Source organism: Ahaetulla prasina, chromosome 5 (genome assembly GCF_028640845.1).
Source record: "Ahaetulla prasina isolate Xishuangbanna chromosome 5, ASM2864084v1, whole genome shotgun sequence".
Classification (NCBI taxonomy): Eukaryota; Metazoa; Chordata; class Lepidosauria; order Squamata; family Colubridae; genus Ahaetulla; species Ahaetulla prasina.
Window position 1 is genome coordinate 24,782,068 of NC_080543.1, and position 285,436 is coordinate 25,067,503.

At 37.4% G+C, this 285,436-nt stretch overlaps 5 protein-coding genes and 1 long non-coding RNA gene across 30 annotated transcripts in view; 3 read left to right on the forward strand and 3 right to left on the reverse strand.

Moving 5' to 3' along the window:
- Positions 1-359: 359 nt before the first annotated feature.
- On the forward strand, positions 360-21,275 carry MPHOSPH8 (M-phase phosphoprotein 8). 2 transcript variants are annotated; one of them, XM_058186405.1, is made up of 15 exons: positions 360-604; positions 2,290-2,445; positions 5,341-6,459; positions 8,039-8,138; positions 9,509-9,736; positions 10,738-10,863; positions 10,945-11,033; positions 11,162-11,302; positions 13,786-13,872; positions 14,472-14,626; positions 15,981-16,135; positions 17,567-17,694; positions 19,476-19,532; positions 20,054-20,137; positions 20,481-21,275. In XM_058186405.1, exons 1-15 carry the CDS (start codon positions 395-397, stop codon positions 20,520-20,522), a joined length of 2,877 nt encoding a protein of 958 aa, XP_058042388.1. In that variant the 5' UTR covers positions 360-394; the 3' UTR covers positions 20,523-21,275. The 2 variants fall into 2 exon arrangements, with proteins under 2 accessions (XP_058042388.1, XP_058042389.1); XM_058186406.1 differs by lacking the exon at positions 19,476-19,532.
- Positions 21,276-24,862: 3,587 nt separating this feature from the next.
- On the reverse strand, positions 24,863-91,038 carry PSPC1 (paraspeckle component 1). Of its 10 annotated transcripts, XM_058186411.1 has the most exons (15): positions 90,508-91,038; positions 87,525-87,826; positions 79,826-79,921; positions 78,603-78,799; positions 74,373-74,457; positions 70,988-71,093; positions 54,203-54,260; positions 51,528-51,706; positions 41,106-49,167; positions 40,128-40,220; positions 38,202-38,334; positions 32,521-32,631; positions 29,948-30,023; positions 26,105-26,237; positions 24,863-25,063 (listed from the first exon to the last, which is right to left on the reverse strand). In XM_058186411.1, the coding sequence occupies exons 1-9, from the start codon at positions 90,886-90,888 to the stop codon at positions 48,982-48,984; spliced, it is 1,590 nt and encodes a 529-aa protein (XP_058042394.1). In that variant the 5' UTR covers positions 90,889-91,038; the 3' UTR covers positions 24,863-25,063; positions 26,105-26,237; positions 29,948-30,023; positions 32,521-32,631; positions 38,202-38,334; positions 40,128-40,220; positions 41,106-48,981. The 10 variants fall into 10 exon arrangements, with proteins under 10 accessions (XP_058042394.1, XP_058042392.1, XP_058042391.1 ...); XM_058186409.1 differs by having other exon boundaries at positions 38,202-40,220; XM_058186408.1 differs by having other exon boundaries at positions 40,128-49,167.
- A 21,841-nt stretch (positions 91,039-112,879) lies between these two features.
- Positions 112,880-199,983, forward strand: ZMYM2 (zinc finger MYM-type containing 2). Of its 11 annotated transcripts, none has more exons than XM_058184478.1 (25): positions 113,490-113,615; positions 125,562-125,678; positions 127,265-127,757; positions 128,019-128,112; positions 135,087-135,372; positions 138,733-138,898; positions 139,890-140,102; positions 159,487-159,637; positions 160,998-161,113; positions 166,039-166,155; positions 169,850-170,000; positions 172,692-172,864; positions 176,257-176,422; positions 180,985-181,019; positions 181,611-181,740; positions 182,874-182,989; positions 185,089-185,263; positions 186,735-186,842; positions 189,253-189,347; positions 190,112-190,280; positions 191,203-191,354; positions 192,082-192,196; positions 192,484-192,735; positions 193,836-193,959; positions 195,333-199,983. In XM_058184478.1, the coding sequence occupies exons 3-25, from the start codon at positions 127,341-127,343 to the stop codon at positions 195,523-195,525; spliced, it is 3,714 nt and encodes a 1,237-aa protein (XP_058040461.1). In that variant the 5' UTR covers positions 113,490-113,615; positions 125,562-125,678; positions 127,265-127,340; the 3' UTR covers positions 195,526-199,983. The 11 variants fall into 11 exon arrangements, with proteins under 11 accessions (XP_058040457.1, XP_058040461.1, XP_058040453.1 ...); XM_058184473.1 differs by lacking the exon at positions 113,490-113,615 and adding exons at positions 113,898-113,913; positions 114,773-114,831 and having other exon boundaries at positions 127,265-128,112; XM_058184474.1 differs by lacking the exon at positions 113,490-113,615 and adding an exon at positions 112,880-112,904 and having other exon boundaries at positions 127,265-128,112.
- Positions 199,984-208,572: 8,589 nt separating this feature from the next.
- On the reverse strand, positions 208,573-215,593 carry LOC131200114 (gap junction beta-2 protein-like). 4 transcript variants are annotated; one of them, XM_058186511.1, is made up of 4 exons: positions 215,191-215,593; positions 214,198-214,324; positions 213,991-214,053; positions 208,573-209,923 (listed from the first exon to the last, which is right to left on the reverse strand). In XM_058186511.1, exon 4 carries the CDS (start codon positions 209,901-209,903, stop codon positions 209,223-209,225), a length of 681 nt encoding a protein of 226 aa, XP_058042494.1. In that variant the 5' UTR covers positions 209,904-209,923; positions 213,991-214,053; positions 214,198-214,324; positions 215,191-215,593; the 3' UTR covers positions 208,573-209,222. The 4 variants fall into 4 exon arrangements, with proteins under 4 accessions (XP_058042494.1, XP_058042493.1, XP_058042496.1 ...); XM_058186510.1 differs by lacking the exon at positions 214,198-214,324; XM_058186513.1 differs by lacking the exon at positions 214,198-214,324 and having other exon boundaries at positions 213,991-214,079.
- A 22,167-nt stretch (positions 215,594-237,760) lies between these two features.
- LOC131199515 (gap junction beta-6 protein-like) lies at positions 237,761-248,125 on the reverse strand. 2 transcript variants are annotated; one of them, XM_058185345.1, is made up of 3 exons: positions 247,932-248,125; positions 241,405-241,551; positions 237,761-239,361 (listed from the first exon to the last, which is right to left on the reverse strand). In XM_058185345.1, the coding sequence occupies exon 3, from the start codon at positions 239,337-239,339 to the stop codon at positions 238,548-238,550; it is 792 nt and encodes a 263-aa protein (XP_058041328.1). In that variant the 5' UTR covers positions 239,340-239,361; positions 241,405-241,551; positions 247,932-248,125; the 3' UTR covers positions 237,761-238,547. The 2 variants fall into 2 exon arrangements, with proteins under 2 accessions (XP_058041328.1, XP_058041327.1); XM_058185344.1 differs by lacking the exon at positions 241,405-241,551 and having other exon boundaries at positions 237,763-239,361; positions 247,932-248,124.
- Positions 248,126-279,118: 30,993 nt separating this feature from the next.
- LOC131199520 (uncharacterized) overlaps positions 279,119-285,436 on the forward strand; it is a 15,436-nt gene continuing 9,118 nt past the window's right edge. The window contains exon 1 of the long non-coding RNA XR_009155357.1: positions 279,119-280,715. This is a non-coding gene — a long non-coding RNA (uncharacterized LOC131199520). The remainder of the gene's footprint in view (positions 280,716-285,436) is intronic.

Below are 285,436 nucleotides of genomic sequence, written 5' to 3' on the forward strand. Positions count from 1 at the left end.
ATGTGTTACAGCAGATCTGGAAAAATCCAGACTCGCTACTCGGATAGAAAAATCACAGGCTGTAAACTAGATCGGGATTTTTTTTGTTTTTTTTTTTTTGCTGCCCAAAGAGCCCACTGGGGCTCCATGCAAAACTCAAAGGTGGCTTGCTCCGCCCCGCGTTTTTTTTCCCGTCGCGTTTTCTGATTGGCTGCTTTCCGCCCTTGCGTGCGCGTGCACGTTTCCGATCCTTTGTTCTGATTGGCGGCCGTTCCGCTTACCTCACCGGCATCGCGAGGAGGTGATTTGTAGCTAAGGCCAAGCGCCACTCTCTCAGCAACCAATCGGGGCCTTCAGCTGCCTCCACACGCGGGGCGGGGAAAGGAGATGTTGTCATTAAAGGTTCGCCCCCAACATGGCGGCGGCCGTGAGCGGGGCTGAAGAAGGAGAGGGGGCGATGGCGGCGAAATTGCCGGCGGATGGCCGGGTGGGAGAAAGCGGTATGGATCCGGGGAAGGCGACCGTGGCAACGGGTGCCGGTGGAGGAACCGGCGGCGACAGCGAGGACGAGGAGGAGAGCAACGTCTACGAGGTGGAGAAGATCTTGGATATGAAAACGGAAGATGTAAGTCCGGTGAGGGGCGGGTTTTGTAAAGGCAAAGCGGAGTTGATGGCTGCAGGATATATATATATAGATATATAGATATAGGCAGCCAAGAAAGCAAACAAACGAATCACAGAACAAGTCAACCAGAATTCTCATCTGAGACACAAAATGACTCGGCTCATTTCATTGTACTTGGGACACATTATGGAAAGACCCATAAGAGGGAGAGGCGAGGAAAGCGGGACAAGAAGACTCCGGGGCGAAGGGAGAGAAAGAGAGGGAATACCATGAGGAAAGAAAAAGGCTTTCCTGCCGTTTCCCGCCTCGGTTTCTCTCTCTTTCTCTCTTGCTGTAGTTAATACAATAATGAAGGAAACGCGGGGTCGTCTTGCAGCTGAGAGGAAGACTTGGCTTCATGACTCTAAATTCGGGAGACGGCTTTCTCCCCAAAAAAGAGAGGAAAGCTGCAAAAAAAAAAAAAAAAAAGAGGAAAGTTAAAGTGATAATACCACTTTATAATGCCTTGGGAAGGCCACACTTGGAATAATGCGTTCAGTTTTGGTCGCCAGGATGTAAAAAGGATGTGGAGACTAGAAAGAGTGCAGAGAAAAGCCACAAAGATGATTAGGGGACTGGAGGCTAAAGCATATAAAGAACAGCTGCAGGAACTGGGTAAGTCTAGTCTTGTGAAAAGAAGGACTAGGAGTGACATGATAGCAGTGTATCTCAGGGGTTGCCACAAAGAAGAGGGAGTCAAGCTATTGTCCAAAGCACCTGAGGGCAGGACAAGAAGCAATGGATGGAATTAATTAGGAGGAATTAAATTGATGTTCAACTTTCCCACCCTCTAGGCTGATATGATAGTTTCTTGATATGAAACTAATGAGTTGAAAATAGAACATTTCCTCACATAACTCTTGTTACTGATATTGAAAAATAATTTCAGCTATATGGTTGTGGCAGTAGGCAGCATGTTTAAAATTTGAAGAAATTGCTCCAATCTTTCTGGGAGTTCTGATTATCTGAGCATGATCAAACTTTGAAACAGTTCTTTTTCTGATTCAAATCAGAAATTGCCAAAACATATTCAAAACTTTTCTTCAACAATTTTCCATAATAATGGAACAAATATGTTCAACCTGAACCGTTCTGAATTCAAAACTTTCACCAAAACTGTACCACACTATAGTATGGAATATTTTTCTGTTGTTAAATATTTTGTTTGCTATTCACTTTTTAACCATTTCTCTCTCCATTGCCAGGATTAATTAAAATATTTATATGGCCATCCACCTTAAAATACAATTTGGGCAAGTTTCAACCACAATAAAATTTAGAACTATAAAAATCATAAAACCAAATCAAAACCCATTTCCTTAGTCATTCTCTTGGGATGCCTCACAATTAACTCCAAACATCCTTACTTTATGCTATCATTGGAGTAGAAAGCCAGAACCTGGTGGCCATCCAAAAGGCTAAAGGGGTAGGAGACTACTGAATCTTTGAGGGAAGATGTTTCATAAGGTAGGGGCAGCCATGGAAAAAGGCAGGCTTTCAAGATCCAGCTTAAATGGCAAGATTTCAGGGAAGGGGCCTGAATAAATCCATGTGTTCATTGCGACCTACTAATTTATTATTCTTTATTCTACTCAATGGGATGGCATGGTTATTATGCACATATATAACTATTTTTCTTCTGACAGGGAGAAGTGAAATATAAAGTACGGTGGAAAGGCTATGCACCAGATGATGATACATGGGAACCTGAGGAACATTTAAAAGACTGTAAAGAAGTTCTTCTTGAGTTTCGAAAGAAAATGCTGGATAATAAACCTAAGCCTATTAAAAAGGAGATACAGGTATGTTTGGTTTCAGACCATTCACTCCATTTGTTTCAACCTATTTTTCCTAATCACAGATCCGACTCATTGCAAAGTTTCATCACCAACAACAACCCACTCATCCTTGAAGCTCTTCTTTCCCTATTGTTTTTTTCCCCCTGAAGTGTATCTCATACCGGCTGGATAGTCCTTATTTATTTATTTATTTTATTTTATTTTATTTTATTTTATTTTATTTATTTATTTATTTATTTATTTATTTATAATTTAATTTCTATACCACCCTTCTCCCGAAGAGAGCGGTTTACAGCCATCTTAAAAACACAGAATATACATAATATAAATTAAAAATTTAAAAACAAATATTTAATAGGCCTAATTAACTAAAACGGTCGTAGACCGACATAAAACCCTTTAAAATTTAAAATTAGAATTAAAATGCACTTAGACCAGTCCCGCACGATTAAATAGTAAAGTCTTCAATTCCCGCTTGAAGGTTCGGAGGTCGGGGAGTTGGTGTAACCCCAGAGGTAACTCGTTCCAAAGGGCCGGTGCTGCCACAGAGAAGGCTGTCCCCCTGGGGGCCGCCAGCCAACATTGTTTGGTCGACGGCACCCTGAGCAGGCCCACTCTGTGGGAGCGCACAGGTCGTTGGGAGGCTATCGGTGGCAGAAGGCAGTCTCGTAAGTAACCCGGTCCTAAGCCATGGAGCGCTTTGAAGGTGGTCACTAACACCTTGAATTGCACCCGGAAGGCTACCGGCAGCCAGTACAGGCCACGCAGGATAGGTGTTACATGGGAGCAACATGGTGCTCCCTCTATTACCCGCGCAGCTGCATTCTGGACTAGCTGGAGCCTCCTGGTGCTCTTCAAGGGGAGCCCCATGTAGAGAGCATTGCAATAGTCCAGGCGAGAAGTAACGAGGGCGTGAGTGACTGTGCGTAAGGAGTCCCGGTCAAGGAAGGGGCGCAACTGGCGAATCAGGCGAACCTGATAAAATGTTCCCCTGGCGACGGCCATCAGATGTTCTTCTAGGGACAGCTGGTCGTCCAGGAGAACGCCCAAGTTGTGCACCCTACCCCTGGGGGCCAACACTTCACCCCCAACAGTCAGCAAAGGCGTAAGCTGACTGTACCTGGATGCCGGAACCCACAGCCACTCTGTCTTGGTCGGGTTGAGCTGGAGCCTGTTCCTCCTCATCCAGACCCGCACGGCCTCAAGACACCAGACCATCACCTCGACAGCTTCGTTGGTGTGGTTCGGGGTGGAAATGTACAGCTGAGTATCATCCGCGTACAGATGATAATCCACCCCGAAACCACGGATAACCTCACCCAGCGGCTTCATGTAGATGTTGAACAGGAGAGGCGAGAGAACCGACCCCTGAGGCACCACACAAGTGAGGCACCTAGATGGGATTTACCAATCACTTGTTCAGTAACCGTTCACAGTCATGATGGTGTTGAAGAAGTGGTATTTAGAACCAGTCATTGAAGTTGGGAATGACCTTGGTAGTTTGGCAACTTGAATTTAGAAGGTTGCAGCATCCTATAGTCATGGGATCACTGTTTGCAATCTTCTCTGCTGTCTTCCACAAGCAAAGTCAGTGGGGAAGAAAGGTTGAAAGTTGCTCTGACAAGTCACTCCTGCTCCTACTGCTCTTTCTCCCAAAAAAGAGAAAAGCATATGGGCAAACGTGGCAACGGCCCAACCTGTCTCCACTCAAGCCACACAATATCCCCCCTTCTGTATTTGTGCCATGTGCCCATTGCCTCACTGCACTTGCACTCTGCATCCCCTGGCCTTGCTGCATTCCCTCCACATTGCAGCCCCCCCCCCCTGTTTTCTTTGCCAGAGCGCTTGGGCTACCACGGGCACTCCCAACATGAGTGATGTCCAGCTGGCCAGGCCTAACCTGACCACACATACTCTGCCCCCGAGGTCAAACCCAACCCTGATGCGGCCCTAATGAAATCGAGTTTGACACCCCTGGTATAATGCATTCCAAACTGCTTCTAATTAAGAAAATAACATTGTGCCTATTTTTATTATGCTGCAGTTATGGACTTGGAATTATTTAATTGATCTTTTTTCTTATACTTTTGATTTTTAATATTGCTAATTTTAAATGTGATTTTTATGTTGTTGTGCAAAAAAATTAGTGTTTCAGTCCAAAACCTTTTAATATCAACAGGTGGATGCAGTTTGGACTTTTCACTTGAGTTAATTCAGTGATAACTTCCCTCAGTCATGTGGCAACTCTCAAAAAATAAAGGAAGCCTTCAAAAATGTGTATATGATTGGTCAAAGGAAAAAAAGTTATTTAATAAAGTGTTGGAGGAAATAGACTGATAATTTGATCTCAGATTTATTTATTTTTTATTTATTTTGTCAAACACAACGGTATATTTAAGTGTAAGCATGACATAATCATACAAATTGGATACAATCAAGGGGAACAATTGGCCAGGAATGTTAGGACGCTGGTGCTCTTATGCACGCCCCTTACAGACCTCATATGAATGGGGTGAGGTCAATAATAGATAGTCTTTGGTTAAAGCTTTGGGGATTATGAAGAGACCACAGAGTCAGGTAGTGCATTCCAGGCATTAACAACTCTGTTACTGAAGTCATATTTTCTGCAATCAAGATTGGAACGGTTCACATTAAGTTTAAATCTATTGTGTGCTCGTGTATTGTTGTGATTGAAGCTGAAGTAGTCTTCGACAGAAAGGACATTGTAGGATCCTTGATTTTATCTTCCTCTATATAAAGATCAAATTTGAAACAATTTTTGAATAGACTAATGTTACTGTAAGATCCTATGCTATCATATCCTGTCCTATCTGATCTGATCCTAGTCTATTCTATATTCAATGTTTTAAGTGTCCCTTCTTTTTCTCCCTTTTGTAGAAACTGCCTTTAAATGATGATCTTTTTGAAGCAGATTCTGAAGCAGATAGCGATTGGCAAAGTGATACAAAAGGGGACCGATCACCAAAGAAGAAAAAGAAAAAATCTAAAGACAAAGAAGATAAAAACCAAGAAGAAATGCAAAAGAAAAAACATAAACTTGGCAAAATTAAAGAAAAGCCATTTTTAGAATGTGAAAATTCTTCTGACAGTTTGGCTTCAGATTCAAAACCAAAGAAAAGAACTTCGGAGTCAAAGGAAGAAATTAAAGATTCCAAAAAACAAAGGCGAGAGGATATAAAAGATAACAGTAAAAAAAAAGAAAGCAAAGATGGAAAGAAAAAAATGAAAGAGGAAAGCAAAGAAAATAAGCATATGCAAAAGGGGAGACACAGTATTAATCATTTAGACGGTGAATCTAGCATGCAAGATGATTCTTTTTCTCAAGCTGCAGATTTTGAAAGTGAAGATTTGGATTCTGATAGCAGTGAGGAAAAACGTAAGACGCCTTCTGGCAAACACTGGTTAGAAGAGTTTTCAGTTCACCAGCCCAGTAGTACTTCAAGCACAGATGACAGTTCTGAAATAAGGGTTAAAAAGAAGAAAAAGAAACGCAAAAAGTCTGCGGAGTTAGACGAAAACAGAAAAGTAGATAAACATTTGGAGAAAAAGAGCACCTTGAAAAAGCAGAAGACTCCAGAAATAACAAAAGCTGCTCCTGAGCTTGAAAGTAAGAGGCCATTTATATCTCCTCCAGCACAGAAGCCTTTGAAATTGTCGGTTGATGAACGAGGATGCAGGCCCAGTGATACAGGCGGAGAGGGGAGCAATAACACGAAATGGAAAAGCAAAGAGGCAAAGCCAGTCCAATCTCATGGTGGGAATGTGCTTCAAAAAGCAGCCATTCCTGAAAGCAAAGCAAAAAATATAAATTGGAGAAGTGATGAGGAGAAAATAAAAGAGAAGCCGCCTCAGCATTCTCTAGGGGAGAATCTTTTTGAAAAATTTATCATGGACATGGAATCCAGTAAAGGAGGGAGCGTGGTTGCCAAGAAGAATCTCTCCAAAATTGAACTGAATGTTGAAGAAATCCCAAAGGAAAGAAGCATTTTACCTAAGGTAATCAGTATTGGATGACACAGAATTAGGATTTATTTACCAGACCTTGTCCCCGCCCCCCGCCCCCAAAATCTTCATTTAATCATGTGTACCAGGAACTTCATTTTTTCTTTTCTATTCTAGGCATTTCCATTCATCTTTTCCCCCTACTTTTAGTGTTTTTTTAAGAGTCAAAATAAATCATTTTGAGGCAGTTTGAATTGAAATAGCACCTAAATTTCCTATCCTATCTGTTCTGTGTATTCTGCCATATTATACTATTTCCACTCCCCAGATTATGTAAATAATCTCAAAGCAATTTGTTTAATGCAAGATAATCAGACTTGCTGTGTAAGACTTGGTTGAAATGATTCTGCTATTTTTACTCTAGTAAAATGTGTACGGGCTAAATCTGCATTAATCTACAATTTTATCCTTTATGAGTAAAAGGGTTCGGTTACCAGCTTGTTGATTTATCTGTGAGTAAGTTAACATTTTTTATGAAATCCATTGATTATATAGTACTAGAATTCTCTTGTCTGTTTGTAACCATCAGCTGGGCGAAATTGGAAGGCATAGGGCAGCAATTACTGAACCAAGGTAACTTAAATGGGCTATTTTAATAATATGCTGTGACCCATGACCCCCATGCATATGAAATTTTGGGGAGTTGTAGTGTTTCAGCATCCCCACAGTCATGTGAACCTCATTTTCAGCAGTCCCTGACAAACTGCTCAGAAGTTACTGGGGAAACTGGTAAGAACTTGAAAGTGGACCATGGTTGCTGAGCCTTCCTACCACCTTCCCATTAGCAAAGTCTTTGCTTGTGGAGAGAAAATCAACGGGGAAGCTGGCAGGGAACATTGCAAGTTGAGTAAACCTACCTACCTATGCACCCTCCCTCTGTTCTTATTCACTCATGCCAGCCACTTGTGCGCCCATTCTCTCCCTCCACCCCCCCAGTAGCAGCTATGTAGTGGGAGGGAGAGAGGGAGGAAAAAAGAAAGAAATGAGGAAGCCAATTTGGAAGTTGCTCCTCCTCCCACTGTTACTTTGATGTTTTTTTGCCCACCTGTGGTCATTCTGTCTAGATAAGGAAATATCACTGAAATGATGACTCATTGGGTCACAGGTTGTCTAGTTTGTTATAGAACTGAAAGTACTTTAGACAAAAAATCCAATGAAATATGTATGTGTCCAAAGGTTTGGGGAATTTAATTTTCTGAGTGTACGTCATTCCATTTCATTCCAAAGACAGAAAGCTGCTTTTATAATAAAGGTATGTACTTAAATGCTGAAGAAAATACTGTTGCATATGTTTAATGCCTCTTACACACCCAATTTTTTTTTTATGTCCTGGACTTCGCATTCATTTTAGTGTGGTTTATATTGCCCTTATGTCCATGCATTTGCTCTGTAACTGGCTAACTATTATTTCACTATGTTTTGCTCTTCTTTAGACTATATGGAAATTAATGCCAATTCTTAATACTTTTGTAATAAATTGAACAGAAGAACAAGTTTATATATTAAGTTGTGTTAGCTTTTATTGCTATCTACATCCAGAATACTCTTGCTTATGTTTATTTTTCACTTCTAGGAAAAGGAAACCAAAAAAAGTGAAATAAAAGAAAAACTCCAGAAGAAATTAGACTCTGAAAAGGAAGAAAAAATCAGAAAAGAACAAAGACCGTTTAAAAGTAAGGTTGAAATAATAAATTATAAAACAATTTTTTGGGAATGCCAGTGTAATTTTGCTTCAGTCTTTATGGTACAATATGTACTATTGTTAAAAAACTGGTGATTTTTTTCGTCATGATTACCATTAGCCATATTTGGCACTAATGTTTGATTCTCATAGGTTGAATTCAAATGTCAGTGAATGCAGGGGAGCAAGCAAAAGCTCTTTTATGTGGTATTATATTACAAATGCTTCACAACATGGTTCATAAGACCATGTTGAATGAAAAAGATTGTGTTAATGTTACTGATAGAAAAAAGTAGGAATCACTGCATGAATTTGACTTTTAAAGGTTGCCCACTAAAATATAGTATGATGCTCACATTAAACTGATAAATTTCTTTCTATATCTTGAGAAAAGTTAAGCATCTGTTCACATAGAGATGAATTACATCTTAATTTAATTGCTATAATATATAAATGCTGTTTTGGGCATAAATCCATGTAGATAAATCTGCTTTCCCCTCTCCTTTTATATAAATTTAAATCTTGATTTATGCAAGATAGTCTTGTCTAATATTCTAAACTGCTGAAACTTAGTAAAATGGTTGCATGGTATTTCAGTTTCAGTTCCTAGTAGGCTGAAAAATTGATTATGATTTTAGCTTGATGAAAACATCTTTGGAAGTAGCGTATTTGAGAAGTTACAGTTTTATAATTAAACCTATCCAGGCAGTGATTTAAAGAACTAAATCATCTAGAAATGGTTTAAAATATTCTAAGGCACAGATTCATGCTGACACCAAAGCATCAGTAGATCACTTCGAATACTACTGTAGACCATATGATTTTTCCCCCCTTTGATTGCTTTCCTGAATGAAATAAGGGAACGTGCCTTTTGGATCTTCAGAAGCAAGGGATTCATGCACAGAGGCAGAAATGCTCTCTTTCTGCACCTTTCCTCCTCCTAGTCTCATTAGATGGTGGTGAATTTTAAGTATGCCTCTTTGAGTTGATCACACTGGATGGCTTAGTTCTCCTTAAAGTAGGCAGACTGAAGGTGCTTACAATGTGGGGGGTTTATCCTGTAACTCAACAAGACATATGGCAATTTATTTAAAATCAACGGAACAAAATTATCTCCTTTGCTTAGGAAGTGAACTCATAACAAATGTTCCTCTTAAAAATCTGTAACGTGATGTTTTGCTAGTTCTTTCCACTTCTAAGGAATCATCGAAGACCTGTCAAAAGCTTAAAATTCCCTTGCCTCTGCAAGGCTTTTGTAGATGCCCCCTTTAAATAGAAATTGCGTTATATTAACCTTAAAAGTAATCACTATATCCCATTCTTGCTATATAGTCCACAAAATAATGATTTGTTTCGTTCTAGGTTTGAAAGAGGTCAGGAGTGCATTTGATGTGTTTAGCATCTGTTCAGAAGAAAAAAATGAGTATTTGGACAGTCGAAAAAAAGAGGAGTCAGCACACGAGTCTAGATCCACAGATGAATTTAGATTAAAAGATAAGCAAGTACATAGCAGGACCAGCAGAGATGAGACCGATACTTGGGCATATATTGCAGCAGAGGGTGACCACGATATAACTGAGGACAGTTCTGGTAAGTCAAGTAGGTGCCACTGAAGACAAAAACTCATTTCAGATGGCTATATACGGCTATCCACAAATAAGTAAGGGGTCCAGCGTAGTGGTCTTAAAGTGACCTTTGAAGAATCCTTATCTATTTAATTCTTGGAAGCTCAGTATCCACTCTCCATTGCATTAAGTATTGGTTGTAAGTCACATGTTCCCTAGAACAGGGGTCCCCAACCCCCTGACCACAGCCCAGTGCTGGGCCATAGCCGATTAGGAACTGGGCTGCAGAATGGACGGGTGACTGCACGTGTGCGTGAAGCTGATTTATGAAAGCGGTGCGCACACACAAAACTATCCTCTCTCCATGCCTCCGCCAGTCTGCCAAGCTGGCGACTGCTGCCCTAAAGCTAGATGAAAATCCTCTATAGACCTTTATGTATATTTTGAATACTATTGAGAAAAGGTTTACAACAGTATGTTGAAATTCTTTTAGAATTTTTTACTGAATTGTGTAATTTGATTAATGATAAATTTGAGATTATGGAGGAAGGCATAAAACATCTCAATCCTGAATCAGTAGAGCCAAAAATGTTATGATCAATTTCCAAAAATAAATATGTCCATTAGGAAATACAATATACATTGATTTATCACTGAATCTGACTCTAGCATGTTTGAGCTATGTTTATTCCACAGAGGATTCAAATACTGTCAGTGTTATAATTGAATTTACAGAGATGATAAACAGAATGTGAATTCAAACTATTTCATCTATAAAACACTTCATTTCGAATTCAGAACAATACTTTTGAGTATGAGGCAAGTGGCTTATGATCTGTTCCAATCACTTAGGATATATGTCAGATTCAAATTTTTGGAAGGTTTGAAATAGCTATTCTGCCTCCAAAATTCAAAGTGGTTCTTGTACACCAGTAGTGAGAAGGAAGGATGTCTGCAGAGATAATTGATTTGATGATGGGAAGATTTAACTTTTTTTCTTTTCTTCTAAAAATCCAAACATTATAGATACAAGGCAACAGACCATGAATTTAGGTATGGACATGCAATTAGAATGGCTATCACTAGAGGACTTTCAGAAACATCTTGATGGAGAAGATGAAGAGCACCTGACAAATGACGTGATATCTTCAGGTGAGAAACACGCAGAGACTGAGCAGCTGCATATCTCCATTTCTTAAACATATTAATTCCTGTTGAATGCTTCTTTTCTAGTTCAGCTGCGAGATGCTGTTAAAAATGGGAACTATGCTATGGTAAAGATGGCACTTAATTCAAGCGAAGAATATAATCTCGATCAGGAGGTATGTTTCAATAGAATACATTATTTTATATAATCATACAAAAGGAATTTAATCTTCCGAAGTATACTATTTAAAAATATAAAAAAAATATTTTTATTGGTAACCAACATTATAAATCACTGTTGCAGGATTCTAGTGGAATGACTCTGGTGATGCTGGCTGCTGCAGGCGGTCACGACGACATTCTTCGACTTCTTATCCGGAAAGGAGCTAAAGTTAATTGCAGACAAAAGAATGGCACAACTGCATTGATTCATGCAGCTGAAAAGGTCTGTTTCCTGCCACCTGTTTTATGTTTATTCTTTCTTCTAAAATTATGCCAATTGGCTTTTGGGGAAGATTTGGGGCCACCTTGGAAACAGCGAAGGACTGGCCTGCAGTGCCTCTGCTGGCAGAGGGTTGCAGGAGGCCATTGCAGCTGAAACTGAGCTCGGGAGCCATGCCCACTCTGGCCCCCCAAGTTAAACACAACCTTTATGCAACCCTCAATGAAATCGAGTTTGACACTCCTGGCTTAGATTATTGGTTCAACTCTACCATTTATCTCTTTTTCTACTGCTTTTCCATAGTATGCCAAACTCATAGGTGTTCTCAAGAATAGTACCTTGCTTCAAGACATAATACTATTTAAAGAGTCATGCAAATATGTAGCATGTTTCTTACATGTAGTGATTGAGAGAGAAATTAAAACAGGCTAGCAACAATTCATATGGGAATTAATTATAGCTGTAAGCAGAAATTCTTGAAATGGGTGGCGTAAATCTGCTTTGAAGGAACTGAAAGTAATTTGTATGTGTAGCATATACTGATCTGGTAGTCTTGTATGTGTTGTTGCTTTTTTTTTTTTTTTTTGTTTACATTTATACCCCGCCCTTCTCCGAAGACTCAGGGCGGCTTACAGTGTATAAGGCAATAGTCTCATTCTATTTGTATATTTTTTACAAAGTCAACTTATTGCCCCCCCAACAATCTGGGTCCTCATTTTACCTACCTTATAAAGGATGGAAGGCTGAGTCAACCTTGGGCCGGGCTCGAACCTGCAGTAATTGCAGGCTTTGTGTTCTTAATAACAGGCTGTTCTTAATAACAGGCCTTACCAGCCTGCGCCATTCACTTGGCAGCACATTCCATCATAGTTTTACTACATAGTTTTATTATGTTGTGTACTTTCTGCAGTATTTACCTTTTTAACCAGAATTAACAGAATTGGAAGGGACCACCAACCCCCTGCTCAAGCAGCAGACCTTATCCTATTTCAGACAAACAATTGTCCAATCTCTTCTTAAAAACCTCCAGTGATGGAGCACCCACAACTTCTGAAGGCAAATCATTCCATTGATTAATTGTTCTGACTTTCCTTAAATTTGAGCACTTTATCAAGAAAGTAGTACCATGCCACCTTATACTAAATCATGACATTGAGTGTGAAATATAGATAAATACTCATACCTTCCTATACTGTGCAGCTCCTTCTCCATTTTCAGACATTTTTTACAAGTCCAAGTAGACATGAATAAGAAGCTTGAGATTAAATCTGGTATCTTCTACATCTAGCATCAGAGATTCATTAAGTGACAGTGTTCTTTTCATCTTGAAATCATTAACCAATATTGTATAGAAAATAGAAGTGGATTTACCTATAAGAGTAGGGAGATAGAGATTTGATCTTTTTTAGCCAATATTTACTTTAGCATAGTTGATTAGTATTTTTTTTGCCAGCTAACAGTACAATTTTGTATTATTTGAAGTACATGCTGCACAAATCATGCTTATTCCAGCATTGCTGATTCTAACATTTGCACATTTAAGAAAAAAAAATATTATTTAAAGAAATGAATGTTAGGACCTAATTATTTGTAGTAAAAGTAACCCTTGATTAACGACCAATAATTTAACAACAGTTCAAAGTTACAGTGACCTCAGAAAAAGAGATTTATGATCTGTTACGGCCATTGAACCACCCTTGCAGTCACATGATCACAATTTGTGAGGCTTGGCAACCAGGTCACATTTACCACCTGTGATAATGTGATCCTAATTTTCAACCAGTCAGTTTCAGACATGAAACATCAATTGGAGGAGCTGGATTCACTTAACAGCTATGGTGATTCGCTTAACCACAATAAAAATGGTCATAAAATTGGGTCCACTCATGTGATGACTTGCTTAGCAATTAAAACTCTGATCCCAATTATGTTACTAAGTTGATGTCTACCTGTAGTTCTGGTGATAACCAATCTAGTTTGCGGTCCCCAAACTTTGTAGTTAGGCGCAGCTTGGTGGGGGACGGGGAGAACTAGGATGAACAAGTGGCAGGCACACATGTGCATGCAGACCAACATGCCCAAATGCCCATCGGTCCGCTGCTTGTCCAAGTTGAGCTGCGCGCATGCTGGCCAGTCATTCGTGTGGCCCAGTTCTGAATAGGCCACAGCCTGGTAGTGGGAGCCCTGATCTAGATACCATTGCTGCAAAGAGAGGGGCGCTCCTTTTACAAATAGGAAAGGAATTGCTGGTTACTTTGAGTTCCACTTTGAAAGAAAATGCAAATATATACATATATATACAGTATCTAACAATATTTTTAATATATAATGTCTAGTTTGCAACCGTAAGCTATGTTCTTTGAGTAATATGAGAATTCTTCATTAAAGGAGGTTAGTATAAGAAACCTTTGTATAGATCTTTGATTCATTATTTTCAATTCTCTTAGGTTCAGAATATTCATGTGTGAATCATTTTGTTTTTGTAGAACAATCTAACTACTGTAGCCCTTCTCTTGGAAGCTGGTGCATATGTGAATGTGCAGCAAAAGAATGGTGAAACTGCACTAATGAAGGTATTTTTTGTTAACTTGAGTAAACTTGAAAAACAATGGTAAATCTGGATATATTATTTTCATCTAGACAAGTTATTTTCTTTAAAAATTCTAAAACATTAGTCAAAAATTTAATTCAGTGACAAATTAAATGCTAATTCATAAGTACAAGAAATGTTCATATTTGGGAATAAAACATAATGAACTGTAATGTTATGAAAACATGATGTGTTGAAGATTATGGACTTGCTTGTTGCATTGAGTTAATGTTTATTAACTTAAGCTCAGACCTGAGGGAATTGATCCTGTATGATCTCACCATATGGACAGATGAATGTGGGAGAAGATGGTCCCTTAGTAAACCTGGTTTGGAAATATGTAGGGCTTTCCAAGGAGACAAGCACACCCAGAAGCCAACTGGCAAGCAGTGTAGCTCCTAGAGCAAAGTATATCAGTAGGCTACTGCATTTTGTATTACTGTAGCTGCTGAATTATTTCCAGGACCACCAATACAGAACCCAGTAAATTTATGAAATCCCGTGCTACTAGCATCTACCCCAAAATATGCATGTACTTTAACTGCCTTTTCATAATATCTTTTGGTAAACTCTCACATGTAGGCTTGTAAGAGAGGAAATTACGATATCGTCCGTCTTATGATTGAAAATGGAGCTGATTGCAATATTTCATCAAAGCATCAGAGCAATGCTCTTCACTTTGCAAAACAGTGTAATAATTTATCGGTATCTGAACTCCTCAGGAGTCACCTGGCTATGTAAGTCCTTGCATTGGAGGTGGTTCAGTTTCCTTAGTGAATCGGGAAACATTGATGTCAATTTTTTTCTTGGAAGATTGTATTTCTTTGTTATTTTAATATAACTCTTAGTTAGATGATTCCTTTCATGGTTATTTTCCTGACTGTTAGCTTTTAGGAAGATACTGCCTTTATTAATAGCTTCTGTCTGAGAGATTTTTAGGCCTCTTCAAGTTTGAAGGATTTTTAATGTTTCATGCGAGCCAAAACTTGGCTTACATTTCAAATCCAGAAAATCCTAAAGTTATTTTTTATTTTTATTTGCTTCAGTACTTTTTTTCTTGTGAATGGATATGTATTTACATGTCTTCTTATAAACAAGTAATAATAAATATGTAATAAACTATTTTAGTTGAATTTTTAATAAAAGGAAGTTTTATCCAGGCGTTGCTCTTTTATATGAATAACCTTTTCTTATAAAGCCTGTTGTTTAATTTTTTAAATCTTTATTTAATTAGTATATTTATAGTGATTAATATATTTACATATTACAACGAGTATTGGCAGTTTACAAAATTAAAACAATTATGTCAACCAAACCGTCCAGAATACAGTATAATAAAAATATCACATTAACAATATCAAAAAAGAAAACTAACTCCATCCATGCATTCTCTGTAGAATTCAGCTTTGATAGTTTAAATCCAGAATCTCAGTGGGCAGGGTAAATTGTATTCTGCTTAATGATGATATGATTAAGATACCGATGTAGTCACTTTCTGGAAACAATTTGTGTAAAATGGTACATTCATGTAAAATGGGCTTTTACATGAAAAAAAAAACTAAGAGAAATATGATGGAAGGAGAGAATTTTGCTTATCTGCTGTACAGAAAAGAAGCTATTATGCAGAAAAGATTCTTTAAAAATGAATTAGTGGGACTGTTTGAGACAGAGACTTTTATTGAAGTTATTTTTCTAGCCATCTTCAATTGCTCATTGCTTTTGTTCATTTATACTTAATATTATTTTTATAAGAGGTAAATGAAAGAAAAGGACTTAGCTTATAAAAAGTCTCAATTTCATCCCTTTGAAGGCAGAGTCTTTAGAGTTTTGGGAAATAAATGTAATTCAGTTCTAAATACTGAATCCAGAAGTAGATTGGCTTTGCAGTAGGGGCTCTAGCAGTCTGAAAGGTGGGTGGGAGGGCTTCTCCACACATTTTTTTCTGACCTGCTTTGTTCTTTCTATTTATTGATATTTTGGGGTGCTTTGTGAATAGAAGGAGGTCATCAACAGGCAAAATATTATTCATTGAGAGTAAACTATGACCCTTTTTCTAGTACAATTACAAATTCTAATTTTGCTTGATTTTAGGCTAACCCGAGTGGCAGAAGAGACCATCAGGGAATACTTTGAAGCCCGTCTTAGTCTGATGGAACCAATATTTGATATTGCATGTCATCTGCTTTGTGAGGGACCAGATTATTCTTCTGAGTTCACCTATAAGGCCCCACAGAATGTGCCTGAAGGTTGTATTTGGAGACAAGTTTGATCAAACAGTGAAATGAAAATCCAGATATTTAAGAGTGTGATATTTACCTAATGGCTATCAGCCAGTTGGGATATTTAAATAAAACATGTGTAACTAAAATAATATGCTAATGATAATAGGTAGCATTTTTTTTTAAAAAAAAGTATTGAGATTCATAGGTTGTATTGCTTAGAGAATTTTTTTTTTGAGAAAGAGAGAGAGACAATATAGTATATTTAATAGTGATGTTAAATTAATCTGAATCTTCCAAGTGAATAGAAATTGGGTTATGAGAGAAAAAACAGGTAAGAATTTTTTCAGAATTATAATCCTAAAAATTGGATTTTCCAAAGTTAAAATATCTGATTTTATTTAACAATACTTTACATTAGAATTGTATATTAATGAGTTCTTTATTTAATAATCCTACATACAAAATGTAAAAAGAAATTAATCTTTAAGAGTCCCAAATCAATTTATGTTTCTTTAAGCATTTACTTTCCAGACTTCTTTCTGAATCAGACTTGGGCATTTGTTATGAAAGAAGGGATCTGATTTGCAGTTACATGGCTTAAGAACTTTGAAATAAAATCTGTAGAGCTACTTTTTAATATTCAAGGTATAATTCAATCTGCCATCTATTTGTGAATAGAATAGAATAGAATAGAATAGAATAGAATAGAATAGAATAGAATAGAATAGAATAGAATAGAATAGAATAGAACAGAACAGAACAGAACAGAATAGAATAGAATAGAATAGAATAGAATAGAATAGAATAGAATAGAATTCTTTATTGGCCAAGTGTGATTGGACACACAAGGAATTTGTCTTGGTGTGCATATGCTCTCAATGTACATAAAATAAAAGATACGTTCATCAAGAATCATAAGGTACAACACTTATTGATAGTCATAATAAGCAATCAGGAAACAATAAATATAAATCGTAAGGATACAAGCAGCAAAGTTAGTCATACAGTCATAAGTGGAAAGAGATGGGTGATGGGAACAATGAGAAAATTAATAGTGCAGACTTAGTAAATAGTTTGACAGTGTTAAGGAAATTATTTGTTTAGCAGAGTGATGACGTTTGGGAAAAAACTGCTCTTGTGTCTAGTTGTTCTGGTGTGCAGTGCTCTAGGGCGTCATTTTAAGGGTAGGAGTTGAAACAGTTTATGTCCAGGATGTGAGGGGTCTGTAAATATTTTCACAGCCCTCTTTTTGACTTGTGCAGTATACAGGTCCTCAATGGAAGGCAGGTTGGTAGCAATTGTTTTTTCTGCAGTTCTAACTAACCTCTGAAGTCTGTGTCTGTCTTGTTGGGTTGCAGGAACTAGTTTATAATTGGTTAATCACTTTTTCGTAAAGAGATGGCAGTTCTTTATTCTTGTATGCTCTCGAAATGAGTGTTCATTGTTTTTCCACAGGATCTGGGATTCTTTTATTCATTTTCCACGCAAACTTTTTGGGGAATAATGTCATTGCTCGGCTTTGTGGACCATGCAGTGTGCAAGCTGTGGTTTTGAATGACAAATTCCAGCTGCCTGTGTTTTTGGTAATTTTTTTCATCGCTTTGCTTACTTATATCATCTTTAGAAATGTATGCATTTTTTTATTTCTAAGAGTTAACAATTCATCCTTTTAACGCAGGAATTAAGACTCGTTTTAAACTTAATCTTGTATTATGGGGAATACCTTCAGGTTTTTGAAAATTTGAAAAACCTGTATTTGAACTCATATTTTGCACACAAATATTCTGTTTCAATCCTTGATATCTCCTATTTGTTGTGAAAGATTTGCCTGTCTGCTGTTTGCATATATAGTTTAAACATGGTTTATTTCATGTGTATCTTAAAATGGTTATATCTACATTTATGGGCCCAGTAAAGGCAACAGTTTACATTTTTAGCTGTGAACTTCTATCATTCCAAGAAGAATGTGTCAGTCCTGCTAGTTATATAGTACATCTTTCTTTGCTTAGGATCTAAAACAATTTCAGAATGGGATATGGAAGATCATCAAAGTTAAATAATTTTGCTTACTGGTCAAAATATATAGTTGTATCTACATTTTTGGTAAATATTATTGATCGGTGCACTAAGCGTACTCAGTAGCTCTCTTTCTCCCCACCCAGCAAATACCAAACAAGCATATTTGTGTACATATGCCCATCACATAGATTCAATCTTTTTTTATACAGCAATTATTTATTGTGGTTGTCCCAGCATTCCTTGCTTCTTTTTTTTGCACATAACAGGCAGTAGTCTGTTACGTAACTTTGTTACATAAACCCTAGATTTCACCTTAAGGCTATAAGCTGTAGCTCTTTGCTTTCCAACATCAGGCTTTGTCATTGCTTCCCTTCTCATTCTCATTTACGGTAGTTTAATAGTCAGCTAGTAATGATTTTCAACATATATGAAAGTTTGCATGTTCTTTAATTGGCTAAACTAGATTTACTACTACCCTTATTTTTTTGCTGAGTAGCTTAACTTATCTTTCTGTGAGAAAGGGATGGAATTTGGTATGCAAATACCAAGTAAATATTTCCTTCTTATTAAAAAAAAAATCTCTAAAACAGGGGTCTCCAACCTTGGCAACTTTAAGACTTGTGGACTTCAACTCCCAGAATTCCTCAGCCAGCAAAGCTCTGGGAGTTCAAGTCCACAAGTCTGAACTCTGGGAGTTGAAGTCCAAAAGTCTTAAAATTGCCAAGATTGGAGACCCCTGCTCTAAAATACATAGAGAGACTCTTCGTCTACCTTTAATAGATTTTGCAGAGAAGCTAGTGTGATAGTAGATAGCAGTTTTATTTAGCAATGTGTAGTTAAATATCCTATGTACTTGTGTATAGGATAGACAGAATACACTTTGAGCAGGGATGGGCAAACTGTAGCCCTTGGGCAAATTTTGCACTGCCTTTGGCCTAATTTCAGAATCTCTGTGCAAGAGAGTTCTGTCTGTCCCACCCTGCAATTGGGAGTCAAGAGAGGAGGAGGAGGGAGGTGTCTGAAGGAGGAGGGTGGTCAGAGAGCACATGGGTATTCCCATTGCCATTCCCTTTTGGCTCTGGCCCTGCCTACTGCTTGCTTCAGTCCCACCTACAATATGACCTGCAACCAGGGTAGTGGTGGTAGGAGAGGGGGAGAGATTGCCCACTCCTGCTTTAGAAGCTTTGCAAGTGATCTGTTGATGAAAGATAAGCCAGAAACAGTCAGAAGAATGCTCTGCCTTCAGACAGTACTTGAAGGTGCTGCTGGTACCTGTTATTTGGCTCCAAGTAGAGAGTAGAGAGGTACCCTTTGCCTTCATCTCATCCTTTCCCCTCCCTCCCAGCCCAACAGAGCCTGCCAGCCTGCCCAGACAGAGCAGCTTACTCAGCGGATCTTACAGGTGAGTGGCTAGGCTAATATATGTTAGGGCATTCGTGCCAATCTTATCCAGCCATATGCTCTCCCTGCCTTATTTTACTGGGAGCTACACATCCATTTCCTCTACTAGTCTCTGCCCATGCCAGACCTCATGCCTACTTTTGGGCACTTCCAAACATCTTAAGTTGCTTTCCAGTGATTAAAAATACTAAGGTAAGGCTTGCTGGATTATATCCAAAGTTCATATAGAATAGTGCTTTAAAAAACAACTGGTTTAATTTCAAGATTTCTGTGTTTCTTTTCCTGTTCTTTTTATTTTATTTTTATATCTGCCTCCTAGAAGCTGCATGTGTTTTTAGTTGTGCTGTAGCTTTTATGGTTGGCATTAGGTTTTTTTGCCATGCAAATCGGTAACAGGCTTAATTGGTAAACAAGAGTTAAATGCATTAAAAGGTATTTTTGGGGGGGCTTTATATTTTGTCTGGCTTGTGAGAGATGTTACATCTGTGAAATGGATTCATTTCTTTTTCCTCCTTATTTTAGGATAGTCACTTTATTTATTCCTTCAGTCCTATTCAAGGCCTTAACAAACTCTTCATACGTTTAGCAGAAGCCCCAACAGCAAAGGTGAGAATTGGAAATAAATGCCATTATTCAAATGGATATATAAAAGTTCCCCAAAAGCAGTTTTGACCTTATTAAAATGTTAAGAAATGCCTAGTGTCATCCATATTCTGACTATTTATAAACCACTAGTAAAGATATAAAAACATATCCCGTGGATTTTCTAAAATGTCTTTTCTTATGAAAATGTGTAAAAACATGCCTCTAAAATATATTGAATGTATGAAATGCTCTATTTTATGAGATACCGTTAGTCTGTGTGAATTTATTTAGAACCTACTATGCTTTCTCTCATGTACTTCATACAGTGAGATGGAAAGATTTTGTGACTTTTTGTTCCTTACAGGTTAAGCTGCTGATAGCTGCCTATAGAGTGCAATTACAGTGACTTAATGAATGATGCAATTTTAGTGGACTCTTTTCCTCATTTGATTCTCGAGAAGTATGGAATTCCTGGTGCATTCAGTGTTTAATCTCACTTCATTTTGTTTGAATGCTATTTACGTGTGAAACTTTCCATTAAGTAGCAAATACACTGCTTTAAAACATTGCGAGAGATTTATTTTGTAGACGTACGTAGCTGTATTTGTGTCAATGACTGTAATTCAACTTGTAAGGCTCAGCGTAACATTTCCACAATGTGGAATGATAGTTTTCAAGAGCAAGTATTTTGGTTGTGTATAAATCCTCATATTTTTCCCTGATTTTGATGTTTATATTTAAGTTTATTAAAAAAAAAAAACCAGCTATAAATTTCTATTGATGTTATAAAAAAAACTTAATAAAGAACTTCTGTGACTAATTTATCTGAGCAGAAGTTTAATATAAGAAAATTTAGGATGGCTCATTTAGAATGTATGAACAAAATTTGTACCAAAAGATATGGTAATGTAATAATGGGTAGTGTTTTATTCTTTAGGTTTAATAGGTACAGAAGAAAATAGTTTTTCAGATACATTTGGGATATTTTTTTTAAGGCAGATTATATTTATAGATTTATGCTGAACTCTGGCCATGCAATGCTCCCCAAATGATTGAACTATTGCCCTGATCTAATCTATACTGGTTCTGAGATAAAAATGTAAGATGTGCATAAATCCTATTTGGGTGTAAAAATTAAAGTTTTGTTAGTCAAACTTCAGCTTACATCTTCTGCTATTTATTGTTAGTGTCACTGTATTAAAATAGAGTAATGGTAAATTAAATATTAGTAGATTTAATCTTAAACTGCTAAATGGCAACGCAAACATTAAGGTCGGCATTGGGCACATCAAATTCTCTTAACATAAAGGAAAGATTCTGCAAAAATTCCTTCTACTTAAGATACACAGCATCTTATGGCAATATTCCCTCATTCTGCCCAAATCACTGGAGGTTTTCTGTGAGGTAATACTTTCTTTATGCTATCTAATGCTGATACTATAGCCACCATTCCTTTTTTTAGGAGCCAATGACTGGAAATAAAAAACAATGCAGATTTTAGGGTGTCCTTTTAAGCACTGTGAATACAATATAAAATATACATATACAACTGTAATAGTTGTAATTCATTATAGTGTACCGGTATTTGAAACTTTTTGAATAATTTGACTAAGACAGTTGCTTTTAAAATTGAAGTTTCTTGAGCTTTCCCATACTTTCTTTATGCTGATCCCACTTGGCCATCACTGCCTTTGAAAAGAAGTCATAGAATGAAATATTTGATACCTTGAAATAGATGGGCCTGATTCGTTACAAAAATAAACTGTAAAGATTATCTTCAAATCTCTGCTCAGATGAATATAAAATAGTATTTGTGGCTATCAACAAGTACATACAAGGGTTCTTCCACTCTGGAAATGCAAGGAAATATAACCTACAGCCACTTTTCAAAGCAGTAGTCTGTGCACTCTGAATATCATTTTTTCCAGTGGTAGGCAATCAAAAGCCTAGTAATAGCTTAGAATTATCAGTTGAGACATCTCCACTTGCTTCTTGAACTAACCTTATTTTTAAAATTAAAAAAAAACTGAAGGGTGGCAAATTTATTTTATTAAATATATTTGTAGCCTGCCCCAAGGAGAAAAAGCAAAAAATCACAATGGCAAACTAAAGCAAAAAGCCCCAACCAATACAAGCAAACATTCCTATGGTATAGGCCATTCAGTAAACTAGGGAAACAAATGGGAATAGCAAGGCGTTACTTCCTTGCAAAATGCAGAATGTGTTGGGGGTCATACTCTTATCTCTGGAAAGTCAGTAAAGGAGGAAGCTACCAGTGTGAAGGGCTGTAAAGTATGCATGCATCTCCTGAGAAGTGTGGTAGGGTTCAGAGAATGGATTCTCAGCAGGCCTTCACTAGATATTCAGGCTACGTTGAGAGATTCAATTCTAGCAAGAAACTGGCTGATTTATTCCAGCACTGTATTATATAGGGCTATAAAACAATAATCAACACTTTAGTTAGGGCCTCAAAACTTGATAACCAATGCAGCGACTTCAAAATTGGGGCTACTGTATACTGGCAGATTGTTTTCCCCCAGCAATCTAGAGGTCCGAATTACTACATGTAATTCAGCTAGGTCACTGATGAATCTAGGACACATTTGACATGGCATGTTTTGGATGAAATGCCAACATTCACTAACACTCAACACGTGTTCTCAAAAGCACGCTCTGTTCATACATGATTTTCAGAGGCTGTGGAATGGGATATATTTTCACATGGACTCTGGAGCCTCCAGCAGTCACATAAGGGCTGTGCTCTTGCATGGCATCCAAAAAGCATGAGAGAATAAGATGTGGTTTTGCATGGTTTGCAGACGCAGCAGAACAGCATACTCCAAAGCCACTTCCCAAAAAGCCTTTTGTGACCAAATGCATCCTCTGGTATGCATGGGCCTGTCAACAGAGAATACCATCTGATCGCACTATTCCCCAAGCTTTGTGCACTTTGGAAAACAGCAAGGCAGCAAGAACTGAAGTTGTGTTCAGGGTGGCCCAGTAGGGAGGGAAGCATGGACAATTTGAGATGTTTGGCATCACTAAGCTGAGTAATAATTGGGGCATGTTAATATCAAGGTAGCATTATCTAGGTAGAGTCTTACCTGGTGCATTAACTAAAATTGGGTGAAGTACTTACCGCCATAAAGTTCACTTGATGCATAAACAGCATCCTAGATCTCCATGTCACAAAACTCTTCAACAATGGCACTCAGAATATATTGGATTGCCACATTGTTTATTGACAAATTGCAATTCCATCTCTGTAGTATTTGAGCTTGTTTGACCTTATCCAAACCCTCATAGGTCCAAAGACAAAGTTCAGGATCTCTAAATATTAGTTTTCCCAATCTTTCATGCAGATGTTTATAAACATAGAGTGAGGACATCGAGTTCTAATGTCTCCAATTTGAGTATTTGTGGATAAAAGCTGTCCTCCCTATATCTACTAGTGAACTACATAGAACCATTCAGCATCCCAACTTTGCTGGTGGTCCAGAAAAAAAAAATTATGTTTAATGGTACTGAATGCCAAGTGTCAAATGCCAACCCTAACCCTAACCCACCTATCCTCCACTCCCCAAGTCCTGATGCTGATTCACAAGACTAATTAGAGTAGTTTCAGTCCCATAACTGGGCCTAACTGGGACCATTTAAAATATTCAGTTTTCTGCAATTGGTTCCCTAAAAAGGGAAAGTTGGAGACTGGTTGAAAGTTATCCATCAGCTGAATCAAAGGAAGACCAAGAAAAGGCACACTACTGCTTCTTTCAAAGAAAACAGCATCTTTTTTCTTCCCTCTGAAGCCAACTAATCACCAGCTAGTCATCCAAAGGAACCAGGCAAGTGTAAATCAAGCCGACAGATGGGACTGCTTGAAGTACAAAGAACATTGTCCACTAATTTGATTTCTGTGTATGAATTGTACGTTATTGTGACTATTGTACATTATTGTGCAGTTGTTTTTAATAACCAAGAGGAAAAAAAACAACAACCCAGCACTGGCAAGGCAAGCTACTGAATTTAAACAGAGCGCAAATCCCATACTAGCGCTGATTAAGTTACCTAGTTAGGTAATGAAACATCTGTAAGCAAAACAACCACGCTCAGCACCAAGGGCTCTATTATATAGAGATCCTTGCACTAGCACTGTGATGGCAAACCTGTGGCACGCATGCCGGAAGTGGTACACAGAGCTATCTTTCCGGGCATGCCAGCCATTGTCTGCTGCTCTTCTGGGTTCCGGCGCACAGATGGTCTTTGCGCGCGGGGGAGTGCCAGAAACAAAGAACAGTTCCCTGGCGTGCATGTACATGCCAGGAAGCTGAGCTTCCATTTTCTGGCATGTGCATGCATGCCGGTCACCTGGTCTTCTGGTGCGCATGCGCGTGAGAAAAGAAGCTGGCCGGCACACATGCGCACGCCAGAAATCGGAAGTTCAGCTTCCTGGCATGGACATCTGTGCCAGCACTTTTCCACCTGCACGCTCCCATTTCAGCACTCAGTGCCAAAAAGGTGCCAACACTGCACTATCACAAACCTATTCCTTTAAGGCTGAGACTGCTGGCTACTACGATTTTGGGAGCTAGGGACACACAAGACAGTAACTTGTGAGTAAAATGGAAACAGTAATTACTTTCTTCCAAGGTTACTCCTACAATGGGATTTGTAAAATGTGACCTATAATATAGAAATCACTATTTTAATGCTAACAAACAAAATGAAAATGAAGGAGCAAGCATAAACTAATTTTGGAATCATTTAATGACTGAAAATTTACATAGTTATCACAAATACTCAATTCAAGCATTGTTCTTATGTAGATATAGGTTTCCACTTCAGTTTCACAGGAGCAATATATTTGATCAAATAATGTGGGGCTCTCTTAAGTTTCAAGATGGATTCTTCAATCAAAAGCTGAATGAAGTTTTGAAGCTGTACTCCAACCTTTAAAAACAAATAGTCCAAATAAAATATATGTCAATTTGCGAAGCTTTCCCAACCTGACAATATAACTGAATAACTTCTAATATGATTACATCTTCAATACATTTTGTTCTGATGAATGTATACTTTGATTTGGTAGTTGAAATAGTTTGAGAAATGCTTTGTGTGCAGGGCCTAGACCAATGGATTCAACTGGTGGCCCAATGGCCAGATGAGTCACACTCAGGCCACACCCACCCCAGCTCCACGAAGGGGAAAACATCGTGAAACATTACATGACAGCAACATGACATGGCGAGTTTGACACCTGTGGCCTGGACATTTGTTTAGCCCCACGTTACAACTTTCTGAAGCATAAAGTGATTAGAAATAAACATGAAACTATAATTGGAATATGTACTTTAGGGCTAGTCTCTTTCATGTGGTTAATATGATATACCAAAATCTGATATTATCTCCCATCTCAGACATCTGAATCAATTTTTCTCAGAGATCTTTCTACACATTTTTAAAAAAATTTCAGTAGGGTTTTATACTCCCTTTTTTTTTCTGCTCCCAAAGATTTCAGGAATTGCAGACAGCCTTTACTTTTACATAATTTAAAATATTCAATTATGGAGTACTACCCTGTTTCTAAAACCCAAAATTTCAAGTTAAAAGATTATCAAGGAACATGCTAAAAGAGACAGGGTTGTATAAATAACTTTCAATCAATGGGGGAAGAGAGAAAAAATATGCAGCGACTAAAAGCAGTAGAACAACAATAAAATTGCTGTTCTAGCATCTGGGATTTCATCAGACCAGGTTTTTCTCCACTGTTCATTCCTTTCTCAACCTGGTTTGGCTACATTTCCCACCATCCCTATTCAGCATGGCTGTTTTCAGTTTAAAGACATAGGAATTTGGAGTAGCAAAATTCTCCTTAAATGCCATACTTCTCCCTTTAAACATTGTTACATGGAAAATCACTCTTAATGAAAAAAAAAATGACTGGCATTTTTATGCCATAGAACTCTCATTCCTAATTGAATAGATAGTTACTTCAAAGTTTTAAAATGGTGTCCTCGTTGTAGTCCTGGTTGCTTTAATGATTACTGTTCTTAAGATGATTCCTCTTTGTCAATTCAACCCCAAGATCACAATTGCTTGCTTAATTCTGCATGGTGCAACTGTCCTGAAAAACATTCAACATGTCGTTATTACATTTCAACCATGATAACCTTCATAAATCTGATGGGATTTGTGGGTGTTTGACTGGCTTGGGTGGTGGGGGTGGTGGAGAGAATAACTCCATTCCTTTTTATTTGGCTTTGTCCTGATGGTGCTATTGAAGGCTCTCTACTGTTAAAACTCAGACATGGATACCAAAATTAATATTACATTAAGACTTTCATCTTCTCCCTCACGATGTTCAACATTTACATGAAACTGCTGAGGAGTTAAGCTAAAACTTTCCAGGGAACATCATCAGTATACAGAGATTCCTAAATCTACTGCACTATGTTATCTAACATCAAAAAAAGTGACTGAATATTCCTGGAGTGATGATTGGTTGAGATGAGGAAGAAGTTAAAATCTAGGCCAAATGGATGTGATGTTATTAAATAGGAAACTACATTAGGATGAAGTTTAGCGGACTTCCGGTGGCGCCGTAGGCATTGAAGACGATCCTTCAGGATCGCCAGCCCCATGATTGCGTTAAAGCCGCCTAGGCAGCGAAAATCAGCTGTCAGGCGGCTTGAAAACCTTTCCCTCAGGAGAAGAGGGAAAGGCGAGCAGTCGGGTGAAGGTAGAGCTCCCTGAAAGCCCCAGGAGCAATTCTAGGGGCTTGAAGGGTGAGAGCTCCCTGGAAAGCCCGACAGAGCTCCGGATCCGGGACGCTTCTGCTTTTAAGCAGAACAAAACGCCGCAACCACCTCTGCAATCAACATGAAACTTCAATCTGACTTCAAAGCAGACAGAGCAAAGACAGGAGTGCTGGCAATTATAAGTACTAAACCTTAACTCTGTGTTTATATTGTTCCCTGTTGAAACAATTTAAGAAGAAAAGAGTAAAGGAAATGGCGCCTGTGCTTTAAGAGGGCGTGAAAGCGAAAGCGAAGAAAGTTTTTTGTTAAAGTTGTTAGCGCCCTTAGCACTGTTTAAGGCTGTTGGAAAGCTGTATTCTATAGCTACGCGAAGAGACTTAAAAGTGAAAAGGATTATAGAATCTAAAGACTTAAGGAGAATTGGATGTATTGAATTTATTGCTGCAAGCTATAAACTTAAAGCAAGAAATGGCCCCTAAGCAAATTAAACCTGGTGTTCTCAAAAGCGCTGGAGATTTGTCAGCTCAAACACACAAGCCACAACTTCTGGCTGATCCACAAGTACTGAATTTTGAAGTTTTACAAGAATCTTTGAAGGAATTTTTAAAGGAATCCTTAAAGGAAGCTTTAGAGTTGCAAACTGTTGGTATGGAGGGAAAATTTAGGCAAATTGTAGAAGAGATTTTGGAAATTAAAGATGTTGTTGAAGCTCGAAACAAAGATATAACAGAAGACATGGTATGGTGTTAGCATTTCGAAGTTTGGCAAACAATATGATTCAGCTGGATGAAAGGGTGGAAGAAATTAATCAATCTAATTTGAATTTGGAAAATAAAATGGAGGAGATACAGACTAAGCTGGAGAAGGCAGACGAAGAAGTTGTCTTATTACAATATAGATTGATGGAATTTGCCTTGAGAGTGAGAGGATTGAAAGAAAATAATCGAGAGAACTTAAAAGAGATCCTTGTAGAGGCTTTTGCACAGATGATTGGAGAGCAACCAGCAGATCTTGTAATTCAAATTGATAAAATTTATCGAGTTAGCTCCTGGGTTGCCAGATAGATACAGTTGCCAAGAGATGTTGTGATTTATTTCACAACTAGGAGGATCAGAAATGAAATTTTACAAGAATCCTGTAAAAATAAAATCCAAATAGAAGGACAAGAGGTATTAGGTTGAAAGAAATTCCTCCTAAGATGTTAAGAAACAGAAAGGAGTTTGCCTTTTTGGTGGATGAACTTAAAAACTGACAGATAAGAGTTTAGATGGGATGTTCCAGCTGGACTAATAGTGACTTATACAGGAAAAAGAAATCGTCTTAACACAATCTGGAAGGAAAGAGATTTTTATACCGATGTATTAAAGGCTGGGAATCTACCATCGCCAGAAGCCAGGCGGAGAAGAGAAGGGGAGATGGCAAGAAAGTGGCAGAAGGAAGGAAAGCAGTCACAAGTTCAAGTAGGGGCTGTAATTATTGAAGAAGATTCACTGCAACTTCTAGATAGTTTCCAAAGCCAAGAACCACTGGAAAAAACAGGAAATGTAAAGGAGCAAAGAATGACTCGAGCAGTCATTAAACGTAAAGAAAAAGAAATAATTGTAAAGAAAAAGATGCAACAATCACAAGTGATAATTTGAGAAATTAATAAAGTAGAAGCTGTCGGGGGGTTAGGCCGAAGAGGAAGAAATAGTAATTAGATTCTCAACTTGGAAATGTTAACGGCTTAAACTCACCACAGAAGAGAATTAAGATATTTTATTATTTGTAATTCAAGAATGATGTGATTTGTTCGCAGGAAACATATATTAGAATATTAGATTAAAAATATGATTCTTTTTTCAGATTAGGAAAAGAGAGTTTAGAGATTTTGGAGGTTAAATGGAAATTTGTTTAGATATGAAGAGATTGTAAAAGAAGGCAAAAGACAAATGAAAGAATTTTCTGTTATGAATATGTATAGGGGTACATCTAGGGAATTGGTTTGGGATGTAAGCAAAGCATATATGAGGGGAATTTTAATACAAATAAATAATAAATATGGACTTAGACTGCAGAAGAAGTGGATGGGAAACTTGGGAAAAAATTTGGGCTAGAAATGTTAAATTTATGTAAGTATAAAAAGTATGGTAATAGAGAGTAAATTATTCACAAGAAAGATACATATTGGAATGGAGAGGATGGTTTGATTATATTCAAAAAGTATCAGACTAAAGAGTATCAAGTGGTTTATGAGTGAATAGAATGTAAGAATTGTATTAGTAATTTTTTTCATGTAAAAAGGGAGTTAAGGTTCTAGGAAAGTGTTGGGAGCTTATGGATAGTTAGCTTAGTTTAGCTTATATTTGTTAGATGTTATACCCTGTATTTTGCTCTGGGAAGTCGAGGGGGGGGATGGGTGAAGATGGGTGGGGGAGGGGGAGAGGGTGGGGGAGGGGTGGAGGGAGGAGGAGGGGAATTATTTGTAAAAAACTTTCTTTTTGTAAAACTTTTTAATAAAAAAAAGATGAAGTTTAGCATGCACTGAAAGAGGTTTCACTGCTCCAAAGAAATATACCGACAGCCTAAGTATGCCCTTACATTCTCAGTATTCCAGTAAATTTAAAAATAATTTAGGAGATTAAAAACTCTTGCCCCAAATACTCCCATATTTATTATTAAATTTATATGCCGTCCATCTCCCCTACAAGATAACTGGGCTTCCTTCACGGTGTATATGCAGGATATGGTTTAAAAAGTCAAGATGGAAGCAACAATGGTGCAACTGAAGCTATTCCTTATGGGTCACATGAGCAATGCAATTAAAAAAACAGAGAGCACCATTTATACCATTGGTGGCCATTTTGACTTTTCTGATGATGCCCCCTGGATATTTCTGTTCCTTTCAAATATGTTTTCCAATTGGACCCCGATATATTATGGATCTTGTTCCTTCATTCAGCTGGTCACCCTTACCAGTGAGGAGTTTATACCAGCTTCCTGCAGAAAAATGATTGCTTCTGAGCATAAATTGAGCATTAAGAAGCCTCCACATACCATTGGTTAGTAAGAGATGTTAAGAAAAAACAAAGGTTACCTGAAATATTATAAAGAATTCATCCTTCCCAGGTGATTTTGCATCTTCAGCCGTACTTCAGAATCTTAACAGCTTCCTAGAAAGATATTTAATTACACCTGGTTAAATAAAGTATTCTCATTGTACTTTGTTGACTATACACACTTTACTGTAATCTTCAGTTATTTCTCAAGGTTCATCTAAGAATTATCTATTGCAAATGAAATTAATCCTTCTGAGAGGTGGAGTATACAGATTTATGTAAAACTGAAAACCCATTTCTATCCCAAATAAAAATATAATTTTTCTTCTTCTAAACACTAGGACTTCAACAGTGAAAATCAGCTTACCACTTTCTTTATAATTTGGGAACGCTCTACATACTTTTCAATTCATTAATTTCCCCACCATCACCCTTCCCGTGTATACCTGAAAAGCTGACAAGGTTCTCCTCAAACATATTTAGAAAAACTGATATACCTCACACGTTCTGCTCAAAAAAGAGGATTGCATTAAGACATTCAAAAATAGGATTATATAAAATTGGAAGACAGATAAAAAGTAGTATTTTGTATTGTAATAGTGCTTTTCTTCTAATAATAAATGACTAGGAAAAAGATAAGTTAAAACATTCCATTGAATTTGGCTTAGCATGCTGATCTTGGAAGCTGAGTGGGAGTGTCCAGGGCACTGGAATTTCTAAAACAATTGTTGTGTAATGCTGCCAAAGCACTTGGTTACAGTTGTCAAGAACTGAGCTCAACTCAAGGATCTCTTTAAAAAGCTCTATGTATTCTGTTCAAAACTATATAGGCTGCAGAATTTAATAAAACTAATTCTCAATTTCTAGAATATTTCACTGAAAAGAGAAGTTTGAAAATGTATGGGAAAGAATAGTGATCATTGGCTCAGAAAGCAGGATGCTGCCCAGATACAACATTAGCAAAAGCAGATTTCAGTAAAATAATTGAATATATATATCTAATTTAAAATGTAATTATATATTAAGCACTGAATCCAGCTTTTCTAACCACAGAATCAATGTTTAAGTAATACATATAGCCCCAGTTCAAGTAATATAAACTTCCTACACTTCTTTTACAACCACAATTTTTGGATTTTTATTTCCAGTCCAGAGTACAATTAGGAATTTTACTTGCAAATAAGATTCACAATTAAAGCAATGTTATTAGATAAAAAAATTGAATAAACAGATTTTGTAATTTAAAGAGAAAACTAAATTTGCTGTTTTTATGAAACTTAAAATTATTATTTTAGATCGAGTATAATAAATGTTTAAATTTTTAATTTAACAATATTAATTGGCAAAATTATGAACAAAGATCCATTATTCATTAAACAATTTTTAAGATTTTACCCTGAAACATTGGGTACAGTCTATGATGTCAATATTTGAAAATACCAATTTAAACACAAATAAAATAATCAAAGCTGTTTAAAAGAGCTCCACTTTAAAAGCAGCAGGAACACTAAACAGAAATCAAATCTGAGGTGTTTAATCTGTGTCAGTATGAAAGGGGGCTCTTTGGCAAATATTAGCCCAAGGTTAAAATAGTAAGGATTCAGTGCAGTTACCATTAGGGTGGTAACTACAAATCTCAGAGCCTGTTCATTCAGAGCAAGACATACGCTACTGCATTAAAAAGTATTCCCTCCCCCCATACTGTACTCCCAAAATGTCTTAACATTATCGCCATGGGTTTTATGTATGTATTCATGAGTGCATAGTATGTATATATGTAATTGTGTAACTTTCAAATATAACAGAAAGGATAGGTTTTCCATTGTGATCTGGTGCGGGGACGAAATCCCACCAATACCATTGAAACTGTCTGAAAAATGCTGTAACTTACTTAGATACTACTTATCTAAGTGTTGGATTTGTTCAGTTGAGGCGAGTATCCAGCAAATCAAAATGAGGCAAATATGTCCCTGCTTCACAACCAATAATCATGTGTTATTTAATTTTGCTTACAATGGGGTTCCAACAATCCTACCTAATAAGATACATGGTAAACTCAATTAAGAGGAAAACTGAGACAATAACCAATCTACAGTTAACAAAGTTTCTTCAATGAACTCTGTATGTTCCTTAATTGCTAATTCAGATACAATATTAAATTAAGGCAACTGAATTTTTTAATAAATTCTGCTATTTTATATATTCATATTTTTAAATTGCATTTATAATTTACCGTTTGTTCTTATTGAAATGTAATAAATAGCATTGATGATCTGATACTGCATTATGGTTAGATAACCCGGCTGAGAAATGCTAGTTCACATCTTTCTTGAATCATAAATGATAAACTGAGACCAACTATAATAACAATCCCAGCTCCCTACATGTGATATGCTAATAATACATAAGTTTCATAATGTAATCAACAGAAAGCATATTCAGTATATTATCATGTTTGACTTTTTAAAAAGTTTTTGCAATATCACTCCATTTGACAGTAATCTCCAATATTCTAAATATAGAGTCTCTTCCTTCCTCATTTTAAGATTCATAATCGGAAAGCTATCTGGCATCCTTTCTCATTCTTATATCAATCCATTAAAATTGTTACCTTTTACTTGTAGCATTTCAAGCAACTGTATCCCCATTATGTCCTTTCCCGTCCACACTTTTCAACTTTATTTAAGGAGGATGGCGTATTTGACTTAAGTCAAAAGACTTGCTGAAAGAGAGATATAGTCTGTTGCATGGTATTCCCTTTTGGACCAAATCATATTTTTTATGAAGAAAGGGAACAAAATTGATTGGATACAATTATTTGTCATATTTCCACAAATTTCAAGTACATGTAGATGACAATTTCTTTAATTTTATTGCAGCAGGTATTTTCACTTTCTGTCAATAGTACTCTGCAAAATATTCAAATTCTTTCCTTTTTAAAAAATAGTAAACAAGTATGCATAATATTACCTATTTATTAAAGATATTTCCATTCCAGTTCTATATATATATATATCCCCATCGCAGTACTCCCCTTTCAGGATTAGCAACAAGATACAGAGATGCAAAGTAGTGTTAAGAAGCACAAAAAATTTAAATGAGACGGAAGAGGAAATGAAACATATCTAAAATTAGCTTCCACCAATATCACTGATTTTTTGCAAACCAGTGTACTTCCACATTTCTGTACGCTACTTCTTATACTACTTGCTCTTACTATACCTCCCAAGGTTTCTATATTCTATTTTAGATTTCCCACAATTTTTTCTCCTCTACTGAACCCTTTCATGCTTCCTTCAAATATTTGTTTTCCAATTTAGTCCTCATTCAAATCTCTTTATATGCCCAAACCATTTAGCATATTTCTCATATAATGGTTCATTTTTATATTCTGTAAATACATACATACCAGTTCCACACATGGTCATTTATTCTTGGGTCTTCAATGGTCTAATTACCTACTATGTATTTCTTTTCTTGTCCCTACCCATCCATTCATATCCCCTAGCAGAACAATTGTTCTCTTGGATTGATTTCAGCACAGAGTAAGCACGTTTTTCCAACATTAAAATGTATCTATCATCAGTTCATGGATTCCTATTTGCATATATGATTTACACTGTGGTGAATATGTGTGTGTGCACGCTTGCGTATTTGTGTGTGTGTGTATGTTCATGTTCACCACAATGTAAATCACATACATTCTTACTTTCTGACCTCTGGTTCAGCCTTTTCATTCATATTTAAACTGCATTTTACCCTTTGTTAAGTTTTACACCTTCTCTTTTCTTTCCATTGCATAGATTTAAATGCATTGCTTTTTTCATTTATTTCCATGTTTATGATTGTAGAACATCCCAAAACAATTTACAGTAAACATAACAACTTTCAAATAAAAAAAGATAAAAACAAAGTAAAACAGAATATCTCTGTATTGGTACACCTTGGTACCTCGTCATATCACAATGCAGGCCTCCATCTAGAGAAAGTCTAGTTGTGTATTGTTGCCAGACAGGCAAGCTAAGGAAGCAAGCGAGAAAACACTACGTTATCTAGAAAGAAGTAACCTGACTCCAGATATGAACAGTGAATCATGAGGAACAGTTAAGGCAAACCTATAGATTAGGGAATGAGAAAAGTTAACTGTATGCCTAAATGGGAGATGCTTTCATGTGGATTCCTTCACTGAGCAAGGGATGGCATAAATGGCCCTTTATAATCTTTAAGCTTCTGTGAAATGAGAAATATGCTCACTTAAGTCTAATATGCATTTAATATACAGAATATGGTAAGAACATCTGAAATTCTCTTATTCTTTCTGATATGCTTTAGACGAAAACAGAACTATTCTATATATGTAATGGCAAAGTTTGAGGGTAAGTTATAGCGCAACCTTCCATATGCTAGAAACTTGCTGAATTGTATATTTGTAAAAGATATATTTTATTTACACTGCTTATTCCTTTATTGTGTACTAGTTATACAACTATCTAATGCTGTGGCCTTTATCTGTGGTCCTCTATTTTGAGAAAATACTTAAGAGTGCTTATCACAGCAGTTATGACCTGGTCACCAATGTACCAAAAAGAAACTCATGGGATTTTTTTTTTGCCATTGTATTTCTACCAATTCAGTTTCATTTCATTTCTGTTTTAGAAATAAAGCAGTGAACTGCAGCCATTCATATGAAATAGGCATTCTAGGAGGGGAGGGGGAGAAAGAATCTGGAAAATGGGGATATACCACTTTTCAATAATTTTCCTCAAAATTAAGATTAAAAAAAGTAAATCTGGAAAATGGGTATATACAGGTAGTCTTCGGTTTAATTATTGTTCAAAGTTACAATGATACTAAAAACAGTGACTTATGACCAGTATTCACACTTATGACCACCGAAATATCCCCATGGTCACGGGTTTAAACCAGGTGTTTGCCAATTGGCATGTATTTATGACAATTACACTGTCCCAGGATCATATGATCATCATTTGCAACTTTCCCAGCCAGTTTCCAAAAAGCGGCCAATGAGTGAAGTCAGATTTGCTTAATAACTGCAGGATTCACTTATCAACTGCAGTTATTTGTTAAATAAAAATGTCATAAAATGGGGCAAAACTCACTTAACTGTCTTGCTACCTGTAGCACTTTCTTACAATTTTCTTCAAAACTAAAATAAACTTTAAATATTAAAAATAAGAGAGGGGGAGGGTTTGCAAGGAGGTGTCTGCAAACCAGTGGTATTAAGTTTTACCTTAAGAAACATTGCTGAAATATTATGAAAAAATATGTTGTTATGTAAGAGACTTAAATCTCTGAATCCCTAAACAAAGTTATTATTCCCTAAACAGACTGCCCTATTTTAAAATTTCAGAAAAGATTTTTCCTATACCAATATATTCAATATTGTCAATTTCAAATCTCATCTGATTATTTTAAAATGTACAAAGAATTATCTAATACTGTATAACAGCAGAGCAAAAAACATTTCTACTGTTGTGGACTCTGTAACAGAAGAAAGAAGTACTTTATAAACTGGAAATATACATACATACTTTTTTACATGGAAAGGAACACTTGTATACTCCCACTTTAATTAAGTAAAGAAAAAATTGTATGAGGCTCAAAGAAAAATGACCTTAAGTTTACTGCATGTGCTTTTTAAAACTAAATTATCAATAATGAGCAAAAGCACTCATTCAAATTTGCATAATGTATAATCAACTTACAACAGATGTTCAAGTGCCAAATACAGAAGCAGCTTTTGGAATGCTTAACCAAAAGCAAGAAAAGCAAGTATGGTCCATGAGTCAGTATTATCTCCCTTCTCTTGCTTTATAACACAGTAACTGCAGATAATTTCAGCTCATGGTAATAGAACATATGCTGGGCCAGTATTTTGCAACTAGAAGTTGGCTTTTATTTTGGAAATTATCCTAATTAATTGAGTTGAAGGAAACACATGAATTCATCTCAGCATAATTTGTATTCTATAAGTAAAGAAGAACATAGTGCAATTTCAAATATCAAAAACATCAGTAAAAATGTATGAGTAGCACAGTCAAAACTGTGTTTCAAAAATAACACAGGCCATGAAATAACATTTTACAAAACAGCATTTCAAAAATAATGTTTTACAACATGAAAAAAATAATTGTGCATTAGTTGGTAAATATATTTATATTTATATATATGTGCCCTTTACACTAAAATCCCTTGTTCCACAAAATAGCAACTGCAAAGTATAAATTAGGCAAGAAAAAACATCTGATACAATGTTATATCTTCTACCCTGTTTCCCCCAAAATAAGACATCTCCTGATGATAAGCCCAATCGGGCTTTGAGTGCATGACAAGGCTTATTTCAGGGTTCAAAAAAAAATAAGACAGAGTCTTATTTTCGGGGAAACACGGTAATGAATCATAAATTACTTAAGATACCTGGATTAGGAATGCCATTATAACAAGTACTGTATTCAGTGTCTCAGCAAGGCTGTATTTACAGATAACAGAATCAATTTAGTCACTGTTGGACTAAATAAAGAAATGCTCTTACTCTCAAGAACATTTATATTTCAATAGTTTAAGTTTTTTCTGTGATTTCTTTGAATTAGGTACCATAGATTGGGCAGTCTATCAATATTATTTATAATTAAATGTTAATGTAAATACATTTGTAAATTAGAAAATAATTAAAAATAACATTGTTTTCAGATTCTCACCTGTCTACATATCATAAAGATGTATAAAAAAAATTAAAGAACCATTTTACCAAATGCTTTGCTTAAAAAGTGTATCAACATAAAAGCAGAGATCTGAAGAACCCATCTACAACTTAATAAAGCAAGTATATCCAGCAACAAAAATATGACTTAAGAAACTTGAATTATATTGTTAATCCTAGAAAAACAAGAATATTTGTGAGTCCAACCTATATGTTCAGAAAGTACAGGTAGTCCTCAACTTACAACTACTACTAAACCCAAAATTTCTGTTGTTAAATGAGACAGTTGTTCAGTGAGTTTTGCCCCATTTTACCATCTTTCTTTCCATAGTTTGTTAAGTGACTCACTGCAATTGTTAAGTTGATAACACAATTAAATGAATCCGGTTTCCACATTGACTTTGCTTGTCAAAAGGTCACAAAAGGTGATCACATGACTCATTCATTGCAACTGTCATTAATGAGTCAGTTGCCAAGCATCTGAATTTTGATCACATGACCATGAGGCTTCTGCAACACTCATAAGTGTGAAAAAAGTGTTGTGACTTCGAACAGTCACTAAATGAACTGTTGTAACTCGAGGACTACCTGTGAAGACATTTAGGACCCTTTTTGGATGCTTCCAAAAATTCCTAATGGGAAATAAAATTCTGCCCTTAAACATTTCACTAATTCTATCTCCTACCAGAACCACCTGCCCACCATTTTGCTCACTGTTCCTTAATGACACTCAAAATGGGAAATGAAAACATCAGAAGACAGCATTACACAAATAGTAGTCTACCAATTCTTGTCTCAATTCAATAAGAAAATAAGAAATTTTCTGATATATCACATGTTCATAGTTATTGGATTTTTAAATGAAATAAAAGTTCTATTTATTCACAATACCTATTATGTACCATTTGTATTTTTCATGTTAAAATTTTTTTTAAAAAGCATAAAATGTATTTTTCCTTGAATGTTGATAAATTGCATGTTGAAAGTAAACTGCAAACTTTGGAAGAAACTCCCTCAAATGGTGCCACATAAATCACTTATCAGTAAAGCACCTGATTTAGAAAATTAATTTAAACAACCACATGAGTTTTGCATTTCAGTGAACATTTGAAAGACCTGGGTATATTCTAACATGAGCTCACACCTTCAATATATTTTACTTACAATTCTTGATATTATTGTATTTTATTTATACTATTTGATAATTCTACTTATAGAACTATAACAAAGAATAGAATCAAATGACACACAGAGTTAAGGGAACTTAATATTCATACTCCCCTAAAATTCTCGTATATAATATAGGTGCAGTACAGTTTTCCAACTGAGATGAAAATTAATTAAAAATGAACCCTATGGGTTATTATTGAAACAGTCAAATTGTAACAGTGCAAAGAAATCATGTCTCAGTGTTACAAAAACAGATAGGTAAATCCAACAATACCTAATGACTTATAGACAGGATAATTGTAGGGAAACAAAATGCAATCTTTAAATCTTCCTATCAACATTTAAACAATTTTCCAAGCAGTAGAAATACTGGAAGTCTTTTTATGTCCATGGAATCTTACCTTTCATTTCAGCAGAAACTGGGATAAGCCTAATTCCACTTCCAAAACAGAGACAGCAGGTTTAAAAGTCTTTCTGGAGCTTTAACTTCTTAAGCCACGCCATACATGTGCAAGAATGTCAGGGGAAGAGAGGCTGTTTGCCATTGCAGAAAGTTATGGATTAGTTTTTTTCATATTGTATTCCTATACTCTATAGTCCTCTGTTAAAAGAATATCTAATAAGAATAAATTTATGGTTTAATTCATAAGTATTTGAACATAGGATAATAGTATAAAAATATTATATTTTGAGCTTTTCACTTAATATGCAAAGAAAGGAATGTCAGAGAGCATCTAAAGATTTGTGACACCAGTTTGAATACAAATGATACGTTAAAATATCTAATAAGCTAGCATGACAGAGAAATATAAATTATTGCACTAAGCTGTATCCTCTGTGAAGCATTCTTGGCTAAACATTAAACAATCTTTGCACGGGATATGATAAACTATTATTTTGGCTAAAATAGCAAATACAATAGATTTCCTTAAATTCTATAATCCATTCATATCATCTTCAGAACTATGCATGCTTAAATATGCATAATACTTATTATTTCCTTACAAGATATCACTTGAATTGTTAACTATGTTCACAATAAGAATACATTTAATAGCTTCCTGGTCAATATTTTTGATTCTCTGTTTTTTAAACATATCAAAATGCTGAAACTCTTTTAGTCATCTAATGCTCTAAGGTGCAGTTTTCAGCCTTTCAAAAAGTCTGTGTATAGTGATAAAAGAAACTCTTCAGAACTCTATGATTTTGCAATACCACAGTCTACAATGTATCAGCCTCATTTAAAACCCCTTAATACATTTCGCTAAGTAACTACAAAACAGGGTACTGTGTCATATCATTTATAAGCCAACATTTAATGACTTATGTTGGAAAAATATAAGCCACAGCTTTAGCTATATTAAATAATTACTCCTTTAGCTAATACTCCTGTCCTTCAACTCAGTTATTTCTAGATGGTCCTAGATAACTTGTTCATATCATAATATTTCAATTGAGTTAAGGACAGGAATTTGGCTTGGCCATTTAAAAATGTGAAACTTAACTCGACTTTAGCCATTCTACCATAGATTTGTGAGATCTGATGATTTCTTGTAGAATCTGTTGTACAATCCAAATTCCATATTCCTGTTATTATTATAAGGTGGCTTCTGAGGTTGAAAAACACCCTGATATTTACATCACCATGCTTTTCAGTAAACATAATGTTCTGTTGTTGGAATACAATCTTGTCCCCAAATACAGCATCTCTCATTCAAGGCAATTTTTTTCACTTTATTCTCATCTGCTCAAGGAATACATTCCAATAGCCTTGCTGAATCATGCAGATAGATTTTGATAAATGTGAGGTGCATGACAACATGCTTCCTGACTAGCAATGTTTTTCATCAACATCCTCCCGTACACTTCACTCTCATTCAGTCATTACCTTGTGTTGAACTTCTGACCAATGACATGAGTGGCCAGTAAATATCTGCCATTAGCAGGTGATATTTGGTGGGTGACCCACTCTTGGGAACGAAAACAGTAATTGGACATACCCTCCGATTACACACTATCAGATTGATGATGGATTGGTGAGAGGCTTTTGGTGATGGTTCTGTTAGTACTTTTACAAAAAACTTCTTCTCTGAGATGAGCAGAGATCCCCTTCGATCACAACATGATTTAGTTTCACAATACTGTATCACGAACAGCATCAGACCACTGATGTAGGTATTTTTTATGGGGATGGGCTCTCAATATCAGCCCTGACTCATTAGTGTCTTAAAGTATCTTAAAATTTCATAAATTTTCCAATAAAGAATTCATTTAATTAAGGCTTCTCTATAGTATATTTTTCAGGAGTTTGATCAGAATCTCTTTACCTTTTAACGGGAATCAGATGAAGCTCAGATCACGCTGAATATCACAGTACTTCAGGAATACAGATCACTCTAAATTTCTCTCACCAACTGTAACTTAAACAGACATCCTGCTGCTTCATCAGATGCTGACATCTCACAACTTTTTATTCAGATCATAAACAGCCATAACTTCATAATATTTTAAAATTTAAAACAAAAATGACTGAATAAACTGAAATAAGACTTTATATAACTTGAGATCTATTTCAATACCTCAAAAAAACGGTAGGCCATATTCTTTATATTCAGCATGGTATAAATACGAGTTTTTCAGAAAGCTACCTTATGCAGAATCAAAGAGAACTTGGCTACCTAACTCAATTATTATACGATCTGCTTTGCAACAGCTCTCCTGAATTTCCACAGGAACTCATTCCTGCTTCTAGAAAATGATGCTGAAAATTAACCTTGTTATCTTTTACATGGAAAACGTAAATCCAATTTGGTGTAGTGGCTAAGATGCTGGCCCAGAAACCAGAAGACTGTGAGTTCTAGTCCTGCCTTAGCCATGAAAGCTGGCTAGGCAATTTTTGATTCTCTCTCAGCCAAACCCGTCTCACAGGGTTGTTGTTATGGGGAAGAGAGGTGATGGAAAGATTATTGTTTCCCACCTGAAGTTACTTATACTGTAAAAAAGATGGAATAAAAATCTAATAAAGAAACAAGTAAATTAGCCTTTAAGCTTTGCTTTTCTGAATCACCAATTTTGCTGAAACTAGACTTTTTCACCCACCTAAATTTCAAAAGCAACTAAAATTGCTCAACAAGTTTTTAAAATATACAGTTTACATGTTTCTGCATAATAAAGGTTAAAAAATAGTTTAAAATACATTCTGTAAGATTTATCACAGTGCAGACTATCTGTAGAAACTCATCAGGATCTGCTGAAGAGCTAAATGGAGCAATGCAGATCAATATATGCAACTAGTCCTCACTTACCAATCACTTGGTGAGCGAAAAAAAGACTTATGGCTGGTACTCAAGTTGCAGCCATCGCAGGATCCTTGTTGTAACACGATTATGATTCATGTGTTTGGCAACTGGCACACTTCTATAAGAGTTTGCAGTATCCCAAAGTCACCTGATCACCATTTGTCACCCTCACAGTTGGGTTCTAACCAGCAGGAAGTCACAATTTTCAGCCACATGATACTGTACTCAGCAACCCACAGTGATTCACTTAACAAATGCAGTCAGAACTGATAGTCAATCATGGTCATGTAACTTTTCATTTTACAACTGCACGCTTAGTGACAAGAGTTGCTGGTCTCAACTATAATTGGTAAGTGAGGGCTATCTGCAATAGTACTTAAGACTTATATACCGCTTCGTAGTGCTTTGCAGCACTCTGAGTGGTTTACAAATGTCAACATATTGCCTCCAAGAATCTGGGTCCTCATTTTACCGACCTCAGGATGGAAGACTGAGTTAACCTTGAGCCGATCAGGATTGAGCTGCAGGCTGTGGGCAGAGTTGAGCCTGCAGTACAGCATTCTAACTGCACCTCCACAAAGCAATCCCTGCTGCTTCCATATTTTTGTAATTATAGTTTATAAGATAATGTACAGTAAATAAAACAAATTCTATAGTTACATTTTGTAACAGATATATATAGGAAGTTTATTCAAAGATAAGCTGCCTGAGACATCCATGTTTTAAGTGATCACAGAATACCGTCAGTCACTTACAACTCACAACAGAATAGTTAGGAAATATTTAACGTGAGAATCTGTTTTATTGCAGTATCAAAAATAATCATCAGATATAGTGAAATCTAACTGCGAAGATATTCTAGACAAAATTGTTATACAGTAAGTAAAATTACATATATACTTTCCAAAATCTAAATTTAAATATTCAAAAATAAGTTTCCATTACCCACTTTAACCACAGTTCCTTGTTACAAGTTTAATTATAGCTAGTTTAAAAGATATTCATTTCCTCCTGCACAAATAGAAATGGAAAACAATTTTTGGTTTTAACATCTTGAGACTACCATTGTTTTTATAAACTGTCCATCTCTGAAAAAATGAAGATAAGTTAAAACATCTTCACCCAAGATGAAAACAAGATTCTAGAATTTGTTTTGATGGCAAAAAGTGTATTCAAACCAATTCAAGTTTTTAAGTCAGTTTACTTAAGCAGTAAGATTTCTTATGTATTTCCTTTTCTCAAACTACACCTCACTTCCTATGAATTTCTTCACATCAGAAATAATTTGATGTTAATGATATATAATTTAAATTATTTTATCCAGTTCATAGTTCTTTTTCCTATGACTAGTATGAAAATTACACAAAATGTCATTCTATGGTTTTTTCTTCTTGTGGAATTGGATTGATAAAATCTGTTGTTCCCTAGGAATTTTTACTGGAAGTTGTCCATCCTGAAGAGGAGCAGAATAATAATATTTCAGCAAAAGTATTTTAAATTCCTGTTCAAACACGAGAAAATAGTTGAAATTCTGACACTGGGGATAATGGTAATAATGCCATCATGATCAGGTTTACTTTATTAGCCAACATTGAAAAAAGTTCATTTTCAAACCAACATAAAGCTTATATTCAAGAGTTTGATTAAAAATTATTTAGTTCTTCTAGTCTTGCCTTAGGCATGAAAGCCAGCTGGGTGACTTTGGACCAGTCACTCTTTCAGCTCACAATGTCAGATTTGGGTAACAAACCAGTCAGTCAATTCCTGTTGCAATCAACAGATGAATACACACTTGATGGAGGGGGGAAGAACAGACCCTGTACTTGGGGAAAACACTAGGAAGAAAAAACTAGATTTATTGATTAGAGATGTCATATCTCTAGAAATCAAGTTCCAAACTACAGGTAGTCCTCAACGTACAACCACAGTTAAGTCCAACATTTGTTGCTAAGCAAGACAGTTGTTAAATGGGTTTTGCCCATTTTACAAATTTTCTTGCCACAGTTGTTAAGTGAATCACTGCAATTGTTATGTTAATAACATAGTAATAAAGGAAATCTGGCTTCTCTATTGACTTTGTCAGAAGGTAACAAAGTGATCATATGACCCTGGAACACTGCAACAGTCATAAATATGAGTCAGTTGCCAAGTGTTTGAATTTTGATCACATGAGCGAGAAGATGCTGCAAAGATGAAAGTATGAAAAACGATGAATCACTTTTTCAGGGCCATTATAAATTTGAATGTTCACTAAATGATCTGCTGCAAGTCAAGGACTACCTGTGGTCCAATGTAATTTATATATATGATTTTACTTTTCATGAATGCTGGATCTGTATCCTAGATATTTGATTTAAAAATTCATTTAAATTTGAGCAACCTCTGACAAAAAAAATCTTCAACTTGTTTTTATGAATATGACATCACCAATATTTTAAACTTCAGATAGTAGAAAAATACTCTTCAGTTTTTTCAATTATCAATTCATGCAGTGCTCTACAAAGCTGGTTGTGATTACATTGATAAAATCAATTATCCAAGCCAAAAAATAAGACTCAAGACCAAGGGTATTTGAATATTAATATGGTTTTAAAATGTTCCAACTTTTTATTGCATTATCCTGCGCCAATCTATGTTTGGGATATTTTTGGACATGCTTTCCCTAAAGGATTTATTAATAAACTCAAGTTTTTGTTTTTATCTTACATTTTATGAATTTTTCTAATAGGTGGTTATGCATGTTTTGTATCAACATATGCATTTTCATACCAGATAGATATGCATATGCTCATTTTTCTCTATTATATTTAATCTGTACTGTTGCCAGAATCACACTGAAAAATATGAACACTGAAGATTGTTTTTTCATTTTCTTATTCGTCTATGTATGTAAGCCATTTTGGTGTTTTTTTTTGTTTTATTTTGACCCCAACTATGTAAACCAGCAATTAAATCAATCATTATACCACAATCAGAAATTGTATTATGAATGCCTACAGTCAAATCCTGATATTTAAACAATTTAATTGCTGATTGGAGTTATGAAAATTTTAATCTAACACACATGGACAATGCCAAGCTCAGAAAGATCAGTTTATTATATAAGAGCAAAACTAGATAATGAATACTGGTTTTATAAACCATTGTAAAATATATATTTACTCCATGATAAATACATCTAAAAATAGGCATAACAAATACTGACAATTTGCTTGACTGAGAAGTAAAGTAAATGAAAAGTAAATCATGTTTCATTCAATAGAACCCTTTCCAAAAGCAAAAGTGATTATGTGGTATCATAGCATAATGATGGCAGCAGAAAGAAGGAACTTTCATTGAAGCTAAAGCACAACAGTCAAAGATCATGATGTGAATGTGTCCATTCCATTAGAATATAGCCTAAATTTATTCCTGAAATTAAAATATATATATATATTACTTTGCATTATCCATTTCCTCTAAACAATGGTCAAAGAAATAAAAGTACAACAGAGTTGGAAGGGACCAATCTCCCTGCTCAAGCAGGAAACTCTATACCATTTCTGACAAATGTTTATCCACTCTCATCTTAAAAGCCTCCAGTGTTGGAGCACCCACAACGTCCACTAATTATTTGGAACTGTCAAAAAAATTATCCTTAGTTCTAGATTGCTTTCTCTCCTTGATTAGTTTCCATCCATTACTTCTTGTCCTGCTTTCAGGTCCTTTGGTTGACTCCCTCTTCCTTGTAGCAGCCCCACAGATATTGAAACACTGCTAGCATGTCACCCCTAGTCCTTCTTTTCTTTAGATGGGACATACCCAACCACATTTTGGCTTCCAGTCCCCTAATCATCTTTGTTGTTTTTCTCTGAACTCTTTCTAGAGCAGTGGTAGTCAACCTGGTCCCTACTGCCCACTATTGGCCATTCCAGCTTTCATGGTGGGCGGTAGGGGTTTTGTCCGATACTGAAGCACTTTCTTTTTTTTTTATTTAATTGACTTTTTAAAAAAAATTCATAGCATTATTTAAAAATATTTTCATTAGGTTTTCATAAAATTCCCCGTGACAATTTAAATTTCTGAAAATATATTTGTATCACCCGCGCATAAGTTTAGTTCACGTTATGTAAGTGAAACCAAATGGCGCTATAGTGCAACCACAAACAAAACAGCCTCATCCCAGAATAGCTCGCACATCTCCCCACACCACCCAGCTGTAACAGACAAGCAGAGCTGCTAGCCGGTGCCCCCCACCCCCAAACCCAATCCACGATGTGCAAAAGGCATGCCCAGACAACGATACATGGCGCATTACTCTGGAACCGGTGGTTAGAAAATTTTACTACTAACAGAGATACAAAAGTGGGCGGTAGGTATAAAAAGGTTGACTACCCCTGTTCTAGAGTCTCAACATTTTTTTTATATACTTGCGACCAAAACTGGATGCAATATTCCAAGTGTGGTTTTACCAAAGCATTATAAAGCGATACTAAAACTTCACGAGAAAATAAACCTGGAATTAGCTAAAAAAAGTCAGATTACTTGTTTCATTTTTTTCTTGCTTAAGAAACCATTCGCCAAAGAAATCTTGGTTTATTGTTATACGAAAACATATTCTGATAATCCAGTTAAAATCTAAAATGAATATGCGTAACTTAGACTTAAAAAGAAGTTACTTTCTGTCGACAGTGTTTATTTTAAAAATGTTTTTGCTAATCAATTCCAAATATCAGTATTAAAATTAGTACCCGAGGTAATAGACAGGGTAACAGATGTTTTAGAAATCTGGAATTTTAAAAAGTTGAGAAAGAAAATAGTCTATAGTGAATTAACACATTCAGAAAAGTTAATAGTATATCGAAGTATTTAAACAAACTGTTCATTTAAAAAATTCTTTGCGCATCACAAAATTAATGTGCAATCTAGTTATAATTTAAATACATTTCATTTTAAAGATAATAGATGCATGGAAAAAATTGTAAAACTGGTGCTTCTCAAAAGTATTAATACTGCAAACCCTTAAAGCAACTAAATCTTTTCCTGGGATTGAGTAATTTCCATGCATTCTTGGAAAACAAGTTTTCTTTAAAGGTGTTGTGTGCAAATGAATTCAATAAAAGTAACAGAAATCACTCATTAAATTAAACAGCAGTTTCATTTATTTTTTCAATAATCTAAGCTCTTATACATAAGCCGTTCTGTCATTAGGATTTTTACTAGCTTAAGTTCCAGTTCTGTAATAAAATCACATTACCCCTATTCATGGTGCAAATGTTAAAATGTTCAAGGAAGATTAAAAAAAAAACAATCCTTGCAAACAGGCAAGAAAGTGGGGAAGCCATCAGGTAGTTGTAAATGGTAACCAAGTATTGTTATGTTTAACGCTTAACAAGGATAACTGGAATGCTGGAGCTGTCATATGAGATGGCTTGGTCAAGTGACATCACATCATTAACCAAGGACTACCTTCATGTTTCAAACCTACGATTCGGTCAGAATGTTTGAACTTATTATTTAGATTCTGTGACTTAAATATAGCTGAGTGCATGATCTCTTTATTATTTAAGAGTGACATAATGGAAGTATTGAAAATTAGAGCCATATACATATATTTTAATATATAATATAATATATAATATATCAATATATAATATATTGATATTATAATTCTTAAAATGTAAATCTAGGAAGTGTTTCTTTAAACAAATAGCATAATAAATTCTAAGACCCGATAATCTAGTTGTAGTTTCTGCAGCCGATAGAACAAGAAAAACTGAAGTATTCAGTATCAATATAAAGATACTCATTCACCTTTTCATAGATAAAAATATGACCGTGTGGATCTCTTTTAGGAAAACAAGGATACAAATACTGCAAATTACATATTTGCATTAATATTTCACGCAAATAGGTAAGCTGTAGTATTTGTGTAATAACATTGTAAGACCTTTAATCATTTGCTTCACACACTCCCTTATATCCTAGGCAAATCTTTTAGCTTCATATAAATATGGGATCAGAGAAGTCTTCCATCTTGTTTCTTAAAAATAATCTTATCAAATTTGCACTGGCAATAAATATGTTTAACCATATACTTAGTCCACTCCTATAACATGAAATAGCAGTAGCATTTAAGACTTATATACCACTTCATAGTGCTTTACAGCACTCTCGAGGTCAGGGGTGTCTCAATTTAATTCAATTCCATTGAGGGCCTCATCAAGGTTGTGTTTGACCTTGGGAGGGCCAGAGTGGGCATGGCCAAGGTGGGCATGGCCATCTCACTGTCACTTGTGTCGAGGGTGCCAGCGCTCTGCCAGCGAAAACAGGCTCCCGGGCTCCGTTTTCAGCTGCAACGGCCTCCTGAAACCCTCTGCCAGCTAAAACGGAGTTTGTGCACACACACCCCCAAGCTATTTTCATTGGCAGAGGCACCGTGGCCCAGTCCTTCGCTGTTTCCAGAGTGGCCCCGTGGGCCAGATCTAAGCACCCTAACCCTAACCTTGAGTTTGACACCCCTGCTCTAGATGGTTTACAGAATCAGCATATTGCCCTCAACAATCTGGGTCCTCATTTTACTGACCCGAGAAGGTTAGTAGGCTGAGTCAATCTTGAACCGAATCAGAATCAAATTTGATCAGAATCAAATTCCTGGCAGTGTGCAGTGACTTAGCCTAACCATTCTAACCATTGAGTCATCACTGCTCCATGTTATGCTTATGCAGTAACAGCTGTTTCCCGTGTATCTCTAATGTACCTGATTTGCCTATACAGCGGTCAAAATAAAACAAAATAAATATCCAATACAAAATGCTTTCATGATACTATAATTATACAAGTATATATTAAAATCCTGTTACGTTTAACTTGCATTATATAACTGAAGTCCTGGATAGTTTTCTATTCATATTTTTATTTCCAGTTGGCATAGTCTATTTCATCTAGGAAGAATAGAAAAGAATTTACATATTTAAATGAAGTGCAGAACTGAAAATATTTTGCCTACCAAAATTATTAAGTGCTAGTAGTTGCTAGTGTTTCCAGAATTTGTTAAACAAAGCATTTTCTTTAATATTGAAAGACAGGAATCTAGCAAATATTTTTTAAAAAAGAAAATGTGTTTTGGGTGAAAAAGAATACTTTGAATATATTTTATAAATCCACTACAGAGGAAGCACAAATGCAAATAGTAGTAATGATCCATTAAATGATGAAATTTGTTTTCTTTGAAATTATTTCCATACATAATCTAGTTAAGATCATAGGTGAATATTCACTACTTGTACGTTTCCAAGGCTCAAAATGTTTATTTGAACTTGAACACAGGATTACATTACGATAACAATCCCATTGCAAAGAGATTTATACAGGTTGTTGAAAAATAACATATTTGATTAAAAAAACACAAATCTATATTGGCTTACCAATAGTTTCATATTTTCTAAAGCTGCATTAACCCCAACTTTTTCTATGTATTGCAAGCTGCATTTTTATTTTCATACAATTACAATGGATAAAGCAGATCCCCCCCCAAGATAGGCATTGTCAAAGAAAAATAATTATGGATAATTACAATTAAATTTAAAGATAGTATTCATAGCAGTGTTTCAAAATCATTTAAACTGTTATTTTATTGTAAGCATGTAACTCACAAATTTCACAGCATGGTCACATTATATTTTGTGGCAGTCACAAACAACTGATGTACAAAAATGAAGTGCATTATTTCTATACTATCCTAAGCCTATGACTAAATACAAAAAAAAAGTCTATATAGTTTACAAAAAAGGTTAATGTCTATATTAACAGTAAAACCATTCAAAAGTAACAGTTGAAATTATATAGTTAAAACACCAGATAGTCATTCATTCAATTTCACAAGAGTACAAAAATGAATGTTTCAATATCTGCGACGCTTGTTAGGTCCTTCAAAGCTGCCCCCAGGATTTCCTCTACCAAAGCCACTGGGTCCACTATTGACGGCACCTACACCACCCATAGCTGGTTGAGGAGTTTCAGAGCCTGGTCTATTAACCATAGGTGAACCCATCTGTGGTGGGCCTCCTTGAGGAAATCTCTCAGAATGCTACATTAAGTCCATTTAGAACAAACCCCCAATTTGAATTACAATAAATAGGGGAAATATGGCGTTTTCAGGAAGTTCAGCAGATAGTCCAGCAGAATCAGGATGACACATAGAAGGAAGAAAGGAGCAATTAATTTAGTCATTACCTTTAAATGTTGAATGAAAACTAAAAAGTCAAACAATATTGTGACAACCAGCTCATTTAGTTAAAGGAATAGGTAGGCAAAGTGTAACCTTTCTAAAAGGCCTACCGTAATTCTAATAAATGGGTATTTTATATTCTGAATCTTCTGTACAAAATCTAAGTACGCATAAATATTAAGTATGTTAAGTATGTATAAAGTATATCAAAAATATGTATAAAGAAATTAAATTAAAAGTACATTTTAGGAGGTACCTAAAATTAACTTTTAAAGAGAGGCTAAATGCAACCAGGAATCTAGGTTCAAAATTGTTACAAGTGTACCATAGATAGATAGATAGATAGATAGATAGATAGATAGATAGATAGATAGATAGATAGATAGATAGATAGATAGATAGATTGATTTCATGTAATTCACATGAACATTTAGATCCAAATTTATATTTAATGTCTTTAAAATATAAATTGTAACCTAATAGATTAAGGGTGTCCTAATTCAAAATGGTAGAAAAATTATCATATTCTCTTTTGAAACTAGAGAAATGAGATTATTTCATAATCTTGAAAAACTGCTAATTCATTACACTGTTAAGCATTGTTTAAAGTTATATAAATTAATATGAATGTTAAAATGCCTCACTAGGAGATAAATTAAATTAAGATCCCTGAAATGACTTAATAGCCTGTCTAGCCAACTCCAACTTTATGATCCAATTGGGATTAAAAATATGAATGGATATGAATATTGAATATTTGGAGTTATATTTTCTGAAATTTGTATTTCTCCTGCATTGCACACTGTTTCTAAAAGTCCAAAGCCAGCAGCAGCAGATTTTTCAGAGAACAGCAAACTCTGATTCTTGAAATGAATGTAACGCAGAAACTAAGTCACTTATATGAATATTGCTATATTGTTAATTCTAAAAATTATAAAAACCAGCAGTAATTATCTCATTTTCTGGGTCAATTGCTATGTTGATAACTGGTATAAGATTTTATCCTTTTCCTTGAGCCCATTACACTCCCTGCAAATCGGCTCTATCAATTAATGTACTACCTGAGTAGATGAGACGATACTGAGCGAGAAAGCATATAAGTTCTCTGATGTGAAGTTGATGTGAGGATGGAGGTTATTATCCAATTTATTACAAAAACAACAGATACATGTTTAAGGAGAATTAAGCAAATTTAAATGTTTAGCTACGTCTACTTTTTCCTTCAGTAATATAAGAACACTATAGATAAAAATTGAAATATACATGCAATAATATCAGAAATAATCCAAATATACTAGGCTGAAGTGATTTTGAAAAACAAATTCAGCTCTTCCGAAAATCTTCCGTCTAGATCATTTAGTTTTTTTAATGGTTTCCAGTTCTTTTACTGGCAAAGATTAGTATGTCTTCTTAACCATTATTTTCTCTTTATTAGTCACATCATAATACTGTTCATTATTTTCCTCCCTTACAAAGTAGAGAAATGGACTCATCATATGGTTCAATAATATGGACAGGACATGCTGAACCTAGAACTAGGTATATCAGATCACTTTATGAAAAGCGATTTCCTCAGCAAATGACATACAATAATTAAGTTGATTATTCTTTTAAAAAACAACATGATGATCTTACGGAAAATAATACATATATACATACTCCCATATTACATATGCAATACATACATAAGAAAACTGCAGATATAACTAGATTTTTGATTCTTGTTTTACTACAAAAGATTTAGTGTTGAAAACACTGAATACATTTTACTTCACCAACTCCAAAGAACTCCAAACATAGCAAGAAATGCTATAATAGAACCAAGAAGTTAAATATATTAAATGCTGTATAAATATTAGCTAATATCCTTGCCTTGCCCCTTAAAAACTGAATCAGATCTAGCTTTCAGAAAAACTATTAAAAACAGGTCTTACAAAAAGCTTTGTGGTTATAAACTTACTCTGATAAAAATCTGTTAATCAATTAAATTTGCTTTAAAAAATATTCAAAGATAGCTTCACACCATGAATCATTTCAATACACCAAAAATAAAACATGTTTATCGGTAATCCATGTCTATGACCTGGATGCCTGAGAATCTCCATATACATTTAATGTAATTTTTAAATTATTTTTAATAACAATCACCGTATGAAGTTATCCTTGTTAAATAAATTTGCTATGTTGTAGAAAAAAAATAAATGTTTATGATACATTACCACTGTTCCATTATCTGGCATCATTGGGGTTCCAATGTTTGTAGCTCCTTCTGGCCCCAACGAAGGACCTGGCCCCATTGCTGGGCCAGGCATTGTCCCTCTGTTGTTCATAGTCATACTCATCATTGTAGGTGGAGGAGGAGGACCTTGGTTTCCAGCAGGTGCTGGGCTAAAGGCATCTATGTAAAACAGTCTACACTTAGAGCTGTCCTAACTGCATTTTAAAGAATTACAAATTATAATAGTAGAAACATTTGAAAAAAAATGCTTATTGTTTGAGACTGTACATTTACTTTAAGTTTTTGGCATTAAGCAATTATTATTGAACAATACCATTCCAAATAAAGTGTAACATTCTTAATTTCAAGTATTTTTCCATAAGCTAATTCCTATTAATTTTTGAAGATAATGGCATTAACTTTCAAAATGACACCAGTTCTTTTGTGTGCAATGATTTTCTCCCAAAGCATCATTTGCTTAACATACTGTACAAGGCTAATTAAATTATAATTTTATGTCTGTGACTGTGAATGTAGAAAATCTGAGTATTTCCATGTGGAAAATGCAAGAAACTATTTATTTGGAGAAAATCCAAATAAGATTAAAGATTATTTTGTATAGCTTGCAGTAACAGTAGAATGCTTGACTAGAAAAATATTTTTTTAAAGTATACAAGGTAACGATAAAGTCTCTCTTGAGTCTACATAAACTTGGTTATCGTAAGGACTATAATCATACTATCTTCTTAACAACAATACTGAAGTGATTTGCCATTGTCTTTTCTGGTGTTTTTTTTCCAATTTCTCTATCTAGTCTGCAGTCTTGTGATTTTCTGGTGGCCTCCTCTCCAAATGCTAGGCTTTACTAAATGCACTGAATTAGAGCCTTCTTTATAAAATGTTATATTGACAAACAAAAAATATCTAGGAGCACTGTGATCAGATTATATATGTACTGACTTTAGGGAAAAATAATTCCCATGAAATAAATCTGAGACAGCACAGATACAGAAGCAGTGGTTTTTAATTGTCTTGGGTTTTAATTGTAGGTAGGCAATGATGGTGGTAAGTTTTGTAATGCCCAACGTCTACAATAAGAGACGTTGGGCATTTCTCTCAATGCCACCTTCCTGTGTTTCTTTACTTTTTTTTTTTTTTTTTTTTTTTTTTACATTTATACCCCGCCCTTCTCCGAAGACTCAGGGCGGCTTACAGTGTATAAGGCAATAGTCTCATTCTATTTGTATATTTTTACAAAGTCAACTTATTGCCCCCCCAACAATCTGGGTCCTCATTTTACCTACCTTATAAAGGATGGAAGGCTGAGTCAACCTTGGGCCGGGCTCGAACCTGCAGTAATTGCAGGCTACTGTGTTCTTAATAAGCCTTAATAACAGGCTTTACCAGCGTGAGCTAAACCGGCCCTTAATACAGATATCTTCACAGCAGTACAAGAGCTAATCTGCACAGCTCCCTTTTTATTTTACGCATGATTTATCAGTCAATACTGCTAAATTTAATTTACATTTTAAAGATATTTTTTCAACAGGGGCTGAGTAGTTATTACACGTTTCTTTATTCTTGTTACAGTAGAGCTAAATGAAAACACACAGGACTGGGCAAAAGGGGGCAGAATTAACCAATTAAAGAGAGAAAGTTCCTCTGAAAGTATTTTCTGAACTTTAGACTAATTTAAAACAGATGGAAATGAAAACTGGAACTTGCTTTCAGAAGTTTGCCGCAGAAGTTTATACCCAAAGCAACAGTTCCCCAGAAAATGAAAACCCAGATATGAAGGCATTTCCCCCTCCTTTTCCCCATATCAGTTATCTATAAAGGCATCCAAACCAGTTTTAGCTCAAAAGCTGAAATCAAAATGAAAAAGATCTGGATAATAAACTTAATCCAAATGTTATTAGAAATGCCTGGATATCACACTTCTTGAGGAAGCTATCCAAATAAAACAAAGACTAATCTTAGTCACGTACACATAAATATTATTATACCAGAGGGCCCAAAATGCCACAATAAGAAATACCAAAATAATCAATATTAGACATACAAAATAGCTGTTGTTAAAGAAATGTAGAGAATTCTAGTATGAGTGTTCTACTCACTCACTTTAAACTAACATAGAGATCAATACCTCAACTTTGGCATACTGTACAAATATTCACTAGTGTGGGAAAATAGTAACTTTACATGATACTTGGCTACTATTACACAAATATGCATGATTATAATGCAATAAAATAAAATTCTGAAAGACAAAGAACTGATTATTTAAACACTTAATTGTAGTTTGGTCCCATCATTCCCATAAGCACAAGCCTCCAATTAAAAACAACATATTCAAGACCCTGCTATAAATTCTCAATAAGTAAATTAAATCAAACTTACTTGTACTGCGATGTATTTTAATTTTACATTTACTAAGATACAACTTTAGAAAGATTTACAACAAACAGAAATTCATGCTTCTCAGTTGATATTGATAGCTTTTCCTATTATCTTCAATTTTGTAAAATCAAAAATTATGTTTGAAAGAAAAAAAATGAGTCCAGTATATAACAAATTAAAATTTTGGCCAAGATTATTTGCCAATGTCCACAGAAGTAACATGTACAGTCTCAAAGAAATTTTCAAGAACAAGAGCCTTTTGCTTCAGATCCCTACCTCCCATGTTTAATGCTCCACGAGGACCCATATCACCCATTCTCATTTCCTGTTCTCTCTGAAAGTAAACATAATTTGCATCGTCAACCTACCACTTATTATTTTAACATTTTCATTTCTTGGCCAATCATTTTATGAAATAACATAATTTCATGAAATCAAGAAATACCATTACGTCCATTAATAGAAATTTGTACTTTATTCTTTTTTCAAAATTGTGGCCTTTAATATACAAACAATACCAAGATAACCACCCAGAGATCAGCCTCAAGTATACTAACTGGCCCAAAGGAAGAATCAAAATGGACGGCAGTATTTACAGCTGGTTGTATTTGTGCCATATTTAATACTTTTCTGAGATTCAATTATGGAAAAATAATAGAAAATATTCTATAGCATTACAATACCGGTATTAATTACACAGGTCTTAGAATTTTAAAATGTAAATTATTCTTTTTGTAATATAAAATACATATATTAATTTTCAATTATGCTTTAACAGCAAATGCCTGGCAATATATAGTCATCAAACTGTAGCCTGTACTATATAAAAGCATAAACAGACAGTAAATATTCAGCAAAACTGGAAGGTCAGGCTTTTTTCTTTTTAAATAATTTATTTGTAGACGGGTGGAGTAATTGTAGGCAAATGAATTATTGGATTTGTTTTTAAGATTATCACATAGGCATGAAATAAGTATTTCCAATTGGGCTCAGTTAGATTCTGTAAATAGATAAAAAATGCAACTATTAAAGTATCCCTTAAAATCAAAAATAAACATTAGCAAGTATTTATCTAACTCTAATTGTTAAAAACTTAGTAAGCTGCATAGTAACCAGAATTCATAATTTTATTTTTTATTAAAGAAAAGAGAACAACATTGCCATCCTATGTTAAGTAAAAAAGCTGACAGGATATGTATTATTGGTGATGGAACACATGTGAAGTTTCAGAAAATTTCATTGATTGATAATCTGAAGAAATTAGAACAGAATTAATTAAAAACTACAATCTGTAAAGTTCCATGTATTTACTTATTTGATATTATTTTCTTCCAAGAATAAAGCTAAAATCAGCTATATAATGTATACATTAATGTATACAGTAAAAAAGTAAGAGGCAAGATATTCTACAACTCTGAAATGTTCTAATGTAAAATAAATATATCTATAATTTACATATTCACTACCAAAATATTAAAATTACCACAGAATTAGGCAATAATACCATTATTTACAATTAAATTTAAAATTATTCATGAGATCCATGGCAAATGCACTAAAACACACTGCATAAACTCCACCATAAGAACAAGAATTATTAAATATCAAGAGATGAACTATTTCTTTAAAAAAATTATTTTTTCCTTTAAATAGTGCATGTTTGTTATATCAAGTAATACAACATAAACAGAATATGTATTTCAGTTGGGCATCCACTAAAATAATAAATAAAGGACTGATTCACATAGCTAAAAGTCCCAAAGAGTCTTGCTGGATTCTGCACATAAAAATATCATAATCAGAAATTAGCAAAAATAAGTATACAATTGTCATGGTGTCAAATATACCAATATTGTAAGATCTTGTAAGCCCTTTCAATTAATACTTAGTAAAATATATGTTAAGAATAATACTTAAAAGTAAAATTTTCTGCTAAAAAGGAAAACCATAGTAACTTCTCAGGCCAATAGAGCTACGTATGAGCATTAGAGTACAAATATGAACTAGAAATATATGAGTAAAGAAATTAAGTGAACAACAGAAAAGATGCTTTGAATTTTATTTATTCTATGATTTTCTATTTTATCAAACACAATAAAGAATATTTTAAAATAGAACGTCCATTACAAAATTACCCAGCCAAATGTAAAAATACTAGTTATCAACAAAGCCCAAGCAAATGTTTAAACTTATATAAATATTCTAATATTTAAACTCATGTAGATATTTCAATATAGAAATTCATCTAAATATCATCCTTTCCCAAGGTTACAAAGATATTTTTACTAGAAGGTGGTAGCAGTGGAATTCAACATATAAAACTGATATTTTAAAATCTGTGTTTTCAACTGAATAATTAGCATTCCATTCAGGCATCATATAAAATCATGCAATGGCAAGAATCTCAAGCTGACGTGAAGTTTACACTCTTCAAAATAATGTTTAAAATTATATCAATAGCAAGTAAAAGTATCATTTACTAAGCATTTAAATACTTTAGGCATTGTCTCAGTTATTCTACATCTATCCTGCATTGTAAAGCTTATTATCTTCAAATTACAGTTGAGAAGCCATGGCTAGCTGGCAACTATTAAGATTTTTGTTTTATTCTATTTATACTGTTAGAAATAGCATTAAGATTCAAAATTTCAAAGACTATCTTTTGTAGTAAAAAAAATTATCAGATTTCACTAAATTGCCTGGTTTATTAACCTCAGATTTTAACACAAGAAAAAAAATTCAAAGGGGGACTGCACACCAAATAAGTGAGGCAGATAAGAATTTGGTATCCAAAGTACACAAATCATATCTTGTTTCATTGCATAATAGATATGTTAAAGACAGTTTGAATTTCTTTTATATAGTTCCAGTGATTTATGTCCTTTCTTAAACCAATACTGAAATAATTTTTGCCACTAAAATTTAATTTTAGTATATAGTTGATGTGGTATCTCATTTCAAATTCCTTTTAAAATATTAATGTGAAGATTTTGAGATGACAAAAAACTTGCAAAATAATGAAGCACAGTATGCTTCCACTTATTCTCTCCCAAAATGTGTGAAGTATGCATGCATATTTCTACTTAACTATCAACAAAATGTTTATTTTATACACAATTTAAGCATTTACTAGCAAACTCCTTATATAACCTTTGCTTACCTGTACAAATTAAATCTTCAGAAGGCAGCAGTATCCACCATACATTCAATCACTGGATTTGCCCTTATTTTGAAAAATACTAAGCAATTAAATAAACCATGTTTCTCTTTTTCTTACATCACTTTAGCAGAATCTTTAACATAAATATATCATTTAAGTTTGAGGATGTATGTATAAATTCTAGGTTAATAACATTTCAATAGCATCTTTTAATTTTCTAAACAAAAGTACTGAGTTACAGAAAAACAATTAGGAGCTTCATTTATATATACTGAATTTTTGTTTGTTAGTTGGATGCCATTTCTGTTTACATTTGTTTATAATATATTCAAAAATACACACTGATATTATGTAATTCTCATAATTCAGCAATCCATCTTTGCATTTATGACTTTCACAGATCTATAAAACAAAGGAAAGCTGAAGTCAAACTGTAAGCACAGTTATGGCTTCACTTAGCAACCACCTTGCTTGATGATCCAATTGTCATTGCTAAATGAGGTCTATCCATATATGCTTGCATATATCCAGAGAGATAATATCCTAAATGCTGAATAATATGAAAACATATGGTGATACAATATTGTATGAATATCAAAACCCTATAGTGTCATCACTCAAATAGTTAGATTAAAACCCTTACTTACAATGCTTGTATTGTAGTCTAATACAAGCATTGTAAGTAAGGGTTTTAATCTAACTACAATAATGTATCCATCATTAAGGGAAATATACATAATAAATTCACAATATAGAAATAAGTTCTCAGTCACCTACAACTAAAAATATACAGCATAATTTCTTCAATACTAATAACACAAAATGTATTACTGTGTATTGCATTTAATGGCAGAATGACTACAATTTTATAAGACAAAAAAAAAACCTCCATAATTTTCATGAAAAGAAAAATAATGGAAGTATTCTGGTAGTTAAATTTTATTTAACTAAATAAAAATAAATAATGTATTAATTTATCTGAAACAAAATAATCATTAGTTTTGCTATCAATTTAAATGCCAAAATTCTACAATATTAAAAAAATTGAAGGCATCATTAGCTATAACTTCCTAATACTTGTACTTAATCTATATTCACATACATAACAGCTGCCATATGCTAAAATGAAGAATGTTATTGTAAATAGAAACTCAACAGCAACTGTTATTTTTCTGTATATTGGGAAAAAATAACTAAATCAAATAATCAATACATTAAACAGTGATAGGCACATTTTAGCAAATATGCAAAATTAGAGAACTCAAATTGTACATTGCAAATGGATTTACTCTCAAATATGAAGCTTGGTTGGCTAGGAAACAGGAAAAAGTATACACAATGTCATTTTTTTGGAGTCTTAATAAAAAAAAGTACTTAAAAGTACTAAAAGTACTAAACTTCAAGCACAGTGTATTTAAATTGTGAACTCAGAAATAAATTCAACATTTCTTTATAATTAAATTATCAATTGTCAGTTGGAAAAAAATCCAAAAGTACTCGTTCCCAACTCTAGGGGGTGGTGCTCATCTCTGTTTCAAAGCTGAAAAGCCAGCGCTGTCCGAAGACGTCCCCATGGTCATGTGGCCAGCATAACTCAACGCCAAAGGAGCACGGAATGCTGTTACCTTCCCACCAAAGGTGGTCCCTATTTTTCTACTTGCATTTTTTACATGCTTTCGAACTGCTAGGTTGGCAGAAGCTGGGACAAGTAATGGGAGCTCACCTCGTTATGCAGCACTAGGGATTTGAACCGCTGACCTTTTGATCGACAAGCTCAGCATCTTAGCCCCTGAGCCACCGTGTCCCTAGTATAGTTTGTTAGTAAAATTATTGTGAAAGCCAGCCACTAAACAAGATTTAAAAGTATGTGTTCTCTTCATTGGGAAATGAACTTAAAAACTTATTTCTTGCAGATGAATTTGAAGCAAATTTATTGTTGTTAAACAAGAATTGTCAACAGAATACCCCCTCCCCTACATCCTGGGAGAATATTTTGCTATCAGAATAATTTCACTGCTAATTTTTACTAAGACCTCAAATATTTTTCAACGTATTATATGCTAATGCTGATGAAATAATTCTTAATACTTCTTACATTGGATCATTATATTTACAATCTTCATTAAACTACTGAATAGAAAATTAAAGACTAATCAAGTGGGTGAATTAATAAAGTTGCTAATGAGATTCAGCAGGAGGCTAAAGTTACTGGATTTTATTGTTTCCAATATGATGGGAAAGGAGTTTTAAGCAGAGTGTTTTGGGGGGACGGGTATTATTTTAAGAATTAGAAGTGCCTAACAATCCACTTCTATTGTTCCTTACGTGGTATCTTATAAAGGTTGAGACTAATCAAGTATACTTACCATTGTAAAAGCAAATGTATGCAAGAGCTATATAAAATGAAAAGATATCAAGCTTCAGGAATAAAATATTGAATGTTACTTAGAAAAATGTCAAATTATTTTTATTAATTGTGCTACCACTGTATTAGACTGGTACATAATATGTGCATATTTTATATTATGTAACCATTACAATATATTATCAAACCAAATAAACATTCAGTCAATAATGTTCCGATTACACACTACACAAATGAAAAATTTACAAGATAGAACGATACTATAAATTTATATATAGAACTATAAACTTATATATGTATATATATGTACATATATAAACTTATATATGTATATTTGGATCAGGATCATCATCATCCTAGCGTTATTCCCACGGTGTAGAGTCCAGAATATAAACACAATAAATAAAATACATTCCAATTATTACAATCCCCATTGAGGGGGAAATCTACCTTTGAATGAGGTTTCCTTTTAAATTTAAAACAAACACGATATGGAAGGAATAATTCAAGTTACTGAGATATGTATTTTTGAAAAAAATAAAAAATAAAAAGTTGCATCTATACAAGATTTAAAATGTAACAATCAAAAACTCCCTAAATATTGCAACTACATTCAAAATACGAAGTAGGTAAACAAATAAATACAAACAGTATTACAAAACACAAACTGTTCTCACAATACCAAATCTTATGCCACCAATCTGACACTTCAAATCTTGTAACATGAAGCCCATACCCTCTCCAAAATATGTTATTCCTTGTTTGTACCACATTAAGTCAAGCACAATTTCCCAGGAATTGTAGAATTAGTGCATGAGGCCAGGAGGAGAAAATTATTACCCTTAGTGGGTATTGACATGGTATGCATGTCTATACCTTCTCAAAACAATAAACAGATCTAATATTACTAAAAACTATTTTATGATCAGGCTTTCATTTTATTCATTCAAATTAATCCCCAATGCTGCAAAGGGCATGAAAATGATATGGTAGTTACAGAGAGGTCACAGGATTGTTTTTTCTGTTATTATGCTCAAAGCAACATTTATTTTCATCTTTATTTCCAATAAAAGTGCAGAATAATAAGGCATCTTTTGCTGGCAGATCATGGTTAGTGTTCTGAAAGCTGTAAAATTCACAGTGGTGTATATAGCCTGCAAGTTACTTGGTAATGTTTTCATAGAAACATTATAATTATAACACATTATATATAGCTCTTGTGTAAATCCTAAATTAATCTTGGGTTTACATCAGTGGTAGGTTGCCCTGGTTCGGACCAGTTCACAAGAATTGGTAGTAAAACCGGCAGGAGGCTCCGCCCACCGACCCAGACGTCATCAGGAAGTTTCTGTACATATACATAAGCGTGCACGTGCGGTCCCATTGCAAACCGGTACTGAAGGTAAATAAAACCCACCTCTGGTCTACATCCACCAATATCTTATAGTGAACTAAAATATGTCTAAGGAATAAACTTACATCATAAAGTATGAGACCTTGCAAAAACAATTTGCTTCCTAATGTATTATGTTTCATGGAAATAAAGTTGTAAATTATCACTAAGTATTTTGCACATAACACAATTAAAGATAATGTAAATTAAGTTTTGTGTTATGGTTTGTGCCATCTATTAATTTCTTTTTAAAAAAATCTTTAAACAGCAGTAATATTTAATTCCAAAATGCTGGTCCTGAAAAAGAATGTAACAATCCAGCATTGCTAAATAGAATAAAAATCTATCTATCCATAAAGTGCTTCATAGTGTGGACCACTTTCAGAAGTCATAAAAATGGATATGGAAGCTAGTTACAATTAGTTTCATAATGGTATGAATGCATAATTTCATAATGGTAATACTTTATCATCAGGTTTCTTTTGCCATTTAAACTGCAAGTGGATTAATAGCAGGCTTTTCAAATTTTGCTAAACTAAAATTTCCGCAAGCCTAAACCAAGACAAGCCAATAGTAAGGAATAATAATAAGAGTTAAAGTTCAGCAACTCAAATACCCATCACCTCTCCTAGTTTACATTAAGTGGGAGCTGTTTAATTTTCTATCCACTGAATTTACTGTCTGCAAACTGCTTTTGATATTTCTCAATTCCCTTAGCAAGAACAGTGCTACAATGGTCAATTCCTTAGAAAGTTGTCAAGTGTAAAATTACAGGTAGTAATCTTATGACTGGTCACTTAATTCTGGGCTCAGTTATGGTCGAAGTTGAGTAGTTCCTGTAAAAGCACTCAAGAATCCAAGAAAACTACAGATCTCAAAGCGTATATACTGTACATGGGCAAGCTGAGCAATCTGTATATTTACGAGGACTTTGATAGACATGTCACAATTTACAGAAGCTAGCATGGGTTTTTTGCAATTAATGCCAGACTAGCCTTACATGATTCTTTGATAGAACTATTAACTTAAATCAGAAGAATACTTTGTGCATAATTTATCAAGATTTTGGCAAAGTGTTTGACAAGATCTCTCAGAATATTCTCAATGAAGCTGTGAAATAAGGGCTAAGCAATAGCATTGTTAGGGTTGAAGAGCAACAATACATTAATTGCTCAACTCAGTTAAAGGTATTTGAGTAGTCACTCAGAACATTCAGATAGATCAACACAAACTTGAGCAATAAACTGAAAGAAATGCATGGTTGGTAAAATTTCAAACATCTGAAAGGTTCTAAAAACAGAGAGGAATGAACTTATTCTCTATTGTCCCACAACCAAACAAATGGGTTAAAAGTACAATTTTTCAATTCATTTATTGAACTAAACACATATGATCCCAAACTTAAAATAACCTGTAGAACAGGGCTGTCAAACTCTTGGCCGACGGGCCAGATGCATCATGTGCTAGCCATGCCCAGTTTAGCGAAAGGGGAAAAAGTCCTGATACATCATGTGATACCGCCGTGACAATGGTTTGACATCCATGCTGTAGAAGATCTGAATTACCTCCTACTAAAAGGAAATCATGACTGTTTTCTTATAAAAATCATCACATTTCTTACCGATGACTTACTATTTGAAGTTTATTTTAAATTTTAAATTAAAATAGAAACATAAAACCATTTCTCCAAGTCATTTTCCTGTGCTTTGTCTGAATGAGAAACTTTATTATCTGATTAATAATGCAAAATGACTTTTCTCTATAAAGTTTGTTTTAAAATAAATAAAATAATACTCTTAATACCAGTTCTGCAATTCTATGTAACAAAAGTATTACTCAAGTCCAGTGGAGAAATATTCATTTGTATGAAATACAAATAGCAGTGAATTTTGATCTTTCCAGATGCAGAAATTTCCAGAACAGAGTATTAACTGGTGTCAAGGGCAATGAATGGAAGACATTTTTGCAAGACACATTTTTAAATTAAAAAGACTGAGATGTTACAAGATTTTATCATTTTTTTTCAAATGTTAAGACAACCCTGTATGATAAGTAAGAATTATCTATTACTAATATCTGCTACTAATATGCTCAATGAACTAAAGAAGTTTAATCCAATGAACAGGCATATATTATTAACTGTAAGCATGCATAAATACATACACACACATTTTTTTAAAAAAAGATTCTGCTTTCCTTTAGTAACTTCTGAAGATATTGCTGTATTCATGCCATTACAAACCCTATCACTGTGATGGTGAACCTATGGCACGTGTGCCACAGGTGGCACGTGGAGTCATATCTGTGGGCATGTGAGCATTGCCCTAGTTCAGCTCCAGCGCCGGCCAGCTGATTTTTAGCCCTTCCGGAAGTCAGGAAACGGCCTGTTTCCGGGCTCCAGAGGGGTGGGGAAGACCGTTTTCGGGGGGGCACGCTCCTAGAAAGCCTCTGGAGCCTGGGGAGGATGAAAAATGGACCTACCGGGCCCACCAGACCATCACATGCCATACTTCTTTTTATCCATTATTGCTCAACATCATCCTCTTTATGCCATCATCAAGCATACAGTAATTTTATAATATATTGTACATACATACTAATCCAAATAACCAAAACATTAATACTCTTCAATTTGATTGGGGCATTCATTAGATGCCTACTTTTTTTACTTAACCAGGCTGGCCTACTCCTATTACATTATTAAATTGTGACTACCACCACTGTCTTATTTTAAATTAACTATTTTATCCCATTTATTTCTTCTTACATTTGTATATGCTTTTTTGAATTAGTTAAATATTATACAACCATGTAAACACATTTATTTCTCCAAATACGAAGAGCACAATACAATAGATTGCTCCTCCCCTTTGCTTCAGTAGGCAGAACCTGAATTTTAGCCACCCAGATCAAGAAGTCACCATCCAGTTCCAATCCTGCCTAGAACTGCTGTGTAGTATTCATCTAAGATCCATTGCTAGTCATTTTCCTTGTTTACATTTGTAAGGAGAAACAATGGCTGGAAAAAGAGTGGAGAGCCCAGCTCCCAGACAACTCAAAGGATCTTTCTAATATTTGATCTCATCCCTCACCTAAAGACACTGATTTTTCTCTATGCTAGTTTCCATGGATATTCTTAGTCATCCAGATCATAGTTGTTCCAATGTGCTTTTTCAAGAGGCAACTGGACTTGTTTTTCTTTGAAGGTGTTTCACTTCTCATCCAAGAAGCTTCTTCAGTTCTAACTGGATGGGGGGGAATGGAAGGATTTATATTTCTTGCAGACAACTGGTAATTTGCATTCTTTTAGAGTCATTGAGGCCACCTGGAGGTTTATCTGTGTCCTCAGGATCACCCGAGTAGTGCAAATGGGTCCATTCACTGTTGAACACAGGAGCAGCTGTTGGGGATGATTCTATGTCCTTTCAATAGTGAAGGGACAGAGAGCGAAAACATCAAGCAGCCAAGAAGTCTCCATAATGTCACAATTGAAACTATGGTTGAGTTTGTCCATGTGTTGTGAGATTAAGAAGTTTTCATTATGTCTTGTGACTGCTAGTTGGTGTTCATTCAGTTGGTGCTCTGTTAGTCTTCTATTTATCTGTCCTACATAGTGGCTGTTACAGTCTTTACATTGAATGTTGTAGATGACTCCTATTTTTTTCTTCTTGGATTTCTTGGTCTTTTGGTTTAGTTAAGATGTTTTAGAAGGCTTTAATCAGTTTGCATGCAACTGTGGTGCTGTGTGGTTATAATAATGGTAGTTTTTGATGTATGGTAATGTTATCCTTTTCAAAGCTTGGTTTGGTTTTGCTATACCGGATTGAATGGTAGATGCTTCCTGATAAAGTGGCATGGTTACCCATTTGAAGATGTTGCATGGGTGTTCTGTTTCCTCTTTTTGTTGTTTTGGGTTGTGTTTGATTGAATAATGTTCCCTTATCCCTTATGGAAGGTTGGATTGTTACTTTGGTAGTGGAGCACTTGGTTAGTGTTGATTGTTTTTCAATAGGTTTGTGTTTCTAATTTGCTATCATTGCTTCTGCTGATGAGGATATTCAGGATGGATAGTGTGCTGTTTTCTTCATCTCTTGTGAATTTTTTTTTTATTGAAAAAGTTTTAACAATCATCTCTTGTGAATTTTATTTTATTGTTTTATGTGTCTTCTCTAGTTGTTCCTTTTTTATTGTGATGATGTCATCTGCACACTGGATAGATATTTTGGGGAGTTCTACAATTTGTACATGTTGCATTATAGTCTCTGCTATGAGTCCTGAGAGGGGGGATTCTATGGGTGTTCTTCTGATGCAGTGGTATATTTATTTGTCCATCCAGTGAAAGTAGGTGGTGAGGCAGAAGTTGATAAGACACAGGTTGATAAGGTCATCCTAACATTCATGGGAAGTCAGAAGAAGAGTTGTCAATCGCTCTCTTGTCTTTTGGAATCAGTCTTAACATCTGGAATCAATTCCTCACAGAAAAGAACATACAATATTTTTCCAGAAGTAAACAAACTATTCAATAATTCCTAGAATGCTTGAACACAAATCATACGAATCCAACAAGGTTTAAGGGCCCATGATAACCTGCAGAGTTTTAATTTCATGACCAAGAAATCATCTTTAACTCCTATGATACCTCTTTCTGCAACTTCAAAAGTACCACAAAATCTCATGTTTTCTCAGATTCAATCTTCTCTGAAGCAATTCCAAACCTCATGCTTCTCCCCACCCAAAGTCAAAAAGCTGTATGGGTTGAATTTGGGTCTCCAATCAAATTCAAATCACAATAAGTGATTTTCACTCTTAATGTATATAGTGCAAGGCTTACAGTCAGAAAACAGCACAGATAAAGCATCAGTTTCCTAGATCTGATAGCAGCTAAGTTACGGCTACTACATTTCCCTTCTGTTTCTTTAATTGCTAATAGTTTTCTTTACAGACATGACTACAAAACACCTATCTATTTGAAGGGGCTCCAAGTTCAGCTCTCTCCAGAAATAAGCATTTAAAAATACAATGTCATATACTGGGAGAAATGGAGCAGAATGTATGAATCCGTAGTGGGTTTCAATTTCGGCCACTACCGGTTCGCTTGTGGATGGGTGAGTGCGACACTTCTGCGCATGTGCAGAGATGGCTGGCCGGGTGGGCGGAGCCTTGCCCGCCGCCACTACTGGTTCGCCCAATCTGGGGCAAACCAGTAGCAACCCACGACTGGTATGAATCTTGATCCTAAATAAGTGCATATGTACTAGACTAAGCAAGCTGAAGTCAACTCTTAAATAAGTGGCCAGAGGTCAGCAACTGGAGATTAAGAAAATCAGCAAAATAGCACAAACCCAACAAAACAAGCTAACACAGACTATAGTTTCTGGGGAAAAAAAAGATTTAAAAATTATTATGAAAATGATGCAAACAGAAATGAGCAATAATGCCCAAGAAAAAAAATTCAAATAGCAATTAATGGTTAGGGAGAAAAAAGATGGGAGGGAGAAAGAGAAGGGCTATAGAATGCCCTTTTGATCATTTTTTTTTGTTTTGCTTTTTTGCTATTTCTAAGGTTTTTTTTTCAAATCCTCAACATACGTATGTATCTTGCTTTTGCTTACATGTATGACCTAACTAATAAAAAGACGTTGAAAAACAAAAAATATCATTATTTAGATTATATTCTTTTCAACAAAAAGTGTTATAGAAATGATCTAATTGCATTTATATTATTGGAGAGGTAATGTAATTAATATTCTCTTTAAATATATTGTTACATTTCAGTAAGAAACAATTATCTATATTAATTCAATTTTAGGTTTAATATTTTCAAAAGTTTAAACTCTTCTGAAGTTTATCATGTGGGAGTTGATTTCTGAACAAAAAACTCAAACGACTTCAGCAATAGAAAAGCAAACATATGGCTCTGAATATTCCATGGACCTGTCTAACTGTAATGAATCATGGCTTCAATTTATTTATGTGTGTCTGTGTATGCACTAAGTGCTTTTACCTGTGTATCTTCAAATATACATCTTTAAATTATTTAACATATTTTTCAGTTTTTCCTCCTTTTTATATTTTTTGTATTCTTTTTCTTTGGTTTTTATATTTAATATCTATCTAACCACCCATCTACCATGAAACAGTTAACTGGCAGACTGCAGGTCACATCTGATTCAGCTAGAGATCAAAAAAGGTGACAGTTAATATGGTACCTAATGGGAAGTAGTTGGGAAAAAATAACAGGACTGTGCAGGTTACTGTTGGAAGCCCCCCACCCCCATTCACAAATTTTAATCTAACTTCACCTGTACCAAAATTAAAGTGAGTGATATAACATCAATAAAAGTTGCAAATACAGTTTCAGTATACCATTAATGTCACCACAATTTTATTGGTATATATCTGTTGCTGTCTATTTTGGGTTCCCATTATGGTGAGGGGAATATTTTGTTTACCAAATCCAAAATAATTCTGTAGAACTGTTGTTTACCAAACCCAATAGACATGTTGTGACCTTTGCTATGACAACAGCCAAAACAAAGCTTTTGGCAAGTAATGTAGGAAATGTCTCTGAATATGTATATGAACCACTGTAAAAAAACTATTATTTATAATGTAATGATTCTACATTAGTAGGAACTAGTACATGCAAACTAAGTTAAACTAAAAAAAGGAAACAAGTTCGTTGTCTAGTTACTCTAGAGGGATATTTTTATGAGGAATGAAGACACATTAACATTTGACAAATGATGTAGAAAGAATTATTATATTGGTAGTATTTTCCCTGCCTAAGAGATACAAACTCCAGTTACTAATGCATGAAGTTAAGGAACAATAACTTTAAAAAAACTTTTTGTGATGCTATAGAATAGCATGAACAATTAAAGAAGTAGGAAAAGGCAGTTTTATGTTAGAAGAAGTTGCAAATGACAAGGCAAATATTCTCAAAACTCTAAACAAAGTAGTTACAATTTGACACATGACCATATAAAATAGATAAGCTTTAGATTGAGAAATTACGAAACTAAAGATAGTTCATGGCACTGATTTAATTGGCTAGATAGTTGGAAGAATGATTTCTATAATCATTTATGGAATTCATTTATTTAGCCAGCCCTTTTATACAGCTGCCCATTTCGCAAAAATGTGAGTCTGCATATAGCTTACAAGCAAAATAACAAGACCATATCACAATATAAAAAACATCAGACATAAGTAACAAAAATAAAAAAATAAAAACATAAGGGGGAAAAAATCAAGATACCGGGAGGACATTTAGCCTCGGTTCACTTTTAAGGCTCACTGTAGAATTCCCAGAGTTGATGGAGGAACCACATTTTCCAAGGCTTTTCAGAGGGCTAACAGAGATGGAGGAGTTAACCTCACCTTAGGTGGAATGCTGTTCTAGAGAGTATGGGCTATAGCAGAAACGGCATGACTCTTGGGTCCCATGAGATGGAAGTCCTTAAGAGATAGGATCTAGGTCATCCCTATTCTTCTGGATGGGACAGGAAGATGTAATTGGGAAGAGACGTCCCCCAAATAACCTAGTCCCATACCATACAGGGTTTTAAAGGTCAGAAACAATACCCTGAATGGCAACCAGAAGCAAACTGGCAACCAATTCAGTTCACAGAACAGAGATGTAATAGAGGCACATATAACTGTCCGTGAAGACATATTCTGCACCAGCTGAAGCTTCCAGATGCCCTTCAAGGGTAGCCCCATGTAGAACTTTGAAACCAAAGACTAGAGGATAATCACCAGAGATAAAGTTAACATAGCAAGTCACATCTGACCAGCAATATATGAGATCAACTAAAGGACAGCTGAGGTGGCACAGAACATGGCTGATGAAAGATAAAAGGAAAAATTGTACAAGTCTGCCAGAAGACTTTTTTCCAGCTCTCATCTCTTCTTCAAACCCCTTTCGCTATACGGCAGTTTTGTATCATATGTTTGTAAGCATCTGCAATTAATAGTTTTTGTAGATGAAAGAGATTCTGCATGCTATGTTCCTTTTAAACGTTTCATTACTGCATAAGAAGCAAAATTCAAACCTCTAACATTGTTTTTATCAATATTCCCCTCAGAGCATAAATAATTGATATGCTGATTACCTAGGTGGCCCAGACTGTAGTTCTAGTAGACTCCACCTATTATACCAAAAAAAAAACCGTAACAATTTTTACAGCTACTGGAGCTGCACAGCTAGGTAGAGTACGGATCTGAGCAATTTTCAATGTAATTCCTGGAGGTTAAGCGGTCACATAGCTAATATTGGTTATGCAGTGGTATCTCGGTACTCGTCGTTAATTGGTTCCAAGAGGTGCAACGAATATAAAAATGATGAGTACCAAATAAACCATACAACTTACCATGTAACCCTTTGTTTCGGTTGGGAAAGACTCTCTATCTGTCCCTTTTCCTATGTCAGCGATCTTCCCAGCATGGCCAACTTCCTATCCACCCTTGGAGACCGTCCCCTGCATCCTTTTGCAGCAACCTTCCTGGCATGGGCGACATCCTGTCTGTTCTCCATGGCAATCCCCCTCTTCCTATTACAGCGCATCGAGTACCAAACAAACGACGAGTACCAGGACAACATTTTCACATTAAAATGCATCAAGTACCAAATTCAGCAAGTTTTGAAGCAGTCAATTACCAGAGGTACCTAGTGTCAAGAGTACTAGGAAACCATTTATTTCACAGGGATTCACAATGTATGGTTATAAGCGGATTTTGAATCTTTGTATTGCTGGTGTAAGAGGAAAAGGCTTTCCCTTAAACAAATTTCTGTTCCTCAATGATTCTCCAGTTGTCTCAATTATAGCCTCCACCCTAGTACTTGCAATTTCCACTATTCTGGACAGAATTTGGTGGAGCAATACACTTCCTATACATATATCTTCTATACATTTCTCTTAAGGAATTTCTCTGCAAAAACACCCACAATACAAAGATCACCTTTTTAGGCACACCTGGTTCTGATTAATCTCTTACATATCTGGTTTCCATTAAACATTTATCAAAACATTCCTGATAGATGTTACTTCAGGTAGATGGCTGCTGGAATCACTAGTCACCTGACATGTATTTTCTTTTTATACATTTAAAGACTGTCTGATAGCTCAGCCAGAAATACTTTAAGCAGGCAGATTCTTGAACAGGTGGTTCCTTCCTGTTAATTATACATTTCTTTTCCCATTCTGAACTGCTGGGGTACAAGTAGTCCTCAATGTATAATCATTTGTCTAGTGACCATTCAAAATTACAATGGCACTGAAAAAGTGACTTAAAACCAGTCCTTGCATTTACAAACATTGCAGCATCCCCAATCACATGATCAAAATTTGAGTACTTGGCAACCAGCATGTATTTATGAAGGTTGCAGCATCCTGGGGTCATGTGATCACCATCTGTGGCCTTCCCAACAGGTTCTGACAAAGTCAACGGTAGAACTCAGATTTGCGTAATGACTGCATGAATCGCTTAAGAACTGCAGAGATTCGCTTAACAAATGTGGCAAAAAAGGTTGTAAACTAAGGCACAGCTCACCTAATAGCCATCTTGATTAGCAATGGAAATTCTGGTCCCAATTGTGGTCCTAGGTCAAAGACTACCTATATGTCCCACCAGAATGCCCATTTTAACCATTGGAAAATGGAATATTGGAATTACATGAACAGGGTTTTTTTCCGCTATGATGGAGAAAGGGCATTCAATCCACCATAATCAATAGAGGATAAAAGTTTGCCTTTGTTCATTTTCTATTGTTATTTCATACAAATAGGAAATCCAGGTGTGTTTGTGTTGTAGAATGTCTTCAAACATAACTACACTAAAATTTAAATTTATCAAAAAATGATATAAAGGAATCTGCATGTATGCAGTAAATTTCCAGAATGATTTCTGTTATTTAAACAATGGCATCATTATGCAAATGAGACCAACTAGATTAATTTAATCATATGTGTAATAATATCATTGTTGTAATGTCATTATATAATTACCAATACACTGAAACAAATAATATGCAAATGATTATGCAAAAAATTGCCATGACAAATTCTCAAATTTAACAATTGGGAATAACAGAACTCCTTTCTCCAAATCACATCAATTAGTATAAAGAGTTCTACTTACAGTATCCAAGAAATTTGACTTGAAACCTTCTTGCTGCCTCCTCAGTTCCTCCTGTTCCCTCTGACGCAGCATCTCTTCTTCACGTCTCCTATGCTCTTCTTCATGCCTAGCCATTACATATAAAAAATGATTTCCTAAAGTTCTTGCTGCATATTTTCATGTAAATATACTTTCTCTTACAATGCCACACATCATGTTCAGCCTTATTAGTTGCTATTTTTCAGTTGTTTTTTCACTATAGTCTGACATGTCCTGCATCAGGTTATCTTATGTAATCTTTAGTACATATCTTAAAGATCCTATGTAGTGTCTAATTTTCCTTGATGCGTATCACAATAAGAGTACAATAAAAAACTTATTCTGTTTTTTAGTTCTAGTTCTAAAATACAACTAGAATTATCACTATTTATTAATTTATCACTATTTATCAGTCCATCTCAGATTTGTGACTTTATAATAAAATGAAGATTAAAAGTGTGGGTGTATACACACACACACACACACACACACACACACACACACACACACACATGGAGAGAGAGAGGGAGGGAGGGAGGGACGGAGAGGGAGAGAGAGGGAGGGAGAGAGGGAGGGAGAGAGGGAGGGAGAGAGAGATATTTTATTAAAAAATTACCACTGCAACAATAAAAACAAACAAAAAAAGAAAAGAAAAAGAAAAACTAGGTGGAGGAAAAAAATATAAAAGTAAAGGAAAAGAAATACTTCCTCCTTTATCTCAAGCATGAACAATTTTTAGTAACTTATCACCTTCTCTTAAAATACAAATTATCTCTTCTTCCAATACACAATCTCTAATCTAGAAACATATCAAAATTTCATCATTTAATCTGCCACTTCTTACCCAGAAGTCTAATAAAAAAGGTTTCATTGGCACCGTATCACCAATTCATTTAGTAAATTGAAAATGGAGTTATTATCCTCTGAAGTTTTTCATAGAAGAATTCACAGGCACTGTTAAAACTGTGAAGTTTAAAAGGTTACAAGTTGAGCTGCAAAATCCAGTATTTAAAAACCTATGGAATACGGAGAACTGGAAGCGTCACGGTGAGACTGGCTGAAAAATAGCAGACTCCAATGAGCCTTGCGAAAATCCAACCAGACAAAACACTGTCGGGGGGGGGGGTGTCTTGGGCCCGGATCAGTCTTGTAGCAACGGTGAAGAAGGAGAGGCACCTTGGACGACCAAGAGAAACAGGCAAGTTCCTCAGAAGAAACGCTTCAATCTGGTGGTGGGGGTGGCGGCCATTACGACCGTCATGAAACTGGGGCAACTGGAATAATATCCATGAAGGAGTGGTGTTTTGCACTGAGTATTGGTACCGGGTAGATTGGCCAACTCACAGGTAAAAAAGAAGTATTTTTAAAATTTTAAAAGAAGTCCTGACGAGGAAATAGCAGCTAATTGGTGTTGGGGAATGTTAATGGAGGGAGAAGAACAAAACGGAAGTTAAAGCACTAAAGCCCAGAGCGGAGCTTGATATTTGGATTGGAAATTGGATTTGGAGATATTAAAATTATTATAAGAAAAAGACCCCCGAAAGAAAATGGTTTCTGAACATGATTAGACATAATTTTAAAAGTTTTGAACTTTGAAGGAACAATTAAAAAAAAATTCAAAATAGAAAAGCCCTGTAAAGAAAATTTTTCAATTGGATTTGAAATTGGATTTTAAACTGGAATTTGGGATATATAAAATTAAGAAGGGAAAGAAACTTGAAAAGCCATTGATAAGCGGATTTAATACACAAATTGGATATTTTGTGACTTTGCTGATTTGAAAGTTGTGGATTAGAGAGACATCTGCTGGTGGAGAAAAAGCACTACAACGAACAATTTGAAATCTGGAAAAAATTACAGTGACCTTGAAGCTACAAGAGCCATGACAAGTTTGAAGGAGGATTTGTTTTCTTTTAAGCTGTTTGATCTCAACAGCCAAAGGAGGTAGAAAATAACAAAACAAAACAAAACGTCAAAATGTGGCAGGAACTAATTGAGATGATCAAAATGATGCACGTATTGTATTGATCTTGATAGAAAATGAGAAATTGTGTCAGAACATATTCAATTGGATAAAGAGGCTAAAAGTAAATGATTACATTGGGAGTAACAATGAAAAAAGAGAAGGGATAAGATGACACAACCTACAAAAAAGAAGCAAACTAAGGGAAGAAAAGGAAAGGGGAAAAGGCTAAAGGAAAATATTTTTAATGATTACACTGGGATTAACAGTGGAAAAAATAGAGAGGATAGGATGAAGCAAAAGAGAAAACAAAAGGGGAAAGTATTAGGCACAAAAATGTTAAATGATTACACTGAGATCAACAGTGGGAAAATAAGAAAAGTGAGAGGAGAAAAGGGGAATAGATCAGATGGGAATTTAGGGCAAACTAGACGAGTAAAGGATTTAAAAGTCAAAGGAAGTTTACAGAAGAAAAAACATAATAATTATAAAAAGAAAATAAGAAAATGAGAGAATGGGATAAAGGGAGGAAAATTTTAAGAGGTGGATTGCTGGATGGACCAACAGAAAATGTTTAAAAGAAGTAATTAATGGAAAGGAGGAAGGGTAATAGGATATATACCTATAGTAATAAGTGAGCTGTATTATTATTACTATTTGTGTTTGAATTAAATTATATTAATATCAGTATTGTAAAAATTTAATTACGATATAAATTGTGAAATACAAAATGAATAGTAGAAGGGTTAATATGACCTTATTATGATATATTTAGAAGGGATTAAGATATGGAAATTCAAACAAAATTGAAATTGAGTAAGATATTAATAGAAATTAAGAAAAAGATGATTAAGAGATTAAGATAATGTTTGTATCTGAAAAAGATGGTGTGAAAAACAAATCTGAAAAAATATATTGTTTTTGGTAAAATGTTTAATAGGGAAATAAGAAATGATAAATTGGTCCATCTTAGAAAATAATTGACATTAAGACATAAATGTGAAATATAAAGCTACAATCAAAAAAATAGAAACTAAGGATGGAAATGTTTAAATTAAAGGGCTTCAATAGAAAAAAGGAAATAAGAGAAAACAAATTGATAATTTACAAATGTGGTGATTTTGAGAAATATATGTGATAAATGGAGAAATAAGACAATGAAATGAAATAAGATTAAAATTGGAGGTTAGGGCAAATGTTAATATTGATTATATATGAAATATTAAGTAGAGATGAAAAATAAAAAAGTAGAAAAAAACTAGTATTATGGCAGAAATTGAAAGATATACATTCTATTTGGGAAATACTTATTAGCTATATAAATTTTGATTCGGTCAATACTCTATTCAGAAAAAATGTATTGTTTGTTTGTTTAAATTTTTTTTAAAAAAATCTATGGAATACCTTAATTGTATCTGCTTTCTTTTCTGTAGCTCTTGGTTTCGAAGTTCTTCTAAACGTCTCAGTTCTTCCTGACGCCTCATAAGATCTGGAAAACGTTAAAACAGCTATAGCAATGATTGTTCTGACACAAATACAAGTAGTCCTCAACTTACAACAGTTCATTTAATGACCGTACATAGTTAAAACAGCACTGAAAAGTGACTTATGACTGTTTTTCAGTTACAACCTTTGCAGCATCTCCATGATCATGTGAACAAAATTCAGATGCTTAGCAAGTGGTTCATATTTATGAATATTGTTGTGTTGCAAGGTCATGTAATCACCTTTTGCAACCTTCTGACAAGCAAATTCAATGGGGAAACCAGATTCACTAAACAAGCAGGTTATTGATTTATCAACTATAATGTTTCATTTAACAGTTGAGGCAAGGTCATAAAATGAGGCAAAATTCATTTTACAAACATCTCAATTAACAACAGAAATTTGGGTTCAATTGTAAGTCGAGGGCTATCCATAGTAGTATACATGTCCTCACCAAAATAAGCATAAATATCAGAAAACAGACATAAATAACTTGAACTCTTCAAACAGGTATCAGTAAGAACAATTTAAAGAATTAGAAGCAATGGATTTTTAATCATAGAACACATACATCTTAAGTTGAAGACTTTTTCTCAGGCTTTGGACATATTTTCTGGGACCCAGAATCCTACGCTAAGGTGCAGAAACTACTGAAGGCTAAACCAATCTGCCTTTAAGCAATGTACCTGAGCTTTCTCAGCCACGAGACAAAAATGTGAAAAGACAGTTGTTAAAGACTGTAATTTGTTGAGTCCTTCCGGTGGTTCCGCTGCGTTGATGGCGGTCTTTTTTTGACCGCTAGCTCCGTGATTGCATAGAGCCGCTCAGACAGCGCAAATCAGCTATCTGGCGGCTCGGAAACCTTTCCCTCGGGCAAAGAGGGAAAGGTGAGCATTCGGGCTGAAGTAGAGCCCCTCCCGGAAAGCCCCAGGAAAGTTTCTGGAGGCTTGAGGGTGAGTGTTCCTTCTCAAGCTCGAAAGAGCTCCGGATCCGGAGTGCTTTTGCCTTAATGGCAGAACGCTGTGTCCACTTCTGCGATCGATATGGACCTGTGAATGAATTTTTAAGGCAGACGGAGCAAAAACAGGAGTACTGGCAGTTATTTGTAAGGAAATTCTAACTCCCTAACCAGAGGATACTTTGTTAGAAAGATCAGAGACGAAGAAAGGAAATGGCGTTTTGTTCTTTGAAAGCGAAAGTTAAGGAAGTGCTCATTAAAACTGCTGGTGTTGAAGCTACACGAACTATATAAGAAGAAATTAAGTAAATGGAATGAACAAGAACTGATTTATTTTTTATTACAGTGTTCAAGAGGAGAAGATTTACTGAATTTTTCTATTCTTTTTTATTTCTCTTTGCCATTTGGCAGATTATAGCTTAACAGGAAATGGCTTTTAAACAAACAAAGCCAAATGTTACCAAGGATTGTGAAATCTCTTTAGCTCAAATACAGAAGTTAAAAGAAGATTTTGAGGAAAATTTAAGGGCTTTTTTAAAGGAACTCTGGGAGGTTCAAATTTCTGTAATAGATCAAAAATTTAATGAAATGGAAAAAGAAATATTGGATTTTAAAAATATGGTGGAAACTCAGAATAAGGATTTGGAAAGCGGATGCAATTAAACACCTATCAGATTATACTATTCAGATGCATGAAAGAATGGAAGAACTTAATCAAGTTAATTTGGATTTGAAAAGGAAAATAAGAGGAGGCTCAAATGAATCAAGTTAATTTGAATTTAGAAAATAAAATAGAGGGAATTTAGAAAATAAAATAGAGGGAATATAGGTTAAGGTGGATAGGGCAGATGAAGAAATGGTTATATTACAATATAGGTTAATGGAGTATGCCGTAAGGGTGAGAGGATTGAAGGAATGTAAGCAGGAAAACTTAAAAAAGATTTTTACACAGGCTTTTGCACAGATAACTGGAGAGAATCCAGAAGATTTTGAAGTTAATATTGAAAAAAATTATTGTGTTAACTCCTGGCTGGCTAAACAGAGGCAATTACCAAGAGATGTGGTGATTTATTTTACAAATAAGAAGATTAGGTATGGAATCTTACAAGTATTTTATAAAAATAAATTTCAAATATTAGGACAAGATTTTGATAATGATGAAGGAAATTCCTCCTAAAATGTTAAGAAAGAGAAAAGAAATTGCCTTTTTAGTGGATGAACTTAAGAAACATCAGATATTTAGATGGGATGTTCCAGCTGGTTTAACAGTGAATTATAAAGGAAGAAAGTATTGCCTTAGTACAGTTCTTAAAGCAAGAGATTTTTATATTAATGTATTAAAGGCTGGAAATCCTTTGTTGCTAGAAGCTAAGTTGATTGGTGTAGAGATGGCAAAAAAATGGGATAAGGATGTAATACAAATACAAGATAAGGGGAGGGGAGGAAAAATATTGGAGAAAATAGGGGAATTAAAAGAACAAGGTGAGATTCGGTAACTTCTAAATTAAAGGGTGTTTCTCTCTATGGGAAAGGATTTTTTTTTAATATAATAAAAGAAGAAAGTCAAAATAATTTAAAAGTTGGAGATGTGACTGTAATGATGTTGTTTATATATCGTTTAATTGTTAATAATTGATTTATTTTGGATATATAAGTCGGAGATGTAATTTTAGTAATGTTATTTGATTAATTAAGAGTGAGAGATATAATTGGAATTTTATTGTTAAGAAAAGTAACTGGTTAAGGATTTAGAAAATGCTTATTAATTTAAATTTTGGAATTCTATATGTTGAGATTGTTTAGAAAATGTTTAGAATACAATGTTGGGAATATGGGAAAGAACTGGAGTTAAATGTTAGATTTAAATAAATTAAAAGGATGGCGTTTATTTGATGGACATACAAATATGGACTATAAGGTATATTTCCTAATTGATTTTTGATCGCCAAATACATTTTAGAAAGCAAACATGGATTATAAGGTATATTGAAGAATAACTCTTGATGGTGTAATATTGGAAGTTGGAATATCACTTACTGTTGAAGAATGGACAGTAAAATTTATGAACTTAGATGGCAACGTGGAAATATCATATTTGAAATACTGCTTATGGAAGATATATACAGGAATGGAGAAGATAGACTGATAATTAAAAATTGGACTGAAAGACTAAAAAGTCAAATAGTTTATGAATGGAAAGACTGTAAATCGTATTGCTACAATCTTTTCTTCATTTTTATGGAAAAGGGGAGTTAAGGGCTTAGAGAGGGGTGGGAGCTTTTGGATGATTAGTATATTTTAGTTTGATTGTTGACACTATACCCTTCCCATTTGCTCTGGGAAGTCCGGGGGAGGGGAGGGAATGGGGGAAGGAGGGAATGGGGAGGGAAGAGGGTTAGGGTGGGAGGGATGTGGGGGATGTATGGGGAAAAATTTTGTAAAACTTTTTAAATAAAAAATAAAAAAGACTGTAATTTGTTATCTCTAACACAAGTTATTTTTTTTAATAGATGAGCTCATGTAGCAAGCAATTCTGATTAAAATCAATTTGAGTTGTAACTGCAGATGGAGATATCTGAATTGCTACTCAGTTACAACTCAAATTTAATTTTTTTGTATAGCAACTACTTCATTAATTATACATAATACATTATTTCAAATGTTAATATTCAATTTTAAGAAATATGAGTTAGAATTAGAGTAATGTTAAAAACTGTTGTATGATCAACTAACAAGCAGTTTAATTATTCATTCAACTGCAGGAAATTTTGGCTTTTCCTTAATTGTTCAGTAAATCAATTTTGTTTGCATCACACAAAAATCACAGTATATTAAGACTGCTGTACTTAATACAGGTCTAGTGCTCTATCTTACTGCGTCAAATAACCAAATGAAGTAGACTTTGGAGAAAGCTCACTTATAAATTCTTCCTCTACAAAGAAAAACAAATTCTGTTCAGGAAATCAGAAAAATCTCATATACTGAATGTATTTGAGAAAGAGCTTATCTGATTTAGGTCACCCATCAAGTGCCAGATATTTGTATTTCAAATATACAGTCCATGAGTCACAAGTCCTTCAATACATGCATAAATTGTTTTGAATTGTATTTAAATGCATTAACCCAAATAATCATACCATTTCCAATATTCTTCAGCCCACATGATTAAAGCAATAATTTATGAAGAATACCTTGTCTCATCAACATTAACTGATGCTCATGCCGAGCTGCTTCCATTTCTGCTTCTAGCTTCTCCTTAGCTTCTCTAATATTTCTATCAACTTGTTCCCGCTGTTGTTTTTCCATTTCATCAAGAGCTTTCCATCGTGAAGCATATTCAAATTCAAATGTTCCAGGTTGGGCAAAACGTGGGGGCTGTTCTCTTTCCCTAAGAGAAGACACATTTCACCTTATTGCTACATTTATCACTTCATAAATGTAAAAGAAAATTTGCCTGCAAATTTCGAATTCATTTCTTCAAGGCTTCTGTATAGATTCTTAAATAATGCTGCTACTGATTTTGTTGCCTATGGCTAATTTAGTGCCAAAAAAAAGCTAAAGCTTGTCTACATAAGTACAAAGAAAAAAACAAGACTGGGTAATTTAAAGCGGAAGGTGTGAAGTATGCAGTATAGACATTCTTTTCTTCTTAGCTCTTCAAATAAGCAAGCCTGGAAACATAAAGGAAGATCAACCATTCCTACTATGTGCTACACCAAAGAAGTAATCTCCAATGGGCTCAACTGGTACTACTGGTATGAAATACTGACATGACAGAGAAGGTTGTAGAAAATGTACTTTGCTGTGTGCTTTATTTTTGAACAGCAGATAGCATAGGAAAATGTTTTTCATCTTGCTAATAACTTCCACATTCTGAAACTTATTTATTTTGCTTCTACCCTATGAAATGGCAAGGTATCTCAGAAAATTTATAGCATAGAAAACAGATCTAAATTCTATTAGTTTCATTGTCTTGGTGGTGCAGTGGTTAAAGTGCAGTACTGCAGGCTACTTCTGCTGACTGCCAGCTGACTGCAATTTGGCAGTTCAAATCTCACCAGGCTCAAGGTTGACTCAGCCTTCCATCCTTCCAAAGTGGGTAAAGTGAGGACCCAGATTGTTGGGGGCAATATGCTAACTCTGTAAACTGCTTAGAGAGGGCTGTAAAGCACTGTAAAGCAGTATGTAAGTCTAAGTGCTAGTGCTTTTATGACACAAGTATAATTTTTTAATCATGATAAGCCTTTTTCTGTTTCTTATATAATATACAACCAATCCATTTTAAATAATTTTAAACTCTAATTTTATCATGGTACACTGTGCAAGGTTTGTTTTAATGAGAATTTTGATTACAATGCTATTTCTTCATTACTTCTTTCATTTCTAATATTCTGTTTTAGAAGTGGGTACTTACTTATGGTACTGTTGTGTTTTTTGCATTAATTTCTCAGGCAAACCATCTTCATCATCAAATTGTTCCATAGGTTCAACAAGAACAGGTCTAGGTGTTCTTAAAACAAGTAACATATACACACTGTTAATGAGGAATATGTAAACTCAAACTCTAGTTTCACACTGCCAATCCACTATGCAAACAGCACAAGTGAACAAAGATCTGCATACGGGAGATAGTGGTAGTCCTTGACTTACAACCACAAATGAGCCCAAAATTTCTGTTGCTAAGTGAAATATTTGTTATGTGAATTTTGTCCCTATGACCTTTCACAGTTAAGTGAATCACTGCAATTGTTAACTTAGTAGCATGGTTGTTAGCTGAATTTTCCACTGACTTTGCTTTGTCAGAAGGTCACAAAAGCTGATTACATGCCCCTGGGACATTGCAACCATCATAAATATGAGTCAGTTGCCAAGCATCTGAATTTTGATCACATGACCATGGTGATGCTACAACAGTCATAAGTATGAAAAATAGTCACGTCATTTTTTTCAGTGCCATTGTAACTTTGGTCACTAAATGAATTGTCTGTACGTGCCAGATTAAGTTGTTGACAACATAGGATAACTTTTAAAAACTTATTTTACTTTGACTTGAGGTATCAATCTTGTCAACAAAAGATGTAAGGCCCAAAGTGGTAAGATTAATTCCACCTCTTATAATCAGAAAAAGATCCTGACATTTGAATCTAGTGAAATAAACCAAAGCTCTTCAGTTTATTTATTTATTTATTTATTAGATTTTTATACCGCCCTTCTCCTGAAGGACTCAGGGCGGTGTACAGCCAAGGATAAAACTCAATATATATACAATTAAAACCAGAATTTAAAACAAAGCAAATTACGAAAAAGGCTGACACTAAAATTTAAAAATTTAAAATTAAAATTTAATTTAAAAATTAAAAATTTAAAACAATAAAAACCCAATTTAAAATAGTAAAACTATTATGCCAGTCCCGCTTGAATAAATAAGTGTGTTTTTAGCTCACGGCGAAAGGTCCGAAGATCAGGCACTTGGCGTAAGCCAGGGGGAAGTTCGTTCCAGAGCGTTGGAGTTCCAACAGAGAAGGCCCTGCTCCTGGGGGCCGCCAGCGGACACAGTTTGGCGGACGGCACCCTGAGAAGACCCTCTCTGTGAGAGCGTACAGGTCGGTGGGAGGCATAATGTAACAGCAGGTGGTCTCGTAAGTACCCGGGTCCTAAGCTATGGAGCGCTTTAAATGCGGTAACCAAAATCTTGAAGCGTACCCAAAAGACCACAGGAAGCCAGTGCAGACTGCGCAGCAGTGATGTTATGTGGGAGCCACGGGTGGTTCCTGTTACTACTCGCGCAGCCGCATTCTGGACTAACTGCAGCCTCCAGGTGCACCTCAAGGGCAGCCCCATGTAGAGAGCATTGCAATAATCCAACCGAGACGTGACCAGAGCGTGAGTGACCGTGCATAAGGCATCCCGGTCAAGGAAGGGACGCAACTGGCGAACCAAGCGAACTTGGTAAAAGGCCCTCCTGGAGACGGCCGCCAGGTGTTCTTCAAAGGACAGCCGTCCATCCAGGAGGACACCCAAGTTGCGTACCACCTCCTTTGGGGCCAATAACTCGCCCCCAACAGTCAGCTGTGGTTGCAGCTGACTGTACCGGGGTGCCGGCATCCACAGCCACTCCGTCTTGGAGGGATTGAGCTTGAGTCTGTTTCTCCCCATCCAGACCCGTACGGCTTCCAGGCACCGGGACAGCACTTCAACAGCTTCGTTGGGGTGGTCCGGGGTGGAAAAGTACAGCTGAGTATCGTCAGCGTACAGATGATAACTCACCCCGAAACCACTGATGACTTCCCCCAGCGGCTTCATACAGATGTTGAACAGGAGAGGCGAGAGAATCGACCCCTGAGGCACTCCACAAGTGAGGCGCCTCGCGGACGACCTCTGCCCCCGTCAACACCGTCTGCGACCGGTCAGAGAGATAGGAGGAGAACCACCGATAAACGGTGCCTCCCACTCCCAATCCCTCCAACCGGCGCAGCAGGATACCATGGTCGATGGTATCAAAAGCCGCTGAGAGATCTAATAGGTCCAAGGCAGAGGAACAACCCCTATCCCTGGCCCTCCAGAGGTCATCCACCAACGCGACCAAAGCCATCTCCGTACTATAACCGAGTCGGAAGCCGGACTGGAACGGGTCTAGATAGACAGCTTCATCCAGGTACCGGGGAAGCTGCCATGCAACCACACTCTCTACAACCTTCGCCACAAAGCGAAGATTGGAGACTGGACGGTAATTCAAGTTCTCCAACTTCAACTGAGAAATTAACTTTTTTTCAGAGAAACTGCACAAACACATATAAGCAAAAACTTCCTATTAAAAACCTCCACATAGAATATAGGAAAATATTTTGACTTGCTGATTTCCTAATCATTTTCTTATTATTGAAAAATACACTTTTACACTTAGCTGACCAAATCCAGTTTGCTACCCTATGAATATCTACAAATGGAAACCCATTGCCAGAGCTTTGAAGGTTGCTGCTGATTTAAAAAGAAACTATGATGTCTGCCAGTTGTTGTTCTGTGACCCACCTGCTTATGGAAGATTGAGCTACGGGAGACAAATAAGATATCACCTTTCTGCTCCTCTGGAGTACATTTTGGGGGAATTCTAAAATGTTTGTACACATCAAATTTGTAGCAAACATATCCCATGGGATGAGTGGGATATAGAAAAAAAAATTCTGCTTGTTCTATCTCCTACCCCTTGTGAAATTTGAAAATGCCCTTAAACATAAGGAAGAAGTAAAGACATAGAAACACTGTTTCTCCCCTCATTGAGAGGGCTCCTAGTTCCCCAGTTCCAGTTGAGACCACAAATGTTAGGAAGATCATCTTCCAAGTGAAGCAGCTTACAAGAATTTGCCTAATGCATTCAAAGGGACTGGTTATGTGCCAGTCACATAAAGGCATAGTGTGTGATTAAGAGAAAGAGCACACTGGTACATACAAAAATTTTCATTTATAGATCAGCAGACACAAATATATTTTTTATTGAAATTTTTAATTACACAACTAATACAAACTAAACTCATAAAGTAAAAAGAGCAAAAAGTGCAAAGAAAAATAAAAAAGCAGAAAAAGTAATTAAATAAAGAAAAAGTCTCTCTCTCTCTCTCACACACACACACACACACAGACACACACACACACACACAAAGATAATTTAACGGCTCGGCTGAGGAACTAGTTGTGGCATGGGAACAGGCCGCGGCTGGGGCCTTGGACCGTGTCGTGCATTTGCGGCCTCTGACCCGGCGCAGATCTCGTCCGGCCCCTTGGTTTTCCGAGGGGCTGAGGGAGATGAAACGCCGGAGAAGACGCCTAGAGAGTACTTGGAGGTCCAGTCGTTCCGAAGCTGATCGGACACTAGTTAGGTCCTATTCTAGGACCTACCTAGTGGCAATGAGGGAGGCGAGGCGTTTCTACGCTTCCACCCTCATTGCGTCGGCAGATAACCGCCCGGCCGCCCTGTTTCGGGTGACCCGCTCTCTCCTTCATGAGGAGGTGCGGGATGACCCTTTGCAGGGACGTGCCGAGGAGTTTAGTGGTTATCTATACGATAAAATCGCTCAGCTCCGGGATGGTCTGGACCGAAATTGGGATGATCCAAGCGAGAGGGAGGAGGCACGTCTTGTTGAGTCTGTTTGGGATGAGTTTGATCTTGTGACTCCTGAGGACGTGGACAGGTTGTTGGGGAGGCTCCACGCCACCACATGTTTACTGGACCCGTGTCCTTCCTGGCTGGTGCTAGCCACTCAGGAGGTGATACGAGGCTGGATCCAGGGGATTATCAACGCTTCTTTGTTGGAAGGGGTTTTCCCTGCCGCCTTGAAAGAGGCGGTGGCGAGACCCCTCCTCAAGAAGCCCTCCCTGGACCCAGCTATTTTCGGTAATTATCGTCCGGTCGCCAACTTTCGCTTTGTTGCGAAGGTTGTAGAGAGTGCTGTGGCGCGGCAGCTACCCCAATACCTGGATGAAGCTGTCTATCTAGACCCGTTCCAGTCTGGCTTCCGACCCGGATACAGCACGGAGACAGCTTTAGTCGCATTGGTGGATGATCTCTGGAGGGACAGGGACAGGGGTTATTCCTCGGCCCTGGTCCTATTAGACCTCTCAGCGGCTTTTGATACCATCGACCATGGTATTTTGCTGGGCCGGTTGTGGGGACTGGGAGTGGGAGGCACCGTTTATCGGTGGTTCTCCTCCTATCTCTCCGACCGGTCGCAGACAGTGTTGACAGGGGCCGCGAGGTGCCTCACTTGTGGGGTGCCACAGGGGTCGATTCTCTCGCCCCTTCTGTTCAACATCTATATGAAGCCGCTGGGTGAGATCATCAGTGGCTTTGGGGTGAGATACCAGCTGTACGCTGACGATACTCAGCTGTACTTTTCCACTCCAGGCCAGCCCAACGAAGCTGTTGAAGTGCTGTCCCGGTGCTTGGAAGCCGTACGGGTCTGGATGGGGAGGAACAGGCTCAAGCTTAATCCCTCCAAGACGGAGTTGCTGTGGATGTCGGCACCCCGATTCAGTCAGCTGCAGCCGCAGCTGACTGTTGGAGGCGAGTTATTGGCCCCAAAGGATAGGGTGCGCAACTTGGGTGTTCTCCTGGATGAACGGCTGTCGTTTGAAGATCATTTGACGGCCGTCTCCAGGAGGACCTTCCACCAGGTTCACCTGGTTCGTCAGTTGCGCCCCTTCCTTGATCGGGATGCCTTGTGCACAGTCACTCATGCGCTCGTTACCTCCCGCTTGGATTATTGTAATGCTCTCTACATGGGGCTCCCCTTGAGGTGCACCCGGAGGCTTCAGTTAGTCCAGAATGCAGCTGCGCGGGTGATAGAGGGAGCTTCACGTAGCTCCCACGTAACACCACTCCTGCGCAGACTGCACTGGCTACCTGTGGTCTTTTGGGTGCACTTTTAAGGTTTTGGTTACTACCTTTAAAGCGCTCCATGGCTTAGGGCGTGGGTACTTACGGGACCGCCTGCTGTTACCTCATGCCTCCCACTGACCCGTATGCTCACACAGAGAGGGACTTCTCAGGGTGCCGTCCGCCAAGCAATGTCGGCCGGCGGCCCCCAGGGGAAGATCCTTCTCTGTGGGGGCTCCTACCCTCTGGAATGAACTTCCCCCGGGTTTACGCCAAATACCTGAGCTTCGGACTTTCCGCCGCAAATTGAAAACACATTTATTTATTCGCTGGCTTAAATTTTATTGGTTTTCAATTTTTATGATTAATTTTTAATGGGTTTTAATTTTATATGTTCCAAAATTTTAGGCCAATTATGTAATAAGTTTTTTAATTCGTATTTTAATTGTATATTGCACTGTTTGTTTTACCTTGGCTGTACACCGCCCTGAGTCCTTCGGGAGAAGGGCAGTATAAAAATCGAATAAATAATAATAATAATAAATAATAATCCTCAATTTATAGCCACAATTGACCTCAGAATTTTGGTTGTAAGTCATGGCGGTTGTTAAATCAAATCAATATGTGTACAAGAGCCATTAAATAAATCACCATTGTCATTAAGCGTATCATGCAAGTCTTAATCCAATTTATCCAATAGGCACTTTTTGCTAGAAAACGGCAAAAAAAATCACAAAATATGATTACATGACTGCAGGATGCTGAAACCAGTTATAAATGCGAGCCAGTTGCCAAGTGCCCAAAATGTATAATTATTTTGAGTCCATCCTAAATTGAATCATCAAGTCTCTTTTGTATATTCAATAAAAAGATATTAATTAGTCAATCCAATTTTTTGGTTTACCCTTTGCATTTCCCCTTTCATTCTTTTGGCTGTCATTTGTATTTTACCACTTTTTTAATCCAATATTTCTGATTCCACTATTCCTGCATCAAGCAAGATTTGTTCCACATTCCTTAATATCCTTTAAACAATTTATCCATAGAAGCAGACACTGTTGCCGATATTGTTGCTATTGTATTATTTATTGTATTATTGTTGTTGATATTGTATCTACTAATTTCTGGCCCCATTCTTCAAAGAGTTCCTTAATATTTCAAATGTTATAGTATTTTGTGTCATTTTAGAAATCCCAATCTTCTAATCAAAACCAAATGCAAAGGTTCTTTTTTTTCCTTTTTGCCTGGAATCTTGAGTTCAGTCTATTTTTCAATTTAAATCATAAAGTATGTAATCTGTTATGACCTACAGCAGACTCCTGCATATCTACAAATCTGTTTAGTTTGTAAAGTTAGTTCCAAATTCTTGAAGTAAGTTTCAATATTCCAACTTTGATTGATCCTTAATTCATTTATAATTTTCTTGGTTCAAATTCTTATTTAGCCTTTTCCCATTCATTTCAAATTCTTTTTCTCATATTTTTTTTCTTTTATTCTTGAAATCAAGAGAACTTATTAATCTTCCTGATGTCTTTTGTTTCAAATAAGTTAACCAGCTCTCACCTTCAGATATTTTTTGGAATATCTTGGGATGCATGACCCAATTCTTCTGTGATTAACTGTATTAACTTAGCCATTCTGCTTCAATTTTCAACAATTCCTTTGGGTCCCAAATTTATCAAAATGATTAATTATGACACTTTGTTATAAAGGCCTTTCATCTTATTCTGCCTTGGCTGTTTTACTCCTTTACAGGTAGAGTTCAATTTACAAAAGTTCATTTAGCGACCATTCAGTTAGAACGGCACTGAAAAAAGTAACTTATGACTATTTTTCACACTTATAACCATTGCAGCGTCCTCATAGTCGTGATCAAAATTCGGATGTGTGGCAACTGACTCATATTTGATAGCTGCAGTGTCCCAGGGTCCTGTGATAAGCCTATGTGACCTTCTGACAAGCAAATTCAATGGGGAAGCCAGATTCACTTAACAACCGTATTACTAACTTAGCAGCTACAGTGATTCACTTAATAACTGTGGCAAGAAAGATTGTAAAATGGGACAAAATTCATGTTTCACATAGCAACAGAAATGTTCATCTGAATTGTGTTTTAAGTCGAGGACTATTTCTACTGTGATATTGTCTGTCTGAACATGTCAAATCTTTACACATCATGGAGAAAACGTATGTGGCCAGTAAGAATCAACATCAGCATGACAACACATAATCATTTACCAGGCCTTCCTCAATTGTGGTTGATTGAGAGGGACTATCAACTCACCCTGTGACCACAACCCATGAAACAAACAGTTCTGAAAATCTGTCTCTCCTCCCATCTGGTATCTGTAGTTATTTGATCCTTAATTAGCTTTTATTAGCTTTCTGATTGATATTTCCCTTGCTGGTTGGCTTCAAGGATTTGGTCATCTGCTAGGGATTCTTGGGCTTAAGTATCTGGTTTTGAAATGGTAAGAGGAACCACTGAAGTGTTTTAGAGTAAAAGCAGACTCAAAGTATTGAGGATGCTATCATTATTCCCTATAACCTTGTCAATATCTACAAGGATGATCTCATAGATAACAAAATCTTACCATATTGTGGACCTTGATAATTTGTTCCTATGCCAGAAGATTTCTTTCATCTATGTTGATTTCTAAGTGGAGGATCTGCCTTGAGGATGCTATTAGTACATATTTTAAAAACATAAAATCACAATAAATGTAGCAAAGAGTAAACTTACGTTGTAAGCAAGAATGCACCATCACCACATCTTTCTAGAGCTTTACGCGCTGGAGGCTTTGCAGCAAATTCCACAAAACCTTTGCCTGTTGCTCTACCACGATCATCTACGACAACAACTGCTCTTTCCACAGGCCCAAACTGAGAGAAAGCTTGTTCCAAAAGCTCATTGGAAACAACTGGTGAAAGATTCTTAATTGTTAAAGCAGCTCCATGGGTGGCAAATCGAATTCGAAGTGGCCTGCTCTTTAAAATTGTTCCATCAAGTTCTGCCTTTGCTATTTCAGCCAGGGTCCTGGACTCCTTTTCAAAAAAATTACAAAATACATACGCAATTATATTATGTGTAGATATTACATATAATTAAGAATTTAACATTACATGTAGTCATTCAGAACCTGTTACGGTATTTAAATATTTTCCTCTATTACCACTTCTAGCAACAAGACAGATGATCATTTTTGCAGATTAAAAACTGCAGTGGCTGGTGGGAATCTTGCCAATAGTTGCATAGACAATCTCCAGATTCTCTACGAATTGTAGCAGCTTGACTACAAAGGCTAAAATAAGGAATTCAAAAACATTTTTCCTGCTTTAGAACAAGCAAGTCTCATTACATTCATTGAAGGATTTTTAAACAAGCAATTATGCTTGAACAGGCATTCTTCTCTTTCTCACTGGTATTTAGCTTGACATGCCTCAAACCTACTGAATTTGGTTGTGAAATAAACCTAAGCTAGAGTTTATTAGATCCCTGCTTATTAACTTTAAACTTTACTGGTAACAAACTTTTATAGAAACTAATAGTAAGGTTCTTTGAATCAACAGATATTCCTTCTCAATAGAAGAGTAAAAGCAGATAAGATCTTTTTTCTATGGCTTAATTAACACATATCAAATTATAGCTAAGAACAAGTTGTCAAAATGACTGTTCTACAACAGCCTGGCCATTGCACATTTGTATTTTACCTTGAACTATGCCTTGGATAATTAAACTTAAAACTAGTATTAATCACACCAGCATTCTATAACACAAAATGAGAATATGAAACAATTCTCACTGAAAAAAATCAGTGTGCCCTACAAAACTAGTCATCAACAAGATTTTTCTTCAAATGTTATCTGCATAAAAATGCATAAAAGCTGAGAAAATTATGAATTGAAGTACACAAAACAATTGTGTACTGCAATAAGTTTCAGCAAAACAAAACAAAATCAGCACGACCATAACCCAATTGGCCTGAAAGCCTATTTAAATAAGCCAGCTCCATTTTGAATATAAATGAGTATAGGAAAACTATGGACCAATTTTCACCTGTATCACACTGCTCCAACTGCATTATCAGAAAAACTGTTATAGGCATAACCTGGAATGTGGCCCGTTTCTTAGTTTTACTAAGTTTCACTAAAATAATCCCTTCCACCATTCAGATACAGGTATTTCAATACATTCAAAACGCAAATTTATAAATCACATTTATATGGCTACCCATGTCACAAGTTATAGATATTTAAAGTTAATAAAGATACCTAAACTACTATGGTAACACTTCCACTTCTGCAAGGCTGTGTTAAGGAAAAACTAAAGGAACATTTCCAAAATAAAACATCCTAAACAGGAACTCTAAAGAAAGAGCAAAGTATTTTAAATATAAACTAATGTCTTCTTAAAAAAGTATTAATCTTTTTTAAAAAGTAGAGAAGTGTTCAAGTGTTATGAGAACCAGCTCTATTGATAATGCTATGCTTTACTATAAAAAAAACAAATGTAAATAACATAGTCTTTTAAAATCCTCCCCATAAATAGTTTAATATTTATCAGTAGAAGCGAAAGATGCTTTGGAAAGTACTGACAGTCACTGCATTGTTTTATGTCATCTTCCTGAATGATATCAATACTCAAACTGAAAGAGTGATATCCAGGAAATAGCAATTTTTTTCCAAAAGAGAAAAAGATAGAATTTCAGTTATAAACTTTTTTTTGGCATATTCTTATTGGTTTGATCCACACCTACCCAAAGATGGAGGGAAAAAGCTCCTGGAGATGTTCTGATGAAGGTACAAACTCTTTTATTATTTTGTAAAAAATATATACAGGTAGTCCTCTACTTATGACAATTGAGCCCCAAATTTCTGTTGCTAAGTGAATTTTACCCCATTGTATGACCTTTCCTGCCACAGTTGTTAAGTGAGTCACTCCAGTTGCGAACAATCACGGTTGTTAAGTGAATCTGGCTTCCCCATGGACTTCGCTTGTCAGGTCACAAAAAGGGATCACATGACCCTGGGGCATTGCAACCATCATAAATATGAACTAGTGGCCACACATCTGAACTTTGACCACGGGGATGCTGCAAGTGTGAAAAAAAGTCATAAGTCACTTTTTAGCGCCCTTGTAACTTTGGTCAATAAATGACCTGTTATAAGTTGAGGACTACCTGTACAATAAGCATGCCCCTCTCTGCAATACTTCAAGACAAGCATAATGCAATTATTAACGACAGCAACGGCGACCAACACGTGGACAGGAACTGAACGGAAGCGCAATACAGCAGCAACACGAAGCCCCCCCCCCTTTTTTTTTTTTTTAAGGAACGGCCGCGCGGCAATACCGAATTTCAGCACCGTTTTAACTATTATTTTACTCCCGGGAAGGAGTCCTTTAAAAGGGAACTCCTTTTAAACCGGGCAAATCTTGTCAACGTTGTTTGTTTTTTTTTTGATAGCGGCGCACGTGTGGTACATACTCGCGAGTTTCAACACCTCAGCATAAGAAAAAGAGAGCGGGGGGGGGAGGACAAAGCGCCCTGGGAGGCCTGGCGCGTGCCCGTGGCGAGGAGGGGGGGGGTGTTTCCTGCCTAGCGGCAAAAATCCCCCCCTCGAGGGAGGAAGACATGTTTCATGAGGGACATGCAGTTATTTCATTGGGGGAGGTGAATCCCCTTCGCGCCCTCAGGCCAAGAACTGCGGGCGCAGCTTCTCACCAGGCGGATGAAGCCGAAGCCGCGGTCGCGGTTAATGAAGACCTCGCTGGGCTCCCCGTAGCGCTCAAACAGGCGTTTAAAGTCCTCCTCGGTGATGTCGGTGGGAAGGTTCCCGACGAAGAGGCGGCACCTTTGCGTATAGCTCTTCTCGCCGGGCTTCAGGAAGCTCTTAATGTCGACCGTAAAGCCACCGCCGCTTCCCTCCTCCTCATTCTTCGCCTTCGCCATCGCCATCGCGGCGGCCAAAGCTTCGTTGTTGGACGGCTTCTCCAAACCTCTCAGCGCCTTCATGGAGCCGCCGCCCACCATGCTCATCGGAGGTGCCGACGCCGGAGAACTGTTCTCGATCCTCACTTGCTTCAGGTTCCTGCTGGCGGACATAGCTCGAGTTTTCTAACCGTGCGGCTCGCCAAGTAAGACGGAAAGGAAGCGCTCAATCGCTGCTTTTTTCAAGTGCTGTAAAGAAGGAGAAGGGGAGGGGGAAAAAAGAAGTCCAAAATGGCGGCAAGATCACTACCCACAGAAGACTAGTAATGTCGCCCCGCCTCTCGCTTCCTTGGTGCGCATGTGCACAAGATTTGAAAGGCTACCGGGCATCCTGTTCGAGTTAGAATCGGGATGCGCCTGCGCATTACGCTACCGCTAGAGTGGCAGAAAGACCCCGCCTCTCTAATTGTGGCATGCTTAACCACGGATTGCTGCAAAAATCACCATCAGCCGAGTTCACAAAACACTTAATTCATAAACTGCGGTTCATAAAGCACAGTAGATTAGCTTATACAAACATAATAACCAGAATAAAGCAAAATATATTAATGGGAACCTATTAATATATTTTCACCTAGAGGTGGAGTAGCTATCTTTCATAAAAAGTCACTGAATCAAAAAAATGTTCAAATTGCACATAAACTTGCTATCCCTGAAACTATTGTATGCGACCTGTCCCTTAACACCACACTTCGATTCCTACGATGCTACAGAGCCCCTGACTACAACATCGCACATGCGAACATGTTAACCTCACTACTAACTTGGGCTACCTCTTGCCCATATCCTCTCATCTTCCTGGGTGGCCTCAATCTACCTCATATTAACTGGATAACAAACAAATGTACAACTGAACCCATCCATACTACCCTATACAACGCTATCACAAATCTAGGTCTTGAACAACTAGTAACTAACAATACAAGAATCAACAACTGCCTTGACCTTATCTTCTGCAACAACACAAACTCAATTTATGGACTACAAATAAAAGAACCTTTTCCAACAGTGACCACAGCATGATAGACTTTTGTCTCAATATATGCCCTTACAAAAATTGTCATAATAATAGTATTCCAAACTACAATTTCAAAAAAGCCAACTATGACCTTATAAACACCTACCTCTCATTTCTTGACTGGCAAAATCTATTCTCATTCTGTATCTCTTCTGAAGACCACTAGAGAGTTTTCCTATTCAAAGTCAATAGTCATTAAACTCTACATACATATCTACATTTCTTCCAACAAAGCAATAGCTTTTTAACAATATATTACATTTAGCCTTGCTGTACTTTTACTTTCAAGATTTTGTTATTTTTAATTCCAGGAGACAATGTGCTCAGATGTTTCTTCCAGCTGTTCAATAAAAAAAGAACATCTGGTGGGCTGTTTAAGAATTAATAATTGTTAATTATTTCTAAGTATGGTCTAAGGTCCCAGTGCTTTTTCAAGAGGCAACTGGACTTTCTTGTTTTCTTTAAAGACGTTTCGCTTCCCATCCAAGAAGCTTCTTCATCTCTGATTGGATGGTCTAAGTATTTTGTCAGCAGAAGTATCAGATGTAGGGAATTTTATTCCAGAAGAATGTGATGAATTATTAATTTATTAGATGTTGTCTGAATGCTGTTCAGTCAAAAATGCTGTTCAGTCAAAAAGGGGATCCTGCTTTAGGCAATGCAGAACTTCCTCAGTGCAATAATTGACTATGGAGATTCTAAGTCATCCAGGCCATAGTTGTCCCAAAGGTGCTTTTTCAAGAGGCAACTGGACATATTATTTTGGGAAACAATTAAATTTTCTTGCCTTTGTATTTCCCACATTATAAAAATATTGCATATGTTCCTGATAATCGATTTATTCAGGAAGAATAATTTACCACAAAAAAAAAAAAGGAAAATAGGAGAGCAGTTTCTGCCCTCTAGTGGACTTGTCATATTAAATATGAAGCATATTTTTTTTGCTCCAAGTTAAAGATTTGTAACAGATGGAAGATTCATATTACTAACTATGTCAGTTTATCTGAAATTTAAGTCAGATTTTCACTTTGAGAGAATTAACACATTTTGCCATGTGTTCCTTTTTATATTCTATCAATGGTAGTAGCTGTGGCCTGGATAACTGAGAGTCTGCAAAGTTTAAAATATACTTCAAATTAAATGATGTGCTAAAGTGCTTTGTTTTTTGACTGGAACTGGACACTTAAATGGATATAGATAGCCCTCAACTTACAACAGTTCATTTAGTGACCACTCAAAGTTACAATGGCATTGAAAAAAGTGACTTATGCCTGGTTTTCACGCTAATGACAGCTGCAGGATCCTCCTCAAAATTCAGATATTTGGCAATTAACTCATATTTATGACAGTTGCAGTGTCCTGGGGTCACATGATCCCCTTTTGCGACCTTCTGACAAGCAAGTCAATGGGAAAGCCAGATTCATTTAACTGTGTTATTAACTTAACAACTGCAGTGGTTCACTTAACAACTGTGGCAAGCAAGGTCGTAAAATGGAGAAAAACTACTTAATAACTCTCGCTTAACAACAGAAATTTTGGGGTCAATTGTGGTCGTAAGTCAAGGACTACCTGTCCTTCATTTTGAAAATTTTAATGATAGTCTTTTGAAACAGCAGATATACAGAAAAAATAATTAACGTTCAATGTAAATGTTCATTTATAAGAAACAAATGAACAAAGTACAGTATTTCTTGTTATTTGCAATAGTTCTTTGAAATTGTTGCAAATACTGCAGAACTAGGTTTCTGTCAGCCTCTGACAGCATTTTCACCAACTGATCAATACATAATCTTATTTTACGTGTATTTCTGTTTAAAGACACCTTATATAATGTGTATGTGTGTTTCTTACAAAGTCCTAAAATAATTGAACAAAGATTAAGCATTTAAAGTTTTATTTTAGACAACCCTTACTTTTCATGATCATTTTAACCAATGAGACCACTAAGAAGACAGATGTGCGCAGGATGGCGACTTAAATTTTTCATCGCTCAACACCTGTCTATGAATAGCGGAAACATGTTGTGAGTATTGATTTGGGGGTTACAAATAAATTATAACAAATAGACAAATTCACAAATATTAATCCCATAACAATGATTGCCTGTTACAGATAGCCCTTGTTTAGCAACTGGTTGTTTAATGGCCATTCTTAATTATAACATAGAATATAGACTCATAGGGCTGGAAGGGACCTCAGAGGTTTTCTAGTCCAATCCCCTGCTCAAGGCAGGAGATCTTAAAACATTCAGGTCAAAAGATTGTCCAAAATGTCCAGTTCATTTTTGAAAACTTTCAGTAATGGAACACCCACAACTTCAGACCACAAAAATGTTACTTGAAATCTATCCTTAAAATTACAACTGCCATGCCTCCCCACATTCATGTGGTCACATTCTGAGCGCTTGGCAACAACTTGCATTTGCAATTGGTTCCATGTCCCACGGTCAGATGATTACAAATTGCTATTTTTTCCAGCTTTCCAGCAAAAGATTAATGATTGTGGCGAATCATTTTATGACCATTATGAAAAGTGTTGTAAAGTCAAGTCACGGGGTGACCTGCTTAACAATGGACCATGATGATCAAAATTCCAGAATCAATTGTGATTCTGGAATTGTTAATTGTCATTCATTGAGGACTATTTGCTTGGCTATTTCAAATTATATACTTTAGAGGATGATAAAAATAATTAGGCAGTTTCTATTCATAAATATCTACTCTAAAAGACATAAGAAGGGTACTGGAATGGAGAGAAGAAACCTATGATGAAATAGTGGTTCAGCTGCCATGAAGACAAAAACATATTCTTCCTTGTAGCTTTACATATCTCTAGACTGCCATTTTTTTCTGTCCTTTCCTGTTTTCCTTTGCTTCTCAAACTAATTAAATGTATTCATAATGATTAAATGAATAATAATAATGTATAATAATATGTAGCTTCCACTGCCTTGTAGCATGTTTTTAAAACGTTTCTGGGTAGCCTACAACTCTTAGATTTTGGGGTGGTCATCATCCAGGGACTAACATCTGCTTTTTTCCAAGGTTAACTGGCAGTGGATATATGATCAAGGTTTAATCTGCAGTTTCTCCCTCCCCTGCTGCTGTAGGAAGTTAGCACCCTAGAAGAATGAAACATTTTAGAAAATATTTAAAAGGCAGAATATATTTCCCTGGATGAGAAATGGAGAAACATGTTTTAAAGACAAAGCAGCTTCCTGACTCCCCCACCTTTTTTTTTATTATTTTATTTTGTCACAACAGTATATACAATCATCAACATAAAAATAACCCATCATGAGAGAAAAAGTATATGTAAGCAAAAGTGTAAGTAAAAGTATGCATATACTACTATAATGAAGAGAACAATAGGAGAGGAACGGTAGGCACTTTTGTGCTCTTATGCACGCCCCTTATAGTCCTTTTAGGAATGGGGTGAGGTCAATAGTAGACAGTTTTTGGTTGAAGATTTTGGGGTTTTGAGTAGAGACTATAGAGTCAGGTAGTGAGTTCCAAGCGTTAACATCTCTGTTACAAAAGTCATATTTTCTGCAATCAAGTTTGAAGCGGTTGACATTAAGTTTGAATCTATTGTTTGCTCTTGTATTGTTGCGATTGAAGCTGAAGTAGTCTTTTACAGGAAGGATATTACAATAGATGATTCTGTGTGTTAAACACAGATCATGTCGGAGTCGGCGGAGTTCTAAGTTTTCTAAACCCAGAATTTCAAGCCTGGTGGTATAAGGTATTTTGTTGATTTCGGAGGAGCGAAGAACTCTTCTAGTAAAATATTTTTGGACGCATTTGATAGTATTAATGTCAGAGATGTGGTATGGGTTCCAGACGGATGAGCTGTATTCAAGAATAGGTCTGGCAAATGTTTTGTATGCTCTGGTTAGTAGTGTAGAATTTTTGGAAAAGAAGCTACGTAAAATTAAGTTTACAACTCTTGGAGCTTTTTTTGCTATGTAGTTGCAGTGGGCTTTGGCATTTAGCTCATTTGATATAAAAACTCCAAGGTCTTTGACAGGGAGGGGTCATCAGTAAGGTAATGTCCATCAAGCTTGTACTTGATATTAGGGTTCTTTTTACCAATATGTAAGACTGAGCATTTGCTGGTTGATATTTGAAGTTGCCAAGTTTTAGACCAATCAGAAACAAAGTCTAGGTCATTTTGAAGGGTAGAAGTATTGTTAGTGGTATTGAATAGTTTGACGTCGTCAGCGAAGAGAACACAATAACTAGAGATAAGGTCACAGAGATCATTTATATATAGTATGAAGAGCGTTGGTCCAAGAACATTACCTTGCGGAACGCCACTTTTGACAGGAACAGGATTTGATAGAGCATTGCCAATTTTGACCACTTGTTGTCTGTCTTTGTCAATGGGTCAGAGACAGAAACTCACTCCCCCCATCTTTGTCAATGGGTCAGAGGTAGAAACTCATTCTCCCCACCTTTGTCAATGGGCCATCATCTGCAACATAATAGGACCCATCTAGCAACTGAAACTCACCACATGACACCTGGGAAGATTACATCAGCCAGCAAGGCTAGCTAAGACCCCCACCCCCTGGGAGTCTGACAGCCAATCAGGATACTCTTCCTGTGCCCCAGAAAGTTCAAAGCTCAGAAAAAGCATAAAGCCAAGGAGCGCACAGGATCTCATCCCTTTTCTGTTCAGGATCTCAAGCCATGTGATCCTGGCCACCATTAAACCATCTTTCCAAGCAGCCTCCATGTTTCCAGTGTCTTTGTCCCCACTTGGAACTGAACCCAGATGGATATTTCTTCCAACACTGCCAAGATATTTCCACAGAACATCTTTCATGATACTAGAGGAGGATCCTTCCTGTGAAACTGGATAGTAGCAAATTGTGTTTCTTCTCCTCAAAGAGCAAGGAGTTCCTCGGAGGGCTCTCAGATGGCACTTAATTGAGAGAGAAGATCATTCACCTCACAGCATTTTTAAAAAAAAACCCACGAAAACTAATGTTGTTGTGAAAAGTTGGCTTAAAAATTTCCTTATTTTTTTCTGTGCCATTATTAAAATAATTTAGAATTTTAAAAGGTGTGATTAGCTTCTAGAATGCAGGAAAATAAACAAAGAAGTAGACATTCGCCTTGTAGATTATGATATAATCCAATCACAAAATCAACTGAGCATTGTCAAAGCCACATTGCATTTTGCATAATAGTTCCAGATAGAGCAGACCTTATTCCATCAAAAATGTTAAGATATCTTTCTGGACACCACTGTCAATCCCTAGATTAAAAAATTGATGATTAAATGCAGAAGTAAGCAATTCTGTTAACAGTAGCCATCTTAACTGTCATTTAGAAATAGGCTTATCTGCTATGTGATTTTATCAATGTATTTTGATCATACATTCCATGATTTCACTGAATTATTAGTGTATTTTATTAAGTGTTAATTTTTAGCTGGAAAAACTAGCTGGATATAAAAGACTCTTTCAGGTTTACAACTTAAAAAGATATGACACAAAATTGGTGGGGGGGGAGAGAGAAAAGAAAGAAAATCAAGAAAAAACAGTGTAAGAATATAATTAAGGTATGTTGCTAGGATTAGTGTTCTACAACAGTCCTTTTTATTCACCTATTCCTTCTGGCAACTCATTGTCACATCTAATCCAATCCCTCACATCCTGGACATAAACTGTTTCAACTCCTACCCTCAAAACGACGCTATAGAGCAGTGCACACCAGAACAACTAGACACAAGAACAGTTTTTCCCCAAACGCCATCACTCTGCTAAACAAATAATTCCCTCAACACTCTCAAACTAGTTACTAAGTCTGCATTACTATTAATTTTCTCATCATTCCTATCACCCATCTTCTCCCACTTATGACTGTATGACTGTAACCTTGTTGCTTGAAACTTTATGATTTATATTGACTGTTTCCTAGTATGATTTGATTGCTTATTTGTTCCCTATGACTATCATTAAGTGTTGTACCTTATGATTCTTGATGAATAGATCTTTTCTTTTATGTACACTGAGAGCATATGTACCAAGACAAATTCCTTGTGTGTCCGTTCATACTTGGCCAATAAAGAATTCTATTCTATATTCTATTCTCTTTTTTTTTTTTTTTGCAAAAAATTTTTATTTTTCCATAATAATTCCCACAATTTGACCAGTGTACAATACAATCACTTATCCAACAATCAGTCCTATACTCAAATTATACTCAGTCAGGGCTGCTCGACTGCCACTCCCCCCTTTAATCCTTTCTTCCCTTCTCATCCTTCTTAAACTTCCCCCACCACCTTCTCCTCGCTTTCCTACTTCCCCTCCTCTTTCCCACTTCTCACTACCATCCTTTCTAACCCTCTATCTTCTCCTTCTCCTCCTCCTCCTATCCTTTCTTCTCCCTCCCTTCTTTACTTTCTTCCTTCTTTACTCCTCTTTCCTTACCCTTTCCCTTTGGGAGTGTTTGCCGAGCAGTCCCGACATTACACCAATGGCAACCAATCAATTTATAGTCTTCCCCTTCCCCGCCTCCTTCCCCCCCCCCCGAGACTTCCCAGAACAGAATACAGGGTATTGTAACTAACAAACATAATCTAAAATATAACATAAAACATATTCCATTTCACACCATCACACTATCAATTCCCTTCTTTCTTAAACTAATACATAATAATTCCTAACTTCACTCAAAAACTAATTGATATTTTTTAATCTGATACTTATTTTGAATATAATCAATCCACTTCCTCCATTCCAATATATATTTTTCTTGTGTACAGTCTTTCAAGTAGGCAGAAATTTTTGCCATTTCTGCTAAATTTGATACTTTACTAATCCATTCTCCAATTGTAGGTAAGTCTTCTTTCTTCCAATATTGTGCAATCAATAATCTTGCAGCAGTTATTAAATTCAGAATCAGTTTTGTCTCTATAACAATGCAATCTGAGATTATTCCTAATAAAAAGAACTGTGGAACAAACTTGATCTTCTTTTTCAAAATGTTCTGCATAATCCACCATATTTTAATCCAAAAGGCTTTAACTTTTTTGCAAGTCCACCATATATGATAATAGGTAGCATCCTCACAATCACATCTCCAACATTTTGCTTTCACATTTGGATACATACATGACAGTTTTTTAGGATCTAAATGCCATCTATAAAACATTTTATAAAAATTTTCTCTTAAATTTTGTGCTTGCGTGAATTTAACATTCCTCACCCAAATTTTTTTCCATGTTTCTAACATTATAGGTTGTTGAAAATTTTGTGCCCATTTTACCATACAATCTTTAACCAACTCCATTTCTGAATCAATTTCAACCAATACATTATATAATCTCTTTATATGCTGTTGACCTTGATCTTTTATTTGTTTTACCAGATTATCATCACTTTGCCTTATACCAATTTTCTGATCTATTTTCCATCTAGATTGCAATTGTCCATACTGGAACCATGTATAATTTCTTCCTTCATCCCTCAATTTCTCCCTAGATTTCAACTGTAATTCCCCTTTTTCCATAGTCAAAAGCTCTTTGTAAGTGATAACTTCCATTTTTTGTAATATATTTATATTCTCTATCATATGTCTGGGGACACATCTCTAGAATATAACTTAGTATAATATTCTAAAAAAGCTTTTTTAATCAAATTTTGCTGATATACTTCCTTACCTCTATATTCTATTTTATCAATTATACGTCGTTTCTGTTTCTTTCTTAATAAATATGCTAACCACCTTCCAGGTTTATTAGAATTATTAAACAAATTATGTCTTACATATTGTAAATTAGTTGCCACCTGATCTGCCATTAACATATTAAATTGACCTCTTAATATATTTATTGACTCTTTTGTTTTACTATCTCCTGGATTGCCTACCAATAACTGCTCCTTCCTTTTAATTTCCTCTTCTAGTTCTTTTCGCCTTTTGTGCAGTCTATTTCTATATTTATTATTCATCTCTAATAAAATTCCCCTCATATAAGCTTTACTGGTGTCCCAAACTATCTCTATAGGTGTCCCTTTATCCATGTTCAAAGAAAAAAATTCCTTCATTAGAGTTTTACATTCATTTACATTTTGTTCATATTTAAACAAGTTCTCATTCATCCTCCACGACCTCCTGGCCTCTTTTTCCCGATCTAGCTCAATCCATACCGGGCTATGATCAGACAAGGTTCTAGAACAAATTTTTGTCTTCTTCACTCTGAAAAACAAATCATTAGTAATTAAAATGAAATCAATCCTAGAAAAAGATTGATGTCTGTCAGAAAAAAATGTAAAATCTCTCTCTTTTTCATTGCGTTCTCGCCATACATCTCTCAATTCTAAATCTTCCATCAAATCAAAGAATGCCTTTGGCAGTTTTACACGATTGGAAATATTTCTAAGACTTCTTTTATCTTTCTGGGTATCCATCACTCCATTCCAATCACCCATTAATATATAAGTTTTATAATCCCAAGATGTTATTCTTTTATGTAAAAACTTATAAAATTTTTCTTGTTGTTGATTTGGTGCATAAACTCCTATTAAAAGTATTTTTCTCCCTTCCAATAAAAGTTCAATAGCAATATATCTTCCTTGATTATCCGCTTCAATTAATGTTGCAGATAGATTACTCTTTATATAAACAACTAGTCCATTCTTCTTTTCTGTAGCAGATGCAACAAAATGTATTCCCAATTTCGAATTTATCAAATATTTCTGGTCTAATGTTCTAATATGTGTTTCTTGTAAACATACAATGTCATTTTTAAATTGCTTCAAATAATGAAATATCTTTCTTCTCTTTTGTGGTGAGTTTAATCCATTGACATTCCAGGATAAAAGTCTAATTGCCATTATCAGCAATCGGAAACTTTTGAAGCACCAGCCGCAAATCATATCTTTCTTTGGGCCTTGCTCCTCCCACTGTTTCCGTCTTGGTAATAGCAGATTGAGCCTGTTGAGCCTTTTCTTCTTGTTCCTTGCGTTTGACAGCTGCTCTTGTCATCCTTGGCTCTTTTGGAATCTCTGATCCCATCTTAGACACATCCAACGCTTGTAAACGGTCTTCTTCCATTACTATCACTTCTTTTTCTTTAATTTCACCTTCCTTTCTCCTACCATCCGGAGATGGTGGACTTCAACCTTAAGCACATAAGCATAAAACTCTTGTGCTTTACTGACTGTATTAAGACGATGTGCTTTCCCTTCATAGTAAACTATTATACCAATTGGGATGTCCCATCTATACTCAATCTGACGTTTTTTAAGTTCGTTCACCAAAAAAGCAAACTCCTTCCTACCTCTCAACATTTTGGGGGGAATTTCCTTTAGTATTAAAATATCTTGGCGGCTGCTTGAATCTTGTCTCCTTTAAAAAGCTTGTAAAATCTCATTTCTCACTGTTCTAGTAGTAAAATAAATAACAATGTCTCTGGGAAGATTTCTTTGTCTTGCTATCCAGGAATTCACGATAAATTTTATCAATATAAAATGCCACATCTACTGGCCGAACTGCCAAAATCTCTGCAAAGGCCTCCGAAAAATTTGCTTCAAATTCTCATTTTACATTCTTTTAGTCCACGGATTCGTAAAGCAAGTTCCATTGCTCTATATTGTACCAAAACAATTTCATCATCAACTTTATCCATTTTACTTTGAACTGCCTCAATCTTATTTTCCAATTTTAAATTAACTTTCTTTATTTCTTCTACTTCCTGCTCCAATAAAATCACATTTGATGCCAGACCTTGTACTGCTGACACCAAACCTTCTTTAACTTCTTTATTTCCAGTCTGAATTTCTAACATCTGTTTTTTCATCTCTGACATTTCTTCTGTAATTAATTTAAACTTATCCTCTATCTGGGAAGTTTGCCAATTCATAGCATCGTTAAGAGATTCTTTCATAAATTCTTTCAGGTTATCCTGAAGTGCTTCCAAATTTAGTGATTTTGTATCTGCTGTATGTGCTGGAGAGACTCCCGGTGTTAATGTTCCTGGAGTTTTTGTAGCAGTTGACTTTAATTGTTTTGCTGCCATCTCTTAAAATTTCTCTTTAACTTAATATTACGTATAAACCTTTTAAGTCTTTTTTTTTTCCAGTCTCAGTATCTCTTCTCCCTTCTCATTACAATGTTTAAAAAAAAAAAAAAATTTCCAGCTGGCCTCAGCAATAAACAACAGACAGTGAGACTTGTAACACTTTCGTTTTCAACTGTGTAGCTCATTAAAGAACGATCGCATTTTCACTTTGAAGTCAGATCCAAAACTTAAAAAAAAAATAACAGGGAATTGATTGATTACTTGCTTTTATAATTAGAGCTCTCCTGTTTCTGTTCAGTCCGGTATTATCTTCTTTAAGTTAAAATTGGTCCCGGCTAATATTACGTATAAACCTTTTAAGTCTTTTTTTTTTTTTTAAATCAGTCTCAATATCTCGATCTCTTCTCCCTTCTCATTACAATGTTTAAAAAAAATTTCCAGCTGGCCTTCAGCAATAAACAGCAAACAGAGAATTGTAACACTTTCGTTTTCAACTGCGTAGCTCATTAAAGAACGATCGCCATTTTCACTTTGAAGTCAAATCCAAAACTTAAAAAAAAAAATAACAGGGAATTGATTGATTACTTGCTTTTATAATTAGAGCTCTCCTGTTTCTGTTCAGTCCGGTATTATCTTCTTTAAGTTAAAATTGGTCCCGGAAGTTGGTCGCGGCAATTAGGTCTGCCGGAGCAGGAAAAAAGCCTCAGATCTGGAGCACTTTGAAGTTCTGAGGGGGCTTAACCCTTCGAGCCCCCTGGTATCTTCCAGGAGCTCTAGGGAAGCTCTACCTCTACTTCTTTTTGCTCACCACCGCTTCTTCTCCCGAAGAGGGGGGTTTCCGAACTGCTGGACAGCTGATTGTCGCTGTCTTAGCAGTCCAACATGATCCAGAGGTTGGTGACCAGAAAGATCACCTCCATTGCCAACGGAGCCAACCAGGAAGTCTATATTCTATTCTCAAAATTCCTTTTACCTATTTAATTAACCATACCTGTAACAGCTCTCAATTGTCCACTATGGAAAATCTGCCCCCAGATAGAATAGTCCTCAATTTACAACCAGTCACTGAGTGATGAGAATCAGTTGGAACCCACCCCAACATACTTACAACCCAGTTCTGAGGTTCCAATAGCTGCCCCCTCCATGGTCTCATGGGCATTCGGCAAATAGCTCACATTTACAGCTATTTGCAGGATCCCACAATCATGAGATCTCAATTTATGATACTTTTTATTTATTTATTTATTTATTTTATTTATTTATTTTGTCACACAGTATATATAAGTATAAGCATGAAATAATTATACAATATATAAGCATATATATGAGTATGAGTATGTAATAACTATATTAATTGGATATAACGAAAGGAAACAATAGGACAGGAACAGTAGGCATGATTGTGCCCTTATGCACGCCCCTTACAGCCAAAAACTGGCATTTATCTCCAATTTTTGGCAAAAATGCCCCATAGTAAACAATGGGTTTATTAACAACTGTGAATTCATTTAATTACCTTGGTGATTTGCTTAACAACTGCTGCAAAATCAGGTTAGTGACCTGATGATCTGCTTTACTACCGTCATAATCTATGACTGTTCCATCATGGTTGTAAGTTGTATCTCACAAAGTAGACAAGAATAGTATTCAACTGATTATATCAAGATCTCTGGGACTTCTACATTCTTTCAAGTGTCCAATCTGGAGGCCAGCTAAACTCAAATAATGGGGGAGAAAACGGATTCCCATCTACCTGTTATTCACAATGAAGAAAACAGGCAATATTGGAGTCACCACTGAACACCATCATGAACAGACTGAAATGCAGACTTGGAATACCAATCATATCTGTAAGATTCATAGTATTTTATAAGGTAGTATCCTTCATTGAATCCATCATTATTCTGTTAATCAATGATGATTGAATCCATCATCATTATGTCCTTAGACATCTGTTAAGCACATTTTTATAAGCATTTATATAATCTTTTACAATAGTAGTTATCAGTGAATAATAATAATGAAATAGAAATAAAATATAAAATTTTTAAAATATAAAAAGTAAAATTGAAATTGAAAGATTATGGCATAAGCTAGCAAATGCTCAGTCTTACATATTGAAAAAAAGAACCTAAACACTAAGTACAAGCTTGATGGACATTACCTTACTGATGACCCCCACCCTGTTAAAGATCTTGGAGTTTTCATATCAAATGATCTAAGTGCCAAAGCCCACTGTAACTACATCGCAAAAAAGGCCTTAGAAGTTGTAAACCTAATCTTGCATAGCTTCTTCTCCAAAAACACTACATTACTAACCAGAGCATATAAAACATTTGCTAGACCAATTCTTGAATACAGCATGACTGTTTGGAACCCATACCACATTTCTGACATCAATACAATTGAACGTGTCCAGAAATATTTTACAAGAAGAGTTCTCCACTCCTCCGAATACAACAAAATACCTTATGCCACCAGACTTGAAATCCTGGGTTTAGAAAATTTAGAACTACGCCGCCTTCGACATGACCTAAGTTTAACTCATAGAATCATCTATTACAATGTCCTTCCTGTCAAAGACTATTTCAGTTTCAATTGCAACAATACACGAGCACACAATAGATTTAAGCTTAAAGTTAACTGCTCTAATCTTGATTGCAGAAAATATGACTTCAGTAACAGACTTGTTAATGCTTGGAATACACTACCTGACTCTGTGGTCTCTTCCCAAAATCCCCAAAGCTTCAACCAAAAACTATCTACCATTGACCTCACCCCATTCCTAAGAGGTCTGTAAGGGGCGTGCATAAGCGCACAAACGTGTCTACCGTTCCTGTCCTATTGTTTCCTTTCGTTATATCCAATTAATATAGTTATTATATACTCATACTCATATATATGCTTATATATTGTATAATTATCTCATGCTTATGCTTATATATACTGTGTGACAAAATAAATAAATAAATAAATAAATAAATAAATAAATAAGCAAGCAAGCAAGCAAGCAATCTGTTGTGGTCCTAGTGGTTAACAGACACTGGGTATCACACCAAAAATCTTGGATGGAACTTATAAAATTCAGGTGCATATGGAGTTGTGCAAAGGCCTTTCTGGTCATAGCTAACACCTGCTCTCCAAGAAGGAGTTGATGTCCAGGAAGATACTAAGATAGTTATCCACCCTGAAGGGGAAAGTGATACCCCATCCAAAATCAGAGATTGAAGATTTTGCAATATCCTTCCCCCAGGAGTGGGGAGGGAATGGGGATTTTGCAGTATCCTTCCACTGGAGTGCAGTGGGAATGGAGATTTTGCAGTACCCTTCCCTTGCCACACCCACCAAGCCACACTACGCCTACCAAGCCATGCCCACAGAACCGGTAGTAAAAAAATTTGGATTTCACCACTGGCTTACTTTCTAGGACCCATCAGATGGAACTCTTATAGACAGGACCTGTAGCATGTCTCTCCTGCCAAAACTGATGGAATGAATAACAGTGAAGAGGCAGTCTCATGCGCTATAGCTTTAAAGGTCAAAATTAGCACCTTGAATTTGAACCAGAAGCAAAATGTTGACCAATGCAGGTCACAGAGCAGAAGTATAAATGTTTGTCCATCTAAGGATCCACATAATTGCCTGTACTGCCACATTTTTCCACTAACATTTTCTGTGTTGATGGTATTAAAATTGACTGAGAGTTCAAGTAGAATCAAGATGAAAGTACTACCCATCACGTTTTAGAAAGCATTCAAAAAGATGACCAATGTGTTTCTCCCATGTCCAGGCCTGATCTACTTCACCCAGAAGTAGATGCTGCACAAAATACCTTCTGCATAATCTTCCCTAAAAAGGGAGGTTGGGCACTGAACAGAAATTGTCCAACATGTTTGGATCCAGTGATGGTTACTTGAGTAAACTAATGTCTCTTTAAGAGGCGAAAGGGCAGTCACCTTTTAAGAATGAATCACTGCCAGAATCCATCTATATGTCCCTTCCCGAGCAGTTTTAGCTAGCTAATAGGGGCATGCATCTAAGGAGCAGATGGCAAAACTTCATAAGGACTCTGTCCACTTCCTCAGTCCAACAGGTTCATACCATTTCCAGACAACAGGGCAAGAATGTGTCCCAAGCATCTCTACTGAACCTATAGCACCACTGGTATCTAACTGGGAATGAATTCAAGTGGTTTTGTCAGACATGCTCTGAAAATTGATCCACCTGGCCATGAAGGTAAATCCCTAGGTTCCTTTTGGGCTCCCTTTGCCAAGAGGGCTCAGATCACCCAAAACAAGGTTGCTAGATGGCAATCTGCAGATGCAATTTTGAACACTTGTACCAAAGAAAGAGTACAAAGGAAGAATGAGCTTCTGGGTTTGTTGCAAAGAGTTAATATATTGAGTGCAAGCTGTATATAAAAATTATTTTGAACCTGTTCTTGGTTGGTAGCACTGATAGGGAAATAAATTCTAAACCTATATTAGGGTTTTAGAGCCTCAGAAAAATATAATTGATTAAAAAAGATTGCCTTAAGATTTAGCTAATCATGTTCCATCAGCTTCAGTTCTCCCTGAACTGTAGGACAGCAAAGAGGTAAGACACCAGCTGCTTGGACAGTTACATGTCAGTCAAAACTCTCAATGGCTGAGTTCATACATAACACTAAGCTATTACATAATTAATTATGCAATCCCCTCTTGCCCTGCTACGCTCTGTTATTGTGATAAAGAATAGCATGTTCCTATGAGGGATGAGTTAAGAATGTTTGGAATGTATGCCAAAAGTATATACTTAAAACAAGATCTCTCAAAGTGTGACAGTTAAACTAGCTGCCCAACTAAAGCAAACAGGCACATGCATAGGGCAGCAGTGACACAAGGAAGATGCTGAAGGCAGATTGTCATTTTAGTGACCATAGCAAAGATATATAATTTCATGCTGTGCAGGAGAAGGTGATGGGGATAAGCCACTCCTGTATTAGTAAAACCACTTTGAAAGACAGTTTAATATGAGTGACAATATAGTGTTGGATGATGGGCTTTTTGGGTCCCGTGGTACTAAGTATGCTATAGAGGAATAACAGGATTTTTCAGATTACCAATTATCAAAGAGTAGATGAAAGCCTTTGGGATGCTAGTTGCTGATGCCATTATGCAGGAAAATGTAATGTGAAGCTGCAAAGACAGAATTGCAGTGGGAATCTGGAACATAATGAACATGAACATGGGCAAATTCAGCATAGTGAAAGATGAAAAGAATCAACTTCACACTGATATCTTAGGCATCAGATACGAAGTGAAATGGACCGGATCCATTTCAGTCAAAATCCCTTCAGTCAAAAAAAATTATACTGTTTACTACTCGCAATATGAAAAAGATTGGCAGAGCTTTCATAGGCACTCCCCACAAGCCTTGCTTTCCCACTTACCCCAGGTCCCCAGGTTGGGCCTGCTTTCTCACCCCATCAGGGTGAGATTGTCCCAGTGTCGGAGACAGTGTGGTTTTGGAATGGGAGAAACTGTCCGACTCAAAATCCACCAAGACAAAATGGGTGTGGGTGTTTGGGCTACCCAGGTCTGGCAGTATTTATTCCCACCCCGCTCTGGGGCCAGTCAGAGGTGGTATTTGCCTGTTCACCGAACTGCTCAAAATTTCCCCTACCGGTTCTCCAGAACCTGTCAGAATCTGCTGGATTTCATCCCTGAAGTAAGCCTTTTCTATATGGTAGGACCTATCTTCTGGAACATCTTCTCTCCTTAGGTAAGATTAGTCCCATTCCTTATGGCCTTCCAGAAAGGCTTCAAAATGTGTGTGTGTGTTAGCACACTTGAGTACCAGTTTTCAGCAAGCTGGTTGTATTGTAGTAACATTTTTCTTCTCATGGTCTGTTTTATTCCTATTACATTCGTATTATTTTAATAAGTTTGTAAAATATTTCAATTCCTGGTTTTATTCAGAGATGGGTTTCAGTAGGTTCTCACCAGTTCTGGAGAACCGGTAGTGGAAATTCTGAGTAGTTTGGAGAACTGGTAAATACAACCTCTGACTCGCCCTGCCCCATCTATTTTCTGCCCCGAGTCCCAGCTGATTGGGAGGAAATGAGGATTTTGCAGTATCCTTCCCCTGAAGTGGGGTGGGAATGGAGAGTTTACAGTATTCTTCCCCTGCCACGACCACCAAGCCAAGCCCACAGAACCGGTAGTAAAAAAATTTGAAACCCACCATTGGTTTTACTGTATACCTTCCAGTCAAATAAATGGGTTATATAAATTTAACAACCAAATATTTTCTATTAATTTTCTAATTAATGAATTTAATCATGGTCTGCGTAGCAACCAAAACCTGCTACTTCCGTAGCATCTCTATCTACTATTTTTATTTGGCAAATGCTGTTTCTTTTAATTTTTACTTCCTACCTTTACATCAGTAAATAATACTTGCATGAGCTGGGGTATGGGCATAATAATTAATCTAATATTGCTTTTGTGTAAAATTGTTTTTTTGCCTCTACTTCGTTCTGCCTATCTGCCCTCTAAAATTCCTTTTCATTTTTCTCTTTCAAAATTTGAAATTTTGCCTGAGCTACATTTGTTCGTTATTTCTGAATGCAAATACCTGGGGTTTTTTCCCACATTGTTCTAGATTTCAGTGAAAAATTTAGTAAATTTAGTTCTATTTAGAAAATTAAAATCACTATACCCAACTTTTGCAAAATGTTACCTAAATATATTTGTAGCATCTAAATCTAACACATATGTACATTCGAGTTTGCATATACTGTACATATCAATGACGACACTTAGCAAATTATTATTTATGATAACTGAAAACGGATCAGTTAAAAGTGAAAACCAAATGAATCTGTCCTGGAAAAAAATATATATTATCAGATACTCAGATACTATAAAACATTGTTTCAAACTTTTTTTCTCTCAGTACCAGTTTTAAAAACTATGGAGGACCCCAAAGGAGTACTTCTTTGAACAGGTTATATTTATTGATATTTAGTGTTTAATTTTAATATTTTATTATTATCCAACATAGCCTGGTAAATAAATTTGATCTTAGGAACCCCTGAAATGGTGTTGGGAGAACCCCAGGGTCTTTGGATCACATTTTAAGAAACATTACTACCATGTAAGTTATTCCAGAATTACTGTAAGTTGAATATTACTTTAAGTAGAATATTTTATTTATCATATTTAAGAAACACCTATCTCCCCCAAAGATACCGAATTGTTAATTTTTAAGATTTAAGAATATCCTTGTGGAATATTTTCTGTAACTCAGACTAATTTCATTACAAAAATACAGCTTCTTTAAATAACTTTTCCTCTTCACATTTTCCATACTTAACTGCCTGTGCATGTTATTTGACCTACTTTTTTCAGATAAACAAGGTATATTTATTTTGCTTGTTAAATATGTGTTCAATTCTCATGAATACTTAAGTTATTTTTATACAAATGTAGACTTCTCAAACACAAATCAAAATTAGACATACTGTTCAAATTTAGGATCTAGTCATCAGAGTGAAATAATAATATATCGTATTAAACTGTTATTTTCCCTTGGCTTTTTCAGCAATATAAAAGATAGTTTAGTAAGTCTGCAGGCCTATGGATGCTTACTTGGATGCAATCCTACTGAAAATCATATAAATATTCTGAAGAACAAGACCGCAAGCTGTTTAATCTAGTGCTGAACCAGTCACTTCTTATATATTTAGTTTATTTTTTAATTAGATGTAAGAAAATGTATTACTTAATCTGCTTACATTTAATCATTTGGCACATTTGTATAAATGATTGAAACTTGGCTTGGCTATTTTTTAAAGTTGCAGTCTAATGGCCAAGAGGTAAGTTTGAGTTTCATTCTATTTAATCACACATGCACGCACCCAAAACAAGAAAGGATAAAGCAGAAGTTATTGTGATTCCAAAGGATTTTCATTCTGTCCTCAGAAAAAGATAAAATTTTGACTAAAGATGAGATGTATATAAATACCTCTCTTTCCATTATTTGCTCTAAAAATCAACTAAGGAAGAGAGTAATTTACTCTGCGGGTCTGCTCAAAGACTGGATACTTTCAGTCAGAAAATCACTGTATATTATTCAGGAAATGAAAAAATAAAATGTCCTCAAATATACTTCATGGATGTCCCTTCAGTATGATGATCATCCATGTTCTAACCATTGATGAAGAAGTGGTTGATGAGTTTTATAATCAAGTTAAATTTGAAATTGACACAAGCTATGTGCTTGTGATTAGAGCTTAAATTCCGAATTCAGAAATTATTGAGGAAAATGTAATTGGAAAGCATAGTTGAAGAAACTGATATGAAGCAGAACAATTCATCAATTTCTGACACTCCAATTATTTCTTCATAGGTAACAAGTCTTCAATAACCAAAAAGTGTATATGGACATCACCAGATAGAATATATAGACCTTAAATTTAATACATTATTTCTAAAAGTAGCTGGAGAATGATAAAATGACCACGCTGAAACTTTGGATGCAAGTTCCAGCTCCCGTAAAGAGTCTATAATGTAAGAAAGAAAAAGATGACGGACTTCATTATAACAGAAATAAGTGCACTGTTGGAAGATCTGAAAGGCTAGGTTTAGGATAGATCATACTGAATAGGGTCTATATAAATAATGACTAAGTGTGAACACCAACTTGATGAAATATAATAAATCAAATTATGACTTTTGATTTTTGTTACTGTATTGTGTGAACCTAGTATACCAGGCCAACAAGCCATTAAAAGAATTCTAGTTTTGTGTGCTATTTAGTCACTAGCTGCAGAATTGAGCTCAAAAATAATTCTGGAAAAAGTGCATGTCCTAAGCATTCAAAAGTAATCACAGTGAAATTCTATATTGTTCAACTTCTGGCAGATTACTCATTTTTTTAAAAAAAGATCAATTACTGAAGCAGGTAATTGAACAGAATAAAATTATTAAGGTGCTCTATTCTGGCGTTGTTGAATATCTTGCTTTGTTGAGATCCTGTGGTCTTCAGACTTCCAACTTATAGCATCTTTTACAACTGCTCTGGATTCACTAAGTCAACATTTATGAATACTGGGATCTTTGTGAGAAATTAGAATAAATTTAATATCCTGTGATGCTCATATTTTAAAATACCATTTTGTTGTTCTAAGTAGATCATACATAAATAATTGCTTCCATTACTCAAGATCCAAAGATTCACTCAAGATCCAAACTCTCTCTCTCTCCCCCTCCCACCTCTCCCATGTGCCATGTGGTCCTGTCCACCATTAAACCATCTTTCTAATCAGCCTTCATGTTTCCGGGTCTTTCTTCCCACTTGGAACTGAACCCAGATGGACATTTCTTTCAACAGCCGTGATTTGGACCCTTCACTATGGTTTAAAAACAAGTAACTGAGTTCATACAACACTATAAGCTGGCGTTGACTTGGCATGGAAAGTGTTTCTTTCCATTTCCATTTTGAATACATCTACTCCTTTGATATATATTTTTAGCCTATGAGTGGAAGAATTATTTTTTTTTAAAAAGTATCCACTTAGGAGCAAGGGGCAACAATAGAAATCATTGCACCTCTGAAAGTTCCCACAATAATTCTGGATAACTGGTTATTTCACCAAATAAAAGATTAAATGTCCATGTAATGAAATCAGATTGATTCTAAACAAAACGTTAGCATTTCGAAGTTATTTCAGTGTTTTTATGCAGAGAGAACAAGTAAAGTGTTGGATCATAAATTAACTTACAAAATCATAGTAAACTAAAATGTAGCTTTGATTTGATCAGGACACTGTGGTTAACTTATGGTTTAGTGTCTCGGTTGTTGTGTGAATACCAGTAATTACTTAACCAAACCATAGTTAACAAGTAAGCATGTCAAACATTGTCTTGGATTTAAAAAAAAAATCAATGTCCAAAATGGTCCTAGTATCCTGTGACTGTTTTAAAAAGTCAAAATTCATCTCCAAATAAGTTATAGGCTCTTTTTAGTACAATTTAAATTGGACTTTCGCATTTCAAGTCGCGAAGAAATACCTTTCGCCTAATCCTATTAATTACCAAGTGAAAATTCAAGTTTTCACCTGGGTGAACAATCTGTGTTCTAGACTTTCTTCTACCAGTTTCCCAAATGTGCTAAATCGACAGCTCGTATTTGGCTAGACTTGCTGGCTCTAGTTGGCGTGGCTGACAGCGCATTTTGATGGAGCGGCCGCTCTGCGCGAAGAATGGTCGCGTTTGAGGCGCATGAAAATTAGCGTCCGTTCCCCGGTTATCGAGGGCAAAAGAGCGAATTAAGAACTGTACAAACTGCTCCCTCTATTGCCTCCCAAGTAACCGAGGGAGCCGGCAGAGCGAAAGCTTGTTCAGGCGAGGCGGAACAGGGTCCAGTGGCTTTCACCCAGCTTCTTTCTTCACGCCTTTCTCCAGGGAATAAATACTTTGTGTACGGAATTGCTGCAAGGTGGAGCGAGAAAGGAAAGGCGGTGGTGCTTTTTTCCCGCTTCTTTCCTCCCGTTTTGTCAGGGGAAGTAGAAGTAAAATGGGAGACGACGTGGGTTTTACCAACCACACCAAAGCCTGAGGACGCCCCCGTTGTTGAGGAGCGGGCGTCAATCCCAGGGCTAAGGAAGGGGGAAATCAACCACGCAAGGGAAGTGCGCATCCTCCATTTTGGTTGAGGGAGGGTGGGGAGCTTGGCTTTCTCTCTCCTTTGCCGCCCTGGCAATGGCCAGTCCTATTCAACAGTCGTAGAGCGTTGCCAAAGGCGCCCTCTGCGCTTTGCCTCGATCCTGAGGCGAAAGGCAGTGAGAATAAGCGCCTCACAAAGCCCCATATTGGCTTGAAGGGGTCCCAGGTTCCCTGCAGCAGCTTCCGACAAAATGGAGGACACCACCATTACCAACCATTACCACCATCACCACCAGGAGCCGTGCTGGGCTGCTTCTGAGACGCCTTTTTTCTTGACTCGGAATAGTTGGGAGCGCGAAAAAGAATCCTCCTAAAGACAGAGACCCTTGTCCTCGGAGAAGACTCATAGGCTGCCCCCTTCTTAGGTTTGGGACTTGGTTTCTATTATTCTGCCCCCACTTAGAAAGGGTTCCAGATCCACAGCCCAAGGGGGGGGGGAGCATCTAAAACCCGTTGGCTTTATTGCTGTATCCCTCCTTGCCGCCTCACCTCAGAGCTTGGTGTTCAAGCCCTGCTTTTTACCCCTTGTCCTTGTGGCATTAATTGCCCTGTGGCAAACAAATTAATGGGCTAAAACACCTTCCTAGCTGATAAATGACATGGGGACTTAAGAGAAGCCATCGCCCTTTTCCTGGGGAGGGGGAAGAGAGGCAGCACAAACTTCTGCATGAAACTATTCAGCAGCGACGCTAACCACCGGGATCGCAAACCTTCCCCATCCAGTTGAAAGAAGCAGAGGTGCTGCAGCTGTTGGTGGTGGGCAATGCAATTCGGGTTTTCTTTAACCTGGTGGAACCAAAGGAGGAGGGACGGGAGGCGTGCGCGGGCAGCTAATTGACAGAACCTTCACGCAACCAGCGACGGCGGCCGTCGATAGATGGACAGTTTCTCCAATGGTTTTGCTCGACACCAAAGCCCTCCCTCTGGGAAAGCCAATGGGCGGGAACACTAGGCGGCCTTTCCCCGGGCTCGGATGGTTAGGTTTTTGTCCCTCCTCCTCCCTTTCGCCAGCAGCAGCGTTTAGCCCGGGACTGGACCGAGATAGAGTTGAGGAAGCGTTGGCGGAGCCACGGAGGGTGCGTTTTACCCGCAGGCGGGCGGGCGGGCGGGGGTGGGGAGCGACTTTGGCCGAGCTCGCCGAGGGGAATCAGAGGAACGGGTCGAGGTAGAAACAGCGGAGCCGGGTTAGACGAACTGGCTTGAAGCCCAGCTGCCCTTTCAGGGTGGGGACAGGAGAGCAGACCAGCCGCGTCTCGGGAACAACCCGGGCTAAATACCCCGCTGCGTGTTGTTCTGGCGGCGGCTGCCGCTGCTGTCCGTTCCCCCCCTTTTCCCGCCAGTAGAATTAGGAAGGCAAGAAAGGGTCAGCGGCGGGTAAGAACCGGGAGGGCGGCAGCCCGGTTACGACGCGAGACAGGCGCTTGGGCAGACATGCGGAGAGGGCTGCCGTGGGGTATCTGGGTGCGTGCGTGTGCAGTGGGGGGGCGCCATGTCTCTCCGCCCGGCTTTATTTCCAACTGCCTCCTGGCGGGGGGGGGTTGTTCCCCGTCTCATCGCGATTCCTTCTTCCCTGGGGAGGCGGCGGGGGAGGAAGAGTCGGCAATTGCGCCCCGCGTTGCGCTCCGCGGATCCTCTTTTCTCCCCTCCCGTATTGTTTGGCTGGGTCTCTTTAATGGCGGCCGACTGGAGGCGGGAGTGCTGCCAGCAGACTGCAGGGGGGCGGGCGCAACTCCCGGGGCAATTGGCAGAAAGCGGGGTCCGGGGGGGGGCAGATTTTCGGCTCTCGAGTCGCGGGGGCGGGAAAAAAAAAGGGAAGGGAAGAGAGTTGAAGACTCGCTCCCGAGAGTTTTGAACCGCGGAGCGGGGGAAGAAGGTCTGGGTCGCGGGAGTTACTGGGCTCCACGGTCTCAACGCGAACAGCAGAAACTCCTGTTTGTTGCCCGTTGGGGGAGTCGCGTCCGAGGAGGGGAGACCCCCCCCGACCCCTTGTGGGTGTGAAGGGGGCATCCGTGAGGCGCCGTCCGTGGGCCAAGAGGCTCCAGGATCCCTTTGGGAAGGGCACCTAGAGGGGCGCTGGGTACCAACTCCAAAGCAACGGAGGCCACTCCGTCTCTTGCCCATTGGGAAGGGCGTCTCCTGGAGGGGAAGATGGGAAGGCATGCCCGCTACCCCCTGTAGATGCCCTCCTCTCCTTTCCTTCTCTTTCCCCTTGACCAGCACCTCTTTTCCCTAGGCTGCGGGCCAGTTTGGCGCAGCCTTGGCAGAGCCTAGCAAGGCGAAGGAGCTCCCATTGTGAGTGCTATTTATATATGTTTTCCTGCCTCGGGAGGCGGAGGTAGAGCACCCATTTTTGGCACGAGGGCTGGGGGTGGGTGGGGAAAAAGAGGAGGTGCCTCTCAGGGTATGTGAGGGGGGGGAGACGCGGGGGAGAGATGGTTGGGTGCAGCAGCTGCTGCTGCCCTAGAGCAAAGCTCCGGTAATGGCCGGGAGGCGACTCCACCCCCGCGGGGTGGGCTCTGTTGCTGCAGACATCGCTCCTGCAATACCAACACTGGCAAGCAGACGACGGGCTCCTGCTGCTGCTCCTGCTTTGCCCATCGATGGGGTGGGGTATCTCTCGAGTGCCCTCTAGAGTTTTTGGAGTGTACATTCAAGTGACATATTTCACTGATTTAAATGATTTCCGTCCGAACTCTGAATCCCCCCCACTCATACACAACCTTATCTGACCTATTTGGCAAGCAGCAAGGAGAGGACTTTGAAGAGAGAACCCACTTTGGGGCAAAGGTCTGCTTTTAGTCATTCTTCTCTGGGTTTGGATCCCACAATTTTCCCCACCTCTTTTCCAAATGGATTGGAGGTGGGAAGATCAAACCATAGGTGGTTATTATTATTATTATTTTTCAAGTTGTAGTGGTTCATACAGCTATCTGTGTCAGCCTATTTTCCCTTGAAACCTTTGAAGTGGTTTCGAGAATTCTGTGGGCTGTTGTGTTCAGTTGTGTCTCATATTTTCAAGATGAATGCAGTTGCTTTCTTTGAGCAAAACCTTTATATAGTAAGTCTCTCCTTGCATTCTGAAAACTTTACATTTACTGGTCCCTTCCCCTTCATCTTACTAAGAAGAGTTTGGAATCCCTAAATGGCAGTTACTTGGCAAAGGCCACCCTAATAGAAACAACTATATGCCTATTGCCTGATACTGAAAATAATAGTAGTTTTCAACATAGTCTACATGGAGGATTATTTAATATCTCCTAAAGAAACCACTGGTGATATTCCAGTATCTAGAACAGAACAACAATTCATAGGAAGCTGATTCTTAAAAACTGTCAGAATTATTTTACAATTATAGATTGTAAAATTGTAATTTCATGGGCATACAGATTAGATGGTAAATCTGTCTTAATAAAAAAAGGCCTCTAAATTTGGATAGAACATAGTTAAAGTTTTATCTTTAATACTAATGTGAAATCATATGAAGATTAATGTACATGTTATTGTTACAGTTCAATTACATATTAGGCCAAGGCCCTGCTTAACTTTTTTTAATCTTAATCTTTTCTTAATCTGAATTTCTTACTCTTAATTCTGCATATTTTTAGCAGTATGTAGATAACAAAGGATGAGTTACTTTTACTAGCACTTGTTTATTTTGCTCTCCCCATGCTACAAAGTGGACCACAAAAAATAGCTGTTGCAGCCCTAGGATTAAAAAAAAAACCTCAGCTATGTCAAAAGAATAGATGTATTCAAAATAAAAATGGGAAGAAACACTTCCATGCTTAATAGTTTATTTTTTTAATGTGCCATACAAAGCCAGTTTTTCTATTTTTCAACAGTGGTGTATAGCTTAGTATGTTGTGTGAGTCCAACCAATTTGTTTATTTAGTATCAGTAGATAAACAAATCTTGAAATTAAGAGACTTAATTTGTTAATTCCAATAAGAATTAAGCTGTTTTGAAAAATTATGGTTTGCTAATTATGAAAGTTGAGAAAGCAGATGGAAATATTGGATAAATACAGGAAATAAAATTTGGTCAGTTCTAAAGAAATTTTACATATTACTTAAACTAGAAAACATGAAAGTCTTATTGAGGTCTACATATATAATAGTTACAAGTGGACAAAAGAGTTTAGCATGTATACAAGTCTGCCTGCAACATACTCGTCCTTTAAAACCACTATGTATTATGAGATGGAGGGTTTATTTTTGCTTGAAAACGAGTAGAAGCTGACATGTATTTCAGATCTTTGGTTTGGTTATTCTTACATTATTTCATTATATTATGGGAACTTCTTGAATAGAAATAGCTTGCAAAGATTAGTTGGTCATACAAAATGTTCAATTGAATATTTAACTGAAAGCAGAAATAGGTTGGTGCTGTTGCATTGTACCACATAATCACTTGATTTGTTGATTTGTTGGTTTTGGTTTATTCAGTAAGCCATTAAACCAACAATTTAACTTGTATGTAGCTTTGTATTTAAAATTAGCTTTAAGTTTCTGGTAACATTTGGCATTTTCACATAGAGTATTGAAACCAAATGAATATATTTATGCAGAAATCAAGCATGGGTCTACTGGAGATCCTGAATATCTAAGAACAGGTTTTATATTTACTGTAGTCATAGTCTACTAATTCTCTTCAAAAGTTGAGTGAATGACAGGCAACATAAAAGTTTCATAGAAAGTCTCTTTTGACTTATTGTACATGTAAAAATAAAACTCATCTCCACATTTTACTTATTTTTTAAGGCAGATTATTTGTTTCAAAATAAAACTTTGATTCTCACTTGAGAATTTATGCTGTAAACTGTTGATTCTTTGTTCTTCCTGTCAGAAGGAATAGTTAAACAGACCTTAATGATTTTGTGCAACATGTGTAAACTGGTTAGTCTATCTTGCTCTTTTCTAAGAGATAAGAATTATAAGTAATCATTTGTTCTTAAAGTGATTCTGGCTTAATAGAAAAGGAATAAAACAGAATTCCTAGTTCTCATATAAAGTTAAATAAACCCCAGACTGACATGAACAAAAATCAATATAACTATATAGCACCTGAATCTACAACAGTTGGTTTTTGCCTTACAACCACTTCTTTAATGGTGGTTTGGAGCCACGACATTGCTGAAAAAAGGACTTACGACATTTCCTTTAAGCTTTAATCATTTAATCACCCTCACGGCCACATGATTCAATTATCTTGGCAGCTAGCTGGCATTTATGTAGGTTACAGTGTCTTGCAGTCCTGTGATCATGATTTGTGTTCTTCCCAACCAGCTTCTGACAAAGTCAGTGGGGAAACCTGGATTTGCTTAACAAATTTGTGAGTCACTTAATTGCGATCAGTGACCAAAATTCTGATCCTAATTGTGATCATACGTTGAGGACTACATGTACTGTGTTTCTTCAATTTGAGTTATTCCTAGTCCAGTTTATAGGCCATTTCTGCACACATCAGTGGTGGGTTGCTCAGACAAACTGATAGTGGTGGCGGGAGGCTCCACCCACCCACCCAGACATCATCCAGAACTTTATGCGCAGAAGCACCATACACTAGTGAAGAAGTGTGCATGCCCGCACACTACCAATAGTGAACTGGTAGCGCTGGGATTTGAAATCCACTACTGGCACACATGCACTCTCACAACCTGGAGTAACAATTTATTTGCTAATATGAGCTCTAGTTTTAAAAAAGGTAGTTTTAACACTCATATTACAGAGTGAGATAGATGATCTATAAATTTAATAAATAAAAACACTTTTAGTCTTTAAGGCACCATAAATTTAATTAGACAAGGATCAGGTGATAGAAGAAAAATTTCTGCCTATAACTCAAAAGAGTTTCAGTCAGTTGTAATAAAATGTCCTTGTTGAAAGTGGGCAAGATAGCACTGTTTAATTCTTATAGGTACTATGGATAAGCAGTGCATAGAGCAGCTGTTTTCAGATTGTCTTGCCCAAACTGAAGTGTGCTTTTTAGAAGTTTTGATCCATACATGGAATTAAACAAGATTGTTTTCTTCCAGATATGGCCCTAAATATAATTGGAACTGGGGTTTAGAGCAGAAAAAGTAAATTATGAACTAAACAATGATTAATGTAGGAATGAACTGATTGGCTGTGCCATCAGATGGGAAGCCCTGGATTGGGGGACAACACGATTTTTTTCTGTCCCCCCCTCCCCGCCTCAAATTTTTCCACATTTTTCCCCAGGCCTTCCCATCTATCCATGCCTGAATACAAAGATACTGACTAGAGAAAAAGGAGAGCATTGGGAAGCTAAACAGGTGAACTGGAACATGAGTCATGTGGGAGAGGAGGATGAGACACTCTAACCGTCCCCTACTTGCCTTATGAGACCTCTCCGGATATTTTTCTGTCAAGACAATAATCAAAATGGGTCTTGATTGTGCAGAACTTCAAAACATACGTTTTGGATATGAAGCAAAAATACATTTTGCAAGTCCTTTTTTCATTTCATTAAGCCATATTGAAAGCTGACAAGATCATTGCAGTAAGAAGAGGCATACTAGGTGTGAAGAAAGGAGGAGGAAACAATTCTTATTATGCATAATTCTTCCTCCATAAAATTAGGATACCCCAGATTTTGTTTTAACTGAAACCAGAACAACCAAGCATTCTGCATTTGCTTTGGCTAATCAAAAACACTTCAGCAGAACTTCCAGGAAACTTGTTTGTTTCATGTTCAGAAAGAAACTTTTCATATCTGTTAGATAAACAAGCCTGAGAGGTGGTGACTGGCCAAAGATCACCCCAAGAGTTGCAAGGATAAGTAGGAACTTAAAAATGAAATTTATTGTTGTAACAGTCTATTATTTCAAGTTTAGCTAAAACTTTAGCTATTTCTAGAGCAACATTAAAATGTTGCGTTATAAGCACCCACCAATTTTGATTATAAGTTTTACTGTAATTATGAACATATAGTCATATATTTATATACTTACATTTTTAGCAAACTTTAATGTGAGTACACTCATGTTTAAAGTCACCGGACAGCATGGTAATTATATGTAAAAATATTAATTGTCCCATTGCTCTTTGAACAGAAATTCCCGAATAAGTCAGTGAATTGGTCACTCCATTTGAAGGGTTTGTAGTGTGACATCTTTTAAGATGTAATGAACATTATTTGTTTTTGTTCCCGTGTCCATTCAAGTCAGTTGAATGTGCTTGTGAGTTCATGACCATCAATTGTGTTGTAAATGTTGTACCTTGATGAACGTATCTTTTCTTTTATGTACACTGAGAGCATATGCACCAAGACAAATTCCTTGTGTGTCCAATCACACTTGGCCAATAAAATTCTATTCTATTCTATTCTATGTTATTTATATATCCACTTATTTATGAAATGTATACGCCACCTCAATCCGCTAGGACTCTAGAATAGAATAGAATAGAATAGAATAGAATAGAATAGAATAGAATAGAATAGAATAGAATAGAATTTGTTATTGGCCAAGTGTGATTGGACACACAAGGAATTTGTCTTGGTGCATATGCTCTCAGTGTACATAAAAGAAAAGATACGTTCATCAAGGTACAACATTTACAACACAATTGATGGTCAATATATCAATATAAATCATAAGGATTGCCAGCAACAAAGTTACAGTCATAAGTGGAAAGATTGGTGATGGGAACTATAAGAAGATTAATAGTAGTGCAGATTTAGTAAATAGTTTGACAGTGTTGAGGGAATTATTTGTTTAGCAGAGTGATGGCCTTCGGGAAAAAACTGTTCTTATGTCTAGTTGTTCTGGTGTGCAGTGCTCTATAGCGTCCTTTTGAGGGTAGGAGTTGAAATAGTTTATGTCCTGGATGTGAGGGATCTGTAAATATTTTCACGGCCCTCTTCTTGATTCGTGCAGTATACAGGTCCTCAATGGAAGGCAGGTTGGTAGCAATTATTTTTTCTGCAGTTTTAACTATCCTCTGAATCCTGTGTCTGTCTTGTTGGGTTGCAGAACCGAAGCAGACAGTTATAGAGGTGCAAATGGCAGACTCAATAATTCCTCTGTAGAACTGAATCAGCAGTTTACAATAATTATAATTATATAATTATATATATATATAAAATATTATATATATATATATATATATAATTATAATTTACAATAATTATAGAATGATACAATAGAGTTAGAGCAATACTTTTTTTATTTTTTATTTTTTTATTTGCATTTATATCCCGCCCTTCTCCGAAGACTCAGGGCGGCTTACACTATGTCAAGCAATAGTCTTCATCCATTTGTATATTATATACAAAGTCAACTTATAAGCTGGTACAGCTTAAGCAAAATAGTTTCTCAACTAGCCTCAAGTTTGAGATTAAATTTATATTTAGTTTATTTACTTTTTTTAACTAAAACAATGCTAAAACTCAGACTCCACTAGAGTCAGGGTCAATCACAAAACAACAATATAAGAAACTTAATGTTTGATAGACCTTAAGGCAAAGCCCACAAAAATGCTGAGTTCATTGATATATTACCACAACATGTTCATATTTTCAGTCATCAGGCAATACCCATACCTAATGGGCTACCAATATAAGCATATTAGCCATATCACAAATGTGTTGCAGACACAAATCAGAAACTAAAAGTACATGCAGTTAAATCATTTAAATTGATATGTCCAAAGAAGATGAGTTAAAGTTAACTAAATTGCAAATGATGTCTTGTATTCCTACAGGGATATTTAATCAGCTGATATCAGGGAAGGTGATTGGGGCAAAATCCTGCAATATTAACAGGGATTATTTGAAATTTTAGAAGATCGATAGATCTTTTGTATATGAACTCTGCCATCTATAGGCTGCATGCTTGACCATCCGGGATTCTTCCAGGCCCCCTACCCATCACAATGGGATGGCTTTGGGAAGCAACCAGTGACATTTTGAAAAACAGAAGGGTACTGCCAGTCTTGAAGGAACATGCATTACCTCTTTAAGGATGCCATTTCTCAGTATGAATAACCTTTACTTGGTCTCCAATCTCCTTTTTTCTTCATATTTTTGAGTATAGGTAGGGAATCAGCTATAGAATATTTTAAAGAAAAAAGATTATCTAGATCCTTTTCAGTCAAGGTCCAGAATCTGGTTATTAGAATCCGGATACAGTACACAACATTTGGGCCTATTGTGTGCAACCGTTAAGTGAATCCAGTTTCCCCATTGACTTGGATCGTTGAAAGCTGGGAAGGTTGCAAATGGTGATCACATGACCTTGGGACCGCAACTGTCATATACAGGCCAGTTGCCAAGCACCCACCTTGTTGATCACATGACAGTGGGGATGCTGTGATGGTTATATGTGCAAGGACTGGTCAAGTCACTTTTTTAGTGCCATTATAACTTTGGCTGCTAAACAAATAGTCAAGCACTAATTATGTGCTGACTATGTCCAAAAAAGGGACCTTGTTCAGCTTTTTAGGCTTACCTTAAGGCCGTGATGGCAAACCTATGGCATGCGTGCAAGAAGTGGCACGCAGAACCCTCTCTGGGCACACGTGTCATTGCCAGCTGATCCTCCGGGTTCTGTCGTGCGCATACTCCCCTCATGAGAATACTGTAAGAGAGCAGCTTATGGCGGATTTATTATCTCAAGGAGATGAGGGAACGTCACATTACTGCAAACCATGATTGGTGCCTTTATGGATCAGAGTTTGCATACTTCTTTTCCTAATCACTTTTAGAAATTGCTTGTTAACTGCTTTTTAGCTAAAAACTGGAATCTTTGGAACAATATGTTTTATAGCATCAGTGAGTTTCCTTCAATCCTTAAGGATTTTTAAAAAATCTTTTAGAGTAATAGCAAAATATGTGATTGGAAAATTGATTTTGAGAAGTTACAGATGGACTAAAGGTCCAGATGGTTTTGAAATAAGATTTCAAAATTAATTATAAGAATCCTTCATGTAGTTTGGAGAGAACCTGAAGATACTAAAGATTACAATTAAAGGAAGAACATTTAAATTTCGCTTATTAATTCCAAATGGAATTCCAAACATGTCTGCCATTAGACACTCTTTTTAAAGGACAAGTTTTACCAAACAAGACTCCGACTGATTGGAAAGGGATTTTAAAGTGAGAGGTTATGGTGACATGGAAAAAAATTCTATACTGGGCATATAAAAGATACTGGCTGATGTCATAGTAATGAAAAGAAATATAGAACTAACGAACCAAAAGAATGATCTGGATATATTTTCCTAATTGAATTTACAAAAGATACCTATTAAAGTTTTTGAAGAATTTATGATAAAGGATAAAGAAAAAATGAAATCAAGTTCTAAAACATTATTGAAGGTTGAAGATTAAAGATCAAGATTGTAAAAAGTTAAAGGACATAAAATTGGTTTATTTGATCAAATTAAATACATTATCTCAGGTAATTTTTAATGGACTTTTGCTGATCAGGACTGAATGACAAAAATTTTAAGGCGTTGTTTTTAGATAAGATGAGATATGGGAAGAAGAAACCAATTGCATTTTAAGAAGGTGATAAATTATTAAAATTATACTTGTCATGAAGGGGAGACATATTTATATATTTTTATTTTCTAGTGCCTTAATTTTTCTGTCTTCTTTTTTTCTATTTCTTTTTTGTACCTTATATTTTTATTTTTTTTAGTTTGTATTTTTATCTGTCCTGTTACAATGTTTAATAAAACTATTTTTTGAAAAGATTCTTTTATACCACCCAAAATCATGGTATAAAAATATAAAAATAATGTTAAATACATTGAAAGTTGAGAGATGACCTTAAGCCATTTTTATGAGCACTAAAATAAATAATCTTGTATGTAAAATATGGGAGGCAAGCATAAGCATACATATAAAATTTATATTTTAGGGTTAGCACAATCACATGATAGTTTATTAACTTGATTATGTGCCACAGAATTTGTAACTATAATGGCTCGTGTTAAGTAAAGTAGCTTGGCAAAATATGCATTGATGTTGTGGTCTGCCAGCTGCCTGCGGAGCTGGCAGTGGAGTCAGACAGTGAGGAGGCTGGGGACAATGGGTCAATCCTGGAGTAGGAAGGGCCTGGATGAGGACTCTGTGTCAGAGGCAGAGATGGGGCTAGGGCCATCTGGGAACAATGCATGGACTACGGAGCCTCCAGAGGTGGACAGCAGAGAGGCAGAGAAACAGGAGGAGCCTGTTCCTAGTGCATGTATGTGAAGAGCTGCCAGAAGGCAAGAGCAGCTAAAGCAAAAAGGACGACTCAGGAGTAAGGCCAGGAGATGATTGGCCCCTCCCATAAAGCTTAAAAGAGCAGCAAGGGCTCTTGGATTCTTTGTAGAAAAGCAATGTTGCTACAATTGTTTCTTGTCTCTCCTGTTTCTGAACTTTGTGGGGTTCTTGCCAAGAAAAGCCTTTGGCAGGGTGCCAAAGAAGTCAGATTTGTGATAAGGCAGAAGGACTTTTTCTGAAGGACTTTGTTTTGGAATTAATTTGGACTAATCTGAGAACCAAGTAATTCTCAGCTGTTCTAATAAAATACGTTTGTTTAGTACTGATTGTGTCTGGTAATATCTACTTGGGCCTAGATCACAACAATTGGTGGTAATTGCCCTTTGGGTAAGAATGGGTTAAAGATGCTTTTTAAACTGATACTGCTGCTGTCATTCAATTCTGATGAGTGGAAGATAGCCCAATTGGTATTTGAACTATCCCATGTTCCCAGTTTTGTCATACATGAATCTTCAGATATGTTTGGAAATATCATTTGTTTCATGTTTTGTAGGTAGGATAGTAGCAACGAAGTCTAGAACACAGTGTTGCTGTTTTTCAGATTTGTATAGATTTTGTATCGATGTCATATTAGATGTTTTCAACCTGTGGATGTTGCAGTTTTTTAAAAAAAATCCTGATCATGAATTACTGAAGAAGCTTGTTGAAATATGTGAAACTAAATATTAGGATTTTTAGAAATTGTCACTATGCCATTATTGTAACCTAAAATTAGTAAATATAATAATAATGTATTAAAGTTCTATATGCTGCCCAACTCCCAATGACTTCTTATCTCTCTATGGAACAAAAATATAGTAAAGAGTAACTTCATTGGCTTACTTAATCTTATATAGAAGTGCATTAAGAGGGATAGGGTGAAAGTAATTGGTGCCAAACAGTATAAAATACTTCCTTTTCTGCTTCTTTAATATTACCATACTTTTCCCATGAAGAGAGCTAAACATGAATCTTGCAACTTGGTTTAGTTGTGAAAGGATATGAACAAGTGGGCAGCAGAAACACTTTTTACTGTTTCAAATAGTTCATTTGTGTTTGAGATATAGGAACTGCTGTACATTGAACATCTTCAGATTAAAGATGGACAGTTTTGTGTTTTTTAAATAAAGAAATATGTTGAATATTGGAACTTTAGTATTTGGTAGAGAAATAAAAATAAGGCCATAATCTAAGCTGCAAAATATTTTACTATAATTTCTTCAATTTTTTAAAACAATAGTTTAGAATACTGCATAAAACTAAAATGGCTAATTTAGATGACGAACCATTTTCTTTTCTCAATATTTATGGCCTGAGCAAATGTACCTTTTTTTTTTTTGCTACTAAATCTTTAAACATATGCAGATGTTGGCAAACATGAAGTTTCAAAAGCCATTTTTTAAGATGTTAGTAAAAAAAATCCACATTGAATTTTTTGGTCAATGATAACATTAATGAGGAAAATAAAATAAGATCATTTGACTTCAGCTTTTTAAAGGAAGATAGTACTGTATCTACTTTGCTTGAAATGGGAAATATATTGATGTAATATTTTTATGAGATTTGCTGAGATTCTGCTGAGGGTGAACTTGACTATACTGTTCATCTCAACAGCCAACTTGCTTTTGAATTGTTTTTAAGGATTTGAAAATCCTTAAAATTGAAGGATTTTGGCTGAAAATTGAATTACTTTACTGTCACCTTTCATGGCGAATTTGCATTCTCAATATTTATTAAATCTATTTCAGGATGATTATTTTCAAAAAAACATTTCCAGCTTGTCTAGAGAAGTGAGCAAACTTCCCAGGATCAAAAAAGGCATTGGAAAACTTTAACTTTACAAATTACTGGATGTTTTTGAATAAGTAAGTATTTGAATTTGAAATACAAATATTTTTTAAAATATTAACTTCTTCAAGCAGTCAATTGAAAGAAGAGACATTAAATATAAAATTAAGTAATAAGAAAGATTGAACATAAAAAGCTTATTGAAAACAGTAGCTTAAATAAGTAGTTCAAAGAGCTTAGTTGCTTATGTCAACCAGAGTAAGAATCAAATACTTCTCAACTGGGAGGTACAATAATTTATTAAGAATTTCAGTTTCTTTCGATCTTGTGCAATTAGGGTAGGAGAAATATGTCAAGCTTGTTACAATTCTAAATATATTTGAACTGTGATATTTCATTTTTCTTTAAAATTTCTTACATTATATTTCCAATGCTATAAGTTGCACATGAAAGTAGGAACTGTCATGTCTGGACTGCAAAAATTCAGATAATTACAGATAACTAGATAGTAGGAGTGAGACTTTTTTTTCAATCTTTTACTGCTATCTAGTATTCGTCTAAATTTGAGTTGTCTAGATATTGTATATCTATGTAAAAGCCAGAATTTTCAAAATGTTAGTTTGCTATGACATACGAGGTGCTGATTTATATAGAAGTTGTTTTACTAGATTATAAATAGCTTAATGGAATCCAGTTTGAAACAGTAATTAAATTTACTGGACTAGAACTGGGAGACTGTGTTCTAGTCCTTAGCATGAAGTCACTAAGGAGTGTCTTAGAACATTAGTCATTCTCTCTCAGCCATTGGAAGAAACAAAGTAGTAAACTACTTTTGAAAATATTGCCAAGAAAACCGCATATCTCTGTAGTTGCCAGGAGTCGAGACTGACGCAAAGCTGTAGATAGGTAGACGGATGGATGGACAGACTGACTAAGGGATAGAGAGACTGCTGGATGGACTGGCCAACCTTTATCAATTCAAGACTTTATTTACAAAAGTGGATTGGGCCCATATAACTCCTACATTTGATTTGATTTGATTTCATTTAAATACAATACATACAATATAATCATTGGTTGTGGTAGGAATAGACAGACCAGCTTTTTGCCCAAACCTGATGTCATAAGCTGAGAGAGATGACTGTCCCAAAGTCACCCAACTGCTCAATTTAGTAATGCTTAAGGTCTCAACTCAAGGTCTCCTGGTTTCTACCTGGTGTCTTAACAAACTGGCTTTTCTACAGTATTTTTAATTATTTCATTTATTTGATAAAAATTTGAAGAAGCTCCATATATTACATTCCAGAATTGAGGGGGGGGGACATTGGCCCTAGGACTTCAAATTTAATTAACTAAGAGAAACAGAAGCTACTTATCAGCTTTCATTGTAATGTGGGACTAGGAATTCACTTTTGCTATCCTAAAAAGTCATGGTTTGTTCTCGGTTCTTAGATTCCAATTTATGCTTTGTTTGTTGCTTTTTTAATTGAGCCCTGCTTTGCAAGAGGAGATGATAGAGCCCTGGGCTAGTCATTCAATAAAATCTTGCTTTCTTTTATTTAGAACATATTTAAATTAATAAAAGAAAGTTGGTATTTTGAAAAATAATTTTAAAAATATTCAGATGATGTGATAGTGAAACTGCTTTCTCTTTTTGTAACAGTTTTTCTGGAAGGCCAGAAGGTAGCTGAACATTGACGTTGTCTGAACCTACGACTGGTTTATAAGGGCTTGTCACAATGGCAACTGGCCTAGCCAATGTAGGAAGCTCTTTTGGAGGTCCATCTAATTCTCTGGTGTCTAGATCTAAGTTCCAGAGTACCTCCATAGAAGATGATGATGATGTTGTATTTGTTGAACCTGTACAACCTCCACAAATCTCTACACCATTAATAACAGATCACAGAAATGTTTTTAATTCATCCAGTAATGAAGAGCAACATGGAAATGACCCTAAAATATCAGCTCCGTCAAAAGACATGAGCGCTCAGAAGGGAAGTATAACTGAGACTATTATTATTGATGATGAAGAAGACATTGAAACAAATCAGGGACAAGAGAGAAATGATTCCAGTTTCAATGAAAGAAGATTTCCAGAGGGTAAAAACAGAACCAATGAAATGGAATTCTCAACATCCAGTTTTTCAAGAAGTAAGGTAAATGCAGGAATAGGTAATAGTGGTATAACCACAGAACCAGACTCTGAAATTCAAATAGCTAATGTTACTACATTAGAAAGAGGTATGAGCTCTGTGAGTGTTGGCCGTTTAGAAAATACTGAAGGGCGTGACATGAACTTAATGATAACACATGTAACATCACTACAGAATACCAACTTGGGAGATGTATCTAACGGACTGCAGTCAAGTAATTTTGGTGTTAATATACAAACATACACCCCATCTTTAACTTCACAGACCAAGACTGGTGTAGGACCTTTCAATCCCGGTAGAATGAACGTAGCTGGTGATGTCTTTCAGAATGGAGAATCTGCAACTCATCATAATCCAGGTAGGTTGTATCTTTATGTATCTTTTTATCCTAAGACTTGAAAATTCTCATAATACTGTTCTTCCCTCACATTTCAAGATATGCTCAGTTCTCCTACTTAGCATTTTTGTGCTTTTACTGGCAATTCTCATTAGAAACTGTCTGGCATTCTTAAGATGAAAGATTGCATTGGAGTCTGGCAACCTGTTTTGCAAACTTCTTTTTTTAGCTGGGTAATTTGAAGTACAATCAACATCTATTATGTAGGCTATCTTCTGTAAAATTAAGCTGAATATTCTCAGTATTCTTTCCATTTGACTAAGCATTAAATATATTTGGGGAAAATCTGTCAAGGTATAAGTTTGTTAATAAACAGAAAATGAAACCATACTTGTCTAAATGTTTACATATAAAACAATGACGGTGGCAAGTCACAGAGATTTGCTGAGCTCCAATAGTTTAACAGTTACATGCAGTAGGATTGAGCAGTGGGAATTGGGGAATGTGCTCACTCAAAGTAATCACCATTGAATTACTGTGCAATGGTAGCACAATGTATTTTTACATTGTTTTACTTTTGAGTCGTACTTTTAGCGAATTGTCAGGCTGTATACAAATTTAATAATTTATTTGCATTATTTATAAGCCACTGTTTAATAAAATTTCTTACTATTTATAAGAAAAAAAGTACATGGAAAGCCAAGGAAATTATTTTTAAATTTATATGGTGCCCCTTCTGACAACTGGGTAGTTTACAGAGAGAACATTTAAAAACAAAGAACAGTGTAAAAAACAAGACAAAAGAACGATGATGGGAAACATAACCTGGCAAGAAACAGAAAGGAGAAAGAGTTGTTCCCTCCTAAGGCCTGAAGAGCTAGTTTGTTAAGACTCTTTAAAAAAGCAGTATTGTCAGTTCAAATTTTGGGGGAGGGGGCTCATTCCAGATACTTTGCGTTGTTAAAATAAAGCCTATCTATAATGCAAGCTTTTGTGTCATTTATCTGACATCTATAGCTTCATTTTGAGATAAGTATATGAAAATATTTGTTTTAAAAAGATCTATAAGGAAACCAGTGGTGCTTGAAAAAAGAATGTTAGCTTAAGAAATAAGAAATTAATATTTCTTACATCCAGGTACTAAGCATATCAGTGATTCTATTTAATTAGTAATCTTGTTCACTAATGGCTGAATTTTGAGTATTGGACTGTTCATAACCAGGGTGGATAAAAATCTATGATTATTTTTTTAAATCATTTTTTTTATTTAAATCAATTTTTGTATTTCTAACAGATTTATTTTAATAAAAAAATAAAATGAACTCAAAATCTATCTAAATATAGTTTTCTATTTAAGATATATTAATAATTTAGTTTATTTAGCATGAAATGGAGGTTGGTTATGTAGCATGAGGCTGTATATTCTGCAATATTGGGACTGTTGGTGAGTCAACAGCGGGTCAGAGGAGAAGCCGCTGTGTGACAGATGACAGTTGCTCTTTAAAAATTATGATTTAAATTGAGTTTATTTAAATCAAGACTTTTTACTAGTGATTTAAATCATGATATAAATCTTGATTTAAATAGACTTGATTGAAATCTAATCCACCCTGTTCGTAACTATTGGATTTTGATGTGTTTCCTGACAATTTCTACATTCTCTTACATGTATTTTGATATAGTCAAATATGTGTTAAATGCCTGCCATGTATCTTGATTCTTTTCTGAAATACTTTGAATCACAGCCAGCATATTGATAAGGGTTTCCCTGCTCTGTATCATAAGCTACCATTATTGTTATCTGTTAGCATTCTCTCTTACCTGGAGTTAATATCAAGCCTGGTTTTATAAAGCATGATTAGAATCCACACCATGCAACTACAGATCGTGAAGCCTCACTTGTCTCAAAAAGATACAAGGAAAAAGAAGAAAATTGGATCTTTACCAGAATTAAAAATACAAAATAAAAATAAAGCATTGGAGCACTTCTCCTCAAAGCTGTGGAAATAACAGTGTCATGTTTTGATGACTACGCCTACAGCAGTTGTAGCTATATTCTCAAAGTGGCTATTGATAATGCTTTGCTTAGTGTTGCTTTGCAGACCCTAATAGTACATTTACAGGGTTGCAATGAAGGTTCCAGCTAATTTTTGAGCTTGATGCTGTTCTCCATCAGTGGTTGAAGGTCATATACTTTCTTCTCCAATGCATATCCCATCAGTAGGATCTCAGCTTTGAGCAACATTTGCCACTGTCCTCTGCTGTGTGCTTCCTCATTTTCAGTGTGATGGAAGTAAACAGGAAGGAAGCATTAAGGTCAGAATAATGAAGATGCCAGGAATTATTGGGAGTAGAGACTGGATGTTAAGTTTTGCATGTGCACAAAATAAAGACCTCAGTGTGCCAAACATTATAGATATGTGATAACATTTGGGTATGTCTAGTTTAATGATAAGAAGGACTAGAGGTGACATGATAGCAGTGTTCCAATATTTCAGGGGCTGCCACAAAGAAGTGGGAGTCAAGCTATTCTCAAAAGCACCTGAGGGCAGGATAAGAAGCAATGGGTGGAAACTGATCAAGGAGAGAAGCAACTTAGAACTAAGGAGAAATTTCCTGACAGTTAGAACAATTAATCAGTGGAACAACTTGCCTCCAGAAGTTGTGAATGCTTCAACACTGGAAGTTTTTAAGAAGATATTAGATAACCATTCTTCTGAAGTGGGGTAGGGTTTCCTGGCTAAGCAGGGGGTTGGACTAGAAGATCTCCAAGTTCCCTTCCAACTCTGTTATTCTATTCTATTTACTTTGTCTAATGGGTTCATGTCTATAATTATCAACTTCAGCTACCTGAAACCACAGGAAAAAATGCAGTTTTCACACCTGTATTATTTTTTCAGTGCATTCACATATAAACTTTCCAATGTTTCATGAGCATCACTAGCTTTTAAATAACATTCTTTACGCCAGACATATGATATCTGAATTATTTTTTTGCATGATTATTTGATGGTTTTGCAAATATAGCAAAATCAGTGTGAAAACATTACCGAAGATGTGATGTTACTGAATTGATCATTACTAAAAGTTAAAACGATGAGAATACAACTGTATTTTGCCACGTGAATAGAATTTGACTCCATTATCAATTGTTATGCAAGAAAGTGCAATACTGAATATAGGAACCAAACTTTCTGGAATGTAACCAATGGTGGAAAATGTTGCCAAAGCAATGGTTTTTCATAGAAGATAAAAATAACCTTGAAAGCTAGAGATTGGGAGTTGTGGATATGGTTAATAAAAGTATCAAATAGACTGTTCTAGTTCACACAACAAAACTGCACCAATTGAAATGTTTTGCCTAAATGTTTCAAGTTGATTGTGTTCTGTTGAAACAAAACTCAGAACAGCTCAAGTGTTCTGTCAGAACAGTGCTGGAAATGTTTTGAGTCTCCTGGCCATCAATGAGAACTTCAGATCAGCTTTCATTCAATAGTTTCTTATCTCAGATAGGCAAGGTAGTAATTTATATAAGTGCTGCCTATTAATCAAATTGTAAAAAAAATAGTCAACAACATGATTGTGAAATATTTTTGTAACATTACAATGAATTCCCTTAGAGAAAATAAGTCTGTTGTCATCAACTATTATCCAGAAAGTTGATTATCTGTCTTCAACAAAAAGAAAGGAGAAAGGCCTATTAAATTACTTGACATTTTTATACCCTATTCTTTGAGTATATTTATTTATTTGGTAGATTTATATGCCATCCATCTCATTTTGAAAAGTGAATATAGAGGTGAAAGAGAACAGTTAAATGCTTAAAGTTTATCTAGCTTACTATAGGCGTTGGGTTGTTTTGTTATCTGTTAGAGTGAAGCCCACCAAAAGAAATTTTCATTTTCCTGATACTTTTGCTTGCATATACTAATAGCTGATAGTTACAAAAATAAAAAGGGAGGTATTGATGTTTTTTAACTATATGAGTAATTAATGTGAGCATACACAGTGTTACGTGTATATCAACACTAAAAAAAATCCCAAGAAAATCAAGATTCTTTATATATGTATCATCTCAATGGTAATAACAATACTGTGTTACCTGCCTATAAAATATTTGGCTAAACTCAAAGTTGATGGGACTCAATTATCAAGTCATATAAATGAGAATGAAATTAACATGCTACATCTGAACTGCAGTTGCAGAGATACTAAAATATATACCACAAGTCTAAAAGTAGCTAACACTGAATTATGGAAAGTATGTTCAAGTTAAAATAAAAATAATAATTTGATTTGTAGTTTAAAATCCTCTCCTGCTATTCAAGGTAAGTATTCATTACTTGTATATAATATAGACACGGAATGTAAACAATATAGGGTGCTTTTCAGATACTGAATCAGTGGTGGGTTGCTACCGGTTCGCACCGGTTCTTGAGAACCAGTAGTAAAAAAGCGTAGTAGTTCGCAGAACCGATAGGAAAAGATGGCTGGCCACACCTCCAAACCGGTTGCTGGTCGCTCGCCCCGGCCACCGGCTGCCAGGTTTTGGCCACCAGATTCTTCATGCATCAGCATCCCATTGCCTTGCAAGTCTAATGGGATGCACATGCGCAAGGAACATGGCTGCCCCCACTGCTGCCCCCGCAGCTGCCTCCTCTTGCGCTACCGCCGCTGCGCCCACCCCCGCTGCCGCCTCCTCTGGTGCTACTGCTGCTGCTGCCTCCACTGCCCCTGCTCCCGCTGCTGCCTCCTCTGGTGCTGCCGCCGCTGCCCCCACTTCCTCCTCTGCCCCTGCCGCCCCCGCCGCTGCCCCCGCCACCTACTCCACTGCTACTGCCGCGTCTGCTGCGTTCCCGGGAGCCAAGATGCCATGCTGCTGCCCCCGCGGCTTGCCGCAGCCAAAGCCGCGCGCCTCCACCTGAAGCTCCCATTTTGGCCTCCACCTGAAGCTCCTGTTCTGGGTGTTTTGTACCTAGACCACGCATCTTCAAACTTGGCTCCTGTAAGACTTGTGGACCAATCAACTCCCAGAGTTCCTCAGCCAGCAAAGCTGGCTGAGGAACTCTGGGAGTTGAAGTCCACAAGTCTTACAGGAGCCAAGTTTGCAGACCCCTGTCCTAGACTTTGAAGGAGAGAGAGAGGGAAAGGGAGAGAGAGAGAAGGAAAAGAGAAAGAAAGAGAGAAAAAGAGAAAGAAAGGGAGAGACAAGAAAGAAAGAAAGAAAAAGAAAGAAAGATTGATTGATTGATTGATTCATGGATGGTTGATTGATGGCACAAAATAATCCAATTTGATTTGTGGCACAAAATAATGCAAAAAAGAAAGGGAGAGACAAGAAAGAAAGAGAGAAAGAAGGAAAGGGAAAGAGAGAGAAAAGAAAGAATGAAAGAAAAAGAAAGAAAGGGAGAGAAAGTAAAAGAGAAGGAAAGAGAGAAAGAAAAAGAAAGAGAGAAAAAGAATGAAAGAAAGAAGAAAGAGAAAGAAAGTAAAAGAAAGAAAGAGAGACGAAGAAAGAGAAAGGAAGGGAGAGAGAGAGAGAGAGAAGAGGAAGGAAGGATCACAAACCGTGGCACTAGACGTGGCTTCAGAAGACGCTTTGAAACAGGACAGCAATCTAGGGCTGGAAGGAACCTTAGAGGCCATCTAATTCAACCCCTTCCTCTAGCAGGAAACCTTACATCTCTAGATTATTTTGGTGCCTCTAACGGAGAGGAAAATTGCCAGAAAGGAGAAGGAGTTTACTAGGTCAAGGCTGCCATGCAGAGGAAGGCAGACATAATCATTGTCTTATGACCAGAATTGAGCCCAAAATTTTGGTTGCTAAGCAAGAGCGTTGTTAAGTGAGTTTCACCACATTTTACTCAATCCATGATCTCTCCTGGCTGTAACAGTCATGTGCAAGTTAGGGAAGAACATCTAAAGTGTGTGTAATGTTCTAAATGTACAGAAGTTATAGTTAAATGTGCGGCAGAAAGTGGACTCTAGGTGTGTTTTTCCAAATGTAGTGAGGTTGAATGTGTATAGTTTTAGAAGAGGGGTATGTGTGTATGTACATACATTATATATATAGTAGATAATATATCTTTTTGTGTGCCTATACACGCATGCATATGTAATATGTATGTACACGTATGGCATATATACATAGGGTTTAATAGTATATTTTGGATGTTCAGTAGTAGTAAATAAATAGACAGGGAAATTGACGTGAGTGACATCAAGTTGGCCACACCCACCCAGTCACATGATTACCCAGCTATGTCCACCCAGTCACATGATCACCAAGCCATATACACACACACACACACATATACACACCCAGTCACATGACCAAGCCATGGCCACTGTCATATGACCATTAAGCCACGTCGACAAAATAAGCCACGCCCACATAACCAGTAGTAAAAAAAATTAAAACCCACCCCTGTACTGAATTATTCCTTTGTAAGATGTGGTAAAAGACTAGGGAAGTATACAAACTTGAAACTTCTTGGGAAATTGACAGCCCTTATTTCAATAATTGAAATTAAAATGTAAACCTCTATCCTTTTTCTTAAACTAAGGCTTGGAGGATGTTTGACCAATAAATCATTTCCATGTTGCCATTATTTTCTCAGGCCATTATCAAAAGTAATCTCATTGTTTAACGTGCTTTGTAGTATCATCTTAAATTTGGACAAGAACTTTACATAGGAACAATTCATATTTAAAAAGTTTTTGAAATGTTGATTTAAACAGTAATATGCTCAAAGGTACCAGGGTTTATAATTTACCATTGCTATTTCTATGGCTAAGTATTTTTTTAAAAAATAGGGCTATATAAAAATTACTGCAGTTCAATTCAGTGTTAACAACAGTTAAACAATTTCTGTAGTTTTTACCTGCACTAGCAATGCAATAGTGTGCTTTACTGTCAGATTAATGCCAGCCTATTGCCATTGTAAACTTCCTAAAGCTATTTACTTCCAGTTTCTTCATTTTGTATTTTTAAGATTCCTGGATATCTCAGTCAGCTTCATTTCCAAGGAATCAGAAGCAACCAGGTGTAGATTCCCTATCCCCTGTGGCATCTCTTCCCAAACAAGTCTTCCAACCACCTGCACAACAGCAACCTTCAAAGCAGGTTAAAGTTACATGTGCTAACTGCAAAAAGCCTTTGCAGAAGGGCCAGACTGCGTATCAGCGGAAAGGATCTGTTCATCTTTTTTGTTCTACTACTTGCCTTTCATCATTTTCACATAAACCAGCTCCAAAGAAACTCTGTGTTATGTGCAAAAAGTAAGGATTTTTCTTATTTCTTGATCACATTTATTAAAACTATAGTGCCGTTAATTATTCTAATAACTTTGTGAAATCCATTTTATTATTTAAGAGACAACTGAGATAAGTTTTCTTTATGTAGTTTCATCATTTGTTTGCATAATAATATAGTCCTGGGCAAAGATTAAGAATGCTTAAGATGAGCAGGCTTATTTACGTTTGTTATTGGCTAGTAATAATTAAATATAATTGCTATTGTCTGTTCTGACATTTGGTGGGAATTAAAATTAATAGTGAATGTAGACATAAGCATAGGTGCATAAGCAGAAAATACCCTTTTTTAAAAAGGGAGGGGAGAAAAAAAAGTCACATTTTCTAAATGGAAATTGGTTTGCATAATGATTGAAGTAACTAAGATTGTTTATGATAAATGTCTACAGTAAACTAGTAGTCATATTGGAAGTTATTTTATTTCTGTAGTTACCTGTATCAGTAAGTGATATATTAGATTAATTCTTATTTAAAACTACTCTAATAATTATGAGACATTCAGATTTAAAAAAAACAAAAAACGACTAAGTGTTTATAGAAAGTTGGGCTTCATACCCTATTTCCCCGAAAATAACACCATGTCTTATATTTTTTGAACCCCGAAATAAAGCCTTGGCCCGGCAGGGGTGTCTTATTATTTTGGTGGTGCAGGAGGTGGTGAACGTGGCCACCTCACAGCTGCTGCTATGTTGTGCTGCTGTGTGTTGTGCTGCTGTGGCAGTGCAACACAGCCGCTCAAAAGTTGTTCATTGGGGCAACCAAAGGTGGGAATCTCCCCCGCGTTCTTGGCATTTGCCCGCCTCCCATCGCCTGCAAACTTCTGCCCTGTCTCTGCGCCGGGCGACCCCTGGCAGCCCCAGACACCCAAAGCCTATGCCCGCCCAGCTCCCTTTTCCACAGCACCTGGCTCTTCATCGAGCGGGGTGGCATGTAGGGTGGGGGAGAAGCAAGACTCATGGAGCAAGACGGGGCTCGCTCCTCTTGCCAACTCTTCTCTACCCCCCCCTCGCATGGACCGGGGAGACGCAAGACTTACCTGCCTTGCACCTCTGTTGCGTATCTCACCGTTGTCTGCAGGCAAACACGTTGTAGCATAAAACCAAACTTCTCGCGAGTTCGAGAAGTTTGATTGAACTCACGAGGTTTTTTTTAATGTGTTTGCCTGCAGACAATGGTGAGACACGCGACGGAGCTGCAAGGCAGGTAAGATGGCTCCATGTGCCCCAATGTTACCGTAACAGCAGCCTAGCTGCTGCCCTTCCCCACCGTCTCTTTGTCAAGGGGGGGTGGCAGGTAGGGTGGGGGAGAAGCGAGATGCATGGAGTGTGATGGGGCTTCTCTTGCCGTCTCTTCTCCCCCTCTCGCCAGGCATGGCAGGGCTTCATGCCCCTGCCCAAATTGGATGCAATTTGCAGGTGGCAGGTAGGGAGGGATGGGGCCAGGGAGACACGAGACTTACCTGCCTTGCAGCTGTGTTGCGTGTCTCGCCGTTGTCTGTAGGCAAATATGTTGTAGGGTAAAACCAAACTTGCGAGTTCGAGAAGTTTGATTGAACTCACGAGGTTTTTTTTAACCCTACAACGTGTTTGCCTGCAGACAACGGCGAAACATGCGACGGAGCTACAAGGCAGGTAAGACACATCTCACGTCTCCCCAGCCCCACCCCTCCCCACCTGCCACCCCCAAATTACATCCAGTTTGGGCAGGGGCAGGAAGCCCCGCCATGTCCGGCTAGAGGGGGAGAGGAGGCAGCAAGAGGAGTGAGCCCCGTCTCGCTCCATGGGTCTCGCTTCTCCCCCACCCCCTTCGATTAAGAGCCGGGCAGTGTGGAAAAGAGAGCCAAGCGGGCTTTGGATGTCTGGGGCTGCTGGGAGTCGCCCGGCGGAGAGGCGGGAATGGGGCAGGAGTTTGCAAGTGATCGGCTTCCCCTTTGCCTTCTCTCCCAAAAGCACTTCTGCAGCAGGAGACTTGTGCTTCACGCCGGCCTTCTAAAAGGTACCATAGCAGCAGCTATCCACAATATTTTAACCCTTATTTCGTCCCGACCCACATGGCCCAGTACGGTCAGGACGAAATAAGGGTAAAAAAATTGGATAGCTGCTGCTGTGGTATCCTTCGGAAGGCCGGCGTGAGGTATATGGGGCACATCGCTTGGCCACCTACTACAGAAGTGGCCACAATCCATGGCAAAAATGGCCGCGCTTGCTGGAGGCACCAGTTGAAGCGGCACCCATGAGGCAGCTGTTCCATGGACGGAATTGCCTGCTGTGACTGTCACAATCAGATAAGGAAGGTGCGAGGCGTGTGGGGTGTGTTGCTTGGCCTCCGGCTTCTTTTGCAGCCACAATTGGCTGCGAAAGTGGTCACGCTTGCTGGAGGGGGCGGCCTGAGCAGCACCCGCGAATCAGCTGTGAATTGTGGCCTGAGTGGCTCAGCTGATCCGAGTAAGGGGCTGAGAAGCCCTGAGGTGACTGAGAAGGGAAGGGCTGCCTCCTGTGCTGGCCACAGCCTCCCTGTCACTAGGGCTTGTTTTCGGGGGAGGGCGTATATTTACGCCTATCCCAAAAATCAGGCTTGGCCTTATTTTCGGGACATGTCCTATTTTTGGGGAAACATGGTATAAGTTTATAAGTTTCTACATGTAAATAGAAAAGCAAGATGTACATGTAAATAGGAAAAGCATAAAGGAATAATTTTGTTTGTAGTGGCATTTATTAGGTCACCATTTTTATTTCTTAATTTATCTCATTCCATCATTGTTTTCTGATTACTAATTAAAGGTAATAAATATAATATTTGTAAAACATTGTGAAATGAAAAACTGGCTGAAAGAACATTCCTTTTCCAATGTCTCTATCTCAAAAGCAATATTCCCATCTTTTTTTTATGTCAGTCATAATCAAGAATTGTCAGTGTATCACTTCAAAAATTGGTAACAAAACATACTGTGATACTTTCTGTCTCATTGACAGTTCATTCCTTCTTGTATATACACATGCCAAAACATGATTAATAGCATAAAGGGATAAATAGGGGTTGGAGAAAGAAGGTTGTTGGGGTTTATATCTTGTTACATCAGTACAAGAAGATAAACCTGTTAAAAGCTTCATAAAAGCAGGATGATAGAAATTACTTAGTATTTGACTGATTATATTTGTTTTCTTCTGTGTCACTTTTTTGTAGCATAATTGCTTTTTCATTAAAAATAGAAACAGGGACTATTACATTCATAAAAATCTGGGGTTTTTTTAAGAGCTGAAATTTCTGAGAATAAAAAAACATACAAAGGTTGCTAAAGTACTGAGACATAATCATTTTGTTTTTCAGAGACATAACAACAATGAAAGGAACCATTGTTGCTCAGGTTGATTCAAGTGAATCTTTCCAGGAGTTTTGCAGTACATCATGTCTGTCTTTCTATGAAGACAAACAGAATCCGTCAAAAGGAATCTTAAACAAATCAAGATGCACTATCTGTGGTAAACTAACTGAGGTTTGTTTGCTATTTTTCACTGATTTTTTTCCTAAAACCAGTTTTATTTGAGTTGCTTAAGAAACTATCGATATAATTATATCATTGTTTAGAGAAAAACAGTTGGATTATTTAGTTAAGGCTCCCTGCTAACTGTAAATTAGATTTTATTTGATCTATCACATTTTATCTCTTGACAAATACTCACTCGTACTAAGAAGATATAAAAGTTCTATAGTTGAATGAGTAAAGCAGCATATTGGCCTTTGAAAATTCTCCTGTGTTCATCTACTAAGCTTCAGATTTGTTTTAAAAATGTTTAAAAATGTTTAAATATTTCTTAATTGGAACATTTGAGCATGCAGTCCCAGCTGTATCTGCAAGAAATGCTTAATCTATTTTTTAGAGGGAGGAAAATCAGTTGTAAACCAAAGCTGTGCTAATTGCTTGCTGTCCAAAGAAAATAAACTGTTGTGGATTAGGACTATTAGGACAAGCAAAGGTTAAGAAAGAGCAAATTAGCTTTATGTTTGAACATTGAAATTTAAGAGCATTTTTACATTTGTAGGTTTTTTTTAATTCACTTTTGTTAACTTCTGTGAACATCATTAATTAATTTTAGGTTATTTTGTGTAACTTATAAATGCATGATCATGACTTACATTTTTTAAAAACAATAATTTCAGGTCTATTTAATTTCTGTAGTGACTGAATATAGGGATGATGAAGCAGCAGCATGTCCTTTGTCATTATAATCGTTATAATCTTTATAACAGAAGGTTAGAGCTCTGTGCCACTCCTTTTTAACATAAGGAATTTTTCTAAATTATTACATGATGTATTTTGTATAGAGCTAAAGTGCCTAACACTTATATTTTAAATGGCAGTGCACGCTTCTATTTCTGAAATGGCAGATTCCAAGGTTGCTTAAACAATTAACCTAAAGTTATGCTTGAAATTCATAATTAAAATAAAAGTAGATCTTCATATAAAACTAATTTTTTTCTTTTAGATACGCCATGAAGTTAGCTTTAAAAACATGACTCATAAGTTGTGTAGTGATCACTGCTTCAATCGATATCGAATGGCAAATGGTTTAATCATGAATTGTTGTGAGCATTGTGGAGAATACCTTCCAAGTAAAGGTGCAGCAAACAATATTCTTATGGTTGATGGAGAGCCGAAAAGATTCTGTTGCCAAAGCTGTGTTAGTGAATATAAACAGGTAACTCCTACTTTTATTTTTATGTAACACTTGTAAAATCTTCAGTTAGATTGTATCATTACAATCAAGAGTTGTGCTTTTTGTTCTTAATTTAGAAGCATGTTTGCTAAAGTATGAAGACAAAATAAGAATGTTGTGACTACTGATTGGAGCAGTATTTTCATAAGTTCTTTTCACTTGGATTTGTAAAATATTGTTTTGCTTTTTACAGTAAAACTATGTTCTATAGCATTCTGTTATTCACAGTAAATGAGGTTTCATTTTTTTACCATGACCTAGAAATTATGTGCTTCATTTTAGAAATTCCCAGTTGTTTTGAAACGAATACCCTACAAGTTTTGTCTGCCTGCACACTTGTCTCACCAAGGATCTTGAAAGAGAAACAGTAGTTGACTTTTTCCAGACACAGTTATTATTTTGAATATGCCCCTCTTTCTGTGGATAGTTCATCTGTAACTATGAAGCTAAATTGTCACAATTAAATTTCTACAGCAGGCTCTCTAGATAATATAGCCAATAATTTCCAACAATATAGATGCATTTACACGCTTAGTGTTTTTGTTTTCTCAAGTTTAGGGTGATATATTTCTGTTTTTACATGGGGGGAGGATTAGTTTCAGTAGCCTGAGGTTATTCCATCCAGTTTTTCCTGCTTCCCTGTATCCCAGTTCTTTCCAAAGTATTTTCTGATTCTCAGAAGATTCTTCTCTGGAAGCACAGATTCTTAGAGGTCAGGAAAGTTTCTGTAACAGAAACTTCCTTTTGCATTGAGTGTAACCTTTGAACTTTAGGCTAGTACAATGTTTTTTCAAGATACTTTTTAGAAGATCCTATTTTAAATGAGGGATTTTCTATGTTTTTTTTAAATAAAAACCTTTAGCTAGTCTTCTAAAGATACATTATAGTGAGTGAAAATACCCTAGAATTTCTGTTTTAATTTATCCTGTTCAAAATGTTGAGATGCTGCTTATATTTTTGATAATATGCAACCAGCACTTTTAGAAACATAACACAGGCCTTGTTGTTTTATTACACAGCAAAACAAAAGGGGCAAAATAGGTTATCCAAGATACTAAAAATGATAGGCATACAGAGAAGCCACGGAGAAACTTGGAGAAGCCTTGAATAAGATTTCATGAAGGAACCCAAAAGATACAAGAATAACATGCATTGCAGAAATTCCAAGTGAACATGAAATGTGGTTAAATGATAACTCTGTATCTCAGTTTATTGTGACTTGTACATTTTTTCACCTGTATAGATACTTCATGCTATTTTATCATATTATCCCATATGTTTTCAGAAGAGTGAGGTCATTTGATATGTGTAGATGCCACTCTAAATTAGTATTTGAATCCTTGATTATTTTTTTTAACTTTGGGATCTATATTTGGAAGTTACATGGGATAGAATAACACATAAAATAGTTTAAATATGTAAGTGATAGTGGGATGAATGAATTCCAGTATCTGTAAAATGGAAAGATGATAAATCATTGCATTCAGTTGTCATTAAGCACTGTTATAGTAACTTTTTTCTGGTGCTTTTTGAATTCAGTGGATAATATATTTTACCATTGCAGTACAGTAGGGTTGTATGTCTTATAGTGAAATGTAGTAGGCTTACTTTCCTTTAATGTTGCTTATTCTCAGAAGCAATTTTAGTGAGTAAATTTTCTATATTTCACTGTAAGCAACTGTTGGATCTTACCATAAGAGAAAGTCATAAATTCCCATTGCAGTTAATATTTAGGCATGTAGTTGATTTTATACGCGTCTGACATGCCCCAATGAAACAAGCGAGGATTATAGTGTAAGAATAATATTTTGTGGAGATACTTATATTATTATTTTATCTCTCTATACATGAAAATCTGTTAGCTTCAAATAACTTAGTTTAGAATCATTTAATAAATCAGTGGCTCTTTAGGCTAAACTTAAATTATCTTTATGTAGGATATAGGATAAAATCTTAGTACCCTTAGATTTATGTAGTATTTTGCATAACAGTTATAATAAGAGCTGAAATTTTATATAAAAATGTTAATTGCATAGGTGTTTGATTTAAAAGTCAACATATCATTAGTTACAGTTAAAAACATTGTTAAAAAATGTTTAAATATTGCGAGGTTTTCAGTAATAGCATAACAGAGTGCCATTACAGGGCTATATGATTGTTTCAAAATTTTGGGCTTTATCTTGAAAATCAGTTGAAATTTCTCCTATATACAGTAAGCTATAAAAATGCTGATTTTGCCTTTTGCTTTTATAAAAGTTGTATTAAATAGATGCACAAATATTTGATATTTATGTAGTAAGAAAAACTAGAACTGATACTCGCGATATTTGTTCCTACTTAATATTTGTTAATAAATACATTTTTACAAATTACTTTTTTTTTGAAGTAATTGCTTGAGTTCCAACTCACTTTGGTCTTGTTCAGTTTCATTCTCGTTAGCTTTAAGAATAGTTTTCCGAAGCACTGTTCTAGATTGTTTATTCTTTTTGGACTGTCAGGTTTTCTTGTATTAATGATTGCCATGTGAGAAAAGTGCTAAAGCATACTTCATTCTGCATTTGACACGGTTATACAGAAATGTATGAGAAGTAAGGACAGCACTGCTTTTTAGCCAATGGGATTGTACACACTACATATCATTGACTATTTTCTCAATGACACCGTAGAGTTGTAGACCAAATAAGGTATTTCTCTGTTTTTCCGTGAACCCATACTGACCTGCCAAAAGGAATTGAATTTTAATTTAATTCTTCTGAGAAATGACCAAACATTTGGTCTCAAGGACCAACTTTATACGCATTAGTCCGCAAAGAGGAATATAAAATGAGACATATTATTAGGCCATCCAATTTAGAAATGTGCATTCTGATAAGTTGGCTAATTCTACTTTTTGAGGGAACTAGAATTTTCTTTTTTTCCTTTTGTCACAGTTATTGTTCACTGAATAAATAAGGGTATAAACTCTAGTTTAAGAATTTGGAAAGGGAAATAATTACTTATGAGTAGTCCTCACTTAACATTGGCAATTTGGACCAGAATTTCCATTACTAAGTGATGTAGTTGTAGGTGCAGTCATGTGGTGACATTCAATCATCATGGATCATTAAGCAAAGACATTGCCATTTGCAATCTCCGACCATTGACTTGCTTGTAAGAAGTAGGCAAAGAAGGTTGCAAATGGCAGTCATGTGACTATGGGATGCTGCAACAACATACAAGTAGTCCTCGACTTATAACAGTTCATTTAGTGACTGTTCAAAGTTACAATGGCAATGAAAAAAGTTACTTATGAACATTTTTCACACTTACGACCATTGCAACATCTCCATGGTCATGTGCTCAAAATTTGGATGCTTGGCAACTGATTCATTTAAGATGGAAGCAGTGTCCCAAGATCTTGTGATCACCTTTTGCGACCTTTTGCAAGCAAAGTTAATGGGGAAGCCAGATTCAGCTAACAACCTTGCAACTAATTTAACAACTGCAGTGATTCACTTAACTGTGGCAAAAAAGCTCATAAAATGGGAGAAAATTCGCTTAACAAATGTTTCACTTAGCAACAGAAATTTTGGACTCAATTGTGGTCGTAAATTGAGAACTACCTGTAATTGCAAGCAGAGTACCTAGTGCCAGGATCATAATCAAATGACGACAGGGACACAGCAGCGATCATAAGTACAGAGATTGGTTGGAGGTACCACTGCTTAGCTGCCATCATGCTTGAATGGTTTCTGAATGAGTGGGCATTAAGCGAGGACCACCTGAAAATGTGTGATAACTTTTATTTTACTAGATTATCTGCCTTATGTAGTATAATGAATGTCATATTTGGTGTTGGGACATTAAATCCTGGATTGTGGTTTATTTTTAAAATGAACATCTAAAGTTACTATAGTAACAAATATATGTAAATGAAATTGCAAAGATTTATTTTAAATATAATTATTATCTGTTTAAAACAGGGCTGTCAAACCCGTGGGCCGGATGCATCGTTGCTGGCCATGACCACGCCCAGTTTAGCCAAGGGGGAAAAAATGGTCACGTCATGTCACATGATGCCACGGTGACAACACGAGTTTGACACCTCTGATTTAAAAGATAATGCAGTTCTTCTAAAAAATTGAAATAATATAAAGAACTTCAGTTTATTATACCAGGAATTCAATTGGTTATGTATTTTTATCTGAATTGATTATAGTGAAGCCAAAATGGCACCAAAAATATTGGTTAATGTTAGGGCTAGATGTTTTATTTAAGGCAAGATTTGAGTAGACAGAAAAAAAATTGGCAATTATATGTTTGGTGACTTCGTCCTATTTTATCAGTGAAGTTAGACTTGCTAAGTATCCTTCCTATGAACAGTTTTGAAAGCCGAGGTCAAAATCTAGGAATCTTTGAGAAAAAGTAATATAGGGCCCCTTACTTTTCTAGGTATTAATATTGGATACTGTACTGAATGATTTCCCTTTAAAAATGTGCTTAGCTTCTTTTCCTTTTGGTTTTTAAGACATTTTTCTTAGTCAGCTTTTGTTTAAATTGCTTAGTGGTTACGTTTAACAATTTAATTAGTTGAATTTTTTAGAAACATACCGTATTGTAGTACTTTTACAGTAAGCATCCTTTTGAGTGCTTCTACCCCAAAGATAGAATAGAAATCCTGGTAAATGTTTGTCTGACTATAAATCTTTCCAATTTTGGGATGGAGAAAAAAAAATGTGGAAATGAAACGTTTTTGTAGCCATATTTATTTTATTCATTATTTAAATTTTGTAGCTCCTCCAAAAGCTATGGAATACGATAGTACTTCATAAATCATATACTCTGTTTTAGTATGGCAAGTCTTTAGCAACTATGGGCAATATAATGAGTATGCATGTCTGCTTAAATACATTTTCATAATTCAGGAAACCTATTTTACCTAATACTTTGAATGCATAAGTTATACATGTGAGTAAAAAAGGCATTATAGATTTGAGTACATAATTTTTAATCATTTGTTGGCAAGCTGATGGGTTACTGGTCCAACTTGGAAGAAATATATATTATTTTATTATTTACATGGTGAAGCGTTCATGATCCTTGTAAAACAAATATTAATACCAATAAAAATTTGAGGAAGTGTTGATGTGAACAATTTTTTTCTCACTGTTTTGAAAAAGACATTGTTGAAAAATAATAAAAACAAAAATAGATTTTTAAACAAAAATATTTGTTTAAACAAAAATATTGTAATAATATTTTGCGTAATTTGATTTGATCCTAAAATCATCATGTTGATATATTAAATTGATTTATAATTAAATGTATGTATAGATAAATCAGAAAGTATCAAATATAAAGAGTTAAATTATGAATTATTAGAATTTAGATGGTACTTGATCTTGTCTAATACTGATCGGAGTTAGATCTGATTAGATAGGGCTCTGGACAGGTCTTTATCTTTTAGCTAAAATAGAACATATATCAGAACTCATTATCTTTCAAATAGTATACAACATATTTGGGAATCCAAAAGACAAATTTGTGGAACCAGGAGGAGTTCTTTCCAGTGCTGAAATTTTTAATCGGGAAAGAACAGGAACAGATGACTTTTATAAAGGTGAACAAAAGAAATGATAAAAATTCAGAAAATGTCCTGTAATATAATACTCTTCTGTAAATGGCAATGTTCCTTTAAGGAAGAATTACCTTTTTTTAAAAAACTATAATTAAATACAATAATATTCCTTTTGTATTGTGATACTGATATCATTTGAGAAGGGTAAAAGTCTACTGTTCTTCTGAAACATTTTATTCATAATTATAAAAGAATATGTATCAATCCTGTTCTTCTGACAATAACTTCAGGCTATTAGGAAAAGACAATACAATAGTTTTTCTGGTTCCCTGGCACCTTCACAGTTTTATGCTTCAAAACAGCCCATCAACTATAAACGGAAAATGATTATTACATAAACTCTAGGTAGGTCATAATTATCTTTCTTATTTGTAGTTTTTGGCTGCTTCTTCTAGCTTACCTGCTTGCTTTCTCTTGTTGATATTTCTTATTTTCTTTGCTGCTCTTTTGATGTTTGCACAAATCTGTCTTGCTTTCTGAGGGGAAAGGAAGAGTAGATGGCAAGCGTGAAGCAATAAAACTGACTTGATTTTGAGCAAAGGAATTTGTACCATAGAAAAATCTGAAAGAATATATGAATACAATGTATTCATAAAATATTCAGACCCCCTTCGTTTTTGTCATTGTTATGCTGCAGCCTGATTCTACAGTTGTTGAAATTCATTTTTTTCTCATTAATCTACACTCAGTACCCCATAATGAGAAAATGAAAACAGAAGTTTAGAAATGTATGTAAATTTATTAAGAAGAAGAAAAATGAAATATCACATTGGCATAAATATTCAGACTCTTCACTCAGTACTTTATTAAAGCACCTTTGGCAGCAATTTTAGCCTCAAGTCTTTTTGGGTATGACACAAGCTTTGCACACCTGGATTGGGGGATTTTCTGCCATTATTCCTTGCAAATCCTCTTAAGCTCAGTCAGGTTGGATGGCAAGTGGACATCCATTTTCAGGCCCTTCCAGAGATGTCCAATAAGGTTCAAGTCACAGTCTGAGAGTCCTCTAGGTGCCTTTTTTGTAAACCCCAAATGGGTTTTCATGTGTTTTGCGCTGAGGAAAGATTTCTGTCTAGCCACTATGCCATAAAGCCCAGCTGTCCTATCCACGCAGGATCTCGAGCTCAGTCAGAGTGACCATCGGTTCATGGTCATCTCTCTTACTAAGGCCCTTCTTCCCCAATTGCTCAGTTTGACCAGGAAACCAGCTCTTGGAAAAGTCCTGGTTGTGCTAAACTTCTTCCATTTGAGAATTATGGGAGGCACTGTGCTCTTAGGAACCTTCAGTGCAGCAGAAATTTTATTGCAGCCTTCCCCAGATTTTTGCCTTGCAATAATCCTGTCTCTGAGCTCTGCAGGCAGTTCCTTTGACCTCATGGCTTTTGCTCTGCTATATACGCATTGTCAGCTGTGAGGCCTTCTATAGAGAAGTATGTGCCATTCCAAATCATGTCCAATCAATTTGATTTGCCACAGGTAGACTTCAATCAAGGTGTAGAAACATTTCAGCAACGGTCAAGAGAACTGGGCGGCACCTGAGCAAAATTTCGAGTGTTGTTGCAAATACTTATGCTAATGTGGTATTTCAGTTTTTTTCTTTTTAATAAATTTCAGACATTTCTAAAATTCTGTCTCACTTTGTCATTATGTGGTACTGAGTAAAGGGGGCCTGAATACTTTCTGACTGCACTGTAGGTAACATTCATTTTTATAATCATGATAATTCATATTTATTTTATAAAAATGTATATTAAGGTAATTGTTTCACAAGGGGAATATAGTGACTAAATCACAAGCAAAAAAAATTAAGCAAGAAAATTAATTTGTGTATTAAGATTTTTAATATAGATGGGCAAATCTTGGTAGCAGGTGGAGGGAGACTTGTAAGGAATATATATTTGCTGAAAGAAGGAAGTGGTTTCTTTAAGAAAGAGTATGGTTTTGCCATTTTTTTATATGCAAGTGGGATAATTGGTTATATCAAGGAAGAGAAAAAAAGTTAGAATGGAATGGGAATTAAATACTTTTTAAGAACTGTGCCTGGTGAAAAAAGAAGAATTAGGATCACGAATGATTGAATGCTGATCAAAAGAAATGTTGAATTGGTTAGACAGAATAAGAATAAATACATAGATGAAGGAAAAGCAAATAAGATGGAGAGGGATGCCAAAGAAGTTGTGATTGGGAGAAATTAATGGATACTTGAAAACAAGAGAAATTTAAAGAATGTGAATTTGTGTGGATGTGATCAAAGATATGGAGAAGTATATTGAAAATGCTGGTTTAAACTATATTTAGTTAGATTATCTTTTCTGACTTCATGCCTCTAATTTCTTTGGCTTAGTACTTTTTAACTCTGTCTACATAATGTTACTTGCCCTGAAAAGAAATAGCTTGATGATAGGTATGTATATATGTACTCCTGTCTCAAGATTGAAAACTTAATTTACAATATTATGTAAGGTTTATTTACATAATATTAACCCTTTTTAAACCACTCAATTTTTGTTTCACTGATTTTTCTACCACTGCTGATCTTTTTTATGCATAGGACAGAATATTGCATCTGAGTAAATATGATGTTTCAATAAAGCCCCTTTCATGAGGGAAATTGTTTTGTTCCATGTCGGTTAACATTAGTGTATTTATTTGAACATAAAGTTGTTTAAAGCTATCATGCACCTGCATCTTGCAAATTAAACAGACTTTGTCTGGTATTTGCAATGTGTAAAATATATTTACCTAGTCATCCTGTTCTTTTTATAGCAAATTGTTTCCTGCCCCTTGTACTCTTTTATCCTCATAAAATCCAAAAGAGTTAGGATGAAACTTAATTTTTATAAACAATGATAATTTGATAATCAACTATTTAATGGCCTATAACATTTAAATGTACTGTTCCTTAGTTAAAAGTTATTTTTATTTTGTTTTGTTTTTTAATTGTTATAATATGTAACACAGAGACTGACATTCCAAGTCAAAGAAGCTCATCTGCTTCGGAGCACATAAACACACATGCAGTACATTCTGAAAAATAGAAAAAATACCAGGCAATTATATAGAAAGCAAACAATTTCAGTTAAGTTTCCTAAAATTCAGAAGGGAAAAAACTAACTGCTTGGTATCTCTTAACATGTAATAGCATGTGAGTAAGTTCCTATGTGTTCATCTTTACTTACAATCAGGGAGATAAATAATCATGTTAAAAAAACAGGTTGTTGCAGTTTTTATAAATTGTGAATGCTAATTTTATATTGAAACAGTTGTTAGTCGTTTTACTAAACCTCCATAATAAAAACTTATTTTTTTTTCTTTAGTGATCACAAGTTCTTTTTAAATTCCTATTCTTTGTTGATTTGCAAAAGCAAATACTATCAAGACTCTCAGAAACTACAATAATTAAAATTTATTCACTACTTCTAAAAACCATGCTGGCTCACACAATGCATGAAGCTGTAATTGGTACATTGTGTAGACTAGGTCAAAGAGTATTCACCCAGTATGCAGTGGAGAAATTGATATATGAATATATTTCTCTACTTAGCCCCTTTGCTTTCCTTTATCTTGGTTGCCTTTTATAATTTTTTGCAACACTTATTTGTCATTTCTTCTACAGATTATTATTGTAGAGAAGTAATAATACATATACCCTGTGCTGGGATTTTAGTTGAATACTTGAAAATAGTAGTGAGGTCCCCAAGAGAGCTTCTATGATTCACTTAACAACAGTGGCAAGAAAAGTTGTAAAATGGGGCGAAACTCATTTAACAACTGCCTTTGCTTTGCAACAGAAATGTTGGGCTCAATTATTTTCATAAGTCAAGGACTACCTGTTTGCAAGAGGCAAAGCAGCATAGTGTAGTCTACATGAAAAGCAAATGGAAGGGAGAGGTTTAGCTCAAAAAGTGGAACATACAGAGTAGTATAAAAGTACAAGACAGAATTTACCTTTGGGAGGAAAACACAGAATGGTATCTTGATAAAATGTAAATTATGGTGAGTTCATTCTTAAGTGCATGCAGTTCAGAAGTTGATGACTAAATGGGATTGCCACTAGAAGCATCACCTTGAGGTAAGTAATCTGAAATTTGATAGTCAAAGGTTTTGTTTTTTCAAAAATTACACATTTTAGAGAAAACAAACAAATAAAATTGTAAGAGAAGTTATAAAAGAATATATAAATAAGTATAAAATAAAATGCTATGGAGAATACAGTTTTCCAATAAGTTATTAACTACTGAATATATACTACTATGTTAAAAAAGTAAAAAAAACCCACTATTAAACTTGAACAAAAAATACATGGTTAACCAGTATAAATTGAAATAGTAATAGGAACTATAGAACTATAGTCCTAAACAAACTATAGGAAAGGTAAATGTCGAATAAAGTACACAAACCATCGTGTTAAGTTGTGGTCCAGGAATGGTTTTCAGTTAGAACTGAATTCTACATCATATTTACGTTTCAAGATACACCACTATTCTCAACATTGAAACATACTACCTCAACTTAGTTCACCAATCTTTCAAGATGGAAATAAGCAGTCATTTTCATTAATGAGCATATGAATATATTTGCAGATGTTAACATATAAATATTCGGTATACTTGAAAGAATATATAGTTCAGTAAAATTTAACAAAATAGACTTTGAAATGATACTTTAACTTTTAAAAATTTTTTAATTCTAATATCGATCATTTCCAAAAAGTTATTAAGCTTTATTGCATTGCCATGAAATACGGAAAAAGGGATAGACCTCATTACATTTTCAGCAGTGTTTAAAGAATAAATAATTCATTTTGGAAATGAAAGTCTGAAATAATATACCAACAATAAAACGTCTTGTATCACTTTTCTTTGAATATAATATTTGGAATAAATTTAATGGTCTTCTGTTGAAAATTGTTCATGACATTTATACATTTCCCATTTCTGTTACTCTGCTACTGTTTCAAGTCTGCATCCATTTAATCAAACAATCTTTTCTTCAGTTTCTGAATCACATTTCGTCAACAGTTCTTAATTAAGACCCAGCATATGTTTGGAACTGCATGTTACAAGATTTTTGAATTTGTTCTCTCAGAATCTTGTTTCGTCTGTTTTAATGCTAAACTACTTACGGAATATAATGAACCCAGTTGCTTCAATCTTGCAATTTGAACAAGTTATTAACTAAAAGTTTGAAGATTTCCCCCTAAGAACAAAAAGTACAACTGATAAGTGCCATTGCAGTCTTTAGTCTTACTGAGAATGAATTCATGAACTCACTTCACTATATGTTGAAAAAGTCCTGACTCTGTAAGTAATTGGAATATGTATATGAAATAGATTTTTAGAAGAAATAGTAAATTTTGAGTTGTCAACGTGAGAAAATATTTATTTTATTTATTTTTATTTATTTATCAAATTTTTATACCGCCCTTCTCCCGAAGGACTCAGGGCGGTGTACAGCCAAAGAGAAAACACAGAATATGTACAATTAAAACCAAATTAAAAAATAGCAAATTACAAAAAAGGCTGATAATCAAAATTTAAATTTAAATTTTTTTAAAAAAATATAAATAAAACCCCAATTTAAAATCAACTATTATGCCAGTCCCGCTTGAATAAATAAGTATGTTTTTAGCTCACGACAGAAGGTCCGAAGATCAGGCACTTGACGTAGGCCAGGGGGAAGTTCATTCCAGAGCGTTGATGCTCCCACAGAGAAGGCCCTACTCCTGGGGGCCGCCAGCCGACACTGTTTGGCGGACGGCACCCTGAGGAGACCCTCTCTATGAGAGCGTATGGGTCGGTGGGAGGCATAGGGTAATAGCAGGCGGTCTCGTAAGTACCCGGGTCCTAAGCCATGGAGCGCTTTAAAGGTGGTAACCAAAATCTTGAAGCGCACCCGAAAGACCACAGGAAGCCAGTGCAGACTACGGAGCAGTGGTGTTACGTGGGAGTTAATACAGAAAGCTCTAAAGGGAAGATCAGCATGTGCAGCAAGAAAGAAAATGCTTCCTTTTCATATGAAGTTCAGCTAGATAATTAACCTTTTTTCAGGACTTAAGCCATTTTTGTGATGTCACATTCTGTCACTCACATAACAGGAGATTGGATTGCTGGTTAGTTGGGATACAAGAACATTCCTAAGGTTCTTGTAATTGGATTATTTTATAGATATGATAACCCAAGGTCCCTAGTGATGGATAGGCAGAAGAGGCTTTATGCAGTGTCCAGTCAGTCATAGGAATGCTTTAAAGACTTACCTACCTATATCAGTGCCACTAAGATGGCTTATATCTGAGTGCAACCACTGTCAGGTTCAGCTCTATATCTGGTTTGAAGTTTGAGTCAAGGAAAATGTTTGCTTATTTAGCTTGTTTATTTATACTTTGGATTTCTAAGGTGCCTCAGTCACCCTAGCCCTGTGATGGCGAACCTATGGCACATGTGCCACAGGTGGCACGCAGAGTTGTATCAGTGGGCACACAAGCTCAGCTCCACCAGCTGATTTTTGGCCCTTCCGGGCCTACCAGAAGTTGGCAAATAGGCCGTTTCCGGGAGGTGGGGAGACCGTTTTTGCCCTCCCCAGGCTCCAAGCCTCTGGGCCTACCGGGTGCCATCGGGTACCAAAAGCGGGGGGAGCCCGGGAGAGTGTTGTGCACGCATGCGGGGGGGCGCATTGAATTATGGTTATGGGCACACACACATGCAATCCCCCCCCCACGTGCTCCCCCCATTTTTTCGCTAACCAAAAAGGTTAGCCATCACTGCCCTAGCCCATGCCGGGGGTGGGGGAGGAGAGGAGGGCAAGTGATGCTGTATTTAATGATCATCTGTACACAAAAACCAGTGTTAAGTTTCTTAAAGTGAACAAGATTTTAGAGAAGCCCTATACAAACATGAAACGTATTGGAAAAGGTTGAACACAAGGACATCAAAATTTATAATACTGCAGCAAAAAAAAAAAAAAAGAATTGTGTCCCACCAACTGAAAGTGTTTAATCTTTAAATATCTTTTGTGCTGAATTTGAATGTTTTCAAGATTCTCTATTAGGCAATGTTTTTGAGCAACACACCACTTAATTTGGTAATAACCTATATTCACAACTCAGTCAAAAGCACAGAGATTTGCCTTTAAAAAAAAGCAGCATTTCACTTCAGGAATTTCACTTCAGGAATATCTCTCCTGAGGGTTCAGCATTAGTCAGCCAAATATGGACTCTACTTGCCTTGGTACCACTTTTCTATTTTTGAAATGTCCCAGTGAAATTGTTCAATGTGTTCATCACTGAATACTCTGAAGACTGGGGAAAAGTCAAAGACATGAATTTTCAATGACATGTTCCATCCCATGGCTTGGTACAACTTTAAGAGGTCACTGTTTCATGAGTTCACAAGTTTCCTACCTTATGATTTTTAAAAGATTTTTATACTGTTTTTGAATGATTGCCAGGCAGATTTTTCAGTTTCGCTTAACATTTCATCATTTTTAACATCCTAGTATCAGTTTTCTAATCTGTGGATCTATCAAAATGTTTTCTTAATTTAGTATCAGAAATCCTGGGAAATTTGATTCTCAAAGACATGAAACCAGTTCCTGTTTTATACAGTAACAATGTTTTTCATAAATCAAAGTTCGATGTTCGATGTGCAAAAGAGGAAAGAAAATCTTTTCAGGGTCAACAACTGGACCTTTTATCACATTCTTTTTTGCTGGAACAAGCGAAGAACATTTTGGCCATTCTGTGTGAATGCAGTATTTATTTTTTTGTGTTCGTACTGTCCCATTCACACACAAAATGACAATACTTTTTGTATGCAAGTGTAGGCCAAGCTTAAGTGCAGTGACTATCATAACTTCACATTTATTTCATTTGTATTTTTCAGACTAGATCTTTTCAAAAGTAGTTTCATGTTCTACAATTCTTAAATGTTAGCAACCTTGGCTAACAATACATATGGTAATTTATTTCTGCTGTGAAAAGATAACATTCAAATTAACTTTTGAGAAGTCACATGTGCACATTGTATTCATAGCCAAGAACTTCCATAACCAATCGTCTTCACAAAACCATTTTCTTGGGAAAAAGAATTAATTCAATTCTTCATTATTGCACTTAAAATAACAGTCTGATGGTCTTTTGAGCTCCATCCAAACAACGGGAATGGCAAATGGCCTATGGCATGAATTCTTTAACTATCCTGCTAGAAGTCTAACACATGTCACCCAGCAACAGTCTGACATCCAGTTTTTAGCTTGGTCACCCACTTTATAACCAAAATTCATAGGTTTAGGGAGTTTTTTGGATGAGTGATGAAGGTTTCATTTCTGAGATTCATATAATAATTGACTACATAGCAGAAAGTATTACATGATTTGCATCATGCTTAATTTGACTACAGAAGACAAACATTTAAGTTGTTTCACTGAGCTCTGGCACCAGTTTCTGATAAGAAATTGCTCTCCAGTTGAGAGATTGGGCTCATGTCTAGACATGCCCAAACTTGGCTCAACCTGCACAATAGGCTGTTCTCTGCAAGTTGTCCTCCTTTGTCTTGAGATTATTTATGCTAGAGTATAATTGTAACTAGATGTTCAATGCTTCATATAAATATAGTTAACACTCTAATTGAACAGGATAATGAAGATGGGGTCACAAGAAAACTAAACCTGATAGAAAAGAACTAATTTCTTTCTTTAAAATTCAGCTTGAAAAAAATCAGTATAGAACACTCATTACAGTCCATGTAAAAAAGTTGTTGGTAGTTTCTCAACAATCTGGAGATTTCAATACTGAATTAGGTTTTAAGGTTTGGTTAATGGTTAATACAGATAGTCCTCTACTTACGACCACAATTTAGCCCCCAATTTATATTGCTAAGTGAGACATTTTTGGCCCATTTTACAACTTTTCTTGCCACAGTTGTTGAGTGAATCATTCATTCCAGTTGTTAAATTAGTAACATGGTTGTTATGTAAATCTGGCTTCCCCATTGACTTTGCTTTCAGAAGTTCGCAAAAGCTGATCACGTGACCCCAGGACACTGCTACCGTCATAAATATGAACCAGTTTGCAAGCATCCAAAATTTAATCATGTGACCATGGGGATTCTGCAACGGTCATAAGTGGCTGTTATGTTCTGCAAAGATCATCTTTGTCGGACATCTTCATAAGTCATAAAGGTCATAAGTTACCTTTTCAGTGCTACTGTAACTTTAAACGGTCACTAAACAAATTGTAAGTCAAGGACTACCTGTAATCTTCTAATTTGGAAGGTGAACTATGGAGGTGAACAACTATTAACAGAAGTCTAGACCAGTGATGGCTAACCTTTTCTGGACCAAGTGCCCAAAGCGTGCGCGCAAATGCACGTACGGTGCATGCGCCCCGTCCCTGCACATGTGTGTGTGCGGGGGTTCCGCATGTGACCCATGCATGCACGGCAGAGACCTGACTACCAGCTGGCTGGCGGGAGGCAAGTGTGCATATGCAGCGGAGTCGAACTGGGGCGACTGCTTGCGTGCCCACAGAGAGGGCGCTGTGTGTCAGCTGTGGCATATGTGCCATAGGTTCGCCATCACATGTCTAGATTATACAAAGACTAAAGAAAGGGTGGCTTCAGAACCATCAAAAGAGCTAACAGCAGTACTTTTTCCTGCAAAAATGCCAAGTCTTATATTACATCCCTTGCTCAACAAAAAAATGCAGAACGTGAGAAAGGAGATTGGTTTACTTTCACTGTGTATACATATACATGTACAAAATGGCGTTTTGAAAGCCAATGATCTTGCAGAGAACAGCTAGGTTTAAAGGCAAAGTTCTTCCAAAAAAAAAACTAAGTATCCTAAGCTGTTCTCAGGGGGAAAAAAACATGTCAAATACTCCAATCAGGTGGCAGCAGCTGTAAAAGTTGAAAAGAGGAGAGTAATACTATTTAGGAAATAAACGGTGAAGTTTCTACTTCCTACTAAAAATCTCCACTCTTTAGTCCCCAAGTATCTTTTTCAGCACAGATGCAGTAGGATAAAGAAGAATAAAATAGAATGATGAAGAATAAACCCCAGGATTCTACTGTCCAGTTGTTTCCATTCTGTGGTGACTAAATTCCAACATTCTTCCATCCTCCACATTTGCAAAAAAATAAGGGATGGTTTTCATTTTGCTTTGCAGATCTTAAGATATAAAACTTTACTCCTGTATCCCAACGGTAGAAAAGATTGATTCAAAAGCACTTTGAAAGAATGACCCTTCGTTCCTCAGCTGTATTCTCATAACATACAAAACCAGCCTTTCCCAACCTGTTTCACCCTAGATGTTTTGAACTACACCCCCAGCCAGCATGAATCAATATTTCTACAAAATCGAGGAAGGCTATGCCAAGTTATGTTCTGCTTTGGTCAGTTAAGATCTAGTCGGTTGGGTTTATACATCCTGAAAGACCACAGACAAGTGAATAATCTTTTATATACCTATACTTCCCCCCTCAGAAAAGTTTCCCAATGTATTGATGGGTTGAATTGCATTACACCAGTGCTTCTCAATTATTTTCTGTCATGCCCCCCTAGGAAGAAGAAAACATTTTTCGCGCCCCCCGCGCGACTGTAAATAATATCATTATTAAAAAAAACGAGGTCAAACGCGCCCCCCTTTACAGAGCCTCGCGTCCCCCCTGGGGGGCGCGCCCCACTATTTGAGAAGCACTGCATTACACGTGAATGCAGAAATTTCAACCACACAAAAGGATCCAAATAATATCTGCAAATGCAGGTTTATCAGTTTTTAATTTATAAAATACTATTCCTTACCATTGTAAGGTTTTACTTTGTTAAAAATCATCATACTCGCACCTTTTAAGGTACTCAATCAACAAGTCTATTTTGGTGTATCGGTTGCCAGTGAAGGCTTTTATTAGATCCGTGATGGTGAACCTATGGCACGTGTGCCCAAAGTGGCACGCAAAGTCATGTCGCCCGGCATATGCTGCCTTGCCTGTTTGTCTTCTGGGTTTCTGGCGTGCATGCACACATGATGATCAGCTGTCCTTCATGCAGTGCCAAAAAACAGTGTGCGCATGCGCGCTGGCCAGCTGATCGTTGGATGTGCATGCGTGCTAGAACCTGGAAGTTAGGCTTTTCTGTAGCCCTGCCCTGGCTAGCGTGCCTGACGTTTCCATGAGTACTAAAAAGGTTCACCATCACTGTATTAGACTGTCACAGTCATGCAGTTACATTATAGATGCCCTTAGCTAAATTTTTTATTAAAACCATGTTCAGAAACCATGTTCAGAAAAGAAGCTAATCTTAAAGCAAAATGAATTGATACAACAGACAGGGTAATGTTTAAAGAAGAATGAAGCAAAGCAAGCCCTGGGCTTTCTTAATTAGATTCCTGTTAAGCAACTCTACCTTTTATTCAGAAGCTTGAGGTAGTATTTCTCCTCACAACAATAATCCTGAAAGGTAAGTTGGGCTGAGCCTAAATGGCTGGCCAAAGTCATTCACAGAGCTTTGATGCTGAGAATGGACTAAAACCTAGATCTCCCCATTCATAAGCCCAACAGTTTAATCATTATCTTACATTGACTATTATGAGTAAATGTTTCCTGTTATTGCTCTGAAGCATTCTTTTGTCTCTTATCTATATGGAAGGTTTCAGACATATCCTTTAAATGTCCTTTCCAAATAATCCTATAGTTACATCCATTTAATAGAATTAATTTCTTTTGTTTGCTATATAGCAATGTAATCTCTGATAGCCCTAATATTGGAATGTATTTTAGTACATCAATATTGGGGATTTTTCTTTAATACAACTTTCTCCTATACAGTACCTTCCAACCAGCTGAGATTAAGGGAAGTATTATTTAGCATGTCTGAAGGGGACATAACAGGGAAGTCATCTTCAAGATTCTTAATAATGTGGGTTTTTTTTAATTGATCTTTTTAATTATGAAAATAATCTTAAAATAGCAGGAATGTCCAAAGCCCGCCTTTTCCACCTTGTCGGTGTAACATTGCTAATTCCAGCTGAAACAAATCTTGTGAATCTCCGTATGCAAGTTTGTTTGTGTTTGCAGGCATGCATATATACATACCGGTATGTCCATTATGCAGGCTAAAAGTAATTTATATTGATGTAATTAATTACTTCTCATTAAAATAAACTGCATATAAAATGTGTCCAAATATATAAAATAAATTAATTGATTCCATGTGCTATCAATTTCTTTTGTATTAAAAGAGAGTCACTGCTCCCTGCATATAGACATGTAAACATTTCCTGCCTTTGTTCAAGGAGAAATAGCAAAAAAAGAAAAAAATATAACAGGAGGTAAAGAAAGGGGAGGGGTGGAGAAAATCAACTAGACAAAAAAAGTTGAATTCATCAGACATTCAGCACTTCACAAGTAACTGCTTATTTCAAGCAGAATATGTACTTTGAAAGCATTCACATCTTGTAGCAACTCTGCACTGCAGCCATCTGTATTTCCCTACATGTATTCCCTACATGTATTCATAAAGACCCCCCCCACCTCAATTCACAAGTAAATATTTTAGAGGGGGGAGGAACTTAGCCTTTTAATCAAGTAACTTTAATATAATCCAACCATCTTTTTTTTTTGAGTGGTTTTTGTTTCTTCATGAAATTGTTTAAGCAGCATCCAGAGCTCTTAACGGTTTTTGCTGAACAATATTGAACAAACTAAAATAAGAGACTTAGTGATATATTCTTCAAGTAACAAAGCTGAAGCTGAAAGGAGTTGCCATTTGGTTGCAATCATAACTGGTGTTGGAGTTTCTCTAGCTGAGAAAAGCAAATCTGGGTGTCTTCTTTCTTTGAGGTAAGAAAATAAGCACTCAGAATATTCAAAGTTTTAAATTTCTAGATACCATTTAGAATTCAGTTTCAAAATGATGTTACACAAGTTAATTTCATGCTTTCAAATATAACTTGGACTTTATGGCTGATTCTGTCATTATTTTTTTTTCACATATTAGGATGCTTCCCCCCTCCCTTTCTCAACTTCTGAACAGATAGTTCATTTCAAGGCAACCCACTGCACTTCGTTGTTAAGAACTCAGTTATAGCGTACCCTATTTCTCCTAAAATAAGACATCCCCTGATAATAAGTACAATCGGGCTTTTGACCACATGTGCTAAAATAAGCCCTCCCCCGAAAATAAGCCCCACCCCCCAAAATAAGCCCTCCCCAAAAATATTTAAATGCATGCGCAGCCGGTCCCCACCATTTCCTCTGGTTAGGGTTAGGGAGACAGCTGGAAACAAGGTAAGACGGCAAGAGGAGCCCCATGCGCCCCAAAATAATAAGACATCCACAAAAATAAAGCCAAGCACTTATTTCGGGGTTCAAAAAAATATAAGACAGGATCTTATTTTCAGGGAAACACGGTAGTTTACAGTTATTCATGAAAGGTAGATCCCAAAATACCAATACAAATTAAATGTCTTAAATTTAAACCTACATTAACCATGCATATGTGCCAATCTGTTGTATCACTTGCTTGGGCATTGAGGTGCAGCAGACGTGGATCTGAATGCGATGTGCTCCCTCCCTCCCTTGTATTTTTCAATTTTATGAAGTACGTGTGAATAACACTCAGATATATGTTGATAAGGAAGTTTAGCAAATATGTGGCATTGGAAAACAATACATAAATTCCTGCATGCTTGTTGAATGAGATTAAATCAGATATAATTAATATAATTATTGCCTTTTTTATTTGCTTTTTTAGAAATATGGCAAATTAACAGCTTGTACTGGTTGCACAACTCAGTGCAGGTTTTTTGACATGACACAGTGCATAGGAACTAATGGACATATGGAGCCATACTGCTCAACCACATGCATGAACACACACAAATCAAAATATGCAAAATCACAAAGTAAGTGAACGGGGTGGTGTATCTTTCTCAACAGATAAAATACGGTTCCAAAATAGAGAAATTCTGTTTCAGTTATTGCTTCTATCTGGTGTTCTTCTTGAGAGGATATTTGATGTCCACATTATATTTAAATTATTAGAATATGACTCGTATGAGTTAAATCAAAAATTTAATATAATTAAAACATGAAGTTTTAATATTTGAGCTCATGTTTTCAGCCAGCTACAGATTTTTCAGACTGTTTTTAATGGTAACTCAGCTCTTGGTTTAAATGTATTTTAGTATTCTGATATTTAATGTTACTGTACGTTGACCAGAAATATCGGTAGTACAATATTTAAGGGTGTGCTTTGCTCGAAACAATGCATTGCATGATTTATGTAATTAATTTGTACTTTTTAATATAAAGCTTATACATTAATCATATAGTGTTCCTTAACCAGTGGTGGGATTCAAATAATTTAACAACCAATTCACGACGGCCAACCTGACTGTGGGCGATCTGGTTGTTTAATTATCCCCCCGCTATCAAAAGTGGATGCTGGGCACTGCACTGCAATGGAGAAACGGGCAACGGAGTGGCTGGCATGAGGGAAGGAGGAGGAGCAGGGAAAAGAAAGAGGGAAAGCTGCTTTTTCCTTCCCTTGCGCCAGCCGCTCCTTTGCCCGTTTCTCCATTGCAGCGCAGCACCCACCATTCACTTTGATAGTGGGGTGGGTGGGTAATTTAACAACCGATTCGGCTGAACCAGTGCAAACCAGCTGAATCCCACCAGTATCCTTAACCCCGTAAAAGAGGATAGTCTGGTAGGTAGGTATGTAGATTAGATAACCATATAAATAGTGTGAGTTTATAGAAAAACTATAGTGTGTGTGTGGCTTTGTATTGTATTTAAAATTAATAAAATGTAACATAGTGAAAAATGTACATTTATTGGAACATCTAGGCTACACATACCATTCTCACAGATTTTGGTATTCAGAAAACTTGTTCATTAATTATAGTTTTTTTTTCCTACCATGTTTCCCCAAAAATAAGACCCTGTCTTTTTTTTATTATTATTATTATTTTTTGAATCCTGAATAAGCCCTTGGCCTTATTGTCTTGCGCTCAAAAGCCCAATTGGGCTTATTATCGGGGATGTCTTTTTTTGGGGGGGAAAGGTATTGCTCTATCTAGGAAAGTGTGTGTAACTAGAAGTTGTTTTGTTTGATTGTTTACTCCTAAAAAGGCTATTTGTGTAGGAATAAATGATTGTTCATGTCTCAGCCATTGCTGTACTTTTAATAAATGCTAGCTTGTCATTTATAACCTGGAAATTTGCATTTATTTTTTTTTGTATACTACATTTTTCTTTTAGGTTTGGGAATTGTTTGCCAATTTTGTAAACGAAACTCTTTACCTCAGTATCAAGCCACAATGCCTGATGGAATACTGTACAACTTTTGCAGTTCCAGTTGTGTAGCTAAATTTCAGGTTAGCTGTTGTGTTAAATCTCTTCTTCCCTGGATATGTATTAATTATGTGCATATATCCTGTTAGGTATTCTTAGGAGCCTAATATTACTGTGAAACAACTTTTTTTTTAATGGTGACTCTTCACAAATAAAATTCTTTGTGTTTACCACTTACCAATAAAGACTTGTTAAAGGTTGGCTATTATCAGCATAGTGTATATATAAGAAAGTGATTTCCAAAATTCACAGTGCTTTCTTCTTGAGGCTGTTAGAATTCTATTTTGGTTATTCTGAGAGGTATGTGGCTAATGTTTGACATTTTTATTCTCTTCCTTTTTTTAAAAAAAAATAATAATTTGGCTCACGGGTAATCCTATGAGTTTGAATACTGTATATCCAGCTATTTTATAATTACTACAGGATTTTCTGGTTTGGGCAAGAAGTAAAAAAATTAATTCCTTCCTTATGCCAGTGAAAAAGAAACTTTGATTTTTGAGTTCCTTCTACTGCTAAAATAGCAACATTAGCTTACTGACAAATCCTATTCCTTTCAGGGATTACATTATACTAAAAAGAACACTTAATTGGTTTTAAGTACATTGACTGTCAAATAGCCAATATTTTAAGATGGTCACATGCAAATATGAAATAAGATTTTCATGTATTATTTATACTGCATAATATTTTATGTGCTAGATTCTGAAGGCCTTTGTGTGTTAGATTTATACCGCACCTTTTATTTAGCACTTCAAGGCAATGTCTATAGTGTTCTCTTCTCCTATCTTTTCTCCACAGTGACCAAGGTAGATAAGTTTCCTATAGTCACCCAGGGATATTCCATGGCTGGTGGCAGTTTAGAATTTGGCTGTCCTTGCCTCTAATTCAACACTTTAACCATTCTGCCATGTTGCATTACTCCTAGCATTATTATACATTACTTCAATTTTAAAATAAAGTTTGGGGAAGAGCAAAAAAAAAAAAAAAAAAAGGTGGGGAAGAGAGGGGAAAGGCGGAGTATGAATTCAATAATAGAGCAAATGAATGTGTTTCGAGGAGGATAGATAAAACTGCAGCTTCTTAAAGGTTTGCACCACTTTTAACTGAAAACTATAGAGTGTGGCCTTATGTACAAATTCCAGGAGCATAAATTCAAGCATTCTTTTATTTGAGCGTATAAATCATGATAGTTTTGTCTAGATCTGATATAAGCAAATTTAATTTTGATGTATTTTTGCCAACTTAGCTTTGTATAAATGAAATGGAAATATAATTGATATATAGAAAATAGAATAGAAATGTTCCATTGTGGGCTGACATTTTAATTGGTGATAGGTGTAGGCTAGTAAAAATTCATTTATATTAAGCATTAGATAGATTCAGGCATCTTTTGTAGAAGAACCAGCAGATCTTAAAACTGTTTAGTTGTGGTTAATTTTATTGAAATCTTTTAATAGTTAAGCATGAAAGTGATTATTGATTTCATCTCCAGACTTGATTTAGATTTATTGCAACCAGCTTTAACCTGAGGTTATATTCCTAGATCATCCTTATACTATTTAAGATGAAAGTCTCATTAAGTGAAATTTCAGATCCACTACATTTTTGCTGTTTGATCTTGTTGTTTTTGGACTAAATTATATCGGCAGATCTGTATCTTAAATAGCTAGAATAATTTAACCTGACCCTTATACCTGTAATCTATAATTCCTTTTCAACTAATGCTGTTTTATGTAAACCATAAGTCCCTTTTTTTGGACAAACTAAGGAAAATAAGGCATAAAGCAGTAGTGCTCTTAATTTTTAAACTTTTATCAGATTAAGTGTCATTTTGGGCTATTTCTCACTTATTTTTATGTGTGCATTTCTTGCCTAAATCTCACTCTATTTCTAGAGACCTATGATAGATTAATTTGTTACGTTCCCAGTAGTATACTGGAAATGAAATAATTCTAGCTTTTTTGTAACAGAATTGTTGGCTATTTTGATTACCATAGAAACTGGATATTGGGGTTACAAGCCCCACTGCATATAAAGTATTTGTATGAGATAATATTGTTTCAAATTCACATATGGAGAAATACAAATAGTCCTCAACCTACAACCATAAATGGAACCCACACTTCTCATTAAACAATGTGGTCTTTCAGTAAAATATAAATGTTTATCTTTTTTTAAACCTTTTTTTGCCGCAGTTAAGCAAATCTGGCTTCCCTCATTGGCTTTGTCAGAAGCCCACTGGGAATGTCACAAATAGTATTCATGTGACCATGTAACCATACATGTAACCATGTAACCATGCATGCCAAGTTCCCAAATTTTAGCCCATGACTACAGGGACATTGCAATGGTCACAACTTTAAGGAGATGTTGTAAGATACTTTTTCCAGTTTGTAACTTTGAACAATTGTTAAACGGTTGGTTAAAGGTCAAGGACTACCTGTAGGTCTCATTTGATGAAAGTGGCCTGTAATAGTTAATTTTATACAGTGGAAAGGCAGGCAATCCTTTCAGTAAAAGATTCTTACTCATCGCAAATGATGAGGTGGAAGTGCTTATATAATATTTGAAAGATCTGGATGGGGAGGAACAGACATTGGTTGAATCCTTCCAAGTCAGAGGTCTTGTGAATGTGGGCCTAATGATTCCAGGGAAATTTTATCACTGACTCTGAACAGGGTTGTACTCCATCAATCAGAGATAGTCTGCAATTTGGGAGTTCTTATAACCTCACAGCTTCTGCCTGAAAAGTAAGTGACACTATAGCCAGAAAGGCTCTTGCACAGTTACAGCTATTGTTAACTATTGCAACCATTTCTGGACCAGTCACTCATGTCCTAGTCACCTCCTGCTTGGACTAGTGCAGGGGTCTCCAACCTTGGCAACTTTAAGACTTGTGGACTTCAACTCCCAAAGCTGGCTGAGGAACTCTGGGAGTTGAAGTCCACAAGTCTTAAAGTTGCCAAGGTTGGAGACCCCTGGACTAGTGTAACATTAGGAAACTACAGTTGGGACAAAAATCAGCACTTAGACAAGATCAGTAGCTTGGACATGATTGTGCTCTGATATATTTGGATGTCCCCCCTTTTTAAAAAAAGCATTGTTTGCAACCTGGGTGCATCTCTAGATGCTGTTTATAACCTCTATGGTTTTATATTGTTCCAGACTTGATTATCTGAGGTAATAACTTCTGTATTTATGTATCCACCTAATCAGATCAAATGTTGTCAGTTTCCTCCAGGTCCTATCACTGTGAAATTGTCATCTAGTAGGACCCCAGAAAGTGTTTTCCATAGTTACCTACACTCTGGTAACTCACTCCATGCAAAAATTCAGTCAGCTTTCTCTCTCTTAAGCTTTCAAAAAATTCTTAAAACCTACCTGTTTGTCTAGTACAGGAAAAGTTCTGTTGTAATTCAACGTTTTCAGGTGCTTGGTGTTCATATTTATTTTGCTTTTATCTGTTTTGCCCTTTTTATTTTTACATATATTTTTAAAAATTATTTTGTATTTGAGATTATCAACTGCCTTTTGATTTCTTTTGATCTGAGCAGCAAACAAGGAAAGTGAGTGAGTGAGTGAATGAATGAAGTGAATTACAAATGATCTTGCTTTTGAAAAGCTTAAGAAAATTATTCCCTGTGTAAGAGACATAGTTGGTGATTCCAAAGATACTTCTACTATTTTTCCATTCTGTCACTACTCACTTTCACTTTACACATAACTAACTGATAAGAAATTGGATTATTAAAATTGTATATGAAACACAAGCACAAAAATATTTCTGCTAATTATTTAAAGTATGCATTGAATGATGAGTTGCATGCCATCAAATTGGTGTGAATTCTTAGTGATTGTATAGATTTTCTCCAGGATGATGTCATCATCCTGGACCTTCTGATCTTTCCGTGGTTCTCCCATCTGTTCTAGTTTGAGTCTATCCACTGTGCTGTTGCTTGTCTGTTTTCTTCTCACTTCTCCCAAGATTTTAAAAATGCTGACTATATAAAAATGAATGGATTTCAATCAGAGTCTGAGTCACATCAAGTTAGCTTTCACAAATGAGCAATGGAGGATTTGGTGGATGCTTTTGTTTGTTAAGTTTAGTTGTAACTTCTGATTTCTTATTTTTAAACCGAATCTTAATTTGTTCATTTCCCATATCTCGGGATAGCTTTTTCTTGTATATTGAACATACTATGCATCTAAAATTATTATTACCTAGTTTTTTCGCACAAGTCAGCTAGATGTTTAGACTGCATCTGGCCATTTTATCAACCTATAAAATTATTTTATTTAAAACTGGCATGAGAGCAGTGGTCCATCATGTTTAAAGTAAAAAAATAAAATATAGTTTTGGTAGTAGTTGGCAAATGTATGTGTATGTTTGTTTGTATGATACCAAAAATTAGGAGGAATGAATTTGGTTTGAAAGGAAAGAATAAGATGAAATATAGGCTATATATTGAAGAATCATTCTCTGAATTTCATATTTCACCACAACCTAATTGCCATCTCATCTTCTTCCCTATATAATGCACATTCTCTTGGCAACAGTTGCTCTTCTAGCTCCCCTTATATTAATTAATTCTGCTCTCTTAGACAAATACTTTGATTCTCCTCAGCTTCTTCTTATACACAATGTTTCTCTGTTGGGCTTACATTAATCTATCATTCCTCTGACTCCCACTGCTTAAAATATGAATTTGTGGCTCATTTGTGGTAGGGACCTGTTGTCTTCCTTATCTGGTCTGAAGTTGCTATATGCATTGATGCATTAATAGAGTAATCTTAGAAATTCAGTGGATTATCCTTTTTAGAGTAATGAAATTAAATGTGCCAGAAACTAATTAACATTAATTTTAGCACTAATTCTTAAGTAATAGCAAATTGCTATGTTGTTGTCCTGGAATAAATTGTGTATCTTAAACGTGTTTTTTTTTTTCAGACTCTTAATGTACCTTCTTCAACCAATGGCCAGTTTGTGGCTCCAAGTGATATTCAGTTGAAATGCAATTATTGTAAAAATACTTTCTGTTCAAAACCTGAAGTACTGGAATGGGAAGTAAGTAAATTATAGCACGATTTTTTTAAGTGCATGCAAATTAATTGATTATAAATTGTTCACCTTGATAAATAATATGCTTCATCCTTTAATATTTCATACTTTAACCATGCTTGGTAATTAATGCACTGACCGTTTCGTATTTTCTTCTTTCTTCTTTGTGCCCCTAGTTTGATTAGATCCTCAGAACCAAACAGGATTATTAATTTATAGGGGTTTATAGGTCTTTCCAATCCATCAGGACAAATCCAGCCATAAAAAGGTGTTAGTTCTCATTTGCAGTGATGATAACATTGAATAACCATAACTTCATTATGATACTTATTGTAATTATTCACATCAGTGTGTTCTACATATATGCAGAACAGATTAAGAACCTTCCAGGGTTCAAGAATTTAGAGTAAAGACCTGTTCCTTTACTTCTTCTAGTACTTCCCCTAGGCATGTCTCTTCATTCAACGTTCAATTACTGTTTCATACCAAAGCAGTAGCATCTTTCTTTCTTTCTTTGTATTTATTTTACATCCAATTGAAGACTTTGGAGTTGTAATACATCAAAATCACATCAAACATATCAATAACAACAATGATATCAAATCAAACTCCTGAAGATGGATTGTGGAAGGTCAAGTTAAATAAAACCTTATAAAAGTGATGGTCTTCTAAAAACTTCAGGAGATGATGCTTTATGAAATCTGGAGATAGAATGTTCTAAAGCAGTGGTTCTCAACCTTTATAGTGCTGCGACCCCTTTAATACAATTCCCCATGATGTGGTGACCCCAACCGTAAAATTATTTTCGTTTTGAATTCTTCGACTCGCAAGTATACTTTCCATATTTCCGATGGTCTTAGGCGACCCCTGGCAAATCGTCATTCGACCCCCAACGGGGTTGCGACCCACAGGTTGAGAACCGCTGCTCTAAAGTATGGGGCTACAGTGAATGTCTATCATCTTACTGATGCTCTTCTTACCATTCTTCATTTAGAGAAGAGCTTTCTAACAAGACTTTCAAAGCTTTTTGTCATTAGATGGACAGATTCATTCTGGCAAGGCAGTGCTTGGTGTGCTTACTACACCATACAGGTCTTTTAAAAAAATGTATACACCAAATGCTTCAAAGGAAACACAACTTGATCCAAAATAACTGCTGGGAATGATATTTTTGATATTTATTGATGAAGAGCAACTCAATTTTGGAGAGAGTTATTTAGGGTTTATTAAGGGCCGGGATAGCTCAGGCTGTTAAGAAGCCTGTTATTAGAACACAGTAGCCTGCAATTACTGCAGGTTCAAGCCTGGCCCAAGGTTGACTCAGCCTTCCATCCTTTATAAGGTAGGTAAAATGAGGACCCAGATTGTTGGGGGGGGCAATAAGTTGACTTTGTAAAAAATATACAAATAGAATGAGACTATTGCCTTATACACTGTAAGCCGCCCTGAGTCTTCGGAGAAGGGCGGGATATAAATGTAAATAATAATAATAATAATAATTTGTCTCATCTAGAGGCTTGATAGATACCAGGCACTGGTTCAAGCTTACAATATCAGCTCTGGTATGATCCAGAGTAGCAAAGTACACCTGAGAATCATCTGCATCCTGATGTTAGTTGGTGAAGAAGATGATGTTGCTAATGTTCATAAGTGCAGTAGTAAACATCCCTCATCAGACAGGCAAATCACCTAGTATTCAAGGAGAGGACCATTTTGTAGAATTTTCCAAGCACTACCAGGCAGATCCCATTGCTTCCTGGGGATCCTTTGTGAGCAGAACTAAAGGCATTTAATTTACCACATGAAAAGACACAGTGCCCAAGGTCTTTAGATGTAATTTGCAAGTTTGATTATAACTTGACAGTGGTGTTTCTGGATATGCCAGGGTCTTTGGACTCAGGTACTCTTATGCAGTTGCTACTGTAGTCCCATATAACATGTTCAGAATTTGTACTGGATGACAAACAATTATCTCTCCTGTTCCAGAATCCCCTTTTAATTCCATCACAGTAGACATGTTTATTCTATGTGTCAGTGTAGGCAGCATTCAACTTGGTGAATAAATAATGGAAGAATCTTTAATTAACAAGTTTGCACAAATATCATCATTTCCTTAGGGAAAAGTTGTTTTTCTTCACCCATTTGCTAGATAATAGTAGGTTGTTAGCACAGACCTTTGGCTCTGAAGCCACTGATACCAACCAGAAAAAAAATCAATATAATTAGGCACACTGCAGTGCCTTTGTCTTAAAGCACTGACTATCTCTGATAATGCTTGATGCTCTGGTCTGGTCTGGTCTGTTGTCTGATAGAAGAACTGAGGGTAAAATCAAAATCATTTCATTTGATGGGATAGTTTGTTCAGCATGATAGACAAGGTTCAGAAAATCAGTTATAAAGTTTGCTGCTAGACACTTTGTTTAACGTGCGGGTCCTAGGTGCTCTCTGAGCTTGCTTGTTTTCTTGCAGATGTTTCATTACCCAAACTAGGTAACATCATCAGTGCTAGTAAGGAATGCAGTTTGCTGAACACATCCATGAACACCAACTAGCAGTTAGAAGACATAATGAAAATTCTTTAATTTCACAACATATAGACAGATTTAACCATAGTTCCAGTTGGGAAAATGTGACCATCTGAGTTCAAGCCAAGCCCAAAAATGCCAGGAAGTTTCTAGAAATCTTCAAAGGAATGATTCTTTTATCCATTGCTGCCTGAAATTCCCATCTACTACTATTACCTCCTTTTGTGAAAAACAGACACTGCAATGAAGAAATAGTGGTTATTCACTGGTGACTATATTTCTTTGCCTCCCATTCTCCATCTTTCCTCCCTTGTCCTGCAGCTTTTATTTTGATTTGTTTTGCACTTAGTTGCCAGACTCAGGAATCTGAGCAGTAAACACAAGCTACAAACCAGGAATATTTATTATAGGCAAAGAAACAGGTTCCCACCAAAGTTCTTAAGTTCCATAAGGTTCTGAACTTATTTAACATGGATACGGAGTCTATTTGTGTGGATTTAAAGATGACCTGTCAAAATGTAACAGTTATGGGTAAATAACTAATTCTTTTTTGGGGGGGTAAAATGAATTTATCATGATGGTTATCAAAGCAATGGAAAGAAAAACAAGCAAAAAAAAAAGCAGAAAGAAGCTCAGAAAGGCCCCTCCCTTAGTTCATAAAGGGAGGGGATTAAACACAGTCAGACTTTCGAAGTTCTCTTGTTATAGCAACGATAAAAATAGTCATAGCCTTTCTCTGGAGTTGATTTCTTTTTGGCCTACTTAGTGGGGCTGATATAAATCTTATCACAAGATTGTGGCAACAGTTGTCCAGGTCATCTTCCTTATTCTCTACAATTTTGCTATTTATTTATGTAAAATCTGCATTACATTTAATATATAATATAATATAACAACAGAGTTGGAAGGGACCTTGGAGGCCTTCTAGTCCAACCCCCTGCCCAGGCAGGAAACCCTACACCATCTCAGTCAGATGGTTATCCAACATTTTCTTAAAAATTTCCAGTGTTGGAGCATTCACAACTTCTGCAGGCAAGTCGTTCCACTTATTAATTGTTCTAACTGTCAGGAAATTTCTCCTTAGTTCTAAGTTGCTTCTTTCCTTGATCAGTTTCCACCCATTGCTTTGTTGCTTACCAGATTGTCTACTGTGGTATTTCTGTTTCTTTAACTAGAACAAAGTGTACCAGTTTTGCAGTAAAATTTGTTCTGATGACTATAAGAAGCTACATTGTATAGTAACATACTGTGAATACTGTCAAGAGGAGAAGACTTTGCATGAAACGGTAAAATTTTCTGGTATCAAGAGACCATTCTGTAGTGAAGGTATGTTGAATATATGTTTGCCAGTATAGTCATGTAGAAGTATAATAAACAAACAAACAAAAAAGTTGTGCAGAATTATTTATTAAACTTCTATATTAGTGAATCATGTACCTCAATGGCAACATATGATAATAACACAAAATCCAGTATAAAGTAAAACCAAAAATTAATAATGACAAAACAGATTATTTAAAATAGAAACTATCTCAGACTGTCTCAACCTATTCCATAACCGCAAGGACCAAGCAATATTAGCAAGTAAGTGTCTGGAGTCCAGTTCATGTCTAAGGATTGAAGTGTCATTTACTTTCAATTGAAGTCAGTGTTTGTCAACTATTTTCTCATATGTACTAATGAGGCTTCACTGGAATACTATGTACACTTCTGGTCACCATAATACTAAAAAGATGCAGAGATCTTAGATCAGGTGTGCCAAACTCGCATCATCACGGCAGCATCACATGATGTATCAGGACATTTTTTTCCCCCATCGCTAAACCGGGCGTGGCTGTGGCCAGTACGTGACGCATCTGGCCTGCGGGCCAGGAGTTTGACAGCCCTGTCTTAAATAATGGGCAGAGTAGACCAACAAAGACGAATTGTATGATGAACGGTTGAGTGAGCTAGCCTAAGAAAGGGCTGTAAAGTATTGTGTAGCCGTCTATAAGTCTAAATGCTATTGCTAATGAAGAGAAGGATTGGGTGGGGTATAATTGTGGGGTATAAATAATAAATGATAATTGTCTTCCAGTATTTGACATGCTGTCAAAGAGAAGAGGAGATTGGCTTATTTTCCAAAACACCAGAAAGCAAGATAAGAAGTAATGGGTGATCCAATCTTGGTAACAAAAAGTTACCAAGTAAGGGTAACTTTTCTGACAGTGAGAACTATTAATCAACGGACTCACTTGCTTCCTGGAGTTGTAGGTGCTTCATCACTGGAGATTTTCAAAAATAGGTTGGATAATCATTTGATTGGGATGGTATAGCAATAGCACTTAGATTTATATACATCTTTACAGCCCAAGAGTCAGCATATTGCCCCCAACAATTTGGGTCCTCATGTTACCCACCTCGGAAGGATGGAAGACTGAGTCAACCTTGAGGTGAGATTTGAACTGCCAAATTGCAGTCAGCCAGCAGTACATTTCAGCAAAAGTACCTGCAGTACTGCACTGTAGCCACTGCGTCACCACGGCTCATATAAAGTCTTTTGCCTTGAATAGGGAATTGGATACAAGACCTCTGAGGTACCTTCCAGCCCTATGATTCTAAGTTCTGTATACTCATAATGAAGTGACTCCCTAATCTGTATTTAGTTTTCATATATATATTTTAATGTAGTCACCATTATAGGCAACAGAAGCATACTGGAGCATGCCCTACACTCACATGCACAAGGCAATGGTGGAACAGGAAAAGTAGCTTTAGATGGATTGCAAAGCCATAGTCTATAAACAATTATAACTGCCTGAAGTAAGCATAATTTATGGGAAATCAGTGAACTCCCTTTACTAAAGCTATGTTGATATGGTCCAAAGGAGAAATGAGAGTTTGCATTGTAAAACATCAGATTTTGCACATAATTTGCAGCAACCTCATGTTGCTGCCCATTATTTATGCATTCTGTTGGATCTGGGACTGTATATAATGATTTAATAGTTCATATATTCTACGCTGCTCTGAGACTATTTTATTACCTTATATTCCTGCATTACAATGCAATGGGTGGAGATGAGATTTCCTCGAGCTCTTATTTCAAAGCAGGGTAGATTATATACTGCTTAGAAAATTCTGATTTAAGTCTTAACTGCTTAGAAATTGAAACAATAATCTTGAACACCTTTCAAATTCCAGTTGGGTGGGTGTTTTTCCTCCTTTGCTATACCACTAGTAGATTCAGTATAAAAAAAAAAGATTGACATCAATCTCATTGGAAACAATAGAACTATTTGTATATGAAAAATACTACAATATTTTGTTCCTTGTAGTAACAGTGCTAGAGTTTGTTTACATTGGTGCTCATTTAGAGCCAAATAACTTTTTATAGGGGTTCAAAATAAATATATAGCTGAAAGTATCCAGAGCACACTTTCTACTTTTTAACCTGGACATAAGTGAATATATAAGTACAGTGCAGATAGTCCTTGAATAATGACTATAAGGGACAGGCTTGTGACTTATTGATTTTATCGTATATTTTTGCAGCAGTTGTTAAGTGAATGCCATTGCCATTAAGCGAACCAATGGTTCAATATGGGCTAGTTTTTCTGAAAACTGAAGTAAATGCCAGCTTTCAGTAAAACTGTCATAAAACACAATAGCGTGACCAGGGGACACCTCAAAGGGCAATTGAAACTTCAAATCCAGGTAGTAAGCACTCCCAGGGAGGTCTGTTGTGATTTCATATGGTCACTAAGCAACCGGTTGTAATTCAAGCACTGCCTGTAATTGAATCTAAAGATAACAAGGACCTCCAAGTTGAATGTTCAAACCATATATAATAAATCAAAAGAGTTGATGATTATTGACTTGGGGAGTGGCTAAAATCCTTTCTCAAAATGGTATCAGAACTTTGCAAGACAACCTTGTAAAAGCTACGAAACTAAATTTAAAAATTCCAACTAAGAAACAGGTCTGCAGTGGCACATAATTTCGGCAAATCATCTATGCTGCTTCATTTTTTTCCAGGTTGCAAGCTGCTATATAAACAAGATTTTGCAAGACGGTTAGGATTACGCTGTGTTACTTGCAATTTTTGTTCTCAACTCTGTAAAAAGGGAGCATCAAAGGAACTTGATGGAGTAGTAAGAGATTTCTGCAGTGAAGAGTGTTGCAGAAAATTTCAAGATTGGTACTATAAGGTATTGCAATATTTAACAATATTGATTTTTATAATGATTGCTAAGTACATATCTAAATTATTAGTGATATCTTCCACAATATTGTCATGTATGTGTATGTATATGTATGTATATATATGTGTGTGTGTGTGTGTTTCTTTTATAAGCTGTTACTAAGAGTAAATACATTGGTTAAATAAACAATATTCAAATCTCAATCATTTTTCTATCAATCCATGTTAATTTATTTCTGTTGAAGTTACATTTCAAGAAATAGGCGAATACTATGATCAAGTACCTCTCGGTTGAACATTGAACTAGAGATTTATAGTTCAAACTTTTACTAACAATACAAACCTGACTTTCTAGATGTAAATTAATCTAGAATATATGCAGGGGTGGGTTCTACTTACCTTTACTACTGGTTCGCAACGGGATCACGCTCGCTTACTTTGAAGCTTCTGCGCATGCGCAGATCACCCATGATGACGTTGTGGCAGGTGGGCGAACCCTCCTGCCGGTTTTACTACCAATTCTATAGAACCGGACCAAACTAGGAGCAACCCACCACTGCTGCAGTGATAACTTTTATCAATGTCTTTTGCATAACTTCATAGAGATTTTCTCTTTATCAGATTTTTGTTATTTTTGTGTCCTTGGCACAATTTATTTCCTGCATGTTTTTCTCAGTTTTTGCTATTGATTGAAAACAATGTATAAAATGCTTTATGTTTTGCTTATGTTTGTTTTGTTCTGACAGTAGAGATATCCTTTTTCATTTATCCTAAAAGTTTAGGAAAAAAAAGTGATCTAGCTTTATATTAGATATTTTCAAGAAAGTTGTTTTTGTATTATGGCTGTTTTTGTTTTTCTCTTTGCTCCCAAAAAATACAAATTATTTCCTTTCATCCGTTCAGGAATTTCTTTACATTTCCCCCCCTTTTTAATTTTGATTCTTCTATTAGAAGCAGTGCTTTTTCAAAAACTACTTAATTGTTTTTCCAGCAACTATTTTCTTTTGCTTCTCATAGCACAAACAAGAGAATAGCAATAGCACTTAAACTTATGTACTGATTTACAGTCCTCTCTAAGTGGTTTACAGAGACAGCACATTGCCCCCAACAATTTGGATTCTCATTTTACCCACCTCGGAAGGATGGTAGGCTGAGTCAACCTTGAGCCTGGTGAGATTTGAACTGCCAAATTGCAGCCAGACGGCAGTCAGCAGAAGCAGCCTGCAGTACTGTGCTCTAACCATTGTGCCACCATGGCTCATAGAAATGTTTATTAAGATATTTTGACCAAGCCATTATGGGAATTCCCACTGAAACCCTTCCTAGTATGTCTATTGCTATGGAAATAGGCTTAGCTCAGCAGAAACTTGCAATGGGATAACCTTTCTGCAGTTACTTCAGACTCCTCATGCCTATTTCTGCCAGACCATTACAGATAGTCCTCAAATTCATTTGGTGACCATTCAGAGTTATAACAGGATTGAAAAAAGTGATTTATGACCTGCTTTCACACTTATTACCATTGCAGCACCCACATGGTCACATGATCAAAATTTGGGTGCTCGGCAACTGGCATATATTGATGACAGTTGTAGTGTCCTGGGTCATGTGATCACCATTTGTAATCTTCCCAGCTGGTTTCCAGTAAAGTCAAAGGGGGAGGGAGAAGAGCCAGATTTGCTTAGCAACTGTGTAACTCACAATTGCAGTGACTCACTTAACAACTGTGGCCAAAAAGGTTGTGAAATGGGCTGCAACTCACTTAACAGCTGTCTTGCTTAGGAATGGAAATTTTGGGCTCAATTGTGGTCATTAGTCAAGGATAACAGTATACACATTTCCTTGTCTAATTCTTCTCATTGTGTATCTGTTGGGCCTATTCCTAACGTGGCCATTTTCCTGTAATTGATTGGTTGGTTGACTGAAAGCAAAATAGTCATTGAAGGGAAAATAGTAATAATATTGATTAGCTGTTAGAAAAAACGACAGTGCTTCCCTTTAAAAATGGGAGATAATCCTCCACAGTCTTCTCTGACTTTTCCCTTTCCTTACTTTCTTGTATTAAAATGGGCTCAGATTTTAAGCTAAAGAAGCATCCCAATATCAGAGTTAGATTTAAAGACTTCAGTGTTGCCCTTTTGCATTTCTGAAGAGATTAACAATGAAATAATTTCTTTGCTCCATTCTTTTTAATCCAGTGATTTGTCCTAGCGCTTGCCATGCCATCTGTTCCATGCCAGATGTTTTTATTTATTTATTTTATTTATTTATTTTTCAAATTTATATACCGCCCTATCTCCCTAAGGACTCAGGGCGGTTCACAGGCAGTTAAAATACATATAAATACAGATTAAAAAACAATTTAAAAACTTATTCTATTGCCCCAAATTTAAAATAGTATAAATAATAAAAACCCCTTAAAACCCATAACTTTAAAATCTAATCCAGTCCCGCGCAGATGAATAAGTGTGTTTTAAGCTCGCGACGAAAGGTTCGGAGGTCCGGAAGTTGGCGAAGTCCTGGAGGGAGTTCGTTCCAGAGGGTGGGAGCCCCCACAGAGAAGGCCCTTCCCCTGGGTGTCACCAGACGGCACTGCCTAGCTGACGGCACCCTGAGGAGTCCCTCTCTGTGAGAGCGCACGGGTCGGTGAGAGGTATTTGGTAGCAGTAGGCGGTCCCGTAAATAGCCCGGCCCTATGCCTTTTAAAAAAGATCTCTAGCCTATATTGCACCTCTGTCTTTTTCTGGTCATGACTGCATGTTTACTGTGCCTATCCACTTTCAATTCAAGTGGATGTCCATCTTTGAGTCGGTAGCAAGAAGAAAGCAATGCAGAGACACTCTGAATAAGATCAGCTTATTTAATTTAATCAGCTTCTTAAATGGCAACGTGTCCTACTATTCTTGAGAAAGCTACTTCAATTATCTTAAGAATGTTTTTACCAGTTTCTGTAAGGTCAAACATATGCTGGGGATACAAACAGGCTTTGGAGGGTAAACTGTTTTAGATAAGGGAAAATGTTCTTTCCCCATCTGGCTCCTCAAGATATCTCCTTAGCCCAGTAACAACATATAGGCTTTTTTCTACAAGGATTACCAATGCTTTCTTTGTCAATCAATGAAAACGCAGCAGCCTTTCTTGTACATTTAATTTTGTTCAGAAGAGTATCAGTCCCTTTTGAATTTGTTAAGATCTTATTTTGCTGCTTATGTTTGTTTGTATTACAGAATTAGAGAGGATTCTCATAGGTAAGGATATACTACCAGAAGCCTCAAATCTGAGAGAGCACAGGACATTACTCAATCATGGAAAACTTCATAAACCAACATTGTATTAAAGCATTTATGAAGCAGTAATTCTTTTTCCAAATCATTTTAGCTAACAGTATTTTTTTTTAAGGCTGCAAGATGTGACTGCTGTAAAAGTCAAGGAACTCTTAAAGAGAAAGTACAGTGGAGAGGGGAAATGAAGCACTTTTGTGATCAGCATTGCCTTCTGCGTTTCTACTGTCAACAAAATGAACCGAATATGGCAACACAAAAAGGACCAGAAAACTTACATTATGGTAGGTTCCTTTTACTAACAACTGTGTACATTGGTTTTTTTTTACATTTCAACAAATGGCAAGTTGTATTTTCTAATGTCAGATAACAGGGCATACTTTACTTCAACCTAGGAGATAGGATTACTGCAGGTCTAGATCCTATGGCATGCGTGCCCGAAGTGGCACATGGAGCCATGTTGCCTGGCATGTGCGGCATCGCCCGTTCCTCTTCCAGGTTTCTGGTGCGCATGCACATGTGACAATCAGCTGGCTTTCGTGCGTGCAGCAATGCTGGAAACTGGAAGAGCTGGTCTTCTGTTTTCCTGCATGATCATGCTCTCTGGCCACCCGATCGTCGTGTGCATGCGTTTGCCAGAAACCAGAAGTTCTCCTGTGCGCTGCTCAGAGAGTCCAAGCATGGGTTTCAAATCATCTGATTGGCTAGAGACTGAGTTGCAAAATCTTTGGCCATGCCTCCTCCTCGGGGCTGAGCCTCAGTTTTTTCAACTCAGTCGGCCTAGAGCAGTGGTTCTCAACCTTTATAGTGCTGCAACTCCTTTAATACAATTCTCCACGATGTGGCGACCCCAACCATAAAATTATTTTCATTTTGAATTTATCGCGCCTAAAGCCGTATTGGCTAGCGATCTGAACTGCTTGCAATTGCCTTGAGGACGGAGGCATTAAAGCGGAGACTCTTCCCCTATTAAGTTTATCGCACCTGAAGCCAGATTAGGCTAGTGATTGGGAGTGATTGCAGCTGGCTTGAGAGGGAGACATCAGAACAAAGATTTCTTTCTTTTTTAATTCATCGCGCCTGAAGCCGAATTCGGCTAGCAATTTGAAGAGCCTTCAGCTGGCTTGTGGAGTCAACCATTGGAGCGCGATTCTTCGACTCGCAAGTATACTTCTCATATTTCCGATGGTCTTAGGCGACCCCGGTAAATCATCATTTGACCCCCAACGGGGTCCCGACCCACAGGTTGAGAACCGCTGGCCTAGAGAGAGACATAGATTGAGTTGTTCTTACATTTTAATTAGCTTACAATTAGAAAATTGGACAAATTTGAAAAACACCTTCCATATTTGGGTAGAAGTGGCTGGAGCGCTGAAAAAGTAACAGGCTTGCCTTTTGCGTTGGGAGCGGTGGCGCCGGGGCCCAGTGGTCGGATTATTGTATCGGTGGGGTGGCAGAGCCCACAGGACATCAGAGCCGGCTTTCAAAGGACCGGGGCTCTGATCCGACCTTGGCTGGCTGCAAGAATGAATGGCCCCTCCCATAAGGCTTAAAACAGATCAGCAACGGCATTTGGGCTTTGCCGGAAATCAACGTTGGTAGCTTCGTCATCATCTTCGTCTATGTCTTGCATTTATTTTTGTATCTGTGACTTCTGAACGTTTGCCAAGAAAGGCCTTTGGCAGTTTGCCTAATTGGACCAAGGTTTGTGATAGGACTGAGGAGTTTGTGTTGGGAGGAATTTGCTTTAATTTAGTTGAACTACATTGGGAATGAAGTAATTCTCAGCTGTTCGAATAAAGTTTGTTTGTTTTTTCACTGACTGAGTTTCCTATTACCTACTTGGGCCTGGGTCACAACAACTAGATCCAAGGCCAAGCATTCCAAATCAATGTCTTCAGCATCTGACAAAGATGCCAAAAGAAGTCAGAAAGCCCTGGAAAAGCATTTTGCAAAAGCAGTCAAAGGCAGCTAGGGACCTGGGGATTTCTGGGAGTGCAATGTGCCTTGCATTTCTTTAGCATCGGAGATTCCATTGCAAACACTACTGGAGGACCAGCTAAATTGGTCTCCTAATGTGATCCCAAAGCTGCAGGAATTTCATGCTATTCCCTTTCAAGAAGAGGGTGAGCATGCCTCCGGCCTGTCTGATTCAAGATTGCTAGCTGTGTCTGGCAACAAACCTTCTGCTCCGTCAGAAGGTTTACTCCTACAGCAGCAAAGCTCTGCCCTGAGGAGAATCCAGACCAGGGCTTATCTGTAGAATTACACAATGCCATAGTACAGACTATTATTCAGGGTATTGATACAGCCCTCACCCAAAGGGGATTAATGGGGCCATTGAATCCGGGACCTTTTCGGTCTAGTGCCCTGCATCACCATTTGCATCCAGATAAAGGCTACCTTAGAGGGCCTCATTCCCCACCTCCATCAATTCACAGTGAGGCCTCACTGGAAGAGAAAGAAGAATTGGGGGATTTTGAGTTCTCAGAGGGTGAGGGAGTCTCTCCTGACAAACCCATGTATTCCGGGCTTTTTCGGCATAACTTATTTAAGATGTTGTTATTTAGGCTAAAACAACAGCCAACATGGGGAGGATGGAGAGTCTTGTGGATCACCCCATGGAGCTTCAGGATCCCTATGCCAGCCTTTTTACAGAACAGGTCACGGCGCAAGAACTTATTCCCTCACTGAAGTTTTTTGTGGATGTCATTAAAAGACAGTGGGATCAGCCTGGATCTATCCCTGCCCCAAGTGGCATGGACAAGAGAATGTACACAGTGGAGCAGGAGCTAGGAGAGCTCTTACAGATTCCAACTGTAGATGCCCCATTGGCCACTTTGGCTTCAGCGGCAATTCTCCCTTCTGACACTGCAGAAGGACTAGGGGCAGAGGATAGGAAAGCAGAGCTGTCTGCCTCTAAAACACACCAGGCAGCCGCTTGGGCAATTAGGTCGGCCACAGCCGCTTCCTCCTTCTCTAGATCATTGCTCTTATGGCTGCGGCAGATGCAGGCCAGGGCCTCTCCAGAGGATCTCTGTTTACAGCAGGCTATTAGTAAAATAATAGCAGCGGTCGAGTACTCTGCTGATGCGACTCTCAATGCCACCAAGTTTGCCTCAAGGGCACTGGTGTCCATTGTTACCTCCAGACTCTTGTTGTGGCTACGCCAGTGGCAAGCCGACATGAAATCCAAATGGAGATTAGCATCAGCTCCATTTAGGGGCTGTTTGGGAAAGTGTTAGATCCAATCCTGGTGGAAGGAAAAGACAAACGGAAGGCCCTTCCTCATCTGTCCAAGCGAGCTGAGAGGAGATCCACTCCCAGTTACCGGAGGCAGCCCTTTCGTGGCTCTGAGGCGGGATTCCCCACCCTACAATATCAGAGACAGTACCCCCATAGTATTGATAGAGCACAGGACAGGTCATTCTTCTGAGACAGTGCTCATCAATCACAATCCAGGCAGCTGCACAAAGTGACTCTCAGTCACACATCCCCATTGGCAGCCAGTTAAAGAAGTTTGCCAGCCAGTGGCTAGATACCGCTACCGATGCTTGGGCAGTACAAACAGTGAGGTTTGGACTTACTCTAGAATTTGGTTCCAGCCCTCCACAACGCTTCATTCAGTGTCCTGTTCCCAGAGATGCCACCAAGAGGGCCCTAATGGAGACCTAGATTCAGCACCTGCTGGACATTATAGCCATAGAGCTGGTGCCAGTGGGTCAGAGGGGTCTCAACTTTGATTCCGTCCTCTTTCTGGTCCCCAAGAGTTTGGGGGGGGGGGAGGCAAAGGACCATTTTGAATTTGAAGGAACTCAATGTACATATAAATGCAAAAGGTTCAAAATTCAATCTCTACATACTATCCTGGGTTGCATCAGAGATCTTTTAACATTGATAGATCTCAAGGAGGCATATCTCCATGTTCCCATCAGAATGTCCCACAGAAGGTTCCTCAGATTCTTTTATGCAACTCACCATTGGCAATACAGGGCGTTCCCCTTCGGCCTTTCCTTGGCCCTGTGAACTTTCACCAAGCTACTAGATGTCATAGCAGCACATCTGCAGGCAAGACTCATCTGCCTGCAGTGTTACCTGGATGACATATTAATTCAGTCGTTGTCCTTAATGCAGGCAAAACAAGACCTTCAGATAACGGTCCAAATTCTTCAGGATCATGGGTTTTCTGTGAATTGGGACTCTGAACCACTTACCTGAACATTCTTTCTATGTGCGCTGCAGCAGAGTCCAATCCCCCCCTGGTTCTGGCAAGATCCAGGGTCCAGGCATGGTCAATTTCATTTGTTGGGCTACGTCTTCTCCAGATCCATCTCTTTGTTGAAAAAAGTGAGGTTCAGCCAGGAGGAGGAGGAGGAGGTGTGGCCAAAGATTTTGTAACTCAGTCTCTGGCCAATCAGATGATTTGAAACCCTTGGACTCTTCTGCAGCGCACATAGAAAGAACGTTCAGATAAGCCCAACACTCCTTCATTTTCGGGCACGCACATGTACCCTGGGGAGCTCCTCTACTGGGTTTTGACCAGACGAGCACACACGTGTGCTCTCTTTTCAGCACTCAGTGCCAAAAAGGTTCACCATCACTGGTCTAGATTATCCTACATCGAATAAAATTGGCTAGTATAATTAACAATCTGGCTACAGAAAGAAAGGCGAGCATGCCACTTTCCCCACACTTACGAAGTTAATTTTGAAAATAGCTTACTGTTTAATCTTTTACTGGGTAATCTATAAAACTAGCATGACTAGGATAAAATATTGTGGTATTTAACATCTACAAATTATTGTAAGTAACAAATTACGTTAAGGTGGTTGTCTTCTGTTTATAGATCAAAGCTGCCAAACTCCCCGAACAAAAAACACAGTAAGTAAACCATGAAATATTAAAAATTCCTAGCTAGGTTAACAAAATCCCTCACAGTCTGTAGAGAATTGTATATTGTTTTCTGTCTTAATCCATAAAGTTCCTCATTATCTGTTAGAATGCTTATCTCGTACCTTTAAAAAATATGAGAAGACATGATGGGTTGTATTTCTTCATGGGTAATTTCAATAGTATAAACTGATATAAGTTAGAGTTAGAAAACCATACATATATACTTTGATATTATATGGCTCTCAGTGATAACTATCATAAATGTGTAATTGTTGAGATAACATACAAATACGAAGTTGCAATTAGTAACAAAACACATACTTACGTTAATGAATAAATTGTGTAGTAATCACTTTTGTAATAATTTTAAGTAGCTAATTTGTTTAGAACCCATTATTCTCCATGAAATGGATAAATTAAGGTAATTTTTGAAAAGAGTTAGCTAAAGACTTTGAGAAGTTTTCTCATTTCCTTCATGGATTTTTTTTCTCAGATGAATCTACCTCCTGAAAAAGAGGTTGAAATGTAGTTTATTTTATCATTTACATTTTCTAAAAGAATTTTTTTTTTAATCTGCAGGGTTCAGCCCCACCTCCTTCCCCTACACCAAATAAAGAAATGAAGAACAAAGCAGTTCTCTGCAAACCGCTAACGATGACAAAAGCTACCTTCTGTAAACCCCACATGCAAACAAAATCTTGTCAGACAGGTATTTATTTAATGGAAGGAACTTGTTCTGACCCAGCTTTAGCAGAACCAAGAAACTGACTCCTTCTTCTAAAAAACCCCTCTTTATTTAGCTCCTGTGAATTAATGGCATTCACACACTGAAAAGTCCAGGCAATAATCCTTCAAAGGGTTAATTGCAGAAACAGACCTTATCAGTTCCTTGGGATATTTGGCCAGGCCGGGAGCTTCCAGTCCCAAAGCTGTAAATTAAGTTCTGGTAAACAGTCTCTGAGGCATGAACCATTATGAGCAAACCTTCCAAAAGAAATCCGAACCACCCCTCCCCTTTCCTCCTATTTATTCCCCAGTCAGGAGGGGCCATTCAGCGTCCATGTGTGCCTTTCTTCCCGAGTTGGCTCCTTGTCCTCAGTTGTTCTTCTAACAGCTCTGCGCATGCATGCATCTGGAACAGGCCCCAGCTGTTTGTCCTCCCCACTTATCTCCGAATCCGAAGGCAGCTGGAAAATGTCTGACGGCCCTGGCCCTATCTCTGCTTCCAATGCAGAGCATCCATCAGAGCCTTCCTCAGAGTCCAGGACTGGCCCAAGTTCCTCCCCAACCTCCTCATCATCGGAGTCTGCTGCCAGCTCTGTTGGCAGCTGGCGGGCCATAACAGAATTGTTCTTATGTATGGCGTTCTGTCAGAGTGTACAATTACGGTGTCAGCTTTGGAAGCCATACTAGGCTGGAAGCTTCCCTGCTGCCACTTTCCCATGGGTGGGAAAGTAGGAGAGGGGGAGTTAGTAGGGAGGCCCATTAGACACAATAACATTCTTCCTGCCGGTCAAGGTCAGGCCGGTCCCGCAGCTGGAGAAGGAGTGGTCGGAGTGATGTCTCGAGATGGGACGGTTGGCGATTGGAGCATGTGATTGGCAAAGAAATTAGGGGTTGGGTTTGAAGTTTTGATTTACTGAGGGAAAACCCGGATCTCTCAGATTAGATTTTCCAAGATGGGCCAGTTTACCTATCCTAGTAAAAGAACTTTGAAAGATGTCTGCTTCAGAGTTTTTACTTGGGAAGGAGGATTTCTGGAATGCTGACATTCGGTTGGGTCACTTTTACGAGGTGTATGTAGTAGTGGCAAGTAACATTGCAAATTGTCTTTTATTGTAGATGATGACTGGAAAAAAGAATATGTCCCTGTGCCTGTTCCTGTACCTGTATATGTACCTGCTCCTATGCATATGTATAGTCAAACTGTTCCAGTTCCTACAACGGTTCCTGTTCCAGTAAGCTAGGTTTCAGTCTACATTTCAATTTCATTTTTCTCTGTCTTGGTTCTATCAAAATTCGCCATACCAGCATTCCTTGCTTGAGGAGATGCCTAGGAGATGCTGGAATTAATCCTATCCTAGTGAGAGTGGCTTCAGGTTTACTACGCAACACAGAGCAGACAAAAGGGGAAAGGGCCAGGCCACAGAAGGGGAATCTGGTTTAAAAAAAAAAGGTAATAGGACAACAAGCAAGACCAAGAGAGGTCCGTGAAGATCATCCCTGGGATGAAATGGTGATCGGAGATTGGCTAAAGCTTTGTAAGAAAATTAGATGTCTGCTAAAGATGTTTATTGTCAAGTCATTATAAACTTTATGCAGCAACTTCTTCTAAATAAGCTGCTGGTAAAAGACTTGTAAAAGATGGTGACGACAAGTTAAAGCCTCACTCTAAGCATCTTTCTGTTGTATGTGATCTTAAGAGGGAAAATCAATTAAAAAAAACATAACATGGAGCTTTTATCTACTGTAAGTGTCTTGCTATTGTTATGTTCCAAACTAGAACACGGGTTTTAAAAATGAGACAATTGTATACCAGAATTGGGATTTTCATTTTAAACCAGTTTATTTTCTCAAAAATACATCCAGTTATATTTAACATGTCTTCAGTTATACCTTCTACTCTTGTATTCGTAAACAAATTTCAAAATTCTTATGCCCTTTAAGACTTTTTCCCAAACATTCATATCTGAGTCTTCCTTTACTACTATGCATTAGACCATAATATATAGCTAACGCTAACCATCAGATTCCTATTTTCAGATAAGAGCTGTGGTGGTACAGTGGTTAGAATGTAGTATTGCAGGCTAACTCTGCCCACAGTCAGGAATTTGATCCTGACCAGCTCAAGGTTCATTCAGCCTTCCATATTTCTGAGGTTGGTAAAATGAGGATCCAGATTGTTAGGGCCAATAAATTGACATTTGTAAATCTCTCAGAGAATGTTGGAAGTACTATGGAGCAATATATAAGTTGAAGTGCTATTGTTATTGCTATAAATGCCTGCAACTAGCTAGATTTTTTTTTAAATTTGCATTTATATCACGCCCTTCTCCGAAGACTCAGGGCAGCTTACACTATGTTAAGCAATAGTCTTCATCCATTTGTATATTATATACAAAGTCAACTTATTGCCCCCAACAATCTGGGTCCTCATTTTACCTACCTTATAAATGATGGAAGGCTGAGTCAACCTTGGGCCTGGTGGGACTTGAACCTGCAGTAATTGCAAGCAGCTGTATTAATAACAGACTGTCTTAGCAGTCTGAGCCACCAGAGGCCCATTACCTCAGTTCATATTTTCTGATATACCATGTTTCCACGAAAATAAGAAAAAAACCCGATTGGGCTTATTATCATGGGATGTCTTATTTTGGGGGAAACAGGGTGCATGTTAGCCCTTTAATTCATAGTTAAGCCTGCATCTTCACTTCTCTGCACATATCATAAACCATTCCGCCAGATAAGACTGTCAGTACTCATATGCAGTATATCAATCCCCTTTCTGTTGGTTTCATAGACTCACAATAAATCTATTTTTCTTCTTTTCATTTCACTTGTTAAAATATTACCATTATTTCTCTTCTATTTCTCACTCTAAATCATATATCGATCTGTCTATAGCTACTTAGATGAAATGTCAATCAGAGCTTTGGTCAATTGACGCTTTCACAATACTTTGATTAAATAAAAAAAATCTATTCTATTATATTTTTTTATAAATTCAGGGAAGATATAGTCTAAGCATTCAGCCTAAGTATCTTGCCAGAGGTAGCATCATTCCCTGCTTATTTATTACACTTATGTACTGATTAGAGCCAATGTGCTACAAGCAAAACTAATGTTTGAACCCATGCATGTTTATGCTATTGTAAGTAGGCTACGATTCAGAAGGTACTTTTCATACCAAAATGCCATCATGAATTCAGAGGTACAGACAATAACATAGATATTATTAAATACCATTAAATGCTATAAGGGCTTTATTCAGTTCTTCTCTGTATTTCATTTGATAATGGCACTTAGCCAAGTTACAATATTATGATTTATATACTAGGTTCCCGTTCCAATTTTTCTGCCTACTACGCTGGAAAGCAGTGAGAAGATACTTGAAGCAATAGTAGAACTAAAAAATAAAAATCCCCCCAGTCCTGAAGAGACTTTGGATTCATTGAATGTAACAGAAGATATTTCTGAAAAAAAAGAGCATGTAGAACCTGCAGAGCTCCAAAGTATGTCTTTAATTTTTGTTTTGCCAATATCGGTGATCTATAGGTTATGTCATTAGTTTTTCTGTCATGCGCTTTGTTCCATCCTTGATTTACTTACATAAAACAGTATAATCTTTGCATCAATCAATTAGCACACTATACAGCCCAGTGGTGAAATCCAATTTTTTTTTCTACCAGCTCTGTGGGCATAGCAGGGGAAGGATATTGCAAAATCTCCATTCCCTCCCCGAATCTGCAGGATTTCACCACTGTCTTAATGTATTCCTGGGTTTAAAGTGTGCACATATGTTGTGTTTGTTGAAAATCCTTCTGAGATTTCCTGATACTCCTGCCAGGTATAGAATGACAACGTTGCTGTCTTTTGTTGTTCATCTCTCTGTCTGTCATGGCACAAACAGAGCAATGTTATATATGCAGTGCAAATGCAGCGAGACATGTGCAGACCTGTACACATTACTTCATAAATGCATGGCGCAACATACTTAAATCTAGCAGAAAATAAATCCTGTGGAACCATTGGAACCCGAACAAACTCAATTAGGACAGTATTGATAATTTTGTTCCTTTCCACATTTTTCTGGAAAAAATGAGTCAGTTTTACCAATAGCAACCCCCTCCATCTTAAGGGATGAAGTCAGTAAGAATCTGTTCTTTTAGATGTATGCAGCTGGATACATTCCCACTCTTAGCAAAGATGAATTCAGATATTAGAATGTTTTTCTCCCTAAGATTGTGATTTCTTGTATTTGTGATATACTTCTGGATATGAACTACTACAAACTTGAATTTCTATATGGGAGTATCTTTGGCCTGTAAAACTTTGGTATTTCATGAGGGCATTGTAGGAGCTGTGTAATACAATTACAAAAATGCACACACATACACTAAGAAGGAAAGCGGGAAATGGGTATAGGTATTCAGTCTACTGAACAAAATCTCAACGTTCTAAAACTCAGTTTTATTTGGTTTTGGTATCTTATCAACACTATCTGCGAAGAGGATAATGTATATCAAGATGCCCGCGTGCATTATATTAATTTATGATTTTTGAGCTTTGAATTATGGTCCGTATATATCACTTCATCTAATTTTCAACAGTTGCTTGTTGCTTTTTTCATTCTTTTGAAATGGAGTGATTCTTGGATTAATAAACTTTTCTCTTTCCTTAAATATTACATATCACTTTAATATACAAAGGCTCGTTTATATCAGATATTTTTGCATGCTTGCCTGCTTTTGCTGCCTTATGACTCTAAATCAGGGGTCTCCAACCTTGGCAACTTTAAGACTTGTGGACTTCAACTCCCAGAATACCTCAGCCAGCAAAGCTGGCTGAGGAGTTCTGGGAGTTGAAGTCCACAAGTCTTAAAGTTGTCAAGGTTGGAGACCCCTGCTCTAAATCACCTTTATTGAATATTGCATGGATTATACCAAAAAGAATGGTAACCTATTTGTCTTTATTCAATTATAGATGTAATAATTGAGACAGAATTGCTTAATTCTGTGACAGAAGCACAGACAAGCTTGCCTGATGTCCCTTATGAGCCAGATCTTGATATCGAGGTCGATTTTCCTAGAGGTTTGTACATTGATTTCTTAAAAGTATAGCATGGTTGTTAATTTGTTTTGTGTTTTAAATGATTGCTTTAATATCCCCATGAAAAAACTGAGGTGGTTTATTATTACAGGTAGTCCTTGACTTATGATTGCAGTTGAGCTTCAAATTCCTGTTGCTAAACGAGACAGCTGTTAAGCAAGTTGCATCCCGTTTTTATGGCAATTTTGCTACAATTGTTAAGCGAATCACTGCAGATGTTAAGTGAATCACGTGGTTGTAAGTGAATCTGGCTTCCCTCATTGATTTTTCTTGTCAGAAGACAACTGTGAAGGTCACAAATGATGATCACATGACTCCAGGATACTGCAACTTTCATAAATATAAGCCAGCATCCGAATTTTGATCATAGATCCTTGGGGATGCTGCAGTGGTCGTAAGTGTGGGAAATGGTCATAAGTCACTTTTTTCAGTATCATTACAACCATGAATCAACACTAAGTGAATGGTTGTAAGTTGAGGACTACCCATATTGGGCTTTTAACTCAAAATTGTATGAATCTGCAATATTCCAGAGTCCACAATCAAACAAATAGATAATGCAGTAACTTTTTGAAGGAAAAATAGATGATCGTAGATGCTCCATTTAATCAAGAAATAAAAATAAGACCTAGTGCTGACTGTGGCTCAGATCACAAATTTCTTCTTGCAAAATTAAAACTTAAACTTGAGAAAGCAAATAAAACCATCAGACCAACAATATATGTTGATAGTACTCTATATGTTTAGGCAGTGAGGCTAAAGAGAAGATTGGATTATGTATTATATTTAATCAATAGTGTTTGAGAAGGCATGAAATGAAGGATAATAATAAAACAGGGACCAAAGATATATTTAAGCAAAAGGTTGAAATTAAGGGAATCTTTCATGCAAAGATGTCCATGAGAAATCCAAAGTCAATAAGAAAGACAGAGATAAATATAGACAAAATAACTTGGTGCTGAGTCATCACAGGAATATGGGACAAGAGTACATTTAGTGCTAGCTGTTACATAAAACTCTGAAAGCTAAATTGTCAAAAGACTAAGTGAAGGAAAATGGACGCTTTTCAATTCCATAGGAAATTGGTTTCATTTATTTATTCATTTTATATGCTGTCCAACTCCTAGTGATTCTGCACAAGGCACAAATATGGGAACAAAGAAAAAATAAACCACATAATCTTAAGGGACCTTCATTCACCTTCACCAAAGGCCTGGCGAAGAGCCAGGTCTTCCAAGCCTTCAAAACACAGTAAGGTGGGAACCATCTGAATCTCCAGGGGAATCTTATTCCAGAGGACAGGTGCTCCTACAGAGAAAGCGCACTTCCAAGACCATGATAGATGACACTGGAAAACAGTCAGAGCACTCCGATCCTGCCAGGAAAACGCTTTAAATCACAATAAAAACAAACCAATACTTCCCTGAAGTTAAAACCAGACTGCTCATGAAAGATGTAGTAATGAAGCTAAAATTTCAATATTTGAGCACAAATGACAAGTCAATGGAGATGCTTGGAAAACTTGAAGGCAATTGTAAAAGATACCTACAGAAAACAAAGTGGCTAGATATTATTATTAATGACACAAGCTTGAGTTTACAAGAATTCAGACAGTTCCTATCAGACAGTTTTGGCAAAATAAAGACCATGGGGAGGATTGAGAACAGCATCACCTTTGGGAAGGAATCAAATTTAGGGAAACTGACTTGGAACATTTTTGCAAAGAAGTTCTATGCATAAAAAGATGCAAGTGATCATATAGGAATAGGAGTAGGCAAATGCCGGGAAATATATGTGTGTATGTGTATGCGCGCACACATAAATCTGTATTTAATTACTGACAAAGAAATAAAGGGAGACTAGTATAGATCTATTTCAAGCTATTTAGCTCTCACCAAGCTATTTTAGCTCTCGAATCCCAGAAGGGTATGGCTAGTTGATGTGAGCTAAATAGCTTGAAATAGATCTATACTAGTCTCCCTTTATTTCTTTGTCAGTAAATATAAATTTAACACAAAATAGTTTGTCGTGAAAGCGACTGCCTGTGAGGGCTCCTGGATTGGGGCTGAAAGGCGAAAGGGAAGCAGTATGCTCCCTCCCATATTTCGATAGAGCACGTTACTTCGATAGGAAAAAAAACCAATACACACACACACACACACACACACACACAAAAGTAAAAATTGAGTGTATGTCCGATATAATTGAAATAAAGTTAATTAAAATAACTAGAATATTTGCTTTCATTGTTTTCTACAATTGTTAAAAGTACCTTTGAATCCTGAGTAAAATATATTGCAAAATAAATAATTTATCATTTATAAATATATGTACAAAATGTTGGATTGCATGTTTATTTATTCTTGATGGTTACACTTTTATATATATGCAGCAACAGAAGAACTTGACACAGAGAATGAATTTTTGCTACCGCCTGTATTTGGAGAAGAATACGAGGAACAGCCAAGACCTCGAAGTAAAAAGAAGGTATAATCTATATTGTTATTAGAGTGGTAAACATAAATAGTGTCTTCTTTGGTTGTGTTTTCTTGTGCTGCGAGCCTGATAACTGTACCTTGGGGGGCAATGAGGCAGGTGACTTGTGCTTCTTGGCATTGTTTTATACACTGTGTGCCTTTCCAAATTTCACAATTTATGTTGTGAAATAGACATTGTGTCAGGGTTCCAAGTAACACCCCCAGCGAAATCAAACACTGAGGCTTGAAGTTCCTCAAAGCTAACTTGTATTAGAGATGTCATATTGCCACATCTGGGAAAACCCAAATCTGAGAGCTTCCGGGTTTTCCACACCCAAAAGAAAGTTCAAGACCTTGCCCCTCACCCACATGTCCACCACATTTCCAATCAGGTACCCTCTGGGACAGAAGATACCTCCTCATTCTTCTCAGCACAGCTGCAGGGCACAACGGCCTTGACTTTCTAGAAATAATTTTATTTTGACTACATATCCTCTTAACTCTAAACAATCCCCCCTCCCATTTTCCCACAGTAGAATTTGTGACAGGCCTGAAGCCTGAAGGCACAAAGGTGGAAAGATGGCTTCCAGGTCTGACACATTGCTTTTTGCATACATTCATGAACACAACTAATTTAAGAATTAGCTTCCCACCCAATGCCTGTTTCATAGTTGGTGCCTATGGCTTTGGATCTCACTTCTCTCTCTTTAAAAGAAAAACAAAAAACAAAACATCATTTAAACAGTTAATAAACAAAGACTATTTCAATGGCAGGGACTAAAGAGAAAAGCGGTGTCAGAATACCATTCTCAAGATGATGGCTCTGAGAACTCAGAGTGCAATTTCCCTTTCAAGTATGCATATGGTGTAAATGCATGGAAACACTGGGTAAAAGCTAGGAACCTAGAGGAAGATCTGTCGGTACTAGATGAGCTAAAATCAAGTAAGTATCTCGCGTACCTTTAAATCTCTAGTTTAAAACAGACAGACAGTATGCCCAGCAGATAAGACTGTAGATGTTGTGGTCTGTTGGCCACCGGCCCTTCCAGCAGCCGAATCAGATAAGGAGGAGGCATAGGAGTCAGGATCAGCATCAAGGCAACCTGAGAGCTCCGTGGGGGAAGAGGGAATGGAGCTGTCAGAGAGAGAGAGACCGAGGCGGAGCTTGGGCCATCTGTCAGCCCTCAGATGAGAGTCAACAACCCCCTGGTCTGGAGGTGGCTGATGAGGAAGAGGAGGAACATCTGGGTCCAGTGCCTGATACGCAGATGTGCAGAAGGCAGAGGAAAGCAGTGGAAATTTGTGGGCCGATCCTTGGGCCGGAAGAGCCACTGCTACTAGCAAAGCCCCATCCTAGCTCTGGGGATAAAAGGCAGGGGGCGGAGATGAATAGATATGGCAGACATATTCATCTTTCTCCCAGACGGACTTGTTAGCCTGCTATGAGAGAGAGACTTTTTGCCAGGCCTGCTGGCGCTCCTAATAAAGGAATCATTAATTGAATTCAGAGGTTTTGTCATGTTTGGGGAACTAAATCAGAACAGTAGTGCTTGGATATGGATTCAGATTTTGTTTTTGTAATGGGGTTGTGAAGGGCACGTTATGTCTTCATCTTCAGAATCTGATCAGCCAAATGAGGTCATTGTATGTGGACAATTACTGCAAAGTCACTAAGCATTAAGTGTAGCATAGAAATCAATATTTTAAGTGAAAAGCCCTTACTATATGTCTTATGTCTGAAAAGGTTTTTATGGTGATGTTTGCAATATTTGAATATGTTTCCTTTATTTTGGACTCATCTGCTGGATGCTTTATTTTATCAATAAGAGACAGCATTACATGATACCCTACATTTCCCACTACAGCAAAGTCAGTAAAATTGAAAGAAGATATTATATCACATACTTCTACTGAACTAAATTTTGGGCTGGCACACTTTGTAAATGAAGTCCGAAGACCAAACGGAGAAATCTATGCACCTGACAGTATCTATTATTTGTGTCTTGGGATTCAGGAAGTGAGTAATTTAAATATTAGATAATCTGCATGTGGTTGCTATTTTTTTTTTCCAAATAAGTGTGATTGACAGAACATAGAATTATCTGTTGAAATACTAGCTGCATTTACACTTTCTACAAAGCCATGGTTTAATGTTATATAGATCAATTGGAATGGACAGAAGCAGGTCACAGGCTTCGGTACTTTTTTCTCCTCCTGTTCTTCTATGGCAAGGCTGTTAAACTCACGGGCTGCAGATGCATCATGTGCTGGCCACGCCCATGCCCAGTTTAGCAAAGGGGGGGAAATGTCATGATAACATCATGTGACGACGCTGTGATGACACGAGTTTGACACCTCTGTTCTATGGGCTGGAGAACTCATATTTACCCTGTCATACGCTCCTTGAATTTCAGCTTTTCATTGCACACTATCTAGGGATCGTGGTTTACAACGTGGTTTACAACAAACCCTGGCCAGTTTTAAAATAAAGCTCCTCCAAGTCATGTGTTTTGAGATTGACTTGCTGCAGGATCCTTGGAATAGAATGAGAGGTTGTGTAAAAATCACTCCCTACTTCCTTGAATGATTCCCAAATTCCTCACAAAGATCAAGCCAATTAGTAGTTAAACTAAGGTTATTTTCATATGCAATTATTTTTTTATATGCATGCAAATGATCAAAAACAGTATGGCAATCTTCTTTTGTTCGAGTATACTCACTTTTATGTTCCTCTTTTTCTATAGTACCTGAATGGAAGCAATCGAGAAGATAATATCTTTTTGGATACTAATTATCATACATTTATGCAGGAAATAAATAAAATACTCAGAAGCTGGCAGCCCAGCATACTTCCAGATGGTAATTTATCTTGTTTTGATATTTTTTTGTCCTTGGCTTTATGTTTCTTAAGCAATTCACACCAGAATACCAGTAATTCATGACTAATTGCTATAAGCTATGTAAAGAATGTTGGGTTTATATGCCCAGTTTAATCTTTAGTTAATTTGTTGGGCTACGGTATTTGGTCTTAAATATTTCACAAGTTTTTCAGATTAATATAACCTCTTGTTTATTTTCTTAGGGTTTTTTATGTTGGATTTGCTTAGGTCTGTTTCTTTATAAGTCTTTTCTTTTTCACCTGTCAGGTTCGATATTTTCTCGAGTTGAGGAGGACTATCTCTGGAAGATTAAACAGTTGGGATCCCATTCTCCAGCTGTTCTTCTAAATACACTATTCTACTTCAACACCAAGTATTTTGGTTTGAAAACAGTGGAGCAGCACTTAAGACTTTCCTTTGGCACTGTTTATAGACATTGGAAGAAGAATCCTCTAACGATGGAAAGCAAAGCTTGTCTTAGATATCAGGTTTCCTCTCTGTGTGGAACAGATAATGAAGGTATTGCAACTTTTTGTTCCAGTGGCAAAAATACACTGCTTGTAAAGCCAGTAGACACTTTAGAAAGACACTGGGGCCCTATTACTTGGATATGATTGTTCCTGTTATTCATTGGTCTCTATCTTAAGCATAGGGCTCTATTTTACATAGTTTCTGGAAAGAAAGTAAAATAATACAAGATTGATTCAGTATTGATCTCTCTCTTTCTCTCTCACACACACACTCACTCTCTCTCACTCTCTCTCTCTCTCTCTCACACACACACACACACACACACACACACTCTTACTTTCTGGCAACATTTCTCCACAGTCTTCAGACGAAGTCTCTACTCGGAGATTAAATTTAGAACATATTATATGTGGACCATCAGTCCTTTTCTATAGCTGGGGCATAGCAATTTAAGGTTATTGATTTCATTAGATAACCTTATTTTTCTCCTATTGTTTATTCTTTAAATGTCATTCACCTTACCTCTACTTGTCCTCATATTAACTAGGTTCACACATTATACTTTGCCATATGCGATTTATTTGGGGTTGGTTTAATACATTGTGTGGTTATAGCTCGGTGTTATAGACAACAAGCCATCCTTAACCATTGGTGGAATTAAAGACAAGTAAGCTAAGTAACTAATTACTAGCTTTTGAGGGCTGAGATAACAGAATTGTGTGTCAACTTGGGACAGAGACTGATGAATTAGAATAATATATTTGGTTTAAATAGCAAATTTAAATGAAATGTAGAAAATCAGATTCTCAAGCTTATTCTGTAAGATAAAATACCTGTGTGGGTAGAGTCTTCATTCAGGAAAGGAAAATAACTGGAATTGGGACTTAGGTTTTTCATCTTTTCCTTGATAAAGCCACAGTTAAAATTACTTCGATGAAATTGCTGAACAAATATACTTAACTGAAAAAAAAAGATATATTATTGAAAAAATATTCCTGACTCTCCCTTTCAGGTAAGACAGTCAACGTCACAGCATTGTAGCTGTTGTTCTTGTATTTAATTCAGTCCCTTTGTGATATAATATGTCTTTTTTTAAAATAAAATCAGTAACAAAAATCATATTGTACTATTTTCCTTTTTTAAAAAAGAAGATAAAATTACTACTGGAAAAAGGAAGCATGAAGACGATGAACCAGTATTTGAACAAATGGAAAACATCGCAGATCCTTCTAGATGTCCTGTGAAAATGTTTGAATGCTATTTATCTAGGAGGTATTTTTTAAAAAAAGATTTTAATTGTATCTGTGTCTATATGTGGACCTTTTTTCATTGGATTTTACAATTTTTATCAATGGGCACTCGAAAGGAAAGAAACAGTAGAAGTACATATTAATTTTAACATCACTATCTTCAGCAATAATTCTGCTAAATTATCTTATCTCCCAGCATTCTTATATATTGTATTAAACAAACCTATTTACAAAGTGTCCTAAATGTTCACACATCTAGTTACCTGCTTCATGCTTAGCAGCAATTCATGCTTAACAGGCCAAAACTTATAATACTCTGGTGTTCCTCCAGATTTTGGAGCAAACAAAATCCAGACTAGGCAAGAAGCTCTATAGCAGTTCTCAGCACTGTTCTCCCTATCCTCCCAGCATCTTCCCTTTCCTCTGTCCTGCTTATCCAAGCACCTTCTCCCTCCAAAATCCCAGGGTAGTGTTTCCCCTTGGCCAGTGGTGAAATCCACTTACCTTCGCTACTGGTTTGGGAATAGGAGCGCGTGCGCCGCTTCTTCACATGCACACAGAGGATCAAAAACAGGACGTAATGACGTCCTGGCGGGTGGGCAGAGCCTCCTGCCACCAGCGCTACTGGTTTGTGCAAGCCAGATAGATCCTGCTGGATTTCACTGCTGCCTTTGGCCCACCTTCCCTCCTCAGCCCCTGCCATCGGTGATATGCACCGCACATCTGACTTGTATGCCCATCTCAACAGTCACCATTACTGAATTCCCAGCATCCCTCCGGCCTCCTCTTCTCAGCCATTTATGTCCTTGGTTTTCCTTGGGCCTTAACTTTTTGCCAGAACAAATATGCCTCTTGTTTTATATACATAACAGTCCCCATAGCACAGTCCAAAATACTTGCAACAAGTATATTTCAGTTCAGGCACAGATCACCTGAAACCAGCTATTATAGGAACAGCAACTTTTGTGTTAATTCTAAAAAGCCAACATAGGGAGAACTGGGCACATTAGGAAGTTTTTAATATAGAACATTGTAAGTAAAATAACAGAATAACACAATTGGAAGGGACGTTTGAGATCTTCGAGTCCAACCCTGTGCTCAGGCAGGAAGCCCTTTAAGCAGTGATGGCTAACCGTTTCTGGACCGAGTGCCTCCTGCAGCACCCTGCCAGGCAAAACGATGTGCAGAGGTATGAGGCCCCCCCGTGCTCCGTTTTGGCTGCCAGAGGCACCACGGGCCAGTCCTTGGCTATTTCAAGGCCGGCCCCACAGGCAAGATCTGGCCCGCAGGCCTTGAATTTGACACTTCTGCTTTAAACTAAGGTTATTACAGTGACCATATATTTAAAATAATATGTGCCGCTTATTAATTTTGCTCTTGTTTTGTTCCTTTCAGCCCATCAAATCTCACTCAGAGAATGGACGTGTTCTATTTGCAGCCAGCTTGCCCAGTTTCTTCAGAGAGTCCCATTTGGTATACTTCCACTTCAGTGGACCGCAATACTTTGGAAAATATGCTTGTACGGGTTCTTTTAGTAAAAGATATTTATGATAAAGACAATTACGAACTGGATGAAGACATAGATTAAACACTTCCCAAATTCAAGGAAACACAACAGCATTAGCTAGTCAAGCTGCTAGATTTTTATTATGGAAAAAAAATAAAACATTTCAAGTTTACTCTTTGTTTAACATGTTTTGTAGCAGTGTACCCTTTGCTGGGTATTACCATGTATATAATCTGTGAGAGAAAACGGCCATTATTCTGCATAGTGGTTTTAGGATACTTAACAAACACATTCATTTTTAATTATTATTTATTTGGTTAGATATGTTTGTAACTTTTTACATTGCAAAATTTGAATGAGAATGTGCCATGTGTAATATTCGGGGTGGGTGGGTGGGGAGGGTGTCATAGTCAGCAACATCCATATTGCACAACATCACTGTTGCAGAGCTTCCTTGAAAGAGTTGGGACTTTTAACTGGGTTCTGAAATCAGGTAGTTGTGTATGGATAGCACTACTAAAGTTTAGGACTTGCTGTGTATTTCCGAATTTTTTAAATGAATTGTAAACTAATAGGTTTTTTACTCTTAGTTACTGATGCCTTATGAGGTTATCTAGAAAGGTTCCATCTTATGTACCAAAAATAGACAAAAAAGAGAATGCTGTTAATATTGATGTACTGTAATGTGAATCAATGCTGGTGAAAATTACTTTTCTGGGTTGCTCCTATTAAAAAAAAAATCTTAGTATCTTTCCTTGTGACTCTCTGAATTTGAACTTTACAAATACAGTGTATTTTAGATAAGAGCACAAGAGGGGAAAATGTATCCATTTGGATTTTGCTCTTGGATAGGATGCATACTGCAAAATTTTGTTTGAATTTTTACTTAAATTCAAAATGTACATCTGTCTTATGTTGTTAATATCCTTTATGCTTTTCTTCAGTATATTCGCAGGAAGGCATATCCAAAAATAAACAAAACAAATGCAACAAAAATAAATAGCGTATAGCAGCCCGATAAAACTTAACAGCAATATAATGTAACAATTTTAATTGGAAGAAATAAAAACAGGTTTAATTAGCATCGAAAGATGGGTAGGGTGTCGAGAAAGCTCTTTGGGGGACAAAATGCTATAATTTTGACATTCACTGCCAGAGATTGCTGTATCTTCATTAACGGATTATAGCATAAAAAAATACCTGCAATCCTGTAAATGAAATCCTTACTTTGTTCTCCTCACTCTCTACAAGCATTGCTCCCCATCATCTGGAATATTTCTTGTGCAGATGTGAGCTATATGAATGGCTGCTGCAGAATTCCGAAAAGTTCAGCACAAATGATGCAGCTGCATTTTGTCTTTTGCAAGTAGTCAGCCAGAATTGCCTTGCACAAAACAGAAAGGGGTTCAGAGATGTACAGTAGTTTTCGCCTCTCGTTACTTCTCTGGGGCTCTGTGGAGGACAGTTGTGGAGAATTCCTGGAGTTTGAAGGATTGGTTTTTCAGGCACCAGTGCAAAGGGAAGGTTTGGGGGTCCCAGCACATAACCAGTAGTGTATTAGAGTCAAAACAGTCCAGATGATGGTGGCAACCAAAGTCCCTTTTATGAGAGGAAGGGGAGCCATCCTGATTTTAGATACTGATATCCTTCCTTGATGCCTCTGGTATAATCCTATATTTGCATATAAGAATTATACAATTTGTATTTGCTTGTTGCTTGGCCCCATTTTTAGGTTATATACTATTGGATATATGTTTTCTTCAGTGCAGTGCAGAAATACTTAGCGTGCAAACAGTTTCACATTAAAGATGATTCTTGAACAAGTATCTTGCTGGTGTCCATCATTTAATAAACAGTGGACCAAACTGAGGCAGATTTATGTAGTCTCAAAGGCGCTAGATTCTTGGACTGAATATGGCAGGTAGGAATTGACACTCATTTGAACCTGAATATTGTGATAGAAGGCATACTCTGCCCATAATGACTGCACATCCAGAATTAATAGTGGCATTTGGAAGTGGGGAGGGGCACCACAATTGAGCAGTGTTATTATTAATGCAAAAATGCTTTTGCCACAAAATTGTAGTCCTTTAAAAAAAAATAACAAATTGGTTTGTGGTACAGATTTCAAAGCAACATATCACATGCTTATTTGTGTGTGTGTGTTTTCATTTTAAGACCACACTAACAAAAATTAAGTGATACCTATTTGTCATTTCAAGGATGCCATTTTATTCCAAAAGCATGCAATGTTCAAGAGAAAGCAACCTCACTGAAACCAGAATAACCTAATATATAGAGAGGAGCCTTATGAAGCTATTGTGGAAATCAAAATCTAGTATCTACGTGGAGGTTTTAAAGATCAGTCAGGGCGTTCAACGCAAAATCATAGCTGAACAACGTTAAGTCAAAAAGCACATAACCCCATGTTTTTACTCTGCATGGAGACTTAAATGTTAGCTGTATTGATAATAGCATGCTAAAATAATCTTCAAGATTATATATTGAAAAAAATGTGCTTGTTAAGATCCATACTAAAAATGTGCTGTTTATCTTTTTTCCCTGCAGTTCTTTTATTACCATGATTCCATTCTTACAGTAGGCATTAAAAGTTGTTTCTTTAGTATCTATTCAATGCACTCATAGAAAAATATCTAACATATTATTTTCTATTGCAGTATTTTTTTACTTCAAATTAATTACTAAAAGAAGAAAAACTACAGGCTGAACCAGTTAATATAATGGTCTAATATTGCAATTCAGCATCCTACCCACATAACTGGGAGGTAGGAAAGGCCTGACAATTTGACTTTATTACTTAAAAATGTTCTCCTTGCCTCCATAAAAAACATGGATCAGAAATCTATTGCAACTGAGGTACAGATTTATCCTTCAAGCACCAAATGTTTTCCGTGCCCAAAAAAGTCCATGGATCTTGATGGTGGACTGATTCCAAACACTGGTTATATAGTCAAGCAAAATATGCTTCCTTAATTACCAAGGATCAATGTTAGATCAGTGTTGTTCAACCCTTTAAGTTGTGTGGACTTCAACTCCCAGCATTCCTCATTCAGCCATGTTGGAAGTCCACACATCTTAAAGTTGCCACGATTGAGAAACACTGATCTAGACTATGATCTCAAACATTTTCTTTAGATAGCAATAACAATCTTCAAGTTTTTGAAGGGTATTCAGGCCAAAACTCAAAACTATTTTGATATGATACTACACAAAAAGAAACAGTTCAAACATGTACAGCTGACCTTAACTTGGAGCTCAGGGACTTCTCCTTTTTTTACTTTTAGACAAGAGGCTCGGATGTGTCTTAAATTTATTTTTTAATGGAGGGATTTTAATCAATCTGTGTTCAATTCTCCTTCAGTTGCGGTTCTGGGTATATGTTTTGAGAAATAAACATGTTTGCAGGTTTTCACTGTATAGTGCAACATGCATGGTTACCAATAATTACCAAGCATGTGTACAGTCCTATTTTAATCCCTGCCACATATGACTCTTTAATCTAGATTACAGGCCTGTTACATCTTTGAATAGGGATAAACCAGATGCTCTCCTTTAAAGTTATCATATTGTATTTATGAGAATAACAAAACGGCAGCTGTTTTGAGTTTACATGCACAATAATCCTATAACCTTGTTTAAAGAGTTCCATTTGTGTGTGGATGTAAAACAAGATGTATAACTTTCTTATGTAACCACAGACAAAATGTATTTCTTCCAATGAAATATAGCATTGTGTATAGCTATATTAATAGACCCTTAACAACAACAATTGCTTGACATAGTGTAAGCCGCCCTGAATCTTCGGAGAAGGGCGGGATATAAATGCAAATAAAAAAAGACTGTACTTTAGTTATGAATTACATTTTTAAGAGAGAAAAAAACTATGTCAGTTTACAAGGTGTGAATCCCACGGAAGTGAAACATGTAAGTTTAGTCAGTAACAAAAGTAATGCTTCTGATTTCATAGCCATGATCTTTCCTCTTACCCTCACTTGGCTTTAACCATGGCAGAAGATGTAAATCTGATCGAAAAAGAAAGTTTGTTAACTCATAATTTCAGACTAGCTGCAAACTTAGAAAAACCTGGTTTTCAGTAGCCATGGTTAGTCCCGATGCAGAATAATTTATTGATTCACATGATAATCCATAATGGGGGTTTCTTGGTTTTGGCTTCGCATACACTGCAGTAGTGCTCCTTGGTTAGGATAATTGCGATAAATGGGCACAGAATGAATTAAGTCTCATGCAACGCAGTGATGTTTTAGATTATCAGAAATGCAATGTGTGTGCATCAAGCTGAGTATTGCCTGGCACATCTCTTTGACGAGAAAGTTGTTCTTTGCAGTAAAAATGATCAGAATTTGCTGCTGATGTGTAGTTAACTTTCTGTATATAATTGTATTTGTTTATTTAATGCTATGCTGTCTTTTTCCACTCCGTTTCTTAAAATTTTGTTTGTTTATTCCAGTTTTACTGTCTTAATTTTTTTTTAAAAAAAATAAAATTTAATTTGCTCCTCCTCAAAAGAAGACTCAGCAGCTTAATAATGGTTCACAAAACTAAGCGCGTAATACTTTCAAAACCTTCAAGAGCCATAAAATGTTCACCGTTGACATTGGCTGTTTTTCCTGGTTGTTCTGGGTTTTTTAGATGAAACGGATCAAGAATGTTCATAAACATTTGTAGATGTTTAGAGTTGTACTAATACTATGGCCACCTTTGCATGGCATGCAAGAATTCACAAGGCATCGTTTTGTGCCTGCATCTGCAGTTTCTTAATTATTACCATTTTTTTATCATGGTCTGTCTGATGCAGATAGATCAGGGGTGTCAAACTCAAGGCCCGTGGTCCGGATTCGGCCCGTAGGGTGCTTAGATCTGACCCATGGGGCCAGCCTGGAAACAGCAAAGGACTGGCCTGCAGTGCCTCTGAGAGCGAAAATGGATGTTGTGTCTCGCTCGCTTTCCCCGCAGCCGGGTCCCTCTTATCTCCTGCCGAACGCTGAGGAATGTCCTGGCATGCCTCCAGGCCTCAGCCCTGGCACCATGCTCAGACAGGCCGAGCAAGACGAAGGGCCTGATGTGCCTCCAGCCCCCAGCCCTGGCTCCATGCCCAAGCAAATGGAGCAACTAGACCTCTCCCCCACAGCATGTGAGCCTGAGGAATGTGAATTGCCAATAGCTGGAGCCTGGAGAGATCCTCGCTTCAGGAGAATTGATAGGCGACGTCAGCAAAAGGAAGGGAGGGGCAGGCCTGGATAAGTGCTGAGTCATGGAGCCACACCCCATGGCCTATATAAAGGATCTGCTTTCTGGCATTCTCTGAGTCAGGCAAAGTCTACCTTGGATTGCTGAAGTCACTTCCTGGTCTCCTGCTTGTCTTGAGAACTTTGTTAGGACTTTGGCAGAGATGCAGAGGCACGCCTGATATGGACTTCCCCGACCCGGCCGTCAGCAGAGGAATGGGACACGACATCGGAGCTCGTTTTTGCTGGCATAGGGCTAGCAAAACAAACTAAAAACAGAAAGAGAAACGTTTCCCCTTTTGCATTTGAGCATGCAAGAAGGGACAGGAGAGGGAAAGAGTAAAGAAAGAAGAAGATGGGAAGAGAGCAAGGAAGGAAAATAAAGAAAGGGGCAGGAAGAAGAAAGAATGAAGAGGGAAGGAAAGGAAGGAAAGAAGGAGATTATAAGGGTGTCGGGGAAGTCCTGGCCTTAGCACTTGGCTACCACAGGTGCCCTGATATGAGTCCCATGTCAGCCCTCCCCCCCCCCATCCCCGGCATGGCCATACACACACCACACACACCCCGCCAGCCCTCCAAGATCAAACACAACCTTGATGCATCCCTCAATGAAATCGAGTTTGACACCCCTGAGATAGATGATCTATGTGTTTATGTAAAGGCAGGTTCAGAGCCTACAATGCACAAAATACTTTGGCAGAAGCTCCACTTCAAAGCATCTCATGCAGCTTAAAACTTAAATTTTTTAAATGCAGGGAAGGCGTTTGAAAGAAAAGGATTGGCAGGTACTTGCAGCACAATTCATTTTCCTTCGCTTTAATGGCTGACAGTGAAAAAGCACTGATTATAGAGCTTTGTACAGCTTATAAAAGAGAATCCCCCCCCCCGCTCGCTTTTCTCCTTGCAAAGGAAAAATTTGAAAAATTTTAAGAGCTTTAGGACATCAAAAAACCTGATCTTTAAGATTTCTTCTCCGGGATCTTAAGATGGTAGCTTGTGTGTGTGCATGTGCGTACTCAGGATTTGTGCATTGAGACTACAGGTATTAGAATAGCAGATGAGGAAGTTTTTGCTATATGGCACAATAGCTTTGGCACAACTTTCTGATTTTGTAGAAACCTTAGGTGTTTAATAATGTTTACTTTCTAGCTTTTCATAAAATCATGGATTTGGATATTGTGCTGGTAAACAGTAGGTGGCAGTCTTGTGATTTGATTCCTTTTTTTGCTTTGAAAAATTTAGAAAATTCCTTTCTGTCTGGTGACAGAAGACTGAAATTTATGGTAAATGATGATAGAATAATTTTATCTGGTTTACAAAAATACCTGTGACCAGTAGATGGCAGCAAAATGTTGGCGATACCTGGATTTTTGCAGCCCAAACCTGTAGCCATAATCTCCCCAGCCTTTCTCTAAATAAATTATTGTGTGAAAGTAAGAAACTCCATCTATAATTGGCTACCCTAACAAGTGTCTTCCACTAGTTTAAGATTATAATTCCATGCCCTGCATTGCTAGAACAATAAAGAAAGAGATATGAGCTTCATATTGCATCCATCCATCCATTTATAGTATTTACTATCCACCCTAATCCCAAAATCCAAATAGCAATAGCACTTAGACTTATATACTGCTTCACAGGGCTTTTATAGCCCTCTCTAAGCAGTTTGCAGAATCAGCATATTGCCCCCAACAAGCTGGGCCCTCATCAACCTTAGAAGGATGGAAGGCTGAGTCAACCCTGATTCAGATCCAAAGTTAGTATGATAACTAATATAACTATCAATCAGTACTACAGGGAGTCCACAATTTACAATTGTTGAATGTAATTAAAATTCAGGTGCTTGCCAACCAGCATATATTTATAATGGTTGCAGCATCTTGGGGTCATGTGATCACCATTTAGGACTTTCCCAAATGGCTTCTAACAAGTAAAGTCAGTGGCAGAAGTTGGATTCCCTTACTACATGATCCACATAACAACTGCAACAATTCACTTAACATAGCATAGCAAAGGTCATAAAATCAGGCATGACTCATTTAACAACTGCCTGGTTTAGCAATCCAATTCTGGCCCTAGTTGTGGTTGTAAATCGGGAACTACCTGTGTCACATTGGCCCTCATTCATCTTTTTTCAGGGATAAATATATTGCAGTTTTCTCTGATCATCCAGATTGCATTTTTTGGTGGGAGGGAGTGCTTTTCTAATGAGTTTCCAAAATTAGGCTATTAATCATATTAATTTTGATTTTAAACTGCATTTTAAAAAATATTTTAAAAAAGAGTTGAAGAACAGAGGTATTAAGGATGAATGATTGGTTCAGCCCTATTTAATGAAGATCTCTTCAAGTACAATTACTGAGAATAGCATTTTGATTTTTTAGGAATTGCTTCAAACTGATTAAGCAACATGAGAAAACACTTCCTGATCATAACCTGATTAGGTTTTACAGGTTAAATATTACAAAAACCTTCCTTGCAAAATTAAAAAGAGGTGGAGACTTCGGAAACAAAGATCTATAGTATAATAACCTGCTGATCCATATTTAAGGTGAAGATTTTGAGGATTAAAGGCAGATTATCTATTATATTATAAAACTGGGCATTTTGAAAGTACTTCCGAATTAACTTACAATACTGCATTCTAACCATGGTTCTAAAGAAAAGATAAGCTGAAATAAGATCATAAGCGCAGTTATGATTTCCCTTAGCACTTACCTTGTTTAATGACCAATTATGGTTGCTAAATGAAGACTATTTGTATACATAGATATACACACAAGCACACCAGTGATGGCAGTAGTGAACACAGCCTTGCCTTCTAATACAATATTTTCATTCCATCTTCTGGATCTCTTAGAAATATCTGACTGGCCACAATTAAAGGTGAAATAACTCTTTTTTTAAAGTTGCTAAATCTTAAGTAGCAATTTTTTTCTATTTCTGTTTTGGGAATTAGTTTTTTCCTTTCGCGTTTATAAAAAAAACCGTTGAAAGCTATCAGGTCTCCAAATATTGCAATCCTTGTGTTAGTTCGATGCCAATAAGAATATAAGTAGTCCTCACTTAACAACTGTAATTGGACTGGCAATCCAGTCACTAGGCAAAGTGGTCTTTAAGTGAAATATTACATGACCATGCCCACCTATGATGGCACAGTTGCAGTTGAGTCCATGAAGAGAATCACCCAGTGATTAAGGGAGACTGCAACTTGCAACCTTCTGTTGTGTTCCCCATTGAATTTGCTTGATGGAAACCAGCAGGGAAGATTACAAATAGTGATCGCATGATCGTAGGGACGTTGCAATGGTCATAAGTACAAGAATCAGGTCATAAGCTACTTTTTTTCAGTCCCATTGTAACTTTAAGCAATAGTTAAACAAATGTTAAGCAAAGACTACCTCTGTAATAAATATGTTAAAGAGTGATTGCGGTAAATTCTAAGAGTACTTTGGTGACTAGTACCTTGAACTTGTTTGGAGATTCTAGCAGGGGAGTACAGCTATCATATAACCTTAATAGAAGATCTGGGATGGATATCCTCTTCCACTGGGTGTGCAGCTTTGGGAGGCAAACACTTGGAGCAGTGAGATAGGATGGGGATACTTATTTATTTATTTATTTTGTCACAACAATATATGTAGGAATCATACAAAAGATTATATAGTATATAAACATATAAGCATATATATAGAAAGAAGAAAAGAAAAACAATAGGACAGGAACGGTAGGCACGTTTGTGCGCTTATGCACGCCCCTTATGGTCCTCTTAGGAATGGGGTGAGGTCTATAGTAGAAAGTTTTTGGATAAAGCTTTTAGGATTATGGGAAGAGACCACAGAGTCAGGTAAAGTGTTCCAAGCACTGATGATTCTGTTACAGAAGTCATATTTTCTGCAATCTAGATTAAAGCGGTTGACATTAAGTTTAAATCTATTAGTTGCTCTAGTATTATTGCAATTAAAGCTGAAGTAGTCTTTAACCGGAAGGACATTACAATAGATGATTCTGTGAGTTAAGCTTAGGTCTTGTCGAAGGCGACGGAGTTCCAAGTTTTCTAAGCCTAGGATTTCAAGTCTGGTGGGATAGGGTATTCTATTGTTTTCAGAGGAATGGAGAACTCTTCTTGTAAAATATTTCTGGACACGTTCAATTGTTTTGATGTCAGAGATGTAGTGAGGGTTCCAAACAGGCGAGCTGTATTCTAGAATTGGTCTAGCAAATGTTTTATATGCTCTGGTTAATAGTGTGGTGTTTTTGGAAAAGAAACTGTGCAAGATTAAGATACCCATCTAGTCTGCCAGATCTACCAAATCTATACTAGATATCAATGAGGTGGCATCACAACTAGATCACTTCCTTCCCTTTGAGTCACTACTTTGTCTCTCATATGCAGGTCTGTGAAGAACCATGCATGATTTCCAAACTTTACAATAAAGTGACCAACCTGTTGATATGACTTGTTCAAGCGTACAAATATTGGTCTATATTGGGTTCCATTTTATTTTCTGATGTGATTCCATCTTCTGATTTAGAACAATTAGCAGCTTGGAGTAGTGCGTAACAGTTTGGGCATGTACCAGTGCAGAAATATAGCATTTAAATCAAATACTTGAAAGGACTGTACCTTCCCTAATACCTTAGATTAAGCTGCCTTAAACTGCCACTGGAGATTAGGAAAACAGCAAAAGGGGAATAGAGCATCTGTGATGGCATCTCAACCCCTGTAACCTTCTCTCCTGAAACTCTTGATATTAAATTTCAAATGAGATTTTTTGACAATTATACAGCTAATAAGGAGTCCTTGGTGCAACCTGATGGTTGTTTTCTTGCAGGTGTTTCATTACCCAAACTAGTAACATCATCAGTGCTAGTTTCACTAGTACTAATGATGTTACCTATTTTGGGTAATGAAACATCTGCACGAAAACAAGCAAGCTCAGAGAGTACCAAGGTCCCCTCATTTCAACCCTGAGCTACAAATATTCTCCTTTATTGCTACAGCTAATATCTATATGATATATTATATATATATTTAGGGACTCGGTGGCTCAGAGGCTAAGACGCTGAGCTTGTCAATCAAAAGTTCAGCGGTTCGAATCCCTAGTGCTGCCTAACGGGGTGAGCTCCTGTTACTCTAGCAGTTCAAAAGTGTGTAAGAAATGCAGTAGAAAAATAGGGACCATCTTTGGTGGGAAGGTAACAGTGTTCCATGCGCCTTTGGCATTTAGTCATGTCGGCCACATGACCACGGAGACATCTTCAGACAGTTCTGGCTCTTCGGCTTGAAACGGAGATGAGTACCGCCCCCTAGAGTCGGGAACGACTAGCACATATGTGCGAGGGGAACCTTTACCTAATATCTATATTTTGTTTTTGATGAGCTTAAAAGTGTGTGTGTTCTTCATTGGGTAACTTCTTGATCATAAAATTGTATTCTGTTAAACTGATTTTGGAATGTTTATTAAAGCAAGCTTGAGATGTTAATTTCAGAAGTTATGAAGATAGAAATTATGCGGTAAAGCATTTTAGTTGTATTCACTCAAGGCAATCATTTTAAAACGATCTTCAACTGCCCTAAGCCTGGACATGCTAAATACCACAGTTACTTTCATGCCAGAGCTGTGATCACACGCCCATTAAAACCTGCAGAATACTTGCAATTAACAGATTTCTTACTGCAAAGGAAAACTATCCAAATATGAATATTAACTGTGGATATTAAATATGAATATTAACCCCAAGGATCTTAGGTGAATGAGAACAAATCCCATTTTAGGTCATATTTATGCAGAAATATTAAATATTCAAAAGATTCACAAACTTTTATCATTCATACTCATTCCTCTTCTCCTTTGCCTCCACCCAGCAAAAGATTTTGGGAAGGGCTGCTGAAAATTAAGGGAAAGCAACAAGTCTTCCCTTGCTGCTAGGTTGAAAAATTGGCCTTTTTTCTCATGTTCACTGGGACAAAATGAGAAGCAACTACTTATGTCCCCATTTCTCAGTTATTTGGCTGGTTGATCAACAGGTGAATGGACAAGGGAAGAATATTGCAATCTGCATTAATAGCAATAAGAAATGAAACAATTTATTTAAATTAGCTATGTAGGTAAAGGTAAGGTAAAGGTTCCCCTCGCACATATGTGCTAGTCATTCCCGACTCTAGGGGGCGGTGCTCATCTCCATTTCAAAGACGAAGAGCCAGCGCTGTCCGAAGACATCTCTATGGTCATGTGGCCAACATGACTAAACACCAAAGGTGCACGGAACTCTGTTACCTTCCCACCAAATGTGGTCCCTATTTTTCTACTTGCATTTTTTACGTGCTTTCGAACTGCTAGGTTGGCAGAAGCTGGGACAAGTAATGGGAGTTCACCCCATTACGCGGCACTAGGGATTCAAACTGCTGAACTGCCGACCTTTTGATCGACAAGCTCAGGTCTTAGCCTATCTATGTAGGTAGTCCTCGGTTAATGACCATCATTCAGGATCTATGTGACATTACAATAATGCTGATCAAGTGGTACTTATGAGTGTTCCTCAAACATCTAGGCATTCCAGCATTCCCACAGTCATCTGATTATAATCTGGGTCCTTAGCAATCAGCTGTCATTTACCATGGTTGCAATATCCCAGTTATGAAATTGCAATTTGCAATCTTCCCTGCATGGAAAGTCAACAGGAAAGCGGGAAGAAAAGGTTGCAAGTCTCTATAGTGTCATTCCCTCTACTTTCCCACGTCCCCTCCTGCCCTCTGGAGGACTCGCTACTTGCCTGACCACACTTGCATTGCAGCAATGTGATGAAATGTGCACCTGGAGAATCAGTGGATAAGAGATTTGACAACACAGAGCTTTCCCAGAGAGATGCCCAGAGTAAGATACTGGGCAATCTTTTTTATCTCTCAATAAATATCTAGTATTTTTGAAGGTTATAGCTTTAGTTTGGCAAGATTCTGTCCATTAGGTCTAAGCAAATAAAGGATTGGACTTGACTGGATTTTGCTGCATTGTGTTTGGGGTTGGCCCTGACACGCAGCCTTATACCTGCCTACCCTTCTCCTTTTGAGTCACCTGGCATTTGCTTCCCCGTTGATTTTGTTTGCTGGAAGCTGACAAGAAGTTGTTAGGAAATCCTTGCTTAATGATTCATGTTCCTCGTTTAATGACAGCAACAGGAGTGCTGGAAATGCCATTGCTAAGCAATGCGGTCATTTGTCATTGCACTCTAAAACCACATTACTTGTCTTGGACTATAGTGGTTCATGTAGTTAGGACACTGGGTTGGAGGTTAGCAGCCCACGTTTGAGACCTGAGTGCTGCTGCGTGGCGGGGTGAACTCTCATCACTTATTCCAGCTCCTTGACAGAGCTATGAAAAGAGACTCCGTCTGCCCAGCAATGGTGATGCCACCAGCTAATCTTTTCAATCTGGAAGCACTTTAAACGTGTGCCCTGGACATGAACAGGATGGGGGAACCACATTACTTAGTGATGGAAATTCAAGGCTATTAAGCTCAAGATTTTATTCCTTCTGAATGTTATTAGTTTTCCTGTTTCTTTGACACTTGTATTGGCTCACTTGAGTTTCTGGTCTCATATTTTCATTAACTTATTTCTATTTTTGTATTGAAATTGTTCAAGGTGTACTATTCTAGTTCTGTATGCTACGCAAATGGAATTTCTATTATAGTTTTGATGTACAAAGTGTATAAATACTTATTGCCTTAAAGCCAGGATTTTTCACTTAGCTACCTTTGTCTCATTGTGCAAATAAGCACTTTTGCATAGTGTTTAAATGTTTACCAAGCCAGTGTTGCTTTTATACATTTCAAACTACCAGTGCTGTTTCACAGTTTAATTGGCACCATTTTTTATTTATTAAGCATAGTTCTATACATTACATCGTATTATTTAACTCTTCCTGTAACAACAAATGTCCAGGTATGGGAAATATAATTTAGTTATGAGTAAACATATAGTAAAAATATGATTATTATTAGTGAAATAACTGGAGTAGTGGTTATGAAACAGCAATTCATAGTCTTAACAGTGAAACAAACAATATGTATAACAAACAGAACTATAAATTACATCAAAAGTCATGAATTAAGTATATTCTCAGTCCAATAAACCAGCCAACATAACAATTAAATCCAAACCTTTTGTATAAATTTAATATTGGAAGATCCTGACGCATATAGATGTGTTTGAGGATTGTGGGCGTGTATTAAATAATGAATTTAGAAGATGGATATCAGCCAATTAATTTAAAAGCATTTAGAATATTATCTAGTCATTAAAAACAAATTAGCTGTTTAGAAGCTAATTAGCTGTTTAGAAGCATCGTTCTTGGAATAATTTCAGTAGTAAAATTTGGCTTTTCTTTTCTTCCAACAATATAATTATGGCTATTAAAATAAGATTCCATACAATTTTCATGATGACTGGTGGTATTGTTGACTAATGTTTACAATTAATACAAAATAAAAGATCAATAATATAGACATTTAATGATTAGACATTGAATTTACATTTCTTGTCTTCTTCGTGCAAAACTTTATCACTAAATAAGATAATTCAAGCACATTTAAAAACATACAAACGCCCGAAACCGCAAGCATAAAAACGGTAAATACTGTTTTTTCAGTGGGTCGGGAAATAAAACAGTCAACTGTATTTGGGCAAGGAAAAGCAGTACATCTCACTACCCGAGGCATTTGATAGCCTCTGTATATGTAGTAAAATATATATATGAAGGCTACCTCAAAGATAATTCGGAAAAAAATGCTACTAGTATATGTCCACCACAGAGGACCCTCAATATGAAACCGTTGCGTTTTGAGATCTTCAATGTCCATCTTCCTTTGTCTGCATTCCTGTTTTTTCTTATGCCTTCTGAATGCCACGTGCATGGCCACCAACAGAGCAGGAGTAGAGACAAAGATAAGTTGGAGAGCCCAAAGTCTAATATGAGAAACTGGGAAATGCTCGTCATAGCAGACATTTTTACAACCAGGTTGTAGGGTATTACAAGAGAAATCATGTTGCTCGTCTCCCCAGACATTTTCCGCTGCAACTACAAGAATCATAACACGGAAAATAAACAGGACAGTGAGCCAGATTTTCCCAATGCTGGTGGAATGTTTGTTTACACCTCCTAAGATGGCTTGTAGAGCTCCCCAGTCCATAACTGAGTGTGTCTTTTAGTCTATTAAGACAAAAACAATATGCCAATTTATAAGTAGTTTCATGAGTTGAAATTTTCTATGTCAATATTAAACATTCCTACTCTACTAGGAAATGACACAGTTTGGATTTCTTTTTTCTTTTCCTCTCAAAATATTCCATAGAAGGGAAGATAGGACAATAGAAATAGTTAAACTGTATTGGTTCAAATGATTTATGAAGTGGTTTACAATATCTTTTTTAATGTAGTGTGGTTCCTCCTGATGATCACTGTACCTGATAACATCATACAGGATATACTGTATACACAGATAAAGAACCCTAGTATACTTTCCAAAGGGGGAGGAAATGATGTAAAACACCATATATGGACGCATGATGTAACACAAAATGCTATGAGCTTAAGGGAAGGTGGATTGTGTACACCGTATTGATAGCACCATCAACAGTTCACTACAAATCACTACACATTTATTGTTACAATAGTGATGCTACACCAGAATAGTACATATCTGCACAGTGTAGGTGTCCTCCATACAAACATCTGCATTCTACTCAAAGGTGCTTTTTCCAAAAGTCAACTGGTCTCACTTTGTTTTTCCTTGAAGACATTTTGCTTCTCATCCAAGAAGCTTCTTCAATTCTGACTTCTGAACTGGAGAAGTTTCTTGAATGAGAAGCGAAAGATCTTCAAGGAACAACAAAGTCCAATTGACTTTTGGAAAAAGCACCTTTGGGACAACCATGACCTGGATGACTGAGAATCTCCATAGACATCTATATTCTATTTCGATATACATGATTTACTGCTACTATTTAAATGATGATTTGAACTCTTGTTAAAATATCTGGAAGATATTTATGTAAATGTCACATTGTAAAAATATATTTGTATGATTATGAAGCTCTAATATTAGCTGCAAATATTCTACTGATGTGACTTCAATAGAATCATTTTAACGAGATAATTTTAACTATTCTGGTTCATTCAGGAGCTAAGGTGGCGCAGTGGTTAGAGTGCAGTACTGCAGGCTACTTCTGTTGACTGCTGGCTGCCTGCAATTTGGCAGTTCGAATCTCATCAGGCTCAAGGTTGACTCAACCTTCCAGCCTTCCCAAGGTCGGTAACATGAGGACCCAAATGTTGGGGGCAATATGCTGACTCTGTCAACTGCTTAGAGAGGGCTGTAAAAGCACTGTGAAGCAGTATATAAGTCTAAGTCAGTGGTTCTCAACCTTTATAGTGCTGCGACCCCTTTAATACAATTCCCCACGATGTGGCGACCCCTTTAATACAATTCCCCACGATGTGGCGACCCCAACCATAAAATTATTTTCGTTTTGAATTTATCGCGCCTGAAGCCGTATTGGCTAGCGATCTGAACTGCTTGTGATTGCCTTGAGGATGGAGGCATTAAAGCGGAGACTCCTCCCCTATTAAGTTTATGGCGCCTGAAGCCAGATTAGGCTAGTGATTGGGAGTGATTGCAGCTGGCTTGAGAGGGAGACATCAGAGCAAAGATTTCTTTCTTTTTTAATTCATCGCGCCTGAAGCCGAATTCGGCTAGCGATTTGAAGAGCCTGCAGCTGGCTTGTAGAGTCAACCATTGGAGCGCGATTCTTCAACTCGCAACTATACTTCCCATATTTTCAATGGTTTTAGGCGACCCCTAGCAAATCGTCATTCGATCCCCAACGGGGTCCCGACCCACAGGTTGAGAACCGCTGGTCTAAGTGCTATTGCTATTAACACAAATGTACTCACATGAATATTAATCTACTAGGATGGTTTAAAGTATCATGTACACGTGCCCATAAATTTGTTGTTAATGTTGCTAAAATCTAGTTTGTTATCAATTTGTAAAATTACCAAATTGTTCTTTATATCTTCTTCAAACTTTTTCCATCTTAAAAGTACTTTTAAAACTTAAGAGGATAACTTCACAATATAGGGCAATCCTCAGTTAATGACTATTTGGTTCAACAACCAAAGGTATGGCAGCTCTGAATAAGGAGATTTATGGCTGTCCTTGAAGTTGTGGCCTTGCAACATCCCTGAAGTCATATGATTGTGATTCAGGCGCATCGTTTTAAAAAATGAGGATATAAATATAGGTAGTCCTTGACTTAAGGCCACAACTGAGCCCAAAACCTCTGTTGCTAAATGAGACAGTTTTTAGTGAATTTTGGCCTTTTTACAATCTTTCTTGCTGCAGGTATTAAGTAAATCACTGCAGTTTTTAAGATAGTAACACTATCTTAAAGCGAATCTTAAGCGAATCTGGTTTCCCCATTGACTTTGCTTCTCAGAAGGTCACAAAAGGTGATCCCAGGACACTGCAACCATCATAAATATGGAGTCAGATGCCAAGCATCTGAATTTTGATCACGTGACCATGAGGATGCTGCAACAGTTGCCAGTGTGAAAAACGGTCATGTCACATTTTTCACTGCTGTCTTAATTTTGAACGGTCCCTAAACTAACTGTTGTAAATCGAGGATACCTATAAAATAGAAAGAGTATCCTTTGACCTTAGATGCACTAATTATCACAAATACACTAATTGAGAAACCATTTCTCCGTTTTGAGTCCATAATGGAATTAAAAAAGATACCAGATTGTTATTTGCATGTCCAAACAAATTTTAATTAATGTATTTGCAGGGTTTATAGATTGCTCAAATCCACCAGTATGGGGAGAAATGCAGCTTCCAAGGCCTTAGTAAAAATATAAACAGATGCAAAAGAAGTTAAAAATGACATCATGCATCACAAAAAAACTGGGAGAGGTTTCAAAAGCTATCATTAAGGAATATAATTTACTATGCAGTTGATTATTAATGAATGAATGAATGAATCTGTACTCTGATTTTGTGTTGATATAGCCATTTAAAATGGCTTACAACAATCAAATTAATTAATTATTTAAAATGGATGTTGGCTAAACAAGTTTCTTGAACAAAGCTTTATAGGTAGTCCTCGACTTACAACAGTTCATTTAGTGACTATTCAAAGTTACAACAACACTAAAAAAAAGTGAAATGACAATTTTTCACACTTATAACCAATGCAGCATCCCCGTGATCAAAATTCAGATGCTTGGAACTGACTCATATTTATGACAGTTGCAGTGTTCTGGGGTCATGTAATCATCTTTTGTGACCTTCTCATAAGCAAAGTCAATGGGGGAGCCAGAGTCACTTAACAAGCATGTTACTAATTTAACAACTGCGGCAAGAAATGTCATAAAATGGGGCAAAATTCACTCAATAAGCATCTCACTTAGCAACAGAATTTTGAGACTCAATTCTGGTGAATGGAAAAATAATCTAAGGCTGAAGCACATTGTTTCAGTCCAGGAATTAACAAACTTGAGAGGAATAATTGGTTTCCATTCAGAGTAAAGCTATTAATAATCTATATACTTATAATATATCTATAAACAAATGTACAGAATGCAGGATATTTTCTTTCTTTTAAAGTGCCTAATACAGCAACTGCAAAGGCAAGAATGCTGCTTCTATGTGGTCCACAGGGCTATTCAGGAAAACTGATTAAATCCACGCCTTGAATTTTAAGTATCCTGTTAATTTGCATAAACCTGTAAAATTATCTTCCTTGTATTTGTTTCTGGATCCAGCTTCTATTTATCTTAAAAAGATAAATAAATAATAAATAAAGTTAATAGTTTTTAAGAAGGTTTTGGATAACCATTTGTCTGAAGTGATGTAGGTGCCTAAGCAGGGGATTGGACTAGAAGACCTCCAAGGTCCCTTCCAACTCTGTTATTCTATTCTATATTCTATTCTATTCTATTCTATTCTATTCTATTCTATTCTATTCTATTCTATTCTATTCCATTCCATTCCATTCTCTCAAGTAATTTGGGGGGAAAAACCTGCAATGAAACTTCATTGTTGTACCTTGATGAACGTATCTTTTCTTTTATGTACACTGAGAGCATATGCACCAAGACAAATTCCTTGTGTGTCCAATCACACTTGGCCAATAAAATTCTATTCTATTCTATTCTATTCAAATATCAATCCATCCGTAACACAGCATACACTATTTTGATTGAAAACTTACCACAGTTGAAAAGCTGAATACAATCTGATCTTGTGGTTTCAATGGGGGAGAAATGGGTGTTCCCTTGCAAAGAGAAAAAGAGAGACATCCTTTTCATCCCACAATTTTGGAGTTTCGTTAAAGCACCCCGATGTCGTCTTCTTCACCAATTATTTGCTGAATCTCTTCTAGACAAAATGGCTAATGAAAGAAAGTAACATCTCCTACCTTACGTCATCCATCCTCCTGTCTGCAATCCGCTCCCAAGAAGGAAGGAATCCTGCTGCTGTAAAAACTCCCTGAGGCGCAGCTAAGCATCCAGATAGCAAATCTAATTTGCTGACCCTGAACGTGGCTAGAAGAAAAAAAAAACATTCCCCCAAATACTTGCCCTCTTCCCTCCCTCTCTCTTTCTCTCTCTCACAAAGATTTCTCCCACGGCAAAGCTATAGCACCCCACTGTTTTCCCCGCAAAAAATCCCGATTCCTTCAAGAAAAGGAATTCCCGCAACTGTTCTGCTCCGCTTAGAGATGCTTCTGGTTAGCTACAACAGGTTGGATGCTCGCCCACACACCCCCTTCCTTTCTGGCGCTCTCCACTGTCCAGACTCTTTATGGCAGAGGTCTTCAAACTTGGCAGTTTTAAGACTTGTGGACTTCAACTCCCAGAATTCTCCAGCCAGCTATGCTGGCTGGAGAATTCTGGGAGTTGAAGTCCACAAGTCTTAAAGCTGCCAAGTTTGAAGACCTCTGCTTTATGGATTACAACTTTTTAAGACGTGTGGACTTCAAATCCCAGGATTCCCCAACCCGGCCAGACCAGAGTTCTCCAACCTTGGCAACTTTAAGACTTGTGTACTTTAACAAAGTTAAAGCTGGCTGAGGAATTCTGGGAGTTGAAGTCCACAAGTCTTAAAAGTTGCCAAGGTTAGAGACTCCTGGGCCAGAGAGAATCCTCGCAAACGGGAGTCCCACAAATCTTAAAAGTTGCCAAAGTTGGACAAAATTGGATTAGAACTTCCCATTTTCCTTCATTCACTCTGCAGCCCTCTCCAGGCACCATCGCCTTTTCCTCCTCTTCCTCCGGTTCTTATTAAAATGATCCCTCCTCCTCGCGTCAGTTTTGAGTGGGAAACTCAACGCGGCGCCCCCACATCCCACCAGCTCAGGCATCCCTTCAGGCGGTAGCAGGCGCCCCCCACCCATCCCCCACCGCCTCACCTTTGTAAGCAACCTACAGCCGGGACTCCCCAAAAGGCTTCGGGTGTCTCTTGGTCCCCTTGCGCGGCCGCCAGCCTCACGGTGCGCCCGACCGCTCCCGGCCGCCTCGATAATTTCGAGGGATCTTCCTCCCGGTTGATGTGCGGCAGCTTTTTAGTTACGCCTCCAGCAGACGCGGTTGCGAAAACGAGGCGGGAAAAGGCCAGAGGCGGGAGAAAATGTAGCAAATTCTCCCAGTCCGGGTCCTCGTCCGGAATTATACCGCTCGGATTTGCATCTGTCCAGTAGTACCTTTGGGATCAGCAATAGAATAGAATAGGATACTTAAAATTCAAGACGTGGATTTGATCAGTTTTCCTGAATAGCCCTGGGGACCACATAGAAGCAGCCTTCTTGCTTTTGCAGTTGCTGTAACAGGCACTTTAAACGAAAGAAAATATCCTGTATTCTGTACTGTTGTTTATAAGGTAAAGGTAAAGGTTCCCCTCGCACATACGTGCTAGTCGTTGCCGACTCTAGGGGGCGGTGCTCATCTCCGTTTCAAAGCCGAAGAGCCAGCGCTCTCCGAAGATGTCTCAACGCCAAAAGCTCATGTAACGCTGTTACCTTCCCACCAAAGGTGGTCCCTATTTTTTTTACGTGCTTTCGAAACTGCTAGGTTGGCAGAAGCTGGGACAAGTTACACGGCAGCACTAGGGATTCGAACCGCTGAGCTCAACGTCCTAGCCCCTGAGCCACCGCGTCCCACTATTGTTTATAGATATATTATAAATATATAGATTATTAATAGCTTTAATAGCTTTACTCTGAATGGAAACCAATTCTTTCTCTCAAATTTGTTAATTCCTGAATTGAAACAATGTGCTTCAGCCTTAGATTATATTTAATATTTATTATTATAATCTAAATTTGAGAGAAAGAATTGGTTTCCATTCAGAGTAAAGCTATTAATAATCTATATAATTGAGTCCCAAAATTCTGTTGCTAAGTGAGATGCTTGTTGAGTGAATTTTGCCCCATTTTATGACATTTCTTGCCACAGTTTTTAAGTGAATCGCTGCAGTTGTTAAATTAGTGACATGGTTATTAAGTGACTCTGGCTCTCTCATTGACTTTTTTTTTTTTTTGTTTACATTTATACCCCGCCCTTCTCCAAAGACTCAGGGCGGCTTACAGTGTATAAGGCAATAGTCTCATTCTATTTGTATATTTTTACAAAGTCAACTTATTGCCCCCCCAACAATCTGGGTCCTCATTTTACCTACCTTATAAAGGATGGAAGGCTGAGTCAACCTTGGGCCGGGCTCGAACCTGCAGTAATTGCAGGCTTTGTGTTCTTAATAACAGGCCTTACCAGCCTGAGCTAAACCGGACTTTGCTTGTGAGAAGGTCACAAAAGGTGATTACATGACCCCAGAACACTGCAACTGTCATAAATCTGAGTCAGTTCCAAGCAGCTGAATTTTGATCACGTGACCATGGGGATGCTGCAATGGTCGTAAGTGAAAAATTATCATGTCACTTTTTTTTAGTGTCGTAACAGAATAGAATAGAATAGAATAGAATAGAATAGAATAGAATAGAATAGAATAGAATTCTGTATTGGCCAAGTGTGATTGGACACACAAGGAATTTGTCTTTGGTGCATATGCTCTCAGTGTGCATAAAAGAAAAGATACGTTCATCAAGAATCATACGGTACAACATTTAATGATAGTCACAGGGTACAAATAAGACATGGTTAGGGCTTTTTTTTTAAAAAAAGGATTGTCCACTTTTATCTTCCAATCCAAGAGGTGGAAAATCAAGTCAACCAGAAAGCATTAGTGTCCTATCGCCCTTGGATGCTGTAAAAATGAAATACAGGTAGTCCTCGACTTAAGACCATAAATTGAGCCCAATGTTTCTGTGGCAAAGTGAAAAAAATTTTAAGTGAATTTTGCCCCATTTTACAACCTTTCTTGCCAGAATTATTAAGTGGATCACAGTTATTAAGTTAGTAGCATGGTTGTTAAGTGAATCTGACTTCCCTACTGACTTTGTCAGAAGGTGTCCAAAGGGATCTTTAATATATCTGAACTTTAAGAGGGAAGTAACCTCAGGACATAAATCTGAGTCAGTTGCCAAGCGTCTGAATTTTGATCACATGACCATGGAGATGCTGCAGTGGTCATAAGTATGAAAAACGGTCATAAGTCACTTTTCCCCAGTGTTGCTGTAACTTTGAACGGTCACTATATGAATTGTTGTAAATTGAGGACTAACTGTAATAACAACACCTTTAAGTTAAGCTTAGCCTTTTGGGGCTCCATAGATACATCTAGTTTGCTTCCTCGGTACCAGAACAGACATGGTTTATCCATCATTCAGGTTGCACAGAAGAGCGAGCACAATGCAAACCGGTAGTAAAGGTAAGTAGAACCCACCCCTGCTGCCTATCTTACCACAAGGTACTTCTGGGTGGTTTACAATATTAAAAAGATTAAATTTTACAAAACTTATACACAATACGAACTAAATATAAAAAGATAAATACTCAACCTAAGTAAAAGATGGAGAAGGAGGGAGTAGGATCAATGGTGGGGGAGGAGCTGGGAAGGAAGGGATTTGTTATTAGTCTGTCACCCACCACCAATGTGAAGTGCCCCCCACTCCCACTGGAGCCTCAACCCCAAATGACAGATCTTTAAACTCTTGTGGAAGATCAGGACTCAGGAGTGTTGGAGCTGACCTCATTCCAGGAGGGGGCAGTGGGGAAGATATGCAGGAATATTAGACAATTTATGATGCCTACAATCAATTTTGGAAGATCTTTGGAACCAGAATGATTTGGGTTTTTTATTGATATTATATTATTATTATTGCATTTTATTACGTTATTTGTTTATATTTTGTACCTGCCTAGAGTTCTTCAGGATTAGTGCAGTTAATAAAATAAACACATATGGAAACTATGGAATTCTGTAAAAATTCTGTGTACAAATTATACATTGTAATTTGTATACAACTGCCTTTTTTGAGCTATCAGATTAAAGAGATAGATCTGCTACCTTATATCATGTCCTCTGTGACTTAGATAATTGCATGTGAAATTCAACAAACGTTTTTCAAAGCTTGGTTCTTCCTGCACTCAATGACTTCTTCGTTTTATTTTGCATAATTCTTTGCATTGGATTATAGTTCTGATTCATCAGACTCCTTAAGTAGGTATGGCTTAATACTGTGCATTCTCTTAAATAACGTGTCGTTTGTTGAAGGATGTCACTGAGCCCATTGTCTCTGAAGTTAGCACAGAGTATTCTGGTATTGCTTCATTATGAAAATTCTATCTATCCAGCTCTGGATTGTGCTAGGTTCAGGATATGTTTTGATGCTTGAGAATATCTTTTTGGTGTTGCTAAAAATATATGGTTGCAATAATACATTTATTAAAATAAGGGAAAACCAGTCTTGGCTTAAACCAGTCAGTATGTGTCTCTTCCGGTCAAGGAAAAATTATATTGCATTTACTTCCCTTCCTGTTATTCCTAGCCTTGGTTACTCATGATCTTCATATTTTTAATCTACTGTAGTAAGGAACTTACTTATTTGTTTTTTAAACTTGTTCTGCTATGATAAGTAAAAATAAACTCACTGATCAAGGCACCTTAATGCGTCAGTAACTTTAGGAAGAATGGTTAAGTTATGCATTGCACAAAACTATTACAATTTGTTCAGTTGTGCTTTAGCATGAGATTTGTGAACCTAATTGGTTATGGTTTGCAAAGCATAATTTATGGCATAATATGATGCTTGAAGCTGGCCACTCTCAGATTCAGTAAATCATGGGTAGAGCAATCACAGTTTATTCTAATGTGGGTATCCAATTTTTGGTGACTATATACCGTACATCATTCTTGAAAGGGACAATATGCAAGCTCCTAACAACTTACTTAGGTGTGCTGTTGATAATTGATGGCTATATGGGAACTATAAATGTGGCTAATTTTTCCGCACATCTTATAATTACACGAATTCCAAAATTTTTCTGCATCTCAAGTGACTTTTATCAGCTCACAGTCTCTGTAGATGGGATCAGGTTGTGCATCACTGCCTACTACGAAAGATATAATGATAACTAAAATATGTGCTCCAGAATGATAAATTCCACACCTATTATGTATCAGGATATAATATGATGTGTAGTTTCCTCAGATGTCATATATGATGGTCATCTAGAATATCAGAGACTCTGTTTAGTGATGCAGTGTTCTTCCATATTCCATTTTTAAAAATCCAATCTATTTATATAAAATTAATATTGAATTTTCCAAGCAGCAAAAAAATAAAGTAAAAAAAATCTTGTTTATCATGTTTATCACCTTACCATATAGCTGTTAAATAAATTAAATTTAAAAAAAAATAAAAATAAAATAAAACCTTTAGGGTGGGGAGGGTTATTATTTTTACTCTTTGTATATTGGGTTTTTATTTTTTGTAAGCTGCTTAGTGTCACTGAAAGGGAATAGGCAGCCATATAAATTCTCTAAATAAATAAATACAATGGCAACCATAAATCAGCAGGAGAGATATGATTGATATGGATGTGCCTTGTTGAATGTTTAAAATAATATAAACTGAAAATGTATGCCGATTACTTAAAATATTCTTTTCAGGCCAGTCTTTCTCAGCTGATGCTTTCCAGACATGCAGTGTCCCCATACTCTCCAACCTCATCTGTTGGGCAGACCTGAGTTAGAAAAATGAATTTAGCAATTTCATTTTTCCCCCTAATCAACTTTTTAAAAGCTGAAGACATTTAATTCTTGGTTGTGAAGGTATATAGGCATCTCATTGTGTTCTCTTGTTCTAATGGCATCTAAATCAGTTTAAAAGCTCTTGTTTACGGCAATGTATGTAGGTAGAGTATGACAATTAAAGTAGCCTGCTTTAGAGCTGGTTTGCTAATATGGGTATGTATATTTAACATTTAGGGCAGCTCAGTGGCTAAGATGCTGTTGATCCAAATTGCTCATGAAATAAACCTCTGAATCTTAAAGTAAGGATTATTTACTGTATTGCTGTCTCCTGTTTCTTTTATTGGGATATTTTTATGACATGATGTTTTTTGATTGACCTTGATTTTACCAAGCAACAGGGGGACTTGCTTATGGGTATGGTCCAGTGGTGAAATCCAAATTTTTTTACTACCGGTTCTGTGGGTGTGGCTTGGTGGACCTGGCAGAGGAAGGATACTGCAAAATCCTCATTCCCTCCCCACTCCTGGGGGAAAGATATTGCAAAATCTCCATTCCCACCCCACTCCAGGGGAAGGATATTGCAAAATCTCCATTCCCTCCCCACTCTAGGGCCAGCCAGAAGTGGTATTTGCCAGTTGTCTGAAATACTCAAAATTTCTGCTACCGTTTTTTTTATTTTATTTTATTTTATTAGATTTTTATACCGCCCTTCTCCCGAAGGACTCAGGGCGGTGTACAGCCAGAATAAAATACAGAATATATACAATTAAAAGAATTTAAAATAAACTATTACTAAACGGCTGATAATTTAAAAGATTTAAAAATTTAAAATATTACTAAAACCCCAATTTAAAATCAACTATTTATGCCAGTCCTGCTTGAATGAATAAATATGTTTTTAGCTCACGACGAAAGGTCCGAAGATCAGGCACTTGAAGTAAGCCAGGGGGGAGTTCGTTCCAGAGCGTCGGTGCTCCCACAGAGAAGGCCCTACTCCTGGGGGCCGCCAGCCGGCATTGTTTGGCGGACGGCACCCTGAGAAGGCCCTCTCTGTGAGAGCGTACGGGTCGATGGGAGGCATAAGGTAACAACAGGCGGTCTCGTAAGTACCCGGGTCCTAAGCCATGGAGCACTTTATAGGTGGTAACCAAGATCTTGAAGCACACCCGAAAGACTACAGGAAGCCAGTGCAGACTACGGAGCAGTGGTGTTACGTGGGAGCCACGAGCGGCTCCCATTACCACTCGCGCAGCTACATTCTGGACTAACTGCAGCCTCCGGGTGCACCTCAAGGGCAGCCCCATGCAGAGAGCATTGCAATAATCCAGCCGAGACGTAACCAGAGCGTGAGTGACTGTGCATAAGGCATCCCGGTCAAGGAAGGGACTCTGAACTGCTCAAAAATTCTGCTACCGGTTCTCCAGAACCTGTCAAAACCTGCTGGATTTCACCCCTGGTATGATCCAAAAATAAGAGTTATATCCAGTAAGTTTCAATCAAAACCAGGCATTCATTTTTTGATTTGAAGGTGGAGTTTGACTAAAGTACTGTTGATGGAATATACTTAGGAATATCAAGAAATTCACAGAAACGTAAACATCAGAAAGAACATTTGGGAGTATCAAACATTAAACATGATGACAGAACTAACTCATGTTTAGGCAGAGGAATAACTGGCCTATAATTATATGGATCTGACCTAGTTCCTTAAAAAATATGTCACTTCTTTATATAACAGAAACTTTATCTGAGTTTGCTTTGTCTGTAAAAAATTAGTCACTAAGGAATCTGCCTTTGTACTTTACCATTTGAGTTTTTTTCTTTGTATAATTAGAATTAAATCATGTTACACGATTAATAGTGTACATTCCTGTCACAAATTTAATTAAATATCCAGTGAAGATGAGTCCATGCCACAATTTGAAAAATGGAAAAGAAAACCATGTCATCTTTTATTAACCATTGGCAAAAATATCAAATCCAGCTGTAACCAAGGAGATATTCTTTTTTTCCCATTAAAATTCTTAGCCATGCGTAGAAGGGGATTTTCTTTTCTGTTGTTCCTGAAAAGAAAAGACTCTTCACATACTGGTTACATTCATATACCATATTAACTGTTTAACTGGGTTTTTAGCTTTTGTTTTAACCAATGATCTTAATCTAGGCACAGGTTAAATCATAGTTTATGGTTTACAGAATTGATGGACAACGTGAAGGCCATAGCGGCTTCTAGAAAACTTAGTAACTCCAAGCTGTAAATTCTTATGTGACAGAACGTGCAAATTATTAAATACGTAAATTGATGTTATCTTTATTTAATTTCAAGGTTACATGAAATTAAAGAATGCTTTTTGAAGTATGACTTTTGGCATGCCACTCAAAATTAAGATTTAGCTCTTATTTCTGAAAATTCCAGAACTCTGGATTAGATTGTTGTGTGAACACAGGAAATTCTAACATTCAAGCAAAGCTTTTTTCAGGAGTGGTTTTTAAAAAAAAATCAAGATGGCAGGTACAGCTATGCTGTTGAAGCCCTGATCCCCTTTGTATGCATGTAATTGTACAGTCATGCCCATCATTTTGACTTATTTTAACCACTTGGAAGTCTCTGCATTCAGTAAACCATGATTAAATGAATAGTGATTTAGAATGAAGAATGAATACTGTAGAAATAGTACCTATCATGAGCAGCACATTATCAAATTCTTGAATAATAAAGGATTCCATTTATTTAATGTATACTTCAGCCATTGTTCAAGGTAAAGAGTGAGGCATGTAAATATCTATGTTGCTGGTATAACTAAAAGGAATATATGTATTTAATAGAATAAATTACTATAGAGAATTCTATAAAATATTCAGCTAGGTTGCTAGGGTGATCAATCATGGCAATATTTGATAATAAATGATAATAAAATATAACAGGAAATATAAATTTAAATAACAAAAATTTGTTAGTGTTTTGATATATTGCAGGCTGGAAAAAATATTGAGTTTTCTGCACCTTTCTGTGCCATATGCATGAAAGAAGGGATATTTGGTCTTCTGCCTCAGAAAGTCAATGAATTGGATCAATCTTGTTTCAGTTACATAATTGGTGCGTTCACCAGGATGATGCCTTTTGCAACAGAAAGGCGGGACAGAATTTGGGGCCATGAGGTTAAGACATTTTTCAGTCGTACACATCTAAACCAGTGGTGAAATCCAAATTTTTTTACTACCAGTTCTATGAGCGTGGCTTGGTGGGCGTGGCAGGGGAAGGATACTGTAAAATCCCCATTCCCATCCCTCTCCAGGGAAAGGATACTGCAAAATCCCCATTCCCACCCCACTCTGGGGCCAGCCAGAGGTGGTATTTACTGATTTTCTGAATTACCCAAAATTTCTGCTATCAGTTCTCTGAACTGCTCCAAATTTCTACTACCAGTTCTCCAGAATCTGTCAGAACCTGCTGGATTTCATCCCTGATCTAAACCTAGTTACATTTGACATCAGAGATAACAACATTAAAAAGAATGAGGAAAGGTTTCAATTTTCCAGGACACATTCAGTTCTTACTGTTCATAATATCTCCTTTTGTTTTCCACCATTCCTCTCAGAGCAATGTCATAAATTCTAATTTGTGAATTGTGTGACCTGATGTCAGCGGTGATTCAGAAAAAACTTGGCACTACAATAAACCTGATAGCATTTAAAGTGTCACAATATAGTTTCTAGTGTTAATACCAGATTTAAAAAGTAAGCAGATGTGTTGAAAGCACAGTAATTAAAAGTTTTCATTGCTATGATGCAATAAATCATTCAGACTTTGCACCCTGTCTTGTTGATGAAATTGGCAGCCCAAATCTTACTGATTGCCAATAAAAAAAAACAGTGGCATGGATTATAGCAGCTGATGTGAAATTCTTTTATGAGCTGGGAAGAAACTTCCTTCTAACTCCACCTCACTTATGGAGAAAAGTTATGACTAACTAACACAGTAAATCTCTGATTCATATCTTATAGAAAAAGTTCCTAAGGATGATGCAAGAAAAGGGAGGAAAGATATATTCTTCAAAAAGTTTTTGCAGGCCACAACACAGCTGTACTATGTATTGTCTAGGTCACGGGTATCAAACTCGTGGCATCACATTGTCACGTAACGTAATGCGACTTTTTCCCCCTTCGCTAAACCGGGGTTGAGCCTGGCCAGTGCGTGACGCATCCAGCCCGTGGGCCACAAGTTTGACTCCCCTCATCCAGATCTCAATTTTGGCAGCTGTGTGGACTTCAATTCCCAGAATTCCTCAGCCAGCATGTTACAGTTGAAGTCCCCACATCTTAAAGTTGCCGAGTTTGTCATCAAAATTAATAAAATCCAAGATCAACTCGATAAACTCCTTTCACTGTTGCAAAAAAGTGCTGGCATGCAAGCTTAGATTATACTCGACTTCATTGGTACCCTAAAAATATAGCTGCCATAAGCATAGCTTGAAAGATTTAAGAAAAGCAACCGAGGAATGTGATTTAACATTCCCTCAACTTATCTTCCTTACAGCCCACTTTCCTGTTTCTCAAATGGAATTAAATTTCCGTTTAATTTTTTTAATTTAATTAACAATTAGTTTAATTAACACTAGAAAAAAAGGAAAGATTGTAGTTTTGAAAGGAATTATGGTATTTTTAATCTGCAAATTTATTCCTGCAGATTATATGCTCAACCTGTTTTAAACTGAGTGTTTTGTAGTCCAATAGCTTTCTAAAATGTTATTGGTTTCTCCATTGCCCTATCCTCTGCTCCCCGTTATTCACTTAGTAGAACATTGATTGTCTTCTTTCTTAGTCCCCATCCTGTTGTTTTCTTTTTTTGTCTTTCTTTCAAACCATTCATCAATGTTGTACCTTGATGAACATATCTTTTCTTTTATGTACACTGAGAGCATATGCACCAAGACAAATTCCTTGTGTGTCCAATCACACTTGGCCAATAAAATTCTATTCTATTCTATTCTATCAACTGGCACTCCTCTAATTGGTGACAATCCCTAACAGATTTTAAATACCTTGAGGTTTCCTTTAAACAGAGTGAGACTACTGATGCCAGTAAAGATACAGATAGTTTCAGCCTATCTCACAAGTGAAGGAAGCATTGTGAGGATATGGCAGAAGAAAAGTTGTTATGGTTCAGTGCTATTGTGAAAACCCATAAGTATTTTTTTTATTTTGTCACTCAGTATATATAAGCATAAGCATGTAATAACTATACAATATATAAGCATATATATAAGTATGAGTATGTAATAACTATATTAATTGGATATAACGAAAGGAAACAATAGGACAGGAACGGAAGGCACGCTTGTGCTCTTATGCACGCCCCTTACAGACCTCTTAGAAATGGGGTAAGGTCAATAGTAGACAGTTTTTGGTTGAAGCTTTGGGGATTTTGGGAAGAGACCACAGAGTCAGGTAGTGTATTCCAAGCATTAACAACTCTGTTAGTGAAGTAGGACTCCTCCCAGGCAGTTACTTGATTTTCATTTAACTGGAGATGCCAGGACCTGAAGCAAGGATCTTCTGTATGCAGAACGATGGAGAGATAAAAAAAGATGTCTAAACATGGGAAAACTTTGTAGGAACCTTGTTTGAACTCTTAAGCTCACTCAGCAGAAGATACATTTGTGAGTACTATAACTAGGCTGCAAATCTTCTACTGATCTACTGCAAATCAAAAGGCTGAGGCACCTTTTGGGCTGTGACCTCTGCCACATGCAGGCTAAATTCTTGCCTCTCTTGGTTTCTTCGGGTTGCCTGAATCCAGGGGACTGAAGGAAGAGATGTTACCAATGGCCCTGCAGAAGGCAGTTATGCAACCCCTCCAGGGATGAAATGTTCCCGGTTCAGACTGGATCAGCTGATCCAGTAGGTATGGTGGCGGGTGGTTCGGAGAACCGGTAGCAAAAATCCCTGGTCCCCTGCCCATGCCCACCCAATCACCCGGTCGCCCACTTGCCCGCTTGCCACTTCTTTCCTGCTCGCTTGGTAGGAATAGGTTGTAAAAAACTCTTTTAAAAGGTAAAAAAAGGCTCTGATGATCAAAGCTGAGTCACACAATCGTCAGAGCCTTTTTTTATTTACTTTTAAAAGCATTTTTTACAACCTATTTGGCCGAAAAATGCTTTTAAAAGTAAAAGAAAAGATTGCACACCACAGCTGATCACACACACACACACACACACACACACTGTTCTACTTACCCCATGCCTCCTTTTGGCGTGCACTATGCACGTGTGCACCTTGCATTTGGTGTGTGCTGCGCATGCATGCACGCAGCCAACAAACCAGTTGTAAGCCGGTTCAGATTTCACCACTGAACCCCTCTTTAAGAAATCCTCCATGACTCCAGAGGCATCAGACAATCCCACCCAGTTTCCCATCTCCTCTTTTTAGGCAAGATTGTCAAGGCAATGGTAGATGACCAAACTTTGTCATAGAGCTGTGATGGCGAACCGATGACACGAGTGCCACAGGTGGCATGCAGAGCCCTCTCTGTGGGCACATGAGCCATCGCCCCAGCCGTCGTCCACCACACATGTGCTCATGCCTCCCACCAGCCAGCTGAATTTTGGGTCTTTGCCACGCATGCGCAGTGCATGCAGGAGATGCGTGGGGGGTGGGGGTTGCACGCACATGCATGGGTGGCAAGGGGAGTGTGGCACATTGCATTATGGGTGCCAGCACACACATGTATATGCACTGTTACGTGCACATGCACTTTTGGCACTCAACAACAAAAAGGTTAGCCATCACTGTCAGAGGGAACAGATTAGCTGGCCCATTTTAGTTAGGATTCAGACCTGGGTATCAGACAGACATAATGTTGGTCACTCTATTGGGTAATTTTTGTGGACACCTGGACCAGGGATTGTTTTTGTTTCCTATTTGTCTTTGAGCCTTTAAATGGTATCCTTCTGGACTTTCTTGGGCATTGGAAGCTCTGTGCTTCAGTACTTCTGTTCCTTGCTTAGCAGATGGATCCAGTTGATGGTGGAGAAGAGCAATTAGCCTGATGGACTGTTGTAGAGATCTATAGGTTCAATAATTTTCCCTATACTGTTTAATACCTATATGAAACCACTGCAGATGATCATTTGATGGTTCAGGGTTTGATATCATTGCTATGTTGGTGACACCCAGCTTTATAGTGTTAGCTCTGCTGGAAATGCTGTAAAATTCTTGTTCCAGTGCCTGGAAGCTGTAAATGTCTGGGGAAGGACAGAATGTGGAAATTTGAACCAAGCAAGACAGAACCATTGTTTGTCCACCAAAGTTCTCTGTCTGCTTTAGTATTGTCTCTTGATAGGAAGACGTCACCTCTGAAGGAGAAGTTCCATGTCTTGATAGGGATTGTCTGCCTGGAACCATGGTTACAAGTTGAACAACAGGAGAAGACTCTGGTTTAAGGGGCTTTACAAGATAAACAGAGTTGGAAGGGACTGCGCGTGTGCACAGTTTGGAGAAAATTCGCCTTCCGCATTGCTGCCGGCAAGGAAAACAGCTGAGGTGCGGCAATCCGCTCTGCTGCACCAATCAGCTGGTTTTGGAAATGAAAATATAGGTGAGTGTGACGCAGGGAAGGGCGGATGGGCGGGCCCATTTCAAAATTGGAGCGAACCAGTTCACTCAGGGTGATAGTCAGAGCTAACGGTTCACCCGAACCGGTCCGAACCATAGAAACCCACCACTGGTGCAGTGGTCTGTATACTTACTAATACCCAGAGTTGAAGCACATTATATCTGTGCTGTGAGCCATGTAGTGGCTACAGTAAGCTTCCAGGTGCAATTTAAAGTGTTGTTTTCAACCTATAAAGTTCTCTGTGGCTTGACAACTGGACACCCCCCCCCCACCATTGATACCCATCTTATATCTGTGACTCAGGGCAGTTCACACAATACAAAAAAATAACAGAAACCAAAAACACCTAGAAATAAATAGCCAAAACAATAAAGTCAAAACAAAAACAAGTTCAAATAATATGAACTTTCTGGGTGAAGCAGCTTGTCTTTCTTCACCTCTGAAAAGTTAGAGGTGCCAAGATAGGAGGTGTTTGTTTTTTGGTGGCAACAGTCAGCATTTTAGAACAGCCTTCAGATTAGATGTACTCACTAATTTCTTTTCAAAAGCAGAGCTATTTTGCATTTGATTTATTGTTATTTTACTGCTTTTCTATTATATTTTAATTTTAAATGTAAATTTTCTAATATTCTGATATTTTAATTGTATAGACGTATGTTTGCGAATCATTCAAAATCCCTAATTTTACTGTAGTAAGTTATATATGTAGATAATAGTAATAAATGGCAACAAAGTTTTATTTAATATGCAGCTTTTGCTGCCAATTCATCATATCTGGATTCTTGCAGGCCAAATATTAATTGCCCAATGTAAGTGTTTTATTGTCTAGTCTAGGTGGTGGAAGAGAGAAAAGGATTTTCAAGAAAATAGGCTTGAGAATAAAGCAGAAAATGTCTTTCATTCAGAAAAAAGCAGAACAGAGACAAGAACAGAATAACGGGGCGGGGGGCCTTGCAGGGCTTCCTGTATCTACTTATAGGAGCCAATAGCATAAAGAGCAAAGCAAGCACATGGGCACAGCGCATGTACTTCTGAACCAGTAAAGAAGGTAAGTAGATTTCACCCCTGAACTACATAAATATAACGTTTTAACATTCTGTTTGTTTCATTGTGCAGGCATACCACTTCCTTTGCATACATGGTGAACTACTTCTTTCAAAGGATTACCCAGCCCTAATTATCTTTCATTCAGCTATTGCTGTTACATGCTTATAATGGCCAGCCTGCTACTTGAACTCTATAGTTTGGAGGAAAAGGGTGTAGAGCCAGAAGGAGAGAGAATAGCTGTGAAGGAATCTCCAAATATGTTGGTACTAAAAATAGTCTACCATGTGTGTTGTAAATAAAAAATGCCCAAGAACAAGGTCTTTAAAATGGAAAGAAAAAGATGTGTAATAATATTAATAGTTATTTAATCACATTTGTGTTACCCAAAATTTCTGTTACTAAGCAAGACAATTGTAAAGTGAATTTTGCCCATTTTACAACCTTTCTTGCCATGGTTGTTAAGTGAATCACTGCAGTTGTTAAATTAGTAACATGGTTGTTAAGTGAAACTGGCTTCCCCATTGACTTTGCTTGTCAGAAGGTCACAAAAGATGATTACATGACCTCCGACATTGCAATCATCATAAATATGAGCCAGCTGCCAAGTGTCTAAATGTTTGACTCTAGGGATATTGCAACGGTCATGGGTGAAAAATGGTCACAAGTCATAGGTTTTTCAATTCTGTTGTAACTTCACAGAGTTAGTAAACTAACTGTTGTAAGTCAAGGACTATCTGCAATAAACTAAGTTGCAGGATGATGTCAGCGAACAATTTCAGCAGCAAAGGGAATTTCTGTAAAGTAGAGATAAGGGGATGTTGGACTCTTCCTCTGTCTCTTACGTAGAGCAACTGCATTTATCCAGGATAGGTGCTAAAAGTGAAAAACAAATTGGGCTAAGATGTCATAAGAGAAAGATTCAGCAGACATAAGAAACACTTTTTGCAACCTCAAAAGTCATTTCTCCAAATACAGTGTGTCGGTGGGTTTGGTTACAAATCTCTTGTGCAATTTCATCATATACATCTCATTGATTTATTTAATCTTACATTTTATCAAACTCATATATATCTAAACATTTTAATCAATTAATCCTTTAGTTAACTGTGACATTTCATTCTCTCATTTCATATAGGTTTTTCTAAATTAATATTACACATCATCCATTCCATTTTCTTAAATCAATTATATAATTCAACATTTTTTCTGTTAAAAACCTTTCTCCAGTCTTTTTTAACATATTTTCCCTTCTAACCATTGATAAAATAGATCCCATATCTTTGTCTTCCTGTTCTCTGATTTCAAATGTCAGTTTACTTATTTCTGCACATTCCATTATTTTCTTAATAATTTCATCTTGCAATGGTAGTTTTTCATTTTTCCAATTCTTAGCAAACACAATCCTAGCTGCTGTTAGAACATTCACCATCAAATATCTCAATTCTCTATTGTATGTTTCAGGTATAATCCCCAATAAGAACACTTCTGGCTTAAAGTCTGTATGTTTTTTAATCATCTTTTCCAACCATGTGTGGATTATAGTCCAATATCTTTTGACTTCTGCACATGTCCAGAAGTCAGGATTACAGGCAGGATTAAAGATAATTGATGGCCTCATGCAGGGGTAAAATCCAGCAGGTTCTGACAGGTTTCTGGAGAACCGGTAGTGACTAGTTTGGAGAACTGGCAAATACCACCTCTGGCTGGCCCCAGAGTGGGGTGGGAATGGAGATTTTGCAGTATCCTTCCCTTGCCACACCCACCAAGCCACACCACGGCCACCAAGCCACACCCACAAAACTGATAGCAGAAAAATTGGAATTTCACCACTGGCCTCATGGATATATCCCATGTGGCTTCTTTGGCATACAGAAGTGGTTTGCTTTTGATGCCTTCAGGCACATTTTTTCCCAACTTTCCAATATTGTGTATAATTCTGAGAATTCATGGTGATCTTCTATCCATACTTAGCTTTTTGAGACCAACTGTAGAATTGAATCTCCATACTCCATGGCTTGCAGTTCCACATTGTAGCACTAGATGGGAGCAAGAAGATTTTTATGATAAACTCCAATGACAGCCCACAGGGCTGATGATAAATTCCATGTGCCTAAAAAAAAAGGGAACTAGCAGAACGAGACAGTTCAGCAATGGTCAACTATTAATAGAATATAAATTTGCTGAGTCAATGGAGTTCAGAAAGTGGTGTTCTAATTAAGCTCAATTCATAAAAAGAAACAGATTTTTTAAAAATCTGATCCAGTTCCTCAATCTGGTGCCATCCAGATTGTAATCAGAAGTTCAGCATACATCTATGTTGTATCTGCCTTCAAGCTAATACTATTGTCAGCTTTATTTTCCAGGTAATTCAGTAACTAGATCTACAAGTGCTTTCTAATGATATCGGAATCGGATGCAAATTATATATAAAGAATGCTTGTAAATATTCAAATTGCAAGCATACATTAAGATTACCTATCAACTGACGACATCCATATTATGTATGGCAGCCTTTCCTAACTTGATATTCTTCTGATGTGCAGGGATGCACCTCTGAGAATTCTAACAGGAATTCTGGGAGTTGAAGTCTAAAATTTTTGAAAGACAAAGTGCTGAAAAGGACAAGCAGATTCTGTCAATGTGTTATTCCTTCATTGGAGTAGAATGCCGTATTTTTTGGAGTATAAGACACACTCTCCCGCCGCCCCGTGTATGCGTCGTATACACTGAATGTAGCCCAGTGGTGAAATTCACATTTTTTTTACTACCAGTTCTGTGGGCGTGGCTTGGTGGGTGTGTTGTGGCTTGGTGGGCGTGGCTTGGTGGGTGTGGCAGGGGAAAGATACTGCAAAATCCCCATTCCCTCCTCACTTCTGGGGAAGATATTGTAAAATCCCCATTCCCTCCCCACTCCTGGGGGAAGGATATTGCAAAATCCCCATTCCCTCCCCACTCCTGGGACCAGCCAGAGGTGGTATTTGCCGGTTCTCCAAACTGCTCAAAATTTCTGCTACCGGAAATTCTCCAGAACCTGTCAGAACCTGCTGGATTTCACCCCTGATGTAGCCCCGCCCACCCACTAGTCCCCACCCTTTTGGATTGCAAATGCAGCCTCCCAAACAGCCTCTCAAACAGCTCCAAAAGGTCCGTTTGAGAGGCTGCCTTTGCAAAGAGAAGCTCCTTTGCAAACAGAGTTTTTGGAGGTTGCGAACTCAGCCTCTCAAATGGAGAGCCTCTCAAGCAAATTTTTTTTTCTTATTTTCCTCCCCCGAAAATAAGGTGCGCCTTATACTCCAGAGCGTCTTATACTCCTAAAAATGCGGTAACTGAGTACCTTTGTACCATCTTGCCCTTGTTTTAGGTGGAGTTGAACAGAAGAGGAAACAAAGCTGGCAGCTCATCTGAGGGACCTGATTTGCAGGACCAGCTGTTAGACATTTATATGTAATTTTGATGGGTGGAGAAGCTAGTTAGTTGCCTTGTCTTGAACATAAAGCAATAATCTTCAGTAAATCTCAGATTTCTGAAGGATATTAGAGGAAGTGCCCTTAAATTGTGAACAAAAATATTGGCTAATTCATGCACAGTCAAGACGATGTTCAAACAGCAGCATTTAGTAATGCTAACATGTCAGTTAGCTGTGTTTCAAAGAAAAAACAAGCAACCCACTTATGTTGACCCACAGAATATTGGGAACAGTAGCATAGCTACAAAATGAACTTGCGACTCTTGAGGAAGTACTTGGGCTGATGACTCTGCTGATGTCTATATCAGGGGTCTCCAACCTTGGCAATTTTAAGACTTGTGGACTTCAACTCCCAGAATTCCTCAGCCAGCTCCACCGCTGGGGCTAAGAAGGAAACTCAGTTGCCTCACCTTTTCTTTGGCGTAAGGGAAGAAAGAAACTCTATCAGGCTTTCAAGATTCTACTTTATGCTGTAGGAAGTTAGCAACCACCCCCCTCCTAGAAGAATGAAATATTTTAGAAAATATTTAAAAAGGCAAAATATATTTCCCTGGATGAGAAATGGAGAAACATGTTTTAAAGACAAAGCAGCTTCCTGACTCCCCCCCACCTTTGTCAATGGGCCATTAAAGCCTCAGCCAAGCTCACTCATTTCCCCCCATCTTTGTCAATGGGTCAGAGGTAGAAACTCATTCTCCCCACCTTTGTCAATGGACCATCATTTGCAACACAATAGGACTCATCTAGCAGCAGAAACTCACCACATGGCAAGGCTCAAGCAAGCTTGAAAGACAACCTACAATGTTAGCTAAGACCCCTAGACCACCTGGGAGTTTGACAACCAATCAGGATACTCTTCCTGTGCCCCAGAAAGTTCAAAGCTCAGAAAAAGCATAAAGCTAGGGAGTGCACAGGATCTCATCCCTTTTTTTCTGTTTAGGAACTCAAGCCATGTGATCCTGACCACCATTAAACCATCTTTCCAAGCAGCCTCCATGTTTCCAGTGTCTTTGTCCCCACTTGGAACTGAACCCAGATGGATATTTCTTCCAACAATGCCCTGAATCAATCATATAGTAGTCCCACTGTTTTTATGAAGCCAGTTTCCTGACATGGACTACCTCAAAAGGAACTATTTGTTGATGATCGTACAGCAAATATAGACAACTAAAATCAGTACAATCTTGGTTTGTACCAAGAGGAATTCTCCCAGTGGCATACCAAGGGTGAAGGCAGTGGGAACAGTCATCCTTGGATGCAGGCAATAAGTGAGTGTGTTGTCTAAAGAGGCTCCAAGTGTCAAATAGCCTAACTATGCCACCAGATCCCACCTGTAGAATTCATTCACTTCCAAAATCTTTGCTGAACTTTAGATCTCAATTTCAAATGCAATAGTTTCACAATGGCATTTTAATATTTAGTCATAAGGAATATTGTTCATGTTCGAGAAGCCTTAATTTCCTTCCTGCTACAGTAAGACACAATGGGCAACCCTCTGTTGCCCATTTTGATATCCAGTGATAGAAGAAGCTGTATTTTAAATTCTACTGAGAAATCTCAGAGGTGTTTTAGCTATAAAATGTTGGATAGCTTTGTTTCAACTTGGTTATTATATTACATGTTTGAACAAGGCTGTCTTTGAATTAACTGTCAACTCCTGTCATGTACTACAGAGTGTTAAATGATGTACAAGAGGCATTTTTTCATGTTTATCTCAAATGCTATTTTCTAATTTGGGGATCTGCAGAAAGGTAATAAGGGAATATCTGTTACTACATGACACAGGGTAATTCTTTGTACTTACAAGTACTGCTGACTTCGTCGGGACGTGTTTTTAAATAAACCTGAACTTGATTTTTACTTTATTACTACCATTTAATTTCAAGTAACACAGTAATTGAGGGCAGGAAAATGTTCTAAATTTGCTCCATCAGCTTCTGACTCTATATTTATTTCATAACGAAGAGGGAAATGTTACATTTATTTAAAAAAATAAGTTTGCATACTAATTTGTATAAGAATTTCTAAACACTGTTGACTAAAACAATTCATTACATAGGCACCTGTTACAAACCATAAGGAGAAAAAAAAATGACAAAGCCCGCATTGCAATGTTGGACACAAGTATGTTAGTCATGGGGCTTGTGTTGTGATGTCATGATGCATCTTTCATCACTTAATCCCTTTGCCCTGCCAGAAGATACATCTGGCCAATACATACCTCATTATTAGGTACAATTGCTGTTCAAATTTTAAGACTTTCTACATTTCACCGAGAGTTGCTAGACACAGCATTTAGCACTGGGATTTCTGTTTGCATAGCTCTAGTCCCTTTGTAGAAAAGAATGCTTTAGAGCAGGGGTGTAAAACTTGCGTCATCACAGGAGCGTCACATGACGTATCGTGACTTTTCCCCCCTTTGCTAAAGTGGGCACAGGCGTGGCCAATGCGTGATGCATCCGTCCTGTGGGCCGCGAGTTTGACACCCCTGCTTTAGAGGCCAGTTTAGTGGCAGATTATCTCATTGACACTGGGCATCCATATAATGCAACAGATAAGAAAAATGAATAGTTTGTATTGTCTGATAAATATTTCAGATGTGGAAAGGAAACAGTAAGTAGGACTGAAAAACCTTCAGTGTCTTGTTGGATTAGCACCTACACTAGCATCTTACTTTCAGCTGTGTTCAGCAAAATATATCCCCAAAAGCCAAAACAGCAAGATGCTAGTCATAATTGCTAGTCATAATTGATCTAAGCCTCACCCTTTTGAACATATATGCAATGTATGCTTAAAATCTGTATTTAAATAGCTGCTCTTTTTTCTTAACAAACCTCTCACTCTCTCAAGGAAAACAAAAATCTGCCTAAACCATCCAAATCTGGAATGTGTATTCTGCTACCCTGTTTTTATGTTTTTGGGTGAGTTACTCCTCCCACATTACTTCATCCAGCTGTCAGGAGTGTATTTATTCTCAGAGATTACAGCTGAGACGTTCCACCTACATTTCAGCTTGATTTCCAGGTATGTTACCACCACCAATGCTTACTGTGCTGTGTGCTTTCCAAGTTTTAAAGTGAGACGACAAGTTAAGCTAGAAGTCAATTGGTAGAAAGTGCAGTGACTGAAGCATGGTTGTTATGAGGTTAAACCTGCTACCCCAGATAGCAGATGGGCCACTGCAGTTTGGATCAATTAAAGTATCCAAATTGTCATTGCTATGCAGTGACAAAAGCATGAGTCACTGTAATCAACATTTCCTAATCCAATAAGTCTACAACTGATGCACCAGTTGGTGCTGGGCAAAAGCCTTCCTGGCCACAGTTTCTGCTTGCTTCTCCAGTAAGAGCCATGATGGCAAAAAAAGGGCCTCTAGACTGCAAATCTGACCATTAAATAGAAATATGATCTCATAAGTAGCATCAATTGGAGGTAAGATATAGCCAGATGTATTGCTGGTGACAGAAATCTCATCTTTCTGGAACTGAATCTGAAATTCTTTTTTAAAAAAACTTTTTTATTGTTTTATTGTGATATACAATCTGACAAACACACAACATATATAAATATCTCCTATTTTTAAACAACGTTTCTTAGTGGTCTTCTTTCGCTTTTATACCTTTCCCCCCATATCTCATTTATTATTTTATTTTCTTTCTTATCTCATTTTCTTTATTTACATTAAATTATTTACTTTTCTAGATTCTTATATATTTATTATTTACATATTGTATATTTCTAATTTTTCCCCTTTATTTTTTCCCCCTTTATTTCTAATCACAAACCATTCATACCATTTGTTCCAGATTATATAGTAATCTGTCTCTTCTTTCTCTTTAATTTCTTTTGTTAACTTGTCCATTTCGGCACATTCTAAAATTGTCCCTATCACTTCTTCATCTGTTGGTGTCTGTTCCTGTTTCCAATTTTGTGCATATGTTATTCGTGCAGCTGTTATAATGTGTAAAATCAGATACTTTATTTCTTTGGTGTATGTTCTTTTAAAAATGTTTCCGGCTTGCTTTCAATTGAATCTGAAATTCTTATACCATAAAAATCATCAGGCATGAAGTAGACAGGATTTTAACTGCATCTCCAGATCAGGAACCCTGATTCTTTCTCCCCCAGCAATTTCATGTACATGTTAAATAGCTTATATAGGATTAAACATTGAGAGGCCTAAGAAGATCTTTAGTCTGATGGGACAGACTAAAGAAACAAGCCAACAAATGAAGTCCCACCAACATGTTCTGAATCTATAATTGCAAAACTCTGAAATCATCTTCTGCTTCAGGCTGTTATTCAGTAATATAAGGGCTACAGGCATAGGCAATTTTCCAAAAATGAAATCTAAGGGTAATCAGAAATCAGGATAAATGCATAGGTTGATTATTTGCAGAAGATGACCAAGAATTTTTAAATTTAAATTCTTTAACAATAGCAGCAAGGTAGAGTAAGTGCCCTGCTTTCAATACACACTAAAAATTAGGCTATGAAACAAGTTTTATGAAAAAGCTGGAAATGTGATAGAAACGTATCAAATTCACCTTTTGCTACTGAGAACAAATTCCTAGTTAAGCATGTGCTCAGAGTCACCTAAATCTGATATCAAGTACATGTGGTATTACTTTTAAACAAATATCCATAGGATTGTGCCTGACACTTTTTCCCAGCTGTTATTACCAACTTGGTGTTGCTAGTACAGTAAATGGATATTAGAATTAAGGGAACAAATACAATTATTGAAGCCTGAAATTTTCTAGCAGGCTTACATACATAAAACTCAAGTTAAAGCAACCTTGTTTTAATGAAATTTATTTCCTAAGAGCCAGAAACTCGTCACATTAATCAGACATCTTCTATTTAATAGCCAGTTAGCTATTTTTTCAAATTCATTGGGAGACAGATTGTTTTAGAATTTTTGTCAAATGTTCTATTTTCATTTGCTTTATTTAACGTTGCTTATCAAGCTAACTGATATGGAAGAAAAAGAAAATCACTGTAGTTTCTTTTGGTATTTATAGTAGAATTGAACAGTAAGCATAATCTGCCTCTATCTTTTCCTTGATGCTTTATAATTAGAATAGCATGAGTTGTGTCAAAAGCATTAATGATAATCTCTGACCATGGCTGCTGAAAATTAAATTTGTATTTCCCTACCTTCCTGTATTAATTAAAATCCCAGCCCCACCAACTGATGTGATAGAACTGTACTCAATTTGCATCTTCCTTTTCCTTCCTGTCTATTCTGACCATTAGTGTTCCAAATTATAGCTGTAGTCCTCCCTGTATCTCAATAGCTACTTCGTTCCAATTCTTTTTGTAATAAAATAAATAAATGCCTTCCAAAGCCTATGGCTTAGCTTGCAATTCCAAACAGAATCAGTTCTTTCTAGGAATGTGAGTGCCCCATAAGCTAATGGAGACTGAAACTTAAATCTTGTGTAAAATTTAAGTTAACTCTCAAATGTAACTCCAGACTTAAGTATTAAACTATGTGAGGTGTTGAGTAGAAATTCTGTTGTAAAGATCATGCTATTAAATATCAGAATTTAGCTTGCTAAAACTTGACTAAATCTTTCTTCAATTTTCTGCCCTTTAGATGAAACACTGGTGTTTGTTTGTTTTTTAAGTCTCAACCTTTGATAAAAAAAAAAAAATGTAAAGGTATTTACAGGAAGTCAAAAACATTTTTTTCTTTTATTTAGAACAAGTTGATTTAAATGTTGCTGACAGACATATTCTTCACATTATTTTCAACCAACTACCACTACCTTTCCTACTTTTATCATTTCCATTTATGATGTAATAATAATATTTAAAAATAATAAAAATAATGGATATGCTCTGTAGTTGATGAAACACTATATCGGTATCTTCTTTAAAATTATAATTAATGCATTTCAGTACAAGGAGATTTCATAACTGGCATTAGACAGAATATTCATAGAATTATTTATTGTTCATGGTTTAAAATGTTTACTTTCCAATCACATTACAGTGAAGACATTAGCATTTTTTATTTATGAAAATAAAAATAAAAAAGTGACATTAATTAATCATATGTCTTAACATCAAGAAATATGGAATATCAGTCCTTAGAAAAATATGTTAATTTAATTTAGTTGAAAAAGTAGAACAATTACCACAGTGGTAAAAGGTCTTTTAATACTAAGAGTATTTAATCAGTAAGGCAGTTAATTCCATCTCTTTAAAGATTAATTTCAATATGAAGGCACTAATTAGCATTATTTCTTTAGCAAATCAAAATAGATTTGGTAAAGTTATACATAAAGTAAATCACATCATCTTAACATCTTCAACATTCTTATGTCACTATTGACCTTAGAAAACATATCTAGCATGTAGACATGTAGTAATACCCCTCTTGACTTTATTGCTTAATCAAATCTAACCACTTTCACAGCAGCTCTATGAATGTGGTTATTCAGTTACTCTACATCAAATGCATGTTAGACATATGGTCACTCTAGTTGTTTGTAAATGGTGTTACTGTATTCTGACAGCTATCTGATATAAGCTCATTCATTTCATTTTGCTTGCTTTCTTCTTTGTTCCCCTGGATGGCATGATTTTTGGGTATTTTTCCTCTTCGAGACCTTCTAACACAGAACTTCAGCAACAAATACGAGAATTCTGCTACATTTAGTAGAATGCAAATGCCAGACACTGCAATCATAAAAATGGTAAATATTGTCTTTTCGGTGGGTCGGGAAACAAAACAATCCACTATATTGGGACATGGCCAAATGCTACATTTCAGGAGGCGAGGCATGTGATACCCCTCGTACATATAGTAAAACACATACATGAAAGAAGCTTCAAATATCAGCCTGAATAAGATGCTGGCAGTGTATGTCCACCACAAAGGACCCTCAATGTGGAATCTCTGTCTCTTTATTTCTTCTATGTCCTTGAATTCACAGTTTTTATCTCCTTTTTGGAACTTTTTTTTCTTTTCATGCCTTCTATATGCCACATGCATGGCCACCAAAAGTGCAGGAGTAGAAACAAAAATGAGCTGGAGGGCCCAGAGTCTGATGTGAGAAACTGGGAAAAAATAATCGTAGCAGACATTTTTGCATCCTGGTTGCAAAGTATTGCAGACAAAGTCATCCTGCTCATCGCCCCAAACTTCCTCTGCAGCAACTACAAGGATCATAATACGGAAGATGAAAAGAACAGTCAGCCAGATCTTCCCGATGCTGGTGGAATGTTTGTTCACACCCCCTAAAATAGACTGCAGGGCTCCCCAGTCCATGTTATTGTCTGAGTTTTGGGTCCTGTTGAGACAAAAAGATGTTTTTAAAAGTTATATCATAGTTTTGTAAAGCTGCTTCTGGATTTGCATGCATAGTTCATTCAAATAAATGATATAGCAATAGCAATAGCACTTAGACTTATATACCGCTTCACAGTGCTTTACAGCCCTCTGTAAGCAGTTTACAGAGTCAGCATATTGCCCCCAGCAATTTGGATCCTCATTTTACCCACCTCAGAAGGATGGAAGGCTGAGTCAACCTTGAGCCAGTGAGAAGTGAACTACCAAACTGTTGGCAGCCGGTGATTAGCAGAAGTACCTGAAGTACTGCATTCTAACCACTGCGCCACCACGGCTCATATATAAGCAATTAAAATGTTTTTTTTAAAAAACAACAGTCCATATCTTAAAGAGATTATTTTCGATGTCATTTCAACAGGGACAGCAAAAATATTGTAACAAGCTAAAATGCAATTATCCTTTTCTGACTTAATGATACCAAATTAAGCCCAACAGCACTTAGACGAATTCTATAAATAGTGACCGAAGTAAAAGATTTTGATTTGTATTATTTGTATATTTATTTATAAAACATATATGACCACCTATCTCATGAAATGATTCTAGGTGGCTCCATAAAAATGGTTAAAACAGAAGTAAACTTCTTCCCCACCCCCAAATCAAACAATGATCCATTGCAGTGGCCCAGAGTCACTTTGCAGAGTGAGATGAATGGCATATAAATTTAATAAATAAGTCTCAACCATCATCCTAGGCCGGGGTCTGCAAACTTAGCTCTTTTGAGACTTGTGGACTTCAACTCCCTTTGCTGGCTGAGGAACTCTGGGAGTTGAAGTCCACAAGTCTTAAAAGAGCCAAGTTTGCAGACCCCTGGCCTAGGCCAATGCTCAGGGGAAAGCCATTTAGCCTCTGGAAGGCTAAAAACAACCTAGATCAGGGTTGTCAAACTGGCGGCCTGTAGGTCGGATGCGTCACATGCAGGCCACACCCAGCCCAGCTCTGCAAAGGTAAAAAATGTCACAATACATCACAATATGTTACGTGACACAATCGAGTTTGACACCTGTGACTTAGGTGAACCAAGGGACACCCAAAACTATGGTGTGACTGCATTCGCATTCAGTTTGCAACTTACGGATGGCGTTTAAGAGAGCACATATGGAGGGCAATTGCTGTATTTCAAATGGGGGGTGACTAAGGCATGAATGTCAGTGAGCACTCATCTCACATCTTTGCTTGTATTTAATTTGTACACTACCATTTCTGTTTTATATTTTATAAAGTTACAATACAGTTGTAATATCGTAACACCATATTCGGGGTGCATGTAACTTTAGTCCTTGTAATATGTCACTCATAGAATTTTCATAATCCTGACTCAAGTTTATGAATGTTGAACAGGAAACAAGCCTAGCCACTTGCAAGTGAATCTGTGTGTCACACCCATTGATTACCCAGGCACCAAAGTATTCTATGCTGACCGAAGTTAATGTGGCATTGTTGTTTATAGAGTTAGAGAGAGATCTAATATTTAGATTTGACTACCCAATTGCTGTTATTTAAAGGATGGATAAAATTGAAAGTTTTGAAAAGAATCCAGGACTGTTTCTGGAGTCATCAAGAATGAGGGGTTTTTTTTCTCCCTTAAAAAGAATGTGGCAAATGTACAAAATAAACCTGAATTAATTCTTTAGCCTAATATTAAAAATACCGTACATGATCTCATGTATTGGTAATAATAGAACTTTTTTGACATATCGTGAAAGTTCAATTTAGAGTTCTTAAAGCCACTTTATTTTTCATATATTGTTTTAAGTCTATGCTAAGGACTGAAGGATGGTTTTTCTCAGCACAGATAGTCCTCACTTAGCAACCATTTATTTAGTGACTGTTCAAAGTTACAATGCTGCTGAATGAGGACAGCTATATCCGGTCCTTAAAGTTGCAGCTCTTATTGCATCCCTGAGATCATGTGATTGCCATTTGCAACCTTCACTGCCAGTTTCCAACAGCGGCATGATGACCTAGTGGTAAAGATGCTCACCTCCCATTCAGAAGCTGTTCAATCCTAGGTGGTGACAGATGTTTTTCTCTCAGGGTGCAAAGAGAAAATATCTACTGCAAACTTCACACAGGCATCGGGAAGGGCATCTGACCAGTAAATGCTTAGCTCCATTCAGTTGCCTTGACTCTATCCCAAATTAAGAAATTACAGGGTTGTAAAAAGAAAAAAAAAAATCCCTGCCAGCTTCCAACAACCAAACTCAGTGCAGAAGCTGTCAGGAAACTGCGATCACATGACTTTGCACTTAATGACCATGCATGATTTGTTTAATGACAGTAACTGGAACTACTGTTGTAATTTGGTGCAATCACATGTTTTTTTTGTTTTATGAAATGTCTTAGCAATAGAGTTGTTAACTGAGAACTACCTGTAAATGCAAATGTGAGAAGAAGAAAGATGCTAGGTAGCTACAAATTACTCAGTGTACCTCTACTGCATCTGCCAAATTTCCGAATTCCTTGGGATATTTTTCCAAAAGAAAAGAATTTCCCAAAGAATCCTTAAAAATAAACGAACAGGAATACTGATTCTTAGTATGACAAAAGGCATTTGGAAAATAGTACTTATGAATTATTCTTAGAGTCAAAAATTGACATGTCTCTGATTCAGTCTATATGCTCAGTGAGCATTAAAGAAAAACCATATGAAGCTAACAAAAAATATTCACTGAATGTCAGTTTGGGATAAATTTCAATTTAACTTGTAGAAGTACTTTAAAACATGAACAATTTTCTCTGTCTCTCCTTATTTCACAATAATCCTTAAGAAACATTAGATTCTTGGAGTACTTATTAACTGAGCAGGAGAAAATCAGTAGTTCACTTTTCTGATTATATTGCAACGAAGTGTAAAATAGATACTCTGTCACATTTTACTATAGGTTAAGAAGAAATCATATAAAGATATGTGGCACACTAGAGAAGCTGCTTGGTTTTCACTTAATAATAAGCCCCATAAAGCTAGATCAGCTTTAATGCAAATCCAAATAGGATTACTATACTTTGAGAAATGTGCTATTTGGATCTTTATAAAGCCTTCTTTATAAATTACAATAGTATATAACCCACTTTTTGATAGAGCAATCTCAGGTAATCATAATTGTTGAAGAGCCAAACCTCATATAAAAAGACTAATGATATAAGTGTGATCTACCTATGACTATATACTGATGTTTCAGCACAGAAGGAAGCTTCCCAAACCTTTCCAAGATGTTACATATCTGAGTAGCATAAACTACACTAGTTCTATAAAGTCATACGTCACAAGATATATGATGGGATATGCAAGTCATGTCTATGACTATATAATTTAATAAAGCAAAATCACACTTTGTTTTCATTTTCACTATAAATTACAGATTGTTCTTAAATGTCTGCCACTTTATATAATAACTGTTCTACTAAACTGTATACAGATTTAACTTGCTTAAGGAACACTTGGGCTTGGCTTCAAATCAATAGTTTAGTGTCTTCTATGTGCAAAAAGTGGTAGAGACACTGTATGAAGTAATGCTGGACTTCGGACTATTTCACAGACATTGAACTATAAAGTTAATTTCTGATTTGCAAACTTGCAACCTTATTTTGATTGTCTGGCATGGAAAATCTATACTACCTGCCCCTTTACTAGTTATGGAAGTCCAGAGTTAAAGATCCAGCTCATGACTGTGGTAGATTTGCTGGTGAAAAAACTGAAGCAACCAACCCACCCCCCCAAATTCAAAATTTTTAATGAAATAATTTTAGAATTTTCATCCATGTGTCTGTCCCTCACTCCATAAGTCTATGCAGAAAGAGAGAAAGAAGAGAAAACCCAGTAAGACAGTCAATACTGTTCTGTGTATTAAAGTATATTTTTTACTCTGTTACAGGAAAAAATTTTTAAAAAATCAACACAAACATATTTTGCAGCTCATTAAATGAACATTATCTTAACAAATCCTTTTTCAGATTTATTAAGATAATGTTTAGTGCTACTTATCCTGACCAAAGCAAATATACTAAGAGGCTCAAAAACCAGCAATCGACAATTTTATCTACTCATAATATTTCTACCCTGCTTTTTAGCAATAAAATAATCACAAAACTAAGCTTAGAATTGGGCAGATGAACAACAGGCCCTTCACCAGTTCTGGAATGCCTGTTTTGTCAGAGGAAAACTTGCAGATAGAAGATCATTCTTGTGAGGGTAGCTGAAAGGAGGGTGTGGCTAAGACACATTGTGAATGGGCGCTTGGAGAGAGTGAGTTCTTTCCACAGTCTTATGCATCTGCTAAGAGGATCCTTAATGAAGCCTGAAGCAAATCCCTCCTGTTCACAAAAAGGAATACTTGAAAAATGCCATATATACTCTTCTGTATAAACAGTTGTTTTTAGAAGCAGCCAAACTGGAAAATGAGCAATGAGTCACTCCTGTACCTCAGCTCTTGAGTGGACTACAAGATTTTGGCGGGAAAAAGTATCTTCAATCCCCACATCACCCTTTTTTTCTTTCTTTCTTTCTGAATCATGGTGTCTAAAACAGAAAGGATTCAATACACTATTGATAATAGTTTATTATACCTGCTGCTGTTGATTTTTTTAAAAAGCCACAACCTATCAAACAGGACATGCACTCTGGTCAGCTATTTGATATAACTGATCAATGGCCCATTTGTATTAGAATGTTCATATTGGATGATTGGCTGATGTGGGTGTTAACTAACTTCAACCGATCTTGTACAACTGAAAAAGAACAAACCCAGGAAATCCTCAAACCTGTCATTTGCCAGGGTAGCTGAAAAAAATCCCAAAAGGCAGGCATGACAAACCAGTTCCACAATATTGCAGAGTCAGTATTGTTTGTCCCTTAAATTGACGGGTGAAGTTTAATACCAAACAATCCTTACTTGTGTCTTTTGAAACAGAAGGAAATAATGCTCCCAAACTGTTATAATTAGTGAAGTAGATGGAGACCAACGTTAACGGGAAAATTATTGCAGGGGGAAACATCTGTATGTGCAGAGTAACAGATTTATTGGGTACTGAATACCAAAAAAACGTGAATTACACAATTTTTTTATTGTATCATATAATATTGGTGATGATGAAAAGTGAAATTCAACAATAACTGGAGATATATGTGAATAGTTTCTGAACTATTTAAAACAATAAAAAAGTCACCACAGTAAATTTGGTAGAAGGAGAGCTATGCCATTGCATGGAAATCAAAGATCAGGAGTCTGGTAGCTACTAAAAGAGATACTATGGGCTTCTTCTGTTTCATAGCAAACCTTTTTCTCCAAATTAGAATTTGGAGAATTAGCAGGCAGCATTCCTCTCCTCTAAAGAGGCTATAGGCTATCTCTTCCCACTCAGCATTAGTTAAGCTTGGGGAACAAAATAGAGGAAGACATTTTTAGGAGAGAGAGGATGGACAGGGAAATAAATAATTATTTTATCGATCAATTAAATTGATATGTTTTTCATCTCATAAATAAATAAATGTAGGCAACTTACAAGTAAAGGGCTTAAACCATCCTTTCCTTCCCACAGATGCACCTGCAAAAGTTCCCTTATTAGCATTTCCCCGTTCTATTCTCCTGAAGTATAATTAGGCTATCAGAGATCAATGACAATGGAAAAAATAAAACATTTATTTTAACCACTTTACCAAAGAAAGATTCCAATAGATAAAATAACTGTTTGGTCATCAATCCAAAACAACATTAAAATATCACTTCAGTTAAATCACAGTTTCTGAAAAACAATTAACACTTTTCTTTCTTAATCAGTAGGAAACCAGATAGTTACCAAGGAAGAATCTATGACTTTACATTGTAAATGCAAATGTGTTTAATCTATAGGCAAGACTTTCATTAAAAAAAAAATTGGCTGATATGTGTTGCAAACTTATATTTGCCTATCTTTGTTTTAATTGTTAGAGTAAAATATCCAGAAAAACCACACATTTCCCCAAATATGTAAGCAACAATAAGTTAAGGACATTGTCCTAACTTCTATGTATCACTTTAAATACTTCTATATATTGTATTATATAGAACTCTTCAAAGCAAGAGCTTCTTTCGAAATTTCACGAAAATAAGATTGTAAGGTAAAAGAAAAGGAAATTATCTGTTAAATGTATAAAATATTTACAAAAGCTCATTTGTTTTGTTTTATTTATATTTCAATCAACTTTCTAAAGGGGAAAACAGTTATGTGAAGAAATTTATACTGCAATTACACTTCACTAGTAAATCTTTATCACTGGAGCATTAAGTACTTCCACATATTTTTTCTAAAGAGGAAATGTCATTCCAAAACTAAATTTTGATCCAGACATTCATTTTCAATCACATCTATTATATTGTCCATTTTTGTAGCCTTTATCACATACAGTTTCAAAGGGACTTGTAAATTCACAGGATGATATAAATGTATAAAATATTTACAAAAGCTCATTTGTTTTGTTTTATTTATATTTCAATCAACTTTCTAAAGGGGAAAACTTGATGAAAGAGTTATGTATAAGAACGGACTTCCATGGACAGACATTGTTCTAGTGTCATCTGCAAACAGACCTTGAAAGGCTAAGCAGGGTCAGTCTTGATTAATACTTGAATGGGAGATTGCCAGCAAATTCCAAGGCTGTAAGATAAACTGGGAAAACCATCCCAGAAGAAGTCAGTGGTAAACAACCTATGTACTTACCCACTTACCTAGAAAGCCCACTTACCTAGAAAGTCATCAAGACTCAAAATAGACTACAAAGATCAACCACATCTACATGAAGTACATACAAAGCATTACCACACTATACAAATGGGTGACAAAGACAAAACGATGAAAAATGGGAGACACTGATTATAGCATAGACATTTAAAAAATCATATATAATTATTGGGTAGGGGACGATGGCAAAAAAGTAATATAAACCATTCATGGTTAGAACTTGTTTGCTTGCTTTTCCAAGTGATGAAAAAATAAGTTGTTTTAAAGTTTAGTAATTTAGGGTGCTGTTAAATTTGTAAGTGCATTCTTGGAAAAGTCAACAAAAGAACCATTTTTGAGGATTAGCCAAATAGTAATTATTTGAATCTTCTCAAAGAACATCTAGAAGAAGAATTGACTTTATCAGCTAAGTTGAGTGATCTGTGCAATTTATTATCTTTGTATGTGGCAGAGGAGAACAAAGTAAGATACTCTAAAGTCTTAATTATGATCAAAGCAAGAAAGGAAAAATTGATTTCTTTTCAAAGAAATTAGCTTCTATCCCTGGATTGTCATTATAGGAGAGATAAGAAGAAAACCAAAAAAAATGCAAGAGATCAATTGGAGAAATAGATTCTACATTGTGGGATCTTCTTTAACAACACATTTACTTAACCTGCTGTGCTACAAGTCAATGACAAACCAGCCTACTACTTTTAGTAAAGAGAGCAGACACCTTACCTTCCTTAACCCTGCTTTTTGATACTAGACCAAAAATAAATAAATAAATAGACAAGTAAGGAAATTCTACTAGAACTGAATGGACTATTATTACAGAATTATAAAACTGCAAAAGGAAATTTGAAAAATGAAACAAGATTTAGTGGTACCTAAAAGTGTTTGTGAATAGGTCCCCTTTTCATAAATTATTTTTAATATTGCTATCACGGGACTCTGTTTTTGTGAAGAAAAAAAACCCCTCCCTTAGAATAGTCCAATTGGACAAGAAAATGTTCTTTGACCTTCTTAGACATAGACAGGGCCCCCAAAACTGTTTTATGGTCACCAAAAGGAATCCTCCCATATGCAAGGGATGAAAGATACAACTTCTTCGGTTGTTTTTCCATCAGCATCTGGGATTGAACCCTCCAGAAATGAGGAAGAGCCCTGTTGGCCTGGACCAATTCAACACTCCCTCGTATCACCTGGGGAAAGTCCATATGGAGCTGGGGTCTTCAACCTTGGCAACTTTAAGACTTGTGGACTTCAACTCCCAGAGTTCCAACTCTGGGAGTTGGAGTCCGCAAGTCTTAAAGTTGCCAAGATTGGAGACCCTGATGGAGGACAATCAGGAAGTCCATGTATTGATCTATTTATTTATTAAATTTACATGCCACCCGTCACAGCCGGCGGCATCTCTCCCGTCAAGCAAGGATGATTCGGAACTCATTTAACCCTCTTTCTTGTCCCGCAGCTCCTCTTTCACCCACGACAAACAAATTTGGATTTCGCGCGACGCTCCGGTCCCTTAAAAAAAAAAAAAAGGGAAAGACGCCGCCGTGCAGGAGAACGACTTTTCAGGAATGGGTCGTATGTAGAGGGCGCTTCGCAAACTCCGCTCGAGAAGGAGGCTGGGAAAGGGAAGGCGGGCGAAAATTCGAGTCCCCGCACTTTAGGATCGCGCAGTTCATCGGCAGCCGATCAAAGCCATCCCAGCCCCTGAGGACCATCGATTCACTGCACTTACAGACACCCGTCCCTTATCCTCGCTCGGAGGCGTCCTACCGGTTCCCCTCCCCTCCGATGGAAACTCACCTGTCCGCCTCCCAGGTAAACCGAAAGCCCCGAGCACCCCGCCGAGCCGAGCGCACCAGGTAGGGGCGGCTTTGGGATCCAGGCTCTCGGCGGGGAGAGGCTTCCCAGCTAAGCTAGCAACCGCGGAGCGTCCCCCTCTGCGCGTTCGGCGCGCCGGGATCCTCAGCAAAGCAGCTTTTTCTTCCGCCGCGATCTTCGAAGTCTTCCCTATTGGAGCGGCGCGGCTTTTAACCGCGCCCCCTTTTACCTGCCCCGCCTTCTCTTGACGCGCCGTAGGTGGCGGAGGGAAAGCCCGGTCTGTAGAAAGCGGTGGGGAAAGGAGGACCGTCAAGAAAGGCAGAGAAAGAGGCAGACGAGAAGAAGGAGCCGCCTTGCCTTCACCTGAACGCCCCTCTCGGCCAGGGATACCTGCAGGCACAGGAAGGGGAGAGAAGAACTTCTCCACTTTGGCCCGCCTCAGCCCGAAGAAATTGTTCAGCCCGGCCGTCTTCCAGATTTGATTTGATTTGATTTGATTTATTTATTTTTGTCACACAGTATATATAAGCGTAAGCATGAAATAACTATACAATATATAAGTATATATATATATATATATATGTAATAACTAAATTAATTGGATATAACGAAAGGAAACAATAGGACAGGAACAGTAAGCATTCTTGTGCTCTTATGCATGCCCCTTATAGACCTCTTAGGTGAGGTCAATAGTAGACAGTTTTTGGTTGAAGATTTGGGGATTTTGGGAAGAGACCACAGAGTCAGGTAGTGTGTTCCAAGTATTAATAACCCTGTTACTGAAGTCATATTTTCTGCAATCCTGATTGGAGCGGTTAACATTAAGCTTAAATCGATTGTGTGCTCGTGTATTGTTGCAATTGAAGCTGAAGTAGTCTTTGACAGGAAGGACATTGTAATAGATGATTTTATGAGTTAGGATTTAAGATGCTTAAAATGTTAAAATAAAATAAAAGTTAAAATAAAATAAATTAAAATGTTAAGGGTTTTAGATGCTTTAAAAAGGACTTTCCCCCTTCTCCCTCTTCTTCTGGAATTCAGTCGCAGGTGTGGGGGGATTGAGCTGCCCCAAGGCCCACCTTCCCTTGCCTTCCAGGCTGGGAATGTTGCAATTAGCCCCTCCCCCACATACACACACATTGGGACGGCTGTGGTCCACCAAAAATGAAAAAGAATATGGAAGGAGGATTGCCCCCCCAGGTAGTCCTCGACTTACAAAGAAACAGCAGTGGCCAAAAATTCTGTTGCTTAAGTTAAAGGTAAAGGTAAAGGATCCCTCGCACATATGTGCTAGTTGTTCCTGACTCTAGGGGGCGGTGCTCATCTCCGTTTCAAAGCCGAAGAGCCAGCGCTGTCCGAAGATGTCTCCGTGGTCATGTGGCCGGCATGACTAAATGCCAAAGGCACACGGAACGCTGTTACCTTCCCACCAAAGATGGTCCCTATTTTTCTACTTGCATTTTTTACGTGCTTTTGAACTGCTAGGTTGGCAGAAGCTGGGACAAGTAACGGGAGCTCATCCCATTACGCAGCACTAGGGATTCAAACCGCTGTACTTTTCCACCCCGGACCACCCCAATGAAGTTGTTGAAGTGCTGTCCCGGTGTTTGGAAGCTGTACGGGTCTGGATGGGGAGAAACAGGCTCAAGCTTAATCCCTCCAAGACGGAGTGGCTGTGGATGCCGGCACCCTAATTCAGTCAGCTGCAGCCGCGGCTGGCTGTTGGTGGCGAGTTACTGGCCCCAAAGGATAGGGTGCGCAACTTGGGTGTCCTCCTGGATGAACGGCTGTCGTTTGAAGACCATTTGACGGCCGTCTCCAGGAGGGCCTTCCACCAGGTTCGCCTGGTTTGGCAGTTGCGCCCCTTCCTTGATCGGGATGCCTTATGCACAGTCACTCATGCGCTCGTTACCTCTCGCTTGGATTACTGTAATGCTCTCTACATGGGGCTCCCCTTGAAGTGCGCTCGGAGGCTTCAGTTAGTCCAGAATGCAGCTGCGTGGGTTATAGAGGGAGCTACCCGTAGCTCCCATGTAACACCGCTCCTGCGCAGACTGCACTGGCTGCCTGTGGCCTTCCGGGTGCACTTTAAGGTGTTGGTTATGACCTTTAAAGCGCTCCATGGCTTAGGACCTGGGTACTTACGGGACCGCCTGCTGTTACCACACGCCTCCCACCGACCCGTACGCTCCCACAGAGAGGGACTTCTCAGGGTGCCGTCCGCCAAACAATGTCGGCTGGCGGCCCCCAGGGGAAGGGCCTTCTCTGTGGGGGCTCCCACATTCTGGAACGAGCTTCCCCCGGGTTTACGCCAAATACCTGACCTTCGGACATTTCGTCGCGAACTCAAGACTCATCTTTTTATCCGCGCGGGGCTGGCTTAAATTGGGATTTTAATGTTAAATTTATTAATTTTAAACGGGGTTTTAGTATGGTAAATTTTAATCACTGGGCTAATTTAAATAAGTTTTTTAAATCGTATTTTAAACTTGTATATAGTATTGTCGGTTTTATTATGCCTGTACACCGCCCTGAGTCCTTCGGGAGAAGGGCGGTATAAAAATCAAATCAAATAAATAAATAAATAAATAAACTGCCGACCTTTCGATCACAAGCTCAGCATCTTAGTCACTGAGCCACCATGTCCCTTTCTGTTGCCTAACATTGGTTAAGTGAGTTTTGCCCCATGTTATAACCTTTCTTGCCACAGCTGTTAAGTGAATCATTGTAGTTGTGAAGTTAGTAACACGGCTGTGTTACTGGTGAATCTGGCTCCCCCAATAACTTTGCTTTGTCAGAAGGTCACAAAAAGGGTTCACATGACCCAGCGACAATGCAACTGTCCTAAATATGAGTCGGCTACCAAGCCTCTGAATTTTGATCACATGACTATGGGGATGGTACCACGATTGTTAGTGTGAAAAATGGTCATAGGTCATTTTTTTCAAAGTGCCGTTGTAACTATGAACGGTCACTAAATGAACTGTTTTAAGTCGAGGACTGCCTGTAGTTTCTTAACTTCTCAGCAGAATGAAAGCCTTCAGACCCTTGTGCAAAAAAATAAAGAAGGAATTGTGATTGGAGGAGTCAAAGTCTAGAATGTACAGGTATTCCTTGACTTACAACTACAATTAGGACCAGGATTTATGTTGCTAGGCAAGGCAATTATTAAGTGAGTCACACCCAATTTTACCACTTTTTTGCCACAGTTGTTAAGCAGATTACTGCAGTCGTTAAGTGAATCACAATTGACTAAATCTCTCTCCCCTAATTGACTTTGCTTGTCAGAAACTGGCTGAGAAGATCTCAAATGGTTGTTCACATGACCCAGGGATGCTGCAACCATTATTTATAATGTTGGTTGCCAAGTGCCTAAATTGCGATTACATGACTGTCGGCAGTGTGAGGACCGGTCATAAATCATTTTTCCCATTGTTGTAATTGAATGGTCACTAAACAAACTAACAGTTGTAAGCTGAGAACTAACTCTATTTCATAAACAATAGGCATGAAACTCACAGTTCTCACATTCTGTTTAACTGCAGACTGAGGATCAAATGGGGTTGAGGGACAGAAAAAAAAAGCACTAGTACTTAGAAATTCATGGTGATCTACTATATACCACCCAGAAATAAATCAGCTCATACAAATCGACCTTGATCTAAAGCAGGGCTGTCAAACTCCCAGCCCATGGGTAGTGATGCTGTCATGATGACGTGAATTTGACACCCCTAATCTAAAGCATTCAACAAAATCCTGTAGGGATATTCCTCATAATTTCACTTCACAAGGAAGACTGGTGTTAATAGAGATTAGGAAAGGAAATGTGTGTGGGCGAGACCTTAAGAAATTAAGTTCTGTCTCCAAGTTCATATTTCTTCATTCTGCCGGGACAAGGTCATTCACAAAATGCGTAACAAAAGTGAAACTTTATGACACTATTCCCCTGTCAGGATACGTTGTTCAATTCCAAATAACAGGTTCCTTGGGTACATCAATAAGAGAATGCCAAGATAAAGTACATGAGTTTGTCCTGTAGCACATATTGTAGAGAAAATGTTTAAATTTGAAACGTAGCAAGATCTAACATGAAGATTGGATATTATCTTTTCTTCATATGCCAAAGAAAATATTTAAGGTAAGCTGAAATATAGTTAATGTGACTTCAGCTCTAGCTTTCCAGAGGGTTGTAACATCGTAAATACGTTCAAAGTGTGTTAACTTTTTATATAACAACATTAGCTGCTTTTGTTAAGATTCAGACAAAAAAAATAGTGTATCCAATATTCAGAACTCCTAAACAGATTTGGTTAATTTTAGAAAACACGTTGAAACTCCTGCCTTTTCAACTTCTTATAAACATGCTAATTACTTCTTGTAATTTGCATGTTTATGTATCTATATATCTTTCCATTTCCACTCTTTAAAAGTGCAGAGTTTGGTTTAAAAGTCCAGATTGTCATTTGGTAAAAAGAAGTACAGCATCACCCAACTCTGGAAAAAATATATGTATTTACTGTATTTTCACTTTCCCAGGTGCTTCCAGATAAGGCTTTGAAAGTAATTAAGAGCATTTAGTCACATTACAACAGCAAATAGGAATTGCCTATTTGATAATGAGCCTGGATGTATGCAATTTCTTTTAAATGTGTGCCTGCACAAACTTTAACAAGCTATGCCTACACATGCTGATGCATTGCTCTCTTTTCAAACTGGGCCTATTCTGGGTTGAATTCTGGCAGGAGTATTAGAACATCCTATTCGCCTTCCAGATATTTTGGACCAACTCCCAGCAGCCCAACAGTTAATGCAAAGATTGTGAGAAATCTAGCGCAAAACATCTGGTGTGTTCCCAGTTGCTTACCCCTGAGCTATGGTAAATATTTAGTGCACATACTTTACAAAGAAGAAAAATCTTGTGAACCCAGAAATTAGCTCAAACCGTCATTTCCTTTTGCACAATTCTGCACAAGTAACTAATGACAAACAAGTGGTGTCACAAGGGTGCTCCTATTGTCAATCTAGCTCCCATAATATATTCCTTAATTTTTAGTTTCAAATATATGTACTTGGCTTAAAATAATTTCTTCTTTGGAGGCTGTGAAAAAAAGACCAGAGCTGTCCTTGAAAGGATTTCATTTGAAGCAATATGCTGATCTAAACACATCCACTTTTGTTCACCACATTACAAAGAAGATGTTAAGACTTTGGAAAAAGTGCAAAAAAGAGCAATTAAGCTTATTAAGGGCCTGGAGGGGAAAAAAAATATGAAAAACTTTTGCAGGAATTGGGTATGGTCAGTCTAGAGAAAAGAAGGACTGGGGTGACATGATAGCAGTATTCCAGTATTTTGAGGAGCCACCACAAAGAGGAGAGGCTCAACTTATTTTCCAAAGCACCAGAAGGCAGGACAAGAAACAATGGATAAAAACTAATCAAGGAGAGAAGCAAGCTGTTGTGACCCATGTCCAAGTAGGTAGTAATAAACTCAGTCTGTGAAAAAACAAATTTTATTCGAACAGCAGCGTCGTTCAACTCAAAGTAAAATAAATGCCTCCCAACACAAATTCCTCAGTTATCTCGCAAACCTTGGTCCAATTAGGCAAACTGCCAAAGGCCCTTCCTGGCAAATATCCAGAAGCCACAAAAACAAAGACATAGACGAAGCAGAAGACACAGCTACAACGCTGTTTCCGGCAAAGACCAAACGCCAGTGCTGGTCTGTTTTAAGCCTTATGGGAGGGGCCAATCATCTCTTGGCCCTACTCCCGAGTTGTCCTCTCTGCTTGAGCTGCTCTTGCCTTCTGGCAGCTCTTCTCATGAGTGGATTAGGAATAGGCACCTCCTGTTCCTCTGCCTCACTACTATCAGTCTCTGGAGGCTCTGGAGTCCGCACCTCACTTCCCGATGGCCCTGGCCTCACCTCAGCCTCATCACTGTCTGACTCTGTTGCCAGCTCCATAGGCTGCTGACGGACCACAACACAAGCTGGAATTAAGGAGAAACTTCCAAACAGTGAGAACAATTAATCAGTGGAACAGCTTGCCTTTAGAAGTTGTAGGTGCTTCATTACTAAAGGTTTTTAAGAAAAGACTGGACATTCACTTATCTGAAATTGTATGGGGTCTCCTGCCTGAGCAGGGGATTGGACTAGAAGACCTCCAGGGTCCCTTCCAGCTCTATTTTAACTGATTGATTGATTTGCAGGCAAGGGGTGGTGAAATCATGTGATCAATATTTATGCAGCGGGTTCTTTGAGAAAGAAAATATGATCAGAAGAAATTCTTGTTGCAATGTTAGTGAAAGACAAAAAAATCCCCAAAAAATCAAAAACCAAACATGTTGGATTTGGGTAATAAAGAGGCAGGAGACCAATGAGTGACAACAGCTCTTTAGTTTATAGTGAACCCAGCAAAAACATCCGGCAAAAACCCCTCTTTATATACAGTTTTGGCTGAGGCTTCAACCAATCAGCAACGTGCTATTTCCCACCCAAGTTTCCCTCCAAAACTTTAAAGATACATTACACTCCTTCCCTCCCAGAACGCATTGTACCCATATTTACATAATTTTAGCATCTTATTTCTCTACGTAGTCACGCAAGTAGACAGGGCGTCTCCTAACTCTTTTGGACCTGCGCAATTCATTCTCTGGGAGTGAGTCGAGCTGGCCGGAGGGACTGTTAGTTCCTCCCAGCTCCTCCTCTAGGCCATCCGGCCCTGGATTATTGGCAGCGTCGTCCCTGCTGTCTTCAGGAGGAACCGGTTGGTGTCGCTGGACCTCGTCGGACTCAGATAAGTCCCGCGTTTGCCCCGGGTTTGAGTCAGCTGTGGATTCAAACATTTGGTAGTCAGGGCCTGACTGATCTGTTTCTGATTTACTTGTTATTCGTTTCCTTATTTGGTCTATGTGGCGCTTCCAAACCCGGCCATCCTCCATATCTACGAGATATGATTTCGGCCTGGTTATTTCAAGAATTGTCCCTTTTAACCACGTTGGGCCCTCGCTATAGTTGTGTGCCCACACTGGGTCGCCCACTGTCATTTCTCTCGTTTTACCGTGTGCCCCCTTGTACCCATCTGGGGTGTAGGTTGGGTTTAGTCAGTCTAATGGGCACCTGAGCTTCCTGCCCATCAATAGTTCCGCTGGGCTGCAGCCAGTTGTCACACAGGGGGTTCTGTGTTGGACGGCTAGGAAGGTATCGATTTTTGTTTGCCAATCGCCTGGCCTTATCCTGGATAATGCTTCTTTTGCGCTCGAGCAAGCGTTCTGCAAGTCCGTTCGTCGCCGGGTGGAAAGGCGCCGAGAGGACATGTCTGATGCCCTCCTCCGCCAAGTACCCTCAAACTGGGTTGCCGTGAATTGCGGGCCGTTGCCGGAAACTAGGGTGTCGGGCAACCCATGGGTTACAAATAGGTGCCTCAGGACTGAGATCACTGACTCGGCCGTCGTGGATCTCATGAGGATGATTTCTAGCCATTTGGAGTAGGCATCTACTACCACTAGAAAGGTTTGCCCGTGGAATGGGCCGCAAAATCGATGTGAATCCTAGACCATGGCCCTGGGGTTTCTCCCACTCTCAGATTGGGGCCGTAGGGGTAGTGGCCTGACTCTGGCAGGCTTGGCATTTCCTACCCTGTCGCTAATTTCCTTGTCCATCAAGGGCCACCACATAACTCCTCGCTAAACCCTTCATTCTCACGATCCCGGGTGGCCCACATGCAGAAGTTCCAATACCTTTTTCGTAATTTCTCGGGATCACCACCCTATCCCCCATAACAGACACCCCTTGAACCGATAGCTCCTCTGTTTTTTCACAAAGTCCTTGAAACGCCGCCGCGCGGGCCATCCCTTTGTACCCAACCAATTACAGTCCTTATTGTAATGTCCTTGTAAGATGCCCTAGCCACTTCCTTGGATGTGACTGGGCCCGAGTCCAAAGAGTCAATTAGCAGGACGGTGTCCCCAGGTGGGGTCTTCGATGGTCTCCGGTAGCGGGCATCTGCTCAGGCGTCCATGCCCTAACTCCTTCCTGGCCGGTGAAGCAATTTGTAAGAGTATGCCGCCAGGAAGATAGTCCATCGGGTCAGTCTGGGCGAAGTGCCACAGGCGTTGGTCGCCCGCCAATAGGCCTAGTAGGGGTCTATGGTCCGTGACTATCTCAAAATCACGTCGAATACATATTCGTGGAATTTCTTTACCCCGGAGACTATAGCCAATGCTTCCCTATCTAGCTGACTATAGTTCCTTTCGGCCGAGGACATTGTTCGGGAGTAATACGCTATAGGGGCTTCTGTTCCATTTGGCAATCTGTGGCTGAGCACAGCCCCCACCCCGTAGGGAGATGCATCACAAACTAGCACTAATGGCAACGTGCCATTGTATTGAATAAGGAGGCTATCGCTGGACAGAAGGTTTTTTACTCCTTCGAATGCCTTAGCTTCCGCCTTCCCCAAGACCACAGCTGTCTTTGCTAGTAATTTGTAGCGGTTCGGCTATTGTTGCCTTGTTCTTTAAGAATACCGTAGAAGTTTATCAGGCCTAAGAATGCCTGTAACTCCGTTTTGTTTTGGGGAGCAGGGGCCTTCCTGATGGCCCGTACCTTGCTCTCAGTGGGTGGATCCTTCCTGTCTATCCGGTAGCCCAGGAATTCTACGGATTCACCCGATCTGGCATTTGTTCAGCTTAAGCCCGCAGACCGGAAAATGCCCAAAACCTTTCTCAGCCTTAATTCCTCTAAATTTCAGCAGATACCAAGACATCGTCAGTAGGTACCACCCGGGAGTCCCTGCAATAGTCGCCCATTAGGTTCTGAATAACCCAGGAGCCACACTAACTAAACTGTAACCGGGTGCATTTAAAAGCACCGTGCGTGACGATTGTTTGCGCTCGCTGTGCTGCTATCTACGGGTAACTGCTGATAGGCTTGGGCCAAATCTAGCTTGGCCCTGCCCTTGTCCTAACGAGTGCAGCAAGTGTTGCACTACTGGGACGGGGTATGCACTCTTCTGCAATGCTTTGTTAAGCGTTGCCTTGTAGTCAGCGCAAATCCGGACCGATCCGTCCGGTTTGACTGGGGTGACTATAGGTGTCTCCCATTTTGCATGGTCAACGGGCACTAGTATCCCCTGGCTTACTAGTTTGTCCAGCTCCCGGTCAATCTTGGGCTTTAGGGCAAATGGAACCCTCCTAGCCTTTAACCGGATAGGGGCGACTTGTGGGTCTAGATTAAACGAAATAGGGGTCCCCTCGTACTTGCCCAGGCAGTCTTTGAAGACGTCCTCGAACTCCTTCATTAGTTCATCTTTGAGGTCGACTTCATTCCTGAAGACCCCGGTCACTCCCATGCCCAAAGCTCGGAACCAGTCCAGTCCTAGCAAACTCGGTAAGGTTCCGTCAACTATGGTGATTGGCAGGGTTTTCTTGAACTGTCCATACTTGACTTGGACGGACGTTACCCCTCGAACAGGGATCCGATTCCCTTGGTAGTCCTGCACCCTCAGCTTCTGGGTTTGTAGTTTGCGCTTCGCGATGGCAGGCAAGTCTCTCTCGAAGGTGTCCCAGGACATAATCGTGATCGATGAGCCGGTGTCCACTTCCATTTGGCACGGCACCCTTCAATGTATGTCTTGGTAAAATCTTTTCTCTAGTCGTGATGCGCCCCACTCACGTGCAGTCTGGTTTAACTTTGCGCCCTTTTTGAATGGACCAATCCCGGGCCGCTTTGCTGCTCCCGCACTCTGATTGGTCGGTTTGAATTTTTGGCGGGAAGGGTGGGGGGCTCGACAGGCCTGCGCTATGTGGCCTTTCTTTTCGCACCGACAAACCGCATCCTTAAACTTGCAGTGTTGTCGTTGGTGTTGGCCCCACAACTCACGCATTCGGTCCCTCTCTCCAGCCTCCCGGTGTGGAAAACCTCTTCCTCTTCCTCACCTTCCGATTCGGCCTGACTTCCTCATTGTGGACGGGGTTGTTTTCGCCCAGCCCCCTGGCGTGCTTTGCAGGGTTTCTGCCGCTTTGGTGGACATCTCGTGAGCCCTGGCCTCGTCCAAGGCTATTGCCAGCGTCAGGTTGCTTTTAGACAGCAGCCGCCGCAATCGGATGTCCCTGACCCCACAAATGAGTTGTCGAGTAAGGCGCCTTCCAAATCTCTGTACTCACAATGGTTCACGGCTTTTCTCAACGCTGCCATGTACACACTAATCGATTCGCCCTCGCACTGTACCCGCTGCCTCAACTCGAACCGTTGGGCGAACTTTGAGGGTATCGGTGTAGTGTGCTCAAGTGCCATTTGTAGTGTTGCCATGGTACCGACTGTACCGGCGTTGGCTCTGAAAGCGACTCTGCGGTGTCGAAAACCTCCGGACCGCAGTGGCTTAGGAAGTACGCTGCTTCCGATTGTCCGAGACTCCTTGAGTTCGTTTGTGAGGAAACACTCAAACGAGCCATGTACGACCCCATTTCTCCTTGGCTGGATCAAATGGCGCTGGCGGTGTGTAGCTGGACATCGCTGCTTTCCGCCCCTTACTGTCTGGGTTCGCTTATTCCTGGTTAGTTCAGCTCTTTCCGACGATCTTTCTGCCTCGATATCCCACCTTCGTCGCCAATGTTGGATTTGGGCAATAAAGAGGCAGGAGACCAATGAGTGACAACAGCTCTTTAGTTTATAGTGAACCCAGCAAAAACATCCGGCAAAAACCCCTCTTTATATACAGTTTTGGCTGAGGCTTCAACCAATCAGCAACGTGCTATTTCCCGCCCAAGTTTCCCTCCAAAACTTTAAAGATACATTACACAACAGGCCTATCCCATGATGATAAGGGTGATGAAGTGTCAATTACTTATCTGCATTCATAAGATCCATTGGTTGTCTTCTGGTGGCCTTCTTTAAAATTAGCTGTTTTATATTGGCAAACTTCTTTCAGCCTGCTGTGACAATTTTGCCAAGCCTTACAGACAAAATTGCTCACATTTCACTCAGAGGTATTTGCTGGGCAAAGTCTTGTGAGATATTTGGTTATTCATTTATGGAGACTAAGTTACTTCAATCTGACCAACACTAAGCATTAACTATGGGTTTCAGCAACTGAATTCAGACTCATGATCCAAGAACAGCTACAATTCCCTATCTTCTCTATCTATGGCTATGACCAGTGGTGGGTTTCAAATTTTTTTACTATCGGTTCTGTGGGTGTGGCTTGGTGGGCATGACTTGGCTTGGTGGGCATGGCATAATGGGCATGGCAGGGGAAGGATACTGCAAAATCCCCATTTCCTCCCGATCAGCTGGGACTTGGGAGGCAGAGAATAGATGGGGGCGGGGCCAGTCAGAATTTTTACTACCGGTTCTCCAAACCACTCCAAATTTCCGCTACCGGTTCTCCAGAACCAGTCAGAACCTGCTGAAACCCACCTCTGGCTATGACAATTGTACTTTGGCAATGGACTCCAGGGAAGTGACATTTGCAGAAGTCATCTGAGAGTTATTCGAACTTGTGGATTCTGCGGTAGTGATTATGACACAATGAGTTGTGCTACAGATTGTCTGGATCTTGGTCTTTCAAGATGACGTTTTTGACAGAGGGAATGATGCTAAGGGCCTCTAAAGAGATAATGCAACTTCTCTCAGGAATCCATGGCTTGACAGCTACCAGTCTTTTCTTTTTGGGGAAGATTGCAAAGAAAGTGCCTAGGAGACAAGTAGAAAGAGCCTGCACAAAGTGGATTATTTAAATCCCTTCTGGGTTCAGGTCTGAGCATCGGAAAGATGGCATGTACCAGCTTTATACAGTAGACCGAACCATGCAATGTAAATGTCTATGAAGATTCTCAGTCATCCAGGTCATGGGTGTCCCAAAAGTGCTTTTTTTCTCAAGAGGCAACTGGACTTTCTAATTTTTCTTTGAAGACGTTTCGCTTCTCATCCAAGAAGCTTCTTCAACTTTGACTGGATGGTGGAGAATGGAAGGATGCTATGTAGACCTAAACTATTTTTATTGGAACAGCTATAATAACAGAATCTTGTAAGTTTGAATGTGCTCCATCCCTCCCTTACTTTAGGAGGGGCTTCTCAGGGGATATCTGAGACAGATGAGGAGTAATAAAGGGGAATATTTGCAGCTCAGGGTTGACATGAGCAGCCCTTGGTGCTTTCTGAGCTTGCTTGATTTCTTGTAGAAGTTTCATTACCCACACTAGGTAACATCACCAACACTGATGATATTACCCAGTTTAGGTATTGAAACATCTGCAAGAAAACAAGCCTCAGAAAGCACCAAGGACCCCACTGATGAGGTGGGCAGGAGCAGGATGGGGACGAGGTGGAATCTGCTGTTAAACTGATGTTCCCCCATTGGAGCCACAAGCTAACTGGAGAGCCAGGTCTTTAGGCTCTTATGTAAGGTCTCAAGGGATGGAGGCAACTTCACTCAGGAGGGCAAGATGTTCCAGAGAGCAGGTGCAAAGGGCCTTCTCCTGGAGCTCACCAGTTATGTATAACCATGTGCTTTAGCCACATTGATTGATAGCTAGGTTCCAGATCAAATTCAAGGTGATAATTAGATAAGGCTCTTTATGATGTGAGGCCTCTGGGGCTCTCTGCTCCAAATATAATTGTCTGCCCAATAATTGCTGCCAGAGATGCATATCATGGGTATTTCTCTTTCAGAATATTAAAGGAGTTAGAGTTTGAGAGCTGGTCTTCTTGCATCTCACTCTATTGTCTCCCTATGTCTTTTCTGTTTGGAATAGAAGGCTCCCTATAATTGGGGGATGCTGACTCAGAGACTGGCTTTGGATGCAACCAGTGGTGTCTATAAGATTTTATATTTAATTATAGTTGGTTTTAATGGCTACTTTTTAAACTACTTAAATATAAGCCAATTGTTGTTACCCAGGTTCCCGGACTTGGACTCCTGGAGGAGGATGATTCAGAGAGTGAGAAGGAGGAGCTGGCAAGGCCTGCTTCCCCTGGGCCCTCTCCCTCCCTGGCACCAAACCAGGAGGAGAAGGAGGGGCTGGCAAGGCCTGATTCCCCCAGGCCTTCTTCTGATATGGCAACGCCCCAAGAAGGGCCTCTGATGGCTCAGACTGCTAAGACAGTCTGTTATTAAAACAGCTGCTTGCAATTACTGCAGGTTCAAGTCCCACCAGGCCCAAGGTTGACTCAGCCTTCCATCCTTTATAAGGTAGGTAAAATGAGGACCCAGATTGTTTGGGGCAATAAGTTGACTTTGTATATAATATACAAATGGATGAAGACTATTGCTTAACATAGTGTAAGCCGCCCTGAGTCTTCGGAGAAGGGCGGGATATAAATGCAAATAATTTTTTTAAAAAAGAACAATCTTGGCTCGATGCGAGACTGCGTAGACATGACCGGCGTGCGCAGCAGAGGAAGCTTTGGGACAGGCTCAGGGAATGATGAGTTACGGAGCGACACCCACAGGGGATAAAAGCAGGAGGCGGAGCTTCTTGGCTTTTTATGTTGGACAAAGCAGTGAATTTGCGCGGGCAGACTGTTTCATGGATGGAAGAATCTGTTCGTGAACGACTCTTGCTTTATCTATAATTTTCTAATTATCTCCAGAGATTTTGGCAGGCGCGTGGGGAGACGTGGCCAGAACATCTCTGTGCCAGAAGGAATCCAGCCTAGTGTAAATAAACTTGAAGAAGGCCTTTGACTGACTTTTTGTTGGGAGTGTTGGGAGGGGGAAACAGAACACCAATATAAGTTTTTGATGACACTCTTTGATAATGTATTAAGGAAATTATATCATGGGAACCACAGAAAGTTTATCTAAATAGCTTCTCTTATTTTAGAGAGGGCTATCATAAAGGATGATCTGAGATCTAAATCTGGTAGGGCCAGTGGAGGGGGGCTCTGCCCACCTGCCCAGATGTCATCATGTCCCGTTCTTGACCCTCTGCACATGTGTGGAGGAGGCATGTGCGAGCTTAGCAAGGGTGCGCATGCATTCACATTCGCAATCTGGTAGCTAAGGTAAGTGCATTTCACCCCTGATGCACGTGGTTTAAAAAAATGCGGCTAAATAGGACGGCATAGCAGCAGGGCGGGGGGCAGGGGGCAGACCCACCTGCAGGTCATAACTACCAGTTCACCTGAACTGGTCCAAACCGGCAGCAGCCCACGACTGCACGCACACACACACATACACATTTAAATATATATGTATATATATTGTTAATTCTGCCATTGTTGCTCATTCTTAGAGAGGGCTATCATAAGGATGATCTGAGATGTTAAAAAGAGACAAAATGCACACTAATTTATAGGAAGTAGCCTTTTTTGTTTGTTTGTTTGTTTACTAGCTTTAGTTCAATATAGAAAAAAATCTTGAATTTGTTTGCTATCTCTATTTGAAATCTCCATGTAACCCATCTAACTTCTAAAAAAATTCCAAACAAAGGTTGTCAACAACAAAGGTTGTAATTTTCTATGAGACAACTAAGAATAGCTTGAAGTCTCTTTCCTTTTGCATAATCACTATAAGGTTGTGGGATCATTTCAAAGCATTTTCTTTCCGTCTGGGTCCAACTGAGTCAGTTGAAGTAACTATGTATGTTCATAGTTCTTCAACTTAAAAGATAAAACTAAAAATCACTTATCTGTTCATTAACTAAGATTAACTATTTTTATTTTTAAAAAGTGTGATAAGTTATTTGTGGAAGTATTGACTATAGTTGAAAAATACTTTTCATTGTGGAAAATAAGGTGCCTTATGCATTCAATATGTAAAATAAGTTTTAACAATTGGATTTTTGTAAAACTTTTTCAAAATATTTAAACTAAATGAGGTATTTCATTTTTGGTATAAATTATTTTAATATTGCTAGCACTGATGATGTTAATTAGTTTGGGTAACGAAACAATCTGCAAGAAAACCACCAAGCTCAGAGAGCATCAAAGACCCTGAATTATTTTAATTCTAAAAGATTCTAGTAACTGTATATGAAATAGGGATGACCATGACTTGAATGATTGAAAATCTCCATAGACAAGTAACTGAAATATTTTAATAGAACAAAAAGATCCTTAACATATAAAGCTATTTTTAAAAAATACAATTTTTGGTTCTAAATTCAAATATTTAATATTCATGTTTTCATCACATTCAAGTTCTATGGAAGCTCAGAATATAATCCTTTTAGGTAATTGGAAAAATTACAAAATAATGCATCTCTGAACTTTTTTTTAAAAGTAGGAAATCTAGGAAAAGAAAAATAGTAATTAAATTGTCTCTGTGGGCTTTAAATCAGCAACTTTCTGTTTGCAAAGTAAATGATATAATCATCATGCTATTATGTACATAATTAATGATAAAGCTGACCATAAAACATATTAGTGACAATATGGACTTAGGGGACCACCTGCTATTACTTTTTGCCTCCCACCGACCCGTACACTCTCACAGAGAGGGCCTTCTCAGGTGCCGTCCGCCAAACAATGTTGGCTGGCGGCCCCCAGGGGCAGGGCCTTCTCTGTTGGAGCTCCTACGCTCTGGAACGAGCTTCCCCCTGGTTTACGTCAGGTGCCTGATCTTCGGACTTTTCGCCATGAGCTGAAAACGCACCTATTTACTCAAGCGGGACTGGCCTAAAATTTTATTGGGGTTATTTATATTTTAATGTTTTAAATTGTTTTAAATTTGGCCACCTTATAATATGTTTTGTTTTAATTTCTTTTAATGTTTATACTGTGACTTTTACTTGGCTGAGTCCTTCGGGAGAAGGGCGGTATAAAAATCGAAATAAATAAATAAATAAATAATAGTAAGCACTGACTCAGCTGAAAGGACGAAGAGGAGAATTAAGGAGAGAGAGAAAAATTCTACAAAAACAGTATAGATAAATATTCCATTTTTGGGTTCCCTCGTTTTTTTGTACGCCAAGTGTTTTACAGTGTTTATAAACATAGACTTTAGAAATCATATTGTTGCTTGATATATAATGACTGAGAGTCATTCTTGATTAAATTTAAAGTAATATGTGTGTATACACATACACACACACACACAGAGGTGGGCGGCATATGAATTAACAACCGGTTCACCCAGCGCTTCATTTCACTCGCGCATGCGCCTTCCATGCATGCGCAGAGCTGTCGGCGCATGCGCTTTGTTCACCTATACGGTTTGCACACATGAGCGTCAGTGGTGAAATTCAGCTGGATCTATCCAGATCACGCGATCTGGTAGGGCCGGTGGCAAGAGGCTCTGCCCATCTGCCCAGACGTCATCACATCCCATTTTTGACCCTATGCGCATGTATGGAGGAGGTGCGTATGAGCGTAGCGAGGGCACGCATGCATTCACATTTACAATCCAATAGCAAAGGTAAGTACATTTCACCCCTGATGCGTGTGGCTTAAAAAACGCTGCTAAATAGGACAGCATAGCAGCGGGGCAGGGAGCAGGGGGCAGGGGGGCAGACCCACCTGCAGGCCACAACTACCGGTTCACCCAAACCGGTCCAAACCGGCAGCAGTCCACCACAGCACACACACACGTTTAAATATATATGTATATATAATGTTAATTCTGTCATTGTTGCTCATTCTCCAAGTTTAAGTTCCCAATCAGATATCATTGGTGCTGTATCCTTTTTCCAATGTTGGGCAAAGCATTTATCTTAATTATCTATGGTGTTCTTAATTGATATATTCTAGGATTATACTTAGTAAAAAGAATGTTGGTTTCATTTAGTCTTTGATTTCTAAGATTCTCTGGTGCTATCTATGCCTTTGCAATAGTTTTGGTTTGTTTAAGAGGTTTACTACTTCTGGTAGATTGTAACTTCAGTCTTATGGCATCTTATTGTATTTATCTTGGCAATTATTGATGGGGTAAAACATATTGTATTACTTTTGTCTTAAATCCCAATTGTTTCTACCCAGCCTTCCTTTGTATGCTGATCTTGAGGTACTCTTTGGTTTTCTGAAGTGCTCTAAGAGATGATATGACAGATGTGACACCTCTAGATCATCATAAAAGAAAGACAAAGAGTGAATCTGACCAAACACAAGTAAGAATTCATTTTCAGGCCTACATTATGGCAAAAAGAGGGATAAAACATTGCTATTTCTCCATCCCTTTTCAATTCTGATAACCATTCAGCGGCATTATTTAGGGTGGCCCACTCCCTATCGGGGACCACAGGATAATTTCCAGGTTTGCAGCAAGGCATATTGATGCTATTGGTAGATAAAGTTGTTTGGATTTACTCAGAGTTGAACTTCTACTGGACAAATTTTAATGAGTTGGCCTTGAAGACCATTCAGAATTACAACTGGTTGAAAATGGAGCAGCACAAGAAATAATGGGCGTCTCTCGGTGTGCCTAGGTGCCACCACTGTTATGCAAGCTGCATTGGATACCAGATGGCTTCTATGTGCAATTCAAGATTCTGATTATTACCTATAAAGGCCTGCATGGCATAGGGGATGGATATCTGAGACATCACTTACGTTCAACAGTTTCAGTACTCAACCCAGTATATTCTAGAAGAGTGGGTGTGCTGCAGGTCCCCTCCATTAAATGTTGTCATTTTGTGGGACCTAGAAAGCATGACTTCTCTGTTTGTGGCCCGCACCTCTGGAATAGTAGCCCCCCCAGAGATAAGGATGGCATTCTCTCTTCTGAGGTACTGGAAAATTCTGAAAACCTTCCTTTAGTCTCAGGCCTGGAACTGATGTTTATTCTTTCTTCGATGGCCCCTGTTTAGTTTTGTTGGTTTTACTCTCCGTTTGATGATTTTAGTCTGGGTTGTCCTATTCTGTGTTTTTAGTAGTTTTTATAGTTTTGAATGCTTCCCAGAGTCCACTGGAACTGGGCAGCCAATTAAACAAAGTAATGCTTGAATTAAATGTTATTCTTGTGATTTATTTTAATTTAATAATTCCACTTCATCTTAATTACTGCGTGAATTTAATTGGTCTCTGGCTTGCTTTTTGCTGTATCTATCAATTACATTTCAGTACAATATTGCCTTGTTAACACGTGTTATGAAATGTTATATAACCAATAATGCTTTCGGATTACTTTTCTGTTTCCCCCCCATTCATATTATTTTATTTTGTCTCCATTTTACCTCACACAATATTTCTTCTAAGTATTTTTATTGCTTGAACAATTCTTGTATACTGGATTTGCATTGCTAATCTACGCAGATAGTTTGGGGGTAATTACCAAATAGTAAAACAACTTCTACAGATTTAAAAATCTTTCTTTCTTTGAAGTTTATTTATGGCTTGGTGCTTTATGGTAGCACTATCTGACCAGACGTCATAAACGAATTCTTTCATTCTTCATGCAAATTCCATACGCACACCCACAAACTCAGCAAACTGATTGATCAATCCAACTACTAACTGCAGACTACCCATGCATCTATACTATTTCTTTATTTTAATTTTCTGTCAATGTTGCCCATTTTTTAATATATTAATGGTGAAATAGCTTTTGAACCCATGGTGAATAACTACATGAAAAATGTTAATGCAACATACAACTACTCTAAAAGTATCTGGGCGTCATTAGGGCAGGGATTGAAATTAAACTGCTGACATAGTAATGCCCTAATCCATATCTATAAATGACTGTGCTCAGCAGTGGCCAATATATGTCTACCGAAATATTGTGGCAAAAATACAGAAATTGCAAACAAAATAGTTCAGGGTTAAAAAATAAAGAACTGTAAATCTGTAAATAAAGATTACAGCAATATGCTATGATTTCAGCATGATGATAGAAGTACATAGAATTTTGCAACTAAATTCTAATTTTGCAGTATTAGAACATGGAATCCTCTGTTAAAGCTAAGTGTGAGATATTCAGGAAGCAATTAGTTATTTATACAAAGTGTAATTAAACTGTTCATTTGTTGACCAGCAATTTAGAGGTTTCTGATTTCAAATATAATTTTCAATGCTTAATGACAGTACTTTATATCAACTGCAGAATCATTTAAACACAACACTGGAAGATGATTATTACATTCAGGGTCTGCTTGTGAACTGATGCAACCGATCAGGTAGACACAACTTTTCTCCAGTTTTATCTAACCACAGGACTAACATGCTGTGACAACCTCATTTTTATGGCATGTATCCAAGATAGTATGTTTTATGGCATGTCTTCATGATATTATTATATTGAACCATGCCTAAGATTGTTCTTAGCTGTTCCAGTATTAAAATAGGATTTTCCCATTAAGAAATAACAAGCCACAGCAGTTTTAAGGTACAAAAAAACCTTTATGCCCTTTACCAGCTGACCTATTGGTGCAATTGGGTAGCCTATAGAATGTGGAATCAGCCTGGTGGCTATTGGCTCCTTCATGCTGCTGTAGACATCCTCCTCCCACCGCTTCAGCCAAACATTCTGCACACCACTAGTCTATTTGGAAGTCTTTACCCACAGAAAGAATTAGACAGATCTCCAGGGTCACGACTGGATTCAGTGGACTTGCGAGGTATTAAGCTTTCACAGAGAGTTAGATCTGCAACCACTTGCTTTATTATATTCTCAAAAGATCTCGGTTTGATGCTTTTTTCAGAAATTTACACTTAAGCTGCTGAACCAATGGATACATCAAATTGTTCTCTCTTGCTTTACTGTGCAGCAATGGAGAAGATGGGTCTACTAATCAATTTACAACTTGAAGAGGTGCAGAGTTTGAAAGAATAAAATAGAATATAATTTTTTTATTGGCCAAATGTGATTGGACACACAAGGAATTTGTCTTGGTGCATATGCTCTCAGTATACATAAAAGAAAAGATACGTTCATCAAGGTACAACATTTACAACACAAATGATGGTCAATATATCAATATAAATCATAAGGATTGCCAGCAACAAAGTTACAGTCATACAGTCATAAGTGGAAAGAGATTGGTGATGGGAACTATGAGAAGATTGATAGTAGTGCAAATTTGGTAAATAGTTTGACAGTGTTGAGGGAAATATTATTATTATAAAAGCATTCCCAACCTACATTCTCCCAAGATTAATAAAGAAGGAAATTGATGGTCAAAACTTCTGTCAAAATTTTCTATCTCCTCAAGCCTCTGAACAACTGCAATCGGCAAGTAGACACATCCCTCCTGTTTTGCCACAGTAAAGAAACCTCCTTTCATAAGTCACCTCTTCTTCAATCTCATTGAGTTTGTGGTGTTTGCTAATAATTATGTGCTCTCCTGCTTTGCGGTGTCTAAACTCACTGCCTCCTTGAACCCAAAGGGCATCCACACAGTCTTTTGCTTTTGACAAAATGACAAAAGTTGAGCTGTTGCATTGCTTCTGTCGTTGCTGCATATCATGTCACACTGTGATGTACAAAAGGGACAGGGCCTGCATTGTGGAATCTGCCTGTTCCCCTTGCCTTCTTATAGATGGTAAGCCCATATTAGCATCACTGTGGTGACAGTGGATAGTTTCTCTTTAGGTTGTGGCATTTGGAAAGTTGGGGGTGGGCGGGAAGGTGGGAGGAAAATAGTAAAGTCAGAAGTGCCCTGCCCATATGAAATTATGGCACTTGCAACAATGAGCCATGGTAGCGCAGTAGTTAGAATGCAGTACTGCAGGTAAATGCGCTGCTCACTCCAGGAATTTGATTCTGAGCGGCTCAAGGTTGACACAGCCTTCCATCCTTCCGCGGTTGGTAAAATGAGGAGCCAGAATGTTGGGGGCAATATGCTGACTCTGTAAAGTGCTTAGAGAGGGCTGTAAAAGCACTGTGAAACGGTATATAAGTCTAAGTGCTATTGCTATCCATTTGTGATCATGGCAAATCAACACGCTTCTGCAGCATGCTAAAATGTAGATAATAGGTGCAGAATAGAGATTGCCAATGAAACTAGCAAATGTTATGCTGAAATGCTTTGCTGCTGCCCAAGGACTTTTCCTTTAGGAAAAAGCAGCCCTTTAATGCAGTAAGTCAAGCCAAGTCACATCCAAGGTAAATAATGAATGGTTTGAAGTCTGTTACTATGTGAGGGTGAGAGCAAAAGACACAGGGTGTTACAGAATATGATCTTTTAAAAAGTATTTTTTTAAAGCAGCTATGACAGTGCAACCAAAACTCTGTCTGACCACACCCTCTGGACACTTCTGAAAAGACTTAAGATTTGAATCCTGTGGCTATTATGAAATCATAGGCTCTTTTGCTTGATTCTCAGTAGCCGATTTTTATTATTAGTGTTTCTTGCCTTTTTACAATAAAAGCAACCGAATAAACAGCATCTACATACCATTCAAAAGAGAAAATCAAAAAACCCCAAAAGGAAACAAAAAGACCAAACTACCCCCCTTATCAACAATCAACAGCAAGATGAACAGAGATTAACACCAAGATTAATACAAGACCAACAATCAAGAAGTAAACAGTACTGCAATCAAGGAACCACCTACTCAGACGAACAAGGTAATAGTAAGGAGCCGCCTAATCAAGGAGAGAACCATCAAGACCATCCCCACCAATACTGACAGGGCAAGCCAGCAGTATATAAAGTGACAGCAAATTCCACTCCCTTCTAGCACTGATGATATCACCTAGTTTGGTAATGAAATGTCTGCAAGAAAACAACCAAGCTCAGAGAGCACCAAGGACCCCACAGTGAACTATAAATATGCTGTTCTATTAAATGCATTTGTATGTCTATCTGATCTAGTCATTGAACTAGTCTGTGACTATTGACTCTTCTGTGGTTAAATCTTGGTTGTTTTTCCAGAGTGATATTTACTTTGTACGGTACAATTGGTGAAGCTTTAACTAACAACATGATAGAATAGAGAAGCCTTTGAATTAAAGATCTTATGAACAGCTTTAGTGCACATATTGTTTTGCCTCAAATATGTATTTGCCTTTGCTAATAAATAAGTAGCCTAATTGCTGTATTTCCTGTTTTCTCTATGAACTATTTAAAATGTCCTATTCAGAACTGTCCAGTGCTGACTAAAGAGGTGTAGCAATTTTATTTGTTGATGTAATCAATCATTACCTTCTTCTAAAGCCATAAATGAGGAAACGTTTCCTATTTCATAAAGTGTGAACTACTCATACTGTATGTAAATCATTATTGTGTTTATTCATCTGTATTTCATAAGTTTCATAGCAGAGTTTCACTGTTTCATTTTTAGTTTCTTTTTCAGTGCTAATATTTGACATCACATTTTGTTAACTGCATTTAAAAACATTTGAAATGTCCTTCCCTCTAGATAGGTCATCTGTTTTATTTTAACTTCAAATAAGGCAGAAATTACTATTATTTCAGTGGAACAAAGATATATACAGTGTTTTCAAGGAAATTGCCTTGAGTCTGTATACTGGGGGTGGAGGGAATTCATGTATAAAGACGATCACAACTGAATCTATATACAGTGGAAAATATAATGATGATCTAATTCATGAATAGAATTCATAAGCTATATTTTATTTGAATTAAATTGTATCAGTTTTATTCCATATGCTACATATAGAAGGAAGTATCCAGGATATTCCATTTCCTTTGGCAGAAAACATTGATCTTTAGAAGCATAATTTCCTTATATTGTATTTTATAGCAGCGCCCCCTCCCCCAGCCTTTTTGACACAGGGACCGATTTTGTGGAATACAATTTTTCCACGGACTGGGGTGGTGGTGGTTTCTGTTTCATTCGCTTGTCCGCCACTCACCTCCATCTGTGCAGCCTGGTTCTTAACAAGCCATGGACCAGTACCAGCTATGTCCCACGGGTTGGGGATCCCTGTTTTATGGCATGCTTAAATTATCAATTTGCACAAAATTAACTTCAGGAATAATTTAAATAAGATGAAAGCAATTGAAATAAAGTTATTTCTAATAAAAAAATAACCACATTTTGAATCTAAATAATATATGTGAAAAATTCTTAAATGACTCAGAGACAGAACTGTTAATCTTACAGAAATGCAGTGTGTCCCTGTAATCCTGAATTTCCTTATCAAATTAATTCCTTACCAAGTTTAACTCCTTACATTCTAAAGCCCTAAAGTAGAATCCCTGTTAACCCAAGATTTTTATTTTTATTTTTATTTTATTTATTTTGTCACAACATCATACAAAAAGATTATATAGTATATACACATATAAACATATATAGGAAGAAGAAAAGAAAAACAATAGGACAGGAACGGTAGGCACGTTTGTGCGCTTATGCACGCCCCTTATGGTCCTCTTAGGAATGGGGTGAGGTCAATAGTAGAAAGTTTTTGGTTAAAGCTATTAGGATTATGGGAAGAGACCACAGAGTCAGGTAAAGTATTCCAAGCACTGATGATTCTGTTGCAGAAGTCATATTTTCTGCAATCTAGATTAAAGCGGTTTACATTAAGTTTAAATCCAGAGGTTCCCAATCTTTTTCGGTTTGCGGCTCCCATAACACTTCGGATTTTTTCCGCGGCTCCCTTAATAGGTACATCCGATATTTTTTTTAATTTTTGTCTTTTTTTCTGAATTTTTTTCTGAAAGCTGAAATCTTTTCTGTTAACTTTAAAATGTGCATATTGCCTCCTTGTAAAGAGAGATTCAACACATTCAACTTTTCAAAGATATCACATAGGTATGTGAGTTTAATCAAAAAGTCTGTTTCTACAAAGTGTTTGGCATACTCATGTTTTGCTGATGGACGCGCCGTCTCCTTTGATGGGAGCGGCCTCTGTGGAACTTTCCCAGGCGTGGGGGTCCCTGCTTAGGTCTCGAGTTTGGCCTCGCGATCTCCTTGTTCCCTCGGGTCTCCGCCTTGTGGAGGAGGTGGCTGTTCTCGCCCCCAGCCTGGCTCACCTGGGAGGAACTAACGGGGTGGTTTTGCTATTTTCTGCGCAGCCCCTCTTTCCCGATGCCGTCGAGCGTGGTGGCCGCGGCCGTGTTGGGCAGCGTGTCGGGTGGTCTGGGAGGCCAGTGGCGTCGCGGGCAGACTGGAGGGGAGGTGCGCCGTTGCTTCGTCAGGCGGCGGGTCTGGGCGGGCGCTGTGGTTCAGGCGGGCGGGCGGGGCTGGAGCTCGCGCTTCTCCTTTGGTCCGTCGTCGGCGTCTGCCGTCTTCCTGCCTGCTGTGGCCTGCCCCGCGGGGTGTGTGGGTGCGGCTGTGCGGGGGTCCCTTGGCTTTTGGAGTTGTCCCGAGTTGCAGTGTGCGAGTCCCGGTTGCTGCGGCCGTGTCTGGCTTTGTGCGTCTGGGATCTCGCGGCATCACAGGTGGAGCGGACGCTGCTTCTTCATGCTCCCTTAGGCGGTGTATGCGGTTCTGGGAGCCGCGGCTCACAGTTTGGGAATCACTGGTTTAAATCTATTGGTTGCCCTTGTATTATTGCAATTAAAGCTGAAGTAGTCTTTGACAGGAAGGACATTACAATAGATGATTCTGTGAGTTAAACTTAGGTCTTGTCGAAGGCGACGGAGTTCCAAGTTTTCTAAGCCTAGGATTTCAAGTCTGGTGGGATAAGGTATTTTGTTGTTTTCAGAGGAATGGAGAACTCTTCTTGTAAAATATTTCTGGACACGTTCAATTGTATTGATGTCAGAGATGTGGTGAGGGTTCCAAACAGGTGAGCTGTATTCTAGAATTGGTCTAGCAAATGTTTTATATGCTCTGGTTAGTAGTGTGGTGTTTTTGGAAAAGAAGCTACGCAAAATTAGGTTTACAACTCTTAGAGCTTTTTTTGCTATGTAGTTGCAGTGGGCTTTGGCACTTAGATCATTTGACATGAAAACTCCAAGGTCTTTAACGGGATGGGGGTCGTCTGTAAGGTAATGTCCATCTAGTATGTACTTAGTTTTAGAGTTCTTTTTTCCTATATGTAAGACTGAGCATTTGCTGGTTGAAATTTGGAGCTGCCAATTTTTAGACCAAGCGGTTAGATGGTCAAGGTCGTTTTGAATGATAGAAGTGTTGTCTGTAGATTATAGATTATTCTATAAATACTGTAGAATTTTCTGTGAAAGATATACCGGTAAGTATGTACTTTTTAAAAGAGAGTAGATACATTCATGAACTTCTTCACAACAGACACTCAAAAACATGCATATTTCGGAGGTGTGAAAAAGTCAAAATGGCAACCACAATCATATCATCAAAGCTTTATCCCTTCAGTGCATGGGGGGGGGAAGGGGGGGACTTTGATTGCATGGTTGTGACCTCATCTTGACTTTTATGAACCTTTTTCTTTGGAAACTACTTAGCCTTGGACCATTTTTTACCCTCTTATCTGTTGTACCCCCCACAAATCTTGTTCTTATCCCAGACCTACAGATAATTTCCCTCTCCATTTTTTAAAGGCTCAGTTTCAATTTCTGTTAATATATTGTATTATTTAGAGACTCTGGAAGGAGGTGCTTTATAAATCTAATCAATCAACCAATGGTAGAGATAGTGATATATTACTTCTTTTTATACTCTAAATGACTACATATCACATTCTATGGGGAAGGCAAAGGACTTCCTATTAATAAACTATCTCCTGGAACTATCTGATCCAGCAAGATGCTCTGATATATAACTATAATTTTACGTGTACCATTGTATTATAAACATTTTAATTGAATGAAGATCCTAGTTTGAAAAGCTTATTCATTATTTTTCACATTGAGAGATCTTATTTTTGGCAATTTATATCTCCTTGGTTAAATATTAAAAGATAAGTAAATGGTTTTTTTTCAGATTTGTCTCAAGGTATACGCATATACCCAGAATCAGTGTACTTAAGGATCACAGTTCATTTGGGCTCTAAATAAAATACAATAGAGTACAACTTTAGGTGGACAGACTAGTCTGAACAAACGTTTATACAGCAAATAAAAGGAAGGACATACAATAGGTAAATCATTAGAGGAATTTAAGGTGCACTAAATCAAGCTTTTATCAGTGAATTTCATTGATTCTTGCTTAATGTATCTCAGCTTTCAAAATATTGGAAAACTGCAGCATATTCTGGCTTGCATTTTATAGAAGTTATCTGAAACATCAACAATGTATAATTCCATTCCATTCCAATCACATTTCAAATCTGGTAGGTTTTGATTTCAATACAGCTGGAAATTTTCAGGCTAGTTATATTTTATTTTCAATAATAGGTGTGAAAGTAATAAGAAAACAGAGTCACTTATCTCTTGTCAACTGGTGAAAAAGAAAGAAGGATGACGACTGGGAACAGTTGTGTTACAATCTTGAGGCATGTGGGTGACCTTTGTCTCTTCTTTCTTGCTAACAGTTAACTTTTCCCTGCTTAACCTTCCAGTGTCATCAAATTCAGTTTCTACACTTTTCAAATAGAATAGGTTCTGCCTCATAGCAATACTTGAAGTATATATATTTTATGTTGATCAATAAGATCACAAATTCAATGTAAAATACAACATTGATCCTCATTTTGGGCTCTAAATAAAATACAATAGAGTACAACTTTAGGTGGACAGACTAGTCTGAACAAACGTTTATACAGCAAATAAAAGGAAGGACATACAATAGGTAAATCATTAGAGGAATTTAAGGTGCACTAAATCAAGCTTTTATCAGTGAATTTCATTGATTCTTGCTTAATGTATCTCAGCTTTCAAAATATTGGAAAACTGCAGCATATTCTGGCTTGCATTTTATAGAAGTTATCTGAAACATCAACAATGTATAATTCCATTCCATTCCAATCACATTTCAAATCTGGTAGGTTTTGATTTCAATACAGCTGGAAATTTTCAGGCTAGTTATATTTTATTTTCAATAATAGGTGTGAAAGTAATAAGAAAACAGAGTCACTTATCTCTTGTCAACTGGTGAAAAAGAAAGAAGGATGACGACTGGGAACAGTTGTGTTACAATCTTGAGGCATGTGGGTGACCTTTGTCTCTTCTTTCTTGCTAACAGTTAACTTTTCCCTGCTTAACCTTCCAGTGTCATCAAATTCAGTTTCTACACTTTTCAAATAGAATAGGTTCTGCCTCATAGCAATACTTGAAGTATATATATTTTATGTTGATCAATAAGATCACAAATTCAATGTAAAATACAACATTGATCCTCATTTTGGGCTAATGAAGAGCAAGTTTTTCAAACTTGGCAACATTAAGGTTTTGGTTTTTTTTTAATTTCAGGCAAAAAAATATTGGCAACTTTAAGATATGAGCCAGTAATTCTGGGAGTTGAAGTCCTCACAACTTAAAGTTGCCAAGTTTTAAAAAGCCCTGGACTAATGGATAAGCTGTAATTTTGACTGTATGCTCTCGCAAAATATTTGCATGGCGGTGTGGCTTTCCTATATTTTCATGAAAGGCTTTAATGAAAAATCTAAAAAGTCACAAAGCACTACAGAGCTGATAAACTTGAAGAAACTTGGTGTAATGGTTTGCTCAATCTTTGTTATTTTTATAGATAGGTGGCAGTGGTGGGATTCAAATTTTTTTAGTAGCGGTTCTGTGGGTGTGGCTTGGTGGGCTACCGGTTCTCCAGAACTGGTCAGAACCTGCTGAATACCACCTCTGGTAGGTGGGCATATTCATTTATTTACTTATTAGATTTGTATCCAGCCTTTCGTCCAAGAGCTCATGATATCTTCCATGAGAATCATATTTTACCTCCACAGTTGCAACCCTGTTAGGATAGTTTGAGAGGGAGTAACTAGTCCAAAGTGACTTAGATAATTTCCAAGGCTGGGAATGGTTTTGAACTTAGTCCAGGCCCGATGTTTTAACCATTAAACCACATTAGATCTTTCCTTCCCACAACAAGATAATGAATGCAGCTACCAATCATGTATATTTTTTAAAAGAAAGATTGGGGTCCCATTTAGATCTACATGCATCCTTGGAAATGAAACTAACGTTGCCTTCTTATTTTTAAAATGAAATGGTTTTTTAAATAATTTTTATTGGAGCAATGAACCTAGCAGGAGCTGAGAAAGAAATCTGTCTGAAACTCAAATGTCAGTGAGATGTTAAATAGAATTTAAAGCTAACATTTAAATAGAAGCTATTTAAAGTTAAAAGATATTGTATTTTTATAATAATAAAATAAAAATGATAGCACTGGAAAATATGTGCTATATTTTAAAGTACCGAATACTATCAGTTATACGGAGCAGGAAAGAAGATTAGTGCCAGAAAATAAATAAAATTATTTATGCATTGAACTATGTGCAATTTTCAAATATTTTACAAATGAAATGAATTCAAATTGTCAGTGTGACTTTTCATCTGTATTTCTGTACATAATTATTTGCAAGTAATCTCTTTTGAAAGCAAAACAATTGGATTTTCTTCTGGAATCGCATTGCAGGTTGTAATTTAAGATTGGCCAATCTGCAGACCTAAAAAACTTGACATAATCCATAATTTTTCCTAGACTCTTCTCTTATCTTACTCCTCAATCTACTGTGGCTTTCCGATGGGCTGTCAAAAAAAAAAAAATCAAGGTAGTACCCATGACTTCTACCCATTATTTTTTTAATATGGAATGAACCTACAAAAAGAGCAGGGCCCCTGTCTCATGATTGCAGATGCCACCTTGATTACAAATGACCCCAAATCAAATATTTAGGATGAAAGTAATATTTATGTAAATAGTATATCCAGTAGTATACGGTTCAGTTAGGTGAAAATGATTTACTCTAATGCTTATAGTATAGGCACAATTTAGATAAAATTAAATACCTAAACAATATTTCACAGAAATGTCCATTTTAATATCATTATACCTAGATGATTAAATCTACTTATCACTTCTATCAAATCATTACAACAGGATCAGTGTACAAAAGTCAGATACAGATTGCAACATTTTATTTATGCTGGCATTTTTAATTACACGTACATGCAGTGAAAAGCAGCTGGTGTCTATGAATTTCCATGAGGTGCAGTATGCCTTCTATGCAGATTCTATTCCTTATATGGGACAGTATACCTGCAGAGTATATGTGCAAAGAAAAGAGAATCTCTTTCATGTTTTTTAATAGATAATACAAAAGATTAATAATTGAGAAATTGTGAAATTAGATCACATCAAATTATAACGTCAGTTCTAGGAAAGGAACTCTCTGCTTATACGCGAGGACTGTTTGATTTTGCTTGGTTCCTATTAGTACAACCTGGGGTGAAAAACGAAGTCTAGTTGCCTTTGGAAAAATGTATGGTTTGAAAAAGCACCCATGAGCTGGGTGACTGAGAAGCTCCATAGACAATACACCATACGCATAACGCATAATCCATACATATGTCGGCCATTGCTTTTTTCTGGTGGGGAAAATATGCGGTTGTTTTTCTTAGAAATCACCTGCAAAGAATATTCTATAGAGTGCCATCTTGTGATAAAAAATATAAAACAGTTCAGATTGCCTTTACTAATTTTATTACCTGCTTAAAAATAGATTTAGGTTGTCTGTTTGCCAAATCACAATCTAATCTTGCTCTTTCTTGCATAAACTAGAAATAAATCAGTTATGCTTAATTGAAGTTTATAATGAGTCATCTTTTATTTCTCTCCATACCTAAAAGGATTGAGCATTTCATATCTATTTCTCTATGCTCACCCTTCCCCAATGCACATGCAACTTCCAGGTACATCATCAGGCTGAAGTTTTAAAACAATTTCCCCCCTTATATCAGCTTGTTTTGACATATGTGCTTTACTTGGTTACAGGCTAACCCCAGCAGGCTACGCTCCTCAACTGAGTCAATGATTACCCCAGTCTCTAGTGTTTTCTTTATTAGGAATGCTGTAATAGTGCAATGGATATAACACTTGTAAATACAGATAGTCCTCGATTTTCAATGGTTCATTTAGTAACCATTCAAAGTTACAACGGCTCCGAAAAATGTAACATGACCATTTTTCACAGTTACGACCTCTGCAGAATAGAATAGAATAGAATTTTTTTATTGGCCAAGTGTGATTGGACACACAAGGAATTTGTCTTGGTGCATATGCTCTCAGTGTTACATAAAAGAAAAGATACGTTCATCAAGGTACAACATTTACAACACAATTGATGATCAATATATCAATATAAATCATAAGGATTGCCAGCAACAAGTTATAGTCATACAGTCATAAGTGGAAAGAGATTGGTGATGGGAGCTATGAAACGATTAATAGTAGTGCAGATTCAGTAAATAGTCTGACAGTGTTGAGGGAATTATTTGTTTAGCAGAGTGATGGCCTTCGGGAAAAAACTGTTCTTGTGTCTAGTTGTTCTGGTGTGCAGTGCTCTATAGCGTCTATAGCATCCCCAAGATCATAGAACAGAACAGAACAGAACAGAACAGAACAGAATAGAATTATTTATTGGCCAAGTGTGATTGGACACACAAGGAATTTGTCTTGGTGCATATGCTCTCAGTGTACATAAAAGAAAAGAGACGTTGAACAAGAATTCTAAGGTACAACACTTAATGATAGTCATAGGGTACAAATAAGCAATCAGGAAACAATATCAATATAAATCGTAAGGATACAAGCCACAAAGTTACAGTCATAAGTGGAAGGAGATCGGTGATGGGAACGGTGAGAAGATTAATAGTGCAGATTTAGTAAATAGTTTGACGGTGTTGAGGGAATTATTCATTTAGCGGAGTGATGGAGTTCGGGAAGAAACTGTTTTTGTGTCTAGTTGTTCTGGTGTGTAGTGCTCTGTAGCGTCGTTTTGAGGGTAGGAGTTGAAACAGTTTATGTGTAGGATGCGAGGGGTCTGTAAATATTTTCACAGCCCTCTTTTTGACTCATGCAATATACAGGTCCTCAATGGAAGGCAGGTTGTTTAGTAATTGTTTTGTGAACAAATGATGTGAACAAAATTCAGATGCTTGGAAACTGGTTCATATTTATGACCGTTGCAGTGTCTTGGGGTCATCTGATGACCTTTTGCAACCTTCTGGCAAGCAAAGTCAATGGGAAAGCCAGATTCACTTAACAACTGGGTTACTAACTTATCAAGTGCAGTGATTTACTTGACAACTGTGGCAAGAAAAGTCGTAAAATGAGGCAAAACTCAAAACAACAAATGTCTCACTTAACCACAGAAATGTTGGGCTCAATTGTGGTCACAAGTTGAGGACTACCTGTCGAAGGTTGTTAGCTTGAAACTCAGCCAAACATTTTAAACTAACTATTGTTCTTTCTCTGAGCTAGGTATTTTCCCCAGGGATTTTGGCATTCTAATAAGACCAACAATATACCATGCCGTCATTTTTCCAGTCATGAGGTAGGTACATTTTATGTTTAGAAAGGCCAACATATAGGAACATATCAGCTGTATAGGACAGACCAAATCAGAAACCAGGGCTAACTTTATTGTAACAGTTATAGGAAAAGAATCTTGCAAGTCAGAATGTGCTTCTCCCCCTCCCTACTTTATTTTTGTGTGAAGTAGGGAGGGGCCTGAGATGTTTACTCAAATTAGTTTCTTGGAACTGGCCCTGTATATCAGACTGTTACCTTAATAGCAGTTGTTCCACCTGTGCTTCAAGGGCATTCCCCATGTCTTCCACAGAAAAAAGTGATAGGCTACTATTTTCCTAGAACATCAAAATATTTTAATTTCCCACTCCAAAAAAAGCATTAAGTAGTACAGCATCAGTATTATTGTCCAATTAAATAGTAGCCTACTAGCTAATTAAATAACTTACAGTGCAGTGGTGAAGTGCACTTACCTTTACTACCAGTTTGGAAATGTGAACGTGCACGCGCTCTCGCTACACTTGCGCATGCCTCTTCACCACATGTGCAGAGCCTACTGTGCATGCACAGAGGGTCAAAAACGAGACATAATAACATCCAGCGGGTGGACGGAGCCTCCTGCCACCGGCCCTATTGGTTCGCGTGAGCCAGATAGATCCAGCTGGATTTCACCGCTGATACAGTGTCTAAGTCTCTACAGGATTTCCACAAGCCATTTTAGAGAAGGAAACATGATTATAAAAGCAGCTTAAGACTATAATGAAAATGTTCCCTTAATATTGATGGCTATTTCTAGATTATTGTAATTGAAGATAACATTGTTTAATTTGAAAAGGCAATTATCCAATCACTCCTTAAATAACTCAAAATTTATTAGTCCTGAAAAGTAACCATCATCTTCAGCCTAATTACCATAAATGCTTGTCATTGGGTTCTTATTTGCCAATTGGTAATGTCACAACTGCCTTTAGTAATGCAAACCGTTAAGTCACAATACACCCACAACCAACCTGTGGACTAATCCCTTTTGCCTTTAGTATGGTAAGTCTAGGATAGCATATCAGCTAAATTCTGCACGAGAACAATTTCATTCCTCTTCAATTAAAGTTCCTTAAATTTGTAAGAACTTCAATTTCTCAAAATCTGCTGACACTTGGGAAGAAAAGATAGAAAAGAATCTAAACCTATATGGGCTTCTAGAGGCAGAATAACTTGATAGAGTGGTGTTGGCATTTAGTTTTATTTGATACATGCTTAAGCCTTGCTTGAATTTCTTCAAGAGAGATTTTCTGATCACCATATAAGATCCATTGTTTCCCTATTTTTTAAGCCTAACACATATCCTTGTTTTTCCTTGAAAATCTGAGTTCTTATTCACTCTATAAACTAATTTAATATTTTGGTGCCATTTTGTGTCTTAGGGACTTGTGATCTGGTAGCTTGTTTTGGTTGAGAAAAGGTAAAGAAAGGGATAGCAGATAATGCCAGTGAAAGCAATAGTTGCTACATCATCCCAAGGCTATACTGGCTGAGTAGACCAGATCAGATGGCACAGAGAAAGATCTTTTACAGAGGTAATTACATGGCAAAGTAAACAGGACATTGCATTTTTGTTAGCATGCTAATTCTTAGTGGCATACCCATTCTCATCATCATTAGTACAAACTGCAATTATTCAGCAGAGTCATTGCATAAAATGAGCATATATACACTGTGAAAATGATAAAGAAATAAGTGTATTCAGGTTTTAAACCAATATATCCAATATTTTGTTTGAATACTTAGATTCAGTGATATTGTATGGCCAGTGGTGGGATTCAATTTTTTTTTACTACCGGTTCTGTGGGCGTGGCTTGGTGGGCATGGCAGGGGAAGGATACTGTAAAATCTCCATTCCCACCACGGTCTAGGGGAAGGATACTGTAAAATCCCTATTTCTTCCCGATCAGCTGGGACTCAGGAGGTAGAGAATAGATGGGGGCAGGGGCAGTCAGAAGTGGTATTTACAGGTTCTCCAAACCACTCAAAATTTCAGCTACCAGTTCTCTGGAACTGGTCAGGATCTGCTGAATACCACCTCTGTGTATGGCTGATGTGGAAGAATATTATTTGTATGTTGTGAGCAAGTTTTAGTATAAAAGACATTCTAATTTTATAGCTCAATTTTATAAAATGTTAATAATGTTTATTCCAAAGCAGTTCCTTCTTGCAGCTCCTCCTCCTAAGCAAACTTGCTTACAATTGTAGCCTAAGTTATAAATTTTTGAACAATTTATTCAAAATAAAAGGTTAATTTTTGAAAAAAAGCTCTTAAGTGGCTCTTTGATTTTGAGTAGGACATACTTGGAATAAAGTCTTAATTCACTCTAAGTTTACGAATTACATTTTTATTCTAATGTTGATCAGATAAGGTTATATCCTTCCCTGATGGGTTATTTTTTAAATTGGTAAAGAGTGATTCAGGAATGAATCTTTGCAACTTCCCTTGTATGTTTCAACTCTTTATTATGATCTTTGATTATATTCCAACTCATAAATTTAGCAGAAAATCAACGCAGGAATTCATTGCAGTTAGGTAGTATGATGTGAAGTCAGCTGCAAGGAAAGCTTCTCTTATGGGCGGGTGCTGACATGACTTTATGATGTGTGAACGTTTGTCTTTAATGATTTCAACAGCCTCTTCTTCTAAAGATAAAGATCTCAGAATGCTAAACCCTGAAGCATAGTTAATCTAATTTATTTTTTTATAATTCACAGGCAAATAACAAAAACAACTTTCACTGTGGCACAAATTTGGAAAAACATTGGTTGGAGTGTAATAATGGATATTGGCTAGAATGTTAGAATCTCTTCTAACCCAGAGATGGTTAGAAGATGGGTGGCTATATAAATGTTTTAGATGAACAAATAAATTGTAGTCTGCATTATTTCCATTCAGTTTTTAAGATCCTTTGTTATAGCTGTTAGATATCTCGTCATAAAAGGCTTTTCTTTTTCTTACTCTAAAAGTTCCATTGTTGAGAATGCAGACAATGTCAACTTCAGGGGAGGTCAAAATCAGTGGTGGGTTTCAAAATTTTTTATTACCGGTTCTGTGGGTGTGGCTTGGTGGGTGTGGCAGGGGAAGGATACTGTAAAATCTCCATTCCCATCCCACTCCGGGGGAAGGTTACTGCAAAATCCCCATTCCCTCCCGATCAGCTGGGACTTGGGAGGCAGAGAATAGATGGGGATGGGGCCAGTCAGAATTTTTACTACCGATTCTCCGAACTACTCAAAATTTCTGCTACCGGTTCTCCAGAACTGGTCAGAACCTGCTGAAACCCACCTCTGGTCAAAATCTTCAAGATGGCTGCTGTGGCATTGTGTATCAGCCGGGATCCATTTTGTCTGTGCATTATATGCATAAAAAGGGAATGGCTTGGAGGAAAACCCTAAAGCTGCCATCTAGCAAATTTTAAACTCCCCTTCCTGAATGCAAATGTGTTGCCATTATTTGTTATAAACTAAGAGTCCTCTTGATTAAATGCTGATAAGCAGTGAAGTTTAAATGAAAACTGCTAAACATTTTCCTGTTTAAGAAATAGGGTCTTTGAGGACTAAGATTTGTAGCAGTTATTTCAACTTTCCCTTCTCAGATGTTAGAAAAAATAAAGATGCAATGAGAAAAACAGGTGTTGTTGCAAATGGAAGATGAAGTGGATCATCTTTTAAATGCAATAGGTTTATTGTACAATAAAGAATGTATGTAGAAAGTAATGTCTATTATTTTGATCGGAGTGTTGCCTGACCCTTGAACTTATAAGGTATTTGTATAATGCATGGATTTTGGATGGCTTACATTCAAGTAAAAGAAGTAAAATTAGTCCAAGTCCTATACTTAAGGGAACAGATTTTTCATGGATTTAACAGATATTAGGCATGTGTGGGACCCTACAAATAAGCATATTCTATTCAGATGTAATACTTTAATATAAATCATATTAGTCCTTTGAATTATTGTTCCATTCCATCTTCCACAACTTCAAGGAAGGCTTTACATAATTCTGCTATCCATATTATTTTGGTCAAACATGTTGATTAAATCTTTGAAATGCCCACACACTATTATAGTATTTTTGATAAAGGATTTTAACCCAGTCTTTCAAAGATGTTTGCTAGCTACCTCAGATTGTCCTTGTCAGAAAACAGTCTTTTTCCTTTTTCCTTGAACTTCTAATGCGTTTTCACAGTTCCTTTCTTACCACCTATAAATTGCCAGTTTTCAGCTGTTTAGCTTCCCAGCTGCTTGTTCAAGAGATCAGAGCAATGCTATTTCTTCTTGTGGGCCATCAGTCTCCTTGTCTCGAATGTATTTGTGACTCAAAGAGTCTTAGGTCTCCGTTTCCTAGTTTGGATGCCAGATAAAACCTTCGGCTAAAATTCAGATTAGACAAGAGAGTGGATTAACTATAGTCCTAAATATTCTTCAGTTTGTACAAAGATGATCAAAAGGTCTTGTTCCAGCGCCATTTTCCCTCTTGCAGAGTGATTTATGAGCTGCACTTAATACTATATAATTTAATACTTTTTGAACTATGACATTTTCCCGCAATTTATTGTTATTATTACTGCTTTTATTTATTTATTAGATTTATGTGCTGCCCATCTCATCTGGAGGCTACTCTGGGATGCTTACAAACATGAAAACTGGTCAACATTAAAATGATAAAACAATAAATAACAACAATAAGTAGAGTTAAAAGATGGGGAGAAGGAGAGCATGGAGTACATGGAGAGGTGAGGGCCTTTCTTAATTCAACAGCCAGCTCTGGAATGGTGACCCCCATTGGGGTCCCAGGTCAACTGACACGCCTTTATGGAAGGTCAGCAGGGTGGGGTCAGAGCTCACCTCAAGGAGTATAATGTTCTAAAGAGCAGAAAAGGGCTCTTCCCTTGGATTCTGCCAACCAAAATTCCTTGACCTCTAAGATCGACAGCATGCCTCTTCGGCTGACACGGTGGGGAAGATCAATCCAGTTGGAGTGAGATTGGTTCTTCAGACAATTCTTTATTAGCTTTCTTTTGTTTTGCTTTTAAATGCATTTATTAATTTCTTGTACATCACCTAGACTTGTGTTTGCAACTGAGATAGTTTAAAATAGACTAAATAAATAAATTGTTACATTCCTGTTCTTTGTTGTAAGATACAATTATTAGTGCTATTTAAAATAATTTGCTTACTTTGGCAGCATTATCTTATGCAGGTGTGCTTTTTATTATCGTTCTATTGTGTAGTATACTGGCAGAATTCAATGCTATTACATGTGATGTAATAGTATTTAAAATGTTGCTTTATATTTTGTCCGTAATAAGTCATTATGGGATTAAGTATTAGCTGTCAGAAAAAGAATCCTAATATTTGTCTTTGTAGTTTAAACATCTTTGAACTTAAGGTGCTATTAGCCAATTAACAGAATTTAAATTTCCAAAGTGCATAGCTGTGTGAAGGACTGGGAAATTAGAGCATTAAAAGTATCTTAATGCTCTTAATCTTAATCATTAAAACAGCTGTGGTGGCCCAGTGGTTAGAATGCAATACTGCAATCGATTTCTGCTGCCTGCCAGCTGCCTGCAATTTGGCAATCTCACCAAGCTCAAGGTTGATTCAGCCTTCCATCCTTCCAAGATCGATAAAATGAGGACCCAGATTGTTGGGGACAATATGCTGACTCTCTAAACCGCTTAGAGAGCACTGTAAAGCACTATGAAGCTATATATAAGTCTAAATGCTATTGCTGCTATTGCAATTGCTCTCTTATTTTGTGCGCCAGATAAATGTAGATTGTGGCAATTTCACTGTGGAAAAATATCTACACTAGATATTCTAGTTTTTGTATTAGTAATTTCAAAGAATGGGAACCAGTTTGGTGTAGTGGTTAAATGCTGGCCTAGAACTAGGAGACTGTGAGTTATAGTCACACTTTAGGCATGAAAAATGGCTGTGTGACTTGGGCCAGTCATTCTCTCTAAACCCAAACCACTTCACAGGATTGCTCTCTCAGGAAAATATGGAGTTTTATGTATGTTTGCTGCCTTGAGTTCCTTATAAAGTAATAAAATCTAATCTAATCATGATTGTAATAAACAATAATCTGCACTTTCTCTGTTTAAGCTGCTTCTGATCACAGTATCCTTCAGGATTATATTTTAATTGTTAAATCTTAGATTATTTTTATTTCTCAAGTCATTTTCTGTCAGTCAGTTAGAGTAATAGTAATTCTTCTCAGAAAGATTGTGCAGATCAGTCCTGAGT

Excerpts from the sequence above, each read along its gene's own strand:
- PSPC1 (XM_058186411.1), bottom strand. The coding sequence starts at position 90,888 with ATGTCCGCCAGCAGGAACCTGAAGCAAGTGAGGATCGAGAACAGTTCT. Across the intron at positions 74,458-78,602 it reads GTTAATGTTGATGAGACAAG|ATCTTATGAGGCGTCAGGAA; the intron begins GTATTCTTCATA and ends AACGTTTTCCAG. Across the intron at positions 49,168-51,527 it reads TGCCAGATAATGGAACAGTG|CATTCTGAGAGATTTCCTCA; the intron begins GTAATGTATCAT and ends GACTTAATGTAG.
- ZMYM2 (XM_058184474.1), top strand. The coding sequence starts at position 127,341 with ATGGCAACTGGCCTAGCCAATGTAGGAAGCTCTTTTGGAGGTCCATCT. Across the intron at positions 192,736-193,835 it reads GTGTGGAACAGATAATGAAG|AAGATAAAATTACTACTGGA; the intron begins GTATTGCAACTT and ends TTTTTAAAAAAG. Across the intron at positions 193,960-195,332 it reads GAATGCTATTTATCTAGGAG|CCCATCAAATCTCACTCAGA; the intron begins GTATTTTTTAAA and ends TGTTCCTTTCAG.
- LOC131199515 (XM_058185345.1), bottom strand. The coding sequence starts at position 239,339 with ATGGACTGGGGAGCCCTGCAGTCTATTTTAGGGGGTGTGAACAAACAT.
- LOC131200114 (XM_058186510.1), bottom strand. The coding sequence starts at position 209,903 with ATGGACTGGGGAGCTCTACAAGCCATCTTAGGAGGTGTAAACAAACAT.
- MPHOSPH8 (XM_058186405.1), top strand. The coding sequence starts at position 395 with ATGGCGGCGGCCGTGAGCGGGGCTGAAGAAGGAGAGGGGGCGATGGCG. Across the intron at positions 8,139-9,508 it reads AGAACAAAGACCGTTTAAAA|GTTTGAAAGAGGTCAGGAGT; the intron begins GTAAGGTTGAAA and ends GTTTCGTTCTAG. Across the intron at positions 9,737-10,737 it reads TATAACTGAGGACAGTTCTG|ATACAAGGCAACAGACCATG; the intron begins GTAAGTCAAGTA and ends CAAACATTATAG.